At 39.5% G+C, this 203,759-nt stretch overlaps 2 protein-coding genes and 1 long non-coding RNA gene across 5 annotated transcripts; 1 reads left to right on the forward strand and 2 right to left on the reverse strand.

Annotated features, from left to right (window-relative positions):
• Window positions 1-43,414: 43,414 nt before the first annotated feature.
• Window positions 43,415-62,073, reverse strand: LOC106492502 (uncharacterized). 2 transcript variants are annotated; one of them, XR_010883812.1, is made up of 3 exons: window positions 62,010-62,073; window positions 52,543-52,673; window positions 43,415-44,373 (listed from the first exon to the last, which is right to left on the reverse strand). It is a non-coding gene; the product is annotated as an uncharacterized lncRNA (long non-coding RNA). The 2 variants fall into 2 exon arrangements; XR_001294004.2 differs by lacking the exon at window positions 62,010-62,073 and adding an exon at window positions 60,533-60,797.
• On the forward strand, window positions 60,912-81,268 carry B3GAT2 (beta-1,3-glucuronyltransferase 2). The gene is made up of 4 exons (XM_067294121.1): window positions 60,912-61,803; window positions 73,514-73,658; window positions 80,427-80,575; window positions 80,662-81,268. The coding sequence occupies exons 1-4, from the start codon at window positions 61,273-61,275 to the stop codon at window positions 80,746-80,748; spliced, it is 912 nt and encodes a 303-aa protein (XP_067150222.1). The 5' UTR covers window positions 60,912-61,272; the 3' UTR covers window positions 80,749-81,268.
• Window positions 81,267-182,019, reverse strand: SMAP1 (small ArfGAP 1). Of its 2 annotated transcripts, XM_067294119.1 has the most exons (11): window positions 181,821-182,019; window positions 157,065-157,198; window positions 152,098-152,183; window positions 147,387-147,462; window positions 137,456-137,533; window positions 128,465-128,545; window positions 100,826-100,910; window positions 91,561-91,688; window positions 85,650-85,818; window positions 84,681-85,009; window positions 81,267-82,248 (listed from the first exon to the last, which is right to left on the reverse strand). In XM_067294119.1, exons 1-11 carry the CDS (start codon window positions 181,936-181,938, stop codon window positions 82,114-82,116), a joined length of 1,419 nt encoding a protein of 472 aa, XP_067150220.1. In that variant the 5' UTR covers window positions 181,939-182,019; the 3' UTR covers window positions 81,267-82,113. The 2 variants fall into 2 exon arrangements, with proteins under 2 accessions (XP_067150220.1, XP_067150221.1); XM_067294120.1 differs by lacking the exon at window positions 137,456-137,533.
• Between the last annotated feature and the right edge of the window lie 21,740 nt (window positions 182,020-203,759).

Consider the following 203,759-nt stretch of genomic DNA (forward strand, 5'->3'; position numbering starts at 1 on the left):
GGAGCTTTTCCACCGGCTACTAGGCTAGAACAGCTGGAGAAAGTGGCTGATGTTTGTCTATGCTTCATGCATCAGGAGGATGGTATTTCCTCATCAGGCTCCCTCACTGGACTGCAGGACAGCCATGCCTGCCTGGACTGGCAGCCCATACCAATCCGTGTCTCCAGTGTCACTGGGCGCCTCTCTGTGGACAAACTCAGTCAACCCCCCAGTCAAAGCAGTCAGTGGAGCCAGACAGCAATTCAGCCGACCAGGGGCCTGATTTCATTGCTCACACCTAAGTGCCAAGTGACATTTGAGATGCCCTAGAGCATCTGAGCCATCTGCAAGAGGTGGGCCAAAATAATACTAGCTCTACGGTAACCTCCAATCCCAGTGAACTGACCACTGGAGGCCAACTGGGATATGCTAGGGAATCCCAAATGGCATTAAACCCCCGTGTGTGGGCAACTGTACCAAGCCCTTAGATGTCCACTGGGAACTTAGAAACTTACTGTGCCTGTGGACACCTTCATGCCTGTATCTGCACTTAGGTGTCTTAGTCTAGAGTTGAATTCTGCCCTTGGTGTCCTATAAATAATGTATCTGGGAGAAAAGGAAACACAATTAAGTGTATGGGTAGCTCATAGGAGATTTAAGACCATGTCTACTAGGATACCTTTACAGGCCAGAAGTGCCATGATCCTTCAGAGTGGTGACACTTGGACACTCGACCTAATTCAGCACCTGATGATTGCTGGTATGCAGAGATGTGTAATGCTTTGACATGCAGATTCACAAGAAAAGCACAAGAAGCTGAAGAAAGTAGTCTGAGTCAGAAAGCACAGAGAAGTTGTACATAGGGGTCTCCATGCAGAATATTTTCACAATCCTCTTGCAGTTGTGTGGTGAAAACCGAAGGCTGGTGGTTAATGTGCCATGGGTTCTAGCAAAAATAGGATGTTAGAACTCAAGAAAAGAAGGAGGCCTTGGCTTTATTCTGTGACTGTAAATTTTCATGTCCTTGTTTATGGGAGCCATGTGCAAGCTGAAACTGATCATAAACATTTAATGTTAGTACCAAAAAGAGACCAACACCACTTCAAGCTCTGAGACTACAGAGATTTACTTTTTGGTGATGAAATCTTGATTATTGCATGCAGTGCTGGTCAGTCCATCTCAAAAAGGAGAACTAGAAATAACAGAAAGAGGGATGGCAAGGTATTGAGTAACTTCCATAGGAGGCAGGATTAAATAAGCATGAACTCCTGGAATCATGAACAGTATGGAGAACGTAGGTAGAAAATGATTACTCATAGAATAATAGAATAATTTAGGTTGGAAGGGACCTCTGAAGGTCACCTAGCCCAGTCCCCTCCTCAAAGCAGGTCCAAATATATCATGTTGCTCAGGGACTTTCCAAGCTAAGTTTTGAATATCAGAATTACTGAATGCCTTCTTTGCTTCAGTCTTTACTGGTCAGGCCAGCCCTCAGGAACCCCAGACCCTGGAGGCAAGAGAGAAAGTCTGGAGAGAGGAAGACTTTCCCTTGGTGGAGGAGGAGTGGGTTAGAGATCATTTAAGCAAACTTGACACCCACAAATCCATGGGCCCTGATGGGATGCACCCACGAGTGATGAGGGAGCTGGCGGACATTATTGCTAAGCCACTCTCCATCATCTTTGAAAGGTCATGGAGAACAGGAGAGGTGCCCGAGGACTGGAAGAAAGCCAATGTCACCCCAGTCTTTAAAAAGGGCAAGAAGGAGGACCCAGGGAACTACAGGCCAGTCAGCCTCACCTCCATCCCTGGAAAGGTGATGGAGCAGCTCATCCTGGAAGCCATCTCCACGCATGTGGAGGAAAAGAAGGTGATCAGGAGTAGTCAGCATGGCTTCACCAAGGGGAAATCATGCCTAACCAATCTGATAGCCTTCTATGATGGAATGACTGGCTGGGTAGATGAGGGGAGAGCAGTGGATGTTGTCTACCTAGACTTCAGCAAGGCTTTTGACACTGTCTCCCATAGCATCCTCATAGACAAGCTCAGGAAGTGTGGGTTAGATGAGTGGACAGTGAGGTGGATTGAGAACTGGCTGAATGGCAGAGCTCAGAGAGTTGTGCTCAGTGGCACAGAGTCTAGTTGGAGGCCTGTAGCTAGCGGTGTCCCCCAGGGGTCAGTCCTGGGTCCAGTCTTGTTCAACTTCTTCATCAATGACCTGGATGAAGGCACAGAGTGCACCCTCAGCAAGTTTGCTGACGATACAAAACTGGGAGGAGTGGCCGATACGCCAGAGGGCTGTGCTGCCATTCAAAGAGACTTGGACAGGCTGGAGAGGTGGGCAGAGAGGAACCTCATGAAATTCAACAAAGGCAAGTGCAGGGTCCTGCACCTGGGGAGGAATAACCCCATGCAGCAGTACAGGTTGGGGGTTGACCTGCTGGAAAGCAGCTCTGCTGAGAAGGACCTGGGAGTGCTGGTGGACACCAAGTTAAGTATGAGGCAGCAATGTGCCCTTGTGGCCAAGAAGGCCAATGGTATCCTGGGCTGCATCAGAAAGAGTGTTGCCAGCAGGTCGAGGGAGGTGATTCTCCCCCTCTACTCAGCCCTGGTGAGGCCACATCTAGAGTACTGCGTCCAGTTCTGGGCTCCCCAGTACAAGAGGGATGTGGCACTACTGGAGCAAGTCCAGCGAAGGGCCACAAAGATGATTAGGGGACTGGAGCATCTCTCTTATGAGGAAAGGCTGCGAGAGCTGGGCCTGTTTAGCTTGGAGAAGAGAAGGCTGAGAGGAGATCTTATCAATGTGTACAAGTATCTGAAGGGAGGGTGTCGAGAGGATGGGGCCAGACTCTTTTCAGTGGTGCCGAGCGACAGGACGCGAGGCAATGGGCACAAACTGAAACACAGACACTTCCATCTTAACATGAGGAAAAACTTTTTCACTGTGAGGGTGACAGAGCACTGGAACAGGTTGCCCCGAGAGGTGGTGGAGTCTCCTTCTCTGGAGATATTCAAAATGCGCCTGGATGCAATCCTGTGCAATATGCTCTAGGTGACCCTGCTTGAGCAGGGGGGTTGGACTAGATGATCTCCAGAGGTCCCTTCCAACCTCAGTGATTCTGTGATTCTGTGATTCTGTGATTCTAAGGATGGACACTGCACAGCCTATCTGGGAAGCCTGTTCCAGTGTTTGATGACCCTCTTTTTCCTTATCCTTAACTGGAACATCCCATGTTCCAGCTGGTGTCCTGTTACCATAAACCATCAAGAAGAGTCTCTATCTGTCTTCTCCACCCTCCCAGTAAGTAGTTGTAGACAGCAGCAAGATCCTCCTCAGCCTTCTGTTCTTCAGGCTGAACAGTCCCAGCCCTCTCAGCCTCTCTCTGTATGTCAGATGCTCCAGTCCCTTCATCACCTCTGTGGCCCTTCACTGGATTTGTTCTGGCATGTCCATGTCTCTCTTATGCAGGGGAGCCCAGAATTGGACCCAGCACTCCAGGTGTGGTCTCGCTAGCGCTCAGTAGAGGTGAAGGATCACCTCCCTTGACCTGTTAGCTAACTCTTGTCAGTTTGCTATATTCATCATTGCACTCAATATAAAAATGAGAAGACACCACTGAAAGGGTCATACAGCTGCTTTACAGCAAACAAAAGGAAATTCTTTTTCACAAAGCATAAAACATAACTGTGGAACTAACTGCTGCAGTTCATTATAGAAGCCAAAAATATAAATTGTTTTAAAAAGAGATTAGATATATTTGTTACCACAGGACCATTGTTGCCTATTAAACATGATAATTCAGAAGCTCCATCTCTGGATGCCACCAAGCTGCCAGTTGCTGGAAGCTGGAAGGGCATGCCAAGAGGAAGGGGCACTTGTCCCTTCTACCCCTTCTTTTTGTATTGCTATACTTCAGTGTCCTCACTGGATTGCCTTGGAAGGATGACCTAAGGTTCTAGCCTCAAAACAATAAAACCTCACTGAACCGAAGAAAAATAATAAAGCCCAGTTATACCAGCAAGCTCAGAGGTTCAGCTGGAAGTAGCAGGAGAACACCAAATGGAGCACATCTGACAGCAACATGATGCCTTGGAAGTGTCCGGTGATGCTTCCCTAAAGGAATCAAAATATTGGGCCATAAAAATAGATCCAGGGCTGTCAGGCACAGGTTGTATGTTTTTGGTGTTCTGGGTGGCTGACTTTACAGGGCTTTGAAAAGGATGTGAAAAGAGAAAGGATGAGGGAAGACTGCAGCCAGCCTTTGCAGTTCAGTGTATTTGAATTATGTTGAGATATTCTTCATGTCACTGGAATATGTACAGTGAGGGACCCTGCAAATCACACTGTGAAAAAAAAAATGGAATAGCTCTGCATACCTTTGCAAAATCTACTGCTGGAGGCAGGAGGATAGACTGGCTGGATGGCTGGTCCGACCTCATATGTTAGACAACTTTTTATGCAGATAGAATACAAAACAGAGAGGATTAGGGGGTGGCAGACACACTTGTAAAGCACTTGACAGGAATGGGGTGAAACAAAGACCTGAGCAAAATGATGTCCACGTCAATCTGATCTGAAAAAACAAAACTTGTCTAGTCCCAGCCAAAACACAGACAGCTGACTACTAGAGCCGTTGCAGGATGAAACTCTGCAGAAGGTAATTAAGGCTCTTAGCAGGTGGTTGGGATGGCATATTCCCAGACTTTATCAATGGATAGAGAAGCTTTCAAAAGGAGATGGAATTTTGTTTGAAGGCAACAGAAAGGAAATGTTAAGGTATTAAAAATCATTTTAGGGAAAACATGAAAAGCATTATTGTCATGTTTACATTGAACAGCAACATGGAGGAAGTTGCTTGCATATACTGAAATTTATTGCATATACCGAAGACAGGAGGTCAAGACAAGTATAAGAGCCTAGACTGGTGACAGAAGAAAAAATGATTCCTTTGTCCAAAGTACATTTACTTGTGTTTTTGGAAAAATACAACTTGGTTGTCTGAGAACTGCTTGCCTCTGTTTCTGCTAGGGCTGAGCTAGCTGACAGAATACCAGCTGCTTGGGCCACAGGTTAGAGGGAAAAAGTCTGGAGGAAGTACAGTTTTAGAAACACCAAGAAATTCATGTTATCCCCATTCAAGGGAAAATGAGAAACAGAAATGGCACCTACTCAGGTCAGTGTGTGGCTGGGCAATGAGCCTTTTCCATGGAGTAGCTCCAGGGAGCAGAGCATAGGCAGAGCCTGGTGTCTGCTTACAGATACGTTTCAGAGCAGCACCGGGGAAGTGCGAGTTGTCCACTCTTGATGTTTCAGTCAAGCAAAAACTCAAAACAAGGGTGCCTGCCTGTTGGAAACCAATGCCAGCGTCACTGGGAACTTGAAGATATACAAAGCAAAAGAAAAATGTCTGTATGATTTGGAAACCAAGAACTCCCATATCTTTATAAAAATTAAGCTGTGGATACCTACAATGTGAACTAGTGACCACAGGCAGCAACAGGAGCAGAGTCATATGTGAGGCTGCCACTCAGACTGGTGCATATTACAAGAAGCAGGTGACACCTATTTTAGGCCCAAAAGGGAAAGAAACAAGTGGTATGAAATTAGACATTCTGTTACAAATAATTCACAAGGCCTCCTCAAGCTAGTACAGACAACAAACATATAATCCAGCCCAAGAAAATAATACTAATCAGTAGGCTGCCCAGCTCCTACACTGAGGCAAAGGTGAATCTTTAAGTAGGACTTCAGGGAAGATAATAACATAATTTTGCAGTTGCTCCAAAAGCATGGGAGCAAGCATGACTTTGTGTGCTAAAAATGGGGAAAAAAAAAAGCGCTGATAAAAGGTACCTTGAGGTATTCTTGGAAGTTCTTACTTCTAGGCAAGGGAAAGCGAGAATATGAGAACCTTCCTCTTTATTACAACCTGCTTCACATGTTTTTTTGCATTGTTCATAAACTACCTCTCTCTTTGTTAATCAATTTGTCCCACCGTATTCATCTATACTTTGCCTCCTCTCATTTTTATGTGCCGGTGATCCTCGACCTGAGAAGAGGAAAACACAGTACGTAGAGCTGGATACAAATACGCAGCTACCCCTTCCTGCTTGCCAGGACCTGCTGTGAGAGGCTGGGTGCCTGCTGCCCAGCAGGAGCCCCGGGACGGGCTCCCAGGAGAGGAGGTGCCGGGGCCGCCCAGACAGAGGTGAGCACAGACACCAGCCTGCTCCCGGGAGCATTCACTCAAGCCACTGCTCAACCTGCTTTTCAGCTCCACTCTGGCTCTTCTTCCTACTTGCAGCAGACCTCTACACTGAGGTCATAAGCATATTTTTCCATGGCAGCATAGAGCTGAAAAATGGATTAAACTGCAGCAGACAGCTTTCAGGATCCAAGCTAGCTTTTTTAAGGCTTACTACGCTACAGTGCAAACTACACTATAGGTATAGTTTAAGTATAAGTTGCTTTAGGTACACATATCCCTGATGTTGAAAAGAGAAAGCCAGAAGGCATGCAAGACAGTTCTTCTTGGGGAATTTTACCAAAGAGCAAATCGCTATTTCCCAGGGGTCAACTTTGCTTCAAGGGACTGATGCAAATCAGCATCTCTGGCAGAGAGCAAACTATTTTGCTGCTCATGCAATTCCCCCTCTCTCTAAGCTGATTCTACATAAAACTATTGCATAACTTGAAACTCATGGGCTTAAGAACAATAACTTGAAGACTATGTTTAACACAGCGAGTGTGTGATGCCTGACATGATAAAATACTTATTCATGAGATACCTTATAACTGAGCAAGCATATTTTACCTTAATGCTCAGATATAGAAAAACAAATACTCTTTATAGTTTTGCAGTGTTCTGCTTGCTCCAATTTATTGCTCATGCTAGTGACCACAGCTTGTGCTTTTTTGCTAATCACAGAAAATCCCTTCTTTGATAATATTGTGCTGTAAGAGAATGATAAGAATTAGGGCCATGCATCAGAGTGCTGGGTTTCTCCACAGAACGACTTTGAACTGCCCCGACAGCAGCAGAGAAATGCAGCATTGCTGCTGCCAGCTGCAGCCCCGGGCAGATGGGCTCTGCAAGGCAAGGGAGGAATAGTGAAAAATGGGGAGAAAGCATAGGCAGAGGTTTATAGCCAAAACCCACAGACTAAACATGAGTTTAGTGTACCTGTATGTATGCGTGCTGCACAGGGCAAGGGGAAAATGTGATCTGATTGCATCAATTATGCTAAAACCCACTAACTCTCTTTCCATCACTGTGTGATAGTTTGCACCTTTTGGGATGCTCTTGAAGGCACTTACATCTGTCTGTACAACTTTGTGTGGAGGACAGTGGAACATTTTTGTTCCTCTGAAACACACGTAAGAATGGGCCAAAGTATGTCATTACCACACAAAATTATCACCAGAGGAAACTGTATAATTTATTATGCTTTTAATTTCTAAATTAGTAACTTCTTTGCCAGAAATTTTGGGCATAACCTTTTCTTCTTGTGATTCAAAGGCAATTTTGCCACCACTATCAGTGGGAGCAAGTCCAAAACCTTTTAAAATGTCCCAATCTGCTGGAGCAAGCACTTCCCTCATATAAATGTGTACTGCGCATAGAAGCTTGCTTTCAGAGCTGTAGAAGGAAAAAGCTGCACGATCTATTGATACAAGCTACACTGTAGGAATAGAGAGACAAGAAGAGATTAGACTGGTGCATACAAATACCTTCCCAAAGAGTAAGATAAATTTTCCCTCATGCCAGTAGTGAATGAGCAGAAACCTCCATTTGCTTTCCTGATAGTCAGGAACGTCTGAGATAAAAGGTATGTTCCAAATATGCCCTTTGGGAGACTGATGCTAAGCTTTCTGATGGCCCATCAGTCTGCTACTTTCTCTTGTTTTATTTGAGCAGTGGTGTGTGTCTATCTACAGGATGCATATTTTGCAAAAGTGAGAATATCTATTCCTTTATTACAGCTAGACACCCAGTAGCGAGAGTTGACTGCTTGGAGGTAGACTCTGTTTACTCCTGAGCATCAAGGGGGATGACAATTTCTCAAATTCATGGTCCAAAAGAAGTCATAGTTGATTGATACCACTTGAAGCTTATTTTTTGGTTTCAAGGGCTTGTATGCCTTATTCCATATCTAATTAGCCTTGCAAAATCTCAATTCATATGCACTAATTGAAAGCACACAAGGATAGGTGTTCATGCAAATCCTCCTCTGCATCTTTGGAGGTATCACGTGCTACAAGCAAACAAAGCTGGCACTGGAAAAATGCCCAGAAAGCTTTGCCTATACAATTTGAAAATTTGAGCCTGTACAGGAAAAGAAAAAGAGGGCTGTGTTAAAGTAGGTTTAGAATAGGAGGCAAGAAGAGTTAGATAAAGGTTAAATCAGTATCACTGAAAATTGACAACAAAAACACAATCTGTAGACCCTATAATTAGAAGTGGCAACATAATACAGAGATAAATGAAATAAAAATAGTTAGTGAAGTGGATGGCTCAGGGGACTGATAATAAGACTGTATTTTGAGCTTAGTGTTTCTTGCCAGCAAGTCACTGATTCTGAAAATGCTGGACTATAACATAGTGAAGGTAGCTACTCTCTGATGCCAAATTAGCTCATGGTTTTAACCTAGTGTTTGACAGTCAACATAGGCCTTGTTGTTGGCTGACTCAGTGAAGAGGCCAAAGGCTCAATGGACAGACACTGAAGACTGCACTTCCCTGGGGAAACACTTTCCTGAACAGGCTTGAGAGTTGCTGAAAACTAAGAGGGATTTTTTTGTTGTTTTCTGAATGCACTACATGCTATTTTAAATGTGCAGTTGACATGTGTAGTGCTGCCAGTCAGAGCTTTTGGTCAATTACTAACAAAGCTTGGAACAAAGCAACAACTAATGACTGGGAAGCAGAAGACAGACGAATCGAAACTTGTCACATTTTTAAACACCAGATTGATGAATCGTAGAATAAAATACCAGGAAAAATCAGTGGTTAATTCTCCACCTCTTGATATCGAGGTGTAGATAAGATATGCTCTGAAAGAAATGTTCATCCAAGTTACTGGCTTTATGGTATCAGCTTTATGCGGTGGTATCTGGGCAATATTAAGCTGTATTGTAAAGGAGATCTGCCTATTGACATATTTATACATATATGTATGTACACATACACACACACACACACACACACACACACACATATATATAACCCTACCAAATTTTCTTTTAACTGGAAAAATTACGTGATAGCAAGATGGAAAACTTCAGTTCCTAATACACGGTCAGGACAGAAAGGGAACATCCTTCCATTAGTACTATATTATACGGAATATAACTGAAGAACTACCAGTGGCATTGACTTGTTAAAAGCATGGGGAAGTGTTATAACTTGACATAAGTTTAAATCAAGAACCAATCAAAAGTCAACTTATTATTGCCTTCCTTCTTACTGCAACTTCAGTCAGGTTCTTCTGTGACCGTTAAAGTCCTAATATTTCTTTCATCGAACATAATATTATTCATCAACATTAATGTCACCCTACCTTCCGCTATGTCTGGTCTATCCTTTCTGTAAATTCCATGCCTTAATATTTCCAATTCCTGTGATTTTCTTGGCTTTACTATGCTTCAGCAATACTAATGATGAAGTACTCCTCCTGTAACAGATTTGCCTTGAATTCATTGGTCTTATTATATATGCTTCCAGCAATGGATATTGTTACAGATATTTCATATTTCTTTTCTCTCTCCTACCTTTCTCCTTTTCTTGTCATTACCCCTTGCAACCTTTGCTTACAATTCAGGTCTTTATGGGCCTAGCTCTGACATCGCTTTACACTGGGCAATTTTTCACTAGAAAATTGACTCCCGTTTTACAATGGGGTAAATAAAATATGACTCAGGCCTTTTGTCTAGGGTTTTCTGTCTTTCTCATTGTTAACATTTAAAAATGTTATTGGGTGATTTCAGCTGATGCATTCTGTTTGGATACAACACTCCCTCCTTCCCCCAGGCCTCCCATGTTAAAAAAAAAAAGAAAAATAAGAAAGATGCATTACCTTGTCTTTCTATGATAAAACAAGAATTCAAGGGAGGGGTTTGAGATGCGTAGAGAACATTAAAAAATTTCTTTGCCATCTAAAGTGATAGAAAGGACTTAGTCACCATAAAATCCACTAACCATAAACTGTACAAACTTCACACACATTTTGTGTTATTAGTATTGCAAAGCATTTATATAGCACCATACATTTCTATGGCCATTTCTTCCCAGCAGATAAAGCACATTCCCTTCCTCAGAGAGTCTGCAATCTAAATAAGTCAAGGCAAATATTGTACATGATAAAAATAGAGGACAAAAGTTCAGGGGGATTGATGTGTGGGGATAGCTGATAAGGAGAAGAATGGTAAGGGAATGATTAAAGATTACTGTTTGAGATCCTTTAAAAAACAGGGGATGCTCAGCCCACTACGCAGTCTATGACAATAAATGCATTACTGGTGAGACCTTGGTTGCATTATATTTTGAAATTTAATTTACATGGAAGAAGGGCTGCCTGGCCAAAATGACTCCTGGTCTATTCAGATGCATCATACACAAAGTGAATCCAGATGAATTATATATAAAGTGGACATTGACTTGGAGGCAAAGGTTGTATATGTGACCAATCTGTGATTTCATAAATAGGTGTGAATTTCAAAAGGGACATATAAATGCATACAAATATTGCCCTTTCAATGAGGAGACTCAAGCTGGACACCCAAAAGGAAGCAGGTGATAGCAATGAGAAGGTCACAGTTTCTGAGATCATGGTTTCACCAGCTGATGAAAGGCATTGGCTGCATATATTCAGGAAAGATGCTGATCCTGTACCAAAAGAGAAGGTGTTGCAGAAAGCTCTGCCTGGGTGTCCAGAGGACGACAGCCAGGGCTGCCCTGCTCAGCTTTGCATTGCTGAGACAGCTGTGAGCCCTCAAAAACTTCTTCACAGAGCTCTACTGCTCAGACAGGGTCTCGCTGAGATCTGATGTTGTAATAGCGTATTTGGGTTTATTATTAATATTAAACTTCTTTATGGGACTTGCTTCAAGCGACATAAGCAAAAGCACAGCTATTCAGATATGTGTCTTCAAGACATCTCCCCAAAGTCATGTGAGGTATTCAGAGATTCAAAATAACTACTTAAATGTCTTAGATGAAGCAAAAATAATGAACAGCTTAAACCTTTGTAGGTATAGGCCCATCTATAAATCTGTGATCCTTACATCAATGCATAAATTGAAAATCTCTTTTTGGGGCTTATTATTTACAAAATGGATTGGGAGGCAAAAGCAACATAAGCACAGGAGAAAAAGCAAACTTCCAGTTAAGCTGAATATTTAGTAACAAACAGAAAATGAGGACATAAAGAACATCAACACATACATAATTCAAGGCCATTGTCTGGAACTGCATGTTTCACTTAAAAAAAGACTTCTAATTACCAAAGCCATGGGCAGGAGAGAAGGAGAGGGGAGGGGAGGGGAGGAAAGGGAAGGGAAGACATCAAATATCAGCACTTGATTAGGCCTGCTTTAGACAAGTATGGGTTAATATTTAGGCCCAGATTGTCTAAAATATGTTCATAATAAGAATTATGCATAAAGTACATCATAAGGCCTAGCCAGATATTCCAAAATATATCAGCACCTGTCTCCCTCCTCAAGGACAGGGAGTCAGGACCTCTGACTTTTCGATGATTTGAGCCGGTGTCTAGCAGTGTGAAGTGCTGATCTCCTGCGAAGCACTGAGTACTCTCAGCACTCCACAAGAGAAAAGGAGTCAGTGAAAACTCCAGCTAGATGAGCAGAAATGGGATCCATCTTAGACTGGGCAGAGAATTTTCAAAAACACTGGGAATATTAGTTCTTCAAAACAGCAGGCCTTACAGGATATCCAGGTCTTATCCATTCATCTCTATTTAAAAAATACGCGCAGGAATAGAAGTTAAAAAAAACAAAAAACAATGAGTCTAGAATGGATTTGTTTCAAAACTACAAATACGAATAAATCCCACATTTAGTAAGTATGCTGTTTTTGTTAGCAGACAGTGACAGTTCAATGTGGAAATGTAATAACAGCATTGTAGTACGATGCCATTCATTGCCACTTTCTATTTTAAAGAAAGAACTCCCTCCAATTCAAATTACATGTCTGCAGTAGATTCAAGGGGTCTTTCCTTTTTCCAAAGCTTTCCCAGTTATTATTTTCAACAACACTGAATGTATACAATTTTTAATGAGATCCTCCAGTTCACGTTCACTTCTATACGTATCTAATCACAGCTGAGAGATAAGATCCTGCACATAATAATCAAATCTATATTGAACATGGACAACTTGTACTGATGAAGATGTTTGGTGATGGTATTTACCAACACAAGTGGACACTGCTCACTAAGATGCTTTACTGCTTCTGAGTTTCTGACCCATTAGATGGGACGATTCAGGACAGGGAGTGTCTCTTCCTCTGTTTCCAGAGCAAATAGCTCCAGGGTATTGCAGAACTAAAGAGGGACGCTTGGTGCTACCACAAGAAAAAAAAAAGAACAGCAGTCCTACCTGGGCTAGCAGGGATTTCCTCTTCTCCAGTAATAACTGCTCCTGGGGTGACTGACCCTGCAGAGAGGAAAAGGAGGAGTGAGCAGCTGCTCCCTGCTAGTGCAAGCGTAGGTGCCACCAAAGGGATGCTGGCAATGCACAGCGGGGAACTCAGCTGGGCATAGCCCGTAAAACATGAGGCAGCACAAAATGAAGCCACTTGTGGTGCTGGCACTGCCAGCAGCTCCAGTGGGTTGCAGCCTGCCACACTTATCCTGGGCACCTGGGCACCAGGGCTGCGCCACTCCTGTGCGTTCCTGTCCTGTGCCAGTGTTAATGGGCAAGAAACAAAAAGGGATTCATAGCTCCTCATTTTAGGGGTAGATACAGGGTAAGTGTCTATATTTGGTCTAGTCATCCAAGGGTCTCTTGATACAATTAGGGTGAAATAGGTGATTTTTTGAAACCTAGTTTAGCTATTTGCTTTGGTATTTGAGGACACATGCCTCTGAAAGGGCATTGGTGGGACAGCGTGCAGGGTGTCCCATCTCCCCGTGCAGGTACAAGGGGTGCTGGGTAGTGCCGTGGGGTGGTCTGAGGACATCCACCCCATACCAGCACATGTGAGACCAAGGACATCATGAGCAGACAGCCCTACTGCAGCATTCCCACGGCTGCAGACAGGCAGGGTAGACAACAGTAAATCGCCAAACAGTAAATCAGCTGTGATGTCCTTCCTGGCAAAGGGTGAGAGCTGCCAAGGACAGGGCTGGCTGGGTGATGAGTGACAGTGGCCAGGCTGCGGAGAGCAGCAGCCACCCACTGGCCACACAGTGCCGGCAGAAAAGACATTTCCAAGGAGCCCAGAGGGGACGAGGTTGAACCAGCTGCAAACCAGGAAGACCATAAAAGTTTTTGGGTGGAGAGGAAACCTCCATAAAACACAGGAGCAGGGAGAAAGGGCTTAGGTGCGCTTTCACTTTAATCCATCTTACTCTGAGTTTTGGTTTGGTCTCTCCTCTCCTTGTGAGGCTTCAGTCCTGTTTTCCTCACATCCCTGGGGAGTCTTGTCACCATTACACCATAAAGTTTTATTCATTAGTCACTTTTCTTATTTGAAATTCTCCAAGTTGCAGAAGATCAATTCAGTAATCTATGGGCTAAATGATCTAGTATTTGAAGGTCAATGGACAAGGACTTCTGGTTTTCAATTCTTGTACTGAGGGGCATTTGTATATTTTGTTGTAGCAATCACTGGATAGAATATAGAAACCTTTTTTCTAGGGAAGACCAGAGCTCTGTCCCTGGCTTTTAGCTGAGTGCTGCAACGACCTGGTTACAGAGCTGTGATTTATTTCTCTGGCCTAAAGAAGTTAGAGCTGTGTTTTGGAAAATGCTGCAACTTAAACAGTGAGACATTTTGGGGGCACCCTGGTGTTTTCAAGGCCTAAGTTCAGAAGTGCCCTTGACTATGCACCTAATTTTAAGCACATGAGTAGTCTCACGTAGCTGACTCTAGATGAAATGCAATTTCATAACTTGTAAATAACTTTATTTTTACTTCCTAATTGCTTATTCAGAAATTACTCTAGGAAGAAAGCAAGAAATGCCTCAACTTTAGGAAGATGAAAGTTATGAAACAATCTGATACCATTTTGTCAGAGATGCAAGCTTTCAGGTACTGCATTTCATATAGCTCACTGATGCAGAGAACATTCAATAACCCTAAATGAACAGACAAATAAAGAATTCAATATAAAAAAGGAAATATATGACACTGCATTTACTTTGGTCCTGTGCATACGCCATTTTCAGTGAGCGCAGAAATTAATTGATTTTGCAATTTGTTTATGCTTGTTGTAGGCTCAAATAAGCATTACTTTCCATGTTGTAGAGAACAATATTTCTCTTATTGTCAATTTAAAAACTGTTCACAGACACATTTCTTTGGCCTATTTGAGCAGGATTCTACTTTTCTCTTTGTAGCACCTCAAGTATTTATCAGGATCAGAGTTCTCATTCCCACGTGATGTGAAATACACGACAGTGAAAAGCGATCTATAGTGTTGCATGTTAAATTCAAGGAGGCGTTACACCTAGGGGCATAATGCACTCTGCAGCGAGGGGATAAATATCAGGGGTTACTAAGTGCCTAGTACTCGTGATGGCTCCTGGGGCTTTGAGCCTCATCAGTCTCCAGCTAGTGCCCATTTCCCTGCACAAATTGCCCATTGATGCAATATTCACTGCTGTTTCTTTTTGCCATGGCAGGAGATGAAGATTTCACCAGAAGCTCACTGCACCATTTTGTGAGGACTCCTGCCTGACTGCTCTGCAGAGAAACGCTCAGGTTGACTCCATCCTAAAATACTGTCATTGCCCTCCTTAACAGTAGATACTGGAAGTAGTGCTTATGCCCCTCTGGTTGCCGATAACACAATATTTCTGCAGCAGAATCCTGTATTTTTCCAGCAGTTGTTCAAACTTTTTGTCTGAGCTTAATCATATTTGAGCCCTATGATGTTATAAATCTAGTCAGGCTATTTCTCTCTACTTCTAGGGCAGTATAGTAGCTCAAATGTTTTGCTTACATTTTTTTTCTAGACAAAATACTGTATAGTATCTTGGTATCCTTTTCTCAGTGTTGCTGCTGTGTGCCACACCATTAAATAACCCCATACATAGCACTGGGTTTTAGCAGTCGTCTTGCTAACATGCTCAGCCGTGCTGTCCTGGCTGTAGTGCAGATGTTCACCTATAGGGGTGCTCTGGTGGTAATTGCACGGCGCGGACTGAGTGGAGCCTTGCTGCGCTGGCGGCCGGCGCGTTGCATCTGCTGCTGAGGCGCTGCCACCCATGGCACCACCCCGTCGCCCACCACAGTCCGGCACCTGAGACGGCGCCGCTGGCTCCCGCTTCCCTCCCCTCGTGCCACCCAGTGAGTTAGCGCAGGGCCTCCACGGCTGATGGAGTAAGCGCTGCTGTGAGCAAAACAAAGTGCACAGCCGGGGCTGTATGTTGATTCCCCCTCACCAACGTTGAGCCTTCACTGGTTTTGTGCCTGCCTCCTTCCCCTACATCTGCCTTCTTTTTCGCACATGTCCCTCCAATTAACTCTTCTTGTGACTAATTCTAGGGTTTTTTAAAGATGCTCACCCTATGCACATGCATTTCTACTGCATGAAATTGCCTTGAATACTGCATTTCCACCTCTAGTAAATGAGGCTAAAGAACAAACAGAGCCAATGCAGAACCAAAAGAAGTTGCTGGCACTCCCAAAAGATAACACGGCTCCCTAAAGATAACACATGCAACAAAAAAAAGCAGCACATTTTTGCACAAGGCCAGTAGATTAGAACCTCCTTTCTGTAGATTTATATATAGCCAATTGGATGGATTTATTTAAAAAGTCAAGAGCAGAAAACATCTATATACTGGAGAGAAAAAAATGATGATGCTGAAAGCACTCCTGGTTTTGCTCCCTTGTTTGGCTTAGAAAACACTTCTGGCAAAGCAGAACTACAGTCTGCGAGCAACTTTTCACATGGGTGATCAACTTGAACAGGAAATATATTGATCAGATTAAAATCTGGGTAAACTAGAGTCTGGGTAGACTATTGTCATACTCTTACCAAAATGTAGCTGCTCAGCTGCTTCTCTGTGGCTACGCAGAGTCACTGTCAAGCTGCCTCCTTGCCTAGTAGGTAAAAACCTAATTTTGCTAATCAATTTCTACTCAGCAGATTAAGTTTACAAGCTGCCTGTACTATATACAAGTTGTAAGGTTCCTGTTTATACTGCATGATGATATCAAGATTAATTTCGCTAATATCTAATGTAAACATTCCTCTCTTGTAAACCTGACCAAATCAGAGCAAATGCTTTTTTCTCACACACGATGAAGCCTTAAACAGAGGCAAAGCTTTTCAGTTCTCCCTTCTGTTTGCCATTTTGCAGCCCTCCGTTATAGGTTTGTGGGACCTCTGTCTGCAAATCAACAGTGACAAATCAAACCTGCCAGTGCCCGGTGGCAGGAGATGGTCCAGCAGTGATACACCCTTTGCTAGCTGAATCAGTCCCTCCTTGCAGTGCTCCTGCATGCTGCTGTGCATGCTGAGTGCACTCTGCATCCAAATCTCTGCAAACCTGACTTCACAGGAAACACGCAACTGCAGTTTTTGTGTTTTTTGTAAGAGTATTTCTGTACGCTGCAAAGACTCTTACATTTAACATATATAAGGGTAGGATTTTGCATCAACAGCTTTGAATTCCAAGCATTCATTCTTTATCATGGAACTTCCAAATATCTGAAGCATAATTTTATTATAATATACATATGCTCTTCCATTACCCATATGTTGTTGCATATGTTAGCATTTCCCCATTCCTCTCTCAGCTTTACTGTGTCACAATCCAATTAGTCCATGCTGATTTGTCTATGTTTTGGAGTATTAGAAAGATCTTATCAGGAGCCAATATCACAGTGTTATGTGCTAAAATGTCTCCTCCGGTTGCTTAAAAAATTCGAATAAAAATAGATTTTACAATCCACTTTGGAGTCTCCAGTTCTGGCTGTATCATGCAAGTGATAAATTATTCACCTTTATGAAAATCTTTGATTGTATTTATAAGTCATAGAGTGATTAAGATTCTAAATATCTCATTTGCATTCTAGTGTTAATCTTTTCATGAATATGAGATAAATTACTAGTTTATACATTTTCTTTGAAAGAACAGTATTCACAGGATTTAAAAAGTAACTATATGACTATTCTTTCTCCCTTGACTTTTTATCTCTAGATACATAGAAATACAGTTTTGATTCCAGAACATGTTCTGAATTTTGATAATAATGGAGCATAAGATAATAATAGAGCACATTCTGTGGCTGGAGCATAATCCCAGCTCTTCTCCAGTGCTGGCAAGCACCCTATTTCCATACAATGAATTAATCACTTTCAGAGACATGAAGCCACTCCTTACTGGTACACACTGTTACGCTGACGTGACATAAAACTCTTGAGTTTGCATTCATTTTTATGACATGTTAAATTTGAGCCCATACTTCACAGCAGAGTACATGGTGGCCCATCCTCACGCTAGGCTGTTCTGCAGTGTTTGCTTTTCTGCACCTAGTTATCATGTACATCGCTCTATTGCCTGCAGCCGTTCAGCTCCGTCTCTGCCAGACGTTAGGGTAAAGTCTCCACCACTGCTGGGCTCCATGAGATGCCCAAGACGATGTACACAATTCGTTTGAAGGATTTCTTGTCAAAATCCATATGAAATGCAGCCATCTCCCTGTTTCTTGCTTTGTGCGTTACACCAGCGGCCATGTGTAGATACGTCCTAGCAGCACTTGGAGTCTCCGAGGGCAGCATGTGTCCCTGAGCACAGCCACTGAAGCTTCGTGCCAAAGGGAAAAGATGACTGACCATGCTGCTGGGCATTGTCAGAGGCCTTCAGGGCTGTCCAGAGAGGGAGAGGTTTTGAGGCTCTCTGGGGTAACCCAGTTATACTCTTTGGAGTATATACACACCTCATGTTCTTACATGCTGCTGAATGCCCCCTGCAATTAGCAGATACAGAGGACGTGTATTCACTTGACAGAAACTCATTAAAAAAACACTGCTTTATTTACACACATCTACAAAATCAAAATCTGAACTAATTCACCTACTAGATTTGAGTGTTCTTCACTTCATATTTTATAAGATCAGCAAATGCCAGCTTTTCAGCACTACAGTGAGTGGGCTGCATTGTAAATCCATGCTTCCAGGCACAGGCAAATGAGTACTTTTGATGAGTACCTGCTTTTCAAAGTGTTTAATGATCCACTCTCTGCCAATATGCATATATTAATAAAAGATTAGCCCAGCCTTGCAAAATTATCAAGAACATTTATCAGTGCCAGCACACAAACTGTTTGTCTGCTTTTTTTTTCCCCCCACAGTGATGGATAGAAATGAAAAGAAAACAGCAATTTTTCCTTATCAGTCAATATATGTGTCTAAGGATGTCAGCTGAGCATTTTGCAAGCCTGAGATCACCACTTTCTCTGGATATATTTGGAGAGTCCTTTCAGATGCTTGGAATTTCTGCAGGAGAAGGAAGATGAGAGCTTGGCTTAGGCTGAGTTTTTACAATCATATTGGACGGCATGACAAACGCTGATGATTGCATTAAATATCAGTGCAAGAAATATAAAAACTTCAGTGCCACTATATAAAAATCATTGTCTCTAAATTTGCTGAATATCTCTCTGTTGTATACCTTGGCCAATGGAAAAAAAACATATTCAGGTAGAAATATACCAAATTCCTTCTCCTTGTGTGTTTTTTTGCTTTAATCTACTTTAATTTTCATGTGTTGTTTGTAAGCCCAGGAACCCTATGTTGTGAGATCCTTCTGCAACTCTCACCATCCATTTCAGTTTTTGTTATATTGAATAACTTTGTACGTAATGACTTTCCCACCTTGTTGTTCACCCTCTTTGGCAGATCATTCATCTATGTGTTGAACAGCACAGACACCAGGACAGATCCTGTGGGAGTCCACTGGTGACTCTGCTTCACTGCGAAAACTGACCATTTGCTTCTACTTCTGTTTCCTAACTTTTAACCCATTCTTAATTCCTTCTTACCCCATGGCAGGTTCATTTTGTTATGAGCCTGGAAGGGATCTTCTCAAAAGCACTTTGGAAATCCAGGTACTCTATGGTTTTTTTTAAAATGACCCCTAAGCCCAGGCTAGGGCCTGGTCCACCTGTCCAATACTCTGGCACAGGCTGGAAAATGGGACATGCACCTGGAGCCCACAGCTTAGAGATGTCCCTGGTTTCCTCAGTTTCCATATCTGCTCATTGGCTCGTTATTCTCCAGTGCCTCTTTTGGAAGTAGGACAGCACTGCTTTTGATCTTTCTCTTTCTTTGCTCTTTCTAGGATGGTAGATAAGACTAAATTACAGTCACCAAGACTATCTGGTAGTTGTATCTCGTCCCGTGTTAGGATTAAATGGAGAGTTTTTTCTTCCCATTGGACTTTCTTTCCTCCAGGGTAGAAAAACACATGGCTGCTTCCTTAGCTACGGCTGCAGAAGATGAAGAAGAACAGGGACTGCTGGACAATTTCTCTCTGCTTTTTCCTTCTGGAATGGGGAAAAAGACTGACTGACACTTGCAGGGTTTTTAGGCGTCCTTGAAATGTGACATTCTGGAGGCTGCTAATGATGCAAATCCAGAATATCTGGTTCTCTTTAATTGCTTGCTTTTCACTTTAAGCCATTCATCTTTAGCGCTCTTACTACTTTCTCATCCAAGCTGCTAACTAGAATTCGAACCTTGCAGTTTATCATCATTAAAGAAAAATATCATGATAGTGTCAGATAGCTTTAATGCAACTTTGTTTCTTCACCAAGAATAAGCTGCATTCTCTTTCTCTGAACTCAAAAGAAATGTCAGAAATGCCCATTCAATTAATGCTCAGCCCCTGAAGTTTTCTCCTGTTTCCCCTAGATTTTTGTGTCAAATCCTCCATTGCTGGGCCTTTATTGCTGCCCTCTCAACGAGTGCCTCTGCTCGCCCTACAGCTTTTCCCGAGGACGCAGGGATGTTCACCAAACAACACTCAGGTAAACGTCTCCACCACCATTTGCCCTGCATCTGCCTTGGGTTTGGGTGACAGCACAGACCCATTTTTAACACAGTGTCTGCTATTATTTTAGCTGCCTTTTCCCCACTGGCATGTCAAACCCCTCTGAAGTGAAGCATAGTGGTTACTTGCCTCAGATTGATTCAGAGATGTATGAGATCTAACCGGAACAGTCAACATCAGACACACTGTACATACTAGGGCCAGCTTGTGTTCTACACTGTTGAAAACTTTCTATTACCGTGTAAATGCAATACTGAATTAAAGCTTTTCCTCCCCTCCTGTTTTCTGCTCTGCTTGATTTATGGTTTAGGAAAAAAAGCATGGTTATGTTCTGACAGACACCCCTTCTTGCACATTTTATTATCCAGTGTGCTATCATGCAAATGATTGATAAGTTTCTTAAAAGAAGATTTTATGATGAAATGTGCAGACCATTCGATTAGAAACAAGGGGTACATTTCTGCTCTATCTATGGCGATGTAAATCAAGACTAGGCATCTTCTTTGAAGCCGATTGATAGAATAATAACAGGTAAAAACAGTGAAAGAATGAAAGCCCAAGAATTATCACAAACTAATCCCAGGGCGAAAAGTTCACCCTGCTGCTCTGAACCTGGTAGCCAATGCAGGGAAAGCCGGTACTGTTTTATAATAACTGTTCTCCCATACTAGGTCAAAGGACAAAGCCCTAATACTGTGTACAGCTGCAAGGTTGAGGCTCGGAGGTGGTAACGGTTGCAGTAGCCTTTTGAATGAGGCCCACGGGGCAGGTTTTATTCCCTCCCAAGCTCCAATGCTCCTCGCCTGGCCCCGGCACCCCTACAAAGCCGGGTGGGAAGGTGAAGAGGGCCTAGGGTGCCGGGGCTGCTCGGGGCACTGATGGGTGTCTCGGCACCCTCACAGATACTCTAAGTCTAAAGACCTTGGCTCCACCTCTCTTAAATTTCCAGTTACACAGTCAGTTTTATGATCAGCACTTCTTTTATTTGCTAAGACTCTGAAAGATTCTTGCTTTTCCTGCATGGAGGTTGCTTTCCCAGGAGGACTACGGAAGAGGAGGTGATTTGCTTTGGGGTAGGTGCTGCCATCAAATAAATAATAAAATGATCATCCTCTTTAATCTTTGAGCATCCTTTCCTATTGGAAAATCACAGTAGTTCTGCTGATGTATTTCCTGAAGCACGTAGCTCCTTGATAAACATTGCAGTAGTTATATGGTACCTCCAAGATGTCATGTTTTATACTAAAAACATATTTTCTGTGGGGGTATAAGGTCTGTGACCCTCCCAGCAGTACTGTCCAGGACAGCCCAGCTCGTGTGCTGGGGGAGACTGTGCTCCTGCACAGACCCTCCTCTGATTCCTCTTCCCATGTTTCCATCACGAGTGGAGCTGCATTCATCCCTGAAAAATGTATTTACTCTTTGTTATACAAGAAACTTACAGGGATGATTCAAATCAGCACTGCCCAGAAAACAACCTGCACAATAACCTGCAAGCAGGAACTCCCACTATTACTGTTAATGACAAAATGTTGTTTATCTATCTCATTATTTTGAATAAAATTCAAAGTAAGGAAAGCTGGTAACAGAATAGAGTCTTTCACTTCATCAGTGTTTTTGAGCAAGCATTTTGTAGTGCTTTCTTATCTAAGGCATTTATCCTGCTTTCTGCTTGCAGATTATTCATCATTTTTAAGTATGGGGGTTTTGTTGTTCCAGAACACTTTTACAAACAGATTTCAGTCTCTTGAGTTTTTAATCTGAGATATTTGCTATTCACTTTTCATCCAAAGCCCACTATAATTTCCATCTTCCCTGAGCAGAGTAGAAATTCAGCCTGTCAGCCAACTTCCTATAAAATAAACATATATGCTACTTACTTTTTCATCTTCTTCTTCTTCCCTTTCATATTTTCTTATCTCATTTCATTTCTCAGGGACTGTTGCCCCTACGTCTCCTTTTAAGTGTCACTTTTTCCCTTTCTTCTCTTTCTCCTTGCCCCTTTTTTTATTCCATCCTTCCCCTGTCTCCCATCCAGCATTTTCTGTCTCATACAACTTCAGAAAACATTATTCCTCTCAGATTCTCCAGAAAAGTCACTGTTACTCTGTCTACAGCCCAGGAAGGTGACCTGCACTGGAGCCAACACCTCCAGCTCTCCTGCTGTGGCTGGGTATGACCCACACCCAGGCCCACTGCTGACCCACTAATTACTTGATAACACCACGCCACCACGCTGGATGGGTGTATAGTGAAATCCATACCTTCCCAAAAGGTACCATTCATGAGCCTGCTCTCCGGGATAGGACCCACGCCTCCTGCCCAAATGGCATCCCTGGACATACACATTTATCAGTGAAGAGAAGGTCTCCCGACTCGAGGGCCTGTTATCTGGAGGCTGTCGCAAGAAATAATTTAGTAAGAAAATCCAGAAAATACCAACTTATAGTTTCGGACCCAGCAGCACTGCATACAAATGTGTCTTATTTTAAGGAATATAATAAACTTTCACCAGCAGCCAAAATCTGAGGATATATATTTATGCATTGCCTGTGGCCAGCTAAATGTGTTTAGTACCTGAAAAATCTGTCAGAAAGAGCTCACTTGAACATGTAACTAAGAAAGATACTTTGGCAGCTCTGTGAAAACCACTGGCTCATTAATGGGAGTTTGTCACAGAGCAGAGGTCCTGCTGAGAACCTCGAAAAATCCCAGTGTGGTCTTAATGCTTCTGACGGACAGACCTTTCCATCTGTCTGGCTAATGTATCTGAAGTCAATAATGAGTAACACTGTAGGAATTGCAAGCAATAATTTATTAAAGCTTATATGTCATGGGAAAAGAAAAGCAGTGATCAGATTTACTTTCTGATCGATTAACTGCACTCAGACAAGCAATACTCAAATTATTTTGAAACCCCAAATGAACTGATCTAATCATTAGGAAGTCTGTGGTGTTGCTCCATGCAAGAAGCTGTTCATTTTATCATATTTACTTTCACAAATGACTGTTATCATCCTGCAACTCTGGCTTTATGACTCTTTGGAAACTAACCAAGATTCGATTTTTAAGGACTCTATATGCAGTTTAATCTACTTCAAGAGAAAGTATTGAAAATCTTGAATGAATTGGAGTTGCAGCAGGAAGTGTTTTAACAGTTATTTGCAAGTAATAAAAATACAATATAAGCTCCCACTAACAGTCTTTTTCCAGCCATGTACTTTCTAATCAGGGAATTCTGTCCAACATAGCATGTGTATATCTGTGATTAGAAAATGTCTGACAGCTGCTCCCTTTTAAACAGCTTGAGATCTATACCTTAAAATGGTTTGCATAAACCAATCCCCAAGGCCAAACAACCCTTCACAGCATAAATTTCCATCGCCTTTGTTCTATTACTGTTTTTTTAACTTGTATTCTCTCTGCTCCCCTCCATATTTTCCCAGGAGCCTGAGTAACCCTGCAATTTCTGCTCATTGCAAGCAAGTGTTGAAGAGGAAATAGTAGGTGTTTCTTCTTACTAGAAGAGTGGGAACAGGGCATTTGTGACCGGAAGTATTAGAACTGTGAAGGAGATAATATATTTTAAAAGCTTCTGTGCTTATTCCAGCAGTGGCTGAGAGCCAGGCAAACAGGGCCATGTTGCATGGTGGACCAGGGCAGCAAATGTCCTGCTCTAGAGAGCACCCAGCATGTGAAGCCAAGCCCAATGCTGAACATGCCAGCGAGGTGCAGGATTGATGCAAATCTTATATTTATTCCAGGAACACTTTTCTTCCTCTTTTTCTCTCTTTTATTGCTACTATGGTTGTTATTTTAAGAATGCTAGTGGGAAGGAAGAATGAAAATGAAAGGAAAGTGCACATGGAAAGGAGTGTGAAAGGCAAATAGATAGCAAAGAGGAAAAGAAGAGACCTGGGACAGAGGGAGGAGCCTGGAGTAAACAAACCATCAGCAGCAAGGTGGAGAGTCCAGCTGAAACTCTACCTGTTGGGGGTCTCCTTTGGGGAAGTTCAGTCTTCAGACGCTCCCAGCCCCTTTCTTTCCTTTCCTTATGTGCAGATGGCTTTTCTGGATGGATTACTTGGCATTCATTGTTTTTTTCCCCAGACTCAATTTGGCAGCACATACTGCAGCTATTAATACATGTAGCCCAGGAAAAACAATTCAGCTGCAGATAAGTAGCTTGTAACTCTGCTTTATTGTACTGTAGCAAGACGCAAACTTTGGGAAAGAAACTGCGCTGCCCAGCAGATGCTCTACCATCCCTTAGTGATGGCACACAGCAAGAGTTAGTCTGTGCCATTCGGCATAACGCAGAGCCATGCCACAGTGAGCCTAAGGGACGAAGCAGTCTCCCTCCAAGGGCAACAGCCTCTCCTCCTTTCTCCTACTGCAAATGTCCCTTCATGCCGGCAGTGGAGCCTTGGGGGCACACACAAAGCTGGCAGTTGTCCTCCTCCTCTCGAGTCAAGCTGGAGGCATCAGCGGTGGCAGGAGGGATGGGTCCTGAGATGAGATATGACTAACATCAGGGCACAAGCCAGGGTACGTGTTTAACTAGTTATTTTTTTATTCTGAAATAAGCCTGTCATTTTTCACTAGATGGGCAGCTAACGTGTGCCTGCTTGCACATGCTCTACTGCAGACAAGGTTAATTCAGTAGTAGCTTTATTTTGTATGTATGAAACACTGGCTGCTAAAAAGACAAAAGCTCTCCTGGTTTTGTGTTATCTTTTGCTGAAAGGCTGGCTGGAACTGCATCTTAGAGATTGTTCATCTAAGAGAAGAATCTATCTGTCTGAACCTGAGCGAGAAATTTGTTCTTTCATATGAGTCTTTCCTAAATTATTTATTCCCATTTGGATAGTAAAAGATTTCCATAGTCACTGACCGGCTGTGATTTCTAAAGTGCTGCTCACTGTAGGGACCCTTGTTCGCTACTTCATTTCCGGTTTTCTTGGTTTCCCTTTATTTGAGGGAATATAATTGCATGCAGTTGTTGAACAAAACTATGTTTCTCATCCTCTCCTGAGTAGTTTGCCGAGTTACAAGGTGTTACCTCAAAGCAGCTCTTCCGAGTGAGTCTACCCTTGTACTTCCCACCCCAGTCCTTTGCCCCCACAGGAACATGAAATTGCATTTCTTTGCATTTTTATTTTTGTTTCATTTCCCATAACAAAGAGATTTTTATACTAAACAGAGCTATGCCAAGATCAAAATGCACATAGCAGATCATTCATGTTCTTTTATATGCCTCAAAATGATACACATTGCATTAGAGACCCAAACTGCAGGCTATTTATAAAAAGCTGGACAGTGCATTTCCGAGATATATACGTTAAAAATTCTTTTAATTTTTCACTTTTCAGGTTATACAATTAAAAATAGAGAACATGGTGGCAAGATGACCATTTTTGCTGATATGACACAAGGTTTTAAAGCCTGAACTGTGCTTGCGTTACACTGGATATGGCCTCTACATTGTAGCATTACTGCCCCTAAATCTTTATTTACTTCCTTAGCTGTTTAGAGCAAGTAGCAAGTGCCTTTGCAGACAGCTGCTAATTATTATTTTGCTTGTTAAATACCAGCAACATGCTTAGTGGTCTGCAGGACCCCTGAGCAAGGCAGCACTTGCTCTGGAAGCCAGTCGAGGGGGAAGCTCGGTGCAGTCCCAGCCTCCAGAGGGCACAGGCTGCACCCTGCCACTGGAGCACACGTCTGCAATGCTGCCCCCAAGCAGCACCCTCCTGCAGCTCGTGGCTTGCCTTCGCTGCTGAGCTAACCTGGGGTGCAGGTCACCCCCAACAGAAAACCCTTGCAAACGTCTGGTTACAATGGCCTCAGCTGGACGCTTAAGCCAGTTATGAAGATCTACCTAAATAAAGGGCTGTGGAGAGGGACAGGTAGCCTGGGGGCTTCCTCCAGAGACCTGAGCGAGAAGCAGCCCAGGGGGCACTGTGCTGCTCTTGCCCATACCCACGCCCCTCGGGATACTTCAGCTCCTGCTGTCCATGGCTGGTACCAAACCTTTGCCCCTGCTGCCACCTGCTCAGGGCTTCACACTGAGATAAATAAAAAGAGAAAAAAGCACTAGGGACAAACAGGAGGTGACTCCAAAATATTTAGTTTCAATTGTATGCAATCCTGGGGCACCTTTGGCAATGCTGTTCACAGTTAAGCCAGAAAAGTGCCTGGAGAAGAGATCAAGCTCCTGATCCAGCAGCTAGCAGAAGACTTTCTGCCATAAGTGGCAAAACGCCAGCATAGACACAACTATACCAACAATGAATGCTGTGACAGGATCCAGCTTAGCTCAGGTTTGCAGTGGATCTGCCTACACCTTGTTCTTATCAAACCAAAGACACAAAAAAGCCATAGTTTACTAGAACAGAATTTAAGATACTTGGCATTTTCAACAGAGAAAACACAAAGGGTTTTATATCACCCTGCAGAGGAGAAGCATTTGGGAGAGGACAGTGCGAGAACTGAAATTCTGCCTGGATATAACACCCTTGCAGAGTTTAGTCCTGTATATTATGTGTTGGTCATGCAAGAAGAGCCAGTCTCAGAGAGCCCAAACAGTACTACCAACTTCACATCTACATAGGCTAAAGGCTGTTTTCAATGTTGCACTACTCTGCATCTTTATTAAACAGGAATGATCTTCCCAGGCTGCAGGTTCTCCTGCAATATTCTGTCTTCCTTGCGAACAAGAGCCATTAAACCCAAGTGTCGCTGAAACGGTGCTCTCTGGACACCCAAAAAATCCCATGTGGGCCATGCTTGGCCCCAAAAGCTGCGATCTAGACAATTTATTGACCTTTCAGGGTTTGATAAAAGAGATACAAGGACAGGTTTGCCTGGATAAATTCTGAGCAATGACCTGAGAAGAAAAAAGTTCAGAAATATATTTGCCCAAGTTTTTTGAGAGCAGGCAGCATTCACCATTTTCGCTTTCAACTCATCCATCATCCACTGAGCACTCGCTTTGTCACATTCACATGACGCACAACTGTAATATCGCACAATTGGAAAAGTTTCAAGCCTTGCCAGGAGAAAGTAAAAAAAGCAAAATAAAACAACCCACCAGCAGTATAATTTGTCAGATGTTTAACCTAGCTAGTTGACCATTTGTGCTTGCAAATTCTGCTGGGTCTGGATGTCCAGTGCCAAAGGGAAGCTGAAAATGTGTAACCATGGCTAGAGAATGGGCCCCTGACCAGTAAAGATTAGGGTCTGATTTGTATCAAAGCAGATATTTGCTGTTTCCAGTAATTCATTAACTCTCTGCTATTTTACAGTGCATATCACAAAATCTTTGTAAAATGTTTTTCCATTAAATCTCTTGCTGCTATTTGTGGCCCTGCTGCTACTGGAAGGTTTTTTTGAGGCTCTGGCTCACATTTCGATGTACTGCTTCTAATAATGGCCAGCACTATGGGAATCAAAGACTCCTTTACATCAATAGATGGTACCTGTCACTTTATAGCCTGCTTTTTATGGCAGGATATTTATTTTTCAAAGATGTATTACTCCCGCTCTAATCCTACATGTTCCTCCTTTACACTTGCAATGTGCCAGGCTTTAAACTAAAGGACAAAGCAGCTGAAAATAGGAGTCTTTCCACCCACCCAGCCCATTTCTTTTCAGATACTGGGAAATTAAAACATAGGCTCTGTGGATGAATTGCTGCCAGAGTCATTTGATAGCTAGGATCCCAGTAGAAGCTTTTATAACAACATTAATAAAGATGTGCTAGCACTAAGATTCCTGTATGCCACATACCAATAACACCAGTTAAAATTATTACCTTCAGATAATAAATCACACTTTTTTTAGGATATAAAAAAATTATTAAACCTGTCTTCACTCCCCTCCCTGCCTTACTTCCCCAGGATTCAATAAGAGGAAGTTTTTTGAAAAAAATGTTCAGAACCACAATTCATTAAAAATTTCTGCTGTATCATAGTCATCCTCACGGCTGCACCACCTGTGTTATGCTATGCTGTGCGGTTGTTTGCTTAGGATAGTTCAAAAAAAAAGCAACCCACTGTACTTTGATGGATGCTTCAGTAAATAGCCGAGAGGGTTTTGTCAGCAATCAGCAATGCAGCAGGCAGTGCTGGGGATGCAGAGCTTCCCCAGGCTTGCTCAGTGCCTGGCATGAGGCAGCCGGGGGGTCAGCTGGCATTTGCAGCCCCCAAAATTCGCCCTGAGCTGCTCTCCTCCAGAGCCCATGCTGCTGGCACCAGCGCTGCAGAAATTTGATGGCAGGAGTGTTCCTGAAACTGCCTGGCAAGCCAGACTCTCCCGGGGGAACCGTTAGCAAGCAGGACCCATTGCCACCCTCCACATCAGTGGGAAATGGGACGGGGTAGGGCACCTCATTGAGGCAACAGCATAGTATAACACTCAGTTATAGTTTATTATACAGCCTTTACACTGCCCTGGTTTCCTCAGGCCAGGAAATACTGGTGTACCCACTCTACAGTGTCTCTTCTCCCAAACCTAAAGGAAGGGCAGTAGAAGGTGGGGTCTGGAGTGCAACGCAACATCACCACCTCCTCAAGGCACAAGAAGCCAAATGTGAATTACTGCAGTCCTGAAGTGTCTCTGCCTTACACAGGCAAGGCCAGGAGTGTGTCAAGCACAGGGGTCTCCTAATGCGGCCTTCGCTCCTTCTCAGAGTGCGGAGCCCAGGAGCTGGGCTGGTGTGGTTTAGTATTGGGCTAACAGACCTTTGGGATGGGGTTACCAAATGAGCGGACTCTAGGCTGGAAAGGTCTGGCAATGAGGAGGATGAGTTTCTTTGTCCGACTCTCTTGCCCAGCTCTCATTATCAAGCCAGGATAATTTTGCTGGGCTTGCTCTGGGACATCTGGGACCCATTGCACAGGACAGGCTCCATAGCAAGGACACTTGTGGCCTGCAGTGTGGGGACACAGCAGAAGACAGAGGAGCCAGAGCCATGTGGCCCATGCAGCAGACACAGGAAGAGTGCTGCTGAAGCACTCAACTCACCAGGGTGCACAGCAGCTAGGCTGTGAATAAATGAGATAATACCAGCTTTGCTTCCCCTTCAATTCCCACAGCAAGCACAGCTCTAATGAAAGGAGGCCAGGATTGTTGAATTTTAAGGAATTTTAACAGCCTAGAATCAGTGTTACAGACCAGCAGGATCAACCCTTTTGGGATAGGAGACTCTCTTTCTATCCAGTCTCAGGGATATAAGACTGGAAGGCTCTTGAGCCTTTAAGACTAGTCACTTGCCATTGCAAATACTCAGATCGTGTAAACTCTCTCATAAGCTGACCAAACTCCTGTCTTAAAGATGACAAGGTTTTGTACTACCACTACCTTACTCCAGATCCTCAGTACACTGATAATGAAAAACATTTTATAAAATCCTGCCTAAATGTATTCCCTGTTGTTTTTGTGTGAATTATATCCTTTGGCTTAAACAGCTCTTCTTTGTCTCCTTCTCTAGACTATAGCATCATGATATATTTGCAGAGAATCATAATATCCCTCTTCAGCTTTAGCTTTGCAAGGCAAGCAAGACAAGCCCTTGGCTTTCCAAATCTTCCAGTCATCCCATAGGCTCTTCTCTGCAAGTCCTCCATTTTTCATGAACAAGAGGTACCACCACAGAGCTCAATACTCCAGATGAGGTTTCAACACTGCCTTCTACAAATTGCCTAAATACTACTTTCTCTCCACCAGAAACATGTCATCAGGGATATCCTTGGACTGGGTTTGTCTTTCATGGCTGGATCACACTGGTGGCAACCTAAATTCATCCTGTGACTTGCTCAGTGACCCAGAGGTTTCTTCCCCCCTTTAATTTCCAGCTGATCAGTTCCCAGATTTTAGTGCAAATTCTTCATATTATTCATTAAATGATCTTTCCCTTTATTCCACTGAAGTTTATCACATTGTTTGTCTCTTTGGGACGGTAATGTGTTCTGCTGATGTCTTCATCTGCCATTGTTTTGACGATGCCGCCCATTTTCGTGTCACCAGCAAATCTTGAGAACACCTTCCTGCCTTTAATTTTAGGAATTCTTAATGAAAATCTGTCCCTGGTGACCCATCAACTTGATATTTCTGTAGTACACTGTGCTCTTCCATGTTAGTTGATAATTTACTTAATTAGGCAGTTCTTAATTTAAGAAGTGTGTAGATTTTTTATTCTGCTCTTTGAAGAGTGAGGATCACTTTAGATCTAAGGCAAATTCATATTTAGGTCAATATGGCTGTTGTTTGGGCTCCCTGTTCTCATTAACATTAGCACTTTCTTCCTCTGTATTGTCCACCCTCTCATCTTCTGTAGTTCCATTATAGCTTGTCATATGGTTGTTTATTTGATTTTTCCCTTTTTGTACATTAAATCTCCAGACATGGAGATTAAAGAAGTCTCTTCCATCCTTCTCCATTCATTTCTAACTTAAAATTCTTATCTTCATTTATGCAAGTTTCAAACTTAGAAGAATAGTGCCCCAGCAGATGGATAGCTTGCTTCTTTTGTTTTTTTTTTCTTTTCTTTCAGCAAAGCACAGAATCAACCTCTCAGCCCATTTGTGTTAGTGAAAGAAGAGATGAGAAGACAGGGGAGTCAGCTTTGGCTCGCAGTGTCAGGTCTGCACACCCACATGTGCCCATGGTCAAGAGGCTCGGCCAAACCTTCCTGTCTGGTGGATGGAAGCCAAGTAGTACCTTCTACCCTGTTATTTGCCACGAAAAGCTACCATGATATCACACTGCTGTGTCTATTCAGAGAAGAGGAAGAATACATGGAACACCCATAAGCCCCTCGTATTGCGTTACAGACACAACTGCTACTTGTTTGTGTATACAGTCACCATTATTCCTCAGCTGACAAATTTGATTTGTGGCCTTTAGTATCTTCAAAGTAATGCTCTTGCTAACTGTAGTCATGCTATTGATTTTCATAGAGGCATTTTGCTCCATATGAATCCATTACTTTTAAAACAATTACTCATGCATTGCTGGCTCAACTGTAATGGCAGTTTTGATGTGAATAGTACAATAGTGCTTCACTTCAGGGTTTGTCAACAGCTTCCATCTGAAGACAATTTCAAAGCCTTAAGAAACTGCTTAATATAGTTATTGGATGCTCAACAGTTCATAAGACCCTGCCCCAGCTGTTTCATATATTTTATGCAGAACAAAATCTTCTAATTAAGATGAAAGAAAAGAATTAACATACCTGATTATTAAGCATTATAAAAAATGAAAAAGGCATGCCCAGTTCAGAAAAAGGATTAAAAAAGAGCTAAGCAGGGGAACAATCCTTCATTACACTGCAACAGGGAAATGAATGGCACAGAGTTTAGGCCAGCTTTTTTTCATAACTGATACTGGAGTGACTTGCTGAAAGTTAGGTATAAAATTTTTGAAGCAGCTGTCTGTTATTTGAAGTTTGTCAGTCTGTTTTTGCTTCCCTTTTCAGGATGCCTTTGTGGAGGTATTCTCAGAGAGGCCCGGTGCGTCTCTCTCATCCTGCTCTCCCTGCGGAGGCTGGATGCCTGTCACCAAGCACGAGGAAGGGGCTTGCATGCCCGAAGCCAATTTCCCAGAATAAGCCATGCCAACAAAAGGACTTTTTACACATACACCTATATGTATACAAAGACTTTTTCCCATGAAGCAATTCAGGGTGGTTTGGGATGCGATTTTTTCACATTCCTCACTGGCAATTCTAGTGTGGACCAAACTTTAGAGAACTTTCAGAGCTGCTCTGAGTCTACGGACTTCTACTGCTTGGGGGAGACAGTGTTTACCACTGCATCAAGAGTGGTCAAGTAGCCTGCAGCTTCATACCAACACACATCCTTCTCTCAGGCCATATGCATAGGCTGTATGTCTGGGGAACAGATAAGGATAGAGCCAGAGCATTGCACCTAACCGCCCCAAACACAGGCACAAGTATAAAGGAGCTAGCTGGCAGTGGCTTTGGGATGGGCACCACGGGAAAGCCAAATTTTCATTCCAGGTTTAATGTGACAAAATTAATGACAGAAATGACAGGACTTTTGTGGTTGGATCCTCCCACCTTCCCCTGCCTCTTCCTTGCCTGCCTGCAGAAACAGTTATCTTAACTAGGACATTTTCCAGCTTCTTCTGAAGAAAAGGCAAGTCTTTGAGTGCATCAGGAGAGGTATTTGCTCTTTAAAGGACAACAGCCACATTAAGAATATGCTCTTGCATACAAATTCCAAACTATAAGGAAGTAGCTATCACCTTAATATCAGCAGCATAGCCAAACTGGAAGAGTTAGTCCCTACTAAAACAGACTCACACAGTCACAGGTCTGAGAGCAAAGATCTTAAACAAACTTAAGTCAAAGAAGAGAAGAGTAGGCTGTGCAATTAAGAGCATATCAGACTGACCTGATTCATATGTAAAGCTCTGGAATAATTTTTGAAGAAGAAATGATTAAACATGTGAAGCTGGATGGAAAATCAATGCAACATACCTGTCAGATGAGCCTAGCAGTTTTCTTGGAAATTATAATTGATATTTTTAACTATTCTTAATATGTATTACTAAGAGACATCAAAATCTCATTTATCAAGACATCTGTGAAACATCTGCTATACAGCCACACATGAAAAAAAAATTTTTTTTTTGAGAAGAATAACTACAACCCATGTAGTGTGAGTAAAGACACCTAAAGGGCAAATGACAGCAGGATGTGCTGGAGGGAATAGGAAGAGGTTGGAAGAGGATGATGTGTAACGTTTCCCAGGGACTGGTTTGGGGTGGATCTAGTTTAGGATTTTCAATATTAATAATGCAAGTGGATGAGTGCTGACAAAATTCGCCAAGCACACTCATTATGGAGGAGACTGGCTGTCACACAGGAGGAGATGGTCCTGAGTACACGAGGAATAGGAGTGGAATACTGTAACAGATAAGGCCATGCGCTTTAGCAATAATAATAAAAACGTGTGCTATAACCTGGGAATACCTCACCTGGAAGAAATACTACAGGAAGATATGGATATATGTGTATGTATGCACATATGTATTTATTTAAATATAAACATGTGCCCATACATGCACATATTCACAGATGTCTCCAAGCTTTGCAGCCATGATGAAGGCAGATGAAATGTTGGGGTGAATCCAACAAAATGATGACGACCACTGAGGTCTTGTACAGTTCGAGTCACTTACGTACAAGACGATTGAATTTTAACCGGACTAGACAGGGGCAAGAGCTTTCAGGATGAGCAGAGCTATTCCCTCTGTTTAGTAAAGAGGACCAGGACAGCTGGATTTGTTCAGCCAAGCAAAGCCCACAGGAAGGATGAGGAGCTGTCACGAAAGGAGTGATGCACTTCACTCGTAAGAGGGAAGCAGCACTACATTTATTGCAGTAAGACAGTGACTTAACAAAGTTCAATTGTAAATAAGAACAATTTAATGAGGTTCGATTGGCAAGGTTCACTCAGTTATTTACTGCATGAAGGACAGGGTCAGATGTGTATGCAACGGAGACCCTCCCATTGAGTCACGAGGTTCAGACTGGGACCCCCTTGCTTTCTAAACTCCTTCGGAGAGGAGCCTAGGTGTGGCTGGATCCAGTCCTAGTCCCAGACTTGGTCAACGGTTTATGTCTAAGGGATTATGTGCGCAATTAGTCAGAGATATAACTCAGCAAAGTTTCACGAAGTTCGCAAAAGTTCAGCATGCTATTAATCGCTTACCGAGGATCTGTCGCGGGTAAGGAATCTCTCAACCTCGAGGAGTAACCTTGAGAGGCGTCCCTGCTCAAGGGGAGGTTCTGCAGTGCAGCCTGCTGCCGTGCAGGAGAGCTCAAGGGGCTCTGGGCTGCCCCCTATTTAAGGGGGGAGATGATTGACTCATAGTCATATTTGCATACTAGACGGGCCTTAGTAGGCGCATGCTCACCTAGCCCCCACATACGTGCTGTTTGCAGGGAGGTCAGGTTGAGGGGGAGAGAGCACATCAGTGAGGGGGGAAAGGAGCACACCGTCAGAGGAGCATCTACATCCAGGGAGTAAACTCTAGGAAGAGATCTGTTTAGGATAAAGTACAACAATGGCACAACAACAAAATGGCATAAACTGCCCAGGGATACATTCGATCAGAAATCAGGAGATGGTTTTTAACCACTAGAGCAGGGAAACACCACAAAGTGAGACCACGACCATCTCAGATGGGATTAATGACGCAGTGTGCTGGGGTATCAGACAATGCAAAAATCCTTTCTTGACTTGTATACCTAGGAAAAGTCACAGGCTAAGTAGCCAAAAACAGACAATTCAATGGTTGGACAGCTATAGATTTTGATGTTTGGATAAAAGATACTGGATTCAGTGATGATGCCAAGACCAACTTTAAGTGGACCCAATTCCATTGCAAATATTTTGCATAGCTGCATTATCAGTGAATCAGCTGGTATAAAAAATATATTACAAGAAGAATTTTTTTTGCCTAGGGCCTCTAATGGAGCCCTTAAATAAGTTCTCTTTACTTTCGTTGCTTAAAATAAATAAATAAATAATCAACACAGAAGCAATTTATATTGATTTTTCAGGGTATCAATCAAAATTTAAAATGTTTCTGGCAGATGGCATCGTTTATTATTTTCTGTGTGATTTCTAATAGAGAATTAGATAATTAATAACATTATACTTATTATTATTTAACATTTTTAACATATTAAGAATTATTATTTAACATCTATGTTGAAAAAAAATCTTCAGGCCTCAATAGCAAAGCATTACACAAAAATATGGCGAGACAAAGGCAACATAAATAGCACTCTGCTGTAAAGGACTCTAGAGTCTTCTTCATTAAGAATGATAAAAAATAATTATGACAACTTACCCAGTTCTCTGTCTATGTGAGCAAAAAATACAACATCCCTGTTGTATTTGAGGCAGACTGAGTTCATAAACTAGTGACTATGAGACATAAATACTGTGTGATTACTACCAGTATTGTTCACAGCATTTATCATGAAGCTGTAAGCTCTTCTTTTAGACCAGCATTCTTGGACATAAAGCAATAAGAGACACATCTGTGCAGGAACAGCTAAGAACTGTTCATCACCATTAATTTTATCTCACCTTCTAAAACTTCTTCTGGAGTAAACATATCTGACCTAATTCTTCTATCAGTTACTCTAGTATAAACCTCACACTATTCTAGCAGGATCAGTGAAGACACTCCAGAGTTACATCCGAGTATGAGAACTGAACCAGACAAACTATTTACAATAGTAAAGAATTAAATGAAGCCTATTTCCTTTATATGAGTTATCTATGAATGGCCTGAATCATTGTTTTACTATTATTCAAAATTTTACAGTGATTTCAGTAGATGACCTTCAATGCAGCCAACTCTGACAGACAGCTTGTGACAATTCACCTCTTTCTTGGTATGACTAAGCAAAAAACAAAGAGGATATTGCTTCTGCAGCCAGAGTGGAAAATAGCACTTTTTAAACACAGAAGGAGGACCTACAAAGTCTTTATATAAATAAAAGCCTAAGCACAACTTAGGACATCCATTTAACTATTTCTTCTTCAATAAACAAATTATTTTTATGTAAATATTCACAAAAACTCAGTTAAAATTTCTTTTTAAATAGCAAATGTGCTTTTCACTTGAATGATTAGCCACACAAACATGTATGTATTCAGTATTTTCTCAGTGAGTAGAGATATTGACCAAACATTTCTTCATGGACCATCATTCCTGAGAAGCAGCTTCTGACTCTGTTACAGTTAGCAACAGTGTTGTGCTCTGGAGTGTTATTACAATTACAGCACTGAAGACATGTCATGATAACAAGAGTTAAGATTTTCTATGTATTTATAAAATTCTACTCATCTCTTGTGGGTAGTAACATATCCTCAGGTACAAAAGTAAATGTCTTCAATGCGCAATATTGATAGTATTATTTGTGTCTTAAAATTATGAACGCAGGATGACAAAAAATTTCTTAAGTACTAAGAAGTGATATGTTGCTTCAGAGATAATCCTCCAGGGATATATCAAAACTGTCAGCCTTAAAAATCTTCACATAGTGAATAAACATAAGAGCAGGAGGTCTGCAGGGAGAGAGGTAAAGAAGTTACATTGCATCTTTGCAAATATGACTGTTATCTAAAGTTTTGTTGATTGATTTTGACTTTGCAACTTTCATCTTTCAAAGGTTTGAAGAAATTGACCCAAGGTTCAGTTCTGCCAGGTTTGGTCTAAGAAACTGAAGTTGAGGGTGCACATGAAATATAGGAAGTGTATGGGAAAATGTGGAAGAATGTTGAGGAGATAGGCGATGGAAGCTAGCTGGACAGTTCTGTGGGAAAAGGAGCATCAACAGGGCATGCTGACCCATAGTCACGTGGCTGAGCCTGTGCCTGTGTGGCGCTACACCTGGGCTTTGACTTGAGATTAGTGATGAGCTCAGTGTGCTTACTGCACATGTGTATAGTACATAAAAACCTCATATAGTGCCCCCCCCCCCAGCATTCCTCGCCATGGTCCAATGCTCAGCGGTGCCAGGGACTCTCCTGCTCCATTACTGCCTCGATTGGGAAATCGCTGGGGAAGCCCTGCTCAGACACAGAGGTAATAAACACTCTGTATTGACCACAGTGTGCCTTGTGCTTGCGTATCTGTCCCTGCCGGGAGTCCAGGCATTGCTCCTGCCGTACCCTTACAGGAAGGGACTCAAAAGAGATTGTTTTCCAATTCTTACTTATTTTTTTCTCTGTACAGGAAAATTAAGTACTGTTTGAGCTGGAGAACACTAAATATCTACAGCCATAAGGAGTTTCTTAGGTAGGCCCATGCTCATTAGACTATATCATTATTCCTATTAATTTTTCCTTACTTCCCTGCTGTACTGTTGTTCAAGCTTTGCCACAGAACCGCCAGCGAGCAGCACCACAGCTACCCATCAAAGCTAGGACCACTCCAAGCTTTCAGAAAAAAAGGTCAGAAGAAAAATGTGCCCCCAAATTACTGTTTCTTTTTCCACATTCTGGTCAAATTCAGAGACAAACAGCTGCCAACTGAGAGTCACAATGCAGTGAGAGCCTGTTATATGTGATTATACACTAATACTAAATGCTGAGGTCAGACCTGTCGTAGCCCCATCATCCAGAGAGCAGCTGCTCAACGCTCTTCATCTCCCCTTTGCTGTTGGGAAGACTCTCTGTTGCTTTTGGCCAGTGGCTGGGACCAAAGGGCTGAGACCTCTTTAAGAGAACCTATGGAGTTAAAAAAAAAAAAAAAAAAAGTAACATCAAGCTGGAAAGGGACTGACAGGGACAGGAAAGAAGGAGAGGAAGAAAGCATTTCAGGAAACCACATTGAAAAGAAAGGAGCCAAACATGAAAGAGAATGCTGTCTTGAAAAAATGCTTAAGAAAACAATTAAACCAGCATTATAAAAAGATGAGGAGGTAAGGAAATATTAGGTTGAAAACAAACCAGCATATCTCAAAATATAAAAAAACTATGATCCAAACAGGAGGAAAATCGGCACAGAGGAAAGAGAAAACTGTAACAAGAATTTCAGTTTCATGGGAACCTCCATTCAGAGAGGATCTTAACATTCAGGGCTTGTTTTTCATGCAGCGCTATTAATAAAGCACAACCCAAGCATTTTCCCTGACTTGCCCAGCGTGGGCTCACACAGCCCCTCTGGCTGGAGCTGAGGCCCATGTCTCCCCCACTGCAGCGGCCTGGGAAGGCAGCGGGGCAGCGCAGGAACCACAGGCACTTGCAGGGACCATTTTTGGCCCTGGGGCATACTGGCGCATTTTGGACATCCCAGCACCTGCCAGCATCTGGCTACACTCACTCCACTGGGACAGCTGGAGGGCTGATGCCCTGAGGGCAAGGCCAGTGGTATAATGGCACTTCTGACATTTCTAGCAATAAAAATAGCTAAGTGCATCTGGGAACCTGGCTGGAAGAAGGGTGGGATGCAATTCCAAACATAACATTTTCCCTTCATTTTTCTTTTCTAAAAAACATGGCATGGATCTGAGGGCAGGTGATCCAGTGCATGTTGCTGTGGGGGATTAACCATTGGGGGATCAGTTACAGAAGGGTGCTTACAAATTTGTAGGTGTTTATTAATATTTCACAAGTGTCTAGTACAGTGGTTCATCTGCTGTGTGGCTGATATCTGTTCTGAACGTACAGTTCAGTGACTGCAGGTTAAATAAACAGGTGTTGTCATGGACCAATAAATCGCTTCCATCCCGATTTGCTTTAAGCCATGTGAGCTGACCAGTTTCTCCTTGCACCACGGCTGCATGAGCCAGTAAAGCTGTGGGAGAGCTAGCTTTGTGCTGTCCTTGCATTGTGGTAGAGGTAATTGTGACGCTGGGGCTGCTCTCTCCCAGGAAGGTTTTTATGGGCAGGCTCTAACCCACCTTTCAATGCTCTCCTGGCAGTTATCTGCTGAGCAGAGCTATGCAACACACTCTTCTCATCTGGGCCCAGAGTAATTCATTGCTACCTCTAGTTTCAAAGGCACATTTTTTTTCCTCTCCTTCTAGTTGCCCATAATGGCTGTGTGGCATTGGATTATTTCGGATAAAAGTTTCAGGAGGGAGTAAATGAACTGGTGATTCTTAATAGCAGCTGTAAGAGCTACTGTCTTTGTTATTGTCATTTTGTTGCTGGACCATGACTGAAGCAACAACTACAGGCTGATCGGTTAGAGAAATGTAGTGAAATGCAGAGCAACACTGACTATGTGCATATTAAAAAGGTACCTAAAATAGACTGCAAAAGAATTTCAGGTCTCAGAATGTCACATTTCTAGGCAGGCTTCATAAAAAGAACCCAGCTTCCAATCGCTGGTGATAAAAATCTTCATTATAGACCTAGCTAAAATAAATTTGCAATACTTATGTTCCAGATCAGTACACATGCCTGCCTAGGTGGGACATTGCAAATGATTTATACATAGAAGAAAAATGGTCAGAAAGGCTGCATCTTTCTGAATATCTTATGAATATTTCCACTGCATTAAAAAAGAAAGAAAAGAGAAGGTTGCTTTGTTGACTGAATTCTGAAAGAGGAAAATTATGTATTTCTCAGGTCTACCATGAATTAACTTGAAACCAAGGTACATCCTTAGAATATATTTTTTTATTAAAAATGTAAATATAGACTATTCGATGTGGTGATGAATAGTATACCATGTCATCCATTCTGCTTACAAAAGCAACAGCTAACTTTGCCCTGATTTATATTACATAAACATAAAATGTACCCCCATATGTTCTGCAAGTTGCATGATGCTCTATTTGAGCAGTGACCCCAGAATATCCTGTATCTCCTGTCATCCTGTCATCCCGTATTGACTTGCTTCTTTGGGCCAGAGGTGTTCCTGGTGGCACTTAACTTCACAGTTCACTGGTTGTCAACTATAACACTATTCTGTGGAAATCAGTGTTGGAAAATCAATAGTTCTATACTGATTAATAACAGATTTTCCACCGGTCAAAACATTTGTGCTGATATGTTGCATTTGTCCAATCGTAATAGATGGTGCTGGCCACATACAGCTTGAAGCTCCACTCATAAAACACCAGCTCCAAACGCTCCCTTTTTTTTCATTCTTCAAAGTCTTTTCACAGGAAGTAAAGTCACAATAAGCAAAGAAAGTGAAGATGCTGCAGATGCTCTGCTCTTAAACCCACTGGCAAGTGCAGGCACAGGGGCTTCCTGCTTCCCACTAGATGGTGCTGTAACATTTAATTTGCAATAGTTAAAAGTTCGCAGAAAATTAAGCAAACCTGTGGGGATGTGCACTGAAGACGACTGGATTGTAACTGAGAGGAGTTAACCCTTCAGCTTCGCTGGGCTGCAGTTTGGCCTGACTGTAGACATTTGAACGAAAAGCTGGAGCTTAATGGAGAGTTGTGGCAAGCCCTCTTACTTACTCTTGGCTGAGCTGAACACGCACGTTTCTGAGTTAAGCACCTCCTAATGTCCCTGTTGAATATCAAAGGCAGCTGTTTACTCAGTAAGTATCAATTAATGTTCTGCTCTGAGAAAATTATTTTAATATGTGCAGTTAACACTCATAATGGTCTTCACAGTTTACTTTGTTAGTTTAAACCATGGTAGGTTTTCGTTCTAGACCATTTTATCACCTCTACCATCTGTTTAATCTCTCTGTACTAGTCAGGGAGGAGCTACATCAGAGTTCAGCCCTGCTAAGTACAGAAAAATATCAACACATCTCACAGAGAGACATCCCAAGGAAGTAAGAGACAGAGTATGGTGGGGTGGATAAGGCCTAAGACCTAGGGTCAGGTGATAGGGGCTTTTAATCTCTTGTGCCTTGCTACACTGTCTGTAAAATGGGGACTGATATTTCTCCTTAATCACAGACAAGCTGTGAATCTAGCTCAGGATGCTGGCGAGGTGCTCTGGCATCCTCAGGGTCTGTGAAACTACAAAGGGTTGTTCGCTCTCAGAGAAGTGAAGTACTCTTTGCACGGGTAATTAAAAAGCGCTCCTGCGTTTTTCAAATCTCTGCAGTAGAATTTCATCAATGTAGCTTTTGTAAAAGCCTGCTCCTGCTAGCACAGGCACATATGGATGTGCACCAAAAGCTGCCCTCACTACTGCTCCCCTCCTGTTTGGGATTAGCAGTTCAGCTGGCCAGCCAGTGTACCTTGCCTCCCCCAGCCCGGCTCAGCTCGAGGGCACAAGCCAAGAGAAAGGTCATGATGGACAGTGAGATCAAATGGTTCATGGGGTCTAAAGGCAAGAGGGGACTGTTAGACCAGCTAATCTAATCTTTGTTTAGTACAACCCCTTAAATTTACTCAAGTACTCTTCTCCTGAGCCCTCACTATGGGTATTGGTGAATTATGTTGTCTTGCAAGGTAACCAGCCTTGATATGAAAACCAAAAATGGAAAATCCACCATTGCCTTCTGCTGCATTACTACAATGACTTTGGCTTTATCTGTCTGCCACTGGTTCTTGTAATACCTTTCTCCACTGGTTGAAAGAGTTCTTTAGCACCCAGATTTTTCTTCTCTTGAAGGCATTTATAACTGTAACTAAGGCAGCTTGGGTTATGTCTCATAGCAAGGAGAAGAAGGAAGGCTTGTCCTTTGCTGTAAAGCAATCTCTCCAAGCCTTGCTTCAGCTTCACGAGTCTTTCTGCACTGCTCACAGTTTTTCAACAAATGAATGTGACCCCCCCTTAGTTCTTACAGATGAACGGCATCTGTGTATGACACATGAAATGGAAACGCCAGTATGTGCAGTGATGTGATGTCAAAGGTCCTGATTCTCATTCACGTTAGAGACCTTTACCTAACTCTGGCAAATTACATTACATTTATATCCAATTTAATGCTCCCCTAAAATGCCAGTGTTGTAAAGGGGCCAGAGTGTAAATAGGGAGTGTGCTCTCATTTATTCATATTGACTTAATACTAATATACTGGCCACACTCTTAGGATTACTGCACTCTTGCTTCTTTTATACTGTTAGAAGTACACACTAACTAGCACTTACATACCCTGAGCAAGCATTTTGGTATTTTATATTGTAGTACAAAGATTTATTTCTGTCGTCTTTTACTTAATGAGGGCAGAGGTGCAGTTCCTGAAGGGGCTGCTGCTATGTGTTAGAGCGGAGGTGGGAGACCTGATTCACTTCTCTCCAGACCTCCGTTAGCATGACTTCATGCACCCATTCAGTGGATTCACTCCTGATTTATGCCAGCATTAATAAAATAAGAATCAGGCCTGCTGCTTGTGCCCTAAATTACCCCCTAACCACCTTGCTAAGACATCCTTGATTCTGCACTTGGAAATTTCCTTTGTTCCTTTTCAATACATCATTAGTAACAGCTAAATAGGGGGCCTGAAAGGTGATAAATACATCTGCATTTCTAAGCATGGCTGATGCTTTCTTTCCTTAAAAACACTTACATGTGGCATCTACTTGCCTGAGTCATTAATTCCCCTTTTACAGAGACTGCCTCCATTATTTTTATGCTTTGTCCTTGATGTTTGTTTACTTTGTCCCTGTTTTCCATGTCAGAGAGCACAAGGTGCTGTACCCCATTAAGGATGACTAATACCTGGACAGAGACAAAAAAAGAGAGATTAAAGCAAAAAGAAATGCATACTAAAAACATTGCATAGTACTTCACAGAAAACCCTGCTGCTCAAATGAAAGCAATCTGTGAAAGGAGACTCTGACTATTAGAAAGTGAATGCACATGACTGAGGTGGAAATACAATTAAACCACCAGAGTAAAATAACAGAAAATGTAGTAGTAAGGTTAATAATAAACTCCAGTCATGAAAGCACAAAGTGTGGAAGGGAAATTACACTGCCACTTATAATCTCTTTATTAGGGAACTCATTAAAACCAGAGCAGTATAACTTCTTCCCATGGAAAATTTGGAGGGGCATGAGCAGGTCCCTAATGCAAAAACATAACTGCTTCTAACTTCCCGGAGAATCCCGTGTGGGCACAAAGGAGGAAAGATCCCTCTGCCGATGCTAATGTAATATTTTCATTAATTGCTTTATACATTTACTATGCGTGTGCCCTACAAACACAGCTTATTGCTCAGTACTACTTCCCTGGCTTTCTTTTATCTCATGCTGCCTCGCATATCTTGCGATTTAAAGGTCCCCATTTCAATTTCATGACAGAACAATCTGTAGCAAAATCTTCCTTCCTCTCTGCTTCAGCCATCCTAGCTCATTTTGCTCTTGCCTCACCAGTACGCAGATCCCTTCATCTATCCTGGCCTTCCAGCATCATGCTTCTCACCCCCAAGCTCCCTATTTTGATTCCTTTTCCCCCCGTTCTCCTCCTGCCACTGCCTTTACTTAAAAGCAAACCTAGGTCTCCGTATGCAGCTGGTTCATGGTGTATCAGAATGTGGGATGTAAAAAGACCAGAGAAATCAGGACTTTTGGAGTGGGGAAGAAGGATACTCAGGATATGCAAAATTAGAATGAAGGTGTGCATATGTGTCCCTGTGTGTATAATTTTCTGCCTAGCAAAAAGGAAAATAACAGTGGCAGAAATTCCTGATGAAAACAACACATTTACAAAAACATTTCAGTTCTACTTTTTATTAAAAGTGAATGTTCTGTCAATATAATTTGCTGAGACTCAGAGATCTTTAAATAATTTGAATAACTTTTCTGCATCTAATTTGAAAAGTGCAAGGGTTGCCAAAAGAGATGTTGTTGTTTCATTGTATTCCTCTGGGGGTATATTATAAGCACACACTCAAACATGCATTAATATATAGAGCTTGTAATCCTTGGTTGTTATTCTTCAACTAGAGAAACTCAAGATGAGGATATCAGTGCAAAATTTCACAATGGGATTGTTTTTCATCTTTTCTGTTATTAAAGTATTTTAAATGATGCAGCAGTGCTACAGTGCCAAATTAAATGCAGTCTTGAATTTTTTTAAGCACATATGTTAAGCCCTCAATTGCACAGATAAACACTTGCAAAGACACAGCTGGAGTTATGTGACTTTCCTTGGTGACTTTCAAAGCCCTTGCAAAACCTTGTCCAAAGCTGGTAATGGTGCCTCTGTTTTGAAAAAAGGAGCATTCTTTCTATGAACTTTCTAGATGTAAAAACATACTTCCTTTGTGTTTATTTACTGTACCTTTATGTACTTTTAGCTTTTAAATATTTTGGAAGAGGGATTCTACATCTGTAAAATATAAGTTTTTGTATGATGGACCACCACACTCAAGATGAAAATGGGTAACTTACAGACAATATCTGTAGTATTTCTGTAAGCATATGTTGGTTTTCTAATATATGACTAATGTGTTGGTGATGTGGTCAGTTTACATTGCCTGTAAATGCTTTATAGCGCATTAACAGTTTCAACAGCCTGTGCCTTTACACAGAAAATACATTTCTTCCGCAGTGTTGCAGGCGCCCCTGGACCAGGCTGGTGGAGATCAGCAATGCACACACTCCCAGGCCAGTCCTCCCTCCTGGGGACACATCTTCTCTCCGAGGAGACACTTTTTCTCTTCGCTGCCTCTACAGTGAGAGTTAATATTCTCCAGTTGACTCTCCTGTGCTGAAAAGGAAAATAAAAGGTGAATATAAGGGTACTGGAAGGCAGCTGAAGCTGTGATGCCCTGGCACCAGCAGCCCTGCAATAAGACCATCACACATACAAGGAAAAGCCAGAGCAAAGGAAAAAGTCAGGGAGAAATATTTACGAGAGCAGAGCTGGCTAACATTTCACGGTATCTTAATTTCCATGTTGGAGATATTTCTGAAAGAGGCATAAGGATGAGCAGCAGTTTCATTTTCAGAAGCTTCCTTTTGCTCCAGCTATTTGTTTGACAGGATTTGGGCTTGCATACTATTTTCTCTTTTGATTTTGCTAGATGTCTGCATCCTGGGGAGGCCTTGGGGAGCTGCTTCCCCTTTTGCCTACCTTTCTTAATGCTGCTGTCTATTTTTCTGCAAATTGTTTTCTCTGCTGCTGCAGTGGATCTTCACACTTAAAGTTTTTTCCAAGATTTACAGTGCTACAATGGCACCCAGTAAGAATACACTGGAAGCAAAGAAGTTTGTATGAACCAAACCTGGATAAGAGAAAGTGTATTTGAGAGCTGTCATCAACATCCAGCTCATAGAAGCATGGTGGTAAAAACAGACTTTAAATCCTCCTGTCATAAGAGAGCTCTTCTGTGGGGCAGATCTAACAGAGCACTTGGTGCTGTGCAGTGGCATCATGCGGCCACGGTGCCACGTGGCCTCAGGAGCAGGTGGTGCAGATATGTCCCTCCACTGCACACAGGGCAAGCCTGGCCCCTCGAAAGGCCTGCCAAGGAGGCCGGGCTGGGATGAGGAGGGCCATGATGCAGGAGGGTGCCTCCTGCTAGCTGGGCTCCAGGCACACCAGCTCTGTCCCAAAGGAAGCACCTTGAACTATGGGTTCATAAACTGAGGGAAAAAATTAAATGACTGGAGAAGATGGAGCCCATATTTTATTTAATATCTTTGTGATTAGCGAACCCTCATTTAGAAAGGAGAAATATGGGGCCAGTGCTTGCACAGCCCTTAAGGGCTCCCAGGAACGCCTGCTGCCTCCCGAGAGGGACATCAGGACATGTGAAAGCACTTCTTTCTCTCTCTCTGGGCCTGATTCATGCCTTCTCTTCTGTACAGTGTCATAGTTTCAATGATGGGTAGAAATCATGTTTTCTTTCTTCGCCTCTTCTCTGATATGCCTAGCATAGACCCTCCTTGTGGAACGTGCCTCTTGAAGATGAGAAATGTGGCCTTAAACCATTCCAGCTGGGTTTAGGCTGAAGTTAATTGCTGAGCTACTCAGTCAAGGACAAAATGTGTTTGGGGAACATTAGAGCCAACAGGGAAGTTTTCAGAGAGTTTAGATGTTTGCAGAATTAAGCTGCTGCTGACAAGAAAGGTTTGGGGATGGTGTTGGGTCATAATGTTGGACTTAGGAAAATCAAATCTTTTCATAAGCTCTAATCTTAATAGTGGATGGTAAAAGGGGAAGAATCACTGGTGTGCTTTTCAACTGACTGTATAGTTGTACAGCCACTGAATTTAATTCTTTTCTAGTTAAGCTTAAGGAGAAACACTTGAAAAATTGTAAATAAGAAGTGACAGAATCCAAGCCTTAAACACCTACTCTGATAGCCCAAGAGAAAGCTTGTAATAAAGAGGAAAATAATCCTTTGACAGAAAATAAACCTTAGAAAAAAAACATAGGCAGAAGCTGAATATATGCTGAGATTCAGTGAGAAGAAGAGGCCTTTCCTCTGGGACCACAATGGGATCCAGAGATTATACTTGAAAAAAAACACCCTACCACTCTCAAACCTCCTCCTGAAATTGTGCAGGCGTTTTGAGATCCCAGAAGGCCTCTTGCTTCCTCCTGCAGTGGGTGAGGTACTCAGTATATGGCTTTCTTAGCTATGAAATTTAAATAACTTAACTATAAATTGTTTTACAAACAGAGGCTGGCATCTTGTATTTCAGTCAGAGTCAGTGGTGATGTGTCCAGGTTTCCTGGAAATGCATTCAGAGAGACTTCTATTGATTTAGACCTTCACACAGATCTATTATTCCTAGCAAAATTCTCTGGGGGGTAAAGTTTGTTTTTTCAGACTATGGCTCTGCCAAAGAATTCTGTATTACCTATCAGACAAGGTACTTGACAAAATCAGTTTAAGGAAGATAAAGACATTTCATTTGGTTTAGAAAATAATGTAAGAAAATTCTATTATCTGGATGTTTGATTTTATTTTCCTGCTCCCAGTTTCACCTCACACCCCAGACATTGCTCTACTGTGAGACTGGTAGGAGTAACTGAGTCTGACTGTGACACATGGTAGAGCTGTGAACTATTTTGGCTCTGGCCTTGCAATAAACTCTGTGCAGGTATAGGGGTCTATCTGCATTGAACCTTAATAATAAACCCATTTAATCTGAACTCCTATGTAAGCTCATACAGAGAGCCTGATGGCTACCTGTGAGGCTCCTCAGTGGTTGGAGGCAAGAGCTTGGCTATGGGAATCCCCCAGGGACAGGAGTCCTATGCACGCAGAAGCTTTTTGCCAGCCTCTGCTGGAGTTTGGGGAGAAATAATTTGCCTTCTGCAGGACGCATTTGCCTTTGTTTAGAAGACCAGTAGGACCATTTCTGTTAAGATACATTTTGGATTTGGGGGCTAATAAAATCCTGTTATCCTTTTATGCTATCCGTTAAACAAGAGCATCGACCAGAACTCTGTATTGAACAGGTTTAACAGTGAGACGCTGAGCAAATGAAAAGGGGAAGGACAAGGAAAGGGCTTCTTGCTGGGGAGGTGTCCCATAGCAGGGCTCTGCATCTGTCTGAGTGCCTTTGACTGGCATCACCTCCTGGCCCCTTGGAGCCTTCAGGGCATCTGGGGGCTGCAAAGGGCCCCTTTCCGCAGGCAGGTGCTGACAGGAAACAATGCAGAGCCAGGCAGAAGAGTCACAGAAGGCTGGAAGAGCAAGAGGAAGGTGAACAAATAAGGATGAGCATTGTTAAGTGGTATATCCAAGTACAGATATTAACTAAGTTGCAAAAGTATTTTTATCTTATGTTCAGCCTGTGCAAATTTCATTCCTGCATGCTATAAATAAAAGTAGAGGTGAAGACAATGAATTATGGGGGAAAGAAAGGACTAGCAAACCCAGATCTTAAAATGATATATAATTTAACACTTAATCCTTGAAAAGATTCTGAGAAAGAGAAATGACTCAGACTTTACAATAAATGGTGATCTATAAAGAACTGATCTTTTCATGGGATGACTTTGGTGACTGTGATTCCATCTCTATATTTTTAATCTAGATAGCAAGAGTTATAAAAGTGAATTTAATATATTTATCATAAGGAGCTCAGTGTGGAATTTGAAATCACTGTGATGTGCTTGACCTGTAGGGTGGTTGTATATTGCTCTGTAGGCGAGGTCTTCTGAAAGTCTACATTTTTAAAGTAATATGCAAAACTGACCTTTCATGAGGTTCCTTTTTCCCTTCATTCATCACAAAAAAGTTAGTTTTGACCAGATACCTCCTGCAATTAATTTCAATAAGAGCACTGGAGCAAAGGCCAGACTACCTAGATAGGCTAGCTGTATTCATGTCAGCTGGCTCTAAGGAAATTTACCCAAGAGTATTTTAGGAATTATCCTGAGCAACCTCTAAACTGCTAATGAACATTTCTGAGAATTGCTGTAGGATAGGGGGTTCCAGAGGACTGGAAAAAGGCAAACAAGATCTATCTTTAGGGCAAGACTAGGAAAGGGACTGTGAGACTTATGATGATCAATGAGTTTAAATTCAGTTGCTAGAAATACTTACTAAACAGTCACTTAATAACCAACAAAACAGACAATATATAATTTTGTTAAGAGCAAATCACATGATACCATTCTAACAAAATTCTTTAACATGGTTAGAAACCTAGCAAAGTAGGGCAAATCACAGATAAAATTTAAATTGACCATTGTACAGCTTTTGATGAACTCATGTGATCTTTTCATAAGCAGGGTAAAGGAAAATGACCTAGATACAAATATGAGGTGGATATACAACTGACTGATAGCCACTATTTGAGTTTATTGTTCAGTGGGTTACTTAATTCAGAAGATACAAGAGGTTGAGCCCTATAGAAGTTTGTCCCAATATGATCAATTTTATTCTGCTGCAGAAAGGGATCTAGAAGATTACAATGGAGTGCAACTGAAAATACAATATACAGCACTGCTGCAAGACATTCAAATGCCCTTCTGGGATGAATTAACAGGTAGAAAAATATAGGAAGTAGTTCTTTTACTCTGCTTGGCACTAGTGACCTCAGCTGGAATATTGTACCCAGTTTTGGGCTGGGTATTTTTAGAAGAACATACCTCTACAAATCATGGAGTTCAGAGGTGAGCAACACAAATAGTAAGAAATGTGACTTCTTGGGAATGCTTGAAAGAACTGTGCCTGTATTTTCTAGAAAAAAGACAAGGATGATGCAAGTCTTCACATATACAAAACACATACTTTACCTCCAAAATTGGTAGGAAAATAAGTAATCTTGGTTGCTGAGAGCAAAAATAATTTAGATATTAATCTTAAAGGAAGAAACACCTTGAACTGAAGGGACAACTGAGCAGTGGCTATCTCAAGGGCTGATGGCATCCCCTACAGTGGAGATTTTTAAGAACAACTAAGGATGGTGTAAATCTACCTGATTTTGTCTCAAGACTGAAGATGGCCTAGATCAGGGTGGCTTGTTCTGCCGACCATCTGTAGATTGCTTGGACAATTTTTCCAGCCTGCTTCCAGCCTCCTCAGAAGTACACTGCAAGCTGTTCAGGGGTGGCACATTCTGTCCAGCTCATAGTTTCATAGAGAGCTTTCTCATATGGTGGGTGCAGGTCAGCTTCCCTGCTCAAAGAAGGACTAGAGCCATTCGGGGAGGACAGTGGTTGGGAGCAGGCTGCTGCCAGCGCAATTCATCTAGCTCAAAGTTCATTCTCTGCTCAAGACTGGGGATCATCTGGAAAACAGAGGAGCCAAGGAAAGGTTGTGTGAAAAACTTGGGTAGCAGCAGTGTACCCCTTAAACTGCAATCAAAAGAGATGACTGAGCAGATATTCCTGGATTCAAGATTTCCCTACTGAGGTCCTGGGACAGCTGGTGACCCATGCGCCTACGGTTCAGTGGTCCATAACTGGCCTACATAATCATCATATAGTTGTTCCCCATTAAAGATTTGCCAATAAAGCTAGATGGTATTCTGAGAAATATTCCAAACTTTGGCACTGATCCACTGGTTCAAAATGTGTGGAAGTCATTAGATGAAATGACCTCTTGAGGTCATTTTCAACCTCACACAGCAGAGATTTCTCTAAGGTAGTAGAGTAATTTCACTCTTCTTTGGAATAGCAGCAGGAGTAAAAATGGAAGAGCAAATAATTGATAAAAAATGGCATAGTTTCAGTATCTGTTAATGATATAGCAAGCTCATGACACTTCTATTTATGCTATGCATAATAGAGTGCTAATGCAGATTTGAGAGAGATGGTGTATTAAGTTATGCCATTTGAGAATTATATAATATCTCATCTTTAGGGAAAACTTCTGGCAAATAGCTAAACTGTTAAATTGTATTACTTGAGAATTACAAATAGTGTAATTTGGGGGGAAGATTGTGACAGGTACAACTACTTGCTTTGTCTTCTCACACAGGATGAGATGCCTTATTTTTCTCAAATGCCATAATTGGTCAAGGATTTGTGATAGATCAATATTCCTTAAAACAATATTATAAATCTGAATCATTACAGTTTCACCTGTCAGGAAAGAAAAGAAAGAAAAGTTCCTGCATATGGTATCTCACTGATACATACTGAAGTTTACCCTGCAGGGCAGGAAATCTGCTGTGGAAAGACCCAATTTTAATGCTTCAAGACTTCAGATGTGTGAAAGACAAGATATCATTACATTGACACATAGGATTGGATAAGGGCATATTTTTACTTGGGACCTGCTACTGTGCTTATCAGGGAAATCCCCTGTCATACAAAGGTCTGATGCAGCCTCGTTTTGTGAAGGACAGGGACTGATCTAGCTGGGAATATGCCACAGGTATTATCTGAAGTTACAATCCTACTCGAAAGCCTCAGCAGAGCACTACATGGGTGGTCCACCTCTAATGCAGGATAGTGCTTTCATCCAGCCCTAATAATTAAATGGCAGAGTATGCTACCATGTTTCTGTTGCGGTATCCAACGGTCACCCTTAAAATGATAAGAAATCAAAGTGTCCGAACATGGTAAATAGGAATGTAAGCTGTTTACATAATCACTGTTTACATTCTGTTAGAGGTGACAAAATCATCAAGAAAAAAATTATCAGTGTTGATAAAGAGCATATCAGTAAACAGCAGATTAAGCAGGACACAGGGAGCCTTACAGCCCAATTATACATAATTTGCCATGGACATGGTTTGAGAAAGAAATGCACACAATGATTTAGAGAAAATTGCTTAGCTTGGCCACATTCTTATTAACAAGACAACAGTGCCTGAGAGCAAACTGTCCTTGAAAAATATCTCCTGGAAATAATAGTGTGTTGTCATCCTTTGCCTTGTGATGAAGAAGAGCCTTTCCTCCCATTCCCCACCCTGTCTAAGGTTTGACCGTCACTGGAGCCTCTTCAAAATCTACCTGACCTACATGCTTGCACACAGCTGCTTTGGAGAGCCAGGGTCTACACCATTAATCATTACAGGCCTTCAGCAGTCAGTTTTTCAAGATCTATGCAGTGACTTCCTCCTACTTCACAACCACGGTACTGTGGATCTGAGAAGTGGTGATACATCTCCCAGCTCTGACATACCTTTTTATCCAATTAACATTCTTGCATCCTGCCTAAAGTCCTATTCCCACCATTTTCTGCACTCATGCATTGACTGCAAGCACAGAGACAAATCAACCATATTGCCAGAGAAGTGAATGTATAGATCTACCAGCAGTCTAAGGAAAATGACTTTACAGCTGTACTTTATCCCAGCTGTTTATGAAAAGCATGCATTTTGTTTCACCACACCTTCAGCAGTGGCCCCACGGGGCATTTTGTTGATCAAATTTAAACATGACAGTCAGCTTTCAAGGAAGTTTTCAAAATCAAAACATACTGAGGTGGATAAAGATGGTGACTTGTTGCCCATTGTCTTCATATGATGAAAAAGGGATATGAGAAAAGTTTTACAATGCCATTAAAGTAACATGAATATTAAGGACAGAGTGTCAAAAAATGATAGCCTAGGAAAGTCTGAAAGGTGCAATGCCTTTTCTAGTGGCTTAATCTTTCCTTAAAAGATGAACTGTGACCCATTGCCTAATGGACTTCAAAATGAATAATGAGAGAATACATCCAGAATAGATAAAGAATCTGTTAAGGAATATTTGGATAAGTTAGGAAGGACTCAAATTACCTTTGCCTTTGACAGAATCTCAGAAATCACTGAGCACTTTTTGAGTTCCTGGGAAATGGGGAAAATCCCAGAAAACTAGGGAAGGATAGCCTTATTACCATCTTGAAAAGAGGGACTAGGTTTATGTAAAGAATATCTGGCTAGGAAACAGTATTGTAGAAAAGGATCTGTAATGGACAACAAATTGAACATGACTTCAAAGTGTTTTTTTCATCAATAAGGAAGAAATCACTCTGGGATGTTTGAATAGGGGTAATATATGGAAGACATGGGTGATAAATACTGTCCTTCACATGGTAAAGTCTTGGTCAAAGCAATATTTCTAGTATCAGAGTCCATGTTTTAAAAAATATATAGGTGTAATGAGAAGACATTTATTTATTAAGAAGGTTAAAAAAAATCTATAAAAACCGATTTTTATAGAAAAGGGGAGATGAAGGGGAAGTGTAGGTGTTAATTGTGTAAAAGGTAGCTATAAACAGAGAAGTGGTCAGTTATTCACCATTTGCACTGAGAAACTAATCTGTGAATATACAAGAACAATAAGGCTTATGTTAAATATTAGGGAAACTTTCTTACTGTCAAGGCAGTTTGGTACTACACCAGGAGACAGTTGGATCCTCAACACTGGAAGTTTTAAAAATAGTTTAGACAAATGTCTCATTGCCTGAGATCAGCAGTTGGACTATATGACCTTTTGTGCCTGGCATTTCTATAATTCATTTCTTCTAGCACATACCTTGATTTTTAAGCAATCTATTTTGTGGCACATTCAAATTCCAGCTACAAGCTCTTTGTTTTGTTGGCCATATGCTTTTGAGCACAAAATCATGTGCTGTGCTTGACAAGCTGAAAGGCTCCAGGGACATCCTGTTGGAAAAACAAAAAGAAGAAATACTAGGAAGGTGAGTGAAGAAGAAAGGAAGAATATATTAGCTATCCAGCTCAGAGGAAGTGTTGCAAATATCACCAACCAGTTCCTCTTGTCTTTGAGCCCAGATAATCACAGGCTGAGTTTGCAAGCTCAGCACAGGGGTGCTGTGTAACATGTATATTTATGGTCTCATGACCACTGCAGGAGTTTAATGAGTATTTCAGTGTGGGGGAAAACACCATGAACAGATGGAAAGGCAGCAGTAATCCACAGACATATTGACGAGGCATGCAGGCCAACTGGGTGCTGACCAAGCCCAGCTGTCTCTCTCTTTGGTCTAGTCTGTTTGGGAGAAAAAGAGGCAGTTTCAAGTAACACTCTGTGAGTGAATTTCCGGTTAGTGTTGATGTAGTGTGACTATTTTTCCAGACCCTGTCTTATCCATAACCAAGATGCCATCTTCACTGCCTAGGAATTGCCACCATTCAGAGCCTGCACCATGATGCAGCACAGTATTTTTTCCTCTTGGTGCTGAGTCTGTGTAGAGAAGGCTGCCTCTGGGAGAAAAAAGTGAGCCTAGGGAGGAGACAGTAAAAGGTGCCTGCTCTCCCATAGCCATGATAAATCCTCTGCTGTTCTGGGCCTACAAAATTATTGGACAGAGATTGTATCTGCACACATGCCCTTTTTATGTTGCCTGCCCAATAAATCTCATAAAGTTCTTATGTAATTACTGTATGCAACTCATATGGCAAGGAAGAGAGGCTTACTTTGGCTCAGTCTAAACCTTTTCCTAATCAAATTCAGCTGAACAGAAAACCACTACTTTAATACTAAAAAAGAGTGCTTGTGGAGAAGCTTGCTTCAGCTTAGCTGTATGAGTTAAAATTCACATCCGGTTACACTAGAGCAATTTGTTGTGTGACCAAGGCCTTATCATAGAATCACAGAATAGTTGGGGTTGGGAGGCACCTCTGGAGATCGTCTGGTCCAACCCCCCTGCTCAAGCAGGGTCACCTAGAGCAGGTTACCCAGGACCATGTCCAGCTGGTTTTGAATATCTGCAAGGATGGAGACTCCACAGTCTCTCTGGGCAACTGTTCCAATGTTCAACCACCCTCACAGTAAAGTGTTTTCTTGTATTCAAGTGTACTGGTATGTAGGTCTCAACACTAAGGCATCAAGGATGTAGGAGGGTCTAAGAGAAACTGGAGCAGAGACCCTTTAACTTGTCAAGGACAAAAAAAAAAAACCCAAAAAACAAAAAAAACACAACTCTTAGGAAAGGCTCTTATAAAAAAATCACTGTGTGGTGAAAGAAACCATTTTCATTATGAGGAATGACTGGTAGTAACCTGGAGCTGTTCCTTGTCTAACGGCATTTCAGTAAGTTTGCAGTGCCTTGGTGCAGCAGACCCAAAGAAAAGCTTGGATGGATGAAAGCCTGTCTGTCTGGTTTTTATTTTTTGTGTTGTTTTTTTTTTAAATGTATTGGTTAGTCTACTAGAAGATACTACTTCTTAACAAGCTTGCCTCACATGTTAGGACACTAGGGCTACAGAAACATTACCTCATTAATACAACATTACACTACAAACAAAACACCGAATAACACGTTCCACTCTGTCAGTATCAGGGCCAAGGGTCAAGTAGCCTTTTTTCATTCTGAATCTTTTTCATATAGCTTTTAACTTAGATTTTTAACATATCCAAGGCCTGCTCAAAATATAAGCAAACTGGCCAGGTACCAGGACTCAGGTAGAGCTCAGTGACTTCTGAAATTAGCTATATGAATATGGGTGAGGAGTAGTCAAACAATGTAAGGATGATCCTCTTAATATTATCTGAAAAGGTACATTTAAAAGAACACTGAAATTACAAATGCTGAATCATAATGCAAGTGCTCAAAGAGACCAATTTAAGGTTCAGCCAGCAATTCTAATTAATTCTAATATTTCCTATCTTTGAATGCTTGATTTTGCATTTCTGCTAATATCCTTGTAACACAGATTTTGTGTGTGCAGTTTTCTAGGTTGAAAAGCAAACAAACCCTTTCCCTTCTGTGCAATTACGTTACTCCTGCAGGCTATCTCCAGAGATCAAATTTTTCACTCCACCCCACAGACCTTTGCCACTTGAGCAAATGCTGTAGTTGTGAAATGTCATCTAGAACCTGGCTCAGCATCAGTGGGACACCCTCTGGCATCGTTTTCAGGGGTGTTTGCTGCCAGCAGATGGTGAGACCCTTGATTTCCACTCAGACCAGCCTCTGGAGGGCCTCCCTGAGCAGATTCTTGGTGTGTCCATTTCCCACCTCTTCCAATCGTGATCACTGAAGGCTGTGGCACATAGGAATAAATGAATCTCTTCAGAGTTGAAGCTTCAGCTCTGTGTTTCAAACATATTTTTCCATTTGTATAATGCACTTGTTTGCATTTCAAACAGTATTTGCTTTTGTGATGACTTTCATCATAGCTATGGATATCCCTGTTCACTCTGATTGTCCCCCTCACACCATGTCAAACCTGTCCAACCTCACTCTGTCCTTATGTGGCATTTTAGGCTTCTGGGAGGCAGGTATGACACCTTGCTCATATCAACTGCTTTGACCATAGAGGTCCAAATGGCATTTGCAGCTCTTCTTTCCAGGAATCTGTAGCTGGTTGCTATAGTGATAAACAAGTTGGCTTATTAGGAAAAAGAACAAAGCACTAGAGAAAATGATTTCAAAATGGCCTACATGCATACATAAACATGCAATCTTGTTCTTCATTACCAGCTCAGACAGCTGGTTTCTTGTTTCTGGAACAGCGCAAACCCCAAATATATTATTTTAGCAAGTCCAGCTTGGTCTCCACTGCCTGTCTTTCCTGACAGACTTCCTCTGTGTGTGTGGTGTTCCTCTGCTTCTGAGAAGGAGAATTAATTTTCTTGGGGACTTCCACAACTGAAGAGTGTAGAAAACATTGTCCCTTAAAGAAATTGTTAGTTGATCAAATGAGGCTGAAATAAGTATAAAGGAACAGATGAAGACAGAAGAAATGATGGGTTTTCTGCATTCTATGCTGTTTCTCTTCTTTGCTTTTTTTTCTTCTCCTCATGCTGATGTCAAGGTGCCTGTATGCAGACTTAGGGTGGCTATCTGCATCTGTCAGCTGGTAGAACATTATATTCTCTGTAGGAAAGTTGGCTCGAGCATTGGTCTTTTGGGCCTTCAGTAAAGAATAATAAACCTGTCCTTGTTTAAATTCCTGGACATGCAGTGACTCCACTGAGATCAGGCTTGAGCCCTTGAATGTGCAGTAGACAGTGTAGTAGACAGATACTGCAGATAAACAACTAGCTGCACCACTGGTGTTGGCAACAGGGTTTTGGTTTCTATGACCATGGGACCCTGTTTGAAGATCGACAACTTATTGGGAGATATGGGATCCATCTCACTAAGTGGGGCACATGCGTCTTTGCCAACAGGCAGGCCAACCTAGTAAGGAGAGCTTTAAACTAGGAAAGATGGGGGAAGGGGAGAGTTATGGAAACCATGCAGTCAGCAAAATGGGGCTCAAGTGGGGATAGCTCCAGCAATTGCATGCAGTTAAGGAAGTACCTACAAGACAAGACTATGGGGAATCCTCTTGCACCCCTCCTGGGAAATCAGCATGCTTGAATACCTCTCTGAAGTGCCAGTACACAAATGCATGCAGCATGGGGAATAAACAGAAAGAATTAGAGATCTGTGTGCAGTCACAGGGCTATGATCTCATTGCAGTTACAGAGACATGATGGGATAGCTCACAACTGGAATGCTGCCATGGATGGATACAAGTTCTTTAGGAAGGACAGGCCAGGAAGGCGAGGAGGGGGAGTCACCATTTATGTGAGAGAGCAACTGGAATGTATCAAGCTCTGCCTAGGGGTGGATGATGAGCGGGTCGAGAGCTTATGGGTAAGGATTAAAGGGCAGGCTAGCATGGGTGACACTGTTGTGGGTGTTTGCTACAGGCCACCTGATCAGGAAGAGGAAGTAGATGAGGCCTTCTACAAACAGCTGGAAGTAGCCTCACAATCACAGGCCCTGGTTCTCATGGGGGACTTGAATGGGGTATCTAAAGGGAGAGTGTAAAGAAGACAGAGCCAGACTCTTCTCAGTGGTGCCCAGCGATAGGATGAGAGGCAACGAGCACAAACTGAAACACAGGAAGGACTGTCTGAACATAAGGAAAAACATTATTACTGTGAGGGTGACAGAGCACTGGAGCAGGTTGCCCAGAGAGGTGGTGGAGTCTCCATCCCTGGAGATATTTAAAAGCCGTCTGGACACAATCCTGGGCAATGTGCTCTAGGTGACCCTGCTTGAGCAGGGGTGTTGGACTAGATGATCTCCAGAGGTCCCTTCCAACCTCAGCAATTCTGTGATTCTGTGACACTGCTGTGAGAAACAGGGCCAATGCTGTTTTTAGGCTATTGACACATTTTGGTTGACTGAGTCAAGCCACAAGGTATCGTTTCACTAGATGCTAAACATCTAGTGAATGCATAACACTAGAAACTAAACTGCATATATTTAATTTAGATAGGCAGGCTAGTCTTTTGTCTACCATGTTTTGAGTCACTTTTTATCTGTTTTTACCCATCACAGTAACTAGGCTCATGAACCACCAGATTTGATTATCCATTTTCAGTTATCACCAGTCGCTGCTGTTGAAAGCAAATGGCCAAATATTCCAAAGCAATGAACCATCCATGGGTTAAATTTACTCAATTACAGTCATGTGAAATAGGAACTATTTCTCTACAGTATTTTATGCACTAGTTAAAAATAATTGCACATTTTTATATGTTTATCCAACTGTTTTTGCTTCTGTTTCCCACAGAACTGTAATAGTTTTATCAGCTGCAGAGCCTACAAAACAATCAATTTTAATAGCTTTTTCCAAACGCTATCTATAACTCTGACTGTCTTTCCAATATCTGTAGAAGAACAGTCTGTAATGTTATACCCAGCTTGAGGAAATCCTGATGCTCAGAAACTGAAGGGAAACTCAAAAGCTGTTTTGAGCAAGCAAAAGGCTTGCCTGCTGGGCATGTCCAGCTGAGAGGCTGGTGGTAGCAGAAGCCTCTAGACAGAGCTGCCTGATGGCGCGTGACCATCTGAGCAGGAGAAAAGCAAAAAGAACTGAGTTGGTGTAGAGGAAGCAGGTATGCAGATGGCATAGCTATAGCAACTCTTACGCCATGCCTGTCCCTTTCTACAGATGTTGGAAAGGCTGCAGCCAATGGAAAGGGGATAAACTGGGGCATGCAATTCATGGCTAACATTATGGTCCCTGATGACTGTGTCCAGCCAGTGCAAGCTGGAAGAGTCTGCAGCATGCTCTAATCTGAAAAAAGCGTCTGTGGTCCTATACAGAACGTTCCCAGGAATGAGATTTCTCTTGCAGGTAAGTGCATATTCACACTCTGTTTTCTGACACTGTATCAGGCATTCCCTTGCCAGAGCTGGGCATCCTCTGCTGGTAGGAACAGTGCGTAAAACTGAAGTAGAGGTAGTCTTTTTCAAAGCAAACAGAAAATTGGGTGCCCAGCCCCAACACATCTGTGACAAAAATCTTTAGAGAATGCGGGCAGCAATCAGCAACGCCAAAATAGATGAGCCAAGCAATAAACAGCTGCAAACAATTCTGGACCAGATCCTAAAGAGAAATGCCTGCCCACACACCATCATACAACTCAGAACATGCACTGTGCTACATATTGTGTGTGAAACCATAGGAACAGTCTGAGTCACACCATGATTGGTACCATCCATCACAAGTTAGAAACTTGTCCTTTGTTTCAGAGTAACACCCGAGGCCTCAAATCAAATGTGACAATTTTTATAATAAACAGTGCTGAGATGTTTTGTAGCAAAAACCTATCTCTGCAGACAGTCTGTCCCCACAAATGAAATAGATATTTTATTGGGTCCCTCCAATTTCCAAGAGAAGAACATTTGCTTATCTGGAAACAACAGTTCAATAAATAATATTTTTGTTTGTATATAGTGCCTTTCAACCACAGGAATTCCATGGGAATTCTCTCTTTTACTTTTCCATGTAAGATAATCTATGCCTAAAGCTAACAGAAAATGTGTTGCATTTACTACCATATGCTTGACTTACGACCTCTGAGCCTGTTCTGTAGCATGTGAAAACATCTTACAACAGTTCTGGAGTAAAAATACATTATCAAATAGCCAAGTATCTTGTATCATTATATTACAGATGTTATATACAGTTAGAAGCAGTAAATACTTTGTTAGCAAATGTACAGAAACATTAAATTTAGCTACCAAATTGCAGCAACACAATTAAAGAGATGGAAGAATACCAAATAGTCCATCAGAATATCTCCCTGGTGCTGAGTTAGTGTTTGTGCTCCTTTCTAAACTGCTGCAGTTAAATTAGCTATTCTTATTGCTGCCTTTATTAAGGTCTTATAGCCACAAACTATTAAATATTCTCTCTAGGCTTGGCTCTGAATACGTGCACAAAAGTCCCACTAAAGATAGTATTTTTGACTGAAAAAGACTCAGCACTCAGTGAAGAATGTCAATTAAACACATTCATTTGTTACCCTTAGTTTCTAAATTCTGCCCCAATAGATTTTTTTAGTGTCCTGACATGGTAATATATAATACCTGGAAGTTACTAGCTTTGAATTCACTCTTCTGAAATGACTCCTGACTTTCAGATGAGAACAAACAATACCTTATTGCTATGTTGCTTAAATACATGTGTTTGCATTATTTGAATGAATTCTCTCTGTAAATACTGCTGTACAGTAAATGAGAAACAATGGCATGTTCAGTCATTGGAGAGAGATGTTATTTAGATTATCGTCCTTTATCTAAACTGCATCAGCACAAAATGGGCAACTGTAATTTCATGTCTGGTATGTTTTTGATTTGGATATATCGAACTGTTTATGCTTGCTGCATTCCTCCATATTATTTCATTAATCACATAACAACCCTTCCCTTTTTTCACTAAACATGCTAACTCTAATTATCTCTCTGCTACACAGATGTTTCCTCATTTAGATGTTCAGTGCATGGTCATGCATCGCCCTCACTTTCCCATGGATTTCAGCCTGTATTACATCACTTTAATGTCCTTTCTGTCTGTGAGCCCTCTGGGTTAATATGTACCTTTGAATAACAAATTGATTGCTAGAAAGATATGAATGATATATACAGTCCTCATTATATGTATTTGTTACACACATGCAAATGTGAAGGATACATATAAAACACAAACGAAAGCAATAGTTTAAACCAAGGAGGCTAGTGAGAAAACATAATAGATTTGTTTAACCCCCACTATTTCCACTGATCAATGATAAGTCATTGTATTTGATATGAGATAGTCCACAAACTGGTGAGACTACAATTTGGCCTATAAAGGGGTGAACGTTTTAAACAGAGAATTAATGGGAATGCAGAAATTTGTAAACACCAATATTGTGCCTCTGTGTTTTCTGCAACATAAAGATGTAAAACCGTAATTCAACTTGTAAACAAGTGTTCAGGTACGACGGTAGGGAATGTTGAAAAAACGCACTGGAAACTTCCCCAGTAAGAGAATTCATAAGAGGTTTTAGATCATGCATTTCATGTGCGTTGTGGCACTCGAAGAACAGCCTTTTGCTCAAATAAAATAAAGACAGGTGATTATAAAAATCTCATATATGATTGATTTTTAAAAAGAAGCTCTCAAGTAATTTTCATCTCTAGAGAAGAAACAAAGTAAAAGCTGATAGAAAAACAGGAAAATAAGATTCAGAAAAATACAGGCATGCATGACAGACTGTGGTTTACCACTGCTGGTAACCCCGCTCTCGGAAGTGGCAGGACCGGCGGGGGACACCGCCTGAGGAGAAGACACAGAAGGCTGCAGTGACGATCGTCAGGGCACAGCCAGAAGAAAGGCGCCCAACTGTCCTGCCTCATTTACAACTTCTCACTTTTGCTGAGCTCACAAGACATTCATCCCTTAAAAAACAGAAGCAAGCGGCCACCCGCACGCGGGGAGCGGCGCAACGCGGCGCCCTCCCCGCTGCCTCGTGGCGGCGGCGGAGCGGGGCCGCCGGGCGCCCGGGGGGGAGGCGGCGGGCGGGGCGGCGCCCCCGGCCCAGCCCGCGGGGACCCTCCCTCCCTGCCGCCCGCCCCCGCGCACACGCTAGAGCCGCCCGGCGAGGCGGCGGGGAAGGAGCGGCTCCCGGGAGCCCCCCGCCCGCCCGGCGAGGCGATGCTCAGGGAGGAGGAGGAAGGGCGGCCGCTCGCGGAGTAGGCGAAGCGCGGCGAGGCACCTGCCCCGCGGGCTGCCGGAGGGCACCGCGGGGCGGCGGCGACTCCGCGGCTCCCCGCGCCCGCAGGAGGAGGAGGAGAAGGAGGAGACGCCGCGCTGCGCGGCCGCCCCGCAGCCCCGTCCCCGCGCGGGCCGAGCCGGGGTCCCCGCCGCCCCCCGCGGCCATGCGCTGAGCGCCGCCGCGCCCGCGCCCGGCGCGCCGTCCGTGGGGCGGCGGTGAGCGGAGCGGCGCGGCGGCAGCCAGGGCAGCATGAAGTCACTGCTCTTCAGCCGCTTCCTGCTGCTGCTGCCCTGGGTGCTCATCGTCATCATCGTGCTGGACATCGACAGCAGCCGGGCGCCGCTGCCCGCGCTGGCGCCCCGCGGCGGCAGCCGCCCCGCGGCGGCGCGGGCGCCCCCCTCGCGGCGGCCCGAGGCGGCGCTGCCCACCATCTATGCCATCACGCCCACGTACAGCCGCCCGGTGCAGAAAGCCGAGCTCACCCGCCTGGCCAACACCTTCCGCCAGGTGGCGCGGCTCCACTGGATCCTGGTGGAGGACGCGGCGGCGCGCAGCGAGCTGGTGAGCCGCTTCGTGGCGGGCGCCGGGCTGCCCTGCACGCACCTCCACGTCCCCACGCCGCGCAGGTACAAGCGGCCCGGGCTGCCTCGCGCCACCGAGCAGCGCAACGCCGGCCTGGCCTGGCTGCGCCAGCGCCACCAGCACCTGCCGCTCCCCCAGCCCGGCGTGCTCTTCTTCGCCGACGACGACAACACCTACAGTCTGGAGCTCTTCCAGGAGGTGCGTGGCGGTGGGGGGGCGCCCCCTGCCCTGCCCTGCCCTGCCCTCCCCTCCGCCGCTGCCCGCGCGCCTTGCCTCGCCTCCCCTGAGGCTCCCGCCTCGCCTCGGCCGCCCTCCGGCGCCGGCCGTTAACGGCCCGCGCGCCCGCCGCCCTCCGGCGCCCGCCGCCGGGCTGCGCCCGGTCTCCGCTTCTCGGTGGCCCTCACCTGAGCGCGGGCACGGACGAGTCCAGCCTCCTCCTGCCCGGTCCCAGCACCTTGCGGCGCCTCGGCCAGGCTCCCTGCGTTGCCGGGGGCTGCGTGCATGCGGCCGCCGCTCTCCTGTATTTACACTTCCTGGCGTTTTCTCACCCCTCCCGGCTCCCCAACTTCGCAGTGCTGTTTTCTCGTTTTTCTGCTGGGCGAGGCCGGTTTGGGGCTTATATAACGGATCCGATGTTTGTGTTATAGCGGGGGTGAAAGGCGCGCTGATTTTTTCGGACTGTGCCTCCCTCCTTGGAGGGCAAACTCGCATCAGGAGTCATGATCCTGCGGGGTTTTACTTGCCCCGAATGAATTCATCCAGATCCTGCTCCTTCACAAGCAGTTGCCCACTCTTTTTGAAGCCTTTCATTCTTAAAAGCAGCAGACAGTTTTATATAATAGCTCAACATCCTCTCAGGAGTCTCTGTTGTAAAAGGACATGTTTTGTCTTGGTTTCAGCCCCTCGGTCAAGTGCTTGCTCCTTTCTGGTAGGAACTGGCAAATACTTGGGAATGAGGTTATCCAGCTTGCTTTCTGATTTCCCACTGGCAAGAAAGAGGGGTGTTTAGTGAGTGGACATAAAACAGCAGAAGAAAGATCATGTACATCTGTAACCTTGGCAAAAAAATGAGGGAGGGTAGTGGTAGAGTAGATGGGCAGGCTGGTAGGGACTGTACAAGAGTTTAGACAAATTGAGATCAGTGGCTTTCATTGGTGAAAAGTACATTATTTTGCAGTGTGCACCAATGTTCTGTATCTTGCAAATACTGTGTTTCCTCAAATGCTTTACAATTGGTAGGTTAAAATGAACATGGTATACAGAAATGTGAAGTCCCTAGAGCAAGTTGTTTTAGGAATGCTTGTGTTGGTTTGTTTTTAGATTTATAGTGCATCAATTTCTGTTTTCAGTATTTTGACAGGTACACGGTTCCCATTCAGCAGGGATGCCGTAGTTTCTTTCTGAGTTTGTCATTCAGCATGGGAGCTGCTAATTTGAAGATCTTTGTCTGGAGGCTAAATCTTTGTTATAACTGATTTTTTTAAAATCTCATGGCTGTGCTTAGTCTGTTATAATGCAGAGCAATTGCATATACCAGTCTTTGATATGATGGGAGTGTCTGTGTCTATTCAGAGATATAAAACTAATCTGGCTCACTCCTAGGGAGTCTGTGAGCTGATACAGAAAATACACCTCGCTACGATGAGTAGTATGGGACAAAAGATATTTGGAGACAAATCTCTAAATTTTTGGAGTACAAATGTTTAGGACAAACTAAAGGAATAGTATTGACAGGCACACCACTTGAGTGACTCACAGCTACTGAAAGGGCAGAGTCAGTTTTATTCTTTTATTATTTTCCACACTTTGCTTCTAATTGCAGTGGATGTTGAAATAAAAGGATACAAACTACCTTTCTAAAGAGCTAGGCCGTGAATTCAGGAAAGCAGGTGATAAATCTGTCTGAAGGGTTAACCTTGAAAATTGCAGGCACAACAGGCAATCTGTGTTTGTTTTTGCTGAGGAGAATGCTAACCTTACATGTATAGCTGAGCAGTCCTAAGACTTCTCTTTGACCAGGGTTCAGTTGCTAGGAAAGAAGTTTTTAATTTGAATCCTGTGTTTACAGGCAAACATGTTTGCATGGTTGAGTTCTTCATATGAAACGTAATAGTTGAAAAGCTCTGTTACTGGGGTGGAGAAAGATTTTTGCTTCCCTTATCTATATATCTCTATAGTTATATAGAGATAGTATAACAGTTATATCCCTATAAATGTTTCCTGATATCACCAATGAGCTCTATGTAAGACGGGTCTCTGGACCACTAGCAACAATAACATGGTGAATTCCTGCCTGTATCTTGACCTGGCAAAATTAAAAGTAGATAGTCTCTTTGCAGATGCTCCCAACTTGATGCATCTTTGTGATGAGTGGGAGAATACATTTGGAGAGAGACAGTAGTCTTGTTTTCAATCAAAGCATTGCTTGGAATTTTATTTCTTGTTTAAAAAAAAAATTCACTGTTTTCACGGATTATGACTTGACACTCTGAAGTAAATCCCCATCTCTTCTTCAGGAGTTGATTGATTTATGAGGGTAAACTGTGCTTCTCTTCTCCAAGCATGAAGAGAACAACTTCAGAACGCATCACATGAAGTCTAGTAGTAATTCCTTTCATGAAAGTGGCTTTAGTGATACCTGAGAGGGAATTTTTTTTCTGTATGCTGTTTCATGTACCCTACCAGGCACAATTCTCCAGAGCTGCAGTTGCCTAATCCATGATTTCAGTGGAGAGCTGATTAATGGCTCTCCATAGGCTGCCCAATCGGAAGAGTGGTATAAATATGGAGCAGGGAGACAGCAGCTCCTGAATTCTGATCCTACTGCTATGGTTTACTGACTGGGTGACCTTGAACAAGTTACAGTCACAGGCAGGCCAGGAGACATGCAGATTTCAAATTGCCAAAAGCAGTGTGCATCAGGTTCTGGCCCACAGCAATTTAGTACATCTGCCAGCTTTTTAAATAGTAGGTCTATGTTCTTGGTAATGGTTTCCTTCAGAGTTAGTGTCGTTGACAACAGCGAGGACTTATTGGCGGGGGGGGATGGTAACTAACGTTGGTTTTGTAGTTGGTTAGAACCACAAAACCAGCACAACAGCAGTGATGGCATTAGGTGTGAGGTTTGCTCATTCATTTAGACAGAAAGCATTACCAGAGCAGGTGTGCCAGGGAACTTCACATTAGTGAAGGATCGTGTTTAAGGCAGCTCCTTTGCTATAGGTTTCCCTAGTGCCCTTACAGAAGACAGAGCCTTTTTAACAAAGCAAGAACAACAAAGGCTTTACTGTGAATGCAGGTATATAAGCCATAAGGATGCGCTCAAAAAGGAACTTGCTTTGATGTAAGATGCCATGGGACACTTTTGAGAGGTTTTGATTAAGATATTCTAATCTCTGTCCAAAGTACTTAAAATGTGCTTATTCCTATCATATCATTATCAGATGTACTCGATATGTAGTGAGCTGGTCCCATTAGAGCTGGGCAAAAAGGAAGTGCTTCATGGAAATTATGAGCCCCCCACCCCCAAATTACAGTAGTGCTTTTTCTGGAAAATACCACCATCTGTGGTAAATTTGGAACCCTGTGGCACTGTTCATAATTGTTGTTTTCCAAGACACATGAAACATATGACGTGCATATAGCTTAGTTTTTGACTGGCAAAAATATGTCTTCAAAGTCAAACTGAACAGAGTCTGAGCAGGTTTACTTCTAGTTTCTAGAATATGGTGGAGTGTGTAATTTGTCTTTCTGCTGCCACAATGTATTTGGCATGGGCTCAGCTGAGCATTTTGTTAAGTTAGGCTAACCTTTTCTTCCCTGAAAAGGCTTCAATGAGAGGAGCAATTGGTTCAGCGATTGTAAAATACTTCAGAGTGCTAACTGGAGTCACAGTGATGATGACAAAATATTTCCAGGAGAGGAGGCGTGGCCTTTAAGTTATTCATAACTCTTTCCACTTGAGAGTATATCAGTGCTCAAGTGAAGAATCATCAGTGCTCAAGTGAAGAATCATGCTTTTACTGTAATACTGTTGCTTCTGGTGTACTGTATTTGATCATTTATTCTTTTGGGATCCAGAAACTAGAAACTGATTTTTTTTTTTCCTACTTAGATATTATCTGTCCACCTGGAGATCCATCTCTCCATCAGAAACAACAGTCCCTGTTCTGAAAATGTCTTTAGCAGTTGAACATCAGGTTGTGCTCCTAATAAAGCCAGTGAGAAGACTAAAATCCCAAATGCGTTATTTGATATGCTTTACAGATGTTTCTACATGAATCATCATAGCTTCTTTCTATATTTTACTTGTCGGCTGTTCCTTTTGGAGTGACACTGTGTCATGGTTTCTGTTGCATTTGTCCTTCATCTTACTCCTGAGTGCAAGTTATTGTAATATTGTGACTGATGCCTAGCAACTACCGATTTTATATTTTTACACTTCCAGAAAGAAAGTCTTAGATAAGGCTGGCATGCCATCTTTGTAGAGAGATTTTAAAGTGAGCTCAGCCTAAGCACTGGAAACTGAAGGTACACAGTTGAAGTTCCGCTTTCTGTAGCACTTCACATCCTTCATGTGTTTGTAGGTCTCAGTTACTTTCTCTGCCCTTTCCGTATTTTGAATAGTTGACCAAAGGTCGCCACTTTCTTACATGTTTATATGTGCAAGTTAGAGGAATCAGTATTGGAAGTCCAGTCTACTGTTGATTACACAGAGACTCTGCTGAAACTTCTGGGGGTGAGTGGTGAGCTGCTTAGGGAGTAAAAAGGAATAATGATCTTTACATATATAAGAAGGTAAACTTGATATATTTGGAAGTGCATTGATTTTTAGAGTTTCCTGTCTATCACCTTTGGTTGCAGTTTGCTCAGATACCTAAACTGAGATGCAGCTGGAATTAAAGTGCTTAAATCTAAAACTGTGATCCATGATTTCCCTCAGTGCTAACTCTAGCTCTTTGGGCATTGGTGTCTAAGAATTTGTAGCAAGATTTGCTAGGTGCCTAAAGAATGCAAGCATAGTATATACTACTGTCTTATCTGAGTGTGAGTTGAGGATTCACAGACTGGGTTTCTTAGAGGAACCCACCCTATAGAGCATTTTGAATACAGACTTGCAACACTGAGTTCAAAATAAGTCTCAGCATTTATTATCATTTCCAAGGAAAAAATTCTCAGTAATGGCACACACACTTTATATAACAGCCTAGTAGTTTGCCCAGTTGCCCACTAAGTTGGAGACCAGAATTCAAACTGCCATTGCTGAGCCTTGTGCAAGAATGCCTGAAATATCATGCTACGGTTGAATCTGGGAAGGGGGTAGGAGGAGAGAAAGTTAACATCCTCCACCCCCTCTCTTGAAATTGAGGCAGTCTTCAGAGGAAATCCAAGATTCTTGGAGCCACAGAGAAGACAAGAAGGAATAGGAATATGATCAGTAAAGAGGACACTCGGCTGGGGTGTTCTTCCCAGGAGTAGTTTAAGCAAAAAATCCCTAATATTTTGAAAATATGCTAACGCTTAGGTGGTGGCCTTCTTTGCCCAGATCATCCTCAAGTCAGCCAGACTTGAACAAAGATTCATGAAGAAGAGAGGAAAGATAGTAAAGATTGTGTCTGTGCTAGTAGATGTGACCTCCTCATCAAAGGGTAAAGCTGTCCAAGTCTGTAGTAATTTTCATAGTGGCACTGTGGAGCAGAGGACAAGTTGCATGAGTGATCCAGACCGAAAACATTTTCATAACCCCGTGCCCTTCACTCTCCCCAGAAGAGTGTATGCAGGTAGCTGATATTCTAATTGCTGTTAATAGAGTTTGTAGCTTGGAAAAATCCTTGTTAGTAAAAATATAACAGTTATTTGCAGACATTGCATATCACGTAGGCATCTCATGGCCACCCGCGACGTCTGTCAGCCGTACACAGGCTTCCTTACTTTCTAGAGAGCTTTCCGTGTCCACGTGTTGCTGTTTTATTGTTCTTTGTTCTTTCACTCCAGGCGGGACCTAAGTACAGCAAGGTGTTTCCTTTCAGATGCACTTCTCATTGTGCCTAAAAGCCCGTTTGTGCTGTGCACTTTTTGCAGGGAACTTGTGAACTCACCTAACCTTTACGAAGTGTCTGTCAAGTGTGTGTATAACACACAGAACATGCAGGTGTTACGTATTATCAAAGTTAATTTTATCATGAGACAACAGGCTTTCAGTACACATAAATATGCGCACATTTCAGGGTATCGTGTGTTCTTTATTAATGCCTTAAACTGATTTATTTGTTGTTTGTATGTGGGAGATAGCACTTTTAAATGGCTACGTATTCACAGAGTCAACACTAACACCAAAAACAGCCCAGCTCATTCACTATCTAGGGACTTGTGACCTGATATAATGATCAGAGAAACCGGTTGCAAGTTTTTCCACTGATTTGAATAGCTCCTGGATTAAACCTTAATTGAGAAGTGACATTAATACATGATTTGTCAAAAAATCTCAGTAAAATATTTTGAAAGTGAAGATTAAAGCTTTCGTGAAAAATTCACGCTGTCCATGAATTTTGTTCCCCATTAGCAGAAGAAGGGTTTTTAAATTTGTTTTTAAAGTTTTTCTTTCTTTTTTACTTGCAAGGAGATTTTTCAGGTTAGATAGGGGTTTTAGAGATATGAGCAGCTGGAAAATGAGATTACACTTCAGTTTTCCCATGACCATCTTTGTAAAATATTTTGAGAGCAACTCAAAAAATACACCCCAGAAGAGGTGAATATTTATTATGTATTCCAACCTTAACTAGTGAAGGGTTAGTGCTCCTTTGATAGCTTAATGTAGGGTATTAAGATTAAGGCAGTTATTTTAAAAACAACTTATCTGTATTTTTAATGGATATATTTATTATAAAGATTTTAAAGTAATATAAGTGAATCTGTTTATCTTTCACAAACATGGAGATCTTTCGTCACATCTTGTTGGAGTTGGTTGGAAAATCAGACTATTGCTAGTCTTAAAAATAACATCCAGTGGCCTAGACAGAACTAAGTATTAGGTGGCTGTCATTAGTTATTTTCCTCATAATAAGAAAGACCCAAATATGAGTTAGCAGTGCATTAAATACCTTTCTAGTTTATAAATGATTTAAGAGTACAAGACAGATCTTAAATACACACTGACATTCCCCTTGCGCACAGACATATAATAGCTAGGCTAAAAAGGTTGGATTAGAAAAGACTGGTAGAGAAACAATGAAATAGCTTTAAAATGAAAGGAAACAGAAAAAAGGATTTAAAGCAGATAAATCAGAATGAGGAACTCTGGATTACAAGGTACCAAGCACTGTCTGTTTCTGTATTTAAGGCAGCAGTTGTCTTATTTCCACCTGTGAAACTAATACCATTACTATGATATTAGGAATAGTCAGCAGCTCTTCAGAGGTACATTGCATGATGCAGGAACACAATCTAGTAGAATAACAAAGTAGGATAAGAAAAAGAGTAAGTAGGATAGTCAAAAGGAAACATGAATAATGAATGTTTTGGAAGTCTTCTCATTCCAGCAAAATTGGTTCCTAACTGATTTAGTTAAACTTAGTGCGGTTTCCTCCTGTAGGGAAGCTGTATTGAAATTTGTGCCCAAGGATGTCAATATTATTTAGAAGCATTAATCATTGTATCCAGTTTATAAAATGTTGCTGGAGAGAAGGAGAGATTAATCTATTCTCACTATTCAGTGTGGATGAGATAAGAATCAGCAGAGGAAGTTTAAGATAGGTATTTAGTAAAAGCTTTCTAATAGTAAGGACACTGGATCAGATCACCTGCGAGGGTTGTGGAGCTTTTATTATTTGTTGTCCTTAAGAACAGATTAGACAAACATCTGTCAAGAATGGTTTAAATGTCATCTATCAATCTGGGGGGGAGGGGTGTCACAGACTACATGGGTGACCGACAAATTTCTTTGATTTGTAGACGCTTTCTACAAGTTTTTCTCTGGGGATGTGTGGGCCCTTTACACTCAAGTTTACTGACAAGCTTGCTTTTTGTAGTTATTATCCCTAAAGCCTCACAGTCCCTGAACCGCAAAACTGCTGGCACAGATTTTCTATGTCTCAGTAACTCCTTTGAAGTAATGGGAAGTAGGAGTAGAAGCTCCACTTAATGTCTAAGAATACGGGCATTACGTTGTTGCCACTGAGCTGTCCTGACTCGTAGTGCAGTCACATAAGTTTTATGGAAGCAGAATTCAGCTTTAAATGACCTGCAAGTCATGCAGGATGCTTGTTTGAGAACTGATAGGAAACCTGGCTGTAGTCACGCTTTAACCCATAACTTTTTTCTCTCTCAAAGAGTTGCAATGAAGAAGCTCTAGATTGTATCTTGGTAATAAAGTATTGGAGTTCTGTGTATAAATGTGCTTGAGTCTCGCTGTGATGGAAGGGCAAGCCTGGATGATGATCTGTACACTGACCAGTACAGTTTGTGAATTACACAAGGGTTCAAGTGATAGAGAATGGAAGAAGGAAAAAAAGTTTACTGCATGTGGCAGCCAAATTCACCGAGAACTTTCAATCCCAGATAGAAATACATCAAGATCAGGCTGCAAAAACACTAGGATGGCTGTTCCAGCCCAGAAGCCTTTTCACTGTAGCAAGTACAACCGTATCTCCTTCTCTCTGTCATTTACCTTCATTCTCCTAGGGCTTTTATATTTTCTTACTAGCTTGGCATCTTCCGTGTCCATCAGTCCCACACATCCCATCTCTTATTAAGCAGCTTCTCCTGAATGATTAATGAGATGCTATTCTTAGCAATGCTTTTATGACTCTCTTTTATTGCTCTGCTTCATTTTCTGCATTTTTACTGGTTAGTTTCTTTGTGAGCCTTGTGTTACTACTGTATTTACTACTGCATACTCATCACCTTATTTGGATTTCTCTGTCATTTGTTAGGTTTCTCTTCTTTCATTTCCTTGCCCGTTCCTCCCCAGTTTTGTCTCCCCCGCTGCTTTTTGGCTTATTTTACCCTCTTACAGTTCCCCCCACACACCCTTTTTTTTCCCACTCTATCTTCCTCCATCCAATACATCACTCTCCTCTGGTGTCCTGACACCTTTTCAGATAATCACAAAATAAACAGAGGAAAAAGCGGAGATTTCTCCTATCTTAAGACAGCTGTCTAAGTCAGGCAGGATGAATCACATCAGTAGGCTGCTATCTCTCTATCTCTGTTCATCAACTGTAGTCAGTCTAAACAGCTAGCATAGACGAGATGTCTAGCTTGCAAGAATTAAGTGAGGTGAATTGAATTCATATAAACTACTAGACTTAATATGTTGAATATTAAGATAATGTGTTACTGTACATTAAAATGACAGGTGGAGGAGTAATTTAGGAAGCTGTTGATGTAATTTATAGGATTTGGGAAGTTGTTTAACCCACAGCAACAAAGCTATTTAGAATTAATATGTTTTTGAATTACCTTTTTATGGCCCAATGATTGGTAGCATCAAATTCCAGATAAAAGCTGACCTTTGAATCCAAATACAGTTTTCCTCTCATCCTACAGGAATACAACCATAACACATCAGTATGTTAAATGCAGTAAGGTTGTTTTCAGAAGATTAAAAGAAATATCCCTACTTTCATCTATCTTACATATCCTGAGGCTGTAAGGCATTTTCGAATTAGCAGAAATACAGGTATAGATGTGCTCTTTCACTTTGTACTTTAAGAAATTGCTATATTCTTGATACCTGCTTATTTCATTCTCCAAAAATATATCATATGAGATAATAAAGAAAAAAAGTATCAAAGGACAAAATAAAGAGCTCTGTAAATATTTACTTAGTTTCTTTTGATATCTGGTGGCTTTACTGACTTAACTCACAAACACCAAGACAGGCCCAAGACTATAAGAACTAAATCTTCTTGGACCATTTCATACTGGTTTTATAAGGTCAGTGGGATACTCGTTTGACAAGATTTTCCTATGCATTGTGCAAAGCATAGAAAGTATGACCATAAATCAGCCTAGTTACGCTAGTATAAATGCTGTGGCACCATTCACCGAATTCAGAAGTGTTGTGTGATCTGGCTGATGTCAAAATATAACTACTGAAATGATTATTGGGAGAAAAAGCAGGGTAGGGGCTTACCATGCATTAGCTACTCTGCTGTAGTTACAAGTGTGTGTGTTCTGATCTTGTGGCTATTTTGTATTTACCATGGGGAAGTACATGGGTGCAGGCAGTTGGCATTGAGTAAATAGTATGCTGTAAATCCATACACTGATAATTTGTTCATGTGGCTATATCCTCCAGAAGCTTTTTTTTGGAGGAGGAGGAGGAAGTGCATGCCTCTCCTGTGTGTATATACACATATATGGATTTTAAATATTTATTTTAAGCTTTCCCTATGTTAAGCTCTCTTAAAAAAATCTGCTAATGTTTTTAGGTGTGAAATGTAGACCAGAGCTTTCTGGTAGATCTCCTGGGAATCTAGATGATATGTATGATAAATCTTTAACTTTGACAGATAGAGAGGGAAGAGTTTAATATTAAAACCAAGGTTTTCTTTTACTTGAACATCTATTGATATGGGAGTGCTGTTAGGAAAAACAAGCAAAATTTTACATATTTGTAAGATGAGTGTTCGGAAGGGGAAAGGGATAACCTTTCCCTAGGGGATAGACCTCAACTACACTAGAAAACAAACTTTAAAAAAAAAAAATCAAATTAAAGCTGTGTTACACTGAAATAGTTCAGCTTAATACTTGCTTAAATAGGACTGTATTTAAGCACACTAGTTAAAACAATGGCATTTAAATTAGTTAAGTTGCATAGGTGAGGTTGCAGCGTTCACAGTCTCAATTCTGGGCTCATGTTCTTAGTTCTCGTGCCAGGGTGTCAGTGACTTTCCAGCGGGGAGCCACACATCAGGGTTCTTGTCACGTTACCAGCAGTGTGTCCTGTTTACCAGAGCAAGTGATTTGCTTACCAGTGAACTTGAATTCATTGAATCCTGGTCATGCACACTTTTTGCTAGCAAGAAATTTTCTAATAACTATAGATTCCTCTAGGTTATATGAGGACTGCATTTCCAGAATTTACATTTAGTTACATTTAAGGCATTGGGAAAAACTCCCACACTGACACTGAACTAACAGAAGCATGCTGACCAACCTGTTTTTTTTTTCATTTCCAGAAACATTTACATTGTACCTAGAAAAGATGATTAGAGTTAAAAAGTTTGATAAAAAAGATGAAAAGATGAAAAGTTTAAAAAAATAAATAGTCAAAACAATCCTTTTTTTATGAGCCTTTAATACATCTAAGCTGCATTTTTTGGATAAATCTGGTATGTTGCAGGAAGGGAAAGAGTTTCGTGTCACAATTTCTTGTACTCAGTATATTTGTTATCAGTCTCAAACTAATTGTACATGTCTTAATGAAATGCATATTTCTTAATCATTATTGTCTGCTTTTTCTCACTGGGCATCTACAATATATAAACAACCTATAGAAATAAACCTATTGAAAGAATACTATATTCTTGCAGAGAAGAAAGATCTATTATAGATACACCTATAAATACCCAAATGAACAAAAAAGGAAACAAATACTATTTTTTCGTAGCTTTAAAAAAATTTATTATAAAAAATAATAGGATATTTTCAGTAGAATTGAAGTGTCTACCGGCTAGAGAGCTGGAGATTTCACAGAAATTCAGTGGGTGCGCTCAGCTTTCAAATGCTTATTTTGCCAGGCTGAAATCTGCAAGATAGAATTGCTTTTCAACACCTAGTATTGATTACTGATGTCTAGGCTTTCCATCGACACTTTAAAAAAAACAACAAAATACCAAAAAAAAAAGCAACGCAGCCTACTAGGAAATCTTATGTAAAATCCCGCTATGCATGCCTCTTGCAGATGCGTACAACCCGCAAGGTATCAGTGTGGCCCGTGGGACTTGTGGGAGGGCGACGGTACGAGCGCCCTGTTGTGGAAAATGGCAAAGTCGTCGGCTGGTACACTGGCTGGAGAGCTGACAGGCCCTTTGCTATTGACATGGCAGGTAAGTACAAAGTTGCATGATATATGAATGTGTTTCTCATAGTACCTATCTTGTACACTTTTTATGAGCAGGACAGAAACATGTTTCAATGTAAACAGCTTATAAAACTTCTAAAAGTGCAGCCATTGTATATAGCCCTTTTAGCATTAAATATCTTGGAAGTCTTAGCTTGCACACTTTATCTAAATAAGTTGCTTCTTGGTAATAGCCAAACATACTTTCACTTGTTTTAATTTTATGTGGCAACTTGTCTTTTATGTTGTATGAATTGTTTGTCTAAAACAAGTTAATTGTAAATTAATTCATCTAATTAATTTTTTCAAGAAGTCTCTGCCTTTCATTGTCACCAATCTATACCAGACAGTATAAATGAAGTCCCTTCTTAGACCTCATGTTGTAAAATGCTACTTATGAAATGATTCATTTTTGATTAGTTACTTGGAATGACAGTGATAACTATAGATGGATATAGTTTGAAACAGTGGGCTTAAGAGAAAAAAAATGTCACTGACAACTATAGCCTAGTAGATGAAGGCAGCAAAGTTTAAAAATTTATCATCTAATCAATCTTTTTCTGTGAAGTTAGCATACCACATAGCTCTGTCTCACTGTCAATCCATGCTTAGACAATCATTTGAATTTATTCACAACTGCCAACTGAATCACCAATGTACAGGATTCTGATTTTTGATGCAGCAGCAGCTTGTTTCCCAGAATATGATATTTGTGCTTAAGCATATTCTGTATTTGGGAAGAGGAAGGAGAAGGAAGAGGAGGGATATGAGGACAAGAAACAGAAAATAACCAGCCATTTTCTTTCTTCCTGAAACCCTTATATTTTAGGAGTGGGGAAAGTAGAGTGCTTTTTCATTTCAACAAAATGTTTTTTTATGGATTGAAATGTTTGATGAAAACTACGTAGAGTTAATTGGTTAAAAATAGTAATGGGAGGACTAATAATAGTGTCTTACCAATAGAAATATTAACAACTGAATTTTTCTGCACTGTAGAAGGATTTCAAGTCAATGGTATCACCTGGCATGAAAATATTTGAGTGTCTCTGCAGTGACATCCCTCAGGAGGAGATCTCAATATCTCAGTCCTTAAATGAGTGCAGCCTGTTGAGAGGACTGCTGCTGCACACTTCAAGAACAGTCTCTGCCTGTAGGTTTACAAGTGCATACTGATATTATGCTGTAGAAGTGGTTGCTCATGGGTATTATAAGGATGATAGTATTGTCCGTAATTCATTAGCAACAGACGAAAAGCAGTTATACAGCATTAGCCCAGGTACTCAAATCTAGCACAAGTGGGGAGAGTCCTGTTGATTTCATTGCAATCAGCTCAAAGACCCTACATGGTCAACTTCCCTGGAATCGTTTTTGAAATGTACTCACACATTTGATCAGTTAAGTAAACACTGGTTGTTTCTTTTGAGGAGTTTGTGGCTGATAATTGTTATTCTGCTATGCTAAACTGTGTTCAGAAAAAATAGCAGCTGTTTCCTGTGTCACTTCTTCTCTGGCAAACAGGCCACAGTTTCTAGAGTTTGACACAGAATTCCTTACCATTTTGGGGGGAAAGGGGGAAATTAGGTATTGCAAGCAAAAAGTGTCATTGATTCTGAGGAGGAAAAGGATGGGAAAGAAGAGTGCAACAAGCTTGTTAACAAGGGGGAGAGTATTTAGAGGCTAGAGAACAAGGAGGTGTGAGGGAAGAGAATATGAGGCAAAGGAGAAAAGGCACAGGTACTCAGAGGCTAGACAAATGTGCACCCAGGAGAGAGGGGCTCCCCACAGCATAAGTAGAAAATAAAAGCCTAGGACAGAGAAGAGAGGAAAAAAAAACCCCGAAGAGTGAATCATATTTTTTTCTCCACGCTGCCCAATGTGGGAGAAGGCAATGATGGTATTAAAGCAAGGGAGGGGAAAGAACAGAGCTGCTATTCGCTCTCCTTCCTCCTGAGAACCAATTTGACTCATTCACTCATGTCTGTGGTACAGTAAACACCCCTCTTTTCATAGTTAAATGTGGTTGTCTTGCTAAAGAGGCTGCCAAGGCTGTAGTCCTAAGTTTTTAGTACTGGCTCTAGGAAACAGGACCCAGCATCTGCAATATGTTCTGTTGCCTCTTATCTCTTCTCATCCTCTATAGCCTCTTTAGTTTCATAAAACTCAGAGCTTAAGCAGAGAGACAGAACAGCGTGACCTCACAAATAAAATGATTCTCCCACTTCTAGCGTAAATCTGCCTTTGTTTTCAATATAATGCTAAAAGGTATTTATTGTTAGCTGAAATCAACCTGTCCTTATTACTTTGGAAACATGTATTACCTAATACTGTTGAAGGAAGATTTTTGTATTTCTTGATGAAATCATCATTTAGCTATGTTCTGCAATATATATTATTGGTACTATTAATACTGCTTTTAGTAGACTGTGATGATAAATGTTTTATTAAACAGAGCTAAGCAAAATCCTATACCCACTGTACAAAAATTATAGAAGATGGGCTCTTATATACTGCAAAATCAAATTCATTAGGAAAGAAAACCATCCTTCAGATACAGACAAACATTTCCCAGAGGGTGGAATGGGAAACAAGTTGTCTTTCCAAAAATGCAGTCCTAAGACTTTAAAAGTATTATCAGAATCTTGGTTAAACATGAACTGAGGGAAGCTAGTTTAAAAAAAAAAGTTGAGGTTATATTAACGATAAGAACATAGGAAGCATGCTCCGATCTCATCTTAATCTAAACAAAATATACCACAAGACAGACTTCCTTTAATTTTCTTTGATTAGTATTTCTGTCTGATTGAACAATTTGATTCTGTGACTGCTGTGAAGCATTTCCATTCCTTGGTGGTTCTAGCTGGCTAGTTGAAGCACTTTTCCTAGTAGGTTGGCATGGAAATACTGCAACAGGCCCCATCTCGGTCCCTTTGTCCAGGGAGCACCACAGTAAAAAGGGAGTGAAGCTAGAATTTCCAACAGTTTGCCTTGATGTAGAGCTACCTAAGAAGGTTTCAGAACACCACTTCTTATTTCACTTGCTTGTCTGCTGTCAAAAGCCTTTCAACAGGGAAAGAAAATGTACTAGTTAGAGTGTTAGCATGGCGATACTTGTAAAACTTATCACACTGAAGAAATGAATGATATATTGAATGGCAGTATGGAAAAGAATAATTGTTTACACTGCCAAAAATAATCCATTCATTTAGACTGGCTAAAAATAGTAACTTTAAGCAATAGCTGTTTAAATTTTTTTGGCTAGAAATACATTATTTCTGTATACCTCCAGATAATATTTGAAGAGTTAACGTGCCTGAGTGTGTCCTAAAGTCAAGCTCCACAAATACTTGAATTGTCTGCAAGGCACAAAGTGGAATTTTATCCCTGGACATATTCTGAACCCAGAAAGCCTGATGTGAATATGAACTCCATTCTGTCACTACACTTTAATATCTAAAAGAATACAGGCCATGATGAGATATGTTGAGACTTTTATGCAAATTAAATAATCACAGTAGAGCTTTGCAAAAAAAGATTTAAACTGTATTTTCAGATTACTAGTAGCCATGTGGGCTTCTGAAACAAGTGCACTGTGTTGTTTATTGTAGACCTGATTTAAAATACAGAATATTCTGTATAAGGGATGCCACTATTGATGTACCTTTGGCTTGTTCCCAGTGTGAGAGTTTTAGACCATCTATGAGAAGATGTTGGATCGTGATTCTTCTAAAGCCAAGATTGCTCAAGGAAAACAGATGGGTGCTTTAGAGTATATATATTAGCATTCCAGGAGCTACTTCAGGTTTAGAGATTGATCTACACCTATCTGTATACCATGGGAATCACCAGGCAAGCAGATTTTGGACTTTTGGTCCAGAGTTCATCCACTGTGCCCTAAGTTTCTCTCCTGGCGCCTGAGCAACTAACTTTTTTGGATTTTGCCATAATATGAGATCTTCAGTACATACCATGTTTCTTATCATTCTGCTAAGAAAAAAGCTAGACTATTAATCACCAGTGGACACTACAAACCATGACATCTTTTGTCATGCTTTTGCTGAAAGTCAGGAGTATAAACAAAAAGAAAAAAAAATCTAAAGTCAGCTGCTACGGCAGCTATAGCACCCCTCCATGAAAATGCAGCAACCAGTGCCCCTGAAAGGCTGACAAATATTTTAAATGTTGTAGACTAGGTAGAGAGCCTCTTTCATAGTAATTTAACTGTCAGCAGACCCCTCTTTTCTAAACTACAAAAACTCCTGTTCTCAACCTCTGCCTTAGAGCAACCAAAATAGTATGTCACCAGGAGAAGATATTTGAAGGAAGCAGACCTTGAGCTATGGGATGTTAAACAAGTTAAAGGTAGCACATTAAACTGTGTTGAAACCAGTATATCTGTACCAACATCAACACTAAGCATTAGCATTTATACACTCAAGAAATGATAAATGTTCTCTTTCGGTTTCTATTATGCCTTCAGCTATTATCCTATCTGAACCATTCAGGAGGGAAATGCATTTGTCACGGCAACAAAAATCTTTGAAGACTGTCTTAGTTTCCTAACTGAATGAAGAAAAACAGTGCTACTTTTTAAACAGAAGCCACTGATCTAACACAAATCACTGTGTGAATTAACAGAAACAACTCCTCTAGAAAGAAACACAGATCTAATCCTTGCCATGTCTTCCAAATATCTTGTCCTTCAGCAGATTCATTCTTATTCAGGTGGCCCTTCAGTCAATTAGAGTTACAGCCTGGGCATTAAACACAAACAAACAGCCCTTCACATGCTGGCTATGAAATTGTCCTGTGGTGTTTCAGGTGATTTTAAGCCCAATATGACCTTGCAGCAATAATTACCAAGGAAAAGACCCACAGCCCTCTTCACTTATGCTACTTTGGAGTCAGTAATTCCTTGTAATCCCTGGTCAGGGATAGTATTCAAAATACCAATGGCTTTTCATCTATTACCAAGGGATCATTAGCTACCAAGGGAAATAAGTAGTGCCCATACGGTCAAAACCTGAGCCGTCTCATCTTTTTGTTGGCAAAATGATCCTTCTGTGATACACTCAGCAAAAAGCTGTCACTAGAAAATGGTTTTTACTCGAGTCCATTAGACATCTATCCACATGAATCTAAGATGTCCTAAATGTCAAATCAAAGCAGCTGTAAAGCAGAACTGAAGAGGAGGAGCCAGGAGTTTATTTATTTCAAGTTGCTGCTTATTGGATTCTCTTAAGATATACAAAGACTACATCATCACTGATGCAGGAAACAAACCTCAGGCCACAGGACAATCAGCACACAGTAGCCTATGACCTCACCACATATAACACTTGGTTTAACAATTATTTGACTTTATTTTTCAGTCCAGGTGCCTGAAAACACAGAGCAGCTGTGTCCCTCAGTGAACTGGGACCTATTTCCATCCAACCCCCATTCTTTCATCTGCAGTATCCCTTTTTTTTTTTTTTTTTTAACTTAAAGAAAAATCACTTTCTGGAGTCTTACAATGCTCTGCTACAGGTAAAAGCATGATAATTTTAAGACAGAGGTGGCTTCAACATGCTTTCTTTACAGGTAATGTATTAATTACTTTGTTATATTTTCTTCTTTAAAAGGTTCCTGTAAAAGCCTGCAGATACTTTCAAAGAAAATACTGTAGCAAGACTACTCTAATAGAAAAGGGGGAACTGATTTATATGCTATCAGAGAAAGTTACATTCCTTTTTTATGAGAAAATATTAATACTGGCTTTAGAATTAAATTAACAAATAGCATTTTTAAATTAAATAGATATCAAAACTATGTTAATACTCTGTGATAAAATGACAACTGGAACCATTCTGAATTGACTAACAGATTTCATTGATAGACTTGGCTATTAGGGAATTAGACGTGATTTTTCTTTACAAGTATGTCAGTATAGTTTTGGGTAACACAAGTATAAATGCCACTGAACCTTACTGAATGACAACTGGAAAGTTCTATAAATAGTGGCAAACTGGAGATCCACAATAGTTGCCTCAGTGAGAGTGAATTTGCGCAAACTAGTGATTTCTCAGTTTGTTAGCTCCCTGTGATAGACCTAAAATACGTTACCAGGGGAATGCATTGCGAATAAAGTCATGTGCACTGAAGCAGTCCTTTGAGTAGTTCTGCACAGTCCACAGCTGAGCTACAGACTGTCTTGCAGCCTACATTTTGTGAATCATTTTCAAAAGTGTACAAGAACTACATACAAGACAAAAGATTAATTTGACTTGCCTTTCAGCAGTAATAATGTTAAAACTCTCCAAAGGCTAACTGACCACAGTAGTTATGATTATATAACTTATTTTATTCCATTTTTCATTTTTGACTCACCTTTATTACCTAGATGTGTTTGTACAGTGTGAATTTCATACATTTTATTTTAGCTCAAATTCAGTTTTATTTCTTAATTAGAAGTAGAAAGGGAGGGTACACTCTGAGATCTTTGCAATACCTGACTTTTCAGGCAAAACAGGAAAATGACTAAATCATGTAGGAGAAATTACAGTGCAACCCCCTCCCCCCCCCAAAAAAAAGTCTTATGCATCTTCACGGCAAAAAGCAAAACAATGTAGTATGTACAACCTCACCAAATATTGTCTATCCATGTAAAGATTGAATTACACGTTTTTAAAAGGAATGTGGAGATTTCTAGGATTAAGTATAAATTGCATAAAAATGTAAAACCTTCAGGTTTTTCTTAATCCTTTTTTTATTCAAGGATTTGCTGTGAGTCTTCAAGTGATTCTGTCACATCCAAAAGCTGTATTCAAGCGTCGTGGTTCTCAACCAGGAATGCAAGAATCTGATTTTCTAAAACAGATAACAACAGTGGAGGAACTGGAACCAAAAGCAAACAACTGCACAAAGGTACTAATTTCCACACTTACTAAAAAGCTTTTATATTATCTTTGTAGATTACCTAGTACTGTACTAACAGAGATATTATTTTACAGGTTCTTGTATGGCACACACGAACAGAAAAAGTAAATCTAGCTAACGAGCCAAAATATCATCTGGACACAGTCAATATTGAGATATGATCTGGAGATACAGTTACACAGGAAATAAGAGTACAATGGATATGTCAGAAGATGGGAGAATTCAGCCAGTTAAAATAGTGTGCTCCTGTGTGAGATCTTTTATTAGTTGTCTGATGGACTTCTGTGGAAACAAAAAAAGTTGTCATATACCTTGATAAGCAAATCAAATGGGTGTGCTTTGTTCTAACTTGTTTGCATGAATTTCTGAACTTGGTCTTAAAACAGACACTTCCCTTTGTTTTAAGACTGTTTCCACACAGTAAAAACAATCAAGAGACAAACATGACTGCAATGGAATACTTTCAAAATCATCATTTATGTATATAGTTTTTGTATTTATCCAACCTAATGGTGTAATTATAAACTGATTTTAAATCACAAACTGTTGCCCACCAAAATATTTGTGTAAATGGATTCTCCAAATTGAATATGTTTTCCTTCATTAAAAACAGACTTCTTGAAGAAAAAGTGATCAAACAGGTCATACAATCATGAAATAAAAAAAAAATCCACAACTGTTTATGGATTTATCTTTTTAATATAGGCAAATAATATTTTATTATTACGAGGCACCATAAAATGTAAACACAATCACTGTCATAAACCTGGATATCTCTGCAAGGAAAAATATATCTGTTCACATTGAGTTACCTTGTATACATATTGTGCCACTAGTTCCCAGCATTAACACTGTGTACATGCCTCATAAACCAGATTGGATATCTTATCACAGGAAACTCCAATGGATCAAATGCTCTTTTTTTAAAAAAGAATAAACTATTAATTTGTAGAACTACAGTAACATCCAGGTTTATCTTTCTTTCAATAATCATGTTCCCTGTTATGCACACCATAATAACATCACAGTGAAATGTATGATGAAACAAAATTTGTTTGATACACTAGAAAACATTGCTCAGTGATACATTTACATTCTATTTATATATGATTAAACATTTGTTCATACAGTACCTTCTACAGGATTACTAGGTAATTTGGGGGGGCAGGGTTTATATTTTTAGATATTACTAACATGATAGCTACATCCCTTATATGCAAACATTTGATCTACAATTTTGAGGGAAAATCAATATGTGATTAAGCAGCTTCTTAAATATATGGTCTATGAAATCATGTGCATTGTAGTATGAAAAAGCTGCCAATGATATATAAATGCATTCTTGATCTGCTTTTCACTACATCAAATTTAAATCAATATAGACCACAACACGGTCAGTCAGTTATATTCTTAATCTGAACAGCTGGGGAAAAGAAAAAGTATGTACATGGAGAGAACAGGGAAAGTAAATGTATTTGAACAGGAATGTTAGGCGGCTGTTCTGGATGAAACTTCTATTGCACCGTTCATTTCCACAGTTGTGTGCTGAGAGTCTGGCCAGAGGAACTTCCAGTCCATCCTGCCACTGTGCTGGGGGGCTGGCCAAAGCCCATCACGTTGCTGGAACTGCTGAGGGTCATTCCGGCCATTTGCTGATTCATCTGCGAAGCATAAACACACGCTGCTAGTTAGCACTGCTGCTAGCTGCAAAGCAGCAACACTTTCTAAATTAGCAACCACGTTAAAATATGTTTCCTAAAATTATTATTTCTGATTAAACAAAAATATTTTCTCAAAATAATAAGTTTCTAAATATTTTTCAAGACACCAGCTTTTCTGGGACCACTTTTGTTTAAATGATCACCATTATACACATCAGTTGACTAGCTGTAGCAAAGTGTTTGAAAGATATGACAAGTCTGTACAAACATTTTACTAGTAAATTTACAGAAGATGTGACAAAAGGATGTCTGATGTTTTTCAAATAATAAGACCTTTCAAGTTTCAAACCTGTCCAACAACATTTTGGCAATTGCAAAACAAAACAAAACAAAAAACAAGGTAGGTTACATAGCCTTGTCTACATTTTCAATTCCAAGTGTTCTTTGTTCCAGCAATATTTCTTTGGAGATCTCAAAATCTTTATCTAAGCTTAATAAATTGTCCATTTGATCATCAAAGAATAAGACATTTTTAAACTTCAGTATTATCTAAAATTAAGCATTTTTGCTGAAGACTAAAATGTACTCAAGATACCATATTTCTTTAAAACAGAAGTGAAATAATTCATATTTAATTAAAAAAATACATCTAGTTAACGGTTCAAGAAATTGAAGAGTTCAAAATTCCCTATTCCTTTTAGGGAGGATGCAAAAATACTTCTACTGTCTCCAAATACTAACCATTCACTGTAATTTTCAGTGCTCTGTGTAAAAATGTTCTTAAAATAACAACTCCCCAGTACCTTCCCTGTACCACACACTTACTGGCAAGCCAAAAGCCTAGGCAGAGTAAAACATAGGCAGAGTAAAGATATCCCGTCAAGTGTTTGAGAGCAGAAGAACATTTGGTGAAATTAATAATCAGTTGATGAACAGGGATGTTAGACAAGGAACATTATATACAAATCAGAGATAGCATTAGGTAAAAATCAGAGTTCATGTAAACAAGACTGTTCATGTAAACAATACCAGGTTTCAAAATGAAATTGCAAATCACTGGTCAAAAAAAAGTTGTCAAATGAATTGCAAACTATTATTTCAGGGTAAAATTCAGTATTGTGTGCTTTCACATGCATATCCACAAAAACAAACAGATCACTGACCATGGAAATTAAAGAAAGCTGATGAAAATATGCTTTACCCAGTTAATCTCTTCTGAGGTAGAATATTTAAAGTAGATTGTATAAAGCATGCTGTTCTGGTAAATAAAACAAGCCTTCCCCTTTCAGCTGAAGCCAGAGATTAGATCATGGTTCCCCTAGATCAGTGTACTGCTAATAATTGATGTACAGGTAGTACAGAAACATGTGTAAAGAGCTTGTCCTGTGAGGCAACTTTTAACCTATAGATATTCGATAGAAGCATGATTTTTATTTTAAAGCCGATACAGGTCTTTTTTAAGTTAGATAACTAAGAGAGGTTGTTAACAGTAATTCTACAGTTTTTTTTTTTCTTTTGACATTTTGAAACTCTCACCTTTTAAAAATTACAAAACTAGATTACTTCTCAAAGCAGGATGACAGATCCCATTTTCAAATAGGGGCTATTTTATCCATTTAAGAAATGCTGCTTACCTTCATAAATGTTCACAATGCAGAACTGAACAGAACAGTAAAAATTAACATAATTAAATCTAAATAAGCCTTTAAGGTTCACTTCATGAAGTACTGCAGTAAGCAGCATGTACTTATTATATGATTTTTCTAATTCAAAGAATATTACAGAAAATTTAGTTGCTATCATCCATAATGAACTCTTCAAGGGAATCATTTAGTTTTTTAAAATAAGGTCTCAAAAATGTGATTTCAGGATATTCCACTAAGTGCATATTAACACATTTAGATAACCCTTTAAACATTTAAAAAATAAAAAATAGCATAGAAACACTACAGATAATTTGCTTAGACCAATCTATTATTTATCTACAGGAGACTGTCAGAGTGCAAAGCACTGTGCACATTCCACTGAAATTTATTTTGAAGTCTGTTGAAAGTATTAATTGTTAATGACTATCCTCTAGCAATTAAATTCTGCTTTTAGTTATAAGGCTGTATTTACACTTCAGTATTGCATAACTGCACCTAAGCTAGTTTTTTCCTGCCTAGTTCAGATGCCAGGATAAGACTAGCTACACTAGCAGAGAACTGAGTTTGGTCTCCCTTGATAAAGTTTATTCTGTGCTTATATATTCATTATCTTTAATTTAAACTCTTCACTGTTTCTTCCCCCCCACCCCGTGTATCTGAAAAATTCATAGTCCAACAGTCTGTAACTAAACCCCACTGCAACTTTCTTCTTACAACTAAACATGTAGTATCTGAAAAGCAGCATCTTTTTTAAAGCATTTTTATTTGGGAATAATAAGTCTTTACCTGAGAGAGATTCCATTGAGCTTGTTGATTTTGTTGCAATCCGTACTTATTTTGTGGCGTGACCATTTGTCCCACCATTCCTCCTTGAGGTCCAACGACATTTTGAGGAAGTCCCATCACACCAGTTTGTGTAGTACCAGTAAATCCATTGGGCATTCCCATTCCTACCATCACACCTGTGTTCTGTCCCATGACTGGCACCGATTGTCCCATCATGTTTCCCATCATTCCAGTTGCTGCAGGCACAGGAACTCCCATGGCTGGAAAACCTTGAAAATGAGTTGATTGCTGTGTGGTAAATGGTATAGAAGACGATCCCATGAACATACCTGTATCAGAAGAGGAAGATTACAGAAAAAGTGTTTTGTGATATTCTCCCCCATCCCCTTTAGTTTGAAGTACAGCAAAACAATTCTAAAGCATAATTGTGTCCAGTTACATCCATCAGGGCCAATTTAGTATCTGGCAAAACTAAGAAATTGCTTAAAACCTCTCAAAGGAAAGGGCCTCGCTTATCATAGGTTAACTACCAAAAGAATTTGACAAATCTTTTTGCAAACCAGAATCTTTTAATCATACTACTGGAAGTTTCTGGTTTCATACCAACATAGCTAAGATCAAAACATGACAACTCTGTAGCGTTCTGGCAGCCTGCTGTTTACACAGAGGAGACGCACACGCTAAGCAACGAATTCGACAGCAGAAGCTGAATTCACAAATATTTTCAGTAAATTGTGTGTTTGATAACTGGAACAACTGTAAAAAAAATTAAAATCACATACTAGTTTTTCTTTAGCCTTGGTATTATGTTTCAGTAGTTTCCTCGTTTTTTATAAATGGTTGGAATAAAGTTCATTTGAATATATGTAAAAGAGTAACCATGAACAGTTTTACACTGTTAGGAAATAACAACTGTATTGTAAATAAAGCTTAAAATAGCATATTAGATACATTTAAAAAATTATTTACCTGGAGCATTTTGCTGCTGCATGGTTCCTGTGCCATACAGTGATAAGATGGAGTCCTTGGAGAGTTGTTTCTTTGCTGACTCTTCTGATTTTGTTGTTTGCTCAGTGAATAGATCAAGATCCCTGGATGCAGCAGATAAGGTGGCAGCTGTTGGTTTAGTGGAAGTGCTCTGGGAAATTAAGGTCAAGACAGACTACTGAGTGAAGCCAGCAGAAGTCATGTTACATTAAATATTTACTGCACATTCTCATTCCTGAACTAAATTAAAAGCAGTTTAGTTATTGGACTTAGCTTAAAGTAAATGAGTGTTTTAAAAGATGTAGTATCTCCAAAGCCAAAAATCTAATACATATGTTGTGGAAAGATGACCAGAATGAGGCTATGAAACAAGCAAAACCAAAACCCTGACCACACTCCAGTGCTTATATGTACAGGTTATTCAGTTCTTCTTGTGCCTACATTTTTCATCAGTGGGCAGCATAAATTATGAGCTGCAGTTAGATTATGAAAAATAATTAGGAAACCAGTAAGGAGATTACAATTTACATCTCATTAATCCTCTCATAGACAGAATAAATCAGAAGAGCTAAAACAAGATTCAGTGTTTTGGAATATACTACTTCAACTAAGATGACAGTATTTTCGGAGAAAAGGCAAAAGTAAAGTTTTAGTTGATCTATTTAACATAATTTCTGAAATACATTGTTTATAATTGCCTTACGATTGTCTAAGTGCATCTGATTTACTGGGAAAGCATAATTATCTAAAATTCACTATAGTCCAGCACTGAAAAACTAAGATACACTCAAGCCGTCAGGCTTCTCATGGCCCTTGTAACAAGCATTTTTTAAACAAGTTACATCCAAGTGTCTTTCCATTATATTATTTTGCTACTAATACACATACAATTCCGTATGGGAGCTTGCTTAGGTGGGCAGGCAATACACTGTGTTCATGTTCTATTTCTTAAAATATACAACTTGTTCTGTTACCCATGGAACTTCCAATGCAAATCAACTGTACATGCATTGAGAAAGAGCCAGGATTAAAATGCATGCTTAAGTTACGGTTGTGTTTTAGTCTGGCTAAGTGATCTCCAAATGTTTAGCATATATCTGCCTAATGCCAGAGCATATTCAACTTTCAGCCCTTTTAAGCAATGAAAAATAACTATTTGTACTACGGCAATAAAGGGACTGGATCTGCAATCAGGTCCACTATTTTACTTTTATCCCATACCAACATTTATGGGATAGACAAGAAGCCACCACAAAACAAGCAGATACTATAACACACCTACATTCTTGCTTAAAGCAGCAACTTTGGAATTTTCCCTATTTTTACTGGCAAGCTGCTGACCAGGCCTTGAAAGCTCCCCTTTATTCACACTGGATTCTACAAGCATTGCAATACGAATATCCCATGTACAGTTTCAGAAAAAACAGATCCGATTGCTGAAGTGATAAAAAACCCATAGAATAAAGTAGTGCTATAAATTAGGAAAAAATAATTACAAAAATAATTATGGTACCAACTAAATTGGTCAGAAACTATCATGAGAAAATTGCAGAATTCAGATGGTTGCTGGCTCAGAAGAATATCTAAAACTACTGTGGAAGGCGAAGAGGAAAAGAGCAAGAACTCTGTGGCAGTTGAAAACCCTGTATTTATACAATATTCAATTCAGAACAAAGTCATTAGACCTTAGTAAACATCAAAAGGTAGGATGGTGGCACTACAAATAGGAAAGTAGATTGGAGAAGACCAGAAAATGTTTTCACCTCACGTGAAACCTCTCTGGCCAACGTGTTAAGCTAGCAACTTCCTTCTGTACATATTAATAAAGCTACTGCCTCAAGCTTATTACTGACACAAATTTCTGATTGCAAAGCAAAAACAAAAAGTGTCATGACAAGTAGTAGGAGCCTTCTCAATTTGAGACGATTATTTGTCAGGGTGGCATAACCAGTCTTTGACAATGCCAGAGACACACTTAGAAATACATCCAGGTAAAAGCCCCCACTAAATAGTAGCATTTGTTTTTATCGTACGTGCACCCATGTTCGTATGGTTTTATTATTGCGTCACCATAAGACAATCTCTGTACAACAGACACGCTCAGTAGACCGGAGAAATACATTTAAGTAGTGGAAGTATCAGAGAGAAACTCTTATCTGAGATGAACCACAGTTCAGAGTGTCTCCAGATCTGTGAAATACTCACCTATAGGTGCTTTAGTGAAATAAAAAGAAATCACCGCATTCATATACAGAAGAGAAGGGAGAGCTGAGGACCTGGGAACGGGTCAACTTCTACTATGATTATGGCATAAGATTAAATGTTCATTTAATGTCTGTTCATTCAGTTCATTTTTGGAAGATTCTGAAAGAGCCAAAGGCACTGAACAAGCACTCCCTCAAGTGATCATCAGCTACAAAACACAAAACATATGGCAAGAAAATGGCAGGCAGCATTCAAGAAAAAAAAACCCACCCACCTTTGACATGATTTTCACACAGTAACATTCTCATGCTATCCAAGACCTCCATAAAAGCACTTCTTGTACACATACAATGGCATGCCTTTAAGAAGCGCTGCATGCAATGTTCTCAAACAGTCATTATGGCAACCCCCCCCCCCCCCCAAAAAAAAAAAAAACATTATGGCAGGTAGTTAGGGAATAGTACTCATGGGCTGTATGGTGGTTAGTATAGTGGAATTTTTAAGAACCATTTGCAAGTAATCTGAAATATGCTTCATATTTGAGCAGGAATAACTTGACATCGCTAGTTTACATATTACCCATAAGAGGTAATACCTAAGCAAAGGAAATTTTCACTGTGAAATATTGGTCAGATGTATCAGGCCCACAAATATTGTAGCTGAATCCATCAGTCTACACTTACCATCTGACAACACAGTTACACATATTGCACATATCACATGACTGAGAAAAGGAAGTTTAAAGTAATATATGAGAGACTAAAATTAATATATTTTGATTTTGACTTAAATTCCCAACACACCGCAAAACAGTGGATAAAGATCATGGCATTCTTGATATTAAAAGTTGGTCTGTGGCAGCCACAGCAGTCCAAAAATAAACCACTCACATTCCCCTTGAACTTAATCCTGAGAAATTATGATACTGTGCTGTGGTTTAAGAAAAATGTATTTTGTGAAAGATACAGAAATCAATGCTACAAGAACACCTTGAACTCGGTAAGGGTTGAAGGAAAAGACCCAGAATTTATCTACCACACTGCCATCTCCATAGCTAGACAAGTTCAAACAAAAAGTTAGGCTTCTAAATACTTATACAATAACCACATCTCTTCTAAGAATACTCTGGAAAATCTATGATCTTAAATCTTTAAATGCTATTCAATGGCAGATTTATTTAGTTCAGTGAGGTCAGGATTTGAATCAATGAAAAAATGAAAAGTAATCAGTAAAAATGTTGCCAAGGAAGTTGAGACAATAGAACCAGAACAAAAATCAGTTACAGTTATTTACACTAATATACCATCTAGGAATGCATCAGAATTACTCTCCATTCTCATTCCTTCCATTTTAGATATTATCCAAACTACTGGATACAGAGAAGCAAGCACAGGCCGCAGGTTCCAAGCTGTAAATTCAAGAACACAAAAAGCCCTGCCTGCTTGAGGCGGAGTGAGACAAAAAGCCTTCTGCCAAAAATAAGCCTCCACATTACCCTAAAAGGGCCCTAGAGATGGCAAGATTAGTTTACTACTCCTCTAAAGCAGCCCTCTCAGAATCCACTGCGAGCGAGGAAGCCTGCACGTGCGCATTAGGCATCAGAAGCCGTGCCGGCCTTGGTGAGCACCAGCAGCTCATTCTTTGAGGCTGAAAGCTGCCGCGAAGGAGCTGCAGCTTTGCGCGTTTTCTCTAGGTGTCCCAAAGCTGTCTGTCACCGCAGCAGGCAAGTTCATGGGGTCTTCAAAGCGACCACAAGAGTAAGAGAGGGAGTGGGCCACGCGCAGAGGGGCCTGCTGCCTCCCCCTGAGGAAGGAAAGATGCATAAGCTCTAAGGTGAGACAAAGACAGATCAGCCCAGGAAGCAATGTTCTTTTTCCTTGACATCCATCTTGATTTTGAGTATGAAGTTTGAGACCTCAAATTTTTAGCAGCTCTTAGACAGAAGCATCTAGCATGGCTTTCATAAACATCTGCATTACAAAGTGATAAAAGGTCCTTAAACAGTTTGACTTCACAGAATCACAGAATCGCTGAGGTTGGAAGGGACCTCTGGAGATCATCTAGTCCAACACCCCTGCTCAAGCAGGGTCACCTAGAGCACATTGCACAGGATTGCATCCAGGCAGGTTTTGAATATCTCCAGAGAAGGAGACTCCACAACCTCTCTGGGCAACCTGTGCCAGTGCTCTGTCACCCTCACAGTGAAAAAGTTTTTCCTCATGTTCAGGTGGAACTGTCTGTGTTTCAGTTTGTGCCCGTTGCCTCACGTCCTGTTGCTCTGCACCACTGAAAAGAGTCTGGCTCCGTCCTCTTGACACCCTCCCTTAAGATACTTGTACACATAGATAAGATCTCCTCTCAGCCTTCTCTTCTCCAAGCTAAACAGGCCCAGCTCTCTCAGCCTTTCCTCATAAGAGAGATGTTCCAGTCCCCTAATCATCTTAGTAGCCCTTCGCTGGACTTGCTCCAGTAGTGCCACATCCCTCTTGTACTGGGGAGCCCAGAACTGGACGCAGTACTCCAGATGGGGCCTCACCAGGGCTGAGTAGAGGGGGAGAATCACCTCCCTCAACCTGCTGGCAACACTCTTCCTGATGCACCCCAGGAGACCATTGGCCTTCTTGGCCACAAGGGCACATTGCTGCCTCATGGTCAACTTGGTGTCCACCAGCACTCCCAGGTCCTTCTCAGCAGAGCTGCTTTCCAGCAGGTCAACCCCCAACCTGTACTGGTGCATGGGGTTATTCCTCCCCAGGTGCAGGACCCTGCACTTGCCTTTGTGGAACTTCAGGAGGTTCCTCTCTGCCCACCTCTCCAGCCTGTCCAGGTCTCTCTGAATGGCAGCACAGCCCTCTGGGGTATTGGCCACTCCTCCCAGTTTTGTATCATCAGCAAACTTGCTGAGGGTGCACTCTGTCCCTTCATCCAGATCATTGATGAAGAAGTTGAACAAGACTGGACCCAGTACTGACCCCTGGGGGACACCGCTAGCTACAGGCCTCTAACTAGACTCTATGCTGCTGATCACAACTCTCTGAGCTCTGCCATGCAGCCAGTTCTCAATCCACCTCACTGTCCACTCATCTAAACCACACTTCCTGAGCTTCTCTATGAGGATGTTATGGGAGACAGGGTTGAAAGCCTTGCTGAAGTCAAGGTAGACAACATCCACTGCTCTTCCCTCATCTACCCAGTTAGTCATTCCATCATAGAAGGCTATCAGACTTAAAGCCCAATAACCTGAGGACAGCAAGTAAAAAATAAATTCAGCATTACCTATTAAAAAGGGAATAAAAATGAAGAGTACAAATTAAAAGAAAATATGACTATCATCAACAGGGTAAGACAGAATCCAATTCAGCCAGATAATTAAGGGAAATCAGAAGGCTGTCTCCTAATGCTAATATCCAAGCAGCACGGAAGCTGGAAGAGGTGAGAAAAATGTAGCCATTACAGTTAAAAAAGAGTCTCCAGCCTTAAGTGCTCAGAAGTATGCATTCCTTCTGCGTGAATCTTCACGTGAAGAATTTCTTGAAGGAAAGCATGTATGCATGCATATGTAAGTGTGTGCATGTGTACACATATTTATGCGTACATGTGTATATACATATATATAAACACACACACAGACATGTGTGCGTGCGTGTGTGTGCGTGCATGTGTGTGCATGCGTGTGTACAAAATTTACCTGAGCAGGAGATACAGCAGCTACTGGTAATGGATTAGAGATCATTGGACCGAAGATATCCAGGTCATCATTCAAAGCTGTAACAGTAGTAGTGCCTCCATTTGTAACGGATGCTTCAGCTGGACCATCTTAAAAAGACAATGGATTCACATTTTAAATTGAAAATTGTTAGTGTTTCAACAGAGTGAGAATACTTAAAGATGCCCACCCCACCCACCCAAAGTTTTATTCAATGTCAGAGATTTTAGACATCTTTCAGATTGTCAGATTGTTCAGATTTTGTAATGGCTTCTCTCCACAAAAACAAGATGTTAGGGTGCTTCAGGAACAAGACACTATTTGAAGACTTCAAGGACAGCAATGCCAGTTTATGAGAACACATCACTCATTTTTTCCAAGTGCCTTCTTCAAGCATACAAGCGTTATTTTCAGTGACAATTTAAACAGATGTCTTATCAAGAAGGCCCAAACTTGGTAGCTACATATCGGACAAAATACACTCTTCTGGGTTCTTAAGTAAAAATTTGTATTTTAGAATGCATGAACTTATTCATAATATGCTAATTTACTCAAGGGTACATGATTAAAGTTCACAGTAGAAGGAAGTCTATCCCCCCTTTTTCAGAAGTACTTTGCACTTCATTATATAGCTTCACATGAAAACCACTGTTAAGCACACAGGGCTAATAGCTATAGAAACCTACGGCTCTTGTTCTGTACTGTTATAGCCTTCTACAGCCTTTGCACTTGTAACCATTTGAATGCATGAATACATTTAGTGATCTAGGTGAAAATGAATACACGTAGGAGAAGAAAAAGGGCTGAAGGATTATGGTTTTAAGTAGAATTGCAAGAAAATATGCAAAAAGATGTAGAGACAAAAATACTACAAAATGTGTTTGATGAGTAGAGTAACAAGTACTCATTCTCATTTGATCTTAAGCTGTCCAAGAAAAAGTAGAATGAGTAAAATTTATTAACCAGTTCTTAAGTTTATCACAAGTTAGTTGGTACTACACAGTGCTCGACAAATACAAAGTTGAGTACAGATTCTGCTGAACGTTATGATGGCTGCATAGTGTTAACAGCAAATTTAAGAAAGCTTTTTTAGGCAAAATAAAAAGTTACTTTTCAAAGTATCCAATACTCACTGCAAATGTCAAATTTCTTTGGCTGAATTAAATCAAAACTGTCTCTCCAACCCAAAGAAAGTCATACCAATTGGCATGGTTGTTCACATATTACTGGAGGATTAGTATTCTAGAAATCACTGAAATACAGTACACTGAATTTTATTCAGTGCTAAAGTACTACTAGCATTTTAAAACAATTTTTTACTTAATTCTTTAACATATTTAAAAAACAAATTTCCTTCTCCCGGTTTCATACGTTGTATCCACGTTTTCTGTATTTCATTATTCAGCATAAGCATTAGTTTCTGTAAATCAAATTTTAACTTATCTACCATCCTAACTGGGGGATATTTTTTCTTACATCACACAATTACACAAAGGTAGCTAACTTCAAATATATCCATCGTCAAGTTCCAACATACAATTACAAACCAACATTCTAATATATTCCAAATTTTAAAAGAGAATACACATTACCGCTTTTCAACTTTCAAAAGCATCAAGGACATTCAAAAACCATTATGTATATTAGAGATAACATGAAACGTATGCCTTACTACACAGAGAAGCATAAAAGGCAGATGGCAGATGTGAGGTTTCTGTATATTAATATTTTCTAGAACTCTAATAAGTACAGAGAAGTAGCCTAATTAGTAAAGAGCACTGGTGAGACACAATATTAATTAAAATCAAATCACAGAAAGCATCCAGTACTTACTTAAAATTGTACAACTTGAGTAAGTTTATTCCTTAAAAATAACATCTCCCTTTGCTCTCCCCTACTTTTGTATTTATGAACACAAATAACCGGCAGCCTCCAGCAGCCTTTGTCACCTTACATGTAGAATATTATCATTTTTCATCATTTTATTCTGTCACGTACAAAGTCATTGCAGTTCTGCCAGCTGGAGACTACTACGCTTCCCAGCAACCGAAGATGCTGGCACAGAACGGCAGAAAGCAGCAACAGTAAGAAACCTCAAAGCATCACTGGCCACTTCATCAGGCTGGAAATTGCTTGACTGAGGAAACTATAACAGATGACCGGGCAAGGTCTCCAGCGGCCAACTCATACGAGAGGGCCTGAGCTCTGAAGCAACCTGCTCAAAGGATCACCACCCAGTGATGCCTTCCCGTTTCAGTCTGCCTCCCCGTGGAAGGCAACCCCACACTTGGCTGCCTTGCAAGAAAGCACTTATTTCTATATTTATTTTTAAAGATAAACACTGTTAAAATATTTACTATATATTTGAAAACTTGCCACAAAAGTCATTAAAGGTCATAAGTTACCACCCTCCATGCAAAACTGCATTTTCTCTTACTGTAGATGTAGAGATACTAACCTCTATGCCTTAGTCTGTATAGGAAATGTGGCACAATTATAGCTGCGAAGGAAACCACATCTTTGAAATTTCTGACTTCAGCATACGTAAAATCCATGGGATGTTTCTAAAGCATTTATTGCACTTTTTTCATACAGGGAATTATGAAACAACCAAGAGCAAAAGGTGCTGGCATGCAATTACTTGCGAGCTACATGCTTACTTTCGTGACTACTTCAGATACACAAAATGATTTTGTAATTTATTTTAACATCAAACAGGAATATTAAGTATTTGGTAATTCGCAAATCCATTTCACATCAGTGGTGGATCTAGATGAAATTGTGCATGCTACCAATGGCATGCAGAGTCAATATGGGCCAAAATACCTTGAAGGCAAGGAGATGAGAAGGACAGAAGTGAGCAGCGTTTTCTAGGAACTGAGCCTCAGCAAGTGTATTTATGTCCCAAATTACCCAAAGGTTGTGAGGATGACCATGCTGTCTGCAGGGATTAAGACAGACTTGAGAGCTCCACAAAGGCAAAACAGTCATGGGAATGGCTTGAAAACATTAGAGCCTCTATGGTAAGGAAACTGTGAGCGACTTGCACGAAGACAACCGGCCTGAAGTAGCTTTTCCACCATTCCACCCAGGACAGTGCTTTAAGAAAACATATGTAAATAAATATATTGGAGAGTTAAGTAACAAGCTTCTGGCCTTTCAAAGCACCCTATTCATTTCAGGTCATTCTGCAACAGACAGTTCCAAAAACATCTCCCAAAAGGTTCACTTTTTCAAATAAATATAGGAATGACTAGTGCATAGTTTTCATGCAAAATGATTATCTGGAATTAATAATTTAGTGTTCTCATTTTCTCAGTGAGGTACATGTATTAAAAAAAAAGCAACAAAACAAAACAAAACAAACCTCATGTCATATTCCAAAGTGGTTCAGTTTCCCTGAATGTAAAAAAGCTTAATATTTAAGACTGAAACTTTAAGTGTAATTATTAGTAAAACAAACATTTCCCATATTTAGAACGGTTATATAAAAACACATCTACATTCTTCAAGAACATAATACTTTTCAAGTGTTTAATATGTTGCTTATATATTAGTACTATGAAAACCCAGGTTTTTGCTAGGTTGGTCCAAAGCCTTTTGACAGCTATAGGTGTTCTGTAAGAGTTTAATTTGGTAATGTACATACTTTTTATATCTTAGTGAATTTTACAGATAGGGAAATATGTGTTTTTAGATTACAGGTGCAGAAACCAGCCATTTTGAATTACTGTTTACAACACAAATTTAAAATTTGTATGAATAATAATAAGACAGGAGACCCTGTCTTACTTATTTCCTCAAAAAAGTAATGGTTGGAATATTTACATCTATAAAAAAGTTACTCTTAAAGCATTTTTCCCCCAACATGAAACTGAAAGATGCCAGAAAAAGCTCAAATTCAGAGTATGGAAGAAATCTAACAGTATTTTTACTTCCTGTTTATTACTTGTTGCAATATTAATGTATTCATTTAAATATATATATGCACATGTATACAAAGTTGTATTTCAAAATAATATTTCACACATGTTTATGGAGATTATGGATCATTTTCAACTTCGACATGCTCGGTCACTGATCAGAAAGAACTTCCTGCTTTCCTTCCTCCTTTTAAAATACTGCTGTAGTCTAAGAAAGACGCTCCAGTAGAGTTCTGCGTTACTCTAAGCACGTCACTGTTCAAACAACCTTTGCTGCCTACCATAAGCAGCTGATAAGAAATGCTGTGCTTGTGATACAAGGAAACATGAGTGACTTTACCTGTTTCCTAAAAAGACCAAATGAAGTTACATTGGCCTTTCTAAATACTTTGAGAAATCTACAGTTTTAAGCAAGAAATGTCTTACTAAGGGGACCCTCACCGACTTACAGTGAAACGACCTCCTTTTAATGAGCAGCACTCCCATCGCTTGCCTGGAGAACGCAGCGGTAGCCAAGACGTGCCAGCACCACTGCAACGAGGGTGTGCACAAGGCACAGCTTTCACACTCGGTCAGAGAAGGCGATGTGCAAAATAAACAGATGTTATTGATGTTTTTCATTGTTGTTCCTAAGCTGTGGTCCCGAAACAGATATTTATTAGATATCAGACCAAGAGATCCATCTGCTATTCCTTCTCTTTTTACGTTTATGACAGTACAACAGATCACATCTGACTGCCATATTCTGCAATGACAGCTGCTGCTTCTGTTTTCAGACTAGGAAGTCTTACACAAATTTGTTAGTAGGAACAGAAGCTATTTACCAGGATACATCTAGTGAGAGAAGGGTGCTAGCCAAGGTTACATTTATAATGTTTTTCTCTATATATATTTTCTTAGTACCTGACATTACAATTTCTACTTCAGTATTGCCTTTTGTTATGAAAGCTTTCACATACAGCATTGTTATGAAAGCTTCACATACAGCATACAGCATTGATACTTGCTATATTTATCTGTGTCATCAGTGAGAATGACTTACGGGAGAGTTTCAAAGGACTGGCAAGAGAGGGAAACAGCAAGAAAAAAGATTTATTCTTAAACTTTGCATTACGTTTCTGAAACTTGTATTTTCTATGGGGCAAACTATTTATACAAAATTTGATACTAATCTGCCATATATTTTTTATGTATACACATTTATTAAAGTCATACTAAGACTTGCAATAGAGGGAGAGAATATGATCTTGAATTGGGCATATATGACTATTCATTACGCTAAATTACTAGGAGGAGAGGAAGAGTTGCATACATTAAATAAAACTTGAGACAAAGATAACACAGTTTGTTCTAAATGTTTTTGGAATTATTTACTGCATTACTAAAGCCTTTGCAGGAAGCAACAAAGCATTCATAGGAAGTCTGTTTCTAGACAATACTTCTCAAAATAAAATTTGGAAAGCCAGAGAGCTGACAATGCTTTATGCCCCAAACGGTTGCAGCTATTTTCCTTGTGGGTAGATATATTGCTTATCTAAGCATAACCTTAACAAAGCAGCATTACTATAAATATTATTAGGTATCTGTTATATCTATATACACATATATGATATTTATACGTTTGTAATTTTTTTTTTATTTTATAAATGCATCTTTCCAACATAAGACAAATGCTGCTGCTTTAGTACTTACCAGATAGTACTGACAAAAGTACACTTCTCAGATATGCACCATTCAGCTACATTTCATACTATGGATTAGTTCTCAAAACTTACTATTCTTCCTCAGAATATCCCCCAAGCAGCTAAGCAGCTTTTAGCATACCATACTTCATGTCCAACCGTGCCAGATGAATGTCGCACACCCTCACATTCATTTAACCATAGCTCTCTTTCACCTCTACAATGTGGCCATACCCCACTTTATTGCATCAAAGCTTTTTTCCCCCCTCACACAATAATTTACTTATGGTATAAACAAGAGTTTCTTAAAATAAACATGAAGTAAAACAGCATAATAAATTCTTAGTCTTTTCTCCTGGTCATTCATTATAATTTACTACAATGATTATTTCAGAATGTGCAATTATCTGGTTTATTAATGGCACATTTGAATATGGTAAATGATGCAGAACATGTAAAATGCATTTTTCCCCCTTTTCTGATAATTCAGTAAGGTAATATATTTAAAAAATATTAACTTCTCATTTTGTCTGTATTTGTGTAATGCTGAAATAACTTCTAAGCAACATTTCTTGACAAACGATTCAAAAATGTCCATATAATTTTCCAAGAAAAGATACATTCCCATCAGCTATCAAACTCTTTTTACAAATATTTTAATAAACTTTTATTTGCATCAATCTGGCATAAGTGGAGACGTCCAACTTGTAAGAGAAAACCCCCAAATATCAAGCAACACAGAATGCAAGGTTAACATCAACATAAATGGAAAGCAGTGACCCAAATACTGAAGAACTTTGGTTTACATGCTGACATTCAAACTGAAAAGTGTTGCCTGTAATCCCCTATTAAAAATTAATGGTATAAAACCCCATATTAAAGATTTGAGCATTAACTGCATGTCCCCATATTTTCTATATAACACTTTTTTTTTAGTGTGGTCAAGATCCAACTAATTGTAGGGATCATTAAAAAAGTAGTTTCAGACTACAGAAATAGGCAGTGATTTCTCATAGCTTGGGAAGTGAGGGAAGGAATTTGGGGTTACATGGTAAGAACATAGGAATATTTAACTTGCACATTCAGTTCCCCCACCTTTCAAAGTGAGTGGATTACTGAATTAAAATATGCTCTTCCAACAAGAGGCCAAAAGCCATGTGTTTATGTAGAGGGTCATCAAGAATCAAACAGGGAAATTATCCAGAGAAATTAGTTCAGCAAAAAAACCAACATCCAAGCGCTATCTTAACAATAAATTCCCTTGAACAGGGACTCAAGGGAACCACATGAATCCATTTAAGAAGGCTCAGAAGAATCACAAACAGGATAATACAGGCACCAAGGATATCATGCCTCTTCTGCTATTACAGGATTTAAAGATACTATTTGCCTAGGCATACTAGCTTGAGAACGTCACCTTCCATAAAGAAAGAGAAAAGCCAATTTATTTTTAGAAAATTACCTTTTTTAGCTGCAATTGCCACTAGTTTTCTAAGTGCAAGTCCTATTTCACAGCACTTTTTCCTTATTCTGACAGGAGTTTGCTGTTAAAAATCCAGCTGAGACAAAAAAAGCAAGAACCCAGAGGTCCACCTGGCACCCAAAGCTGGCACTGAGGTTTACGCAAAAACCACCACCACCACCACAAACTCCACACACCAACCAACCACACCTTGCAACAGGTTAGGTTGGTTTGAAGGCCAAAATTCTTCTAGCATGAATTACAATCCATTAAAATTACTTGATCTGCTACAACAAGTGATTCCGATTTGCCCCAGTAAAAACCACTCCTGGGCTTCATTTGCAGAAATCTAGTCCTGAGAGAATGAACCATTACCATTAGAAGTGTGTCCACTCAATATGAAGAACAATCTATACAATCATATCCATTTTAATATTGTTTGATATGATGAATATATTGGATTGAAGTGGTCTTTCTTTTAATACTATTTGAATCAATAAATTAAGAACAAGTAGTCTGCTGCAAGAATTCATTAGAAAACTCTCCAAATGAAACATGCTCTCATCGATATACTACTCTTCTGCAGCTCAATGGACTCCAATTGATACCAGCTTACTGCACTGCATTTCAATTTATTTAGAAGATCTTTAAACACTCCTTCCTCTAAAATCATGCTTTCCTACAACACAAATTAAACTCCTCCCTTTCTGTATCTCGCTATGCTTTTTTTTCCACTGAAAAAGCACAGTTGTTGAACACCAATTTCAATACTCTATTTCATATAAAATATTAAGTTAGCCTATGCAGTCCGAGTTCATTATCATATCATAAAACCATATATTACCAAGATCCCTTTCAAATCATGCCTAAAAGGATAAAGAAGTCTGACAATTTCAGAAGCACACAGCGATTACATTTTACTTCTTGATTAGATTGTTGGGCTGGTAAAGGAAAATAAAGGAGGACCAGTTTTCCATCAAGTCTGAATTATTATTTTTTAATAGGTTCATTCTACATGCATAATCTAATTTCTACTGTGTTAATTAAGATTTGCCTGCCCATTGCAGCAGATTAGTTGGGATGGGATGTAGACTACACATATACATAAACAATACAAAAATGATAGTATTTTATAGTGCCTCTATATCCAAAGAGGAAAAAAGCTTGTATTTTAAATGTCAGTGTGAATTCTAAAACAGGGAAAATGGTTCTTGCTTTGCTGCAACATTATTCATACTTTATCTAAAGCCAAAAGTTAAAAAAAGTTTTCTACTAATTCAAGTTTGTAATTATTTTCATCTGCAGCACGTTAAAAGACTTATCAGCTTCCTCCAATATCTTCTAAAAAATGTGGGAATTTAAGAATAACTAGTATATTGATATAAAGATATAAATTGAATATTCTAATATCCACGCACAATTCTCAGAAAGTTTTCCTACCACTGAACAGTAAAAGAGATTAAAAATAGTCACTGTAATAATTCTTTTTCCTAGATCCATTTTAATTTTTTATATACTACTCAATGGGAACACACATTTATAGTGTATTATAGTAATATTAGGCAAATGAAACATGGGTTTTATAAATATGGCCTTTAACAAGCAAAGAAAAAGCTTAAAGAGTATAATAGTATAGGCAGACAGTAAAAGTTAAATGATTTGAGTCCAAAACTACTTATTTACAAGACAAATACACTGTTAGCTCTCAGTGAAGAAAACAAAAGGTGTATTAGATAAAAACGAATGATTGTCATAGTCAGTTCATACTAAAAAGCCCAATACGTTAAGTTTTACAAAATACTAGTTAGCTGCCATCAAAAGACACATTACTGTTCTTTTAGTATAGGGATTTTATGAAATAACATTTTGCAGAAATACAATTCAGATGACCCCAGCATTTCATTTAGAAATACAGTTGTACCATAAACACCGAAATCCCGCCATCCACAAGCCCTTTGAAGATCACTTGGATAACTTCCCCTTCCCCCAGGAGCTCGTTACTCTCCTTAGCAAAGCACGAGTATTGACACACACAGATCCCCATAGTACTTTCCTTTACAGTTTCAACTTCATAGACTCAGCTAACAGTATCAGTAAGCATAAAGAAAATAAAAACATTTATTAAAATACAAAATGATGAATTTGTGTTTGACTGAAAAACAGAATGATTTATTGCTTACCGAGTCCTAACAGATCAATAGTGGGTTCTGATGACTTTTTTGGACTTGCTTTAACTTCCAATTGCTGATCCTCTTTCTTCTGTGGCTTTGAAGGAAAAAAAAAAACAACAACAGCAAGTAACCTTTCTGAAAAACATACAGTACTTAAAAAAAATATTCCCATTAAAGCCTCTGCCCAGTATCAGAAATAAAAGCCCTTTTCTGTATTTGTGTACCATAAATGGATTTGTAATGAGATAAGTTGCAGATACGGTCAGAAGGGACAAGGCACTGTATAGTAAAATTTATATAATCAATTTTAAAATAAATGTAATTTCCAGTCTAAGTTAAAAATAAATTGAAATATTAAGCTGGATCGCTGCATATCATGCTTCAGGTAAAAAGCTGTCTGTAATCCGAGCTTTCAACGAATTTCAGCATCCAAGCTACATAATTCTGCTGCTTTAAAGAGAAAAAATGTTAAAGTTTTTAAAAGCTTGAATCAAAAAAATAGAAACAGATTATTGCCACTGTTTAGCATTCCTGAAAAGACTATCTGGAGAAACTGCAAACTTTATAGATGCTATGCACAGATGGACACAATCTGTGTTCACGGCCTCTCTTTGTAAATCTAAGGCAAATAACAGTATTTTTCTCCTTTGGAAAAGGGAGTTTCCAGTCTTTTCCTGCCTAGAGATTTCAAAAGGTAAGATGGGATCAACATGAAATCTGGTTATGACAATGACTTTTCATAACTAAATTTATAGTTCTTTTTCTCATAGCAACCTCAGGTTGATCACTATAATCCATCAAAGCCTCAACTTTTTTACTGAATACAAACTGCTTTAAAGCAGTGACATTACAAATGTATTCTCTTGTAGGCATTCAGTATGCATTTACTCCATTGTTATCACAAAAACATGGCTAGCTGAAGTGGATGGGCTGAGCAGTAAGTAGGGCCATTATCTAGTGCCAGTCAGTGAGCAGCGGTGGCAGCAGCAGAGCCCTGTGGGGCTGGGACCTGGGCTGGGACCATGAGAGCCTATTTCGGTCCCCCCTTTAGCACAGCCATAACGTGGCTTGGATGGAGTCACCCAGTCCTGCAAAGTCACTAAACCATTAAACCTTAATAAGTAGTATTTAGTATTAGAGAACGTTATAGTTCTGTAGTGTGCTTCAATGCATGGGTATAAGCTTTCCTTCTATACGTAATCCTTTACTTCCCTCTCCTGCAAACAAAGGAAAAGAGTAATGAGCTTAGCGTTTATACGGAGCAGTGAGAAAACTAAGGACAGTCAAGGACTGCTCAGTTGAACAGCAGCCTGACACATTACTGACCCCCCTCTTACTGGAGCAATCTTCCATTGAAAATCTCCTCAAAATACTTGCAATAAACCGAGCTCTGCTTCTGTAGTTACATAGAACAGGTATTTTCACACCCAAACTAGTTCTCACTTCAATTTAAGTCTATCACAGAATCAAAGAATGGTTGAGATTGGAAGGGACCTCTGAAGATCATCTAGTCCAACACCCCTGCTCAAGCAGGGTCACCTAGAGCACATTGCACAGGATTGCATCCAGGCGTGTTTTGAATATCTCCAGAGAAGGAGACTCCACAACCTCTCTGGGCAACCTGTGCCAGTGCTCTGTCACCCTCACAGTGAAAAAGTTTTTCCTCATGTTCAGATGGAACTGCCTGCATTTCAGGTTGTGCCTGTTGCCTCACGTCCTGTCTCTGGGCACCACTGAAAAGAGTCTGGTCCCATCCTCTTGACACCCTCCCTTAAGATACTTGTACACATAGATAAGATCTCCTCTCAGCCTTCTCTTCTCCAAGCTAAACAGGCCCAGCTCTCTCAGCCTTTCCTCACAGGAGAGATGCTCCAGTCCCCTCATCATCTTTGTAGCCCTTCGCTGGACTTGCTCCAGTAGTGCCACATCCCTCTTGTACTGGGGAGCCCAGAACTGGACGCAGTACTCCAGATGGGGCCTCACCAGGGCTGAGTAGAGGGGGAGAATCACCTCCCTCGACCTGCTGGCAACACTCTTCCTGATGCACCCCAGGATACCATTGGCCTTCTTGGCCACAAGGGCACATTGCTGCCTCATGGTCAACTTGGTGTCCACCAGCACTCCCAGGTCCTTCTCTGCAGAGCTGCTTTCCAGCAAAGGAAATCAAAGGAATATTTGCTTACTCTAGCCTAAAATCCTTATATTTACTCTAACGGTGCTTTTTTCAGGAACGAGTTTGGGAGACTGCCTGCTGGAAACATTCCATGGACAGAAAGGATAATCAGGTTACCCGATTCTGTATCATAAGATACTTATATATGCATAATCACTAAATTTTCATGTTTGAGTGCACAATCTGAAGAACAGTATATATTTTTCATATGCTATTCAATATTAGAGAGAAAAGAATTTATAAATATATTTGGTATTATGAAAAAAGTACATTTTTTAAATTTGAATTATTATTAGGAACATTAACCAATTAACTGCAAGTATTTTAGAGAAGATACATAATTTATCACAACAATTTGTATATTTGGCCTTTCTTCAACAGCTATAAGGAACACTATGGGCCACTGGAGTTGTAAAAAGAAGCATTTCTGACATGTTGCTTGGTTTCATAACACTGACTTTTTTTGTTTAAACAGCTTAACATTTCTGAACATAGAACAACCTCTTGAAATTGAAAAGCAAACCTGTTAGAATTACACTAATGTCCAAATTTTTCATTACTCCAATTAGGTTTACAGTGACTATCTAAAGGCACAAGTCTGAACTACATTAAAGCTTGACAGGGTTGGTTTAAAGCGCAACCTTTTGTTTTCACAGAAACCAAAACACTGCTTTGCATGCATTGGTAAGAACTAAACAGGCAGGATTCAAATGGCATTCTTTTTTATTTAGTCATGTACTTATTGTAGCAAATAAACCTCATTACCTACACTAAAAATACAGTAAAAAGTCTACTTAGGTCCTCTGCTTTGTCAAATGAATTTTTTCAATACTTATCAAATGCATTTTTACAATTCAAACAGGTTAATTTTTATCATAAAAGAATTTTCTTTCACATAATAGCCCAATAACAGTTATTTTTCGTATCGCCATATTTCTGTTTCCTCACCCTCTAAATAAGAAAGGGGTTGAAGCCATAAGGTATAGAAATATTAATTTTCAAAATAAAAAGAAGATACTTTAAGGTATGCTTTCCAACGATTTCTATACCATTACTATATTTCTTTATCAGCAATTTCTTCCCCATTCTATCCCATTGCCAAAATCTAAACTAATATGTTTTAATAGGTTACTTCATAATTAATTCCACTTAGTAAGATTGCAAAATTATTTTCAAGCTTTTTACAACAGCAAATATTTTTAGACATTAATGCCATATTCACTCCTCTGATGGAAATTTTCTACTTAAAGCACTGGTCACAATTTCTCTTTTTCGACTAGACAGTTTTCACCAACACAATAAAACTTCAGTTTGAGAAAACAAAAAAGCTATTTGTCACCTAACAATTTTCCAATATTCATCTTTACAGCAGTGTTCATGATAAGCAATACTCAGCAGACGGTCTGGAGCAAAAAACATTTCCTCTCAACATCCTCTTACCCTAAAGTTTACCTGTAATACTAAGGTGGTTTCCTCTCCCTGTCATTCTCTTACCATAACACACACTAGTTACTGGAATTTTCAATCCTCCTCTCAAATTTGAAACAATTTTAAAATTCATTGGGCCTTCATCTCTGGCTAAGGTGTTGCAGGCCATATATGAAGGGTTTGGGGCAAATTTAGAAGACACACTGGCTCAGTGCCTGAGCTCTGCTGTGATTCAAAAATGGAGAGGGACTTCTCTCAAGTCACCTGCACTAAGGTGTAAATTAAGCAAGCCTGGTGCCGCTGGGCCGAGTAGGAACCAACCACATGCATGCAACTGTTCTTAATTTAAGAATACATAAATAAACCTCCTTCCTCGTACTGTTTCTTAAGATCTTCTTGTTCGCCCTTTAGCCCCATGGATCTTTTATTGCCTGACTGCACTGTGGTCCACCTGAAGAAGGTGAGATGGAAAGCAGCCCCTTATGGAAGTACGCTGTAGCACGCAGTTCCTGGCATATTTCTGGGGCTGGACCAGGAGCCCCCCAGAGGTCCCTTCCAACCTTTATTTTTCTGGTACAGACAAGAAGGTGTTGAAACTCTCAGAAAAGAACAAAAGGGGAAGCCACACTGGAGTATTTAATTTCTTTTTAGTAGTTTTGCTTCAGCAGGACTTATACATGACTAAGCTTTACACAGAGAGCAATCTTTAGAGATGTTAAAGCTAAATATTCCACACTTAGTGAGCAGAGAAGTGGGTGACAGGCAAAACACTGCATAGGAAGGCAGTGACATTTCTTAAACTTAATGTTTAATTTAGTGTTGTGCTTTATCTAAAAATCACTGAATTTTGTAGCAGTGTAACATACCATGATACAAACCTGCTTGTGAATCCAGCTGCATTAAGATTCACCTCAGTTTCTACTACTAGTCTGCTTGAATATCACAGCAATTATTTTTAAGTATTGACACTAGTACTAGACAAATTATCCTTTGTTGAGTCCTTTGGGAAAAGCTAGCATAAAAATTGGAGGCTAAGCAGCATCAGATAAACTAAGAATAGCATTAAAAATCTGCTATAGTGAAGTCAAGTAGAAGGGGACCGCTACACAATATTTGTGCATTTGCCTTCAAGGTTATTGGGGCTACCATTTCTGACAACCTTCTAGCTTGGCTTAGCAATATATTTGGTTTGGGAGTTTTTGCTTTTTAAGCAAAGTACATGATTTCGAGCAATTCCTATATATATTTACTTCAGGTCATACATAACAGCTTCTCATTTAAGGTCATCTTCATTGTGTTAGTAGATTCTTATGAAACACTGTTCTCTCAAAGAGCAGAGAATTGAAACATCTTGCTTATCTGTTTTTTGCAGCAGTCACTAACAGCCACCACACTATATACTTCAGGCTGTTCTCCCTTTGAATATCTACTGAAACCAAGCAATGACCTCTGCCCTAAATTATTCTGAGATTACTAAAAACAGATTATTTGTAAATAGTACTGAAAGAAACTAGGGTTTGAACAGGCTCCTAGGGAGTCAACTCTTTTGTATCCTCCACATGATCAGCCTATTATGTAGCATTACTTGGAATTTTCTGCCCTAAGAAAAATTGAGCCTCTGTTTTGAGGTGGGCCCAATAACCCCTTTAAGTTATCCCTCAGGTAGCAGATACTACCTACTTGTCTCAAGGAGACAAATAAAGACCTAAACTTGCAACCTTTTGCAAGTATTTTCACCTATAAGGCAAACCTCTTCAGTAGAGTAGTGGGGTACACTTACTCATCATTCAGATCCAGTGTGGGCAACCTTATTTTTGGCAATCACAGGTAAATGGTATCTAGGTGGGATAATAGTCCTTCACTATTTTTTCCCCCCCAAAGTTATCAACTTTTTACTTAAGTATCTTGTTCTCTCAAATGATACAGCACATGGAAATTGTCACCTATTTTGTTCATTCTTGCCAGACATTTTTGCTTTTCATACTTTCAGGCAACCTAGTAATCTGTTAATTTTCTCAATGGAAGGGGCTAAAGCAGTCTTCCATGGTCTGTGGGCAAGTCAGTCTCAGCATCACGCACTGATTTCTCAAGAGCTCGTCTATCTTGGCTGTTGTGATATTAAGCGCAGAGAAACACCGTCTCAGGATAGCTTCTGTAGTCATAAGCCCCCTCCTTTATCAGTAATCACCCAGTATCACCTGTATCTAACATAGCCTCTTCCTGGCGCTCTGTATGAGAGATCATTGTAGTAGCAGCTCTGAAGATTGTTTCAGCACTTATGTGCAAGCATCTTCTGCAGGAATATGCCATATGCATACTCCATACTTGATTATTTTTCACTTTTTTTTTTTTTTTTTTTTTTTTTTTTTTTTTTTAAGTTCTACTGCAGCAAAGAGGGAACAGTTGCTATGAGGATCCGGAGAGGTGTGCCATGCTGATAGTATAGCAAGTCGAATACTAATGGGAAGAATGGAATGAGGTCAAGAGTAGTTTTTCTTCCATTATCTGATTGAAATTTCCTTTTGTTATTCTTCTGAAAAGATCGTGTGATACATAATACAAATGCTACTCCTTCATAAAATACCTGAATTTTGGCTTAGTATTTAGAAGGCATATTAATCATCAAAATATCTCATCATATGGATAATCTGAATAGGCTGCATTTTATTAACAGCATACAAGACAAATGTAAGTAGTTGTGCACTTAAAATTGATGAAGTTGCTACCATGGAAACAATTCCCTCTTCAAGTTTCTGCCCTCATTTAATTCTTTATTATAGTATCCAATGATTATTCACTCCCAATTTTACATCCAAATCAAGCTACATCTAAATCCTGCCTACTGTATCTCTACAATACAGTAAAAACATACTATGACAACGTTGCATTAATACCTTATCCATCAATACTCCTCAGGTAACAAGATAAGTCATCTCTTAATATCTAACTAGCAGCTATTTCTTAAATGATATTGGGGGAAAACAACTGTATTTGAAAATAGTTAGGAACTTCCCATAAATTTATCTGTAACAAATCAAAATGACCAGTGAGGAAAGCATTTCATCCACAGATATGAAGGAACATCTCTTGCCTGTCTGTATTAAATGGAAATTAATGCAGAAATGACTAAATGGACAACCCTTAAATTTCCACGCACTTTCCCTGGAAGTCAATTGGCTCGAATTTAACAGACAAAACTATATATGCTGTGGAATTTCTATAAAACTTCATGTTGCAAGTTAGTCAGCTTTAATGCTTTGTGCTAATAAACCATCACAAACAATTCATGTTCTAACAACTGTAAAAAGCATTCATCTGTGGATAAAATCAGGCCATCTGTAATTTTTTTTTTAAACAAGCGAGTGAATGGGCCTGCTTAAATAATTTTATGAAATGTAATTTTCTTAGATTCACACTGAGCTGATGCCTTCATTAGTGGCAGCTGCACCAGCTAGCCTGCTTGTAATTCATAGAGCTATTTGGTATGATTTAATCAAAATCACTCTTCAGTCTTGTCCATTTTCCTACCATTTAATCACCATGATTTTAAAACATTTTTCAGTCCATCAGTTTTTGGCAGAGAAATTCCAAAAAATTTGTACTTAACTCAAAATTTGGACTTGTATTTTGTGCAAATTCTGACTACATCCTTACAAGAGCAGAAGAACATCATTCTAGAATATTAACTTTCCAATTGACATGGAATGAGAAAATTTTCCATTCCATCATGAAAAACTAACTTGTAAACTTATAACTTGCAAGCTACACTTACTTTACATTGCTGGTTTTTCCCCATTGTTGCACAGAATAAGTAAGGAAAGAATAACAGAAGTTATCTGAAATTTAATTTAAAAAATAGGGTTTGTAAGAATACCAGTACAGGTCAGGAAAAAAAAACAACCAAAAAAGAATATAAAAAAAATTTATTTGTCTCTGATAGGTCTCAATTTAAAAGGAGAAGTTCAGCTTTATATAAACCAATACTGTATTTTATTAAATTCTTACAATGCATTGTTCTCAGTATAACACTAGGGAAACTATTCTGGTTCAGTCTAAATGAAACACTTGCTTGAATTAGTTGAAACCAAATAAACCAGTAAATAACACTGTTAATTACTCTAGTCACACATCAAGAATTAGGGTTGATTTTATAGATTTGTTCTCTCTTATATGCTCCTCTAAAGCGCATTTCTAGTAAATAAAAACATTTCTTCAACAGGGACAAGAAAACTAAATCTAGTTTATACCATATATTTTGCAAACTAATTACCAAGAGCAGCATGACACAATTAAGCCATATAAAAATCAAAATGGTTGAAGTATAAATTAAGAAAAGTCTGCAATAGCTTGTCAGCTGAAAACAACACTCATCTTTTAAGCTTAACTACTGCACATCACTTTTGCAGTCAGATCAATTTACAAGATACTTCTACAATACTAATAAATCATTTGAACAACGCTAGCAAGCATTTGTGTATACCCTAGTCACTATGGCAATGTTGTCCTGGTAGACCAGTTGCAGTACTGGAAAGAAGCAACTGGGTCATCAAACCCAGTCCCCATTACTCCTGGAATAGAGCAAAAGAACGCAAGGACTTCTGCATACCGGGTCACCAGAGTAACAGCTAAGGCAAGTGCCCTAGGGACCCTGTTCAGCGGGCAAACCACCACACCACAACAGGCGAGGGCCAAAACACACATGCCAGATGCCTCCTAATCTGCTTTAGGTGATGGCCCCATTTCACAGAAACCATCACGGAAAAAAATGATTTTAAATATTCAAGCTCTACACAAAAAGGATTTTGAGGCAAGTTAAAAGACTATCCCCAGCCAAGCATTATGCTGTTCTCTAAACCAGCAGTTATTAGCAAAAAAGGGCACATTCAGATGAAAAAGCAGCCTCCTCACAAAAAGAAACAGGCGTCAGAACACAGCCCTGCTCACATGGTAAGTTTAACCCCAAGCATTTATTGTTATGACTGATATCAGTAGAACACTATATATTCACCTCTTCTCTAGTTCCAATCCATATTACACAGACTATAACAAACCATCTACCCTTATCACAACGTTTTAATGCTAGCACAAGTTAGTAATTACTTGTTCCTCCAACTGCAATCATGATTCTAAGGACTCAGCCAGTTGGACTAATTGAAAATAGACACCTTTATTTATTTTTTTTTAATAATTTGGAAAAGAACAGGCATACTAAATACATACAAAATAAAATTTAAAAAGTTACAGCAGAATGTGTTGGGATGTGCAACTCGGAGATCGCAAACTACGATCCACAAAACCTTAGCGATAGTATATACACTCATACTATACATAAGAACACAGTCATCACCTGCACACCCTGTTCTGTCAATTATGCAAACTCCTGTAATTAGAAACTGAAAATTGCCCAAGTATGTGAACAATATACTTATTCTAGTAATTGGGTTACACCAAAACATTACAATATTACAAGTTTGATAATATACTGAAAACAGCAAGCTCTATTTTAATCAAAATTGACATGTTCATTTGTAACAAATACCCACAAAAAGTGTGTAATTCAGTACGGTGAATGCAGTGACTCCGAAAAAAGGTTGAAAATGAATCGCAAGAATGAAACACAAGCAACTTCCTAAAGAGAATTTTTAGCATTTAAGAAAAGGGAGTTTTGACCTTTTATTATTTTTTTATTTTATTATTTATTATTTTTAATAATTGAAGAGTCTAAAAGTTGTAAGCTAGTCACCCAGTGCTCTTTCTGTAGTCAATGGAGAGAAAGGGAAATCTTCAGAGCATAGTCGTCTTAATCCTATGTTCCAGTATTCTCCTTCTGACTATAGGGGGAATCTAAACTAAGTTATGCTTAGTAAGGTGCCAGTGCTCTAGAAATAATCCCATGCCATGAAGATATTAACACTGCAGTAGTTTTTATAAATGCACTCACATCGAATGCATGTTAAAGAATCATAAAAAGCAAGGATTAACCATTTTTTTCAGAAACATCTTTTGCTGAGACATGGGTTTAGAAAGTTCACTTTAAAAATCAGGGTTAAGAAAACAACAAAACTATAATCTTATTTGACAGAAATGAATTATAAAGTAATCAACTTTATGGACAAAGTATTAATTTGTTTTAAATAATCTGTACCCATTCCTGTGGAAATGCCAACAGCAGATGTACTAGTGAATATCGACATAATATTAATGTTTTACAGTTACCTTTTTGAATCAGAAGGTTCAAAGTGAAATACTGCAGTTTTATTTGCCTGCTGCTCCTAGTCACCTTTACAGCAAAAATATGCTGTAATGGAAAAGCAGCATGTCTCCTCCACTATGTATCTGTAACTCTGTGCAATATGATCTGGCAGGGTAATATCTAACTTGTGTTTGAACGTATCAGTGATTTCTGACTTGTTATGCTACTATATTACATTCTTGAGTGCCTAGAGGTACTGCAGAATTGAAATTATCAAAAGTCTTTGCAATAGAAATCGTGGGCACCGTTAGTATTTCATACCCTCTCTCTAAAAACCTCAGCAGAATCAAAAAAAGATATGACCACACTTTCTGAATTATTCCTCTTAACTTAGTAACTATTTAACTTGAAAAACAGCATGCAATTATTCAATATAGACTTTTATCATATCAGTTAATCTCACAGGCTATTTAATGAGGTTATTTTTTAAACAAAAAAACTAACAAAAATGAGATACATGGCCCTTACCATAACACAAAACTTTTTTGCTAAGAGGAGGATATTTGGGGTGACATCCAGTCTGAGACTGAAGTTTCTACAAGCAAGCTAATTGTGCAGACTCCATTACCATTGGTGTAGCCCAGAGAATGATTCAGCTCACTTGTGACTAGGTGTCTGACCTCAGGGTAAACCAAATCTCATCCCCAGCTACTCAGTAAAAAAAACACTACAGGGACACTTACATAAGTCTCCAGTCGAAGATGAGATGAATACTGAATGCAGGAGGCATACTACACATACAGGTTGTTGCTAGAAAAGAATCTTATTTTGAAAAGCTAATTCCGATTGTTTTTCCATGCCATCAGGTTCAGAGATTCCCTACCTGTTGATCACCTTTTGAAGTGATCACAACTATAAACTGTTTAAAGTCAGAAGTGGTACAGAGACATACCAAGTGACCCACAAACCTCATCATTATTATACATAGGTCCTAACGGAAAGGATCCCAAAACACACAAAAGTAGTAAGACCTTTACGAAACCCAGCTACTAAGCAGCAAGAAAATGGTTTCCTGGAAAACTATTTTAAGTTCTGATACTACTATAACATAGCCCTTAAAAGGAAGCTAATCAGTCTCACCACTATTTGGCCATCAAGTATTGGAAATGGTTACTAAGAAGCACAGAAGACTGTCTTTTACAAAGATTTATAAATCAGTCTGGGACTTTTCATCTTTGGAAATGTTTCTGAACTTCTACAGATATCCTCAGAGATCTCGGAAGCAGTACTGACAGACATCCCAGATCCAGTTCCAGCTCCCTCTAAAACCAAAACTACAGTAGTCATCAATCCAGGAACTCTTCTCAGTCTTGTCAGGATCTGGAAACAGGGTAAACTGAATACATCAGTCTTATGTTCAAAGGAACAGAACTACCTCTAGCAAAAGCCCTGCTCAGAGCAAGAAATGGACAGGCTGAAGAACAGTTTCACTTGTTAACAGTGTCAGATACTAGCACGTAAAGTTTTTGACAGCAGTTTCTTAAATCTGCTACATTAATCCACTAATAGCAAATCAAAACTTTCAGCACACACAACTGGTATGACTGAATACATACTCCAGTGCTGAGGGGATTTGCCAAGAGTATTTGACTTTCTACATAATATGTAAGGGGGGGAACACACCGTGTATGGAATTCAATGAGAAAAGGCAGGAGTTTCAAATATAAGTAGAGATCCAGGAACTTCATGTGCAAGTGTTTAAGGATAATTTCACAACTTGAATCTGAAGTAGATTTTTCCATATCCCCAGGCTACCGAAAACATTAGTACCATAGGTCCTAGAAGTCTACCTTTTTTTTTCCCCTTATGTCTTCAAAATAGTAGTTGAACGCATTCAACTCAGTCTAGAAGCCAGTGGAAAGTAAAGCTGCTAGTAGTTTAAGCTCCAAAGGGGTACAAATGTTTCCATTTCAAATATGTGGGTTTAGTGTGACAAAGCACTTTAGAACAAACTGAATTAAAGCAGAGAGGATTAAGAGATGCTAACTATTGAAGTATGTTATCTCATCTATCAGGAAAAGGAACCTGATTTCTGAACATCTGCCGTTAAGCTCTGTCTTGCAAAAAACAATGGACAAAATGCTGCACTAGGAGTAAGATGGTTTGTATGAGGAATTAATTTATTAACAAAATGCATATGAATATCCCAAACAGGCCCTTCACCCTGCTTTCACCACCACCCCAACACGTTGGCTAAAACAATTTAATAAGCCCTATTACACCAAACTAGAAGGGCATCTTGTTCAGCTCTCCCACAGAAACAGACTTACAGCTTCATCAGTGTTGCAAGAAAGGAGTGCTAGAAAAGGGAAATATTTTGAATGTAGAAATGTGAGTATCAGAATTTTGCAGTATATGCGACGCTAGAATCCATTCATCCAAAGGTAAACACCCACTCCCAGGAACGGGCAAGCCATGTTTTCCTCTGGAGACTGAGATGGCAAGTCTTCAGGAGATGCAACAGTGAAGAACATCAAGTAACTCCTGAGATGCAAGCTGCATACTGTAGAAAGTCCAGAGCCTAAGTCATGTATGTCATCTGATTTTGTTCAGCAACTATTTTTGAAGATAGTCATTAAAGGTACTGGCTGCCTCATCAGATAAAAGAAAAAAAATGAAAGCTTTGCTACGCCAATCTTCCTTCTTCCTCTCCACAAAGATAATGGTACAGCATGGGTCATGTTGTCTACAGGGGATAAGGTTCTATTCTAATGGGCAACTTCTTTCTAAGCACCTCTTGTTTAATAAATTCAAGGAAAAAAAAAAAGCGCGAGATATCTCTCTCTCTCTCTCTCTCTCCAGTTGATAATACTGGAGGGTAATACAGGTGACAAAAAGGAGGGTCAGCATCACCGTGACTGACAGTCACACACCTATTAAATTCACATACATAAGACGATGCTACAGGACCTATTTCTGGTGTCACCTATTCTCCCTTTCTCCGAAAAATCAGCTTGTCCTCTCCTGACTCTCAGCACAATACCCACAGAAAGGAAAGAGTGACGACTGCAGATTTTGCACTCCATCTTTGAGTACCTCAGACTGGTGACAAGTATCTTGTTTGTATCTCAAACAGACAACATACTGAAAATGCCAGAGAAACAGGAAATCAAGTTTAACCAGTACCAGAGAACTCCTATAGAAGGAAAACCATGCAGATCCATATTCAACTATGTGCTGCCCTGTAGTAATGGAGCTTAAGAGCTTAAAGGCAAGAATGAGGGCAACTAAATCTCAGATGATTTAGGCCTTAACTTGATTCTTCTGACAAGAAAAAAGCACCGCAAAAAACACTCAGATTTTGAAAGCACTCTGATTTCTTAGCTACAATGTACAGGTCAAAAATCCCACAACTTAGGCGCTAGCAAAGAGACTGGAGGAAGCAGTAAGCCGTAACAATCTGAAAACCTCTTTGAATGTAGAGACTTTAAAGGAGAAACCGTTTTTAGAAAGGTAGAGAACTCCACTGGGTATCCTCAGGAAAAAAGCAAAGGAGGCAGCAGCAAAAAGGGCCAGGCTTCTCACAAAACTCAGGTTGAGTGCTTTTGCTAAATAGCACAGAAGTAATGCAAGAAGGGAAGATCTTAAAACCTAGAAAATTTAGCTTTTTATTCCATAACAGCACAAGTGTAGGCTCAGAGTCGGCAATCACTATTTGCTATGGAGTAAAAAAGAAAATAAAAAAAATTAAGATCTGCCACCTAGATTGGTGTTAATCACTAATAAAATACGAGCCTAAGAGATGCAGGAGAACACTTCAAGAGTTTCGCCCAGCTCCCTCACTGTAAGGAGGTATTGAAAGAACAGCATAACTGGACCCATCCACCACCCCACTTTAGATCCTTGAATATTCATCTCACAGGATGTGCACTGGAAAGGTTATGGCAAGCGGCTTCAGCAAATCTAGCCCCAGGCATTAGCCCCACATGCTGCTCAGGCAAATATAACCAGCAACTATTACACCTGCCTACATGTACACGACACGCGTATGCACCAAAGAGTCTCTGAGACCAAATTGCATGAAGGCAGGGGGAGAGGGAGAGAGACTGTCAGCCAAGCTACAGGAAGCAATTACATACATAGTCCTAGACAGATACAAACACAGAGTAAGATGAATTTGCTTAAGTAACCACAAGGCAGGTTCAAGGTACTGTACCTTCATAATGAAGCTGGTGAAGATTACAGTTACAGAACTATCGCAATTCACTTGACAAGTAACTTAGAATAACTGTTTTGTACAATCAGGTGCTCAGAGCAGTTTTTAAACCCTCATTCACATTGTAATCAGGTATTTTTTCCTATGCATAAATGCCTGGTTGGCTACCGGGCACAGAACAAGATGGGTAAGGAGGAAACAAGAGGGCAACGAAAAACTTGCTTGAACAACAGAACAGCCGCTGTTTGCAAGGTCTTCTGATAAGAGTTAAACTTTGCAGGAGAAAAATTTAAGAATATTCAGAACTAGGAGCAACTACACTGCTCTTCAGTTATCCCCATTCTCTTTTTTAAGCACTATTATGACAAAAAAGGAAATCAGTCCAAGTTTGTGAGGTGATTTAAGGCCACTGTGCTCGTGCACTGCAACTCTGAGAGCATTTTGGAATACCACCACCACACACTCCAGAACCCACAGGTCAGTCCGAGCTCTGCCTTTTCTGCACACTCCCGTTTCCCAGATCACCTTCCTCTGACACAAGTAGCTGAGGATATTTCGCTTGGGGATTGGCAATGGTGAAACAAACTTATTTGGTAAGGGTCATGTTCAAAAAGCCAGTAAAAATGATGCAGTTATTTTTAGCTGTAAATGAGTAGCTTTCAGATAGAAGAATAATGTTAGTTAATTCAAGTTTCCATTTTCTACTTCTGTAACTTTATACCAATTTTATATGTACAAACATTACAGGTTCAACAATTTTAGAAGGCAAATGACATCAAACAGAAATGTAAAAGTGGTAAAATACTTTAAAAATCAAAGTGGAACTATTCTGCTGAATTCACTACCACAAGATATTAATGTAAATAATTCAGTAGGTTTCAACAACCACATTTAGCATTAACATTTATCTTATTCTCATTTACATTAGCTAGAAATTATTAGAAGGGGTAACAAACATGGTGCAAGGCATAGGCCACATCACTAATAGCCCTGAAGTAGAAACTCTTGAGTCAGAGCAGTCATAAGCTACTATTTTAAACATATCTATTCCACACCAAGGCAAGATATCAGTCACCGTCAAAGATCTGTTGTATCATCTGTCTGATCCAATATTTTCTCCTGCTTTTGTACTTAAATACACACACACACAAAAAAAAAAACTTCTCTGAACATTCTTCTCAATTTCATACATCAATGAAAAATTCACATTAAGCTAGAATTTAGCCTGTTTCATGCCCATCAGACCTACTCAAATGTTTATTTCTACACCCTGCCTTAACTACAAGAAGCTTTACGAAAGTTGAAATTCCATCAAATAATTTAGTGAAAAGCACTCCTAACCTATTTAAAAGTAATTTCCAGTTTACTCAGTAGAGCTTGTAAATGCTTCTATGCTTACTGAACAAAAGTCTTCATTTGCTCTTATTAGGTAGAAATTGTATGCCTTGTGCATAAAATAATTGGATTCCTTTCCTCTTTATTGCTTCCTTGCAATAAAACTTTTAAAGATTGCATAAACATTTGAGAATTCCCATATGAGAAAGCAGAGTTAGTAATTTACTATAAGCCAGCAATAGGCCTGCAGATATGATCTTCCCTGACAGCTCATATACTTTTACTATAGAGGCTACTTTAATAAGTATCTATTTAAACTGTTACTCACTCAAGTGTCCCAGACTGTTTAAAAAACATTGTACAGCTTTTATATCTGACATAAGTACAAACTTAAAGTCAATATTATGAAAGCATAAATGTTAAATACCAAACATGTTGTTTACCTTCCTATAACACAGTAGCATTTTTCTCAGACTCGTAACTAAGTATGAAGAAATTTAACAATCAAGCAGACTCTTCAAAATTTCAGACAAACTTCTCTTTTGCCCACATAGCAAAAAAAAACCAGAAAACAAATATATTTCATCTTCTGATCCAATGTAGGATACTACAGTGGTATCATTTATGAAGTTGCACAGATTACAGCTTCTCAATGTGCAGACTGTCACATATTTCTAAACAAGAGCAAAGACATAGTGTGTCAACCAAAAAAAAATACTGCAATTATTTAAATGAGATTTACCTCAAACAGTTACTACCAGGGGAAAAATTAAGTTTATGACCTAAGAGTCTATTGTGATTGTTTCAATAAATTGCTCTCAGACATTGAACTACTTACCCTGATGTAGGCAGCGAATTCATGGCATCTACATCCAAGAGAAAAACAAAACAATCACTTCTTTTAACAGAAATCTGTATACCTGAGGGTCACTCAATTCAAATGCATTACTCAAGGAAAACATTTTTAAGTTGTCACTGATTCAAATTTCCACTTTAAAAAGTTGGATATATGGATTTCATAACATTTACAATGTTAGGGCAAAGTACTTGCGCATGATTTTGTATAAAATGTGCTAGATCTTTATCCATTTGAATTAAAAACTTCATGGCAGAACTAACAGACAGCTGCACCTTAATCTTACTCCATTACTATGGTTTTAACTGGGTCTAGGCTAAGGTGTTAGTAGTATCTACGAAAAGTGGATTAGACAATTCCTTTGTTGCTTCTTGACCACCCCATACCACCATTTTCTTTAAACTGAAATTAAAATGTTAGCTCAGTTTTCCTTTACTCAGGCCTTCCTGGAATACACTGGCTTACAACTTCTTTCATGTCTCAAATGCACCCGAATCAGTTCAGTACCTTTCTGGCACGAGCATCGGACACTCTCAGAAGTTGTTTTAGGCTTGTTCACAACATCGTATATAACTGTAGAAGCATAATTTCCTAAAATAAAGATGCTGTCCTTTTTTGCTGAGACTAAGTCAGGCAAAATATCTAAGATTAGATCTTGTACTTTCTAAACTGTCTTATATTTACATATTAACTACATATAATATCCATATTTTAAGCATTACGGTTGTATGTATACATTTTCAAATATGTTCTTAAAGACGAAAAGTTCAAAACAGGGTCCAAAGAATGGCAGGGGAGCGCTTTTCCTAAGCAAGAGCTAGGCACTTGAAGAAAAGCACCAAGAGACTGCGAGGTGATTGCAAGGTAAGACTCTCACAGCATGAAGTAGGAACCCAAAGCTGAGCTAGAGCGGGCCTGCAGAGAAGGGTAGATACAGTCTGAGCATGGAGGTTACAGCATTTGCCAGGGATTTGGGGGGCAGAGATTTCAGAGTTTGCTACAGCTCAAAGTTTTTGAAATGTCTGCATTTAAACCTAGAAGCAAGGACCTGCTTACAGGGACATGAAAGGCAGAGGTAAAAGCTGTTTATCAACCTTTTTCTTATTTTGTCTTGTCTAGTCATGAAACTTGATTAGATAAAACCCAGCGATACTACTTCTAATCCAATAAAAACCTGTTTCTTTAAATTTTTCAGAAGAAATCATCGTAAAGGAGAAAAACTAGACCGATACACCTTAAAACTTGGGCCGATCCAGTGTCCTATTACAACACACACAAAATCAGATTAGGGTCCGAGTGTTTTAATGCACCTCAGTTTGCAAGCTGTGAAATGCAATAAACATGTTTTGTATTTCTATAAGTTCTTTTAACTACATCTTCAATTTTAGAACCACACGTAATGGTTATTTGAGCTCAGCTTACATATTTCTCCTCCAATTTCATGGAGCTAACTAGCCTCGACAGCATTACGACAATGCAGCTGTATCAGCCCTAGTACCTCAGCTCATTCATAACTATGTGGCACTGCATTTTGTTTTGTAGATACATTGCTTTCCACACCTATTTGTGAAGGTATGGTTTTGCATTCTTTTCCTTGACCATAATAAAAGTACTTTTTGCTGAAAAACACATTTTGTATGGACCTCAAGTTCATCCAGTACTGAGACCCCACACCCTTCCCAGTCACCAGCTCAGCCTTGGGTCTCTCCAGATGCTGTGTCCTACTCACCAGCTAGTTGAAGTTTGCTAGCTGCTGCACAAACATGCAAGCGTGCAATGCAGGTGTCTCCCAGAGCTGGCCTTAGACATGCCGCCTTTGCAGGTGTTGGCTCCTAGACCCTGGTCTCTCCAGCTGCTGAGCCCCAGACCTGTAGGTCCCTCAGATCTGCACTCTCTCTCCACTGGTTGACACTAACCACCTACTCGTCAGGTAGTCCAACTTGAGGTCTGCTAGCATTTACACACAGGCACAGAAGAGACAGCAAACTTGCACAGAAGATAGTCACAAACAGAATTTGATAAAAATACAGGAGAGACTGGTGATCAAGTGCAGGGCTCAGACAAGCAACCTGCGTACATGTGACTGGCCCCTTTTATCCCCTTCTCACTCTTTTTCCATGCTTGTTCCTCCCCAGTTCACCTTGATACCTCCCTTTCCCTGCTTTTGATCTGCTGCCTAAAAATGTCATAATAAGCTTCACACAATCCCCAAATTCTTTTCCCCCCTTGCATCCCATAATAAGTTCTATAACCCCGTATGCAATCACCTGCTTACTTTCACAGGGCTCCAGGGAGAGACTTCCCATCCTTGACCTGCCTTAGGGGATTTCACAGCAGGGACAACGGCCTGATGGCCCTCCTCTGATGGACCTAGAAGGAACACATCGCTGTGCTCTGTTCTCATTCATTACATCACTCGGGTTCTGCTCCCTGTCACCATGATCCTTGCAGTCTTTGTGTTTTACTTTGACTAGCTTTTAGTCATATAACCAATACACAGTCTTACAGCCTCAAACTGAGTATTGTTTTATATGAACTACTTCTGAATTAGGATTTTTCCTAGTAGTGTTCTGTTTCTTAGAGTGTTGCACTGATACTCTGTACTGGCATCTTTTCTATCATTATGGCAGACAGAACTATACTGACACTTTATAAAGTCTAAGCATACTATATCTAGAGGTGCATTTTGAAACCAAACTTCTCTCTCAATTAGTTCCATGATAATTCAACCCTGTCAATGACAGTTAATCAGACTGAAATAATCCTGCAGCTTAATTTTTCTTATTTCTGTATCAGCCTGTTGCTTTCTTTTTCTGCTATACAAGTTAGGAGAATCAGTTTCCCTAATAATTCAAGATTCCCAGGACCAGAGAGTTGGCCAGTCAATAATAAATTAGCAAGTACTTTATCATCCTCATGTACTGTAAGTACATTCTTCTGTTTCACAAATGCAAAACCTGAGGGAGAAATATTTAATAAATACTTACATATCATTAGCTGTTCATGTTTATGACCATTAGCTATATTAGTTTTTTGTGCCAAGAAGTTTTTATGTTATTCTTTTAGTGCCATGAGCAACTATCAAAACATAACAAATAAGATAATCCAAATATATACTCTGAATATTTCCTTTCAACAAAAACATACATAATCAATACCTATGTCTACTGCCAGTTCAAGCTGGAAGACACTGATAATTGCATGAGGATATTTCTAAAGTACTTCTTGAAATCTCTTACAGTATATTACCCCTTTTAAACTACTAAAAAACTAAAGCTAGTGTTGGAGCTTTTAGTGTTGTCAGTGGCATTATCTTTTTTTTTTTTTTTAAGGATTTTTAAAAATTATTTTTTCATGTTGTCTTTTGATGGCTACACGCTTGAGTGACATACATCCCCTGAGGAGTTTAAGCATGTTCTACCTAAGCACAGTGAAATACAACGGAAAACATGCAAAGACACCCTATTGCTTTGCTCATGATCCAATAAATACTTGCATTATTTCAGGAAAACAAAGGAAGCTCGCTCGTCAAGCCTATTATACAAAACAAGGAGAGCTTATTCTTTAGAAATACTTTGAGCAATATCATTTAAATGTCTTTTTCCTGTCGTCAACTTTGTATCTCATCCAAACCTTGTTCTCCTTTATATTCAATACTGATATACCAGTATTACCTCTGTAAAAATCTCATGCTTTTTTGCTCTTGCACATCTAGACCGTCTCCTAACTAGTACAGTAATTTTTATAAAACACGAAGATTGTATATCTGCACTTTCAATGATGCATGCTCCTGTGATTTCAAATGCCTCAGTGTGAGCAAGTCTTGGTCATGTAGACATTTACCTAAGGATAGCACCAATTGGTGAATAGGACTGAATTTTCCAACAGGAAAAAGACAAATACCCTTTTCCCATCTGACGAAAAAGGCCATATTTATTTCTTAATTTGTCCACAACCAGAATTTGTAATTAGAGTCATGATAGATTACCTCCATGAAATGTAAGGCTATTTTTCAAGGCAACTCTCGAACATAAAGAACCTTCTGTTACTTGCAAAAGGAACAAACTGCACAGCTTTGGAAAGAAGAGTATCATGTTTCTATTCATATGCTTTTCTATGGATTAGTATAAGCAGCAACAAAACAACTCAAAAATAATCTGGTTTCTTCCATAACACTGAACAGATATTACAATTATAAACACAGGATAGATAGGTCTGTAAAACAGACTAAAAGCACATGAAGCCTAAACAGCTATCACTCTGCATGGGGGGGTGGGATGCAGAGAAACAGGCTGTCCTATGTCTTACAACATACTCTTAAATCTTAAGCTTAAACTTGCATCTATGTCTGAATTTGTGAAAACAAGGACTAAGTGTTTAAGACTGATGTATTCAGTCAGAGTGCAAAATCTGTTTCTATATTTTCTTCCTCTTATAACCGATTGAGACATATATTAGCATTTAAATGTATATTAAATTTTACACATTAAAAAAACATTAAAAGGCAAATCATTCATGAAGAAGGCAAATCATCTTTAGAAGTCTAGGGAAACATACATTATGAACAAATGTTAGAGCCATTTATCAGACGTTACATCATCAATAAGATATCAAAATCAAGAAAATTTTAGAATATTCATAACGTAAATTTGTATTTAAATTATCATTCTGGCCAATATTTGTACAGTCAACTTATTCCTTTAGCTTAAAAGTAACAGCTAAGTGTGTTACTTAAATTGGTGATCAAGTGGAAGTCAAAGGTTTAGCAAGCTTCCATTCTTCCACTAATTCCTACTATGCTACTTATTTTTAGAGGAGTAACTTTAGAGTGTTATTTGCTCCAACTCATTTCTCTTTGTACAAACTCATTAAGAAGACAATTTGCAACAGTTTGAGTAAGTAAAAAACATCTTCACAGAACTAACTGGGACAATACTTCCTCTTGTCCCACTAGTCCAGAGAGGCTGAGGTTTGTGAGGCTTTAGTTGTTTTATTCATTTCGGTTTGGGGGGTTTTGGGGGGGGGGGTTGTTTTTTTTTTTTTTTTTTAAAAGAAGCTACAGCAAATTCTTCCTATTTAGTAAAATGAATTTTTGACACTGCTTTCCATATGAAGGGAGAAAGCTGCTAATATGAATTGCCCCACTCCTATTTTACGGTTTTTCTAGCACTTCTTCAAAGCTAGTAACCTTACACCAGTACCTCTAACACATCTGGTGCAACTTGGTACCAACTGACAGATAGCAGCTCACCGTTATTGCTGAGTTTCAGCTGGCAAATTTAGTTTCCAATGTGAGGAAGCAAAACAGCATTTGAAATACTACCACTGAAAGATAACATCTAACTGACCCAAACCTCTCACATAATTCTAAACACAAACAAGCAGCCAATTTCAAACTCAGAACTCAATATAATAAAACAAAAAAGTAAACTTCGTGTCAAATAGTACTTCAGTTAATCAAGTTTAACTGCAGCAGTCCTGTAGAAACATTCATTATCCTGATACGTTCTGCAAGACGAAAAAAATACCTTTAATGTCAATATTAGTTTGCAAAAGTAGTTTGTAAAGAAAAAAATTAGTTTGTTCTTTACATCCTAAACATTTAACTTTACTGTCCCAATACAATACAATCTGTCTTAAAAAGGCTGACTTTCAACAAACTATATATGGTTTCATGGTAAACACAGCCCTCAATAAGCAATATTTTACACTGGAAGCATCGTGATGACACAAAAACCTCTGAAAACCTTCAAATGATGCAAAACCTCTGAAACGAACATCACAGAAAGCTATGTGGTGCTGAATCCAAGTATCTTCAAAGCATTCAGGACTGTGGACTTAGCTAACGTTGCAAGTTTATATTATTAGAAACATTTGTCAAGTCTTCAAGGGCTGTTTTTCCAAACTGCTTCTGACTTAATTCTGGACAGCTAGCATTGAAGTACATCATACTTTCTTCATTTAAAAGTTAAACTATACAGAAAGTTGGACCTTACAAAAATCTGAAAGTTTCAGGCATGTGAATTCTCTCCCTGTTTACTTTGGAAGCACACCAAAGCCCCAAGACATTGCATCTCGTTATGCCCTGAATGTTAGTGTGGACTAAAGCTGTTCTGCAGACGGACATAGAAAGGTACGTTCTGAGGAAACCTAGAATCATCCTAGCCAATGTGGAGGGGAAAAAAAAAAAAAAAACCTAATTTGCTGATTGCATGCAATTCAGTTCTCTGATCTAAATCAAATATAACACAATGCAAGTACCTTTACAAAATGAAGTAATATCCTTAATGCAACCTATTTATAGTCTTATAAACTTCCCAAACTTGAAAAAGTTTCCTGCCCATTCTGCAGACAGCATACACAGTTATTTGATCACCTGCAAGTACAAAGTCTTCCTGATTCCATTTTTTGACACTTTAATACCTATATTTATGTTTGGGGCAGACAAACTCCACAGTTCACACTTGGGCCGTGTCTCAGGCATGTGCCTAATAATCCTGGTTCCCCAGTCTGCGTGCATCCTGTCTCTCTCCCTCCTTACTTCCTTTCGGTGGGAGAGGGGCACACAGATCCCATCCTGGCACACTGCTTAAAGACCATAATCTGAAGTTTACCTGAAGTGTCCTTTTGCACTATGAGCAACAAAGATTCTACGTAGAAAAAACTGCACAGTGCTAATTTTTGTTCAGAGAGCTGTTATGAGGCTGTGGCATCCAGCCTATACACTATTAGAATATGCAGACTATGTATTTTTGTTACTGCCACCACACTGACAGTAAATTGAGCATATTCAATTACTTCAGGATGAAAAATCCTTCAGCAGATGTACTAGAAATAAGGAGGAGTTCAGTGCGAAAGAACTGGCTCAGGCAGCTCAGGCAGAGAAAAAGAACAAAGGAGATTCAATCACGGCTGGCTAGGAAAAGTTTTGACCACGTCAAGTGTGCAAAGGAATAACTAATAAGAAAGCAAAGCCCCTCAGAACTGATGAAATGGTGGGCAGGATGAAGAGGAAGTTGAAGACCGGCTGTTAAAAATTTAGCTTTTTTTTTTTTTTTTTTTTAAAGTAAGTTAAAAAAAGAGTAAGTTGGTGGTCAAACTACAGATTTTGTTCCTTCCCTATTAGAGAAATGGTCTCTTTCAATAAGCATCGGAACTTTTTTTTAAAGCTAATTTAATCTCTCTGAATTTTAATTGTGTAGAGAACTTCCAAAATTGCTTTCATTGCATGAGAGTCTCCCTTGTACTAGTATTCTTGCTGTTTGCCCTAAAGAAACATTAATCTAGCTTTCATATATCTGATTCTGAAAAAATCTTTGTAAAATACTGATAAGCTAACAAAGGCTATAAACCTCTCTTGAAAGGTAACTATCATATCCAAAAAAATAAATAAATAAGCCCATTTTCCTGGTGTTTAATTTAATATATGAATATGAATCCTGACAGATTATTACAGTAGTCTTAATATTTTAGACCATATTAGAAATTCTAAAATTAAAGATTCTAGTTTCCTGACATGATAGATCACTATATGATTTTACATATGCTGAACATACAGCATTCCAATTATTACATAGTTTTCCTGGAAAAATGGAAACATGTTGACACTAGATGCTCTGTAGTCTGTATTTGTAGTTAGTTATATTACAGCAGGTCTTAAAGATTATCTTTGTAAAGCCACAAAATACTAGTGGATCAACAAAGCCTTATATATACATTTATTTAATGGTTACAAAAAGTTCGTTGTATAAGAACAGTTTATCAACTGAGATGCATGCTGAACAGGTGTACAGGACTTCTGCATCAAATGAGGACTTCCACAGCAGGAAAGCAAACCATCTTTTCTGAGCACTACTAGCCTATTACCAACATGGAAAACTGATCAAACCAGCAGACCAGACTTTATGAAGTATCAGAAACTAAGTAGGAAGAGTGGAGTTGACAATGCTACTATCTCCTAATAAGATTTCTTCAGTATGCTCATTAGACTCAAAAAAGCCCTCTACAACTGCCAGTAGCTTGGTGATAATGCCACTTTTTTTGAATTCTGTAGATCTAATTTGGAACATCATACTGTTGGCTACTCCCAAGAAAACACTGGCCACCGGGCTGGAATCAATCCGTAACTGACACAGGAAGATCGCGTTATAATAGAAATTACCCAGTAATTTTGTTACAGAAAGTGGAACAGCCCAGAAAAACTGAGTCACAGCAAGTATTATTGCTGCTGGCTGCTCTGCAGTAGCTTGCTCTGGTTTTGAGGAAATTCTACTCTGCATTTGAAATCATCTTCAGCTAGAAGTTTCATAAAAACTGTTACCCACAAAAACTGTTTTTAAGTCATGATTATTCAGTAGAAAAGCAATTTCAATTAGAAAGCCCACCAAAGTTAAACCAGTTAAAAGGTGAATTTCTGTCCTTTTTACTCAAGGCACACTAATCAGCAAAGTACCTTTTATACTGTAATTGCACTTAAACATTAAACATTGGAAGAATGCATTTTAATGAATTAATGCTACAAGTTTCCAGCAATATTTGAAAGTGCAAGAGAAACAGGGCCAGATGTTCAGCTTGTTGAAGGCTAAAGATGACCAATTAGTCAGTAATGAAAGGCTTTTTTGCTGACGCAGGAGCAGACTAGTTGGTTCTGCAAAGCAGAGACCTGTACACAAGAACTGAAGAAGAACATTATCTTTTAGAATGCACATTTTATTTCAAGAGCTAACAAAGTCACTATAAGACATAGAAGAGAGAATGCTAAGAATTTAAGACTCGTAGGAGTATTTGACTTCTTACAAAGACATCTCATGGGAAGTTTTCTACAGCTTCAGTTTCAACTTTTGACAAGCTTAGAATCTGTTGATTTTTTTAAATCTTTATTGATTCTTCTACAGGATGGCTAAAATACTGCTTGAATTACCTCAACCAAGAAAGGTCTCAAATTCCTACTGAATTACCAGCTGCTTGGCCATGTATTTTTGATTCATCAACATTCCAAGCCTGAAAGGTCTATACTGGAAATACACTATGCAGCATGAAGGTGACCCTTATGAGCAAAACCAGTTACTTCACATAGGAAATGTTCCAAGAGCTTTTAAATTGTTTCCTTCTCCAAGAAGCTCAGAACTGGGATAAAAAGCCATCTGCCTCTTAATGTCGTTGCTGAAAATATGACACTATGGCCAAAATACTAGTATTCCCTTCCTGATTCAATATGCAAAATTTAAGATATTCTATAGACTCTATAGGATCCTATAGTCTCTAACTGGACATCAGGTCTGTCATTATCAGCCAAAGAATAATATTCATGTCTTGAATCGGCTCCCTGAAGCAGAATAATATCACAAAAGTAGCAGTGTATAATTCTGTATGCATAAAAACAGACCTTTCATGTTCCTAGCCTTCCTCACTAGTATTTTTCAATGGAAATACAAGCATTCAAGATATATGCATCTTTTCTTTAGATTCCAGAAAGTGACTGCGATTACCATATGTAAAGTTCACAGGCTTTGTCTAAAAATTGTGTATTTTGAATGATCCCTAAGAGCCTTAAAAAGCTCTAGCTTGAAGAACCTCTTAATTAAGAAGGTGACACACAGATGAGTTTAAGTTGAGCGATCAGTACTGACACATTAATAATAAAGTTTACACCAGTATTTCAAACACTTTGCAGCATCAGGGTAGTCCCTCAGCTACAACCATGCACTGCTGTCTTCTCTCCTCACCTAACCAATTATTCCTAGCCATGTGACAAGGTTCAGGCACCTTTACAAAAGAGCACCCCCCACCTCCCACAAAAAGTGAGACCTTTGGGCTTTAGAAAGTTAAAACTTCCAAACCACATTGACATTTTAAATCTGTAAATCTCAATCATATTTTTCTAAGAGACAGAATAAATCTTTAAATTTGGCTGAAGACAAAGAAACTGAGCCATTATAAAACTTCAACACTCACCAATTTTAACATTCTTATTACCTTCTTTAAACACGCATTGATCTCCTACCATATGAATAAGGATATCCTTTTCCACTAGGTCATTGAAGCTACCCAAATTGACATAAAAGCTTTCTTCTGCAATAACAGCTTATTCTAAAACTGCTTTCCAATTTCTGAAGAAAGGTATTTGTTCAGGGGAAGGGCTTGTTTGCTCCAAATCTGTATATATTTTTGTACTTTGCTATATTATGCAAAATGAGGAAAAAAATCTTAAGTTTGAAAACTGAACTGAAAGTACATCTGCAGTTATAATGTACGAAAACACAACAGCATTTTTCACAACTATAATACAGCACTACTGGAGAATAAACCGACAGATGGGGACTCCAATGCATTCTATGGACTACACAGCAGATAAGAACAAGCTAATTGATTCACTTAACCTGTGAAAAACATCTGTCTCAAAAGGAAGTATTATATTTAAAACTTAAATTATCCATTCCATCTTTATTTAACTCTACACAGAAGTGTGTGTTAAATTTCAGATGTAGCTACAGTGCTGAAGTTCCTCATTAAGCTTTAATATAGCTGCTTAAAGAAGCAGCTTAATGAACTGGTTTGTCTCATGTTCTGTGGCATGTTCTAGTTGAATATTTTGAAGCTCTTTGGATTAGAGTTACTAATTAAATTCTATAAACTGTAAACCTAGGTTTAAAATGAATTCATTTAAGAAAAATATCATATCATATACAGTGTTCAATAAAGTTATTCTAAGTAGTCTCCAAAACTATTCAGTGTCAAGTGGACAATGATCTAGAACTATCATTAGGCTGTATGATAACATTAGTTAAACTAGAAAAATAAAAACATCTGTACAAATTCATTCAGTCCATTTCTATGCTAGTGTCTTATTCCCCTTTTGTCCATTATACGTTTACTAATATTTCACTTAGTCAAACTCTCTTTCTCAAAGACCCCATTATTAAGATAATTTCTAAAATTCTGAGTAAGCTTCATCCTGATTTAGTGCTCCGTTCACTAAACAGTCCTTGTCTCCCTTGTTATGTAAATATTTTTGCAGTCCAACAAGCCCAAAAGGTCTACGGGATGCTCTACATTGGGATGAAGAATCAGTAATTTCAGATGCTTCTGCATGCTGCTGCTTGAGACTAGAGTTTTAAGTACATGTTCACAGTATAGGAAAAAAATGCCTTTTTAAAAGAAATTCAGAGATAACAATAGTACATCTTTAAAACCTTAATTATCTGAGCTTACATCTTAACAAGTGTTTCATTAGACTCACTTCCCTCTTCCCCCACACTAGCAAAAGATCCTTCATCATATGTTCAATCTCTATATGCAAAGCAAAATGAACCATTGATGCAGGCTACCTGGATTATCATTCAGATATATATTTAAGTTAAAATTTTCATTTTTTTTCAAATCCTGACAGTACATGGTCTCATACTAGATGTAATTTTGTAATAACTGAAAAAGTAGACTATTCTTACCTTTTCAACAGCTAGTTGTTTTGATGGTTTTTCTGATTCTCTCTCTCTCTTTTTCTCTTCTTTCTTTTTTTCTTTTTCCTTCTGCAAGAAAAAGTATTTTGCTAGTACTCAATAACAATGCATTTGCAATATATTTAATGCTCACAATCATACAGAATATAAATGGAAGTCTTCAGTCAGACACAAACCCTGAATTGAAAAGAACTTTCTGATCTAATTGCAAAAATGACTCATTATGCTCAAACAGTACTACTAAAAATACTGTAACTTTGAGACTTCAAGAAAATACACTTTCACTTTCTCATTTGCATTTCTGTTTATAAGCAGAAGGAAAAAAAGAAACAGTGTAGTTCTTTCTAAGCTAAGCAGATATGAGGAGAAGAACACATCCATAACTGGCCAGAAAAAAAAAAGTTTGGGAAAGGCCACGTATTTACAAAAACTAACTGCAGCTTACCAAAGCTTATTTCTTCCATATCACTTAACTGCTCTACACCACCTTCTAGAGAAGTCCTTCCAGGAGAATTTCACCTTTGCTACTATCCCCTCACTTGACATTCAGTGGTGTCTCCACAACAAGAGCGAAGTTCCACAAAGGGCCAAAGGAAACAGGACAGTGTGCCATGCCTGACTAGCACCAGAGACATTCTCAATGCAGAATTACTTGCACTGCATCATCCATCTTTCCACAAATCAAAACAGAATCTGTCCTGAATTTCTGTTTCAGAAATCTGGAAACAATGGTCAAAAGATATGAGCATGCAGATTTTGCTAGAAATTCCTCCTGGAATCTGCAAAATGTTCAGAGAAAAGTACCATGGATTTTCAAGGCACAGAATGCTTTCCTGTGGGAATCAGCTATAGAAACTATGATTTCAGCTCAGAGATGCAAAAAGACAGCTAAAATGTGATATTATAGATTTAGCATCTCAAAAGGCACTGAGAAATCAGGGATTTCTTGCTATCTTTCAGTATAAGAAAATAAGCTATCAAACGAAGGCACCACAGATTAAGGTTCAAAATAAGTTCAAAACAAAAGGAGACTATTTTCTACACATAGCATAATTAAGCTGTGGAACTTCTTGCCACAGCCTATTTAGATGCTAAGAGCTTACACAGGTTGAGGGGGCAATCAGACAATTTCATGGAAGAGAAGCCAACAACAATTACTAAATTTACAGAAACTGCCATGTGTTAGGTTATATGGTAAAAGGCTCATCTCCACCAAGGAGTACTCTCATTATTACCGATGCCAATCTCTGCGACCAAAGAACTAACACGGTAATTAGGAGGGTTTTGAACTAACCATGCAGAGACAGCAGGACAATTCTCACACAAAACCAAGCCTGCCTTTGGCACTGCACATATGAAACAACCACAGATGAGCCTGTACGCAACCTTCTGCAGACAGTTACTAATGTTTACAAACTATTCTAGTAGTACAAAAAAAGCAATACATGAGATTGACACTTAGAGAAGGAATAAAGAAAGCTCCATCAGATAAAAGTAAAACAAACAGTGACTGAAAAAAAAAAAAGGCCAACATATTTGCTAGATATTTTGACTGCGTTTTGTATTCAGAATGAAACAAGAGTTTTTACACCGTGGAACAAGAATTTGCCATCTGTAATAGAGGCGATGAGGCAGCAGCTCCTAAATGTTCTTTCAGTCAGCAGGCTTGGATCACTTTGTTCAAACCTTTTAAACAACTATTTTTAGGAAGTCTTCAAATATTGAAACAGGTTATACAATTGGCTGTGCAGCTCTAATATAAAAAATGAACAGAGCTCACCAGCCTACAAGTTTCTGTCAATGAGGATTCTTTTTAAACATCACATATATATCATTTCTACTCTGTGTAACAGATGACATTTTGGTTAAAATAGATCTAACACTACCATGAAGGGTGTTTGTTCCCCTCCTCCGCTTTTTTTTTAAAGGAACTTAAGTATCATTCATTCTTCACAACTTCATGTAACTTTTGTTTTCCAAACATGTTTACCAGAAGCATTGAGATTGCTAGCACAGTAGAAAAGTCACTACTTTTAACCACAGTGCACTTCTGGTCCCTACTAGGAATGATATCCAAGATATACAAAAATGACAGTAGCTATAAAATTCAGTCTAAAGAGACGACTGAATTGGATTAGACTTAATATCATCACCCAAGTCAGAGGACAAGCAGCAAAGAAAAAAGTTCACTAAGCACTGAAGTAGTATCTCAGGGAACTTCCCCACAGCCAGTATCTTCATAATGAGTACCTATAAGGTAATGGGTTCTTCGCATAGTTCAGTTATAGGATTGCTGTATAAGAGACACTGTGTCCCTGAATTACAGAATTGTATGTACATCGCTATGATGCCAGTCTATTAAAAAAGTGAAATGACTAGGAGGAGGAGAGCTTCCTGGGAACTGCTAGCCACCAGATCTACCCAAAGGAAAGTCACATGTCTTTCTAAGAAATTACTTTATTGGACATCTAAGTAACCTTTCACAAAACAGAGAGAAAAAGGGGAAGGTAAAAAGTTAAACGGAACTTACAAAAAGCCAACGCCAAGCTAAACAGAAAAAATATAGATGAAATACACCGAGAGTGGTACCCCAAAATCCCCCCTAAAACTTAACTTTTTACAACTAAAAGGGAACAAGTGCAAGAAAAAGCAACCAAAGCAGACTTTTCTCATGAAAGGACTCAACATACAGCACAGTATGTACTGTACATATATACTGTACAGTAGTGTATATATATACTTCAGGAAACTGTCCCCTCTTGTGTGCTGGCATTACTTCACCCTAGATCCTGTCCAGAAGCAGAGTGTTATTCAACACATGTTCTGTGAATAAGATGCAAGACATCAGTAAAGCAATTACTAACTTTACACTGTGTGACTTAGCATGTGCTGATGCAGTCACCAATCCAGCTCCAGGTCACAATTAGTGCTTGTGGAAAGACAAGGAGTACACGCTGTGGGTTTGTTTTTAATCAAATGGTAGAAATTGTGATAAACAGAAACCTCATGATTCCATTGACAGTAGCTTGCTTAGAGGTTAACACATTCACTTTTACTTCCAAGAGTGAAGGTGATTTATCTCCTTTCACCCTCCCACAAAAGGTTAAGTGATTCTTTGATGCAGAGCACAAGAAACCAGTCTTCCCTCTCAGTTCATTAAATTCCAGTCATTCTTTATCCATCCATAACACTTCAACAAGTGCTTTTGTAGAGAGAAATACATAAAACTAATGTGCATCTGTCAAAATTAGACCTTCAAGGACACACCACAACTGAGAATGACAGTATTTGTGGTTAATATAGTTTAGGTTTAATATCCCAGAGACATTCTTAGCTTCCAAAATAAGAACACTTTACTGAGCAGAAAAGTTTAGTTCACATGGCAAGCAGGACTTTGTATTGAGCACTTTCATATGTACAAATGAAACTGAAAACACATAACAAAAACTATTCCTGCAGCAAGGTGGAAAAACAATTCACCCTTAAAAGGCAGTACACTTTTTAACCAACAAATTCAGTATTATGTAAAATAAGATATTCAGTAACTGGCATTTTCATCCAAACCCCTAAACTGGAGGGAGGATGATAGAAAGAGAACATTATCAAGTTCAAATGTAAAAATAATGGTGAACTTGATTCAGAGGACCAAAGTCTAAGAAACTGAAAAATCTGCACAACATCCAAAAGCTAGGTATTTGTGAAGTTCACCTTTATGCTGTCTGAGTAGCTATCAGTAGCTTTCTTCAGAGCCTAGAAATGAAGGACACAGAACCTCCCAAAAGAGAGTAATGCACAACTAGCACGCACAAGTATTAGTACTTCTGCTACCTTGGGGTGGAAGCATGTTTGGGTTGAATATGGTGAATAAATATTATGCATTCCCACTTTGAATGCCCATTAATAACAAAAATAAAGGTCTGGACAACTGGCTGTCTGTGTGGCAATTAAAACAAACTTCTAAGGAAAAAGAATTTGTACTATGAATTAGTTCCTTTGCAACTGGAAAAATGCATTGTTACATGTCATCGATTTCTCTTACAAGCCTTAACAAAAGATGACCCCGGCTTTTCTACCTGGATGCTAGCTGCAGGACTGTCATATTTTGACATCAGATTGCCATCCAATCTTACATTCAGGTTTTACATGAATTCTTTATGCATTATCATTAGTAGAAATAAATTCTCATCTACCTTTCATAAAGTCAACAAAACCAAGACAACTTGGTTTCATTTTCAATATTCTTACGTACTGAAAAGCCATAATACTACAATTGCTATAGTTGTAGCGTAAAATTGAATTATACATTAACACACACAAAATAATGCAAATGTTTTATCGCATACCCTCACCCAAAATGTTTTGTGACAGAAGTTGGTTTGATAGAATGCAAAGTTAAGCGAGAATTTCATTTCACAGCAGGCCCTGAATTCTTGCCATTTATGTAGCTAAATTATCTTTAAATGGAAGAACATCAGCTGAAAGTTCACCAGAATTAGTATGTTTTACTTGTATTAAGACATTTTGCTTGCAACAACAAAAAACAAAGGAGAAAAAATAAGTTGTTCCATGTATCTGACAACAGAGTAGTCCTTTTTTTCCCTCTCTTAGCTAAGGCATTCTTTTACATAGTCAGAAATCACAATTAGTTAAATACAGGAGTGTTTAAATAGAGATGAAAGATGTACTCACTCACGCTTCTCTAGCTTTGCTATGGGTACCAGATTTGAAAAAAACTTCTACTATCTTGACATTCAGTCTTGTGTAACTTATATATTTATTTGATGATAAACTGGGAAAGAATTTTGTGTATAAGATTAGGGTACACCCGCTATTATTTCCATTATCCTCAATGAATGATCTCTTTTTCCTTCAACAGCCATACCATCTCAAATGCATTCAGAGGCTGAAGTAGCAAATGAAGTTAGCCTAAATATGCAAACACTGTCTCAAACTTCTAGAGGTTAACTTTGCACATCTGTATCCCATCCTCCAAGTATATGCACAGGTTTACTCCAAACATAATAGTAGTCCAGTGATCTCAACCGGACTATTTATATACTCAAAACTGCATTTAGGTTTGCAAGATCAATGACTATGGACTATGCTAAACTAAGTAAGTTACTTCATATTTTAAATACTTCCAAATATCAACTCCATGCACAAAAACACAATGCTGTCTGTCAAGTCCATGTAAATACAAACAGATAAACTTGCATAGCTCAAACACAGCCCAAATCAGATCTCAGAAGTTTAATACTGTGGTTCCAGACATTCTCTGAGCAACATGATGGACTCCTCCAACCCAAAGTTTTGCCGAAGAGTCTAACTGCACAGCATTTTCTGCACATCATCTGCCTAGGAGGACTTTAATTAAATTCTACAGAAAACTATAACATTTCAGATGTACTAACAGGACTGAAGTCTTTATAAGGCTTCATATTGATGCACTCATTTTAAGAACCTACTGAATGCTGTAAGCCCTAATAGACTTGCCCTGTAGCAGCATTGCCCAGAGTTTGCTTAATCAATAACATCCAGCTCATCAGGTACAAAGACTTTAAAGTCTAGCTTTTGCTGTGGTGCTATATGTGTCCCTGAATGTACACAGGAGCTAAATGGATGGATTCCCATTGTGATCCTGGATTCAGAGCAAAGAAAAAACAATATTGTCACCTCCAACTCTAATAACGATGATACTTTATGTAGCAGCCCAGCATATAAATCCTGAAGCCTCATGGCAAGTCATTATTTCACCTACTATTTTCTTTTTTTGTCTAAAGCATCTCATCCCTGTCTGTCAACATCCTCAAATGGTCGACTACATCGCTATACTGGAAACTAACTGCCAGAAAGATGCAGAGCTCAGATGAGGAGAACAGACTATTGCCTTCATTTCTACAGCAGCATTTCAGGTACTTGATATGTGCATGTATGTATATATACACACACACACACATATATATGCACGTATATGTATGTATGTATGTATGCATGTATACACACACACAAACGTATCTTCATTTGTCTCTTCTGCAAACTAAACAGCCTAATACTCGCAGTTTCTCTTCATGAGTCACCACTTTCTGGACCAGGGCATTTTCCTTGTTCTCCTCTGGACTCTCCAATTACGACAGCTTTACAATGTTGACTACTCCTAATGGCTGGTTTAAGGACAGGAATGAGACTCTTCTGTATCAGACAGAAATAGACCAGTGGGAGCGAAGAGCAGAAGTAAACTTCAGTAAATAAAGTATTTAACCTCCCAAATCTGCTCCAGAAGCAGGTATAATTTTGCAGAGAAGCAGATACAAGCTTCTCCTCAAAGTCTTCAGATATGTTGACACAGATATTCATGTCCAAGTCTAAGGGAGTCTTTCCCTTTGCTTTGCGAGCTATCCTTCTCTCAGTAGACAATCCAATAATATTAAGTATAGGGTTCCACATTTATAAAGAAAAATAATCCACGTATTATTCAATGCAACAAAAAATTTCTCCAAACCATCTCTCCATCAGCATTTCTACAGACCAGTGAATTACATCTATTCCATTTCTCAATTTACCAAAGTGAGGGCTAGCAAGATTACTGAATTTTGTTAGTAACAGCTTTTAAAGCATTCCTCCCATGCAGCCTCAACTGGGACATGGCACGCCATCCGCCTTTGAATCACAAGTTACCCCTGTAACTTGTGGTACATGTAACATGTGAATTGTTTCATCAGGTGTTAACTTGAACACTCAGGTCCTGCAAAATGAGTCCATCACACTAAACACCTACTTAAACGTGGTTGTCACTCAAGCAACAGGAAATAATGACCACAACAGTCATGAGAGAACCAGTTTATCTCAGGGCCAAGATCTGTTAGATTCAACCATTAGAGAATGCATTTCAATCCACAGTAAAGGGGGGAAGTGTTTCTGGAATGTCTATTTTGAGGAATAAGAAAGACCACAAAAATGAGCATACTAGGCCAGACAAGAGGCCCAGCTAACCCTGTATCTTGCCCGTGGCAGTGTCAAACATTCAAGAAAAAAAACTTATGAGTAGGACAAGCACAGAAGCATGTTTCATCTTAAAACTTTCATATTTATTGTGTTCCTACTTCTTGTTGTATGAAAAAAATAGTGAATAATCACTCTAACCTCCTCCATTCTAGCTATACTTTATACACTATCATACCTTTTTCAGAGTGATACCTTTTCCAAAAGTATTTTTTTCTTTCAAGTTAAATAATTCCAGTTTATGCAATCTCTTCCCATTAAGAGACAGTTCTACATCTTAGACAACTGCTATCTTGTTTCCTCTCCTTCTGGGAAAGATTGTTGGAAGTGTCATAACTGCACACTTACTTTTCAAATACAGCCTCTTAAGTTTACTACAATATATTCTAGTGAAAGCAGAGTTGAAGGTTTTGCATACGATCTTCTTTAGAATGTCCTGATTTCCAGTCTGACTTCAACAGTAACTTCTTTTAAATATGTTTTGTTAGAGAAAACATCACTTTCACAGGAAAAAGTATCAGGAAAATTTTATTCCTCAGGACTTTGAGAACTATGAGGGCTTCCAATAAGTTTCATATGGCAAACACTCCATAAAGGTAAACAAGTGTAAAGCAATAAATGCCTCTCATGGCACTTAAGAACTCCCTAACTTCTTTGTATTGGAGATGTGAAGACTTAAAATGCACTACTCACCAGTTTTTCCTCCTCCACACCTTAACACAGCCTACAGGACCTCTCTTAATTCCCAGTAACTTTATTTTCGCTCACTACATTTTTACCGTGAACTTAAAAACCCGTAACTCCTTCATCCTCACACTTTGCAAGTTCAATATGCAAACTTAGTGCTTCAGCTCATTTAGATAAAAAGAAATTCAGATAAATAAAAGCATTTCTCAGATGTTATATTCATGCCAGAACTTCAACTCCCAGTTATTTCATTACTTGTAGAAATAGTCAAAAAGCATTGTCAGGATGCTAAAATTAAACTATCTTCATATTGCTCTTGAAGTCTGTGAAAAGAAGTTCTCATTTTTCCTTAAGATTCATTTTTGGGCAACGACATGGCAAAATAATTACACAGTGAAACTTCCAAATTTGAATGCATCAAAAGAGATAGTTAAGAAGAGACAGGTGAGTAATTAGAAGCAGCTGTTTTTATTTCTCCTACAACTTAAAAAACATGCAAGAGGTTAAATTTACCAAGGCTTATGGCCTAGTCCATGTGACTAATTTAGATTTTAATTAATATTTAAATACAGCTGAACTAAAATAATTTCTAACATCTGGCTGCATTTTATGGTATCTAAAAGAAAAAGAACATGATTTATGTTTAGATCATAAGTTATTTTATATACTGTATACAGTCTCAATTTAGAGTGAAGTGTCCAAACAAAAAAACCTAACATCAAGCATTCATATTTAAAAGATGCATTTCATTTACCATTAGGAAGTCTGACATTTACTGAAAGTTTCATATGAATGATGCCTTACCTTACTTGTATTAAATTTTTCATAGGCTCTTCTAAACATTAAATGCAACTTCAGTATATACATGAATTTCCCAGCTAGAACGGATGCTAAAAACTGTATGAGCTAACAAAAGGGTTGCCAACTTGTTTTTATATTTATATCCAGGGAGTTCAAAGTGCATGGCTGATCATTTAGATTCTGAAATAAGCAAGCAATATAGAAAGATATTGAAAATTATTCCTGAGAGGACAGGACAAAATCACTCATGCCCATTAGCTGGGAATGAAAAAAAGTGTTTTGACATGGTTTTGTGATGCTAAACCAGAGCAGAATCGGAATTTCAGCATAAAGACATTAACATATGACAATCATACAGATGGGGGGTTTATCCCACTGAATTTCATTTATCTAGTCCAGGAAGCAAGGGGGACAGAAGTATTTTAAGTGCCTCAATTTTACTGAAGATAAGATAAGGTAACCTGACAAGAGTTACACCAGAAAACAGTATACCTCAGTTTTGCTCTTCTCAGCAGCAGCTTGCAGCGAGGGAGAGGATGCCAAAGGCTGAGCAGCATCAGAAGAGGATATCTATATAAAAGAGGAAAGAAATGAAAGGAAAATAAGAATAGGTGGAAAGGAGGCAGAAGAGGCAGCTAAGAAACATGATTTTCATTCTTTTTCAAGAATTTGAGGTAAAAATTCACACTAAATAGAAAAAAAAACAAGAAGAAAAGACAAAGTATTTCCTGGGGGTTTTTTGTTTTTTTTTTTCCCCTTCATTTTTACCAGTACTATTTCTAAAGGAAAACTGTTAGGTAACAATGAGTGATTTATAATGAAATTCACTAGAATAGAAAATAAGAAAATGAACTTGGATAAGATCATATCACAGGCCTAAGAAAAATAATTAGGTTTCATCCATTGTTCAATTTTATCCAGTGTGACTACTGAAATATTAAAGTCCTGAAGCATGAAGGCACACTGTCCCCAGGGGAGGGGGAGAGGAGAGAATGCCTTTGTTCTTGTTCACTGTAACAAAATACTTGCATTAAGAGCAAAGCAAAATAACGCTGAAAGTTATACATTAATTAAAGTTCTAATTAAGTGTTCTCTAAGAGCACACCAAATGAGGAGAAAGCTTAAGTTAATATAAAGCCGCATCCTAGCAGTGGAATGCCAGACCCACCAGAGAGATCATATTTGTTCCTCTAACGATGCCAGACCAACTAGCCAAGTATTATCTCTCTTCTAGGAATCAGTGCGTAAAACTGCTATTAGCACGACCATACTTCCAGAATTATCCAAAAGGTGTAAGTTATGCATGCAACAAATGCAGTTTGCTCAAGAAAATGAGATTTCTCTAAATGCATTTTCATACATCTTCTTATCCTATTTCCTGCACAGTTGATCACTTTAATGGAAACATTATCTTTCTTTTCCCTTTACTACAAAAATGCAACTGAATTACATTTACCAAGCACATAGTAGATCTTCAAAGCTATAAAGCTGACATTTCTACACTGCCTTTTATCATCTCTACTATCTACAAGGAAAATTTTAAAATAAACGAAGCTATTACAGAGCAGGTCATTATGTTGGATCAAAATAACCAATTTAGATGACACATCTTTACTTAATTTTAAAAAATTAGCTTGCATTAAAAGGAAACAAAGCTACAGAAAAACCCTACCTCATGTCTAAATGCAATATATTTCTTACAGATAATCCTGCCAGTACCATAGCTTATATATTTGGAATATTCATAGAATATTTAACATTCAGTATATTGACAAACTCAGAAACTATGCTTAGCCTGAAAGATGGTGCAGAATTTCAGGAAAGATTTATAAAAGGATCAATTTTTAAACCAGATTTAACCTGTGAATATGAAATGCAGGAATTTTAAACTTACTGTTTTCAAATTCTCAAGTTAATAGAAGAGTTACTAATATATTTGCTGCAATGAAACTGAGTTTCTTATAGTGTAGCATTCAGTCACCATAGGAACACAGTGATCCTTATTCTCATTTCAGCACATTGTAACCAAAGAGGTCAGAACAATTGGTAACTACAGATACTAAACTATAAGCTCTAATAATATGTTACTAAGATTTCAAAAATGAAAATATTCCCTCAGAAACTGTGATAACTAAACAACCTAAATATACCTTCAGTTTTCTAAAGATAAGTTTTTTGTTCTTTAATTCTTTCTTATACTTCAGAATTTAGAGAACTGAAGGTCAACAGGTGAGCAGCAGGTAACAGCTACTGACCACACAAACAGATGAGCAGAATTTCATGGGGGGTGTGTGGGGGGAATCAGCACTATAGATGTATGTGTCACATCTCCATCCTTCCATAATGGTCCTTCTCAATCTACATATCACCTACATAAGTTAAGGGATCATCTAACCTAAAATAAGGTAATCTTATGAAAGTTTAATTACTGTAATTTTGCAAACCAAGTACTGGAGAAACAGTATGTAATCTATAAGCAGCCAGATAGAGTGAAAAGCAGTTGCAGTCTAGCCTGTGATACGGGACAGGATGGGCAAGGGGAGAAATGTCCAAATGTAATGTTTAAAAATACACAGCAGCACTGCATTTTCTTCAGGGTAACAACCAGCAGTTGAAAGCATACTTCACATATGCAAGTATGCAACTAAGCAAGTGTACAAAAGGCATATGAATGAAAATCTTTAAGAGAAAAAACATTACAGTGTATAAAGAATGGATTAAATTGATATAATGAGAGCAACAGCATGACTTCAGACTGATGAACAGTTTTGTCACCACCACATCATGTTAAATATGATGTCTACCATGCTGCATTAGATGAGGAAATACGAATGACGAAAAAAATCCAGTCAAGTCAATCGGAGTGGCTGGATAAGCCTGAGCAAAAAACAGGATTAAAAAACAGACTCTGGAGCAATCTGTTTATGGCCAGTGGTTAAGCAATTAAGAGTATCAAGAGTTGATACCTGATACCTTCTCAGCATACCTGAAAAGCCTGGAGAACTATTTGCTATTGGGACAAACATATTTAAGGAACAGCTGACCAGCACCCCATTAACATACCAAGCTAATACCGAACAAGCTACCTCCAGAACTGGGAGCAGGCCAGCACTGCGCTGAACATAGAAAAGCCTTGAAGAGGGTAGAGCGAACTAGCCAGGAATCAAGGCCCTGCAATTTCAACTATTTTGTGCCTAATCTATGCTCAGTTGTTGTATTATGTCACGTTCATATGTCAGAACTAGCACCAAACGGAACTAACACAGTACCTATAACAACACTACAATGTACGGGTAGATATTCTTTTGTTATCTTGGGTATTATCTCGGGTATTATTTAATTAGAATATTCCAAATTTTGAATAAAACCAAAGTCATTGTTAAGAATGTTAATACCCTCTTCAAGTGTGAGGAGAAACCAAACAACTCAATCATTGCATACTTGGTTTTCAGAGGTGTTTCAAAACAATCATTTTTAACTCATGAACTAAGCCATACAAAATGTTTTAACAAATCAGTGGGGTTACCTTATGTTTTGAGATTTCAGTAAAATCTGTTTTCATTCTCCCTTGTACTCTCTATCAAGTTCTCCTTACTTTGACAGGTTGTGTTATGTTCATATCTTCAAACTGCAGTATATTTTACAGATCTAATGTACAGCAAAAACCTCAATATATAGTCCTTCTCATCAGCATAAACCATGCCTAAACAGCTTTCAACACTATTCTGCTTATTTCATTCTCAAAGCCTAGGTCAGATCAAAGTTAGTATTGATACCTATGTCCTGTTTGCAGTGCATATATACCATTGGGTGATACTAGCTACCAAACAGATGAAACACTGATGAAGAAGTGGTTCACAACAAGTTGTATGTTGCTATTTTATAGTTCCAGTAACGCTTTATGTTTTCAAAACTACTGCTGTGTTATATAGCTCATACAGCAGTTCCAATTTGTGTAAGCTGATGAATCTGTTTTGACTACAAATGGCAACTGAGAAAGCATCTGCTCAGTGACCTATTTCTACATTTTTGTGATAATACAACAACTACACATCTATCTGTTTCTCAAGATTTAAATATGGAGGGGAAGCGAGGCAGCGTTATTGAAGTTTAATTACAGACACCTATATAGGTAAGTCCAACCTCTGAACTTCTACTTCTTCCAAACTAGAGAGTGATCTTCCCAGCAGTCCTCACCTCTTTTCCTTTCTGTACTCAACTACTTTGTTTGGGAAGTGGGTTGAAAAAATCAAAGGAAAGAAACAAGGCCAAAAGGGAACTTGTCAAAGCAGTGCTGTGTCCGATAACCACAGAAGCGAGTAACACTTGAACCTGCTCTCTCTTCACCGGGGAAAGTCTGCCCTCTAGCTGTTGTTTTAATACTCTGAACATACTCCTGAGAATGCTGCTCATGCTGTACTTCAAGCAAGCGGCGCATCATCCATTTGCAGTTTCATTCGAGTATTTCAGAAACAACAAAAGTTATGGTAGTTCAACTAAAAGACAACAAGCCTTAAATACGTTAGGATGTCATTTTTTTCAGTCTGTAACACAGGTTATATTAAAGGAACTGGATACATTTAATTTTCAGTTCATTAAACTTCTCTTATATCTGGTAGTAGTGTTAGAAAGTTTACCACAAACACTGTTTCCCCAATACAGGTGACAAATGTCATGAGAACTAGGAAGAGGAACCTGGCCCACAGCCAAGAACAGCTGTATCTATCACGGCCTCCTCAATGCAAATGCCACCCCGCAGAGACAGGGAGCTGAAAGACCCATTCGTACAAACACACAGCTGGTGGGAAAACTACAGGCTGCAGCTGGAAAACAAACCACCCTAATTTTCTTTTTTCTGGCTCTGCGTCACTGACTTCAGCCATGGCTTTCCAAGTAGTGGAAAGTGTCACCAGGAAGTAAGAGGATACCAAGGCATCCAGAAAGCTACCAATACATCTCAAACAGAAGGGGGAGAAAAAAAAAAGGGGGGGGGGCAAAAAATTGCAGACAAAGAGTAACTGCAATTGGGCCAGGGTCTGGTGGGAAAGATATAGAGGACAAAAAGCCCAAAACAGAAAAGAAAGAAAGAAAGAAAACAACAACAACAAAAACCCTCCTGAAAATAGAGGAAATAAGTTAAGGCAGCACAATGCCTAGCCTCTACTGAGTTTTTGCATTTGTGGAGTTCCTTTTTTATATGCAGATTTAGAACTATGCAAGTCTTGCCTGCTGTAATAAGGAGTTTCACTACAAGAGCAAGGTACTTCACTCTCCTAAAAAAATAAGAATTAAAAAAACCACCACCAACAACAACAAGATAGCTTTATTTTTCATTCTTTTGGGATATCTGCCTTACGTCTCTAGCAAGGTTCCTATTTGCTCCAGGAAAAGCACTATTTTGTCAGTCTTTTGAGTCTTTTTTTTTTTAAGCATACAAGCTTGGATTCTCATGAAAAAGTATTTGTATAATTGTGGGTTGTGCTTTTTCAACAGAGCTCCAGGAGATAACGACCTAGAGAAGCGTAAAGAGTTTTTAAAGAGACTGCTTTGCATGCTTTACCCTCCAGTTCCAGAATTGTTATGTACATTAAAAAAAAAAAAAAAAAAGATGAATACAGAAGATTTGCCTATGCTTGAAAGTGGAAAGCAGGTGCAAGTCTGAAGTGGAATGACATTTCTAAACAGCTTCGTATCAGCACCCACCTGAAGAAGAATTTAACATACAAAACTACTTCACACCAACCACCATAGTAACTGTTTATACATGAGTTACTAAATCACAGAAGTGATGCAAGTCCTTTAACTGCTGCAGATGAGCTTTTAGGGATAAATAGACTCAAATGCCACAGTATATCCCACAGTAAATTGCTCACGTTACCATATCTTAGATGCATCAAGTTTATAAAGACCCCTAATCCTTTCACTACTATGTGAAGCTTGTTTTAATGGATGCTGTAGAATACCTTGCGTCCTTCGCAGTTCACTTTTACTCCTAAAAATTGTTAAGGGGACTTGGCATAAAATTAGTTCTAGGAAGAGGACAATATTACGTTGAAAGAACTTTAAATAAGTCAATTTGTCAACAACTACTGCTGCTCATAAGATGAATATTCAAATAGTAAAAGACCATTCCCACAGTTAACAGTACCCAAATCACACGTAGTATTCACAGAATGCTAATACACATATATTCCCAAGTCATACACAGTCAAATTCAGTTGTTTCTTACTCATATTGTTTCTAAATTCTTTTTAAATTTAAATATTCATTAAAAGCATTAAAAAAAGGGAAGTCCTGCATGTTTCAGAATTACATCTTATCAAAGCAAAACTGGAAGCTGGTTGGCCAGATCAAGAGACCTGAGGGTTTAAGCAATTGTTTTTTAGAAGTCTTGACAAGCTGAGGTCCCACCACAATAGGGCAGTGATCTACTTCCTGAAAAAGAAAGCGCTGATCTTTTATACTAGCATGAGTCTTAATGTTGAGAGATAATTACAATAGGCAAAGGCTTGAGAAATATCACTTCCAACTCTGTCACAGGATACACTGTTTCAATGAAATACACTTCCCATAGTGAGGATACGCTTTCCTAAATATGACAAATAGCATACCGGTGCCGATACAGTTTTAGTTATAATGTCAGAACCCTACAATTACATCTAGCATTTACAGGTCATCACAAGTATAACAGTTTTTGAAAGAGTTACGTGCATCTAGTTACTAAGAAGTTTCCATTCTTCGGGCTGACTAAAAAATAATAGCTTCTGGGAGCACAAAGCATTTCTGCCCTAAAGGCCTTTCTTGAGGATTATGCTTCCCTGAACTATACCTTAACTTTGAAAGAGACACTCCTGTTTATAGAGCTTCATTTAAAGCTGGCTGTTCGTGACTTAAAGAAATTATTACCTTGTTCCGTACTTGTTGGCCACACCTGGCATCTGACCAGATGCAATTAGAACTGCAAAGGTGCAGAGATCTTGCTGAAAGAGAGCCTCCAAAAACTATATACCAGAACAAATGACAGCTCACACTGTTAAACACACTCAGCACTGTGTTACAATAGTCATATTCAGCCAATCTGTCTGAAGACATTTCCATGTGGTGCAACAAAACTCAGTCTGCCTCACTGGGTAAACTAATTTATTCATAATTCTTTTCTTTGCATTGGTCAGAAAAAAGCTTAAAAGTGGTCAAATACTGCAACTTCAATGGCAACTGAAGGGGGGGAAAAAAATCAAAAAGGGGAAAAAAAGTTGACATTCCAGTACATTGAAAATATCTGGAAGTATAATTTCAACCAGAGCATTTTTACACATTTTTCTAAAATTTGTTCCCCTTTTAATGTATGTAACACTACGAAGCAACAAGCACATATATAACTGTTCAAGAGATCCCGTTGTTAGAAAAAGGCTTCTGTTCCAACTAACACCTAAAAAGCTTAAACATTCCAAAGATGGAAAGGCACCCATAAAACCCTTCCACATTAATTTATACCTTGCATTCTCAGCCTGATCTTAAACCTATTTTCAGTGTGGGTATATACAGTGAATGCATCATTTTTGAGGGTTTTTTCCTCCCAAGCTTTGTTGGCTTTTTTCAAGGTACACTGCTTATTCTGGAGCAAATCCTGCTTTTTGCAAGTACCCCTACCTGACAAGAGAATAAACAAGCATAGTGTGATCACTCTGATCATTTCCTAGTACGCAATTCCTAATTTGACAGAGACACCCAGAAAACCTTATTTTGACTACTAGGGGCTATCATTCCTGCTACATTCCAGGACACTATTCTCAAGGCGAAAGCCTAAGTTTGTGGTTGAGAATTAGGCCTAATTTCAGAATGCTTCCCAGTCCAAGGAACTGTTCGGTGGTGTCTGTTTCCCAGGTCTCACTATAGACAAGTCACAAACTTGCACTAAGTCTGGGCAGGAGAACAAGAGAAAGGAAAGAGGCATAGTACTTGGTATGAAATAGTCACACTAGTTACTGATAACCAACTTACAACAGCTGAATACATCATACCATGTATTTAGTCTTCAGCAGTGCTACAGAATCAGCACTTAACATTTTCCCAGTAACAATGGCTCAGAAAGTTTGAGTACTATGCATTTTAATACTGAAGTTAAGTATTTTTCAAGTCATGCCTCTTTCAGATGATGTTAAATTTTTCTAATGTATATTTGATTTCTATTTAAATGTATCATCCTATTTAAAACAGGACTAGTAACTGAAAATACTTTTGTTTGTTGCCCAAAGCTTTATTCTGCATCGCTTTTCAGTGAACCATGAAGAAGTCATTAAATTTTCCATATTTGCCTATTTTTAGTCTGTATGTTTGGTCACACTACTGGTCTTTGCACCAGCTAATTTTATCATCATAGTATGTCTCTCTAAAATTTCAAACTTAGTATTACAACAGTGTGGTCAGGCAACATACAATTACACAATTAAAATTTTTTAACAAAAGAAATAAGATACAAGAATTCTGAGCATCAGGGAATCAAAAACTGAACCCTAACATACACTCCTAGGCTCCAACTGACAATACATTAACACAAAAGTTGTACTGTTAGACAAACTTGAAAAGATAGCCAACTCCTTCCTAGTAATTAAACTAACAATGAAATAGCATATTATTTTGACTAAATTCTGTTAAAATGTACAACTCTGATGCTACCTGAAGCTTTTATCACAAGCTATTTGTAACAGTGGACCAAACCCAGGAAAAACCTTTATAATTTTAAATACCACCTCATTGAAATTAAGTAACTCAGGTAAAGCAAGAAACCCTTATACTCTCTGAACAGTTCACAGGACTATTATTGATAAAAATATCATGCTATCAGCTGCTTTGATGCTACCAAAACTTTTGACAGAGGGCTACAAGACTTCAAGCAGAAATCTCCCCCTCCCCACTACACTAGCTTAGCAAGTTTGGTCATGTGTGCGCTTGCATTTTGCTATATATAATTCCCCAATAGATTGCCTCCCTCAAACCTGAAGAGAAGCAGGTGAATGTGCACGTGCATGACTGCACATGCACAGGTGTTAAATTATCTCATAATAGGACATATTTGGTTCTTGTCTCTTTAGACAGTTCATGCACCTCATGTCAGTCATTGACTGGAAAGCCCAGGTAGAAGAAATAAAAGGCTGTTACCTAGTCAGCAGTAACATGCTGTTGATTCAGGATTTCTGGGCTCTACTCTTGGTCCCATGAGAGGTAAGCAGTTTATATTAGTTTGCAAAAGGATAAGCAAAATCTGACCAGTCTTTCAAATATATTAAAGCAGCAGTGGATTCTATCGTATTAGACACCTAGGTTATCTGTTTAGAATGATCTTGTGATGCTTTAAAACTTATTTAAAGAGGCATAATTTTCAACCGTTCTTCCAATTCTCTACTTCAGAATCAAAGTAAACAAGGGTAACTAACATCATAATTCAAACTATGATTTGTATTTCACCTCTTAAGTGAGGTAACTTCCCCTCTACTTCAGGTATACCTAATGAACTGCACTTCGAGTTTCCAGCTTGGTTTTATCCTAAAATGAAAGTATAGTTTCAAAGATCCATTTTCACCGCTGGCAAAGGCAGCATAAATTCCAGCTCTTTCCTCCCAACCTGGCATTCATCTTCCTGTCAAAGCTCACTGCCTACTCAGATGCAGTGACGCAGTTACATGTTAGGCTGTATTTCAATACTGTAGGAATAGAAGAATGAGGGTTTAAACATACGCGTACATATATAAGAATTACACAAACTCGATCATAGGCCCCCAAAATAGCTGCATCAAAAAAACTAAAGTGGTCATGAACTTCAGTAAAGGCTAGTATTCCTGAAACTGCTTTGCCAAAAAAAGCATTCTGTTTACCATGGTGAACAAATAGCTCCTTGATTATAAAACTGCCTTATTTCCTATTACAGTACAGCTTAGTATAAGTACCATTCTAGAAGTCAGCAGAGCAACAAGACTCTCACAAGAGGGTCTCAAAATACCTTAGGTTTTCTCGAGATTTTATGAAGAATGAGGAAGAAAATGTCACAAGAAACAGCCATCCTATTTTATTCTTGTACCACAGAAAAAGATATTCAGAAAGAACTTACAAGTATGTTGTTAAAAAAAATAAATAAATAAAAATCAGCACTGAAAGAGCAAAACACCACAATACAAAAGGCTGGAAGCAAGCTATTTGTTGGATGCCATATACAATGTATACTAACCTTACAGAATCTGGAAATAGATTTTGAAAGATATCAAAAGAAAGCTTTTAGCTCTGTGTCAAAAAGTTTTCTACCATTAAAGTTAATTTTAATATATCTGAATATAGTACCTTTTCTGATACAAAACTATACCAAAATGTTCTCTACATTTCTTATAGCTTGCAAGGAAGAAAAGAATTATCAGTGAAATTGTTTACTTACATTGAAGGCATTAACTGCATTTTTATCATAATACTTCTTCTTTTCATATTTATCCCTGATGAAAAATTCCACAGCTCTGGAAATAACTAGTTTAAGGAAAACATGCATTTAGTTAAACAGCAACATTAATCTGAATAGCTTGTCAGCTTTTAGTTTAAAGAATTGCATCAGATGCTTGTTCCAATTCATTTTGCAGTTTTAAAGCAACAGAACATAAAACTCTCTTTATACAAAACAACTGCTATTGCGTTGTCCAAAAAGAACTTCCCTTTACTACAGAAAAAAAGCAATCACAGTTTAATCTTTTAATGAACCAGTATGAGAAAGATGTACTAAAAGAATTTCAATGCTCCACAACTAGGATATTTTAATTTAATATTTATAAGCTGCAGGGCTGTAGTGCTGTAGATACTTGCAAAGGTACTCACATACTTACAGTAAGTAATTAAAGCACAGTCTGCCATCATATCTTGTAAAGATTACTTTCTTTTCAGAAAAAAAAGTGATATTTATGTAGCTGTTTTCTGATTTGCACAGTTTATACCATGCATCAAAAGCTGATCATAAACTGTTCTCTGAGATCAACATAAAACTTGCACGGATGACTTTATTGTAATAAACATCTCCGTGGAAGGGAAAGAAAACTAAGCAATACTGATGAAAAGATACAGAAGGAAAAGTAGAAATAGTAGCAAGCATAGTGACATAAAAGACCAAATCTGATGAGTCACTAGCTCAATCACAAAAAGGACGCTAGCTGTGTTTTCTTCAACTATTATCTCAGCTTACTTGTAAGCACCTAAAGCAGCTCTTCCAAAGAAGTTTGAATACCTTAACCATATATAAAGCTGATTCTCTAGTATCTGTAGAACATATTTTAACTAATTTGTTCTGCAATATGATTATCCATCCAAAACGCAAAATTGCAACTGTGGAAGCTCAGATGCTTTGTATCTCGAACTCCCATATCAATTTTGCTCAATCAAGGGAAAGATTCCTTATTTCCACATACTAGCTCTTAAGATTAACACTGAGCTCAGAGCACTCTCAGCTCTTTCATTTTGCACATCAAATTGTATCCTCAGCGATCATATTTGGTTTAATTTGGTTTATGCAACTGTCACATGAGACATGACCTAACCTACTTACCCAACTCATCCATTCTCAGCTTAAAAAAAAATCAGAAGGAATGAATGCTTTGATTAGGAGCAATTCCTAGGTAGCTGAAGTACCAATAGCAAGACTCAAGAACCTTCAAGCAAGAACCAGGTATACAATGTGCTTACTAGCAGGGTTTATGTAGGGCTGAAGCCTCTGCTGCAAAAAACAGGGCTATAGTCGAATTTGGAAAACATTCTTGCAACCTTGTATTCCAAAAACAGAGATTGAAAAAAAAGAGGAAAACTAATAGAGTGAGAATCCCACACTTAGACAACTGCCAACAAGAGCAGCTGTTTTCCCTCCCAATCTTCAGAGAGTTTGTGAGCTTTTTTGATAGTATTTCCTCATACTGGCATTCTTTTAACTCACCACCTAACTCAAGACAGCGTTCAACACTAAGTAATCAGTAGGTGTAAGAATTTATCCCTATATAGTTAACATACATATATTTTACTAAAGTGAGTGAGATGAGTTTAAGCATTTTAACTTGTAGCTTCCCAACGTGGGTCACTCCACACTCCTTTTGTAGTCAGTGAAAAAAGAGAAATATCTTCATGCTGCAATTTGTCATGCCCCTTTCTTTCTAATAATAGTGTAGGGTCCTGACCTGTATTTTACACCTCTTGCAGAAATAATTTGTTCTCAATGTCCAGAGCAGGCAGCTTTATCCAGCATACTTGATACACAGAACCAGTGAAACAGTACACTATGCATACATATGATTTTGGGTTGTAACTGGTTATCTGTATTCAATTACAACTAATGTCTGATGTTTCACAATATATAACAATAATTAAAAGTAGATTGAAAACATTCAAAACTAGATACAGCAGTTGACATGTTGACTGATATGCATCAGTCCCTGGATGTTGCTTACATTAGCAGATAAAAGTTTATTGTTACCTGAAGGGAGGAAATTACTTGATTTAGAGTTGATTGTCGTGAGACAATATTTTGGAACAATTTACCCTATCTTCAAAGGAGAAATCTTAGCTATTTGCCAAAATTAACATTTTCAAATGGAACACTTATTTTGTCAAATGTTTTAAATTTTAGTTGTTCAGATTTTGGTGTTACGTATTTTAGCTGTTGTCCTGCAGAAATCTTACTCTATTTTGAGCAGTTTCCCAGAATGCTTAGAATGGTTGACTTCACACTTGATGTTTCAGACAAATTAGAAAGTTTTAATTGAAAAATTATTAATACAGAATCATAAGTATTTAAATTTGATAAGGTTTGGTTTTCAGGAAGCTGTTACACAGGGGTAGGAAGTTATGTGTTTTGAAACACATCCACTGTATTCAAGTTAACATTTTTCGACATGTAGGAATTTTTGGACCATCTCTAAGTTTCTACAGATAAATAATCTATGGTGCTCTTGTTACTAAAGGAATTTAAAGCAAACTCAACAGATGTCAAAACTGTTTTTAGAGGCAAGTAAAATGAAGGCATAAGAAAACCATAAAGTGATTTAATCTACTCTTGGAACAAAACAACTTTCAAATAGAAAGCTAATGTTGACACACAGAACCATCACGATAATCCTCAAAGTTAGCTTCCAAGCCAGAACACCTTGCCAGGTGCAACAGAGAATGAGAAATGCTAGAAAGGTCAGTCTTGTGATTAAGAAGCAGAAGGGAGACAGGGGACCTTTAGGAGGAGATTGCTGGCAGATCCCACACAGGATCCTGTGTCTCTATTCTACTACCCAGGAGTATAAATACCTGTATCATAATGCTATTGGAAGTTAAACATTAATATAGCACAGTATACGCAACAATGATCATTACATAGCAAGGTGTTTTCATAGCTCATCCAAAAGGATATGCAGAGTATTGAAAATATTCACAATCAGAATAGCTTAGAGACACAATGATGATTTTGTACTGATACAAACAAAGGTCAAGCGATTAGGAAAAGGCAAAAGAGCCTGTATCACAGCAGCTTGTCACCTATACCAGGCAGCTAAGTAGCTGCCAAAGTTGAGGGAGAATTGAGAATTAAAGTAGAAAATGCTAGCATCCTGTCATCCGGCGCTACATTTAATAAGGGAACTCATGCAATTAAATATATTGAATGTACCAAGTTAGCATTTAGAAACAGAAAACTGTTCAAGAGACTATATAATTATCTCAAGGTATACAGTGTCAACAAAAGAATTATTTTGAAAGTCTAAAATAAGCCTGAAGTGGCAGAAGCGTTGATTATCTCTGTTGTTTATGAGATCTACTGTGCAACAGAGCTAATGAGACTTTTGGTCTTATCTGACAACAAAAGCTTAAAGTAAAGCCTTATTGCTTCTCCTGCAATAGTAACAGTAAATTCAAGTTAACTGCAGTAAGTACAAAATATGCAACTTCAAGATCAATTTTCAAATAAGTTTTAGTCTTATGACTGCAATAAAGTTCTATAATATTATAGCCTAAATATTACAGTACTATCTGGTTCCAGTTATTGTTCTTATGCCTAGCTATCTTTAATTCAAAGCTACCAGAATAGCAAGAAACATAACTGTTTTGTTCAAGCGCCTTTTATAACAAATAGCCTGACCCTTCAAAAGATCTTCTACATGTAACATATCAAGCATAGTATCTAATAAACAGGTGAACCATGACCACTTCTGGATATAGGAGAAAATCCAGATCCAGTTATGACTAAGCCAGTTTATCAGCCTCCATAGGCTGTATCACCATTAGGCTGAGAGAACTAGGAAAAGAGTCAGCTCACTTAACTGTAGGATCTCATAGTTCTCATAGAACTTTAGGATCTCATAGTTAAGAGGTCCAGCAGAGTTACATGAACCAAATCTTACCTGTGGAGTACAATCACTAAATCAGGAGCTAATACAAATCTAAATTAATGTCATTATCTTTGATCCTAAGGATTCAGTACATATGAAAGAGGTAATTCCTGAGGAAAGCTCTTTATCAGTGGTAGACAGTTTTTCCTCCAGTCCTCCCCTTCCAGGTACATAGTAATAACCGCACTCCAACACAAATGATAGCTATCAAAGAGCTTTGCTTTATTTAGATATTTCTATACTAATCATCTGTGCTCACACAGTTCATAGAGTGCATACACTTCAACCCCAGAAACTACAGAATACTTCAAATCAAGAGGCGGAAATCCCTACTTCACTTGAGTAAGGTCCAAATGCCAATTTTACTTTACCATTCAGCTCATTATTTCCTGTTCAAATGCTTCTAACTTCAGCTGGCAGTTATTCAAGACAAAGACAGAATATTCAAGAGTTCTCTGGTATCACTCTAAATTCCTACATATATGGAATTTATGAAGTTACTTCTTTTGATAGTAAAAATAAATGGGGCTTGCAAAATCTCATTACAAAGTATATTTGTTACAACTGAAGTAATTTACAACTTTTCTGAACCATTTCCAACTTCTACTGTTATTTCCCAGGACTTATATAACTGTATCGATGAAATGATTAACAATACGATTTGCCAAATCTAGCAGTTTCTTGAAACAGTCATATCATTTAAATTGCATTAAAGTCATTTAAACATGAAAACTACAACAAAAAGGATACTGATCTGTTTGAGGTCTTCGAAAGTTCTCCGGTAGATTAGCTTCATAGAGTAATCTTGCCTTGGTATTTCCCATTTCCTGCATGCACTAAGGAAGGAAAGGCAGCAGAAAACAATTAGTTCATGACCATCAATACTTCAAATCCTAGAACAGTCAGAATGCTAGAAGTGTGCTTAAGTGACACTGCAGGTTTTAAAGAATTTGGATGCCCCAGAATTATAGCATTTAAGAGCTTCCACTCCTCAAACTAATTCTATACATTAGCATATAAGCTATAATTGATGATTTCTCCCCGAAGTTTCATATTAATATACCATACCTCATGTTCTATGAGTTCAAGTAGAGTACCTAGATTATTAAAAAAGTATAAATAACATGATGTTAGGTATTTGTGAGTAGACTAAGGCTGCCCACAATCTGCTCAATCTCATGAAGTGAAACAAAACAAAACAAACTCTTGTACTATCTACAAAGGACACGCTCTCCTTATAGTGAGTCAGAGGGGCCAGCGAGTACATTCAATATCATTTCACTTCCACAGTACAGAATCACGCTTGAGTGATTCAAGGGAAAGGAGGGTAAGATAAAAGGAATATCAGTTACTCTTAAATACACCTCCCCAAAACCACAAGAATCTTTCTTTGAAAATACCCCTGTACATACAGGAAAACTACATGAAGTTACCCTCCTGGACAGTTAAATTGCCCTCAATCATTTGACAGCCACATTAGATCTGTGTGCTTCGGGAATGTTTGATGAAGCTGTTAACAGCACATTCAGCTCACAAGGGAAGCACTGCATAGGGCGTTCTGCAATGGTGCTAAGCTTTGCTAGAATGTGGTGATCAATCTTGGGAGTGACACAGCAAATCTTCAGGTTCAAACTGGCTTGTTAGGTAAGATCTTGTGTGGAGATGGCACAACTCTAAGATCACCTAGCAAGGAGGGCTGTGCAAATTCCAAGAGGACTAGGATCTGCAGAGATTTAAAATAAAGAAAAGCCTTTTGAATATCAGGGGTTATGGAGAACACATTAAATCCCAGAAGCACAAGATGTCAGAAGTAATGGAAAAACTGGTCTCCCAGACCCAGGTTTCACTCTAGATTAACACTCTTTGACCGGATACACAAAAGGCCAACCACACAGGCCCAAACAACCCCTACGCTTGTGGTCAATAATCACAGTCACAAGGAACTTCACACCACAGAGAAGAGGCAGAAGTAACAATTCAGGAGCTCAGATGGAGAATTACAAGCATCCTAAGCACTAGATTCAAATTTACTGGCAAACTGAACAAACAGGGTAATACATCAAAACCATTCTCTTCAAGAACCTTTAGAAGAAGAAATCAATTCACCATCCTGCAACTGGACAAGCCTCCTAGTATGGTCAAATCAATCAAAATTGCAACTGAAAGATGCAGGGATTTCCTAAACAGATGGATTTGAAGTACTAGGGGGAGAGAGGGAATGGCAAGCACATTTGATTATGCCTTGCAATAGCAGGCAGGCATCTTCTCAAAAGACCTGTCTAGAGGAGAGAAGAGGACAGCACATCCACTGCAAAATGAAGCATCTCAAAGGCTCAGCAAAGCTCTGTCCTGAGACTGCATCTTCCCCAAGCCTATTGACCCTTCGGATTCCACACTGACAAAATAAGTGCTAGAGACAGTTACCTAGGTTAGACTGGAGCACTTACAAGTAACCAGCAACATTCTTTGAAGAGAATCTGAAAAAGCAGAAGAACAGCAGGGAAAGAGGCACACAGTGTACACAGATTCCAGGCTCAGCTTGTTCTCATATTGCAGCTTTTCCTGTCAAACATTTCAATCCATTTCAAGCAGTCCCCATGACTCAAAAGTCCACCAAGGCACACAGTTTGCTTCCCACTTGCATTCTAGTCTCTCACATTTGCTCACGTAATGCATCTCAGCATTGACTAAAATCCAGAGCTTCAACAATTTCAAAGAGAGAGGAAAAGATCAAGTTCCTACCTGCTTCTTTGTACTGGTGAAGAATTCTGCCACTTGCAATTCTCAAAATATGAGAAGGAAAAACCCTGCACATGTTCCTGACCACCTGAAGCTCAAGCATACTGATGCCAAAGAACTGTTCCACTCCTGAAGCAGCAATCTAAACAGCATCCCTAAGTTATGAAGAATAACTGCCTGCCATGAACATCTTCATTCCTCCCTGACAAAGATGATGTACTCTTGTCAACGTCCACTCTAACAAGCCCAAGACAGGATTCCTGTTCATAATTCTGACTGAGAAACGGGGGGCAACTGCTAAAAGAAACCACGTAGAACCACTCTAGAACAACGGAAGGCATAAGGGCACCTCTATGCTGCCATACACCTTAGGATGGCTCCTCAGACCAAGAGCAACAGGAATAAGATGACTTTTGGGTATTACAAAAAGGAAATAAAAAAGGCCCCTGTGCAGTATTGATGCTGAAAACAAGTGTGAAGGAAGCATATCAGAGCAAATAGCTGTCACTGTACTCAGGACCTGAGCTAATGGAGGAACAATTCTCCAGCACATCCATAATCCCAGAATGACTGATGTCAAAAGGAGGCAGCAGAAAATAAGGAGCAGGCTTCACACTGGAGCATACCTGGAAAATTCAGCAGCTGGTACACCAAGAGAAGGTATGCAAAAGTCAGACGGATGGGTGAACTCTTCCTTACTTTCCCTTACTGAACAGGAAGAGGCCTAGAACATGTTTTCTACAGATACCACAGAGAAAGCTTTCACAGTCCCTGTGGCAAGGTACAGTATATCTAACATGAGACAGAAAAGATAATTAATCTCATTTCTGAAATGAGCTTTCAGAACTTTAACTCATTATAGTAGAGATATCACACAATAAGAAACTATTTATTGTAAAACATTTAAGTTGGGGCAATATGATAAATACGAGTCCTTTCAAAAGGATTCCTGCCATTTATTAATAATATTAAAGAGCTGCAGCTCACAAAAACCTCCAGTGAACTGGGGGAACTTGAGTCAGGATAAGCTCCTGCTCTGCTCCACTCAGAACTAGGAATTCGGGTCTTCAAACAATGATGTGTTAATTCAAATCTCTACCTCAAAGTGGCAACCGCCACATTCATCAGAAAGTTATTCTGTTATATTATAGCTCTTAAGACCGAATCAAACATGGACTTCCTCAAATAAAGCCTGTATTATCAGCAGTTTGTTTAGCCATTTCAGCCTCTTGAAGCCAGAAGAGCTTGAAACTTTTCCCTGTATATCTTACAAGAACAAACACCACTCTCTCCTCAGAATTTAAATACATTCTCTTCTACTGAAAAAGTGCTACACTGTTTAAATAGTCTTCAGAGGCCAAAAAGCAGCAGGAAGAGGTATGAAACCCCATAGTGCGCGGCTGTAACATCAGCTCTGGTTGTGCCCTAAGACAGTTCCAGACCGGAACTGACCCGAGTTGTACCAGAGATTATTTATGTGGCTGAGCAGGAGGTCTGCAACAGGATCTTATTAACTCAATCCCATAGGAACAGCTTTCAGAGCTGCCTTGCATACAGCTCAGATAGGCAGAACAATCTCATAACTCTGAAGCCACAAGGTTTCAGAAGCCCATAGTTTAGCAGGTTTTTAGAAGTTTTATGGACTCTAACACACAGAACTAGTTAAATATATTTTCAGATTGGAAGGCTTCCAATCTGCCTACAACTGAAGTCTGATGGAAGCGAGACAGCAGGATTACCACAGCATCTTACAAAGCCTCATTTTTGTATTATTCAAGAAAGCACTGGCCTCCACAGATAGATTCTTAGACCATACTGAAGTCAGAAAGCCACTCATTTTCAGTTTCCTAAATATGTTGTCTTATCATAGTCCAACACGCCATGTCACACATTTCTTACTGAGTATTACACATGCTTTTGATATATCACCACTGCCTAAGAGTACGTACTAAAACACCCATGACCACGGTACTGTACACTTTAATCTGCTGTGGGAGGAAGGAGCCAGATGTTTCTACACTTCATTTTCACTATATCAGTCATCAAATTAACTGCTCTTACACACCACATTTTTCCTGCAATGGGGCACTGGGCCGTCTGAGATGCTGATCACTTCCTTTAGGAGTTAATTTCTGAAACTTCTTTGTTCCTCCATCTTGGAGATCACAGGATATATTATGCATATCAAATCTATATGGATTTTGTCATGCCGCTTGCAGGACCAGAAAGGGGTATCACCTCCATATTAATAAGACACTATAAACACCATCCAGAAATCTACTAAGTAACAGCATTTTTTCCATGTCCCAAGACTCCTTATAGTCATCAGGAAAAGATCTTATTCCCAGGTAATCACAACATGAAGATGGAACTTCTGTTATTTTGGACTGGAGCAAGGGCACAAAGATAACACTCAGCTGAGATGACAGTTTATACTACAGTCCCTGGCTCCTGACAGTTCCCCAGCACAAAACAGAGGTACGAATACATGGAACATGAACATGGCAAGAAATCTGCAAGTATTACATGCCTGTGGGTTCAACAAGAAAGTTTCAGGTGTAGCCATCTATAACTGAAATAGTAATAATGAGGTTCCAGAATTGTTAGCTATATACACGCACTTAAAAATACTGCCGATAAAGACGTTACCATTTTTAAATAGTCACTCAAATGCTACATATGGTATGACTATTCAACAGCTGCATGGCCAGGTTAATTATTATGACATTGGAAAATTCAATTCAGAGGAACAGCCCAAATGCAAAACGAGTAAGTTAATTAACATCTCCAGAAGTTGATCAAATCACTTCAATTTAAAGCAATTAACCCCAAACCAAGTTTTTTTTGAGTTTTAAAGTTTCATCGTATTCTTCCCATTTATCAAGCAAGTAGAAATAATCGCTTTTCTCTCACTACTTTAGCCAAGACAGATTTCTAAACACTCTTGCAATTTGAAAACACATTTTAAGATATTTTACCTGTATTTGCTCTGGTGTCCATTGGTCCAAGTTGACAGACTTGACCCTTGATATATGGACCCCAAGATTTCGATGTATTCCAGCACATCTGATGCAAATAAAAACACCAGTGTTCCAAGAGGCCCATCTTGGACCTAAGGGGAACGGAGAAATAAATTAGTTAAGTTTTCAAAATTCTATATATTGTGAAGATTTTTTTTTTGGCATAGTTCTATGCTGACAGCAGGAATAAGAAGTTTTGAATAAGGACTGACAGATATTTTTCTAAGTGAGCAAGTCACTGCTAACAATCTCCATAGTCAGCAATTTTATTTTTGGTTTCTATTTCCAATTGATGTCACAAAATATTTCAGTTAACTAGATTAAGCTAGGAAGCTCAAGAAAACTTTAAAGAGTTAGCTTACTAGCAGCAATAAGGTCTTACTTTTTAAATAATCCTTATGGCTACGTATCAGAGGCAAACAACAGCAGAAACCAATAGAAGTTACTCCTTTCTCTCCAGTTAAAAGCTTCATAAGACATACATCTGTGTACACCTTGAAATTAAATGCGGTGCAAGCTTATATTAATGTAACAAATCCCTTAGACTTATGCACACACGGACATTGCAACAGTAGAACGCAGATTCTTAGGGAGCACTTCTACAGCAATTTGTAAAACAAACTCATTAAAATATCCAAGACTAGGGATGCAACAAAATGGAATACGTTCAGTACCTTGATTCCTAAACTACAGTATGAATTGCCATTCACAGCCCAGTGAATTCTGTCCACAGGTTCAGGTTGATTTGTGAGCCTTATCATTGCTTCTCAGCTGTGTTGGCATGTTGAGACACAGATCTAGAGTACGCTGGCCCTGAACTCCCACAGTGACACTCGACGAGTGACCTGAAGTTACTATGTGGCCTCACATTAAACATACTTCCTTACGTTGTTTTATTCCAGCTGTGAGCACCACCACTGTTAAAGGCACTGCTTTAAAGTCCATCTACTTCCAAATTCTGAGGAATTAAGAGATTAAATAATTAACATCAGAAGCAGAAAGACATATTGAAGAGACAGGAAATGTTTTGAGCAAATGTTTTCTCCCACTGTTTGATAGATGCAGGTCTAGCCTACCAACGCAAGAGCAGCAGAGAACTAAAATATTGTACAAACACTTTCCTGGGGCCTTCAAAATAATTTTTGCCTCCTTCTGATCCTTAACTCAGGTCCTAGGCATAAATTTTGTTCATCTAAAGCACTGGAAAGAGACTAAGACTACATTTTAAAGTCACATTTAAAGATTTCTAGACCTGCATTTACTAATAACTCTTCAAAGTTAGTGAGTCCTTGCAGCTTCTCATATTGCTATGTTTTGAATTTCAAACAGGAATGTTATTTGAATGCTAAGAAGCAAGAGAAATCCTTCCAGTTGGACTCTATTCCTTTGAATGCTATTCCAAGAAGAGTAATAAATGAGAAGAAGGCTTTCCCTTACCAGGGGAAACACTGGCTATAATTTGGGTAGCCATTTTGCTTTTACTGTTCTTGTTCATGAACTCAAAGACTCAGACCCCCAAAGCCCACTGCTTGACCTTTAAGACCAAAATGACTAAGATGACTGGCAGTTTTAGAAATAAGTGCTACCATTGTAAAATTAGATTTCAGAGATCAAGAGCTCTAACAGTCCCTCACTGAAAGTTAGCACATTATTTTGAAAACTGCACTTCTATGGAAAAACGACTACCTGTCAGGTAAGACCTAACAACCAAGCTGTCTGCAATGCATGTCTTAATTAGTTCAAAGGCTAGCCCCCTCTTGATCTGCAGATTTTTCTCCCCACAAAACACTACAGACTCAGAATACTTGTCCTATCCTTAATTCTTTTGCAGATCTATAGCACAGAAAGATCCCATTTTCCTATTTATAGTATTTTAAGTTTTAGTGCTCAAGGCTGGAGTTTTGCAGGCCACTTGCCTGAACATAGTAACATTTCAGCTAAAGCAGTACAACCCAAGAAAGAAGAATTCAACTTAGGGAAAGCACTTCATTAGCTTTCCACTGAAGATAAAGTTCCTCAGCTTATACAATTGTTTACTGTAGCCAAAATGGTTTAAAAACAAGAAGGCAAGGCAAGGCAAGGCTTGCCTGAAAGCTTGTCCAACTTTTCCCCATCCTATAATCAAGGAATGTGCCTTCTAAAGAGGGAAGCCGATTTCAATCAGGTTACTGTAGGGATGAGGAATTTCTGTAGTATCTATGTGCTGTCCGCATTTTTCTCCTATACAGTATTTACACAACCACTGTAAACTTTTTACCACAACAGAGCTTGTACAGCTACACATCACATCAGTGTCTGAGCTGGGCGTATATGATCCCAGATACATAAGTTCTACATTAATGAAGCAAGACCAGGGTGAGGCTTGACATGATTAAAGTCTACCTTAATATATGAGGAGGGAGACTTAACTTTGTAATTTAATATTTTAGCTTAAAACTTTCTGTTAACAAAAAGAAAGATCATAATACCACTTGTGAACTAGCTGTTATTCTTCTGGAAAGGAAGAGTTTCTTATTTTCTCAGGAGCCCAAAGTTCATTAATCTGCACTTATTTCTGAAATAACTTAGGGAAATTAAATATATTTAAGCAATAAAGAAGCAAATTAAGCAGTAGAATAACACTGACAAACCTGAGGCCAAACAAAAAATAATGTTTACAAGTAATCTCTGTAGTTATTTCAGGTTAATGACAATGTGCAATATTAAACACTTCAAAGAAAAAAAAATCATTAATTCATATAAATCAATTATGGCTACAGAAAGCCAGTAGGCAAAAGGCAAAAGTTACAGAATAGTATTTTTCCTGTATGGGCATAAAACCACTGGTTGAATATGTAATAGGACAGCTTATGAATAAAGAGGATCGCTCAGCTAATACGCAAAGCAGGAGCAACTTCTGTTCATAAGTATTTACTTTAGGCCATCTAGCTTTAACTTAGTCTGCCAACCTTCCTAAGTCAGGAAAGTTTAACAGAGTAATGTGGACCAATTCAATAAGCAATTTACAGTTAGTCCAATTCTGTATGAAGTCAGGATCTTTACTTATGTACAAAAAAGACATTTTGCACCTAACGAAGTATTCACAGGTTTCTTATGCTCAATTCTTTAAAGAGACAATAGTTTTTCCTTCAGCAAAATTTAGAAGAGTAAGCTAGTTTATCTACTGTACATATTTGGCTTCAGAAATGAGATCAGACATTAAAATCTCAATGAAGGCTCTTTTACATTATTTAAAACACCTTTATGTCAGAAGTAAAGCTATCTTTCCTATCAAAAACTGTATTACACAGTGCAACCAATCAGTCAGTATTAAGTATTTTGGCATAAGTTTTAGTACAACAGTGATTTTATTCTTTCAAAAGTCATCTGAATACAAGCTTCTTACTTGAAGAGTTTTCCATATTCTCTTCAAGTCTGCAAGCTGAGCTGCACTTCAGCTTGCTGCACCACTATCAATGCAACACTGGGTAAAAAAATATATACACTTTAGGTACTTTCTTCAGTTTCTTCAGTCACTTAAGGTATGGGTAGACTAACAGTTCAGCTGCTTAAAAGTATTTTCAGCCTCTTTCATCTTTTGCTAAAGATAACATAAGGAAAAAGGTTATTTTCAGAGCAGGGCAAGGTCCCATGGCTATGTGTTCATTCTAGTCTATTGTAGTAGCCCAGCAAGGCTCTGGGACGCAGTCCTGACACACCAAGGAAACCCACCAGTAATCTGAAGGCAGACTGCTACTTCCAAGATGGAGGTCTAATTCTCATTCCTCTAAACTCTTCCTGCTTTTCACCATTGTTTGTCTACTGATTAGTCTTCAATTTGCTTTTGAATTCCTAACACGCAGCTAAGTAAGGTCAGCTGTGAAGGTATGTGCTACCTTCTAGAAAATCCATCCAGACAAAATTTTGAATGTTGCATCATTCTTGTGAACACTTGACAACCTACCTTAGGATGGTCTGACATGGCAAACAATTTAAGTAGCCATTCAGATCAGTAACTAATACTAAGAAAAAAACCCAGGGAGTTTTATGCATATTTAGTGTTATTTTGCAGCTGTAATTCAGTTATCTTCTTAAAAAGCAGACAGTGATTAAGTTTTGATTTGAAATTAAAACAGAAAAAGTGCAAGCTTTTTATACAACTAAGAGGAAGCATGTACTTGAGCAGTTATATAGCTTCACATTAATTAATCTGGATTCTTAGATATTGTATGTTATATGGAGAACAGCAAGTAATATTTCCCATTCCTGTGTTAGTTTTGTATTCAAGAATTGTAAGTCAAGTGAGCAAGAACTGGAATTCAATTAGATGGGCAGAAATACAGCACTAATTGTGACACATCTAGGGTATTTAAGAAGTCCTTTTTCCCAGAGGACATTGAGACTTTTAGAACAAAGAAAGTATGTAGCCACAAGACTCAACATTTCCAGACATGTTCAAGTTTTAGGATTGCTAGATAACTTACAAATTTTAAAAATAAACTGAAGAGAATTTTTCCGGTCACACTAAAGCTTTTATGTTGGTATAGTTATTGAACAAAATAAATATTCTCCCTACCTGCAAAGTATCTACAGCTACCAAAAAACTGAGAACATTTCAAGAGCAGATTTCAGCTGTTTAAAGCCGAAGCAATAAACGGCTTAAAGCCGTTTATATAGAACTCATATACTAACTATAAGCGAGTCCAAGCAGTCAATACAGTATGAAACAATGCTTTAGCTCTCCTTTGAATTAGTCTGTATAAAAATTCTTTAACTGCTTTAAACACCTTAGTCTTCTAAATACACAGCTTCTAGCTGCAGTAAGAAACTAGCAAAAAAAGGTTATAGGCTATAGGTTATAGGAAAAGACTAAGGCAGGAGTAGGAGTACTTCCCACATAAACAAGTTATTAAAAAAAAAAAAAACCACAGCTGAAAATGGAATAGAGTAAAATGAGAGGCAAAAGGAAACAAAAGCAACTGAATATGGCAGAATTGGGAGAAGCCCACAAAGGAGTGAGCATAAGATTTCTGCAGCTATGATTGCAAAGTAGGAGAATGATGGTGTTTGCCTCCCTTACCACAGTAACTCAGAGTTTCCCTCCACCAGTCCACTACCATCTGTTCAGGTTTCTTTAACAACAGCTAATACTGAAAATATCCACGCTTACTAAATTTCTTGCCAACTTACAGGGAGCAAATATAGGTTAGAACTGGGGAAAAAAAAGCAAGCACATGGCCTTTCATTTTTATAATTGCTGTCAAAGGAAAGGGCGACTACACCTCAACAAGCTGCTGTGGACCCTTTGAACTATGTGCATAAAAACACACTATTAAGTTTGAGATAAATTTTTAATGAAAAAAAAAAATGAAGAAAGCTTGTCAATGCTTTAAATTTAAGTAAGGTTTGTATTACAGAGACAGTTAAAGTTAGTTTTGGCTTTACACTCTTGCAGGTACTAAGTAGTCATTACACAAGGAAGGAAGCCCAGTAAGTTTTATTACACATAAAGCGTTCTAACTGCTATGCATCTCAAAACAGTCTGTAGCAAACTTATCTTGAGCCAACATCTTTCAAGACATCCACCAGACGACAATTCTGTAATTCTTCCTTTCACCCAAACTTTTCCTGCCTGCCTTCTAACTATAAGGTACAGTTAAGCTACTTGAATTAATTTCCGTTCACCATATTCTGCTGTTTGTTGACAGACTTTTTGTCAAATAACTGGCTCCATCTTGTGGAATAGTGAATTAACTGCATGCAGATTTGCAATTTCTTCTGACTCACCCTGAATGATTGCTGGTCAATTCCTAAATACTATCACTTTTTTGTCCAAGACTTACCAACAGCTCTTGGGGTTTGCATCAGTATAGGCATGCGCATATACTGCTCTCCCTCTACATTACTCCCACACACACTGTTAGTGGCACATAAGTGTTCTGCTACTCAAGATTTTAATCAATGAGCATTTTCCAGAAATGGCTTTAATTTCTGAGCTGAGATTCAGATAAAAAAAGATCATCAGAGTGCAACTCCAGAATTCTTATATTTCAGATGCCCCTTTTCCTCCTTTGCTTTGCAAGTAGCAGTTACTTTGTAATTCAATACAAGAACAGCTACATAACACAAAAAAGTCCCATCTCTCAAGAAATACCTAAAGAAGGAAAAAGAACAAGAGGGAACTATAGCAACTCCTCTGAGTTTCTCATCCCACAACATAAAATGTTAGGGATCGACATTAAAGTCAAGGTGATCTTAATGTGCTTAAAAACAATACAATCCACTACTGTGCATTCCAGTATAATCCTGATATTTGAAAGATCATCTCCTTTCATTTTTTTCTGAATCTGCTTCTCACTAACTTCATTTGAGGCTGCGTCATTCTTCCCAAAAGAAGCAGACCCCTATCCACCACCTCCATACTATGATTTACAGACTTTCACACACACACAAAGCCCACACTTTTAATTGCAATGTTAATCATGCCCATTGAATCAGTTAGTCTTCAAAATGGTAATAAAAAGCCAGGAAGAAATATTTCAGACACTGACAACTCAAAAACAGGTCTTTTGAACAGAAGATGCATAAAAGTTTTGAAGCAAAGGAAACTACGCAAGAACCACAGTATGAAATCTTTATTCTCAAATAAAATGCTCTTCAAGGACCTTGAACCTTTAGCCTTTTGAGACTACTGATATGGGAGTATCTACCTACCTCTTGATCCACTGAATTAATTTCCAATTAAAAAGAATAAATAGCCTGAAGCAAGTTTGTGTGTCACATCTATTCCCCCACGTTAACTTTGATGTACCTCTAAAGCAGGTAAAACTTCCTTACTTTGCCTCCAGAGTCTAAGACTGGGAAAACTGCAAATACAGTCTTGCTATGGTCTTCAGATGTGAAAGTTTAAGAACACCGCAAAATGCTGTTCTATATAAGCAAAGGCAACAAAAGACTGTGGCTCAAACAGATCTATAGAGGCATTAGAAGTCTCTTCTAGCTGGCTTAGTAAGCCTGTATTTTGATAATCAAGGTCAAAATTTAAGAACAAACTTAAAATAAAATTTGCTACATCAAAAAAGTATGTATGAGGGGATTAGTTCAGTCAAGAGTGTGGTTGTTTTAAGACAATTTGAAATAAAATTAAACTCAACTGCACGAAGTTGCACTGAAGGCAACAGACAGTTCAAGCAAGTAAACACACTGTTGCAGAGCCCTGTTAGATAATGGCTGAGAACTGTGCAGTTCAAGATTTATTCCAAGAAGAGCAGGAAGACAGTGTTTACATGCATCATTTGGGCACTTTTAACAAAAATTTGATAAGTAGTAGAGTCTCAGCAGCAGAATTCCTACAACTTTGTCCTGCCTGTTATGCCACCTTGCATAACTATTTTTCATGAAATAGTCACCAACAGAACTGTTAAGCTCAATCCTATTCATAACTCCAAAGAAGCCATGTAGAAACATTCTGAATGAAACTCTTCCTCCGCAGACTGTCCCACCTCTAGAAGTTGACTAGAGAGAAATCCATATTAGCTAGTTCCAATTATTCCTTCAGCTTACTGATCTGTTTGCTTCAATAGCATCAATAATTGCAAAAAAAATGTTTTAAGGAGACTAAGAGAGCATCCCTGTTCCAGGGGCTGTATGCAGTCTTTGCTAGAATGGGAGAGCAGCAAAATGAATGCTCATTCAGTTATATGTTTAAGCTGCAGAACTAAGTATTCTTAACTCAGCTGGATCACTTGATAACTACTTAAAGCTTAAATAAAAATAAGCAAGAATTTAGAATTAAAGCAGTCACAGCTTAAATTCACAGAATATACTTGAGCCATATATCATGTCAAACATCAGAAGTTTCCTGTATAAGGGCTTTAAATTAGGAATACGAAAAAATTGTACTTTGTAAATCAGAGAGCTGGATAGTTACAGATACTGGACACACACAGGAAAAAATTCAGTTTATTCTTGAGATGAATAGCCTTTTGCTTCTGTCAAACAGATATTAGAGTAAGAAATCTTGTAATTTTATCACAAAATGATAGGATTAGAAAGTATCCTGGCCTTATTACAAACAGTCAGTTACTAGAAATCTGAGTTCTGATTGAATAACATTGTGAGTAGACAAATTTGTTCTTTTTTAAAATCAAAAACCATTTTACCAAACACTATTTGATATGACACAAATGCTAAAGAAGTTGTTAACCAAAAAGATAGAATACTTCAAGATTACTGTGGAGTTATAAACACTCATCCCATACATAGTTGAATATTGCTTTACATGAAGAGTGATAAGACAAAAGGGAGAACAAGAATGGCTTTGGGAGCTGTTCCCCAAGATGACATTAAAGTCTACTATTAATCTTATTTCTAAGATGACAGGATGCAAGTAGAACACCTTTCTCATTAAAACACTTTTTTTTTAAATGCAAGCACCAATCTAACTCAAAAAAAAAATTTTTTTTTTAATCTTCCTTTAAAGCAGCACTTCCCAAACTTTGTATTCCTGGATTGGAAGTGTTGCACACTGCAGATTCCCCCAACCATCCTGAACGCCCAGTAGAGGTAGGCAAGCAGGATCACGACAGGCTACTGAACTGTCACAGAGCAGCTCCTGATCGCTGGCGGTGAATCACACCTGCCAGCCTCAAGTCTGGTTACCAAAGGCAGATATGCAGAGTGCATAGGACAATACCACAGCATTCCTACCACTTCTGTGGGACACTAGGGTGCCACAGTACACTCTTTGGAAAGTAAAGTCACTGCCTTAAGAACCAGAAATGCCAGAAGTACCAATCTCAACAGATTCAAAAAGCTAACAGCTTTGGATATCAAATTCAACTTTGGCTAAGGAGTAGTATTCTAATTTTATTCAGCTTGTTTGCTTGTAAAGAAAAAACAATGCTGATGTCAGTTCAAGCTGCAAGAATAAGGTGTGCAAGCACACACTGCCTATTAGCAGCATTTGATAGTCTTTCTAAAAAGAGAAACTTGTGTGGCATAATAGAGTATTAATAGTAAGCTTCTGGAGCTGGTCTTGACTGCAGTTTTTCCCTTGCAAGGAAACAGCAAGGAACAGCTGACAGGCTTCCCCCTCCCCCACCTTAAATATATATATATATATTTTTTTTTTTTGTACAATTTAAGTGTCCTTTTCTATGTATAAAAGGAAGAAAATTTGGGAAACAGTAAGAGAAATCTTAAAATAATCTTTTAAGTTGATAGCTAGGCATTAAGTATCACTGATGAAAAAAAGTATCTGTAAATCTATGCTGCTCTATTGGGATGTACAGCAAGAGTCCCCCTGTGTAGCCAGGCACAAGATAAAGGTTATACAAAGCATCTGCTGTGGAAAGTCTTCAGCCAGCAATAGAAATTTTCCCCTCCTGCAGATTTCTCTGCAGCTAATCATGACAAAAAACTAGGAAATAAGACAAGATTTGTTTGCAAGTCCAGTTTATAGTACAGGCTGCTTGCCATAAATAACAAGAAAGAAAAGTTTCCTTTATTCACCAGACTATATATCTAGTAGTTGCATTAATTCAGCTTCCCTTTACCATTTTTGCTCTTCAGTTGTATTTGAGTAGACTGCTTTAGTAAAGTCCCCCAGCAATGTTACGTCTGCACGGCCCTCGGTAACGCTGGAGATGCTCTTCCTCCTCCTGGATTCTGCATGCCTTACAAAGTATGTAAATAGCTGGTCACCTCCATGCCCTCTCCCATGAGAACCTGCATTTGAAAAAGATGCAGAGAGGAACCAGAGACCTGAGTTTGTAGACAACAAGCAGAGGGCTGAATTCCAGTCTCTGGACTGTAGAAAGAGACCGAAATCATATGTGATACTGGCCATTTAGTTTGTTGCACCAACTTTCTCCATGTTCACTGCTAAGACTTTCTTACTTACTTGCCTCTCCCACATACTGTCTTCCCTCACATCCTCTGCAAGTAAACAGACCAGAGTAAGTAGATTTGTATGCTACACTTTCCACTCTTACCTACAGACAGTCTGTTCTCCTCCACAAACACTAGTGTATTGCAGTTCTCAGATGCAGGAATGGTTTATTATGTAAATGCAGCTCCATTCTTGGTTGATCCTCAAGTATTACTGAAACAGTACTACTAGCCTTTCATGGACATGAAAGCTTAATGCAAGATCATGGAAAGGAGCAGGTTGAAGAGAGCGTAATCAAGCCCCTCCCTGCTTTAAACTCTGGTAGAACAAACCCAGACTCTTCCTACAAATCCCCAGGAAGGGCCTGCAAGCCAGCCCTGCCATACCCCACTGCTGTTCTTTCCTTGCCCTAGCAAAGAGCTCAGACCTTGGAGTGCTTCCACACCCATCCTTATAGCTGGGTTTGGGCCAATCCACAGAACTTACACATCTCACACAACACTTGTACCTCAGCCCCTGCTCTTTAAGAGATACAGCTGCTGTATTTCACAGAATCACAGAATGGTTGAGGTTGGGAGGGACCTCTGAAGATCATCTAGTCCAACCCCACCCTGCTCAAGCAGGGTCACCTAGAGCACATTGCACAGGATCGCATCCAGGCAGGTTTTGAATATCTCCAGAGAAGGAGACTCCGCAACCTCTCTGGGCAACCTGTGCCAGTGCTCTGTCACCCTCAGAGTAGTAAAGTTTTTGCTCATATTCAGAGGGAACTGCCTGTGTTTCAGTTTGTGCCTGTTGCCTCGCGTCCTGTCCCTGGGCACCACTGAGAAGAGTCTGGTCCCATCCTCTTGACCCCCTCCCTTAAGATACTTATACCCAGTGATAAGATCCCCCCCTCAGTCTTCTCTTCTCCAGGCTGAAGAGTCCCAGCTCTCTCAGTCTTTCCTCATAGAAGAGATGCTCCAGTCCCTTAATCATCTTAGTATCCCTCTGCTGGACTCACTCCAGTAGCTCCATACCTCTCTTGTACTGGGGAGCCCAAAACTGGACGCAGCACTCCAGACGTGGCCTCACCAGGGCTGAGTAGAGGGGGAGGATCACCTCCCTCGACCTGCTGGCAACACTCTTCCTGATGCACCCCAGGATACCATTGGCCTTCTTGGCCACAAGGGCACATTGCTGGCTCATTTATCAATCAATAAATGAAAAACAGAATAATTCAGGTAGGAATGAACCTCTTGAGACCATTTAGACCAAACTGTGACTTCAAACAGATCTAATTAGATCAGGCTGCTCAGGTCTTCATTCAGTTCAGTCTTGAGCATCTCTGAAGTATATTCCACAACCCCTCTGGGTGACCTGTTGCAATATTTGACCACCTCATGGTTTAAAGAACAAAATGAAAAAAAATCCTTACATCTAATCAGAATTTATCATTCTATATGCATGCTGAAACGAGCATTTTCTCTGAAGGCATCCTCTTGCTTCCTAAAACTGTGGTGCTTCCCCTCTGACATGGCACTGAATTAACAGTATTCATTTGAATTATATTTCTTAAACATTTAAGCATCTTTCATAATATTTTAAGCAAGCCTGATGGACAATTTATCATCGACACTCAGATATTATGCATCATGGTATCAGCTACACGTGACCAGGGAAGGAAGAGACAAGTTTACTTTTAAGGATTACGGTCTTTTCCACCAGTAGTGAATTGTCATAACTAGATATTGCTTCACATACAAAAAATCTGATCTCAAGCAATTTTATTTTGAAAAAAGTCATTTTTCCAAAGTGATTACTATCTCTATAGTAGTACAACAAGTTGCAGCTGTAAAAGTTTTTCTTCAAAAGATCCTTTTCTTCAGAAGCTACAAGAAGATATTAAATATAACAGAATAGTCAGCTGCATTTACCTTGGAATTATAAAACTCCAAGTAAATGTTTAGAGTGGAATTCAGGTTGTTTGGGAAGTATCAACTCTCAAGGTGCACTCCTATACCTTTGAAGGATCCCCTAGTGTGTCATCTTGAGCATGGATTTCTTCTGTTGTATTTCAGAGTGCCTTATTTAAGGCCAAACACTTGACAGAATTTTATTGCTATATAAGTAAGTTATTTTTGCAGTAACCTTTTTAAACAGGAATTCTATGAATACACACATTTCATGAAAATTACAGCGAACAAGAGAAGTGTGAAGGGGCATTTAACATCACTTCTTTCAGATGCTGTTTACCAAGGGCAGCAGAAAGCGCAGAAAAATTAACCAAGGCTTCATAACCTTTATTAACCAAGAGGAATGATAGTTAATTTTTCTGAACACATAAGCAGCCTTCTGGAGATTCAGTGTATTTAGAGTTGAGAATAACCATCTAGATATCACTTGGTAATGAGACCACAGACCAAAAGCTTCCAGTCAGCTCTGCATTATTGGTACGGCTCTTCTTTTTCACCAGCCCCTAGAAGGGGAGCTCAAATGCACAAGCACATTCCTGCTAAAAGCGTAAGAAAGGATGAACGCTATGCTGTGTAGCTATGGTGTTTGCTATGTTTGAAGAAAAGCTTGGGATGCTTTTGCCGTCATCTACAAGTAACAGGCAACTGAACAAATATCCCATAAATATATACCTTAATAGGAAAGTCAGTCCCCACACTTAAAAGCACTGTAACTTATTGATACACTGGTTGTTTCCGGAATTTGTTGTGAATGACAAATTTGAACCCAAGTGATCTGAGCACATATGCTGAAGAGTTTATTTAAAACTGTTATTCTATGGAATCTCAGTCCCAGTTGCCACTCTCTACTATGTTTTGACTTCACCTGCAACTTCAGCTGCATTCAAGAATGGTAGATTACACACAGTGAATCACTTCCATCTCCTTTTGCAGAAATTCCTGTAGGACTACTATTGCTTTTAATCCTACTAATGAAGTCCTGTACCATCAAGCTTCATCCTTATGCAAAATTGCATAATAGATTCTTGTTTCCTCTTCCTTAAAAAAGTGAGTTAGTTCCCTAGAAGAGTTTGGCAATCAATAGCCAAATCTAGAATATCAAACTCCCTTTCTGATCGAGGCAAGAGGGACTAGTCCTGGTGGATATATCTGTTTTCTTCAACAAAATCAGAGCTAGGCACAGCTTTGGGAAACAGAACTGCTCTTCCCTCAAGTCACACCTGCAGAGTTAGGTAGGAGCAGTGTTGCTAAGCAACTATGCATCACTCATTGCTGTTCACAGCCTCACTAACCAGGATTGAACTACATTTCTCAACCGCTTTTTCCTCCGTGTGCCAAAATGATCTATAGGAAGTAAATACCTTTCCTCAAGAGGAGAGATAAAGCAGTGAAAGATCCAGGCTTACTGAGATAGTCAGCAAGTTACTCTGTTAAGTCTTGCACTTCCCCCATTAAAAAAAATTAAAAAAAACAAAGAAAAAAACAAGAACTTTTCTCCATATCCATGAGAATTAGTGCTCTCCATATCTCCACATCCACAGCTACCACAAACTTTCAGTGCAAGGATGTTCTCTGAACCTTTGAGTCCTTTCTCTCTAGAGTGCAACACTGGAACACAAAGGCATCTGGCTCCTCTACTCAGAGGAACACATTAACTATTACAGTGACATCTCCAGTGGGTCTCCATATGAGGTCACAAGTGACAAATGCAATAGCAGAATTGGATCTTAAATACTTTAGGTTGGAAGGGACCTCCGGAGATGGTCTAGATCAAGCTCCCTGCTCAGAGCAGGGGTCAACTACAGCAGGTTGCTTAGGGTCATGTCCAGTTGGGTTTTGAATATCTCCAAGGATGGAGACCGCACAACCTCTCCAGGCAACCTGGGCACGCCTCCCCACACACACACACAAACACACAGAGCCTTCTCTTCTCCAGGCTAAACAATCCCAGCTCCCTCAGCCTTTCCTTGTATGACATGCTCCGATCCACTGATCATCATCATGGCTCTTTGCTGCACTTCCTCCAGCATGCCCACGTCAGCTGCTGGAAACGCTCTTCCTAATGCAGCCCAGGATACCATTGGCCTTCTTTGCCGCAAAGACATGTTGCTGGTTCATGGTCAACTTCTTGTCCACCAGACCACGAGGGTCTCTTCTGCAAAGCTGCTTTCCAGTTGGTCGGCCCCAGCCTGTACTGGTGCATGGGCTTATTCCTCCCTAGGGGCAGGACTTTGCACTTCCCTTTGTTGAACTTTTTGAGGTACCTGTTGACCCATTTCTCCAGCCTGTCATGGTCCTGCTGAATGCTAGCACAACCATCTGGTCTGTCAGCTACTCTTCAGTTTTGTAACATCTGCAAACTGGCTGATGGAGCATTCTGTCCCATCATCCAGCTCATTATTAAACAGGTTAAACATCAGTCCTAGTACTGACTCCTGGGGTACACCACTACTGACTGGCCTCCAGGAGGACTTTGTGTCACTGCTCACAACCCTTTGAACCCAGTTCAGCCAGTTTTCAAACCACCTCACTGTCCACTTACCTAGTCTGTACTTCATCGGTTTGTCAATGAAAATGTTATGGGAGACAGTGTCAAAAGCCTTACTAAAGCCAAGCCCCTCACCCACCAAACCAGTCATCTCATCACAGAAGGTTATTAGGTTGGTTAACCATGATTTCTCCCTTCATAATTCCATGCTGATGACTTTCAATCACCTTCTTGTCCTTCACATGTTTGTAAATGGCTTCCAGGATTATTTGCCCCATCACTTTCCCAGGGATCAAGGTGAGGCCGACTGTCCTGTAGTTCCCCAAATCCTACCTCCTGCCCTCCTTGAAGATATGGGTGACATTTGCTTTCTTTCAGTCCTCAGGAACCTCCCTCAGTTGCCATGACCTTTCAAAGATACATCAGCCAGCTCCCTCAGCACTTGTGCCAGCATCCCATCAGGTCCCACAGACTTGCATATGTTTAAGTGTTCCCTAACCTGATCCTCCTCCACTGTGGGTAAATCTTTTGCTCCAGACTTTCCCACCGGTCTCAGGGGCCTGAGATTCCTGAAGGCAAATCTTGCCATACTTATTTATGTGCATATGCTTGAGATGAGCCCTTTTCAGTCCTGTTCTGTTGATTAAGTCTCCTATCTACCTCAGCCTGCACCCTTTGCTTGCCAGTCTGGTCCAGCACTTCCTTACCTGATTGTGAGCAATACTCTCCCTCCCCTGTTGTTCCTAGTTAAAAGCTCTCCTCACCAGGTTGGCCAGCCTGAGGGTAAAGATGCTTTTGCCCTACTTGGTCAGATGGGCTCTTAGGAAGAGACAGGGTATCCTTAATCCTCAAAAAGGGTCCCATAATCCTCAAAAAGGGTCCCATAATCCTCAAAAAGGGTCCCATAATCCTCAAAAAGGGTCCCATAATCCTCAAAAAGGGTCCCATAATCCTCAAAAAGGGTCCCATAATCCTCAAAAAGGGTCCCATAATTGTTAAAAAAAACAAAAAAAACTGTTGTCAACAACAGCTGTGCAACCTGCTGTTGACCCACAGGATCTGTCTGCTCCTCAAGCCCTTCCCTCTCACTGGCAGTATCAAGGAAAACATACTCAGAAGTCTACAAGAAGCAGCTGGAAACCAGGAAAAAACAGGGTTAATGAGCACTGCTAGAGACCTTGGCTAGCCAACTGATGAAACTTAATTTGAGGCTAAATAACTTCATTGCAGTCTTTCAATTATAGGTTTTACTGGCCAGAATCAAACAGTGCTGAATCAAAAAAAACCCACAAAAAACTAAAAACAAAAAACACACCACACCCACAACAGGAGATAAGGCTATAACCATGGGATGTGTATTATATCTCTCTTTACTACTCCCTCGAGGTTAAAAAAACAAACAAACCAAAAAAAAAACCAAAAAACACAGAGATGAGAGCCTATGCAAGTCTTGCTACATACTCTTACAGGCTGTTGAAATCTTCTCCAGCCTTTGTCCTTTTGATAAGCACTTCAAATTAAAGCATGCTGTTACCTTTCCTGGAAAGATGATCTGTGAAATGACGTGCAACTAACATCCACTGAATGTTGCCCTCAAATGCTAGTTCACATAGTGGTATATTACAGGTACCTCAGTTAAACTGGCTCTTCATATGCACCTCTTGTCAAGCCCTGACAGTCTGCATTTGGCATAACTGTTTTATAAGAAAGTTCATGAGGACAAACAAGGATACTCCTAAGAGGTCCTATTCTATTCAGGCAGAGATTGCTTGATGTCCAAAGTTTAATGTCCACACAAGCAGCCTAGTGTCTTGCCACCTCAGCTGAAATAACAGTAAAGGCTCAGTCTTAACTCACTTTAATTCTTCTGTAGTAAGTGACAACAGTATTTTCACGAAGGTGAAGCAGGATTCAAGTATTCATGGGTTCAACAGCGAGCCAGTCTAGGAAGATTTACCACACTTGAGCTAAGTCAACCTCCGATTACCCCATGAGTCAATGGCTTATAATTGACTCTTCCTTAAACCCCACAGGGAAATCTAAAGAGGGAGCCATCCCTCCAGGAAAGGTACCTCCCTAAAAGTCTGCTTATCACATACACATATCTAATTGCTTCCTCTGTATTGTTGACAAGTATTTCTTAAGGCTGAATTGCAGCTGTTCTTTCTTAAAAGCCACCTCATGTTCAGACCAGGGAGGGAAGAACCAGTATTCCCATGAAAGCGTCAATTTAAGTTCTGCAAAAGGAGATCTAGGCACAAAGCAAAGATTGGCTTTAACATCTGGCATCAGCAGTGACATCTTTTTGATGTCACTAAAGAGAAGCAGAACTGTAACTTAGGTATCATTAGGACAGAGACTTCAGTAGTCCCCGGTAGCAGTTCTAAAAAGAATGTCTTGTGTTGTAGAAGGCAAGAATATGGTTTTATCAACACCACCAGTTCTAAAAGATTTTTCAGAAACTGTTCCACCTTTACAGTCCACCCAAAGGAAACTCTTAGACTGCCAATGCCTGTATTCCTGAGCGTAGGACAGCAAACTAAGTAAGGATTTCTGCATATGTATAATCCACCCAGTGAATCAGAAAGGTCACAACGTAACAAAAAACACAGCAAATATTATTAGCAGTCTGGTGATTGTTTTCTACTACTATTAGAGGCAAAGATAAACAATTCCAGTTGCTAAGGGCAGCAATATCTACCACAAATCAGAGATTTTTGCCTTCATTATTCCAAGTAGAAGATATTCCAGAGCTTCACTTGACAGCTAGTAGCCTCCAGTTATGTGGGGGTTTTTTGTGTTTTTTTTTTTGTGGGTTTTTTTTTTTTTTTTTTTTTGGAGAGTGTGGCCTCACAGTAGAGAGACCAATTGTGTGTTTTGTTTTTTTGTTTGTTTTTTTAAAAGAGTCTGACCTCACAGTAATGAGACCAATCTTGCAACAGAACCATTCAGAGAAGTGCCAGCAATTTCTAGTTCCATGCAAGTTGAGAGTCACATCTGATATTCACAACTATATTCAGCAGTACAAGGTATCCATAGCGTAGTGGCCAAACATCACCCATGCACTGGTTAAACTTCAGCATATGGCTATAAAGTTATGCCCAAATTCTTATTTGTGGAATTGACCTCCAATATAATCCAACACTGTTCCACTTGCTCCACTGTCCTACTTCACCAGTTTCTCCACTTCAGGAGGAGCACTGTGAAGGTCTTCATTCAAGAAGGTAGATAGATAGCAGCCAGTCTGTGGGCAAGTTAACACTGCTGGTCAGCTAATCCAAAGCATTCTTACATCGGCAGTCAGAGCCAAAAGCTCAAGTGTTGCACAGGCTGAAGGCAATGGGCTAAAGAAGTTAACTATTTGCTTTAGATTAATTCCTGAGGAGGAAGTGCACAGTATTTATTAAAATATAGAGGCAAAATTAAGACAGTAAGAGGACGAGCCATCAAAACAAGTAAAGAAGAGCAGCCTCACAAAAAGTGAGGTTTGTACACATTTATGTTGATCTCCCAGCAACAGAAGAGATGACATGCAAGACTTAAGTTGTCTGCAAAAAAACCCAACTCTGAACAGCTAAACTTATCTGGAATATTCCATATTTGTTTTGATAACTAGTTTGCCCTTTTCACAATTTAAATTAGATATTTTCTGCTGCTAAGAGACTTACTGTTTGAGATCGACAAATTATTATTATTAGGGAAATTAAAATTAGCTTTACTTGAAACCAAACTTGTAATAATTTGTTTTGGTTATTCAGATCTCAGCACTACAATCTTTCCTGTTCAGGCTCTTCCCACCCTCACCAAGAAAAGTCTGTACTTGCTACTCTTCAAAAGGACAAAACCAAGTCTTCAAGCACATATGGATATCTAAGAATTGTATAGTACCACTAAAAAATTACTGAAAAAATTTTTTTAACTCTATAATCAAACTAAACCAACTGGTCTTGCTGAACAAGCAACAGTGTCAGTCTGACTCTTTATACCAGAATTTCAGTAGGGTTCATTTAGCCAGGCTTCCTAGCCTTACAAAGGCATGAAGTAAGTGAGCATAAAAAAAAAAAGACACAACAACAGCAACAACAACAAATCCTTTGACAGAAGTTTATTCACCTTTTCTGAAGGTCCCAAACATCCACAACTGTCTATACAAAGGTCTGCAAGCTTCTAAGTTATTTTAACTTTGTTACAGTTAAAAAAAATAAAATAAAGATGTGAATTCACAAGTGGACCTCAAGCAGTCAATCCATTTACATGACAAAGTCAACATCCAAATACAATGCATACTATAAACAGAGAAGGTATGTTAGAAAACTTTCCCATTGGTTTCAAACATACAGTTTACGTTCAAACACAATTAGGAATACTAACCTAACAAAGTCTTATGGCCTGTACTTACAGACGGTCACACTAGACCAGATTTATTACCCTCAGTTTACTTTACGGGCCTGCTTGCTCAGCTGACTAGTCCTTTGATACTGTTGAGTATCTTGTCCCTTTCTAAGAAAAAAGATGTCTTCTTATGTTTTCTTACACTCTTCAAATCCCAGATATTTGATTCAGTACTGTTAAATATCAGTACCAAAGCAATACCAGCCTTGCTTCCAGGCAATAACATGCTAGAAGTCTTCCAGGCTTGTTTTGTACCTAGGAACTAAGTATGCAGAAATAGCAAGTTATAAACCCTTACAGTCAAAAAGTTGGTGACAGAAGTTAACAGAACTTTTGGACTTTGGCTCCATTTTACAGATCCATAAGAGCTGTTATTGCCTAAGAGGTTCAGACACCAACACTGCAATAGCAATAAAAATTCATTTAAGCTCCCTACACATAGAAAGGAAAAAAAATAGGTGCTTCAGGGTGGGTCTTAGCATAGTCAGCACACCAGACAGATGGACAGATAAATATCTATTTTTCCTCTCCTAGCATTCCAATATACAAAGCCTTCCCATTCCTACTAGCTTTACCTATTTATATGCAGAAAAGGAATATGAAGAGCTGCACCATAAAACTATGCATCAGAAGGAATTTCAGTTGCTTCTTTCTTTGAAGGATTCAGGATAACCAAAGTTACTGCCTACATGCCTTACTACCCATTTCTAATGTTTGTATAAACTAGCATAACACTAGGAAGTCATCTACTGCCTTATATAGATGACTGTTCATATAGCGATGTAAAGAAAAGCCAGTACATAGATACAAGAACTGGCCTGTCAAATATCATCCCAGTCTACACTCTTTCAGGTACCTCAGTGACTGCTCCAGAACCTTTGATTTTTAGGCTCCTTTCCCCACAGAGGGCTCCCACAGAGGAGGCGTCTAGCCTTCCTATGCTGTTATAAGACTTACAGTTTGAAAGTGACATACAGTGACTACAGCATGGCACTAAAGCAGGTAGTTGCCACTGCTAAAAATACATTGGAAATCAGATTCATAGCAGCTGTTTCAACAGTTATAAGGTAAATACAGAATAACAAGCATTTCCAGAAAGTAACACAGAGTCAGCAACAATCCCAATTATTGCTTCATGCCTCCTCTGGCAGGCGTGTCCTCAGCTGTATTCTCTACCTTCCAAAAGGCCTGCAGAACAAAGCTGCAAACAGTTATATTTGCTATCCAATATATCCAGATCTGACTAAGAATGGAATCACTGCAGAAAGGTAGAGACCTACAGAGAATACTGAAGTCTGAAGGAGCAGGACACAACTCAGATTTAGATGCAAGGCATTTCACGAACATAACTTGCTATTTTTAATATACCTCAGCTATAAAGCCTGAGTCTTTGGGAAAGTCTTTGCCTTCAGAAGGCTAAGGAGTCAGGCATCCCTCAAGGATTACAGAACAGACCATTTAAGCCAATTCAAACCAAAGGAAAGGACAAGATGGCCTTCAGTACATTATCATACCTTCTCTCCCATTTCCCATGGAAACTCAGTTCAGAAAGCTAGAAGCCACAAAAAATAAGCATTAGGCTTTTTTGTTTGTTTGTTTTAAGCTAGTGTCAACAAAATATCATCACTGTGTCAGTTACACCTTCCAACACTGAACAGAGGCAACAAGGCTTGTAGGGCCTGGTGTCTCCTGTACCTGTCATACCACAGTTAAGTGCTCGCATTCAGAGAAGGAATAAATTTTTTGTTCTCTCTACAGGAAGAAAAAATATTAATACACACAGCTACCTCAATAGTGGAATTCCCTTGTTTATAGGCAATACTACCACGGATATTAAGCATTTCCAGAGTAAGATTCAAGACACAATTGCAACTTAGCATAACCAAAGTTATACATAAAGATAGTGTCACCCAACAATTAGGTGAACAGAGAGAAAACAAAAAACTTGGAGGATCCTACTGAACAAGAGAAAGAAGGATGACAAAGAGTTGAAGCTCGTACAAAAGAGGAAGGTCATAGAAACCAAAGTGGACGGTACTTCAAAGACAATCAACAACATTAACAAAAGGAAAATGCAAGTTCTGAACCAGCACTCATACATCCTAAATATTTTGTCATGAACAATTTCATTAGTCAGTCTGCAGGAGCCAGGATGAAGAGAATGGAACTGACATTAGGGAACTCCAGAGAGGAATCACAAATGTGTTCAGAGATGAAAGGAGAAATGATGCTGTTAGTGATGCAAGAGGTAAAGGAGACTGACAGTCTAGGAATAGCCAGGTAGACAGCTCTCAGTCTTTGGTGAGCTAGTAGAGCTATTTCAAATATTGTTGCCTCAGATAGCACTCTGTACTATGAGTAGCTAGGCCTTAACTTACCTACTAACTTACCAGTTTACTTACTAGTTAGACCATAACTAACCATAACAACCCAAAAGCCTTCTATGATGGAATGACTGAATGGGCAGATGAGGGGAGAGCAGTGGATGTTGTCTACCTTGACTTCAGTACAGTTTTCAACACTGTCTCCCATAACATCCTCATAGGCAAGCTGATGAAGTACAGGCTAGATGAGCTAGTGAACAGTGAGGTGGACTGAAAACTGGCTGAAAGGCAGAGGTCAGAGGGTTGTGATCAGTGGTGCAAAGTCTAGTTGGAGGCCTATAGCTAGCGGTGTTCCCTAGGGGTCAGTACTGGGTCCAGTATTGTTCAACTTAATCATCAGTGGCCTGGATGAAGGGACAGAACGCCTCCTCAGCAAATTTGCTGATGATACAAAACCGGGAGGAGTGGCTGATACCCCAGAGAGCTGTGCTGCCATTCAGAGGGACCTCATGAAGTTCAACAAAGGCAAGTGCAGAGTCCTGCACCTAGGGAGGAATAACCCCAAGCACCAGCACAGGCTGGGGGTGGACCCACTGGAAAGCAGCTCTGCAGAGAAGGACCTGGGAGTGCTGGTGGACACCAAGTTAACCATGAGCCAGCAGTGTGTCCTTGTGGCCAAGAAAGCCAATGGTATCCTGGGGTGCATCAGGAAGAGTGTTGCCAGCAGGTCGAGGGAGGTGATCCTCCCCCTCTACTCAGCCCTGGTGAGGCCACGTCTGGAGTGCTGCGTCCAGTTTTGGGCTCCCCAGTACAAGAGAGGTATGGAGCTACTGGAGTGAGTCCAGCAGAGGGATACTAAGATGATTAAGGGACTGGAGCATCTCTTCTATGAGGAAAGACTGAGAGAGCTGGGACTCTTCAGCCTGGAGAAGAGAAGACTGAGGGGGGGATCTTATCACTGGGTATAAGTATCTTAAGGGAGGGGGTCAAGAGGATGGGACCAGACTCTTCTCAGTGGTGCCCAGGGACAGGACGCGAGGCAACAGGCACAAACTGAAACACAGGCAGTTCCCTCTGAATATGAGCAAAAACTTTACTACTCTGAGGGTGACAGAGCACTGGCACAGGTTGCCCAGAGAGGTTGCGGAGTCTCCTTCTCTGGAGATATTCAAAACCTGCCTGGATGCGATCCTGTGCAATGTGCTCTAGGTGACCCTGCTTGAGCAGGGTGGGGTTGGACTAGATGATCTTCAGAGGTCCCTCCCAACCTCAACCATTCTGTGATTCTGTAACTACAGGAGTCTGAAGAGCCAGGACTGGATATTCAGAACAAGCAATTATGTCCTCCTAAGAACTGGAACAATTTGTCCCAAAAGCAAGCCTAGAAACTTACAGCGGCAGTGCTCAGGCTGTGTGTTTTCAGGAGTATATAAGACACAGATACCCAGCAGCTAGCTCACATGACAAAACAAAGTGAGGAAAGACTATTTACAGTAAGGCCAAAGCTTTATAGAAGGCAAGGGCAGATAACAGTAAGAAGTTAATAACAAGATATGAGATCAGAAAATAAGGATGACCATAACAAGATGAGGCATTTGCACATTACACTTGAGAGGAGGAGGGGAAAACAAAAAACAAAAACAAAAAACAACCCTCAATATTCCAGGCTCACATTATATCACAAAGCATATTTATGTCATGTTTCCTGAGAGCTAGGGAGGGGTGAAAGCAAGCAATGCCTTTAGCACAGAGAAAGAGAGCAAGGGAAGAAGGGGTCTGAAGATCAAATAAGAAAACAGGAAGAGGCCTTCAGAAATGCAGACAGATTTTAGATAAGGTAGCTAATTAAAATAATTTGCTAGAAGGATGGAAACTGAATTACAGGTATTGTAATTCAGAAGACAGCTTGGTTAAGAGATTGGTAGGTGCTTCAGAACTCCAGAACCTGAACAGAAGGAACAACACTCAAGATAAGTCAAAGCTTGAACTGGCAGAAAGATCTTATACAAGAAGAGGGGCAAGAAAGTATCAAAGACAGAAGAAAAACGCATGAAGACACTCAGTAACACAACTAGCAGAGGAAGGAGGCCGAAAGTGCCAATACTGCTGAACTGAGGTGGAAAAAGAAACGAAACAAAAAGGACTATGGAGACTTGCAAACATTTCTTGCAAACTAGATGATGCTTAGAAAGAGGGAATTCAGAAAAGCGGACAAAAATTAGTTGTAGAATTCCAAACTGGTTTTGAGCAATCAACTTCCAAAGCATATGTTTTGGTGCTATGGAACAACATACATACAGAATTTGGACAGCAAGCAACTTTGAATAGCATTAAGCATCAAAATTCTCAAGTGTCAATAAAGCACAAAAGATACAAGCATGATTCCCCCCCCCAAAAAAAAAAACCCCACATAACCAATGAGTCTCTAACACAGTAACCAAAAATCTGAGAGCCAGAATATCTGTGCTATAAACAGAATAAGAAGAGTTACTTGCAAAACAGTAAAAATACTTTATCGTCTTCAGTGCACTCTATATTATATATGTCTTGGGGTTGTATACAAGGAAAAAAAAATAGAAGTCTTATTTCTGTGTTTCCATAAAAGTGATATATGAAACCAGTTCTTCACCACGCAAGACACTGCATGATTTATGTTCGTGGCCAAGAAGTAGCATGCATGGATTGAAAAGAAACAATACACAGTGCAGTTTCTGGTTGCTGGAAGTAGCTCACCACACTTAACCTCCATTTGGGTAATAAGGATTGAACAAGGCAGTTCTGGAACTAATGATACACTGTGATCATCTGATTATTGTTCAGCAAGTATTATACTTACAACAGTAAGTTACTCTGCAATCATCTTACTTATGGACACATCTTAATGATTTTACTCAAGGTGAAAGAGGGGTAGGTCACATTTTTTCTTTTCAAATTAATCAAACTCAAGCTAAATACAAATGCAAGTATATATCCACTTTTGGACAGAATAAAACTATCATACTAAATAGAGGTAAAATCTGTATTGTAATGCTTAAAATTTTCTCTCATCACCAAAGCTAAATCTATGACATCCTTAGCTAGAGATATGCACCAGGACTTGAAGAGTCTGACATTAACGTGACTAGGTCAACATTAAAATAGAGTCCATTATTTTGGATATTCAACATTCGACTCGTCCAGCATCTGCTCCTAAGCATCAGCCAGCAACTTCCCGAAAGCCCACTGACACGACTCACTTCTGCTCAATACCTGGCAAAGCAGAAAGGGGCCGCGACGGTGAAACTTCAGGAACAGGCCGGGTCAGTCACTGCATAAAGCCTCAGCAAGGGGGTTTCTGACTTCAGGATAACGTAAACGAGGCGCATCGGAGTGGGGAAGCGGCAGCAGGCTGGCAACACGGCTGCAGGTGAGCCGGCTCCCTCAGCCGCCCAAACCCCCGCTGCCGTTCCCCTCCGGGGCCGCGGCGGGGGCCGGGCCGGCCGGGAGCGCCCCGCGCCTCCTGCGGACGTGGAGCAGGGCTCGGAAGTGGCCGCCCCCGCCGGCCCCGCAGCGGGAGGCCGCAGACACGCGCGGCCGCGGGCACCGCCCCGCCCCGCCGAGCCCCGCGCGGCGCCGGCCGGCAGCACCGGCGGGCCGCAGCCCGCCCCGCCCCGCGGCCCGCCCCGGCCCCGGCCTCGCCCGTACCCTTGGCCTCGCAGTCGGCGCAGTACTTGTTGTCCTCCTCCCGCAGCAGCTTGGCCAGGATGGCCTGGTGCTGCTCGTTCTGCTTCTGCGCCTTCTCGCGGCACGAGCGGGTGGCCATGGCGGCGGCTCGGGCGCGGCGCTCCCACCTCGCGCAGCCACGGGAACCGGCCGCCGCGAGCTCCGACTTCCTCTACCGGAACTACTTACCACCGCAGACCCATCCGCCTCCGCCTCCTCCTCCCCCCCCCGACACACACACCGCCTCTCGGCGCGCGCGCGCACACACACACACACACACGCGCGCGCGCGACCACTCACACACACACACACACACGCGCGCGCGCGACCACTCACACACACACACACACACACACGCGACCACTCCGCGCGCGGCGGACCGCCCACGCCGCGAAAATAGTCCGCCGGGTCCTAGTGCTGGTGACCCTGCCCTGCGGGGCTGGCCGCAGCGCCGCGCCGCTCCGCGCTGACTCAGCTCAGGGAAGGGCGGGCGGCGGCGCCGGGAGCTAGGGCTGCGTGGCGGCGGCAATGATGTATCCGTCCGCGCGCAGGTGACCGGCGCGGGGGCACCGCCCTCGGGGGCGGGCGGGGCCGGTGAGGCGGGAGCGCGGGCAGCGCCAGCGCCGCGGGGGGCCGGGGGCGGCTTCAGCTCACGGGGTGAGGCCGTTTCTGCCCCGTGGTGGCAGCGCCCCCGCCGTGGCTCAGGGCATCGCCTGGGCTGCTTTGGCTCTGCGCCTCCCGCTGTTAAAGCCGTTTTACCGTTAGCCTGAGGTATCCTGTGGCGCGGTGCGCGCCTCCCCCGGGGCAGCCCGCGGTGACAAGCGCCCTGGGGCGCGCAGCCCGTGCGGTGCTGAGCCCCTGGGCCTTGGGCGGCCATCGCTTCCTCCGGGCCCAGCTGCAGCCCTGGGGAAGAGAAAGAAACTGCCGTGATCTCCTGGTGGAGGGGATTCTGCCATAGCGTTAACTTGCCCTCCGAACCTCCCGGTGTCTTGAAGAGGATGTGTTTTCTCTATAAAAACTGCTACGGACAGTGGAGACCTTACAACGAGGAGACTGTGGTGCTTGTGCACGTCCGCTGAGGTGGCACAGGGGTCGAAGGGAAGCGGTTTTGCGTGCTGGGGCTGCTCTGTGAGTTGGACCCAGCACACCTGCAGCAGCCCGTAGCCCAGGCTCGATGCCTGTGAGCAGGCTGTGCGGCCCTGCACTGTCCCTCTCCAGGACCAGGTCTACTTCCACTCTCCCTTTCCTCCATTTTGTGTTAGGTCCCTTTGCCTCCACTGTGTACTCTATTGAGTCTTCCTTTCTGTCAGCTCATTCCTAACATTTTTTTCTAATCTAACCCTTCTGGAAAGAGCTGAAGCCTATATATAGCTTATACAACACTTCAGTGAGGCAGATGGATATCCAGGTCTCTTCTCTCTCAGTCATTAGATTACTGAATCATGCTCAGTGTATTTTTTCTGCTCTAATCCAATGGTTAATTAATTATCCCCCAAAACTGGGGGACACAAAGGACTGAGCAAACAGCATATCAGAATAATTAATAGCTAGGCTATCACATAATATGAGAGAACATGCTTAGGTCTCCCTGAAATAAAGTAGGGAGTTAGGGTCTGCCCACAGGCTGGGAGAGTATGCTAGCCAGTGAGCTATTGGCCATGAGGTTACAAACACGAGGACATGGTATTGATGCATAAACCCAAGAGATGGCTTATTAATCGTACCTGGAGCTGAGCATCTAAGAGTTAAAACTGAAATACAAATAGGGCAATAGGGCATGACAAAGCTGAGTGCGCTAGTTGCCTTACCTCAGTGCCTAAATCCAAAGCTCTGTCAGCTCCTGTGTTGCCTGTTCATCACACTGGAAGACTTAGAGACTCAATCTCCACGCTGAATAAAGAACTACTGAAAGTGGGAGTCTCTTTGGAGCTAGGAAACATCAAAAAGTGAATACAGGTGTGTTTGCATCCTTGGGGACTTAGACAGCTTAGTACTAGAATGAGCCTTGGAATCTGTAACCAGCGCTGTACGTGCTTATAATATGTATTAATAAGTGATACAACGATAAGCAGCATACAGAGGTTTTGTTTTGTTTTGTTTTACTGTAATGGCTAGAGAAGTCCTGTAGCACTTGAGGAACACAGACTCTCTAGCCATATGAAAGGATGGGAACCAGCTACTCGTGTTTAGGGAGAGTCTCCCTCCTCGCTCTGCTACCAGGTGCCCTGGAACATGGGCAGAAGAGAGTTAAAGACCTACTGTACCAGAAGGTGTGTAAAACAAACATAAATGTAGTCTAATATTAGCCATACTTGGCTAGAGACTTGATTATTGGGGCGCAAGCGGCCTGGCTGCTTAAACATGACACTGAGCAGGACTGACTTCTTTCAGCTGAGTACTCTACATACAAGCATACAATTGTTTTCCTTTTCTAGCCCAAGGTATCTTGAATTGTTGGATTTTTTTGTAAAGGAAAACAGCTTCAGCTAAAAGAGCAGAGAATACCTCTGTTCCTCACCTTCATCCCAAAGCTTTGAGGAATAGAAGCCTTTTCAGAAAGGCAAGAACTGTGGATCTGAATTCCCTGGGAGATAAACAGAAATGAACTTGTCTCTCATGTGCTAGGTGAGTTCTTGCTTGGTCCTTGTATCAAAGGACTATGGCAGCAACACTGCAATTTTAAAAGAAAACAGTAGTTGCTTTTGTATTTTGTGAAGAACTTAACCTGTACATTACATATGCTCTGAAAATGTCTACTGTATTGCCAGAATGTATCAAGTAGCTTTAAGCAATCAGCTTAATTTCATGTGCGTCAGTTTTTCTAATCCTAAAATGAATATAATGATACTTGCCATGGAAAGTAGTTATTGATCTAGTTCCTGTATTTGCAAAACTCTAGACAAGTGCAGAGTAAGAGCATTATTTGGTATGTGCTTTGGCATTTGTGACTTAAAAACTAAAAGCTTAAAAACTAAAAGTCCTGATTGCTCTTCTAACTGTCCAGCATTAAGATGTACTACTTGTGTTCAGCTCTGAAAATTATGCCTTTTCTTCAAAGCACCTGCCCACCCTTCTATAAAGTAGTAGAAACATTAAATTGCATGCTTCACTATGGGGATGAAAGGAATTAGTTATTAATATTTTAATAGATAGTGGTTTGAAAACAGCATGCTATAAATGCATTATTAGGTTTTTCCCTGAGAGCTTAAATGAATGTAAGGAAGACAAAAATTTACCCCTTCTCTGCCTTTGTTGCTTTTTTTAGACCTGGAAGAGAGGCAGAGGATTGTAGATATGAAGTTATTGTCAGAAGCATTTTTTCAGAGGAAGAAAAAAAACAAAGGAAGAGAAAATGTCTTTCAGGGTACTGTATGGTTTCTAGAAGGAGATGGGGTGTGCCTGCACCATGCAGTGAAATTTTGTGCAGAGAGGCCAGAGATGTCACCAACTAAGGCTCCTCTAGAAGTAGATCTTACTCAACTGTCCTGCTGAGTCTGTATCAGTTTGGTGCCCTTGCTTCACTTTTCCTTAAGCCCCGCAGAGCAGAGACTGTACAAACCAGTTTTGGAATTGTTTAACTGCATACTCAATGTTTCGAGCTCTGTATCTTCAGAAGTTAGCCAGTTTCATGGAGCTAACTGTGATTTTTCCATAAAATAACTTAAATACTGGAGTTCTGCAGTCTCTGACGTTAGAGATTGTGCTGTGTTCAGTAAAAGCACAGGTTTACCTTGCATCAAAAAGGCTTCTCACTAGCTTTCACTACTCATCATCATAAGCTACTGCACAGTTCTGCAGGGATACTGTTAGATAACTTCTGAAGTTCATGTTGTCTTATAATCTGATAGCACACTCTTTCTGGCTAAAACTCACCAAATCTGGATACCTACCTTATTCAGAAGTCTCCCTAGAAAACAGCTTTAAATAGTATTTGCTAATCAGGACAGTATTAGCATAAATTTGACTTAATGGGGAAGAATGTATCAGGTGCAAAGTTATTAACTGGAATGAAACCAGGTGTTAAAATAGCAGTGTTTTTCTAATGTCTCATCCTCTAATATCAGAGACCAGAAATACACAGGGTTGCATTTGGAGCTGATAAATCTGAGAATTTGTTTCATAAGAAATTTTGGTGCTTCAGACATTTTCATGCTGTCTTAAAAAAACAGATGTATATAAAACTTCCCAGGAAATGGAGATTTCAATAAATGTTTCCAAAACTCAACTCTTAGAAGTTGGCTCCCCAAGCTGGAGTCTGGGCAGCTCAGGGACTCAGATAATGTGGTACCTGCAGTCCTTGGCTGGTATAGAATGGCAGAAACTGAAAAGTTAATTTCCATCACAAGCTTGAGATATTTAAGACAATTTTTAGCTATGAGCCAGTCACCCTGTCTATCCTTCATAGTCGATGGAGAGAAACACCCATTTCAGAAGGTGATTCATCTCATTCAGAGACAGGTGTTGAAGTCCGGTGAGATGAATTACCATCTGCAAGTGCCTCTCTTAGAAGGAGATGAATCACCTTCTGGATTGTTTGTGTCTCCCCATTGACTATAAAGGGAAGAGAGGGTAACCGTCTTGTACCTGAGTGTGCAAAAGTTAGTCATTTATGAAATTAATTCTCAGCTTTGTTTTTAATTATTGCTTTTCAGCAATGTATTTTGTGTAGGGAAATCTCTGCCCAGCTCTAGATCCGATATCTTCAGTCAAAAGAAGAGAGGAAGAATTAGTAACTTTAAGTTTCAAGTATTGGAATCTGCAGCTATACCAGCAGTTTCTGTTGTTTCTCTTCTTTGTTTAAAAAGAAAAATATAACTCTGCACACGAATTCCACAAAGTGTTGTAAAATACAACATTTTTACCCCAGAAAACCCCCAAACGCACAGGTCTCTGAAAGTCAGAAAGTTTGGAGTGAGTTTTCAAAGCTAAGTTTTAATTCTTTTCCCATAAACCTTTTTAATATTAACATACAAACTATATGTATATGTTAACATAATACTTACATTAATTTATGCTTTACAAAATTTCAACTACATAATACAAAATGTATTTATACTGTACAAAAGTTTCCTTATGCAAGGCAAAACCATTAGGGGCAAGACTGCTAAACCTATGTACATAGGAGAGACAAAACTATATATCATCTTTCCCAAAATTGGTATTAAATGTTAGACAACATTGCATGATCACTTAACATTCAAACTGGGAGCTGATGCCACTTGCCCCAAGAGCAGCATGAATTGTCTGCTCTTCTTGGAGCTTCAGCACTTAGTTCTTGCCCTGTGTAGCAAACAGTAGTAGTGTCGTAACTGAGAAGGTTAAAAAGTATAAAAGAAGGAAGATTTATAGGTGAGGCAATATTTTAAATGTCTTCATGCTTCTCTATGCCAATTTGACTGGAGAGATGAGATACTAGAGGTAATAAATTTTTCTTCCAATTTCTTGGTTCTTCCTTTACTTTCAACACACACAGACTGAGCCCCTGATATTAAATGAAATTAGACATTATGGCACCACAAATAAAACAGTCTCATTTCTATAGGTGCTGAGCATTTGAAACACCCTGAAATCTAAAGATTGTGATTTGTTTGCATTTCTGAAAATTGGAACAGAAATTCTTAAATCTAGAAAGGAATCTTGATCTTTTCTGAAGTGACATCATCTAGTGACATTCCAGCACATGATGACACATCATAAACAATCTTGTTTTCCTGAAAGTTATTAGTAAATCCGAACTGTAATTGTAAATACCAATGAGTACCAGGCAGGTAACTACAAATTAAATAGATGTAGGCAAATGACTAAATACATTTCAATGAGCTTTGCTGTCAGTCATATATTGTGTAAGCTCAGAAAAAAAAAATCATACAGTACAGATAATATGCATGTATACAGTTATGTTCTAAACTACTGCATATATTGGGCCACTATATTTTAGTGTGGACTATAGTGTAGAATAGCGTAGGTGTAGAATATGGATGTTCCATATGGTTCTGATAGAAGCATGGAGGAGATCTTAAATTTGAAATGCTTTACACCTTCCAAGCTCATGGTGTATTTTGAGCTATTTAAAGCTGTGTGTATGTTTCAGCCTGATTCTTTTCATTTCAGCTTATCTCATTTTAAGATTGGACTTTTTGAACAGAAACTCAAAGAGAATATTAGATGGAACTTTATGAGTCATGCATTTGGCTCACTCACGCCTTGAGAATAAGGATACCAGCAGTCGTTTATAGCTAGCCGAGAAGAGGAGCAATAATCAGATGTGAAATCAGTTGCAAAATCATAAATTTAGAAGATTAGGGAAAAATATGAAAAGAAAATATAAAATGAGACAGCTGAGTTCCATTGTGATTACTGTTTCATGTGCTACTCTGCAAAAGTCTTTGAAACTTAAAAAGGTTTTACTGACTGGGACACACTACAGGATAGACACCAAATCTAGGAAACTTTTGGGTCTTGTCTTTACATGGAACAAATCTTAATTTTAGCTCTTCTAACAACAGGAATTGTGATTCACATAGCCCATTTTTTCTGCCAAAAGAAATTATGAACTTGTAGAGAGTGTAGGTTAAAGACTAGGTAATGAACGGCAAGCTTCAACTTGTTCCACACAAAAGAATCTATCTATACATAGTTCCTACAACAATTTTTCCTCTTTAATGGCATGCTTTTTCCTGCTATTTTCTGTAGTACTGTGTTTAGATATTAGTGTAAATAAATCAGTGTGTATATTTTCAGTTGAGAAAAATGCCCTTTAAAATAAGGCACAATTAATAATTGTGTGGAAGAATTCACCTCTTTGAAAGTCTGCAGTGGTCCTGCCAATACTACCCACTTTGTCTTCGTAGAATCTTTCTCAAAGAAGTAAAAATGTTCAGGAAAAGCATTTTAAATCTTTTTTATGTTTAAATGTTACTTTTTCTCCTTCAAGATAATTTCGTGCTGTGGGAGGCATTCAGGTAGTGGGGTCCCAGATCAGCATTGGCTATGCAGATTGGCTCCTGAGTTTCTCTGAAGTCCAGTGATGCTGAAGAAGGATCATATTTACTTCCCAAACTGACTATTTTTAATTGTTAGAAGCAGTGAGTCTTTCATCAATAAAAGAATGTCTGTAGCATCTACAAGCTGAGTTCATATCTGGAAGAAAACGTGTTTCTCTTCAGCTACCTAATACTAAAGAACTGAGAAAAGTGATTTGCCTTAAAGAGATAGTAAGTTTAGCCTCTTCCTTCAGCCCTTCTTTCACTTGAGGAGGAACACATTTGGGTAAGTTCACAGTGTCGTGGCTACATCTGGCAGCTAAAAGACTCAGCTGGGCGGCTGCCTTGAGAGGCAGCCACCAACAAGCCCATGAAGGCTGCTGCGATGTTTCCCTTGCAGCTCCTCCAGGTTGCCCTGTATGGGGAGTGTGATGTCAGGTGTCTCGCATGAGAGAGTAGCAGCTTTGGCTGCAAGAATTTTTGGCTCTTGAAGATGTGCGTGGCCCTAAGGAGCGTGCAGTTGAACAGGATTATCTCCGAGCAGGCATCTGACTTTCTCTGGGATTCCCTCCAGCCCGCTAGCTTGCTTTGATTTCTTACTGCCGTGCTTTAGGCTGACTCTGGAATTCCCTCCAGATCAGGATTTCACCGAATAGGGAAGTTTCTGTGGAAACCCCCCAGCAACTGCATAGCTTTTCAACAAGAGTTTTTCTCTCCATAACGAATCCATCTTGTATATTGGTCCTTTGTCTCTCAGTTGTTTCCTTCCGTGTTCTGATGTGTGGCACTGGTTACTCCTCACCTGGTGTGTTTGTCTTCACAGACACAGGCCCAGATAGACAGATAGATATAATAAAAGAGAAAAATTAAGATTGCAGGGCCTGTGCTTTTGTTACTGCAGCAACTTTGATATTGAAGTCCTGCTCAAAAATATTGGTACAGTAAAGCAAGAAGGATTTTCTAAAAGCAGTGTTATTTTGATTTTGTAAAAATAGACTTCTATCTCCAGGAAGTATATTGAATTTTCTCTCTTATGGCTTAATGATTTGCTGTTATGACAGACTTTAATTAATCTGATGAGTCCATGTTCAATGTTCTGGCAAATATAATCAGCCCTGGAGTGTTTTTGTACTCCCCAAAGGCACATTGTTCCTATATTTATTTCATTCAGATGTTTTATATGGGCCCATATTTCTCTTCCTTGAAGAAAAATGTGCCTTTCTGTCAAATACATTGAAAGCCACATATTTAGTTTACTGAATATGAAATGATCTTTTTACTTAGGAAGTAAAAGGAAAAGGTTATAGAACAAAAAAGTCCAGCTAGCTAATGGGTGTAGAAGTTATGGGAGGAAGAGGAAAAGGTTGATCATATAAAAATCACAGGACAGATTTAGAAGAGAGTTTACAGTAAAAGAAAAGACTCTTATAAATTCCAAGGCATATATAATCCTCTGTCTTATTTCTAAAAATGATCTACATGATGTCCATATGCTTGACTTCAACATCTGCTTTCCATAACTCATTTCTGTCTTGCTCCTGAATCTTCATTTTGTGTTTTGTAATGTCATTCATCTGCCAGATAAGTCTAAAGCCTTTGAAGTGCGGAAAGATCATCTGTTTTCAAGCTTTACTCCCATGCAGAGCTCCATTATGCCCTACAAGTCATTTGGGGAGGGTTTTGTCTTCTGAAAAGAATGAAGTGTGTTAATGGGTGCTGTAAAATACTGAATTAAAGAAAGCAGGGAGATTCCAGGCTAAAAAAAGTAGATGTAAACATAGCTTATATGTGATGGTAAGTGTACTCCTTATATGGAAGATCATTATTTAACAAACACTACACCTTTTTTAAATTTTCACTACCTGGTACTATGAAAACTTTTGCTCTTCAGAAGTGCAGTTCACAGCCTGTTTTATCACTGTTTGATACACTGATTTTAGCTTTTGTTTGTAATGGTTTGTGCCATTCCTACTGGGGAGAAGGCAAGAAAACTGAACAAGAACTGCTGGTTTACACTAATAGTTTTATTACATTGCTAGACCCTGCTCATGCTATCAGATGCTGTGCAGAAGGGGCCTTTCTTCACTGGACCAATTGAAGGAATGATCGGGAACATACAGAGTATTGAAATAAAGTGTCTTTCTTCAAGTGACAGTTGAATACTTTGTGCGTCAGGATCATTTAGAGCTATTTAAATGTTGTTTTGTTACTACAGCACATTTAATAATAGTCTAGTGCTAGGCAGGGCATAATTATTTGCTCTGTGAAGGATAATTTGTAATGAGCAATGTTGCCCTTACATCTCTGATGACAGGACGTCCCCTCTGAATCGTCAAGCTAAATGACACACCCAAGTTTGGCCATTATCTCTATGAATTCTTAGTATCATGTAGTCTGATATGCATTGTCTTTAATATAAACGTTTAGAGCATTTATGTCTGTGACAGCTGTGTAATGCCCCAAAAGGCTTTTCATATTCTCTTCATTTTGCAGTAGAAGTGGTCATATCGTTAGCAACAGGCTCTTAATAATGGTAATATTTTGTAATGTGGAGTAACGATTTCTAACATTAAAATAAAATGGTTGTGTACTTTTAAGTGATGGTAATGAAGTTAAAATCCGTAGTTCTAAGAGGTCTTAGATCTTATCTAATGATAGATCTTAAAATTATGATAAACATGCAACTGCATAAAATAGAGATGTGACTTATTTACATCCTTTTGACAAACTGTTCAGTAGAAATCCTAACTGGAGTGCTAAGATGCGCTTCTGAACCCCTTGAGCTCAGTCAGTGGAGACTGATCAGATGCTATTAGTATGACTTTTAACCAATGCAAAATTGCAAAATAAAAAAGGATTAAGTTACATCTGATGGCAAGGTTTTGTTGGATAGGTGTCTTCCTCTGCTCTTTCCATGAGCGAGGGGTTGTTTTTTTTGGTTTTAGTAGACATGGATGTTAATAAATATTTAGTATCATTTTGAGTTTGGGACTGCTTTCAGTGAAATCTCTCAATATCAGAAGTGGGCTATTCTGTCTCGCTGATGATTCTGAAGTCACCTGCAAGGCAGAGCACTGCAAGCAACTCACAGCTTCCTCTGGTTGCAGCTGAATCTCACTGGCTGTGCCTCAGATAATCGAGGACCAAATTTCCCTGGGTGTCACACCAATACTGAAATTTATTCATGTCCATGTTATACAAGTTCCTTATATTCTCTGTGACTTTTTCTCTTTGCATTTCAATAGTTAAAGACTAAGTTTCATGTCCTTTGAGCTGCTGCTTTCAGGGCCATGACACAGATCAATTAAGCTCTTTAAGTATCTCTCTAATTTCAGAGTGGTTTGCATGACATGGATGGTGTAATTTAAAACTACAATACTGAGCTTTTTCACCTTTTCTGTAGCACACATTCCCATAACCTATTTGTATCATATAAAAGGAGAGAAAATATAATTTCCCACTGCTTTTTTTGGACTGAATATTTAACTTACACTGATACCAATTGCATAACCAGTCTCAGTTCTGCACCACACAATATCATAAATGAGCAGATTACTCAACACTTATGTATTGTGGGTTTTCTTGTACTTTCCTGTGATGTGTCTAGTTGTGGTCAGAGTTAAGATTTGTGCCTGGATGAACTGGGTCTGATCCAATATAGGCAGTCCCAGGTCTGGTTTTGACCAAGTCATTCCACGTCTAATGGCTCAATTTCCCCATCTGTAAAATGAGAATAATGTACTGGCTTCCTTTTCAAAGCGATTTCAGATTTATGGATGTGAAGTGCTACAAAAGGACATGTTGTTATTAATTTGTACATCCCTGGAGCTTGGATTAAAGTGAAGGCATCTGCCTTGTGCTCATTATTTCTTGTCTGAAGTATCTATCTGCTTTGTATATATTTTTAGAAGATTCTATGGATTTTGAGGTTAAAGGAAGCATTTTCTTCCTGCACTTGAGAGCATCTATCTCACTTTGTTGACCCTTTAAGGCATCAAGCTGTCTCAAGTACAGGAGAGTTTCTTGCATGACTCATCCTGGAATGACAGCTCCCAGGAATATGCATCAGGGAGCAAAACTGTAAGGTAAGCAGGTTTTTCCCCTTCCAATCCCATTTCTGGCTGAGACTAAAATACCCTCTGTGTCTTAGATTCCATATCTCTTAATTTGAAAACTAGTACTCTTAATGTGCCTAATTCACAAACCAGTTTGGGGAAATTAGTTAGGAAGTAGCCTGATGCATAATTCCAAATTGTTCTGACTGTGAGAAATACTACAAGAGCAATAAGAACTTATTAGTATAAGAACTAATAGATAATAGAAGAAAACCAGGGTAAGGTCTGCAGAGGTGGTTTCCAGCTGAGGGCTGCCAAGTAGGTGGGTACAGGGTGGGCCTGAAAATACCTGCACTGGGTGCTGTGCACGCCTTGTTTTAGCTGCGTGGTTTATGTACGCGGAGATTCAGCCCGCTGTTTCAGTCCTAAAGCTATCTTTTTTTTTTTGTGGCCAGAATCAAAAGGACAGGTTTTCTGCTGTGGAAAAACCTTTCTAGTATAATAAAAATAGAGAACAATTCTTTAATAATCTTTGCTTTTATCAATACAAATGTGGGTGGAGGAAAATATTAAAAATATATCAGATGAAATCACAGCTAGTTGAATTGGAAGTTTTATTATTAGTGAATGGTTGCTGAGAGGAGTCCTAATCTTTTCCTTTAAATGTTCAAAGATAAACAACTACAGATGCAATTGGTTTGAATCAAAAGTTTTAGTATAAACACTGCCAAAAACGTTCAGTGAGAGGCAAGCGTTTGACAACCATATATACTTGCCCATTGTTAGAGAAGTGAAGAATGTGATAATAAATTGAAATTAAGAAGTGGGGTTTCTCCTACTCCAGCTAAACTGATTTTAATGTTAACGAAACCCTGACAAAAGAGAAATATGCAGGAAGGGTAAACTGAGAGAAAATATTGAGTATTTCAGAAAAAGAACTGCTTTAAAGTGGTTAAAAGAGCCTAAGGTGTTGCATAAGTATTGATGAGAATGCTCCTTCCAAGAATAAGTTTTATTCCAGTCGCATGCAGAGATACTTGTTCTGAGAAAAATGTGCAAGGACTGAGAAAGTATCCACATGCTGCAGACAGTTTGAATGTGACATAAGTAATTCATTATGTTAAAATCAGGGTTTTATCTGATGTGTCCAAGAGGCCACTTGCTTGGGGACAGTGTATGTTTGCTTTCACCTCAATGTAACTGATACAGAGATGCAGCTTATCGGCCTTCTCTCATGGATCTCTCTTTCCCTGTGTGGCCTTTGGCAGAGCCCGGTTACGGAGCTTTTTCTGCCATGTGCCCCGGCACTGTATGAAGTAGCCTGAAGATGCAGCCCGTTAGGGAGTCTGTGAAACAGACTCTTTCCTTCACAAACAGGTCAGCCTTCACCTGGCTGAACAGTATTATCCGAGACTTTGTTTTGACGTCTCCAGCTGTGCAAACTGTTGTTGACTTTGCTTGTTAATTGGCCATCATGGCCAAGATGCTTGTTTTCATCAGTGAGTCTCCATGTATTTCAGCTTGTGATGTCTTATACATACAATGAAAAATAATCCTTTCTTTTTTTCTTACTGTAACAATTTAGACTAATTATTTCTACAAAATTCTGCTGATGTTGATTTCTTCCTCGAGGAAAAAAGGTCAACCCATGTTAATGTAACAATGAACCCATGCTAACATGCACCCAGAGCAACAGGGTCAGCAGCCTGGAGTGGAGAACAGCACATCAGCACTTAATCTTTGCTCTGATACCTTCTCAGTCTGGCACACAGTATCCAAGTTGCGTTGCTTGTTAAAAAATATCAGTTTAGCATTTCAGAGTATTAATACCTGTACAGTTCTTTGAAGATATAAAATGTGAATATATTGCATTTGAGTTGACTCTTACACATCAACAAACCTATTAAAGTAAAGAGCATTTGTAGGGAGAAGGGGTATGTGTAAAGTATATTTCCAAATAAACTTTTAGTTACTATTGTCCCCTTAAGTCCCTAAATCCTACTTCATGTAGTAGCTGGTACTCCCCACCGTGAGCTGACTACACTATAATGAATTAATTTACACAGCCATTCTTCCTTGTTCTTCTTGTTTTTCCTGTGTTCTTAAAAACACTCCAGCCGCAACAGGCATAAAGTTTAGTTCATATGACTAAGCCTTCTGAGCACTGTTGCCCATAAACTGAGAAAATGCTGATTACTGAGTATTAGGCTCAATGTATCTTCCAAATTCTTTCCATGGTTTACTGATGATGCTAAAGGAAGCATTTTGTGCTGGTTTTGTGACCACTGCAGAACAGTGGTCCAGCCTCCAAGTAGAAGAGTAAACAGCCCGGAGTATAGAAACTGCAGGAGCCTCAGCTGGGTGTGAGAACTATGGCCTGTGTTTTGCCAGGAATTGCTTTTTAATGTCATGGGACACAACGAACTACAGACCTGGGGAGAAACCAAGAATGACATGCTCCTACAACCTCCTGCTTTTTGCATATGCAATTAAGAGAGCAGGATACAGAGATCGTGGAAATTAGATGCTGTTTACATTAGAATTTCAGGTGGAAATAAAAGTTATAAAAGTAGCCTATGTGAACAGGATTGAACCCTATATGAATATGCATAAGTAAGGGTTCATCTGTGAGTGTAAATTTTGAAAACAGAATTAAGGAAAAGACTGATTTATTCAGAGAGATTTCTCCACTAAAAAATACAGCTGCATCTGACAGCATTTCAAATTTTATTCTCCAATTACTCTAAAAGTGCAATGACATATTGTTATTACAAATGATAAGTATGCAACAAGCCTTCTTATGGCTTCAGTTGAATGTTTGCAGAGAGAAAAAAAATCTTTATCCACATTGGATTCAGTCTCACTTCCATTACAGTCAGTAGAAACACTAAGGTTGATCATATCTCTTGTGTCTTAAACATTCTCTATATTGCTTTCTTTAATGATGTTTATCCTTTTATTGACTATATTTCTCCCCTTAGGAGACACTAGAAGTCCTTTTGACCAATCAGAGCATTAAAAAATAAATTGTAAGAAACTGTTGCAAAGGAGATGTTGACCAAATGGCTCATTAAATCTTTTCCAAAGCTGATTTATACCTTTGTATATTAGTTCTGTCCCTTGCTGATTTATTTTGTGTATGAGATATAGGCCTGTTTGAGGACCATGGGATCCTGAAAGAGAACTGTACTGAAAAACTACGTATGATTCACACGTTAAGACTATGGTAAGATCTAATGGAAGAGTGAAAGAGAAAACTATCCCACATATGAGGGGATTTCTGCCAAAGCACCTGGTGATATTTCTGTTGGATGAAGGATAGTGGACTAGATGGATTTGGGTATACTCCAAACAGATATCATTTTTTTACAATTTGATATGTCCCATCAGGATTCCTCTTCCATGACTGCAAAAAATGTGCATTTGGTAAACAACTTTTCAGCAATTTTGATGATATACTAGTATTTCCTTTTTACTCCAGTCTTGATCTGCTCTTCATTTTTCATTTTCATTTTTATAAATGATATAAAATATGTATAAACTAATCAAACTCTAGAAGAAAAATTATCTGTATTTGACTAATGTAAAATATTTTCTTATAATTTATATCTATCAAGTTTTGATAGATTGTGAAATGGTTTCAAGAAATGCCAACCTCCCACACAGTGATGAAATCTGCAAACATTTCTGTAACAGGCATATACATGTGAATAAGGATATGCAAATATATGCAGATATTCATATTCTAGAAGTGGTTACAATTTTCAATTTCATCTCTGTGTGGGAAGCTGTTATTGAAATAATTGCTTTCCATGGAGAGGAACAACATACGCATTTTGTCTTGCCTAAGAAGAGCTGACGAGAAGTGCATGTCTGGTAGCAAATACCAGGAGTCCAAATTGCTACCTGTACCTTGGCTGAGAGCACCCAAGCAGTCTAAAGGACGACTTGAGCTTAGCAGCCTACAGCCTCTATCTGCCCTGTAGAAGACAATGTTGTGATGCTGCTAAGTAAGACTGTAGGTTATCTTGCATCTACATGGGATAGCAGGGAATCACATTGACTCGTCCCTTCTGCAGATGATATGCTTGGGTTTGCCCAGCCCATAGCCAGGGAATGGGGGGAGAGAGCTAGAAGTACTGCGAGAGAGGTGACAGGACAGGGTGGTGAATTTGGGATTGGATGCAGCATAGCAGGTCTGAGAGAGGGGGCTGTGGCATTTGGTGATACAGGATACTGGGTCGTTGGAAACTAAGCTGTATTAAGGTTGGCTGCCCACAAAACTTGTTCTTTATGTGTGCAATCAGTGATTCACTGTAGTGCACTGTACTGCTCTTGCACTAAGTAAAAATAACCACCACATGCCAATCAGCGTCAGCAAATGTAGAGAGAGACTGGGACATTAGTGAGGTTAGGGTCTTCTAGTGGCTGAAGTCCCCAGTACAGTAAGTCCTTCTCAGAATTCAAGGTAAAATCTAGGCCTCTTGTGCTGGAGTCTAGCAGAGCAGTGTATTCATTCTGAAACTGGCTCTGGGAAGGAAACCTTCTTGAAGACAGTCTAAATTAAAAAAAAAAAAAAAAAAAGCTAGCAATACTAGCTTAGGAAAAGTTTGTTGTGTGTCCAGGGAGAGTATGAAATCCAGTCCACTTCTGAAGTTTTATCAGTATGCGTCTGTCTGTTGAAGTACAGAAGAAGAGCCATCGGAAAGGGTTCTATGGACTACAAAGTCAAATTTGGGCTGCTATTCTGGAATTACGTTGTACAAGGACTTCCAATATGGCAGGTGTTTCAAAATGTTTGAGGACCAAATTTTCCCATCCCCACTCATCATCTCATTCCATACCTTACCATTTCTCTTCCACCAAGACAGTGGATGATGAAACAGCTCCATGCATAACAGAGCTCCATTCTTCCAAAGGCCAGGAGCAATCGTTATCTCCTCTGCTCAGGGATAACAAGCCAACTTCATGTTTGCCAGTGCCACAGTGGCCTAAAATAATGCAAACAAGTTCATTAATGCTGTTCAGCTGTCAGTGGCCTGTTTCAATACACTCTGAAGTGAGATAACCTCTTTCTCCCTATTCACTGAAAGAAAAGGCATTCACACTGCTGTGATGAGGAAAATCCTGGGGTCACTTAAGAGCATGTCAAAGGACACAAAACGGAGATAAGAACTGCAACTTTTTCATATTATGACATCAAAGAAATGAGGTAGCTTTCTGTTTTTTTTCTGATGAGCAGACTTGAAGGATATGCAGCACTGTAGTTCAGGACCATTAACCTCAGGGAAGAACAAGCACTCATTTCCAAACACTGCTGTTTCATGGGCTCTGAAGCCCCCAAGGGAAGGAGGTGGGTGAGGAAGGACCTGCTGATGGACATGCTGAGGGACTTCCTTAGTTGACTGGGTTTTAATGAGCTGCAGGGGAACCTGCCAGGGCAGGACTGCAAGACTGGCTGCAACAAGGGGAGGACAAGTACACGTCACAGTGACTTTGCCTTTCAGCAACAGAAGGAAGAACTCCAGAAGCAGAAAACAATTTACTGGCATTCAGGGTCCAGCTCCTGCAGCAGTTTAGCCCTGGCCTGGTGCCAGTTGAGATGTGGAAGTCTACTCTTGCCTGCCTCCATGCCTTCAGCCAGCGTTCGCTAGTAGAGGTTGGCCAATTCTGCTGAAAGTGCAGATGGTCCTGTCTACTGTGTGCTCAGGGCAGGCAGCAGAGCTGCGCTGATGACTTGACTTCAGTAAGGGCTTCTGAACCTTTACTGGTATCTGCCTCACGCAGCTCACTCCTACCCGCTCATGTACCTGTCTGCCCTTTGACAATTTAGCTGCCAGCAGTGGTAATAATCAACCCCCCCTTCTTCTCTTCAGCCCCAAATACGTGAGGAAGTGGGCCAGAAAATGGTCAAAATGAGGCATTTAAAGACACAATTGTTTTAATATCATCACTGCCTAGTAATATACACAGTTATTTCAGACAGGTATACTGACACAGCATGTCAGCATGTCACTGTCATGCTCCAAGCGTCTCATTCTCCCCCCTTATTTTCAAGAATATGAGGAAACTACATACTTTTTCTTGTGTTGCATCCTTGTACTTTCATGCTTTCTGGCTTCCTATAAAGCAGCACAGTCACTGCATGAATCCTGCTTAGAGTATTCCACCTTTTGTCCTCGCATACAGTTTGCAGAGCACAGCAGGCCTCTGAGATACGGCTGGTATTATCCGCACCTTATTACAAATGGTTTCATAGGAAGGACCATCTGGTCTTCAGTTGCCCAAATGTGCACTTGCCTGCCCTCCTGCACCTGTTCCTGTGCAACTGAGCACCCCCTGCCAGGTGCTCTCGCATCAGAGGTCTTCACGAGCAAGGGAGGAGAGACAGAGCAGGTCTCCAAAACACTGGTGGATACAGACACCTCTTTGATATCTGTATTCTTACATGGGAATAAATCACAGTTTATCTTCAAAACAGAAACTACAGGTAGGACTGGAAGTCACTACCTGGCTCAGAGACCAACCTCCTCGTACTCCAAACAACTGCATCTGTACTCAAAATGAACAGGTCAGGGTCAGCGTCTGAGCTGACATCGCACACAGCAGGCGTGTATGTCACTGATGATGCCACTTTGTTTGGGAAGCCCCTTTACTCAAGGCCCTGCACCATTTGAGAGACATATCTACTCTTAGCAGTTCACAGGTGAAGCAGCACTGTAACTGCCAGTTGAATCAGTATTACCTTAGCAGTGTATTTCTCCATGCAAGCTAAAAAGCCACCAACCTGTAAAAATAATCTAAGTGACTTGGTTTTAGACTGCAACTGTCATATCTGAATTTCAGTACTGGACAGACTGGGCCACAGTCACTTGCTTTGAAGAAAGTTCAGTAACACAACCATAACAGCTAAGCTACCTTCACAGATGCCCACTTAAGGAAGGGGATGTTAAAATGGATTTGGTTTTCTGTTTAAAGCTTTCAGTGAGACTGGTCCTACTTGTCTGAGCATGTCTTTTTCTCCTTTTGCATCCTTGACTTCCCACAAGAGCTACATTTTACCAGAATGATGAACCTGAGTGTCAGAGTCGGACACAACTCTGGAACAGAGGCGTTCCAGTAAACCAATAACTACAGGGCTTATCTTTTTGATTTGACTGTCAACAACATCTTCACATGCAAAATACAAAAAAGTAAAGATTTCCTACAGAGCAAGGAAGGAGAGGGAGAAACAGCCACAATTTGTGATTAATTTTGGTGAGGTACCCTGTTACTGCTCTAAAATGAACTAAGAGTATTTATCAAACAATGACTTCAAGGATGGCAAAAATTAAAGGCAGGATTAAATAATATATAATTAACAATAAAAGAGCTGTAGCAGCCATTACCAAGAAGAAAGATGATATTAACATATACAGGAAGGATGAAGCAATATGCCTGCCAGACCACACGCTTTCCTGTCATTACACCGTCTTCCTATCACAAGAAAATATCTGAAAAAAAATCTGTCTCAGGTCACACATACATACTGTAAAACTTGCAAGTGAAAGCCCTGGGGGGAAAAATAGGCTAAAAGCATGATGTTCCCTGAACTAAGTAACATCTCCTCATCTATGTTGTAGGAGACAGTGAAATTTTCCCAGCTTTCAAATGGAAACTAAACACACAATCCTTTGTTCTTTAACCTCTCATGAGGAAGTCACATAGACTAAGTGTTTGCTGAGCATATATATTCATTTTTTCTAGTCTACCAGTTTTATCTTGATACTGGTTGCATCTCTTTTGACAGCACATCAAATGAAAACAGCCCTGTTGCTACTTTGACACGCTTCACCCTTTCCTTATTAGGCAAAAATCACAATTCTTAGGTTTGAAATACTTGGTATCATCCAAGTATAAATATACCCAGTGTTACCTTCTCAGCTGTATGATGCTTTAGGTATTTGGTTGGGAGGTAAACAGGCAGAGGGAATTAAAAGAAATCTTAGTTTCAGACATCTTCCTCTGATTTTAAGAGAAGCAAACTCCTGTTACAAGGTGTCAGAGCTGGCCCTGAGCCTCCCTGTTCCCAGCACAAGCGTACGGGTAGGCACGGGCAGTAAGAGCACTGCGGGTGCCTATTGCCTCACTGCAAAGTTCACTCGAGAAGGAAGCAAATAGTTCACACTTCATATTCACTGACACGTTGGCTTCCCTGTTGTTACCACCACAAAACTGACACATGTAATTTTATTTATCTAATGGCATCTAGCCTAAGATAGCTATTTAGGCTGCCTTTAAAATTAATGGAGAGAAGGAGACGCTTCAAACTTCCTCCCATTCACCATCTGTAATGAAGAATTAATCTCCCCATCCTAAGATGGACCACTTTTTGGAGGCACTTCCTTCCATTGCTGCTGACTATAAAGCATGCACAGATGACTAGATAAGTCACTTAATTCTTAAGCAGATGATTAGGAGAGAGTCCTGGTGTAAATAATACTTCAAAATCTGGCTTCTAGAACTAATCTGACTACTAATTAATTTCATAGCTCACCTAATTTTGACTGAGACTAATCTTTTAAAATCATAACTGTGTGTTTTGGTGGCCAGGTATGTCAGCTTTATTATAAATGAATTTGTTAAATAAGGACCTTAAGAGCTTCTGTAAACACTCTCCTCATCCTAATAAATGCAACATTAAAATATGTAAATTTTTATAGGCCCAAGACTATAGCTGCCTGGGAAACTTTTAATCCCTGGAAAATGCATGTCAAAGGCTTACTGCTGTAAGCTTTAATTGATACTTCTGATGTTCTTTGAAGAAAAAAAGAAATCATCCTTTCTCACACAAAAGAAAAATGCAGAGAGATACTGAGTATTTCCAAAGAAAATACATATGGCATCAGCTTGGCTTCCAAAGGATAGGAGGCTAATGTTTGTGCTCCCCCATGACTTTAAAATGCCAATGAATAAGTATTCTGGAAAGGTGGGGAAGGGAGAAAAGTTTCCATTAATTAAGTTCTTGCAAGTTCTGTGAAAAGCAGTCACTGGGTAAAAGAGAGAGGTCCAAATAAAGCTCCCAGAGAGGGAAAGGCAGGCAGCGTTATCGTTATATGTGCTGCCCACTCAGTGCTTCAGATTAGCCACAGCATTTCCTGTCTCTTGCCCGATGGAGATAACTTCAATCAACAAGGGAATACGGAGAAAGAAACTGGATCTATAGCAGACATAAGACATTCATAAGGAACAAGAATTCATTAGTCCCACTGTTCACAGCACTTGTTTTAAATAGAGCTGTATCTTTTCAGGATTTGCCAAACCATAATTTCATAATTATGCTTCTATTCCTAGTGTTTCACGCTTCCCACAAAAAAATCCTTAAGATGATTACACATTACCACCCCCTGCCACCAATTACCAAGAAGTAACAGGGAGCACTGGCATACTAATATTAGAATGTAGACTGCACGTCTCAGCTGGTGTGCTATCAAGTACCAACCTTCAACTAAGCAAAGGTGTTTCCATATTGCATGCTATAAAAGCATGAGATCTGACACAAATTTTAAAGTTTTCAGATCACCATCAGCACACAGAAGCACATTCTAAAACCATTTACTTATGCTTTGATGATATGCTTGAAAGAACTTGTGATTGATAACCAATTGCAAAAACCACCAAATTTCTAAATCCGCTTCTCTTACAAATGAATACACTGTCTTGCTATCTTCTTAATACTTGCTTCAAAACAAGGTATTTTGGTCACCTTCAGAAGACAAAACCAAATAACTAGCATATAAAAAGATTTGGATGTTGGAAAATTAATCAGACCATTGGAATCTGTGATCATTTATTGCAATCAACTGAAAAAGTAGTAAAGTTTTCTCATAAAAACACCATAGGTTTTCTAGTGGCTTGCAAATCCCACAGAAATTTATAACAGCATTCTATACTTCTCTAACAAACATCTGCTGTGATACAGGGTAATTTTAGTCTGAATCAGCAATACAATAAAATCTTCCATTTTAACTGTCTCGGTAAAATTAGCACTGAAATATATACTTCCCAAACAAGGCAATATACAGTAAACATTTTCTTTAACCATAGAGTGCAATTTTATGTATTTTGTAATAAGGTAATTATAGAGCAATTCTTTCAAACAATAAAGACTTCATAATTTTAACAGATATACCAAGGTATCTATGCAAATTAGTAAAAACAAGTTTAACTTTAAAAAAGAAAGCCTACTGCAAAAACACATGTAGCTTTTTAATAAAGAAGACAAAACGGAGCAACAGGCATCCTCCAAGACTACAAGATCCTGCTTACACAGGCAGAACAATTTTTTTTGTCTCACAAAAATTTAAGAGAACAGAAAAAGAATACAACCTCTGCTGCTTTATGCCCTGCTATACTAACAGAGAGCGCTACGGAAATAGGTTCAAACAGTGTTTCTGATAAAAGCATGCCTCTGTGGCTAATCTAATGGCTAATGCCACATTGTTTTACCCTAATGCTGTATTACAGTGAATTGCTAATATTAATAATCTGGAAAGAGCAGGAAGATAGCACTGAAAAAGTGCTGAAGTACTTTTCTCATAACTGCAGACATTCATTTTTGCCCTGTAGTATCATTGTATCAATTGTTACATTCCAACCACGACTGGTTTTGACAGATACCACAAGTGATCTTGCGCACCACAAAGCAGTTATTTTGGACCTATTTGTATGGAAACCTGGACTTCTCTTTCTCGTAAATGACAGATTGCTAGACCACAGAATAAGGTTCTTTGGTGTTCTCTATTTGGATGTTACATTCTTTCTTTGCCCAAACGTTCAGCTTTTCATCTCGTATTGACACACTCTCTAACCAATTAAGCAAATGCGTACTGGTTACAGACACT

Source organism: Apteryx mantelli, chromosome 3 (assembly GCF_036417845.1).
Source record: "Apteryx mantelli isolate bAptMan1 chromosome 3, bAptMan1.hap1, whole genome shotgun sequence".
NCBI classification, from domain to species: Eukaryota; Metazoa; Chordata; class Aves; order Apterygiformes; family Apterygidae; genus Apteryx; species Apteryx mantelli.

What these genes read in the sequence shown, in the direction of transcription:
- B3GAT2 (XM_067294121.1), top strand. Translation starts at nt 61,273, where the DNA reads ATGAAGTCACTGCTCTTCAGCCGCTTCCTGCTGCTGCTGCCCTGGGTG. An exon ending in GTCTGGAGCTCTTCCAGGAG is followed by an intron (nt 61,804 to 73,513) that starts GTGCGTGGCGGT and finishes TGCCTCTTGCAG; the next exon opens with ATGCGTACAACCCGCAAGGT. An exon ending in CTTTGCTATTGACATGGCAG is followed by an intron (nt 73,659 to 80,426) that starts GTAAGTACAAAG and finishes TTTTTATTCAAG; the next exon opens with GATTTGCTGTGAGTCTTCAA.
- SMAP1 (XM_067294119.1), bottom strand. Translation starts at nt 181,938, where the DNA reads ATGGCCACCCGCTCGTGCCGCGAGAAGGCGCAGAAGCAGAACGAGCAG. An exon ending in GGACACCAGAGCAAATACAG is followed by an intron (nt 152,184 to 157,064) that starts GTAAAATATCTT and finishes TTCCTTCCTTAG; the next exon opens with TGCATGCAGGAAATGGGAAA. An exon ending in CTGCTGTATCTCCTGCTCAG is followed by an intron (nt 85,819 to 91,560) that starts GTAAATTTTGTA and finishes TTAATTTCCCAG; the next exon opens with AGCACTTCCACTAAACCAAC.